General features: G+C 56.2%; 60 protein-coding genes across 60 annotated transcripts; 31 read left to right on the top strand and 29 right to left on the bottom strand.

Moving 5' to 3' along the window:
* Positions 1 to 29,507: 29,507 nt before the first annotated feature.
* Positions 29,508 to 29,929, top strand: PLICBS_003870 (uncharacterized protein; the record flags this gene model as incomplete). Its single annotated transcript, XM_065600321.1, has 2 exons — positions 29,508 to 29,698; positions 29,761 to 29,929. The coding sequence occupies 2 exons, from the start codon at positions 29,508 to 29,510 to the stop codon at positions 29,927 to 29,929; spliced, it is 360 nt and encodes a 119-aa protein (XP_065456393.1).
* A 470-nt stretch (positions 29,930 to 30,399) lies between these two features.
* On the bottom strand, positions 30,400 to 31,036 carry PLICBS_003869 (uncharacterized protein; the record flags this gene model as incomplete). The annotated part of the gene is made up of 2 exons (XM_065600320.1): positions 30,400 to 30,617; positions 30,664 to 31,036. The coding sequence occupies 2 exons, from the start codon at positions 31,034 to 31,036 to the stop codon at positions 30,400 to 30,402; spliced, it is 591 nt and encodes a 196-aa protein (XP_065456392.1).
* Positions 31,037 to 38,199: 7,163 nt separating this feature from the next.
* Positions 38,200 to 40,238, top strand: PLICBS_003868 (uncharacterized protein; the record flags this gene model as incomplete). The annotated part of the gene is made up of 5 exons (XM_065600319.1): positions 38,200 to 38,458; positions 38,544 to 39,166; positions 39,232 to 39,546; positions 39,612 to 39,995; positions 40,065 to 40,238. The coding sequence occupies 5 exons, from the start codon at positions 38,200 to 38,202 to the stop codon at positions 40,236 to 40,238; spliced, it is 1,755 nt and encodes a 584-aa protein (XP_065456391.1).
* A 786-nt stretch (positions 40,239 to 41,024) lies between these two features.
* Positions 41,025 to 42,458, bottom strand: PLICBS_003867 (uncharacterized protein; the record flags this gene model as incomplete). The annotated part of the gene is made up of 4 exons (XM_065600318.1): positions 41,025 to 41,706; positions 41,761 to 41,927; positions 41,988 to 42,184; positions 42,242 to 42,458. 4 exons carry the CDS (start codon positions 42,456 to 42,458, stop codon positions 41,025 to 41,027), a joined length of 1,263 nt encoding a protein of 420 aa, XP_065456390.1.
* A 12,359-nt stretch (positions 42,459 to 54,817) lies between these two features.
* PLICBS_003866 (uncharacterized protein) lies at positions 54,818 to 55,405 on the top strand (the record flags this gene model as incomplete). The annotated part of the gene is made up of 2 exons (XM_065600317.1): positions 54,818 to 54,904; positions 54,950 to 55,405. The coding sequence occupies 2 exons, from the start codon at positions 54,818 to 54,820 to the stop codon at positions 55,403 to 55,405; spliced, it is 543 nt and encodes a 180-aa protein (XP_065456389.1).
* Positions 55,406 to 77,322: 21,917 nt separating this feature from the next.
* PLICBS_003865 (uncharacterized protein) lies at positions 77,323 to 78,531 on the bottom strand (the record flags this gene model as incomplete). The annotated part of the gene is made up of 1 exon (XM_065600316.1): positions 77,323 to 78,531. The coding sequence occupies one exon, from the start codon at positions 78,529 to 78,531 to the stop codon at positions 77,323 to 77,325; it is 1,209 nt and encodes a 402-aa protein (XP_065456388.1).
* A 7,493-nt stretch (positions 78,532 to 86,024) lies between these two features.
* PLICBS_003864 (uncharacterized protein) lies at positions 86,025 to 86,580 on the bottom strand (the record flags this gene model as incomplete). Its single annotated transcript, XM_065600315.1, has 2 exons — positions 86,025 to 86,046; positions 86,192 to 86,580. The coding sequence occupies 2 exons, from the start codon at positions 86,578 to 86,580 to the stop codon at positions 86,025 to 86,027; spliced, it is 411 nt and encodes a 136-aa protein (XP_065456387.1).
* A 1,650-nt stretch (positions 86,581 to 88,230) lies between these two features.
* Positions 88,231 to 91,324, top strand: PLICBS_003863 (uncharacterized protein; the record flags this gene model as incomplete). Its single annotated transcript, XM_065600314.1, has 3 exons — positions 88,231 to 88,306; positions 88,372 to 90,902; positions 91,016 to 91,324. 3 exons carry the CDS (start codon positions 88,231 to 88,233, stop codon positions 91,322 to 91,324), a joined length of 2,916 nt encoding a protein of 971 aa, XP_065456386.1.
* Positions 91,325 to 95,303: 3,979 nt separating this feature from the next.
* On the bottom strand, positions 95,304 to 96,375 carry PLICBS_003862 (uncharacterized protein; the record flags this gene model as incomplete). The annotated part of the gene is made up of 6 exons (XM_065600313.1): positions 95,304 to 95,352; positions 95,420 to 95,428; positions 95,486 to 95,526; positions 95,590 to 95,954; positions 96,017 to 96,039; positions 96,110 to 96,375. The coding sequence occupies 6 exons, from the start codon at positions 96,373 to 96,375 to the stop codon at positions 95,304 to 95,306; spliced, it is 753 nt and encodes a 250-aa protein (XP_065456385.1).
* A 2,104-nt stretch (positions 96,376 to 98,479) lies between these two features.
* PLICBS_003861 (uncharacterized protein) lies at positions 98,480 to 99,763 on the top strand (the record flags this gene model as incomplete). The annotated part of the gene is made up of 1 exon (XM_065600312.1): positions 98,480 to 99,763. The coding sequence occupies one exon, from the start codon at positions 98,480 to 98,482 to the stop codon at positions 99,761 to 99,763; it is 1,284 nt and encodes a 427-aa protein (XP_065456384.1).
* A 1,902-nt stretch (positions 99,764 to 101,665) lies between these two features.
* Positions 101,666 to 102,793, bottom strand: PLICBS_003860 (uncharacterized protein; the record flags this gene model as incomplete). Its single annotated transcript, XM_065600311.1, has 3 exons — positions 101,666 to 101,842; positions 101,893 to 102,433; positions 102,543 to 102,793. 3 exons carry the CDS (start codon positions 102,791 to 102,793, stop codon positions 101,666 to 101,668), a joined length of 969 nt encoding a protein of 322 aa, XP_065456383.1.
* A 2,187-nt stretch (positions 102,794 to 104,980) lies between these two features.
* On the bottom strand, positions 104,981 to 106,085 carry PLICBS_003859 (fructose-1,6-bisphosphatase; the record flags this gene model as incomplete). Its single annotated transcript, XM_065600310.1, has 3 exons — positions 104,981 to 105,111; positions 105,159 to 105,940; positions 105,994 to 106,085. The coding sequence occupies 3 exons, from the start codon at positions 106,083 to 106,085 to the stop codon at positions 104,981 to 104,983; spliced, it is 1,005 nt and encodes a 334-aa protein (XP_065456382.1).
* A 20,885-nt stretch (positions 106,086 to 126,970) lies between these two features.
* Positions 126,971 to 128,581, bottom strand: PLICBS_003858 (uncharacterized protein; the record flags this gene model as incomplete). Its single annotated transcript, XM_065600309.1, has 1 exon — positions 126,971 to 128,581. The coding sequence occupies one exon, from the start codon at positions 128,579 to 128,581 to the stop codon at positions 126,971 to 126,973; it is 1,611 nt and encodes a 536-aa protein (XP_065456381.1).
* A 2,213-nt stretch (positions 128,582 to 130,794) lies between these two features.
* PLICBS_003857 (uncharacterized protein) lies at positions 130,795 to 132,543 on the top strand (the record flags this gene model as incomplete). The annotated part of the gene is made up of 3 exons (XM_065600308.1): positions 130,795 to 130,944; positions 131,088 to 131,313; positions 131,396 to 132,543. 3 exons carry the CDS (start codon positions 130,795 to 130,797, stop codon positions 132,541 to 132,543), a joined length of 1,524 nt encoding a protein of 507 aa, XP_065456380.1.
* Positions 132,544 to 133,763: 1,220 nt separating this feature from the next.
* PLICBS_003856 (uncharacterized protein) lies at positions 133,764 to 138,680 on the top strand (the record flags this gene model as incomplete). Its single annotated transcript, XM_065600307.1, has 4 exons — positions 133,764 to 135,651; positions 135,811 to 137,410; positions 137,603 to 137,816; positions 137,886 to 138,680. The coding sequence occupies 4 exons, from the start codon at positions 133,764 to 133,766 to the stop codon at positions 138,678 to 138,680; spliced, it is 4,497 nt and encodes a 1,498-aa protein (XP_065456379.1).
* A 13,798-nt stretch (positions 138,681 to 152,478) lies between these two features.
* Positions 152,479 to 152,989, top strand: PLICBS_003855 (uncharacterized protein; the record flags this gene model as incomplete). The annotated part of the gene is made up of 3 exons (XM_065600306.1): positions 152,479 to 152,499; positions 152,548 to 152,935; positions 152,985 to 152,989. The coding sequence occupies 3 exons, from the start codon at positions 152,479 to 152,481 to the stop codon at positions 152,987 to 152,989; spliced, it is 414 nt and encodes a 137-aa protein (XP_065456378.1).
* A 128-nt stretch (positions 152,990 to 153,117) lies between these two features.
* On the top strand, positions 153,118 to 154,254 carry PLICBS_003854 (uncharacterized protein; the record flags this gene model as incomplete). Its single annotated transcript, XM_018323637.2, has 1 exon — positions 153,118 to 154,254. One exon carries the CDS (start codon positions 153,118 to 153,120, stop codon positions 154,252 to 154,254), a length of 1,137 nt encoding a protein of 378 aa, XP_018178868.1.
* Positions 154,255 to 154,695: 441 nt separating this feature from the next.
* PLICBS_003853 (uncharacterized protein) lies at positions 154,696 to 156,003 on the bottom strand (the record flags this gene model as incomplete). The annotated part of the gene is made up of 2 exons (XM_018323636.2): positions 154,696 to 155,322; positions 155,380 to 156,003. 2 exons carry the CDS (start codon positions 156,001 to 156,003, stop codon positions 154,696 to 154,698), a joined length of 1,251 nt encoding a protein of 416 aa, XP_018178867.2.
* A 1,399-nt stretch (positions 156,004 to 157,402) lies between these two features.
* Positions 157,403 to 159,005, bottom strand: PLICBS_003852 (uncharacterized protein; the record flags this gene model as incomplete). Its single annotated transcript, XM_018323635.2, has 2 exons — positions 157,403 to 158,891; positions 158,950 to 159,005. The coding sequence occupies 2 exons, from the start codon at positions 159,003 to 159,005 to the stop codon at positions 157,403 to 157,405; spliced, it is 1,545 nt and encodes a 514-aa protein (XP_018178866.2).
* A 3,511-nt stretch (positions 159,006 to 162,516) lies between these two features.
* Positions 162,517 to 163,779, top strand: PLICBS_003851 (uncharacterized protein; the record flags this gene model as incomplete). Its single annotated transcript, XM_018323634.2, has 2 exons — positions 162,517 to 162,589; positions 162,662 to 163,779. 2 exons carry the CDS (start codon positions 162,517 to 162,519, stop codon positions 163,777 to 163,779), a joined length of 1,191 nt encoding a protein of 396 aa, XP_018178865.2.
* Positions 163,780 to 166,105: 2,326 nt separating this feature from the next.
* On the top strand, positions 166,106 to 166,729 carry PLICBS_003850 (uncharacterized protein; the record flags this gene model as incomplete). Its single annotated transcript, XM_018323633.2, has 1 exon — positions 166,106 to 166,729. The coding sequence occupies one exon, from the start codon at positions 166,106 to 166,108 to the stop codon at positions 166,727 to 166,729; it is 624 nt and encodes a 207-aa protein (XP_018178864.2).
* A 657-nt stretch (positions 166,730 to 167,386) lies between these two features.
* PLICBS_003849 (uncharacterized protein) lies at positions 167,387 to 168,515 on the top strand (the record flags this gene model as incomplete). The annotated part of the gene is made up of 3 exons (XM_018323632.2): positions 167,387 to 167,491; positions 167,559 to 167,729; positions 167,793 to 168,515. 3 exons carry the CDS (start codon positions 167,387 to 167,389, stop codon positions 168,513 to 168,515), a joined length of 999 nt encoding a protein of 332 aa, XP_018178863.2.
* Positions 168,516 to 169,885: 1,370 nt separating this feature from the next.
* PLICBS_003848 (uncharacterized protein) lies at positions 169,886 to 171,150 on the top strand (the record flags this gene model as incomplete). The annotated part of the gene is made up of 3 exons (XM_018323631.2): positions 169,886 to 170,114; positions 170,290 to 170,788; positions 170,862 to 171,150. The coding sequence occupies 3 exons, from the start codon at positions 169,886 to 169,888 to the stop codon at positions 171,148 to 171,150; spliced, it is 1,017 nt and encodes a 338-aa protein (XP_018178862.2).
* Positions 171,151 to 171,384: 234 nt separating this feature from the next.
* On the bottom strand, positions 171,385 to 173,822 carry PLICBS_003847 (AP-3 complex subunit beta; the record flags this gene model as incomplete). The annotated part of the gene is made up of 3 exons (XM_018323630.2): positions 171,385 to 173,505; positions 173,572 to 173,723; positions 173,783 to 173,822. 3 exons carry the CDS (start codon positions 173,820 to 173,822, stop codon positions 171,385 to 171,387), a joined length of 2,313 nt encoding a protein of 770 aa, XP_018178861.1.
* A 1,929-nt stretch (positions 173,823 to 175,751) lies between these two features.
* Positions 175,752 to 176,648, top strand: PLICBS_003846 (uncharacterized protein; the record flags this gene model as incomplete). The annotated part of the gene is made up of 1 exon (XM_018323629.2): positions 175,752 to 176,648. The coding sequence occupies one exon, from the start codon at positions 175,752 to 175,754 to the stop codon at positions 176,646 to 176,648; it is 897 nt and encodes a 298-aa protein (XP_018178860.2).
* Positions 176,649 to 177,035: 387 nt separating this feature from the next.
* Positions 177,036 to 177,986, top strand: PLICBS_003845 (uncharacterized protein; the record flags this gene model as incomplete). The annotated part of the gene is made up of 1 exon (XM_018323628.2): positions 177,036 to 177,986. One exon carries the CDS (start codon positions 177,036 to 177,038, stop codon positions 177,984 to 177,986), a length of 951 nt encoding a protein of 316 aa, XP_018178859.2.
* Positions 177,987 to 178,250: 264 nt separating this feature from the next.
* PLICBS_003844 (kinetochore-associated Ndc80 complex subunit nuf2) lies at positions 178,251 to 179,736 on the bottom strand (the record flags this gene model as incomplete). The annotated part of the gene is made up of 2 exons (XM_018323627.2): positions 178,251 to 178,370; positions 178,465 to 179,736. The coding sequence occupies 2 exons, from the start codon at positions 179,734 to 179,736 to the stop codon at positions 178,251 to 178,253; spliced, it is 1,392 nt and encodes a 463-aa protein (XP_018178858.2).
* Positions 179,737 to 180,169: 433 nt separating this feature from the next.
* PLICBS_003843 (cytoplasmic thioredoxin isoenzyme 2) lies at positions 180,170 to 180,823 on the bottom strand (the record flags this gene model as incomplete). Its single annotated transcript, XM_018323626.1, has 3 exons — positions 180,170 to 180,368; positions 180,518 to 180,622; positions 180,699 to 180,823. 3 exons carry the CDS (start codon positions 180,821 to 180,823, stop codon positions 180,170 to 180,172), a joined length of 429 nt encoding a protein of 142 aa, XP_018178857.1.
* A 1,019-nt stretch (positions 180,824 to 181,842) lies between these two features.
* Positions 181,843 to 184,254, bottom strand: PLICBS_003842 (uncharacterized protein; the record flags this gene model as incomplete). Its single annotated transcript, XM_018323625.1, has 1 exon — positions 181,843 to 184,254. The coding sequence occupies one exon, from the start codon at positions 184,252 to 184,254 to the stop codon at positions 181,843 to 181,845; it is 2,412 nt and encodes an 803-aa protein (XP_018178856.1).
* A 6,721-nt stretch (positions 184,255 to 190,975) lies between these two features.
* Positions 190,976 to 192,292, top strand: PLICBS_003841 (uncharacterized protein; the record flags this gene model as incomplete). The annotated part of the gene is made up of 4 exons (XM_018323623.2): positions 190,976 to 191,001; positions 191,054 to 191,191; positions 191,262 to 191,359; positions 191,421 to 192,292. The coding sequence occupies 4 exons, from the start codon at positions 190,976 to 190,978 to the stop codon at positions 192,290 to 192,292; spliced, it is 1,134 nt and encodes a 377-aa protein (XP_018178854.2).
* Positions 192,293 to 192,587: 295 nt separating this feature from the next.
* On the top strand, positions 192,588 to 194,097 carry PLICBS_003840 (dolichyl-P-Man:Man(5)GlcNAc(2)-PP-dolichol alpha-1,3-mannosyltransferase; the record flags this gene model as incomplete). The annotated part of the gene is made up of 3 exons (XM_018323622.2): positions 192,588 to 192,744; positions 192,884 to 193,128; positions 193,195 to 194,097. 3 exons carry the CDS (start codon positions 192,588 to 192,590, stop codon positions 194,095 to 194,097), a joined length of 1,305 nt encoding a protein of 434 aa, XP_018178853.2.
* Positions 194,098 to 194,117: 20 nt separating this feature from the next.
* PLICBS_003839 (uncharacterized protein) lies at positions 194,118 to 194,597 on the bottom strand (the record flags this gene model as incomplete). Its single annotated transcript, XM_018323621.2, has 2 exons — positions 194,118 to 194,214; positions 194,287 to 194,597. 2 exons carry the CDS (start codon positions 194,595 to 194,597, stop codon positions 194,118 to 194,120), a joined length of 408 nt encoding a protein of 135 aa, XP_018178852.2.
* Positions 194,598 to 196,219: 1,622 nt separating this feature from the next.
* Positions 196,220 to 197,904, top strand: PLICBS_003838 (uncharacterized protein; the record flags this gene model as incomplete). Its single annotated transcript, XM_018323620.2, has 2 exons — positions 196,220 to 196,641; positions 196,746 to 197,904. 2 exons carry the CDS (start codon positions 196,220 to 196,222, stop codon positions 197,902 to 197,904), a joined length of 1,581 nt encoding a protein of 526 aa, XP_018178851.2.
* A 253-nt stretch (positions 197,905 to 198,157) lies between these two features.
* On the bottom strand, positions 198,158 to 199,009 carry PLICBS_003837 (uncharacterized protein; the record flags this gene model as incomplete). Its single annotated transcript, XM_018323619.1, has 2 exons — positions 198,158 to 198,291; positions 198,379 to 199,009. The coding sequence occupies 2 exons, from the start codon at positions 199,007 to 199,009 to the stop codon at positions 198,158 to 198,160; spliced, it is 765 nt and encodes a 254-aa protein (XP_018178850.1).
* An 823-nt stretch (positions 199,010 to 199,832) lies between these two features.
* PLICBS_003836 (sensitivity to high expression protein she9) lies at positions 199,833 to 201,053 on the top strand (the record flags this gene model as incomplete). Its single annotated transcript, XM_018323618.2, has 1 exon — positions 199,833 to 201,053. The coding sequence occupies one exon, from the start codon at positions 199,833 to 199,835 to the stop codon at positions 201,051 to 201,053; it is 1,221 nt and encodes a 406-aa protein (XP_018178849.2).
* Positions 201,054 to 203,384: 2,331 nt separating this feature from the next.
* On the top strand, positions 203,385 to 207,465 carry PLICBS_003835 (serine/threonine kinase; the record flags this gene model as incomplete). The annotated part of the gene is made up of 8 exons (XM_018323617.2): positions 203,385 to 203,811; positions 203,884 to 204,150; positions 204,212 to 205,195; positions 205,246 to 206,332; positions 206,383 to 206,584; positions 206,633 to 207,038; positions 207,089 to 207,146; positions 207,288 to 207,465. 8 exons carry the CDS (start codon positions 203,385 to 203,387, stop codon positions 207,463 to 207,465), a joined length of 3,609 nt encoding a protein of 1,202 aa, XP_018178848.2.
* A 493-nt stretch (positions 207,466 to 207,958) lies between these two features.
* On the bottom strand, positions 207,959 to 209,483 carry PLICBS_003834 (uncharacterized protein; the record flags this gene model as incomplete). The annotated part of the gene is made up of 3 exons (XM_018323616.2): positions 207,959 to 208,004; positions 208,077 to 209,267; positions 209,365 to 209,483. 3 exons carry the CDS (start codon positions 209,481 to 209,483, stop codon positions 207,959 to 207,961), a joined length of 1,356 nt encoding a protein of 451 aa, XP_018178847.2.
* Positions 209,484 to 210,455: 972 nt separating this feature from the next.
* PLICBS_003833 (mitochondrial 37S ribosomal protein uS12m) lies at positions 210,456 to 210,991 on the top strand (the record flags this gene model as incomplete). Its single annotated transcript, XM_018323615.2, has 2 exons — positions 210,456 to 210,746; positions 210,917 to 210,991. The coding sequence occupies 2 exons, from the start codon at positions 210,456 to 210,458 to the stop codon at positions 210,989 to 210,991; spliced, it is 366 nt and encodes a 121-aa protein (XP_018178846.2).
* A 467-nt stretch (positions 210,992 to 211,458) lies between these two features.
* On the bottom strand, positions 211,459 to 213,039 carry PLICBS_003832 (alpha 1,2-mannosyltransferase 2.4.1; the record flags this gene model as incomplete). The annotated part of the gene is made up of 4 exons (XM_018323614.2): positions 211,459 to 211,526; positions 211,588 to 211,876; positions 211,927 to 212,847; positions 212,989 to 213,039. The coding sequence occupies 4 exons, from the start codon at positions 213,037 to 213,039 to the stop codon at positions 211,459 to 211,461; spliced, it is 1,329 nt and encodes a 442-aa protein (XP_018178845.1).
* Positions 213,040 to 216,097: 3,058 nt separating this feature from the next.
* On the top strand, positions 216,098 to 218,582 carry PLICBS_003831 (uncharacterized protein; the record flags this gene model as incomplete). The annotated part of the gene is made up of 2 exons (XM_018323613.1): positions 216,098 to 218,238; positions 218,294 to 218,582. 2 exons carry the CDS (start codon positions 216,098 to 216,100, stop codon positions 218,580 to 218,582), a joined length of 2,430 nt encoding a protein of 809 aa, XP_018178844.1.
* A 636-nt stretch (positions 218,583 to 219,218) lies between these two features.
* On the bottom strand, positions 219,219 to 220,478 carry PLICBS_003830 (uncharacterized protein; the record flags this gene model as incomplete). Its single annotated transcript, XM_018323612.2, has 2 exons — positions 219,219 to 219,862; positions 219,926 to 220,478. The coding sequence occupies 2 exons, from the start codon at positions 220,476 to 220,478 to the stop codon at positions 219,219 to 219,221; spliced, it is 1,197 nt and encodes a 398-aa protein (XP_018178843.2).
* Positions 220,479 to 221,756: 1,278 nt separating this feature from the next.
* On the top strand, positions 221,757 to 223,459 carry PLICBS_003829 (uncharacterized protein; the record flags this gene model as incomplete). The annotated part of the gene is made up of 2 exons (XM_065600305.1): positions 221,757 to 221,764; positions 221,950 to 223,459. 2 exons carry the CDS (start codon positions 221,757 to 221,759, stop codon positions 223,457 to 223,459), a joined length of 1,518 nt encoding a protein of 505 aa, XP_065456377.1.
* A 291-nt stretch (positions 223,460 to 223,750) lies between these two features.
* Positions 223,751 to 224,884, bottom strand: PLICBS_003828 (uncharacterized protein; the record flags this gene model as incomplete). Its single annotated transcript, XM_018323610.2, has 1 exon — positions 223,751 to 224,884. One exon carries the CDS (start codon positions 224,882 to 224,884, stop codon positions 223,751 to 223,753), a length of 1,134 nt encoding a protein of 377 aa, XP_018178841.2.
* Positions 224,885 to 225,759: 875 nt separating this feature from the next.
* On the top strand, positions 225,760 to 227,758 carry PLICBS_003827 (uncharacterized protein; the record flags this gene model as incomplete). Its single annotated transcript, XM_018323609.2, has 2 exons — positions 225,760 to 227,632; positions 227,691 to 227,758. The coding sequence occupies 2 exons, from the start codon at positions 225,760 to 225,762 to the stop codon at positions 227,756 to 227,758; spliced, it is 1,941 nt and encodes a 646-aa protein (XP_018178840.2).
* Positions 227,759 to 228,286: 528 nt separating this feature from the next.
* On the bottom strand, positions 228,287 to 229,367 carry PLICBS_003826 (uncharacterized protein; the record flags this gene model as incomplete). Its single annotated transcript, XM_018323608.2, has 2 exons — positions 228,287 to 229,167; positions 229,220 to 229,367. The coding sequence occupies 2 exons, from the start codon at positions 229,365 to 229,367 to the stop codon at positions 228,287 to 228,289; spliced, it is 1,029 nt and encodes a 342-aa protein (XP_018178839.1).
* A 312-nt stretch (positions 229,368 to 229,679) lies between these two features.
* On the top strand, positions 229,680 to 230,564 carry PLICBS_003825 (uncharacterized protein; the record flags this gene model as incomplete). The annotated part of the gene is made up of 5 exons (XM_018323607.2): positions 229,680 to 229,691; positions 229,804 to 230,045; positions 230,296 to 230,389; positions 230,446 to 230,502; positions 230,556 to 230,564. 5 exons carry the CDS (start codon positions 229,680 to 229,682, stop codon positions 230,562 to 230,564), a joined length of 414 nt encoding a protein of 137 aa, XP_018178838.1.
* A 606-nt stretch (positions 230,565 to 231,170) lies between these two features.
* On the top strand, positions 231,171 to 233,497 carry PLICBS_003824 (glucosyltransferase; the record flags this gene model as incomplete). Its single annotated transcript, XM_018323606.2, has 5 exons — positions 231,171 to 231,392; positions 231,446 to 231,534; positions 231,590 to 232,182; positions 232,230 to 232,367; positions 232,416 to 233,497. 5 exons carry the CDS (start codon positions 231,171 to 231,173, stop codon positions 233,495 to 233,497), a joined length of 2,124 nt encoding a protein of 707 aa, XP_018178837.2.
* Positions 233,498 to 233,776: 279 nt separating this feature from the next.
* On the bottom strand, positions 233,777 to 234,346 carry PLICBS_003823 (uncharacterized protein; the record flags this gene model as incomplete). The annotated part of the gene is made up of 1 exon (XM_018323605.2): positions 233,777 to 234,346. The coding sequence occupies one exon, from the start codon at positions 234,344 to 234,346 to the stop codon at positions 233,777 to 233,779; it is 570 nt and encodes a 189-aa protein (XP_018178836.2).
* Positions 234,347 to 236,062: 1,716 nt separating this feature from the next.
* Positions 236,063 to 236,586, bottom strand: PLICBS_003822 (uncharacterized protein; the record flags this gene model as incomplete). Its single annotated transcript, XM_065600304.1, has 2 exons — positions 236,063 to 236,482; positions 236,530 to 236,586. The coding sequence occupies 2 exons, from the start codon at positions 236,584 to 236,586 to the stop codon at positions 236,063 to 236,065; spliced, it is 477 nt and encodes a 158-aa protein (XP_065456376.1).
* Positions 236,587 to 237,672: 1,086 nt separating this feature from the next.
* On the top strand, positions 237,673 to 239,623 carry PLICBS_003821 (uncharacterized protein; the record flags this gene model as incomplete). Its single annotated transcript, XM_018323602.2, has 2 exons — positions 237,673 to 238,024; positions 238,083 to 239,623. 2 exons carry the CDS (start codon positions 237,673 to 237,675, stop codon positions 239,621 to 239,623), a joined length of 1,893 nt encoding a protein of 630 aa, XP_018178833.2.
* Positions 239,624 to 239,707: 84 nt separating this feature from the next.
* Positions 239,708 to 240,838, bottom strand: PLICBS_003820 (uncharacterized protein; the record flags this gene model as incomplete). The annotated part of the gene is made up of 1 exon (XM_018323601.2): positions 239,708 to 240,838. The coding sequence occupies one exon, from the start codon at positions 240,836 to 240,838 to the stop codon at positions 239,708 to 239,710; it is 1,131 nt and encodes a 376-aa protein (XP_018178832.2).
* A 2,335-nt stretch (positions 240,839 to 243,173) lies between these two features.
* On the bottom strand, positions 243,174 to 245,106 carry PLICBS_003819 (uncharacterized protein; the record flags this gene model as incomplete). The annotated part of the gene is made up of 3 exons (XM_018323600.2): positions 243,174 to 243,878; positions 243,939 to 244,559; positions 244,618 to 245,106. The coding sequence occupies 3 exons, from the start codon at positions 245,104 to 245,106 to the stop codon at positions 243,174 to 243,176; spliced, it is 1,815 nt and encodes a 604-aa protein (XP_018178831.2).
* Positions 245,107 to 246,015: 909 nt separating this feature from the next.
* On the top strand, positions 246,016 to 247,539 carry PLICBS_003818 (uncharacterized protein; the record flags this gene model as incomplete). The annotated part of the gene is made up of 2 exons (XM_018323599.2): positions 246,016 to 247,110; positions 247,165 to 247,539. 2 exons carry the CDS (start codon positions 246,016 to 246,018, stop codon positions 247,537 to 247,539), a joined length of 1,470 nt encoding a protein of 489 aa, XP_018178830.2.
* Positions 247,540 to 247,809: 270 nt separating this feature from the next.
* Positions 247,810 to 249,315, bottom strand: PLICBS_003817 (uncharacterized protein; the record flags this gene model as incomplete). Its single annotated transcript, XM_065600303.1, has 2 exons — positions 247,810 to 248,132; positions 248,952 to 249,315. 2 exons carry the CDS (start codon positions 249,313 to 249,315, stop codon positions 247,810 to 247,812), a joined length of 687 nt encoding a protein of 228 aa, XP_065456375.1.
* Positions 249,316 to 250,695: 1,380 nt separating this feature from the next.
* Positions 250,696 to 252,871, bottom strand: PLICBS_003816 (uncharacterized protein; the record flags this gene model as incomplete). The annotated part of the gene is made up of 11 exons (XM_065600302.1): positions 250,696 to 250,854; positions 250,903 to 251,032; positions 251,081 to 251,302; positions 251,352 to 251,429; positions 251,487 to 251,539; positions 251,593 to 251,775; positions 251,827 to 251,949; positions 252,017 to 252,323; positions 252,380 to 252,567; positions 252,622 to 252,686; positions 252,760 to 252,871. 11 exons carry the CDS (start codon positions 252,869 to 252,871, stop codon positions 250,696 to 250,698), a joined length of 1,620 nt encoding a protein of 539 aa, XP_065456374.1.
* Positions 252,872 to 254,037: 1,166 nt separating this feature from the next.
* On the top strand, positions 254,038 to 255,143 carry PLICBS_003815 (uncharacterized protein; the record flags this gene model as incomplete). The annotated part of the gene is made up of 7 exons (XM_065600301.1): positions 254,038 to 254,056; positions 254,260 to 254,324; positions 254,380 to 254,436; positions 254,503 to 254,589; positions 254,648 to 254,831; positions 254,880 to 254,962; positions 255,015 to 255,143. 7 exons carry the CDS (start codon positions 254,038 to 254,040, stop codon positions 255,141 to 255,143), a joined length of 624 nt encoding a protein of 207 aa, XP_065456373.1.
* A 3,466-nt stretch (positions 255,144 to 258,609) lies between these two features.
* PLICBS_003814 (uncharacterized protein) lies at positions 258,610 to 259,749 on the top strand (the record flags this gene model as incomplete). Its single annotated transcript, XM_018323597.2, has 1 exon — positions 258,610 to 259,749. One exon carries the CDS (start codon positions 258,610 to 258,612, stop codon positions 259,747 to 259,749), a length of 1,140 nt encoding a protein of 379 aa, XP_018178828.2.
* Positions 259,750 to 260,437: 688 nt separating this feature from the next.
* On the top strand, positions 260,438 to 261,484 carry PLICBS_003813 (uncharacterized protein; the record flags this gene model as incomplete). Its single annotated transcript, XM_018323596.2, has 5 exons — positions 260,438 to 260,637; positions 260,689 to 260,765; positions 260,827 to 260,910; positions 260,966 to 261,034; positions 261,084 to 261,484. The coding sequence occupies 5 exons, from the start codon at positions 260,438 to 260,440 to the stop codon at positions 261,482 to 261,484; spliced, it is 831 nt and encodes a 276-aa protein (XP_018178827.2).
* A 318-nt stretch (positions 261,485 to 261,802) lies between these two features.
* PLICBS_003812 (uncharacterized protein) lies at positions 261,803 to 262,717 on the bottom strand (the record flags this gene model as incomplete). Its single annotated transcript, XM_018323595.2, has 1 exon — positions 261,803 to 262,717. The coding sequence occupies one exon, from the start codon at positions 262,715 to 262,717 to the stop codon at positions 261,803 to 261,805; it is 915 nt and encodes a 304-aa protein (XP_018178826.2).
* A 4,430-nt stretch (positions 262,718 to 267,147) lies between these two features.
* On the bottom strand, positions 267,148 to 268,070 carry PLICBS_003811 (uncharacterized protein; the record flags this gene model as incomplete). The annotated part of the gene is made up of 2 exons (XM_018323592.2): positions 267,148 to 267,696; positions 267,744 to 268,070. The coding sequence occupies 2 exons, from the start codon at positions 268,068 to 268,070 to the stop codon at positions 267,148 to 267,150; spliced, it is 876 nt and encodes a 291-aa protein (XP_018178823.2).
* Positions 268,071 to 273,640: the final 5,570 nt, after the last annotated feature.

The raw sequence follows: 273,640 nt of genomic DNA, 5'->3' as shown, positions 1-273,640 counted from the left end.
GCAAAAACTGGACGAAGTGGTTTCCCATTCTTCGCAATGATCTGCACGACAAGTTCTGGTTGCCGCTACGCGCCAATGTCGAGAAACCGACATGTACCGTAGCTGCCAACACGATGCAGAGAGAATTGGCCGGCGCACGTCCCTGCCCTCGGTGGTCTGCACGTCAGGCATCGGACGAAGCGGGTCCCGGCCGCCGCATCCAGTTACATGTTTCACGTCACTAATCGACCACGTCAAGGAGCGGACGAGCGAGATGCAGGCAAACGGCGCGACAAGAAGCCAACGATCGGTGGGAAACTGCCACGTGAAGAACAGGACAGTCGCACGCTCTTGAAAGAGTAATCTGATGTCGAAAACTGGACGGCGTACCCGCAGCGTCGCACAGCTCATGGCCCTGGCACACCACACGAATCCAAATCAGCGAGCAGCATGACACGAGTTGGACGACGTTCTCTACGCAAGGCACGGAGTGCCAGGCAGCCCCCTCATCTGGATGCAGCCCCATATCCAAATTTCTCTTTCTGATTGCGCGAGCCAGATTGACCACACTCGAGCAATCTTCAACCGTGTGGTCTGCTTGTCAGAAACCGGAAGACAAGGTAGCGGGAGACACCGCTCAACGACGCCCAGAAAGCGACGTCCGGGTCTGGGCCAACTGCCCACTTACTCCATGTCCATACAGAACTGGGCGCGTGTTTCCACAATGCCACAACTCGCCCCGGCTCCATAGCAACGCCGGTGCGGAATGAAAAGTCTCTGCCGGACAACTGTACCAGATGGGCCAATTCATGCTTCTCCTTGGCCGGGGTTATGGAGCCCATCTGTCCCATCTGTCTCCGCACTTTCGGTGCGCAAGGGCGCACAGGATATGGCCAATTGCTCACAGCCTTCCACGGCAGAGCCTGCTCTGCTAAGACTGATGTTGTACTGTACAGTACAGTAGGGTCCGTATTGAGCGTCCCGTTTTCCACTCAGTGTAAGTTTGTAACGGCGTCCCATTTTGGCTGAAAAGTGGGCCCAGCCTGGCTTACGCCAAAGTTCCGTGTATCTCTAACCACCGAGGTCGTCGAGTTTCGATCGACAGTTCGCTCATTTGAGGCCATGCCATCCCGTAGAGGTGTGAAGTATGTATGCATGGTTTTTTTTCCTCAATTCCGTCTTTTCATTGACTTCCCTCCGCCTGACATGACGCATTCTAGCTGGTCTGATTCTGGGGGCAATTGGGCAGAGTACAAGATAGCCTCGGTCGAAAAGTGACATTACCCCACTTTAAGCCAAAATGGGACGCCGTTGTAAACTTACACTGAGTGGAAAACGGGACGCTCAATACGGACCCTACTGTACTGTAGTCTGGATTCTAGTAATGCCGAACTTTGGCGCTGGCGTTGACTCTTTCATGAAAGGAAATTTGCACAGCTTGTCTGTGGCCTCCCTTTGTGGCGGCAGAATGCTTTCGTACTCACCGCCAGGTCGTTGACGCCTTGCCATGAGCCGGTGAGGTACATTCGCATCCAGCTTTTGCGATGTGGCTCATACCACCATGCGTGGACGTCCAGTTCTGCAATGAAGATAGAGAGACGCCCGCTGCGTAAGTACTGCTGTTGTCTGGGCAAAGCTATTGTCTCTTGCGAGCTGGCCACAGCACAAATGGGCGCCTCCTGCTACCACCTGGAAGTCCTAACGAGCGGGCGACGCTAGAAGGTAGCCGGAGGACCGAACAACAAAGAGGGACCGCCTCACTCGACGCTGTTGGCAATCAACACCCCTCATTTCACTTTCACTTCATCTGCTTCAACGGTCTGACTATGGTACATCGTCGAGTCTCGCCGCTCGCACACATGGACGGCGTCTGGGTCGCTCCCCAAGCCTAAGGCGCTGCTGCACGAGCTTGAGGCCGAGTTGCTGGCATACTCGCCCGAGGTGCTGGCGCGCATCGCCAACGAGCAGTTTCGGTGGTGCGACGACTGGAAGCGGCCATGGAGTACGTCGGGATTAAGTCCGTGCCCGGGCGAGCAGACGTAGCTGGTGGTGGAGCCGCACACGAGGGCGCCGACTCTTCGTGCGCGAGGACCAGTGCAACTACTTTGTCGGCGTGCTGCAGCTGCTTGAGCTGCGTTGGGAGGCGGTGCTGCAGCAAGGGAAGATAACGACCAGGCCTGCCATCCACTCCCAGGCAGCGGAATGCTGTAAAACGAAAATCCAACCCCCAAAGCTTCTGTCCCAGCGTACTCTCCGATCTAGAACTGGCGGCATTGCCTTGGTGTCACTGGCTTTTCGCCCTACGATCGATCAGCGTCAGCACCGCTAGAGAGGTAGCCGCTACTTGTCACACTGCAGATTGGCGCGGACGAAGAAGCAGTTCTACAGGCGTGCCATCATGCCAAAGCGGGCCGTTACGCTCTGACCTTCCGCCCCACTGGATGACATATGGCCTCCAGCGACACCTTTTTCCTCCAGCGACACATTTCCTCCAGCGACACATTTCCTCCAGCGACACAATTTTCCTCCAGCGACACAATTTTCCTCCAGCGACACCTTTTTCCTCCAGCGACACAATTTTCCTCCAGCGACACAATTTTCCTCCAGCGACACCTTTTTCCTCCAGCGACACAATTTTCCCAGCGACGCGTTCCCTCCAGCGATACATTTTCAACACAATCAGCTTGTGCCAGGGTCCTTTCGGTCCCATAGTCTCAAGAACCGAAGTACGCTCCAATGCCGCCCATCCAATGCATCTGCGGTCCGTCGTTTCCCGCACGCAGCTACTGGCATCATCGGCAAATCAAGCATGTCCATTGCTGTGGAGCTTACTAGCTTACTTTGCCGGTAAGAACTGGTCGAAGCACGAAAAAAAACTGGTCACTCCGGCGTCGAGATCCGTCCACAACCAAAGAAACAGCAAGTATCCAAAGGTCGGTGTCGTGATCTAATAGATTGCGAGCTCGGATGCGGGTCGACTCTCGAACGCCACAGGATGCCTAAGCACCGCGAATCAAAGCACAATAAATGTGATTCGTGCGGTTTAACATTCCTGCTCAAGGGGAGAATACAGCGCAAATACAAAACTGCACACGACCACTACACGGAGGTGAACCTGCCAAACCCGGAGCAACTGGCTGCCGGTCCGGGCGCCTCAACGCGGCTTACAATGAGGGACTCCGTAACGTGGAGCGAGAGCAATGTCACCGCCGAGATGCGCAGGAAGTATGATGTTCCCATTCGCACCTTGCTTCACGAGTGCCAGACCAGCGCAATCCCTGCCCTGCCTACTGAATCAAGGTGGAACGGTAATCGTCGGCTCCTCCAACGGATATTCCCGGAAGATCGCGACATACCATTTGCGCGAACACAGCAGCGAGCGGCAAGGTTGCGACCGGACGACACCGTCCACATGAAAGGCTTGGACGAACCAGCACCCATGTCACATCTCACAGAGCCCGTTTGTGACAGAACGAGATGCTGGAAGGTACAACTCAACTTTTTTGATGAAGGGATCAGTTCATCTTGACCAGGAGAAATGTTACTTCGCCAGAGCCATGTCCTAAGACTAGCATATTGCTATACAGAGCCACCGCAACCGCCCTATATTCGTTAGGAAGCCAAATGCGCTTTATATCCATCAAAACGACCCAGTCATTGTCGACAAACGCTGCACAATCTGGACGAGTGCCATTGGGGTACAAAACAGCTGAGGCTGGAGTGGACCTCAGTTGGAAATATCCTTTGTCGGTCTTGAAACACCTACCGTGCGGACAAGGAGCCGGACAGCCGTACTGGTCAAATCTTGGTGGCCACACTCTTCCGGAGCAAAGAACCTTTCCTTCCGGCGTACACACGATATCTGCATCACCGTACCGATCGAGCGTCTGAATGCGCGTTCCTTGGGCGACGTCCCAGAGACAGACAGTCCTGTCGTATGAAGCAGAAGCAAGTACTTTGCCGTCGGCTGAGAAGGATACAGCCCAGACCGAGTTCTCATGGCCGTGCAGTGTCCACCGTTGTTTGCCGTCCGTGGCGTCCCAGAGCCGGACGGTGCTGTCATGGGCAGCAGAGGCAAGCGTCTTGCCATCGGGAGAGAAGGTAAGGGCTGTTATTGAACCACTATGCCCCTCAGGCGGTTCATCGTACTCGACGACAACATCCCATAACCGGACGGTTTGATCACCTGAAGCAGAGGCAAGCGTCTTGCCGTTGGGTGAGAAGGTCACTGCCCTGACTGGGTCGGCATGTCCAGTAAGCGTCTGGCAGTGCATTCTTGTCGCGACATTCCAGAGATGGACGGATTTGTCATCTAATGCACAGGCGAAAGCTTTGCCGTCAGGAGAGAAGGCAAGTGATGTAACCGGGCCACCATGTCCTTCGAGAATCTGGCGATGTGTCCCCGTGGAAGCATCCCAAAGGCGGACGAAACCGTCATCTGAAGCAGATGCAAGTGTTTTCGAGTCCGGTGAGAAAGCGACAGCCCAGACTGCATCAGTGTGTCCAGTGAGGGTTTGGCAGTGCTCTCCCGTTTTTGCATCCCAGACTCGGACGGTGCTGTCGCCCGAACCAGATGCGAGCAATCGGCTATTGGACGAAAACGCGACTGTTGTTACAGAGTCTTCATGTCCATTAAGTATCTGGCAACTGGACTCTGCAGCGGTACCCCAAAGATGGACTGTGCCGCCATACGAAGCTGCAGCGAGCATGTTGCCGTTGGGGGACAAAGTCACGGCCCAGACAGGGTTACCGTGTCCATCAATAGATCGGTAATATGTACCTGTTTCAGCATCCCAGAGCCGAATAGTATTGTCGTTCGAAGCGGAGGCGAGGGTTTTACCATCAGGCGTGTAGGCCACAGCCCAAACCGAATCGGTGTGCCCATTAAGCGTCTGACGGTGCGCTCCCGTGGTGACGTCCCAGAGCAGGATGTTGCTGTTTTCCGATGCAGAGGCAACTGTCTTGCCATCAGGTGAGAAGGCTACGGAAGTTGCCGGGCTGCCGTGCCCGTCGAGCGTCCAGCGGTGCTTCCCTGTGATTGGTGCACGAATCTGGACGACGTCGTGTGAGCTAGAGGCAAGCGGCTTGCGATTGTGAGCGAGGGCGGCAGTCATAGCTGAATCGTCATTTACCTCAGACGTTTTGCAGCATTGCCCCCCAACAGCATTCCAAAGCCGGATGGTTTTGTCGTCGGAAGCGGAAGCAAGCGTCTTCCCGTCTGGCGAGAAGACAACGGCCGTAACCCAGCTGCGGTGTCCTTCGAGCATACGGCAGTGCGCTCCCATAATTCCATCCCAAATACGGACAGTCTGGTCGCTTCCAGCAGAGGCGAGCATCGTGCCGGTGGGTGAAAAACTGACGGACGTGACCGTACCTTGGTGTCCTACGGCCGTGTGGCGGTGTGCCCCTTTGACCACATCCCAAAGACGAACTGTCCCATCGCTTCCAGCAGAGGCGAGAATCATGCCGGTAGGTGAAAAGGTGACGGACATGACTGTACCCTCATGCCCTACGAGCGTGTGATGGGTTTTGCTTCTGTCCGCATCCCAGAGCTGGACAGCGCCGCCTGAAGCGGTGGCAAGCGTCTGCCCGTCGGGCGAGAAGGCCACGGCCGTCACTATATCAGGCCCCCACCAAGTTCGATAGCAAGCACGCATGGTTGTATCCCAGTGCCGAACGGACTTGTCCGCTGACGCGGAAACGATAGTCTTGCCATCAGGTGAGAAGGCAACGGAAGCAACCGAGCCGCTGTGCCCATCGAGCGTCCAGCGGTGTGTTCCAGCAAGCGTATCCCAGAGCCGGATTGTTCCGTCCGCTGAAGCGGAAGCGAGAGTTCCGTCATCATGAGAGAATGCTATGGCGTTAATCCGATCATTATGTCCATGAAGTGTTTGTCGGTGTGCTCCAGTCGCCGAATTCCAGAGCCGGATCGTCGTGTCGCTTGAAGCAGAGGCGAGAGTCTTGCCGTTCGGTGAAAAAGCCACCGCGGTAACCCACCCATTATGTCCCTCGAGAGTCTGCTGAAGCTCATCCCATTGGCTTCTAATACCTACGACACTCATTATGAGGGGCAGTCTTTTGTCCCATTGAGTGTTTCTCATTATGCTTGTGGTAGGGCTAAACAGTAAAGCCGAGCTATATAATTGCAAAGGGGCCCGCTCGATAATTGATCCGTGACTGTGAATAAACTTCTCGGCATCTTCGAGGAATTTAACCAGCTGTGGACCAGTACCGCATTCCTGATACAATTAGACCTTGGGGACCGTGAAGACGACCATGAACGTACACGAGTATTATGTAGCAACGACTTTATAGACCGTATACTTTCGGGGAGTTCTCGCAAGAGAGACAAACTCTCAAACCAGTAGAGAATATACTTCTTCAGGAATGAATGCACAGGTCCGTCGTCTGCCAGTGTCCTCTTCAAAGTGACGCTTTCGCAGCTCCGCACAAAGTGGCCGGCCCAAAAAATGCAGGAGTACCGTATGGGGTCCAGTGGATCCAAGCCCGGGGGGGTTGTGATTGGTGGTGGGCTGTCGTCGTTGAGTTTGTACATGTTTTTTGCCAGACGTGATGCCATCATTTCAAGAGAGCGACTGGCAATGCTCCCATGTCCCCAATCAACCCCAGCGGGCTGGAGCTTAGATGAGAAGTGGCGTATCAAATAGTCCCTGGCCGACTCATGTATAATGAAAATGTGTCCCCGACGCACAGTAAGGAAAGACCCACAAAGGTCTATGTCGTCCTGGAGTAGCCCGGTTCCGAGATAATTTTCTGAAGTGTCGACAAGACTGCTGAGCTCAGCCGGAGTCAGTGGCCGAAAGACAAGAGTTACGACAGCAAGAATCCGAAAACAGAGGTCCGCATCCTCCTTCAAAGCCCGGATACGGTCCAGCATGCTGTCATACATTGAATAGAGCCCTGGTGGGAAAGATTTGATCGACGCCAGCACTTTACTGCGGCGGACGTTCTCTAGATTTTGGCAGACCAATGCAACCCAGAGGAACGTGTTGTTTGCATTTGACGACAAATGCTGCTGGACCGCACCCTTTGTCCTGCCATCGTATCCTTTCAAATTCGCTAATCGATTCACCTGATACTGAATGTATGCGTTGACAGCTGATGAGATAGATTTGTCGTTGAGCTCCAGACATATGGTCGCTATGCTGGCGGCAGCTACTGGATTCTTCCCGATATCCGGCAATCTGCGACTTGAAACGATCCACTTGACACGATACACGCGCGTGCACTCGACGACGAGGTTTAGGAGCTGTTGTAGCCCAGACTGACACTCGTCAAGGCCGTCGATGATCAGGTATGCCATCGCTTGTCTCAAGTCACTCAGCATACGCGCCAATATATCCTTTAACGCAGTCCAGGCATTAGTATCGTGGAAGAGTGCCCCGCTTGCGTCTTTATATCTCTCCTGGACGTGCGTGATAAGCGACGGTTGCTGCTTCACAAGCAGGTATATCAAGCCGCGCAGCACGGCGTTAGCGTTATTGATACGCTCGTCCGTCGCCTGGATGAAAAAATAGGACAGCAGCGCATCAGCACCAGACATGGAAAGCATGGTCATTGGACACAGCTCGTCCACGATGCCGCAGAGCAGCATCGTCTTGCCCTTGCCAGGGTCCCCTGTGATCCACAGCAACCGAGTATGTTCCTCGCGGCGCCATTGCAGGAAGACCTTGTGGTTGAGTACCCAGCGGTATGAGTCCTTCAAAAGACCGCCCTTGGATTTCTCGATGCGTTTCTTGTCGTCCCGAGGGTCGGTCGTCCGTAAGTCTTGCAAGCAGCGATCGGTTCCCTGGCCTGAGTACGTGTTAGCATAAGTAGGACATGAACGGCGCCAGCATTCTGTTTTTAGGCAATCCAATCAGAGGACTGTTGCCGGGAGCCTAACCGTTCACAATAACGAGTTGTTTGCTTTGATCAGTGGCCACGAAAATGTTTCCTGTGGGATTGGAGACGAGATCGGCAGCACGGTGGGCCATCCCCATCAGCAGCTTAACTCGACTGATGGTCGGCTAAGCTTCCCAGGAGTTGGAGGATACTGCAAAATACGAATGTGACAGAAATCTCCTATGAGTATGGGCTGTGGGATATCTCGGCCAATTTGTGGCTGTGTTTCCTTTATTGAGGAAGCGGCTCGTGTGACGGAGGTGGAGCGGCCCGGACTTGGGACAAAGTCAAGGGGGTCTTTTGTACAACCGGAAAACGGCTCTTACGCCCGTGCAGGCTCTGGACATGATGGAAGCGGGGCAGGTGCTTGGCGGAAGGGCCGGCGCCATGAGGCTGCAGGGTCAGCCGCACGTGGTCGATCGGCCCCCATTCGTCGGTCTGGCCGCGGGGCCGTGTAAGCGGGCGCGCCGGACCTCAAAAGATTTTGCGTCCTCGTCCAGCTGCAACTTCGTGCTAACCCTACTGAGTCGGCCGATGTGTGGCGGCCTCCAGTGATGCGGCTTTCCAAGCTTTGAAGGCCGCCACAGGTGGATGAGTGGGGCAGTCGCTTGTGGTAGTGACTAGATCCGCGTTGGCACTTGTGAAGAAGCTTACGAAGGTTTCGTCATCAAGACTTAGGTTACTATTGATCTCCTCTTCAGATGCTTGAGGTTCTTGAGGATTGTGTAGTTAGCCTCATCTTTACGCTGGTTTTACGCGTTAATGTGCGCAAATGGCGGTGTGTGCGACATCCGTCACCGCATTGCACAGGTCTCCGTAAGCCTGTAAGCGCCAGGTTCGGCACACACCCAAGTACCGTCCAGGCATCCTTTCCCCCACTCTAACATCTCTCAGTATGTAACGATGCATTCCGGAGAGCAACGCGCCGCTGCCGCGATTGTGGCCGTTCTTCCATGAGCTGGGGCGACAATCTTGCAGCGGGGCATGCCCCCCGGCCGTTCAAACGCTCAGCCAGTCTCGTAATGCCTCGGGGTCGCACGTCTATCACCGTGCATTGTGACTCCTCTTCCAATTTGCCAATACCCTACATGATATCGTACTGAGCTAAAGGGATAGATGCGGTCATGGTGATTGCATGAGTAACCTGGATGTTTTCGCACATCACGAAAGGTGAAGCTGCCCTGGTGGAGGCACACGATGTGTCCTGTACTAAACCCTGAACAACTCCTCTGCCAACTTACTTGCGGAAACATCCTTGGTTTCGAGGAACATCTGGCTAGCCTTATCACGAGCGATCATTCGGTCCACCAAGCCTGGCTTTCCTTCAGTGACTGCTACATACTGTCGCGCCTCGTTCACAACTTCCATGCTTCGGATCGATGTATAGGCTGCCGCGGGCACTGCGTCCACTGCGACGGTACACATCTTGAGGCACTGCCGTAGAGCGAGCTCATGGCTTCGCAGGGCATCGACAAGTACATCTGAGTTTCCAGCAACGATTGTGCCCGACAGTGACTGGAGGCTGATCTCTAGACCCTCGATTTGTCCGGCGATTCCGGTTATAGCCGATGTGATGTTATTTCGGAGATCTCCGATCACTTGTCGATCTTCATCAGACGATACACTGCATGTAGACTACATTAGTTGTTTCCAGAGAACGAGGAGGAGTATGGTGTACGCATTGATCAACCCCAAAGCAACTGTTATTGTTATTTTGTGGCTGCGAAGTCTGTGCTTGAACGCGAGAACGCCCTGCTCTTCAAACTGCAATCGCACTCGGTCGACCCAGTGAATTCTATCCTCGGTGGAGTGCGATGTTACCTGCGCCACCTTCGCCCCAAATTCATCGCAGCATTTCCTATAAGCTTCCATGGAGAGTTCGAAGTTTCGCAGGCATGTCTTAACACGGTCTGGCAAGCACTCGTCATCGATTCTGCTCAGAGTCTCCTCGAAGCTTTGAAGGAGACGTTGGGCATCGGCGAGGTCTGCATGAAGGTCGGCGAGGGTCTGCGACGCGGTCCGGAACTTGCTAATTATATGATTCAATTTCTTCGTGCTCTGATATGCCGCACCGACGACAGTAATAATAGCCGTGGCCAGACCGAGTTCAGCCATGGTCACAAACGATCTAAAATGCAGATGAGGATGCGATTATATACTTAGTCGCTCTGAAGAGCCCGAGCTGGACTTTATCTTAAGAGTGCTGCTAAAAAGGCCCAGACGCTATTGGCCCCTCTAGTACCGTAACGCTCGCAGATTCAGGTTGCACATGCATACGCCAGTCAGCACTTATACTGGATTTGGGAAGGCTCATTGCAAGGTCATATGCAACAGCTTTAGCTCAGCAGTACTCCATTTAAAAGTAAATAAGCTAATCGCTGAACTGCCGCGCCGTATCCATCATGGCGGCCGCCTTTGTGACAATGGAAGTCGTAGTCCCTTCGATCTTCCTTTTCAACACTGTGCGCAGGTATCTTGGACTTTGCGGATGTGCTCGCGATAAGTACAGCGAAGAACGAGCACTGAAGGCAGCTACAAGCGGCGACAGCTTCCCTATAATGATGGGCTAATAAATACAGAACCCAAGTTTCAAGAACGGAACCCAAGCTCCAAGAAGAATCAAGTGCGTAGAGCGTCATGCAGTCACCTGGAAATTGGACAAGTTCTGACATCAGCGAAGTGAGCTACATAAACGACAGCACCGCCGCCGCCTGTTCCCTGAAGACTCCTGGCAGACGGATCCACAGTAGGCCGGATGAACTCCAAGCTACTTCGACTGACCCAGATACGTTGTATGAGTCCCGTCTAGACGCCCCCACGGGAGCGGGCTCCCATGATATACTTCATGGACATATAGAATTTGAGATTCGTCTGCTGTGGCTGGTTCAAGGTGCATTATTTACCGTCCTGGATAGATCGCCACTCTTGGTGATTGGCACTTTTGTTTGTCTGACACACACCGGTCGGCACCTCCGGAAACGGCTAAGAAATGGCAAGCGTTCCCTCTCCTTAAAGTGGTGAAAGTGCTTCAGCCCACTCATCCACTCTGCGGCAACATTGTTGTCAGAGAGCATACTTCATTAACCGCCCATTAACCGCCTCCTCGAGCACTTGGCTCTACTATGTCTTGATACTTGCTACCATTCCAGAGCACAAACCGAAGATTCTTCCCAACAATATTGGGTAATTTCCAGGTCTTCTCCGTCTGCTAACGGGAAGAAGGCTTGGCTTCCTGATTGTGTACACTTTCCCGCCCCATATTTGGTCGTCTCTTTGCGTGCCGTTACTCCTTTTTTTCCGACCAGACCCTGGCCTTTTCCACGGTAGGGAATTTTTGGTGTGTAGAGCGAGACCCAGAAAACGCGTCGATGGGTACAGTATCTCTCGCTAACCAATGTTGAGGCAACCGGAAACAATGATTTGAGGCGCGCTACATCTGCGACTCTTTTGCGAGGCTGATGAGAGGGCTGACCACCCTCGCCAGTAATGCATGCACCCGGTCACACGCGTGCTCTAGCCGCCACTACGGTCAATAGCTTCCCGCAATGTGCAGTACACGGTGCCGAGGCGTGGCCAGCTTCAAAGGTTTCAGGCAGGCATGATGCATGCTGCATGCTGCATGCTGCATTCTGCATCCTGATTGGAATTTTGAAGCGTCATGTGAGTTACGCCAAAGCGGGGAAGCGCTGCGCCCTGTTTGTGCACCTCTGATACGACGCTGCGGCCGGGCGTTCGACTGATGCTGGAACCGACCATAATCCCCAAGCGTCGAATAAGGTCGCTCGTCATTTACGGTCGACGTAAGCAATTGGCCGTAGCCATTTTGACGTGAAGTTGCTGGCGTGCGGGGTTTGCGAAAGCACGATGACAAGACGGAGGTCGATGATTGGGACGGGCCGTGCTCTTGGATGGCGCTACGCGCTCAATCGCACCCCCAGCCAGGTCGGTTGGGGTGAGGAGTAAACAGTGGTAAGAGCAGAATCTGATGCGACGATTAGCACCTCGGGTTTCTTGCATGCCACCATTTGCTGCATCGATGACAAGTGTCGTTTCCTGTATTCAGCGAAAGTTCATTTTCTATCGTCACCAATCGCAATTCCCTAATGGCATCGTTCACATTCGCCTGCGGCATTAAAGCAATGTAGCACTGGACACGCAGCCACCATCGCGTTCCCTCGTATTGTGTGTTGCGTCTGCGACCAGGTCCCAGTGGCGTCGAGCTACTTTGAAGAGGGCGGCGGGGGAAGGTCATGCGCGGGACGGGCCGTGGCCCGCAGGGGTTGGCTGCGTATTCAGCCACTGGGGGTCAGGTTCCACCCAAGCCACCATCAGCTTCGTGCTACAGCCACAAGACAGACTCTGGCGTGACGGCAGCTACCTCGAATGCTGCACATCTTGCAGCACCCTGCGCTGTAAGCTGCAAGCACTGCGCCTCCAAAAGGGTAGTAGTAATTCGCAGATCAGACCTGGATGGGCCTGACGAGGTCGCTTCACTGCTGGCGCCAATGTTCGAGCTTCATCTCGCCGCTGTCTCTAACTCTTAGACGTTCTGTGACATCTGTTTGCTCTTCGCCATCATCTCTATTGCAACCGCACCTACTAGAAGCTTAGAACCAACTACCTACCTGACCATGTCTCCACGGAACGAGAAGAATAATGCGGTCACTAATCCGAACGAACTCCGCCAGCCGGAGAAGTCGAACTCGACAGCCGTCCCGTACCCAAGTCCTCCAACGTCGCCGCGTCAAACGGGGCCACACATCCTTGGCGTCCCGAAATCGTATGAGGATGAGGCTTGTCCGGCCGGAACTGTCTCCTCAGCTTTTCCGCCTCCTCCCAGAGCACCACCTCAGCAAACTTTTGCCAATAATGCGGAAGAGATCAGACACAATGTCTCAAAATTGAAGTCTCGCCTTCACCTCGACGGTGGGATGTGCGGGGGCCTTACAAAGAAGGGAGAGCCTTGTAAGAACCGCTCGCCACCAGCAGCGAAATTGCGAATCGTTCCTCAACTTGAATCGATATTGCATCTCACGCAGTCTGCTCCAAAACTCAGGCCTGCACTGGATAAGCTGGCTACGCTCGTGCACTGTAGGTTGCATGACAGCGGTGCTCCAAAAGAGTCACGAGTCGACGCTTGGATAAGAGCATTTCCGGTTGGAGAATCCGACATCGATTCGACCGTGTCGATTGCTATAGAGATTAGGAACATACTGCCTCGGGTTTCCACTCAGTGCATAGTTCCGTTGTGTGGAGAAAGGATTGGCGGGCAAAGGGTGCAGAATTGCGTAGCAACGATTGCCAAGATTGTTAGACCAGAAGTCTATCAAAACGACATCCAACTTGGAATTTTCCTCAAGATCCTTGAGACAAATATGTTCTGTCGCGAACATATCGACAAAGGAGACCTGACAAAGACAGAGCAGTGGAAGTCGGAAATTGAGGAAATCTGGAGAAAGCTGGTCAAGCCCACCGAAAGCGCCTTGTCCGGATATGGGGCAGCAACTTGCCGGACTGCAGGTATCCAGATTTCTGGAAAGTTTATGACTGTAACCAGGAACGGTTCAGTGCCGCAGGATAAAGATTTGTCAATGTCGAACACCCGAGACAGTTTCAGCAAGTATTGGCCGGCGGTTTACGACACATCTCCATTGCAGATCACCGAGGACAGCGCCACTCATCGCGGGCCACTATTATGCTAGGGTCAAAAGGCTGATCACAAAGCCTTTGAACTCGAACAACCCTAGCGGCAGCGGCTACGTGTATGCATATACAGTACAAGGAAACCCACAATATGTCAAAATTGGATGCACAACCGATACCGTTGAGGAACGCCTTAAGGAATGGGAGTTTGACTGTAATAGAGCCCCCACGGTCCTGTATCCTATGGCTTCTGACACCGTCGCGCGTGTTTCAAATGTCCGACGTGTCGAGGCATTATGCCACGCGGAACTGAGTCATCGACGAATCAGGATAGATTGCAAAGGTTGTCTGAAGCCACACATGGAATGGTTTAAGGTCTCGGCTGCTGATGCTATTGCAGTCATCCAAAAGTGGTCCAAATGGATGGCAACCGAACCTTATCAGTTCGGTATCGAGAAGTGGGAGTTGAAGCAAGTGGAGCAGAAGAGGATCCGGGAAATAGGTTGCTTCATGAAGGAGATCTCTAAAGTATAGGACTGTCTTTGGTCGACTGTCTTCGGTACGCTTCCTTGTTCGGAACATGTTTCCCAGTATGTCTCCGCAACGCAGAATAGGTCTGAACTGACGGCACGGAGTCTCCACGAGCGCCGTACGAATTGTGGCTGGCCCGATAGTTGTGGCGGAGTGGCTCCTTCATCGTCGATGTACTAGCTCTGATATTGATGACCTGTTGACGAAGAGTACAATACGCGCGACAAGGGTATAGATTCGCGTGAAGGCACGTCTCCAAGATATATTCAGGCAGGTAGCGCTTGATATTGCAATTAGCATTGCTCCTGCGTGGCATCTCACCTGCCATACGCTGACGCGGCCGGACCGGAGGACCTGGACCGAGGACCACGAGGGTGTGGGCCACTAGGACGACTGAGAGCCGCTTAGCACGCTATCATCACTGACTCTGGGGTCGAGCCACATGGATAATAGGTAACACGGTCACAATGTCGAGGAGGAATGAGAACAACAGCTACCTCATGATTGGAATGTTTGGGAACATCGAAGAGGTGCTGAATTATCGTAAATGTCTGACTGCTTACTTAGACGTCAATGCCCTGCAGCTGGAGACCATAATCCACGCAACCAACAGTCCAGTTCCCACCTATTCCATGGCGTTCGCAGCCTGTGCTATCTCTATGCGGACATTCGGCCCAAGTCCTCAGGAAGAAATATCGACATTGATTTATGAGCAACTCTTGCATCTCTTTGTCTCCTGTATTTCCCCCGGGTATTGCTGGGACTGTGAGTAATGTGCTGTTGCTGCAAGACGAAAAGGCATAATTCCTGGCCACGGAAAATATGTATGTAGTGTTTGCTTGATTATCCCAGAAACACTGCGAAAAACTGTTGTTTGCGAGGTAAGTGTAAAGGTTATCACGGCAAAAGTTCAGCGCCGCGAAGCTCAACCCTTCCCCAGGCTGCGGTGCCTTCTCATCCGATGTATGGCACGCGAGTTGCGAATTCGGCGGTAGAGGTGTGGGGAGACCAGCGGGCCGTGTTGAACGTGATTCGGGGATTGAGATAGTGACACACGGAGCTGTGCTTGTCGTGATGGTCTTGGTACAGGTTGGAGACTTGACGGGAAGCGAACCGCATGTGCTGGACGTTCTGGCGGGCTCGGTGTGTTTGGAGATTTGTTCCACGCTGACATCTTGCGGATTGTAAGAATTTCCGTTACTCTCAATGATTGTGTGGGCAACAGCGATGCCGATTGTGAGATGAACAAGTGCAAAACGAATCATGGTGTAATGTGCAGTGTCAGAGTGTTGGGGAGGCAATGGCCACCAAGGACATGAGAAAAATCGGCGGCCGCCTTTTGAGTCCGCCCTGAGAATATATTGTGGCTGCTTGCCGATGATTCTTCGTTGCGTGGGTGCTTCAGAGAATCAGTATCAGAAGGCAGACGTTCGCGGCGATCAATATGCAGGGCCTAGCGCTTCGGCAGCGGCCGGTGTCTGAATGTCCACTTTCTCTTGAAGGTTAGCTAGCTACGCAAGAGGGAAAACCCCTGGAACGCAAGTACTTGTCCAGACCTCTGACTGCGTGGGAGCAGGCTATGAGATGAGTCGGTGCCCACAGTGTGTGCAACATCTGTTTCGCCACCGCGTTTCTAGATGACTGCACTGTACATAACAAGGTGTCGGCCTAAGTGACAGATGTAACACGGCGCCTAGGTGGTCCCAATAACGGGATAAGGGGACGACAGAAGAGCCAGTGCTAACAGAAAGGCGGGTTGCAATTTCTTAGCAGACCGCCCGTCGCTGCCTACCGCGGCGTATGATGCAGGTCCCCGTACTGCAGGCGACCCGGTGTTGCCTCAATCTTCACGTCCGTGTTCCGCCGCATCTGACTGGCAAAGACTGAATATTGAGGTAGGTAGTGGGCATCGGCTGTCCCATTGCTTTTTAACCCTTGGGATATGTGGTAAAGGATAGCAGGCAGGAATAGGAAACAGCAAGAAGCCGCCATAGTGACAAATTCAATACTCTGCGTCTGTGCGGCCGAACCCGCCCGTTGCGTCATTTCTTTCGTTGGAGATGGTGTTCTGCTTAGGAGTGCCAGGCTATCATGTATGGCTGGGGCTGAGGATTCTTCGAGTTCCGGCATTCTCGAAGCAAATCTTCAACTATGGAACCGTACTTGGTGCGCATTTAGGCAGTCTCAATGCTCTCGCGAGGCATTATGGGCTCGTCTGTTTTCTGTGTCGATGTCCCCATTACAACACCTAGCAGCTCCCGATCAAGCGAAGGAACCACCATGTATGAGGCGTGTTTAGTGCTGCGCTCGTGCTCTTTCTTGCCGGTGGAGATGAGTATTCGATCGCAATCGGTGCACCTATAGTGCTTGGACTCGTGATGTCTTTTCAACCTGTCACGTTGCAGAGTAGACCCGCATCCGAGCTTGCACTCTACCTTCTCACAATGAGAAGCCTTTTTCTTTGTCCATGCGTGAACCTCTTCACCGGTGTGGCCTGTTGTGTTGCGGTGCTTAAGCCACTCCTCGCCAAAGAAAATAGTTTCGCAGCAATCAAAGTGCGCCTTCTTCTGATGACTTCTGTGGCCACTTTCTGTGTAGCTATCAAGCTCCGATCTCGTATCCTTGGTCAGGACGAGACTCGCAAGTCCTGGACGGCGTCGCTGGTCGCGCGAGGGGCTTGAGGTTGCGTGGGCGTGGCGCGGAAGGGAAAATGTTGCGCGGAAGGGAAAGCGTTGCGTGGAAGGGAAAGCGTTGCGTGGAAGGGAAAGCGTTGCGTGGAAGGGAAAGCGTTGCGTGGAAGGGAAAATGTTGCGCGAAGGGAAAATGTTGCGCGGAAGGGAAAGCGTTGCGTGGAAGGGAAAGCGTTGCGCGGAAGGGAAAGCGTTGCGCGGAAGGGAAAGCGTTGCGCGGAAGGGAAAATGTTGCGCGGAAGGGGGAGTGTTGCGTGGAAGGAAAAAACGTTGCGTTGCCTGGGAGATGCGGGTCCAAGCCACTTCGTGCGCCTCGGGCTACGGCCCGTGAGCTTCAGGCGTGATAAGCGCCTGTTTAGTGCGCCGTATGCCACCACCCCGCCAGCACACGTGTCGAGGACCCATCAGAGGCGGCACATTACCTTCCTGACATGGCCGGTGCTTCGCGTGCAGGCATGTCCTGGACCTGGTCGAACTCGTACATGTAAGGTCAGCTCCGTCATTGGCGCATGTTGCGGAGCGGGGAGCATCCAGTCCCGGGAGAGCCTGGACCACATGCAGCAGCGCCCGTCTGGACACAACCCCAAAGCACGACAGGGCCATGCGGGCCTGTTACACCACTATCATGACGGCGTGACCTGCATGACTGCGTCAGGGCTCGGCGATGCCTTGCCGCCTTTGTAACATTGGAAATCCAGTTCGTATTCGCGCTTGGGAAAGGCCATCGTAGACATGGCGCGTTCCCTTGGACGATCTTCTATTAAGCAACCCCGGGTCGGTTCATTCTCCGCTGACACCTGGAGTGATGTGCCTGGATGTGGAAGTCCCATGGAACCAAGCCCGAGCCAATGGATCTGTTTCATCAGGACTGGATCATATATGACGCTTCCCTAGGCGACTGATCGCCGCTCATTACCAGGCCACCCGGGATTGATGGTATGCTCCCTCCTGTCAACGAGCGGCCTACAGCCGGCATACGCGGCGAGAGGCTAGCGTCACAACATGATGGGGGCGCCCAGCAGCCAACTCCCTCAGATGTCAGCGAGCCGTCCTTTATGTCCCTTCCAGAAATCTGGACTCCCAGTTCCGAAACCTGACTTCACAAGGGTAGTCGTTGTTCGTGTCACATGTGTCAGGCCATCGCTGCCTTTCTGCCTGCCAGAACGCCATCTGTTTCGCACGAAATCTGCCCCGGAGAAGACGACACACCGATTGGTACAGTATGAGTGGTTCAAGTGGCAGTGGGGCTTCGTACTGTTCGAAAATTGGCACAGGGATGACTTGCAGCGTAGTGCGACAGAAGTGCGACTGATTGACACCTCGGGCGAACGAAGATCTGGGCCTATTCTGCTTGTTGACGACCATCCACACCGCCGGTCATTGATCGGAAGGGGCTGTTACGACGCCTCGAGCCTTCTTTCGCTCGGGTTGTTGACAGCGTAGGGTGTGTACTTCGCAGATGCCTCCGCTCTTCTCCTAACGGGGTACCTTCGAAGCTAATGAATGTTCGTGCTTTGGCGTCCAGCCATTCTTCACAGACTCTGGCGCTCCACCTCTCGCCTGGTGACACTGACAGCAATCTGCGGAGAGTGAGGTGAAACGGTGCTGGAGCACGATCAACGCGAGACTCCAGATCAGTCCGAATCCACGAGTGATGACGGTCTCTGCTCCATGCCATCTCTTTAACCGTACTGTCCAAGAGCAAATCCCACCTGGTCCACAACTCGAGTGCTATTACCCCGAGGGATCACATGTCAACTGCATTGGTGTCGCCACGCTGCACAAAGTGATGAAGACGACCGAAGTGTTCCGGCATGGCCCCATCAAGAAGTCTCCCATCAAAGTCATTATCGTCAACAACTCATGCATATTTACCAAGGTGGAGAAGAGTTCATCAGGGCCGTCACTGACGTAAAGGTTATGACGTACGAGCAGCGGCATAAGCGTGGCGAGGATAACATGGTCGATCCTCAACCAGCTAACCCGGCGGACGTCCATTGTGTCATGTATACGTCCGGGGCGACCGGGTTACCAAAAGGCGTCTGCATTACCCAGTGCAGTCATACTCGGTGATATTGTCTGCTTAAGGTCCCATGCGTTGCAGGTCATACATTCTCATCGACATCTCGCTATCCAGAGGGATACTGATACCACTAATCCAAATATCGCAATCACATAGACCTCAACCTGGTCACGACTGATGCTTCGCCTGGTTCTCTCTAGAGCTACCGATGGTCAATGCTGCCTTCCTCCCGCGGGAAGTTCTCCAAGGAGGGACGTCGTACCGTTTGCGTGAACAACTGTATCCAACTCCACGAGCTTGTCGTGAATAAGACTAAGAAGAGCGCTCTCAATATTGCTGTGATACTCGAAAATTTTGTTCCAATTCGCTGTCAGGACAGGACTCAGCTCCACCAGGACCGAGATAGAACGGTTCAGGTCACTGCTGTGACTATGGAGGTCCCGTGAAAGCTCTTGTATCATGACTCGGCACTTGAGGAGCAGTTGCCGTACCGAAAACCATATCTCTGGCTCCAAACCAACTGGTTTCAAATGTCGTTTTGCTGGGTCCAGAATGTCCCTAATCTGGCTTTTTGTTAACTTTGTGGGCGCTCCAGAGTATCAACGTACCTTTAAATTTCCCGTTCCTGCGATGCGTCCGAGAACTGATGTCCATTGAGATCCCCATTCAGTGATCAATCCCCCAATTGCGGCTTGCCAGATGGCGACGCCTGTAAAACTCTCACACATTTGGAGGCCTATCGCGTTCCAATGCTTCTGTACCGCTATGCAGTCTGGGTCAGAACTGGCATTATCTGTCAGAGTCACCATGGTGTAGTGCCGTTTCCACAGTGATGCTATAATCGAGATCGAGGATCTCGTCTCAATGATGGGAAACTCAAAACTGGGGTCAAGTTTGACTGCTTGGCCCCAATCCCGCTCAAAGAGAAGCCCTGAACAGATCGGATTCGTGTCGGAGCGAGTAATGGCATTTTCCTCACTGGATAAGTAGCGGGCATGGAACTGGGCGTGTAGCATTGTATCGCCGACACAGCACCAGTTCGTCCAAGGCGCCGTCCACTGAGGACAAACATACCGCTTCGGAAACACGGAGGCGCATTTAGCTACTTCCTCGATGTCGAGATCATGTCCGAGAGTCACTTGCGAAAGCACAAAGGCGAAGATGGGCCAGGGCATGACCGCACTACTGGGACAGATTCGCCTATCCAGTGTTAGCTATGATTCTCGGGCTCTCCTTGGGGAAGTCCTGTACCAGCTTCTGCCAAGAATTTCGTTCCTCGCCCGGATATGACTGGGGGGGCAGTGGTGAAGCTTTGGCCATTGCTCTTGATCCCGCGACTGTTTGCGAAATTCAACACAAGGATACCCAAAATCAGTAAAAGACAACTCTGACAACGTAACTGCGGCGTCCGTGAAGAAGCTCCAATCGCCAATGAAGTGTCCGGGTTGGTTTCGAATCCCTATCTTGTACGAGAAAACCCTGTCTGCGCCTGAATCCAGGTCTGTGGTCTCCGTCCAATCCTGAGTGATAATCGGCATTAGTTTCGGCCAGGTTTTCTGTATGTCCTCGCGGACGAGATCCCAGGTACGCCAGGTATTGTTGCCACCGATGGGAAGAGTAGACAGTGACAGTTTGAGGGCCGTCTCTCCATAGTTTAACGCCACGCACAATGTCGTGTCTGGGACGTGTCGTTTGCTCGCGAGATTTCCGTCAGCTCTGACCCCGGGAAGGTCGGAGTCTGGTCCATAGAGAAGGACTGACTCAGCGGCCCGTTGGAAAACCCCGAAGTCTTCCTCAGTCACGTACTGCCTATTCCAAAACTCGCATGGATCGGCCTGTATAAAGCTTATGGGCGCAGCGCTAGTTTCTGTCGCGGCCTCGCAAGCTACCTGAACCGGGGTTGCAGGTTAGGAGTCGGCCTCCCAGTACGCCGGGGTAGACAGGTACTGACGGAAGCGGAGGACGCGCAGCTTGATGCGCTTGATACAACTTCAGACTCTGGCAGGACGTTTGCCAAAGCTCCAACGTGTTGCGCGCAGTAACCGCTGTCTCGATCCGGATCCCGTAATGAATACTTTGGCCCCATACTGCGACCGTAGGCCAAATTCTGTCCCGAGAACTTGTAGAGGGGCAGGACAGATGATAGGCGATGCCTGGGCAAACCGTCTGGGGGAATGACATGTACAATCGCTACCAAAGTAAGAACACCTGGGCTGCTAAATTAATTTACAACCCAAGGATTGCGTGTACATCGCAAGCGAGGTCGCGCCATGTTGGGCAGCGACGGGCTGCCTACTGCCTCTTCGTCTGTACTGGCCGAACTTGTTGCCACGTCATAGACGCAATGTTCGACCCCCGCAGAAGAGGTGCAGGTCTGGTCACGGCAAGAAGTGCCGCTTGTGCACACTCTTGGGCGACAGCCACAGCGCCCTCTGGCGACTGACAAACTGCCCGTGGGCGCATAGCTAAAATGAATGATTGGATTGGGATCCACTAACCTTACCGAATTCGTCGTCACCAAGACTCGGGACACAATCCGCTGCGTTTCTCCTCGTGGGAACCAGCAGTACTGTGTATGGTAGCTTTGAGCGGATCCTGTGAGAAGGCTACATATCACGTTGGCCTCGTTCGCCTTGACGCTCGGAAGCTCTGGGGCTGCGGCGTAAACTTACGACGGGACAAGGCAAGATGGGGCAACCCGCGTGTCACTAGCGAGGAAGGAAGGGGCTAGGCTTGTAGGCACACAACCTTGCGCGCCGCACCCGTCAGCCTTGCACGGGGCCTTCCAGGAGGAGGTGTTCTGTCGATGCACTTCGCATAACATCGTGGTTCGCAACTCCGGCTTTGCCTTTTTGTCGGGACCCATACTCCGGATAGGTTCCCAGGTGTTCATCTTAGGCCTCAGGCATTGTCACTTCCACAACATCCTCAGCAGCTTGCGCTTCTGAAACCCATACATGAGCTGCCTGACTGGAAAATTCATCGACTTTGCAACGAAACGCATCAATTCGTGCAGGTGCGACAAACCGAGCCAGGGCTGTGAAGATGGCGTCGGTAGTGTCCCTGCTCTTATGTATCTATGCCACACCCAGACGTCGATGTCCCTCATCATAACTAGCAAAGACATAGAAATTAATTCGTATTTTAACGAACACCTTTGTCGCGTCGGTACCGTAGTTGGAATGCACCATGCCCCCATAGGTCCCCTGTAGTGGACCAATGGCAGCGCTGAAACGGCCCCCATTTACGCGAACCAGACCGACTCAGACCATCCCAGACCGGCCAAGCCACGAGAAAGGCCGGTCTGGCGGTCTGCGGTCTGCCAGACGGCCGGTCTTGCGCTGTTCCGTGCGTCGCTTGAACAAGGGACCCTGCCCGAGCAGTGGAGGCACGCCAAGATCATTCCCCTCAAAAAGCCAGACAAGCCCGACTATGCAGTAGCAAAGGCGTGGAGGCCGATCTCGCTGCTGTCGACACTAGGCAAAGTCCTGGAGTCGGTAGTTGCGGAGAGGATCTCTCACGCGGTCGAGACATACGGTCTGTTGCCGACGAACCATTTCGGGGCACGCAAACAGCGGTCCGCTGAACAAGCCTTGATGCTGCTACAAGAACATATCTACGCCGCCTGGCGTGGTCGGCGCATCTTGAGCTTGGTTAGCTTTGACGTGAAAGGAGCGTATAACGGAGTGTGCAAGGCCAGACTCATCCAGCGCATGAGGGCCAGAGGCCTCCCGGAGGGTTTGCTGCGATGGGTGGAGGCATTCTGCTCCAACCGCACGGCCACATTGCAGGTTAACGGGCAGTCAACAGATGCGCGGATCCTTCCACAAGCGGGCCTGCCGCAGGGCTCTCCGCTGTCGCCGATTCTCTTCTCTTCTTCAACGCTGATCTCGTGCAGCAGCAAATCGACTGCCACGGAGGCTCTGTGGCGTTCGTGGACGATTATACAGCCTGGGTCACTGGCCCGACTGCGCAGAGCAATCGCGTCGGAATCGAGGCCATCATCAAACGAGCGCTGGACTGGGAACGACGCAGTGGAGCAACGTTCGAGGCCGAGAAGACGTCCATCATCCACTTCACCCGCAAGGCATTCAAGTTCGACACTCACGCATTCGTCATCAAAGGCCAAGTCGTCGAACCGAAGAGACACGTCAAAGTCTTGGGGATGATCATGGATTCCAGCCTGAAATACAAAGAGCATATGGCGCGACCATCCGCCAAGGGCCTGGAGTCGGCCATGGAGCTCCAGCGGCTTCGTGGCCTCTCACCAGCCACAGCGAGACAGCTGTTCACGGCTATGGTCGCGCCAATCGTAGATTATGCCTCCAATGTCTGGATGCATGCGTGCCGATACAACCGGGCCGGCCCGATCAATCGAGTGCAGAGGGCTGGGGCGCAGGCAATCGTCGGGATGTTCATGACCGTTGCCACCAGTATAGCTGAAGCAGAAGCACATATCCCAAGCGCCCAGGAGCGTTTTTGGAGACGAGCGGTCAAGATGTGGACTGACATGCATACTCTGCCTACGACAAATCCACTGCGTAACGCGACGAAGAGCATCCGAAAGCTCAAGCGGTTCTGTCGGTCTCCCTTCTACGAGCTGGCGACAGCACTCAATGACATTCCGGTCGACGAACTGGAGACGATCAATCCTTTCTCTTTGGCCCCGTGGGTCGAACGGATCCGGACGATCACTGACGACGATGACGCAGCGACAGGCACAGAAGCGGGCGCGGACGGGGTTATGCATGTAGCAGTGAGCAGCTCAGCCCGTAATGGCCTTGTAGGGTCTGGTGCGGTGATCGAACTGCCTCCTACAAGTGGACAAGGAGCGGGACTTGAACGCCACTCCTTCACCCTTGGCCTGAGGACGGAACAGAACCCGTTCTCCGGAGAGTTAGCGGCCATTGCGCAAGCGCTCAGGTGTTTACCGGAGATGAGAAATCGGAGCGTGGAAGTATTGACAAGCAACAAGGCAGCCGTTCTTACCCTTCGAAACCCACGACAACAATCAGGCCAGCAGTATGTCGACTCGATACACGAGACCATCGGCGCCCTAAGAGACCAGGGAAACGCGGTGACAGTTACATGAGTGCCCGTCAGCAGTGAACATGAGCTCCTCAGACTGGCCAAGGACGAGGCACGGGACGCCACGCGCGAGGGCGCGACTCCCGCAGCGAAGTTTCCCAGAACACGGTCGACTACACTAGGCATTGCCAGGGCGAAACAGCGTGCGGACAATAAAATCCCGAGCAACGTCGGCGATTTCACTAAGAGAATCGACGGAGCGCTACCAGGGAAACACACTCGCCAACTGTATGACCAATTGACATGGAAGGAGGCCAATGTGCTGGCACAGCTCAGGACAGGCATGGCGCGACTCAACGACTACCTGTACCGCATCAAAGCAACAGCGTCACAACAGTGCGCTTGCGGACACGCCCGAGAAACAGTAGATCACTTCCTTTTTTCGATGCACCAGATGGACAGCATTTCGCACGGAGATGATTCAATGCACAGACAAACAGCGAGGGAACATTTCGTTCTACCTGGGAGGCAAGCAACGATCGGACAATGACAACTGGGCGCCAAACATGGAAGCAGTGCGGGCCACGATCCGCTACGCGTTAGCAACAGGGCGATTGGAGAACATACGACATTGAGGGGTCCTTGACGGATCAGCCATTCATTACTAACCCCTTTGCACATCACCCGTGCATCCAACAACAGGCACCGCTTCAGCCGCCGTAGATAGGACTCTGAACACTTGAAGAATCGCCTTCAAGCTTGCTTGTTAATAAAATCACACGGGAACAGGGCTTCATGACGAACGAGAAAGACAAACAGCTGGAGGTGGAGAAGGTACGGGCTATTTTGAGACTTTGTCAAATTTTGGAAGCGAACGTGTACGTAAAGCAGATAGTTGCTCTATTGGCTAGCCGGCCACCGGGCGTAATCAACTAGTGAGTGTATTAGCAACACTGAACCCTCTGAGTTAGAAGGCTGAGGGGTTCTAGGTGAATTGCTAAAACATAAGTCAGGGCGGTTTGCAGATTAATATGGTGAAAAGAATCAGACCTGGACTTGAGATTCAGCATATCTGCGCGTTTCCTTAGTGCTTCTTCACTCTTCAGTTCCTGAGGGCTCGCGTATTTCTTCAAACGATTCACATCGGCTTTTCCTGAGGTGGGAGGCACGCTCCTCGAGGAAAGCATTTCCCGCATGTTTACAACGGCTGAGTTTCTTTTCTTTCTTTGGAGTTCGCGATCTGAGAAAAGATCTTCAAAAGGGTATATTCTTGAGCTCTCGTAGCAGGCGGTTCTCTCTCTCAGCCTCAAAGTTGTTTCGACACAAATCCAGATGTTCCAATGATGATAAGAAGAGAAGTCGGTTGTTGTGATACAGAAGGAGCACTGTAAAACGTTGAGGACCAACTGGGGTCCTTTATATTCCTTCTAAACCCCATGCGGAAACCACTCGCAAGAGATCATGGGAAAGGCCTGAAGATAGGGTCAAACTGGTCAAGATGGTAGTAAAAGTGGCGGTGGCATGATGTTGGCGAGAATCTGGTATTGAGTTCGTAAAGTGGGAAGCTGAAAAATTTACTAGCTGATTTTAATCCGGTGCACTGCCCCAATCGGGACGAGCTTCCCACCATCCGCGTTGATCAGGAATGCGGGCCAGATGTATTCGTCAAATCCCACCATGATTGCACAAGGTTGGTCTCGGATGGGGTCGGCGCTAGATGCCCCGTCAATGCAGTAAACTGTGCCACGAGCGCCGCTGGCGAAGCCAACTTGTGGCCAGAGGTTTCAAGTCAGCATTGGGCGGGCAACAACGCATACGGGGACATGTTTCGTAAGGATGCCTGCCTCGTCATCCGGAGCAGCAGTCGCGCCGGGGCCGACGTTTGTAGAGATGACCAGGATGACTTGGCGGCCGAGGCGGTCAAGGTGGTTATGGTTATGTAACTACTCAAGTCAAGAGGACGAAGGTCCGAAGAACATATACACGACAGCGGTGCCTAAGTGGGTCGGGGCACACGCTCGGCCTGGAACGAAATATCGTTTGACAGGAGCCGGCTGGGCCCACTGAGCAAGCTGCATAACCTTGCCATACACATCAAAAGGAATGAGTACAGGTATAACCTCTTTCGGAAGCAGTTTGGCGAAAGTTTTCGGGCTCTACAGTGACACACGATGGAACTCTTAGTTCCTATTGCTCGATACTGCCCTTGACAAGGATGAGCATATCGAGTGGTATCAGGACAATTGCTACGACGCCCTTATGGATGATTATTTGGTACCACAGGATTGTCAGACCCTCCACGAGACACGGAACTTGCTGCAACCGTTTGGGAAAGATAACTCTCCTTACTGAGGGTTATGGTTCAATGCTTGATCGTACGTTATTCCCGATTGATGTCCTCACACAAGCACAATCAACACGCCTTCACCAAATACGAAGCAAACCAACAGCTACTGGGACCGGCTCTGACGAGCTGGCATATCTTCGATAAGTACTATTAGTGAATCCTATCATCAAATTCTGCGGAGGCGCGCAGCATGCTACTCAGTGAGACGACGATAGCTATGAAGTTCAAGGCGGCAAAGAAGCTAGAGCAGCATCAAAGACGTCGCCATGAGAATTAGGACTGGCATGACCATGACATCAGATTGCACCATCTTCATCCCTCCCGCCCGAGCAATGACTTGCTGAGGCTGGTAGGGAGGCGGCTCGGTAAAATTTGTTGTGCCATTCCAGCAGTATCTCGAGAAGCAGTCGACACACTTTGCAGGCACAACAGTGCCGGTACGATTGAAACTGCGTGATAGGATGGCGCATCCCACACATTCGGGCCAACTCGTGTCGATAGTGCCATTTCCCATTGTCACAACGTTGTAGCCGTTTTGAATAATTTGGTCCCTCTCAGAGTTGTTATACGAAAGATCAAATGTGGACACGTTCGAAAACGCCGTATAGGGTGCGTTAGGCAGATAGACGATGAGGGGCGTCGACATGTTTGTACAGCCGAAAAAGGTCGGCCTTGAGTTAAGACCGAGGTTCACGAACGTATTCTGGTTTGGAACCGTCGGGAAGGAGCTCGTGTTGGTGGAAACTCCACTGACGGACTTATTGAATGTGGCAACAAGAGCCGTCCCGTTGGGCCAGGAGGTGGATGTATCTGCGGAGCCATCAATGGCGAATATGGCGTCAACATGTCGGCCCTCAAGAAGGAGCGGGTGTAGAGGTATATTCTCAAGTGCTTCGCCGCCATCGACTAATGTCAGCAGGTCCGCATTAGCGTTGATGTTGGCTTCACTATTGAAACCTTGGAATGGATTGGGCCAGCTGGCAATGTCGTTGTTGTTCTCGCCAATATTCGCGAGCGTACGATTGAGAGCGCCAGTGAGCAGGTCTGGGACGCCAGAGACTTTTCCGATCTGTAGAAATGCTTGATTGAACAGGGAGGAGGACGTTCCCATGACAAATCCAGCATTATCCAGTCCTGCGATGCATTCACCTTGTCGGGGGATTGAGCCGTTGCTGAAGTTGCTCGCAACGAATTGCAATGGAGCAAAGGCGGCGACGCCTGAGTCATACGAACCCATTTCCCAAGGATTAAACTCGAAAACTGACGAATTGAGAGGTACTTGAAGTTGGCCAGGGGTCCTTTCAATGGCGACAATGATGGGCATAGGGGCGAGAGCTTGTGTGAAGTCAGTGTCATTTGCGATAGACGAGAACGTATACGCTGTAATGTGACGCTTAGCTATTGCTTGTACAGGTATTCATGTCTTTTGCGAGGCGCACCTGGTCCACCGTCACTGGCATTCACCAGCTGATACGATAGCGCGCTTCCCCAGTAGTCGGTTATTGTAGTGTTGAAGCCGGCATCAACCTTGTCTTTCACCGTCTGGTAGAGGGCGTTATAGTACTCTCCCGGGCGAAGACCGGAGGGTCCTGCAAGCTGTTATAAGTCTCGCATCTTTCGAGGTCCGTCTAGACGAGACAAACCTTCAAGAATGGAGTTGTTAAACTGCCAGAGCGTGCTGAGAAATCCGCTTGTTGACGAGATGATGGAATCCACGGTAGTAAAATTTTGAACATATAGGCTGCCGACGAGCCAGCTGCCCCCAGACAGTCCGCTCAAATAGGTTGTTGCCTGGAGCAGACCTCCGAGTTGGCCTTTGCTTGTCGAGTTGGTGGTGCGGTTGTCGAAGGCGGCGATGGCACCCGCACCGTTCATGAGTGCGCGATAGCCACCACCTGACACGGCGACAGCAATTCGTGGCAGTCGCGAACTGGCATTGCCGCTCCCTCCGCTAGCAATGTTTCTGATGTAGCTCTCAGCATCGAAGCCACTGATGTTGAGGCGCCCAAGAAGTGACTCAAGCGCTGGTGCGGTCTCGTTGCCTCGGAGCGGCAGCCAGGATGTCTCCTGGTCTGATAGCGTTGAAGCTGCGCGGATCGTAGGGCGGGAACTCGGGCACGGCACCGAAGCAGGCGCGTAGCCGTTAGGGGCTACGGGAGCCGCACGTGGCTCGTTAACATGGTGTGTAGCTGGATTGATCAGCCGAACTGCGTCTCACTGCCGTGGTCATTGTCATACCGCCTAGTGCACACAACAAGCCCAGAGTCAATCTCACACAAAATTGCACCATGATGGTCGCGAGTTGAATACGAGGTTCAACATCGGATGCTCTGCGTACGTTCAGAATTGTGTTTGCGGCTGTAAGCAGAGGCAATAGATCAAGGGCGCAATTTTTATTTATTCAAAGAGCTGGCCTCCCGGAGATTGATCTTGCTGCGCGACGGCCGCGGGCTTGTCGGTCGCGTGGCCCATCCATGGCAATTGGATCAGAGCACCCAAGCCGCGATGTGGCGTCTACAACACAGGATGATGGGAATGTCCAGTGTGTCATGTGGGTACCGGTGTCTAAGCTGAAGAATTGAGTTTGCGTTGCTCAACGTTCGTAAGACCATTGCGTCTCCTGTCTGCTCGGGCGCCACTCACGTTATGCGGAATGGGTGTGGATTGTTTGACTTCACAAAGCTGGACGGCGCTCCACTTCATGTACAGTGTTCATGATCGGTGGGCTGATTCGTCTTCTTAAGCATGGCTAGAACTTACAAGTACTTGACAGGCTTTCTGTGACTAAGCTGATCACGGCCAGCTATGAAGCTTAACTCCAGCTACACAGCCGTCCGCCTGGGACATTGGCTACATGTCGGACTCTAGTGAAAGGGAATGCGTTCCATTTAGGCCTGGACCTATGAAGAGGCTTGCTAGGATTAGATCCCCCGTACTGCTGGAGTCCTCTGCGAAATAGCCGCTTCGACATCCGGGGGTACGAGAGTTACATTATCCTTCAAGAAGAGTCAGCAACCGCAAATAAACGTATAAAGCATCCGGCGACGGCTCCCGCTAGCAAATCTAATATATCCAGCAGCTGTACTGGTTTTGCCTTTTACACGCAGGAACCCCTAGGCAGATATGGCGCACAGAGCCCTACGTGCCGGGGCAGCTTTCTGCCACTTCATGGTGTTTGCGTCGTCGGTCATCGTCACGGGCCTTGTGTCCTCATTCCTCAACAGATGGTCTTTCCGAGGGTACAGGGTTGTCTATCAGGAAGTCGTTGTTGGCACTCTCCTCACTCCTTGCAAGTCAAACCGCGGCAGACTCTCTAACGTTTACGCAGGCTGTCATCACTCTGGTCGTGTACATTTTCGCCATGTTTATGCCAGTGTTCAAGTCGTACCGCGGCTACTTTGTGCCTGTCAACTGGATCTTCTCGTACTTATGGATCACGTCCTTCATCTTTTCGACGGAGGGTTGGAGCGGTCGAATTTGCGCCCAAACGCCACTAGGAACGGGCCGATGCTCGCAGAAGAGGACCGTCGAGGCGTTCAACTTTCTTGCCTTGTATGTTTGGCACAAACGCGGACGAATAGTTTACTCGCCGTAGGCTAATGGCGTCAACGCAGCTGGTTCCTCTTATGCAATGTTGTCGTTGAGGGCTTTCTCTGGCACGCCACTCGGGACGACACGTACATGACGCCTTCTCCGGTAGTCAAGGAACGGCCGGCGACCGGAAACACGGAAGGGAGTGCCGCTGCGCCCGTCGAACAAGACCCACCGGGGAGCCTAGCTTGAAATCATGGCTTGGCCTGTGGGTAATGGGAGGATTACTGAAGACAATAAGACTGAAGTGTAGCCTGGTTCGGTCGTCAGCCTAGCTTTGCGCGTATGGCACGTAATAAGGCCTAATTGTGCACTATAATATGTTATACGTTAGTACTGTACAGCTTGTGCGACGAAGCATCTTATGCACGCCAGTGTACTCTAGCTCCAGCTTCGGTATAGGGGCAGCTGCAGACCAGTTTTCTCTCGTCATTGGCGAATCTTGAGCACATGGGTGAAAGATATGTCGATGGCGGCTCCAACCGAGCTTATTCTCGGGTAAATCACTGGAACACGCAGGTTTAGCCCAAGCCACCCGATTTGATATACGGACTGCAAATCATCATTTCAATTCTTATAATCCGCCGTATGCCGCAAAGTCAAGTCCATTTCTATCCAGATTGTTATTAGGTGCAGCCATCTCCCCGGCCGCACGGCGTGTTTTACCATGCGATCTTCGCAATGGGCCCTTTTGGGAACAAGCGAACAGCCAACTTGCGGATCTCGCCCATGCAGCGAATACCCAGAGCAAGAGGCAGCGAGATGAGCCAGAACTCGATCGGCACCGAAGCAGTGCCGAAGAGGCTCTGGATGCCCGGGACCTCGGTGACGAAGACCGCAATCACAGACTGACGGCCATGCTGAGAAGCAGCCACGGTTCCTTCTCTTTTCGGTAAATGGATCGGCATGGAGAATACTAAGCCTACGGTACCGCACGGACAAGATGTTTCCCCACTTCAGGATGACCTCAGTGACAAAGTAGACGCACTGGCCGACGGAATTGAAGTTATTGAGCTCGTCCTGCGAGTATCCGTGGAACCTCTCCGTATATCCCTCGAAGAAGAAGAGCTGGCTAATCGATATGTCGGCCTTTTTCCAGTAGTAGAGAAAGTAAATGGCATGAGTCGTGCACATCTCCATGGTTCCGGTGAAAAGGTAGGTCTGGATGTAGATCTTTGCCGTGATGAGACGGTCGCGCTTGTGGTTGCGGGGCGGCAGGGAAAGGAGATCAAACTCCTCCTTCTCCATGATCAGGGACGGCGAGAGGAACACGTCGGTGAAGACGCAGATGATGATCATGAGGAAGGTACTCGGGCAAGGGCACGCCAAAAAAAAAAAAAAAGAAAAAAAAAACCCCCCTTACAAGCACAGGCCAAATCTCGGACCAACCGCCAGCAGGGAGCTCGTATGCGATGACTGAAGGGAACACGAGCCGTACCAGTCCAATAGCCTCAAAAATGCAGTCGAACTTGTCTAGGAGAATTAGGTCGGCTGCTTCAATGGCTACGTCATTGCCCGTGACAATAGACTGCTTGACTTAGTTCTCATATAGTTAGGAGCTTGATTATTACTATGCGTGCACATCTGGCTGGATACGACTCGGACTACTTCATCGCTATGTGTCCCTGATAATGGAGAGTTGCAAACATCCTTAGCAAAAAGACTGGAAATAGGTGCGCCTGCGGAGTAGCACATATACCGGACATCGACATGGTGAGAATGCGGCCAGCAGCGCTGCCATCAGATCAGATTAACAATCAGATATATCAGTCAGATCAATCAATTCAATTCAGATACGGATTTTTATCAGATCAATCAGATCAGATTCAGAGGGCCTACGATCTGATATATCTGATATCCCTTACGATTTTGGCCGGCCACTTACCCTAAGCCACTCGATGGATCTAAATTTAGAAGTACAGTTAACACGTCTGCAAAGCCCCGACCAGGGTACGCGTCTAGCGCGACGCGGACTTGTTTACAAAGGCTGAACACCCAACACTCCACTGTCTTGCAGCACTGTCAGCTCCTGAATCCCCTTCGGCGACCAACCCTGAATTGGTCATGTCGAATAGTCCTCCAGCGGCCAGCTGGGCCAGCAGCCCACCGTCGAAGCCGTTGCTCTCACCATTTTCATCGCTGGGCTCCCGATCAAAGAACATTGCCAAACAGTACGAAGCAGCTTCTGCACGAGCCTCAACAAACGATTCGTCGGTCGAGGACCTATACAAGATCACTTGGGGCCAGCGACGTTTTGTGATTGGAACTTTGTTAGACAGGCGAAAGAGCAGGGGTAGGCGCAGTTGGATTGGCAACTACGGATGGTTCCTGGCGGAGTTAAATGCAGACAGCACACCGGGCGGCGATATTTGGTGCTGCAGGCTCTGTGATGATAAGGGTACACCGCAATTCTTTAATGCGCAATCCACCTCCTTAGCACAGGCGCATCTCCGCAAGTTGGCATCCCATCACATAACTACAGGGCTCTGCTGACGCTTTCAGGGCTCACAGGGTCACCGAGAACCCCCAGCTGGCTTCGTCCGACGACTGCTCCGTGGTTGATCTCCAGCAGAGGGCTTCGCTGAAACGACCGAGTCCGAACGGTGCTATTGTTCCCCGAGCGAAGATTACGCGAATACGAGAGTTGTCGGTTGGTTACATCGTCGATTCAAATTTGCCCTTTGCTACTTTTGAAAGCGCCTACCTGCAGGAGCTATTTCGACAATTTGATCCTGACTTTGGTCGGCAAATATCGTGGGGCAGGACAACAGTAAGAAAGGATGTCGGAGACGTATTCACCCAGAAGAAAGCGTCCGTGAAGGAGGAGCTGGACCACGCCATCACGCAAGTGCATATCAGTTTTGATCTATGGACCTCTCCCAACAGGCTCTCCTTTATTTCAATTTTCGGCCACTTCCTTGACGAGAAGCACCATTATCGCAATCGGCTACTAGCTTTCCGGCGGCAGGTTGGGCCGCACGCGGGTGAGAACATTGCATGCACAATGAAGAGTGTCATCCGCGATTGGGGGATTGAGTCCAGGCTTGGGGTGGCGATTTGCGACAATGCAAGCAGTAACGACACGTGTTTGCGGAGCCTCTACGCGACTCTCGATGCTTCGATGACCCGTGCCGACACTGAGGCGCGAAGAATGCGATGCTTCGGACATATTCTGAACTTGGTGGCGCAGTCCTTCCTCTACGGCGAAGATGCTGCTTCCTTTGAACTCCGCTCCGAAGCCTACGGCATGCTAGAACAGGTAGAAGAAGACCTCGAACACTGGCGAACGAAGGGTCCAGTCGGCAAGCTGCATAACATCGTCAAATTTATACGGGCCTCGCCACAGCGTACCGAGGCCTTCAAAGCGCACGCTAGGGAGCAAGAGGAGTCTCAAGAATACAAGCTTGCGGAGGAGTCGACCGCGGAGCTTGAAGTCCTCCAGAACAACAGTACTAGGTGGAATTCGACGTATATGATGATCGAACGAGCCTTACTGAAGCAGTCTGAACTCAATAGCTTTGTTCAAGACCTGGGTCTCGAAGCAGATGCATCGAAGCGGGTGCCGTCAGCAGATGTTCTGACCTCTGACGACTGGAAAGTGCTGCGAGAAGTTCGCCACATCTTGGAGCCTATCTACCATATGACAATGAGGACACAGGGATGGGGTACTGGCAGTGGTCACGGCCGACTGTGGGAGGTCATGGCAGGGATGGAGTTCATCCTAGACCACCTGGAAGACTGGAAGGCGCTCTATGAAGATAGGCTTCTCGATTCCGTCAATCACAGCCAGAATCCACAGCCCGCAACACCGAGTCGGAACCGGGAGCGACCATCACGCCAAACACGATTGCCATCGAGACTGCAAGGATGCGAGGTGCTCACGCCTTCGCGTCGTCATGGCCAGCTAGACGCTTGGCCGTACTCACCAACTGTCACACGATTTAGTGAAGCCGCTTTGCCTGAGCACTCTCGAAAGGAGTACGTGCAGAATGACGCTCAGTCCATAACCAGTATTGCGAGCATGGAAGAGCGAGAGCGGGCGAGCATTAGGGCAAGTATCAACAATGCTTGGGTGAAGCTTAACGAGTACTACACGGCCCTCGGCCAATCGCCACTCTTCGCGGCCGCCGTCATCTTGAACCCGGATCTTGGCCTTCGATGGCTGGAGGCTAACTGGACTTCTCCAGAGCAGCTGCGCTGGCTTCGGGACGCCAAGGATGGGGTCAAGCGATACTTTGAGCGCTGGTACTCGAGCGACGAGACGGCATCCGGGGAGCCCGTCTCCCGAAAGCCACCCATAGCGCGTCGACCGGAACCAAGCAAGTTTGAGCAGTGGGTGCATAGCCGACAGCCGAAGCTCTCCGCATCAGGTTGTGAGCTTGAGAGATATTACCGGCTCGAACCGGAAGAAGTGACAGATCCGATTCAGTGGTGGGTAGATCATCGAAGTGCGTTCCCGCAGCTCAGCAGGTTTGCACTGGATGTGCTTGCCATTCCGGCCATGGCGACCGACTGCGAGAGAGCTTTCAGCCTGGCGAAGCTTACTGTCACATCACAAAGGCATTCTTTGCTTGGGTCGACTGTCGAGGAACTGCAGCTCTTGAAGAACTGGGTTAGAGGAGGCTGTGTGACGTTAGGCGGCCTCTGCTGGAACAGCAAAGCTGGGGAGAACGTTATACTAGGTTGAGTCGCACCCGGATATCAGATATCAACCAATCAATCAATCAGATCAGATATGTGCTGAGGACTAACAGATCAGATCAGATTTAGACGCAAATCTGATTTGATTGATCTGACGGCAGCGCTGGCGGCCAGTGCATTCAAGTTGGCGAGCACTTCAAGATCGTTGCGAGGCAGTCCAAAGCATCAGTCAATACGACGCTCCTTGAAGCAGGTATTGTGTGCACATGAGCAGACGACATTGCAAGTAGATGTTCGCTAATCTCCACGGTTCGGCTGTGATCTCGGTTGCTTCCTTCGTAGTCTCAAGCACTCGAAGTGAATCTGATAGAGTCGCTGGGAGAATTTGCCATGACTCGCGTGGCAAGCATGAGAAGGAATAGGATGAATTGGACTGATGATGCGCTTCTGAACCTAGCTAAACTGTATTCCTGCTCGGTTGTAGCCGCTGCACGGGAACGAACAGCGATGAGGCCGAGTAGCAAGCGATACTGCAGAGGATCTCCAAGCCAAATATGGACCTCCCTTCGGGCAAAACATATTCCTCTCATCATCCTTCCGTTTCATGTCGGAGTCGCCTCAACGCTATCAAGACGGCGGTTGGCTGGCTCTGCGTTGTACTGGTTAGTCGTGCATTCGTTCAGGCTATCGTTCCCCCATCCACAGAGTCACAGACGGCTCACTTACCGAAGACAAATACTGTAATAGCCTGCCTCCCGCTTCCACCCAAGACTCGTGTGGTAAACTCGCCCGACTCGCAGCTGTGGCCAAATTTGTTTGGCCCCATGTAGTGGACATTCCAAGATAACCACACTCCATCGCCCGGTCCGTAACTGGCAATGCGGTAGGTAACGGACCCACTGATGCCGACGCCGACGTGACGTGACTTGCAGCGCCACACACCGCTCTCCCCAGCTCGGATCTCCTGCGGTGGCTGTGACTCGGGCGCATCAGTCATCCACTCGCCATGCTCAAGGCTAAGCGACTGAGAGTCAAGGATTAATTCCTCATTGGTCTGATTTAGGAAGACAACGATGAGCTCTCTAGAGGCCATGTTGACGTCGATTTGATGCCCTCTTGGTGTTTGAGGGACTTTGGACTTTGGTAGCAGGGCATGATCAGCTGTTAATAACTTGACTCCTATCACGCAAACTTACGAACCTTCTGACGCGATGGCGGAGAACTGATGGTGGGTAAATAGTGTATCTGGTCCCACGGAGCTGAAACTTTATTTTTGCTGTAACAGCAGCCGGGCGTCATTACAATAAAGCTGATAACACGGCACCTTGGGGTGAAAGTTTGTTTTTCCTGTCTGTTAAATTGACGATGCAGCACTCGAATCACGATGGGGTGCCCGTAGTCAACGATGAGGCCAGAACTGTTGATTCTATTGCTTAAACCTGAAGTTCTTGTGGGTTCAGACCGTGTTGGATCCGCGACAGGAATTATGAAGGCGCACACATCATTATGAAGGCATTCAGATCATCTTCATCATCAAGACGGAGGTTATTATTGGTGTCGTCTTGAGTTGCTTGAGGATTCTTGAGGATTGTATCTTCATCTCCTCGTGATCCTTTTGTGCGTAGAAATGGCGGTCTGGCCGACATGCTTCGGCATATTGCATATGCGTCAGGCTGCGGCGCGGTTCATCCGGACACCCCGGATTTCCTCATCTAGCCGCGCCTTTATTCGGTTTTAACAAACCAAGGTTGGCGTTGACGTAGGACAGGTCGACTGACATTTGGTGGCGGCGGGCAGAGGCGGATACCACTCCGTGCGCTCTAGCATAAGCCACTGAGCACCACGGACTGTCACTGCCGGCTCGCGGACTTAATTGGCCTATCACCGCGTTGTCGCTGACATCCTTCACTGGAAGCGACCAGCATCCGGCCACTGACCCTTCCAAGGTTCCCGTGGCTGCTGGCCCGGCGACCAGGTTGCCTACCCATGCCTGCCTGAGCTAGGGCTTGGTTCAAGTTGTCGGGAAAGACAGGGTCCCCTCGCCTGCTAGCGCCCCTCGGCAGCCGTCGATATCCCGCACCACCTGTGATCGCCGTGCAGCAACGTGCAGCGGCGCCGCCTGCCGCTTTTTGTTGTCCGGGCTGTGGTTGGCCGCGGTAACGTTCTTGTTGCGGCGCGTCGCAGTAGGTGCGTTGCGTTTGCATTTTGATGCCAATGCGCTGACCTTGGACGCTATAAATGCTCGGACTTAAGTACCTTAGATAGATAGGGTATCTTAGTAGTACCTGAGGCGATGGCCGCGGCAAGCAAAGTAGCGGCAATATTGTAGATACTCTACCTACCTAGGCAGTAATTAGTACCCCCAAGTACTGCCCGCGGTAGGCCGAGAGACGCATAAACGGGTACTACAAGGTGTGCCTTGATGCGTCGGTATCTAAGCGTCAGGACCTTACCTGCGTTGTTACAGTACAAGACAGTACAGTACCTCGCCGTCGTTCTTGCCGCGCCCGCACCTAGACACCTGTCAGGTTCCGTGCAGTCCGAATGTGTCAAGCACTACAACGGAGAGCTATTGGCTATTGTACAAGGCAAGTCATCTTTCTCGGCGAGGCGGTTCGCGCCTGACTCACCCACGCGCGTCCCACCCGGATATCGTCGACCGACGATGACGCCTGGCCCCGCCTGCCGACGGGACCCTCCCACACGACGCACCTCTGGTATTGTGCACAATTTTTTGTTACAGCAGCACCGCACTGCCTGCCTGGCGGTGTGTCCGTTCTCCGGAAGCCTCGGGAGTCCCTCGATCGCCCTTTTCCTCGCTTGGGCAAGCCGCCCAGGACCCGTGGGATGGCTGGTAGCTCAGCGTGACCACCCCCTCCCCGCCCGCTGACCAGCTCCAGCTGCCGCCTCCCGCCTCCCGCCTGCCAACCCCCCCCGGCGTACTTTCACCCACTCACTCCAGCTCCAGCTCCAGCTCCGAGCCTCCACCAGTACCAGAAATTCGAGGTACGCGCCGGCCACCCGGCAGCCCACCCCCGGCGCCGGTCAATAACCGCAGCTTGCGCCGATGAGCGCCAGCCGTCCATGTACTGCATATGGCCGCCGGCCAGCTCTCGATGCCCTGTGGACGTGCTTGTAACATGTTCCCCATGCCTGGCCCGGCCCCGTCCACCTCAGTCAGTGGCTCCACGTCTGCGGCAGGCTCGGCCCTCCGTGACCGCAGCTGCCCCAGCGCCGGCGGCGAAATAAGAAGAGACCGAGCCATGTCCGTGACCAGACCTGGAATCTTGGATCTTGACGCCCTCCTTCCCTCGCCGTATCTTAACAGCCCTTGTCGTGCCTTGCCTTGCCTTGTTGCCCGCTTGACGACCTATCCGCCGGTTGAGCTCCAGTCTGCTGGCGGCTGGCGTAAGCGCGGTTTGCATTGACCGTCACCTAGTAATTGCCCGCTCACTGTCGACACGTCGGCGTCTTGTGCCCGTACATCCAGCATTCGGCAAGCCGAGGAGGACAGACGCCGTCACGAATCACGGCAGCTGTAAGCCCGCAAGCTCTCGTCGATACAGGTCGCGCATATCCAAAGCTGCTACTGGTGCCGTTGCGACGTCCGCCTGTCGGGGTTGGCGGCGGGGGCGTGGACACTGCGGTGATATCGGCCCCTCCCCCACCACCTCTTGAGCTTTGCACTCCGAACGCTTTGCCCTCGCTGCTTCGCCGGGGCAGCTACTTCAGAAGGCACGTCGCCGCCGTCAATTCTCAATCCCTTTTCGGCCATCCACGTTGTCGCGCACTGCCCTGTAGGCGCGCTGCCTCGCTTTGCCATGAACATCGCTGCGCCGCTGCGGGTGAGTGCCAGCGCTCTGTTGCTCACCACGGTGTTGGCTAGCAGGGCGCACGCTCATGGCGACGCCGCGGGCGCGACCACGGCCATGGACATGGACACGGCCTTGGGCGAGGCCGGCCACGAGCAATCCGCATCTCAATATCCGCCGAAGTACTTTGCTCACCCTGGCCACGTCGGAATCATTTACGCTCACATCGCTCTCATGGTACTTGCGTGGGTCTTTGTGCTTCCCATCGGTATGTACAGCACAGCGTAGCACTGCGCCGCGCGCAGACGACCCCCGTTTTTCGGCTTCTTGTAACTGACGCTCGCGCCAAAAAGCCGTCATGCTCTCGCTCGCCAAGTCGCGGTATACCATCGCCTCTCAGCTCTTGTTCTCCATCATAAACGCAGTCGGCATTGTCTTTTCAGTCATTTACAACGCCAACACGCCAGACCTATACCCCAACAATGCCCACCACAAAATTGGATGGATCGTCACGTCCGTCGTCTCGGCCCAAGTCTTTGTCGGTCTGGTGGGCCGCCTTGCCGGCGCGGTGACAATTCGCCACGCCTGGAAGTCGCCCGAGTCCTTGGCCTTCATGCGCCTTTCAACCGAGTTGACTGATGATGAGTATCGCATGTCCAACGACAGCAGGCAGGGCACCGAGCCCAACACCGAATCGCTGCGCAGCAATTCCCTGTCCTCTCTCGACGGTGTCGGGGACGACGAGCATGACCTTCCTCTGCACGCTCGGCGCAAGGAATATCCGCACGACAACGAGCTGGCCGACAGCTCTCCGTCTCCTGGCGCCACCAGCTGGGCAGCCACCAGGGCCACACGGGTCATGTCGTCCAGTGCGTGGCGCTACTTCGACTTTGCTTATCGGATAGTCGATCGCATCATTCTGCCTTTTGGCTTCATTGCGTTGACCACTGGCATCATTACTTTTGGCCGCTTCTTTGTGAGTCGTTGGTGATGAAATCATCGTGACGGCATCGCTAACCGTTGTACCTCAATCAACGACAGGAAGGAGCCGGCGTTTTCAGCGGATTGGCTCACTGGATCAAGGGAGGCGTCTTCTTCTGGATTGGACTCTTCACTCTGGCCCGCTGGTCCGGCAGCTTCGGCGAGCTCGGCTGGGCCTGGAATGTGCGACCTCGCGCGCGGCACCACCGGAGGAGCAAGTGGTGCCCGTCTGCTGAGTTCGTCGAGAGCGCTCTAATCCTGTTCTACGGCTCCACAAACATCTTTCTCGAGCACCTCGGTGGCTGGGGTGGCGAGTGGTCGGCTCAGGACTTGGAGCACATGGCCATCACTGTCCTCTTTATCGGTGGCGGACTGGTAAGTCTTGCGGCCCTTCGCATTCGTAAACGCGGCCTATTGTGCTAACATTACCTGTCGTCCAGTGCGGGATTCTCGTTGAATCGACGCGCATCCGCGATCTCTTGAACACAACCGTGACCGACGCTGCGCCGGCAGACACGTTTCTCGACGAGGAGCACGAGCTGCGAAGCCCACCGACCGCGTATGAGTTCTCGCTGAACCCGATCCCTGCACTCGTCATCTTGCTTCTGGGCATCATGATGAGCTCCCACCACCAGTCCACCATGATTTCCACCATGATCCACAAGCAATGGGGCAATTCCCTCCTCGGCGCTTCCTTTGCCCGCGCTCTGACGTACGTTCTCGTCTACCTGCGCCCGCCCAAGTCGGTGTTGCCGTCGCGGCCTCCTACCGAGCTCTTGGCGTCCTTCGGGCTCATTGCAGGCGGTATCATGTTCATGGCGAGTGTAAGTCGGCTGCACCTACCATCCTTGCTCCCGCCCCACGTAAAGAGTGGCGTCTAACGGTGACGGCAGAGTTCGGACACGGTCGACAGCATGATTCGCTATGACCTGGACGCAATGTTCATGTACACGGTGACGATGGGACTCGTGGGCATGCTGATGGCTTGGGAAGTAGTGGTACTGGCCATCAAAGGCTGGGCTACCCGTAAGGAGAGGCAAACTGCCCCTCACTTTGCCTATGCTTAATGGAGGGCCGAGGCACATTGACCCGCTTTCAACCCCGGGCCGCCTTTCCCGCCGCCGTGTTCATCCTCCGAGCCCCATGGTCTTTGAGTCCGACGTCATTCATCAGGCTTTGCTGGACCGGCTCCCGCTTTCGCACATTGAGTTGTAAGATGCTCAAGGTCTTACTCATCATAGCTGCGCGTGTTCCGCATACGACAGTTCCGGGCGAGCGACTCGTGATGGATGGATGGTTTTTATTACGCCCGGAGGGAAGTCCCTATAGGGCCTTGACGCTACCTAGTTGACAATCTGGTTCGTTTGGTACGTAACACCCCAAGCCCCACAGATAAAATCGACACAGCACTGTGAGCCAACCTCGTTGTTGTTGATCCCATGACAGGCCTGCTTGAAGGCCAAGTTCTTCAAGTGTTCAGCATCCTATTCTCAGCAACTGAAGCACGGTCTGCCACAGCCGAGGCTGTTTTGTTAGTATTATCGCATGTTAATGATCCACACCCTGAGCGACGCCGGTCGATTCCAGCCTCTTTGTCGCCATTGCAAATCTGATCGTCGCACGCACGGCCTGCATGTCCGGTTCCCATTTGTCGTCATCCGAGGCAGCCTTGCCCCCCAGAAAGAAGGACAGATTCCCAATCTTTGTTCGTGCGCACTTCAGCAAGATTTCCCGCTGTGCTGTCCAGTTCTTGCACCGGAAAAGAAAGTGTTCTACCGTCTCTGTCGCTTGTCCGCAATCGCACAGACCCGATTCCGCTGCTCCTATCCTGCGGAGATAACTGTTCAGTCGCATCATACCGGTGCGGTGTTGCCCAGCACAAGCACGAGAAGCATCCCGTTGAGCAGGCATGAACCAACAAAGGCAGCCCACACTGTGAGACGGTACACCGGCGACAGCCGATCTTGGCGGTAAAAGATTATGCCGAGACCGGTGCACGCGCAGAAAAGGCTCACCATGACGCCGACCGTGACGCCGGCGTCCACCTCCACGCGCAGCTCGCGCTTGCCCGTCGAGATGAGGACGCCAGCGATGCCCAGCAGGATAAAGGACGCGACAAAGGAGCCCACCGTACCCCAAAGCAGCAACCTCTCCCTATATCGCATGGCTCTCTGCTCGTTGACACTGGGCAGCGCATAGTGCGTCATGTATCCCTGATATGGGAGCCCGTCAGAGCTGGCGTAGCCCTCCTCTTCCGAGCCGACCGCTGTCGAAGAGTAGCTCTGGCTGGTGTTCGCGCTCGCGAGGAGCGGCCGCATCTCGCCACTGTGCCGAGGGCGGAACCACTGCTTCGCCTTCTCGTAGGGCAGAGAGACGATGGCATGTATGTAGGCCATGCCTGGAAAGCTGGTGTCCTCGTCCGGGTTGATATAGATGGCGTAGTCGTCCTCGGGGCCTCCGGCATCGCTGCCATCTTCGTACTCGTTCCAGTACTTAACCTGGGCACCCATCTGCGTCGGCGGCAGCAGGTCGAAGCTGACCCGGACAGTCCCTGGACTTGAAGGTTCGGGCAGCGGCTGCTCGTCCTACGATGGCGAGCCAGGGTCGCTGAGGACCGGCGCGGCGGACCGAAGCTCCGAGAGCAGCTCATCGTATCGTGTTTGCAGGGGTGAGAAGTCACGCCTGGTGAAACTCTTCGGATCCCCCAGCACGTTGTCGTTGAAGCGCGAAGTCAGGGTAGTGGATCCTGTCCATTTCTCGAGGTTGTCAGCACCATGGAAGCTGGCGAGTTCTAGTCGGTTCAACAAGGTACGCACCCTGTACTTCTTGAGGATCTTTCGGAAGGCGACTATCTGCGCATTAGCGAAACGCGTCAGCGCCCGTATGTCGTCGCCGCCACGCATCAGCTCCCTCTCGTACTTGGCGAACCGTCGCTGCCGCTTAAGAGAAAATGACTGCTCATGGTTGCTGGATTGCTTGGCAATGCATCGCTGGATGCTGGCGTCAAGATGATCTACCCAGTCCTGTCGGCGCGCCGTCTTCTTTCACCGAGCCGTGGCCATGGTCGTACCTAGTCGCCTCGAGATCTCGTCGGCTTTGCTCGTGACAAACCTGTCGACGCGGACGTGCTGCTGGCAGAGCTCGTCGAAGAGACCATCCTCAAACTTGCGCAGGGACATGTCCTGGTGGCCAGGGATGGCCATGGCCGAGGCCTGGTCGCGCGTCGTGTGGACCTTGATCTCATGTTTGAGGGCGTTGTAGTCGAGGTTATCTGAAGAGGCAGTCATATCGTTAGCGGTTTGTTGCTCTTTACTGCTTTCCCCCTCGTCTGCGCCGGCGCAGCATGCCTCCAACGGCGCCACCAGCAACGGTTTTGAGACGGGCTCCACAACCCCGGCCAAGGAGAAGCATGAATTGGCCCATGTGGTACAGTTGTCCGGTAGAGACTTTTCATTCCACACGGGCATTGCCATGGAGCCGGGGCGAGTTGTGGCATTGCGGAAACACGCGCCCAGTTCTGTATGGACATGGAGTAAGTGGACAGTAAGTGGACAGTCGACCAGACCCAGACGCCGCTTTCTGGGCGTCGGTGAGCGGTGTCTCCCGCTGCCTTGTCTTCCGATTCCTGACAAGCAGACCACCACATTGGAGTGGTCAGGTCTGGTCAATCTGGCTCGCGCAAACAGAAAGACGACGTTGGATACGGCGCTGCATCCAGATGAGGTGGCAACGTGACATTCCCCTGCCATGCGTAGAGAGCGTTGTCCAACTCGTGTCATGCTGCTCATGATTTGGACTTGCGTGGTGTGCCAGGGCCATGTGCTGTGCGACGCTGCGGGTACGCCGTCCAGTTTTCGGCATGCAGATCACTCTTTCAAGAGCGTGCGACTGTCCATTTCTTCACGTGGCAGTTACCCACCGATCGTTGGGTTCTTGTCGCGCCGTTTGCCTGCATCTCACTCGTCCGCTCCTTGACCTGGTCGATTAGTGACGTGGAACATGTAAGTGGATGCGGCGGCCGGGACCCGCTTCGTCCGCTGCCTGACATGCAGACCACCGAGGGCAGGGACGTGCGCCGGCCAATTCTCTCTGCTTCGTGTTGGCAGCTACGGTACATGTCGGTTTCTTGACACTGGTACGTAGCGGCAACCAGAACTTGTCGTGCAGATCATTGCGAAGAATGGGAAACCACTTCGTCCAGTTGTTGCGTTGGGTGAGGCAGCTACAGTACATGTCAGCTTCGCAACGTGGTTGCATGGCGACGGCCAGTTTCGCCGTGCAGATCCTTGTGGAGTGGCGGGGACCGCATCGGCCGCCCGGGCCATCAGCATTCAGACTCGGACGAAGGTCGCCATGTAGGCGCGAAGACGGACAAAGGTGCTGCTTCGTCCAATGCCTTCATGTGGACAGCGTCGTCCGGTTCCAGACATGCCGCTCGCTGATGTGGAGCCTGTGCCGAGACGCAGTCGCAGGGGTTTGTGCCGTCTAACTGTCGACTATGGCAATGGCGGGCATTGTCCAGAGCTTGACAAGCAGATCACCGTGTAGCACACGCGGTCTTGGAACATCTTCGCCCGCACGCTACGTCGCAGCTAAAGTCGGTTTCCTGACGTTGTCTGGTGGCAGCTCGGTCGCGTCCTGCCGTCCAGGCTCTGCTTGTCTTCGGCTGCAACAGGTCATGTCCCTTTCTCGACGTCGTTGCGTGGAGCTGTGTCCATTTCTATGTAAGACGCTATGGGGCCACAGGGCCTGATTCTGGATGTGCAGATCTAGGTCGATAAACTGCTGCCGCGCCCGATGGTGACCACGCAAGTCCAGAGTAGGGCCAGCAACGTCACAATGTTGAGCACTCAGCCGTTACTGTACGTTTGCATTACGGACTTACGGTAGCCACACCATCTTCTGGCCTTGTCCGTTTATCCAATTACAGTTATTGCCACGGCCGGTATGGCCCAGGTACGGTAAAGACGAGGATACGGTGTTCTTTTGATGTGTCCAGAAGCTGGTCTAAGACCGGGTGGTGATGGAGGCAGTCGTATTTGGACATTGCTTCGACCATGACGCTTTTGTGGCTCTTACGATCGTAAGAGGCCCAAGGCCAGAATAGTTTGCGGCAACAAGCCGCCATAGTGGCAAATGGATGCGATGGCCTCGCGGCAAAATCACGCCTGTTGCGGCCACTTGTCCAGCTGGAGAGAATGCAACCGGAAATATGCGAGGCAAAGGCAGAAAGCAGCCTTCCTTTTAGTGGGCAAAGGTTACAGTTTACATCGCAGCTGAAAGCCGGTTTCTCGACATCGTCTGTTGGCATCTCGTGCTGCCGCGTCCATCGTTTCCTGCCGTCTAGTTTCTGCATGTTGTTGGCTGCTACAGGTCATGTCACCTTCTCGTCGTGACGTGGGTGTGTCCACTTCTATGCAGGATGTTATGGCTTCGCAGGACCTGATTCTGGATGTCTAGATGTTGTGCGGTATGCTGCCGCCGCGTCCGAAGGGCCAGTTGCCCAGTTGGAGACATTGCAACGCCAGTGGCACCAAAAAGCAGAAACCAGCCTTCTGTCCTGATGTGGGCAAAGGGCGGGTCAGCTCCCAAGTGGCCATCTTGTCGACTACGGTACCTGCAGCCCGGTCGGTTGGGGGTGCGGAAATAGCACCCCATGGCGGCAAAAGGTGAACTTCCGCGACCTCATCCACACCCCCCAGAAACTCATCCGCGCAGCCAAAGCAGGCCCTGATATTCCCATTCCTGGAAGCCATGGTGAAAGGCCACAAGCTCCCTGCGTCCCTGCGTACCTGCTTCGTCCGGTTCCTGATGAGTTCTGATGACGTACAGAAGGAGGTCATGCAAGGCCACAACTGACCACCCGAAGCGGCGGGGGAGGGGGTTGTCATAGCGGACCCATGTTGGCATGAAGTGGACAATCGCCCCTCATGCCCCAGCCACCCCCGCGACAGAATCGGTCACGGCAGGCCACAGAGCTGCGTCGGCCAGTTCCTGACGATCCTTACCGTTTACGTAAAGATCATGCAAGGCCACTTGTGGCCGTTTGTAGGCGTGGGGTGGGCAACCCCCCCGACACCCACGGCAAACCCCACCCCACCCCCCGGGCTTCCATCTCTGGCAGCCATGCTTGATGACCGCAAAAGCTCCTTGCGCTGCTGCGTCGTCCGTCGTCCAGTTCCTGATTTGAAAGATTCACGAGAAGCCAATACAGTACCTGAAACCCGCAGCCATGAGGGGGAAGTTAGAGAACAGCGGCTCCATGCCGGCAACAAGCGGACAACGGCCAGTGATGGATAGCTGCCAACACGAGATCCTTCAACCTCTTCCGGATGTTACGCTCGAAGGCCGCAACTTCCTCGCGTGCCGTAGGGTCCAGATTTTGCAGGCCTGCGCCAGCTGCAAAGCCAATACAGACCACCTGCAGCCTCGAGGGTGCGGCGGGAAGAAGCAGACAGTCGCCACTGACTCGTCCACTGAACCTCGATGCTTACTCGCCAGCGGTCGCAGTCATCCTCTGGAAGTCCTCTGCGAGACCACATATTGCCGTTGCGAGGTGTGCAGCTATTGTCCGGGCAAGCAGCACCGCGGCGATTCAGCGATCATGCCATTCTAAGGCCAGCGCTCACACAGAAGGTAGCGGCCACGTCGCCTCTGCGCTGGACGAATAGTCTCAAGTAACAGCTCTAGCGTGGAGGAGACCGGTCTGGCACACGCTGGTAGGGTGCTGTGCAGCACGCATCACATGTGTTCTACGCCGACCATTAAGCATCTGGCATTAACGGGCCACACTATGGCCAAGATAGACTATGTAGTTGGTTTACAACGCGAGCTGCTCTCAAGCCAGCCAGCCAACAAGATGCTGAGTCTCCTCGCATGTCGCGAGCTAATGGACAGCCGGGAGGGTCTGAAGGCGGAAGTACGAGGTCGCAACCCATCCAAACAGCACGTACACACACATAGCGATACCCGGCCGCGTTGTGGTGCTCACCGGCCGTCGTCGCCGCTCGCAAGTTTTTTGCCAAGCCACGTCAGTAATGATATGAGAACAAAACGATCACGCTGCAAAAACCCTCATCAATTGACCTGAGCTACTTCTGAATAACCAGTCTTGTCCGCGCATCTTGTGCAATAGAACAGATTGTGCCCAATCTTCACATATCCGTGCCACTGAACGTCGTCCGTACTCATCAGTTCTTCCCCGCGGGCGCAGCGTAAGCAGCGGACTACGAGATCAAATGCCGGGAGAGCTTCCATGATGGTTGGTGACGGTGAGGAATCCTGAGAAATGCCAAATGAGGAGACGGTAGAAGTAGATGTAAGAAGAAGTCGGCAATGGGCTGGTCCCCAGTGATGGTCTGTAGCCTGGCACCTCCCATTCTCGTCGGGGCATCATGGGCTTATATAGACGCCCTTGGAGGTTCCCAACGGCTTCTTCTAGCCACCTGAAGGAAACATTTGTCCTTGGCAAGGCATGCATACTCCTTTTCTTGCCGCGTCGACAGCGTCGACGTCGTCCAGCCGTCAGGCCTCCCGTTCGTTGAGTGCGGTGCTGTCGCGTCTGGACTCTCGCCGGCCGTCCCTGCCGCGTCCGCTGCTGGCAAGAACGACATGTATTGGCCCGACTGGTGCATGATAGACGCTTCGCTCATGGTTGGCCTGCGCGTGTCAGCATGGGGTTTGGGCAGCATGTCGGCGAAACTGACCGCACGGAGGAGGGGCTGGGTCTCGCGGCGACAGTTCTTTGTCGAGCCTCGAACGCTTATCGCGTGATGCCAGACTGCAGCGAATGAGTTCTACTGCTGCTAGGGCTTACACGATCCGAAGCGTTGCCAAAAGCTCTATTATACCATCATCCTCCACAGCCACGGGGCTTTGACTGGCAGTCAAGCAAGGAGCGTAGAAATCACAGCGGCCCAATCTGCAGACGAAGTGGACTCTGCGGCCCCTTTCTCGGCTTGCCACCTGGGTCTTACTCGAAACACCACACCGGCAGGGTGGATTGTTCGGGTCATTTCCACGATCATCCGCAAAAACAAGAAATTTATCGCAAGGTATGCATTTGTAGTAAGGGCGGTGTGCATTTCCATTTCGGTTTGAAGCTCGAGTAATGTGGAAGGCGCTTGGCCGTCAGCATCGTACGCACGGGGGGGCCTCTTGAGGGACTGCCGCAAGATTCTCGGTGCGTAAGATTGATAGGTCGTTCGCCTAGTCCATGTTCATTAAGGGGGATACTGTGTTTTTCCTGGTCGACGCACCATTGGACAGATCACTCTGACTCGTAGAGTACTGGCGTATGGAAATATTGATCGGGGATGAAAACGTCGGATGTAGAAAATGACGGGAAGCGTAACGAGAACCCCCTAATGAAGCCAGGGGAGAGAAAGGACGTCATGTGGGTATCTTGTTTTATATTGAATGCGCTTTTGCTGCTGTAATGCCACGATGCTCCGGGGCTGAGGAACACAGCAAATACAGCGCTTACGCAGGCGTTGTAGCGCCGTTGCCATGCAGGAGCTGAACAGCTAATGCAAGTCGTCGAGTACGCTCCTGTTTGAGAGAAACTGGGCCAGGCAAATCAAAGCTTGGCAATGCACTCATCATCTCGTTCAAAAATCGCTGGCGTGTCTGCTTTTGCTGGCCGTACTCCTTTGGTTGCTTTTTCGCAGCCACATTCAGAGCCCTTGGCCGCTCTCGGATGAGTGACGATCCAGAACATGTAGTTTCACCTGCAGCTGCGGCCGCCAGATGAGTCATTCTGCAACCTTTCCGAAGTATGTTGATCGGCAGCGTCACCTTGGGCCATCCAGTTCGAAAATGCGGCACTGAGCGGACGATGACATGCCGCTGGATTTGTTCTTCTCACCTTTGTGACACAGTGCTCTACACGTCCGAGACAAGTGGTGACCCAACCACCAAAATGATTTGCTTTTGCGATGCGTCACGAAAATGGTCAGTAGCAGTAGATGCTGATCACCTGTGGCAAAGCGACAGCTTCAGTGGTAGACATCATAGCCATGCTCGAAACGTTGACCTCGTAGGAAATGAAGTCTGATATTTGTTGAAACGACAGAGCATTTGAAAACGGTCGCTTGCTCCGGTCTGCCGCAGCAACTACTGCCTAAACGAGTAAAATCCTTCATTTGTGTGTAAGAGATGCACGACAGCTTTGCAATATAAGAGTACATCTCCTTGAGATAATTCTCGTCAATCGACAGGCTGCCAAGTATGACCTCCATGAAGAAAATTGTCTGACAGCACCTTTATATGATTGCTACCGTGGTGCATGCGGCTTTCGCGCCATCTACCATGCTAGCACAAGCGAGTTATGTCAGGCTACGTCGCGTAAACCGGAAAACTATTGCCATCGGAGGCACAGTGGCTAATTCCTGTCGGCAGCGACAAGGTGGCCAATAAGAAATAGGCTAACCGGCTCGGAATTCAGTCCGGTTGAACCAGCCAATCATACTATTCCCTGGCGTCAACTCCACAGCTCCACCGTCATGTACAAATACCCCCACCTCCCCCCGGACGAGTCGCGTCTTTCTCCCATCATTTCACAAACTACGATTCTACTGCCTGAGACTCTCTTTTCCAAGCGGTGCTTTCCCTCGTCGCCCCAAAGCGGGGGTCACAAGCGCTCATCGAACAATCTACGATGGGCACTGAGCCCGCGGCAACTATCCGACCACAGGTGTCTTGGCCCCGACCGGTACCCACTGGGCACGCCAACCCCTCAATGCAGTAGCCCTGGCCAACGCAGGATTAACAGCCGAAAATTTCCACGTCGTACTGTTGGTCTGTATCGTGTTCCACGCTTCCAAAACGGCACAGCCGCTACCAATCAATGTTGCGCCAACTCTATCATAGTTAAGCAACGTAATGCCGTATTCCTTGTGTTCGGAACTCGTCGAAGCATTCCATCTGGTTCGCGTTCAGTGGTATCGACTCAGACTGCATCGGGGCCTAGGTACGTCTTGTGCTGTTGTGGTACCAGTGTTGAATGACTGTTGCTGCTCCCGGTATGCAGCCCGAGACAATTTCATGCGTACCAACCAGGGGCATACTTCGTCGATGTGTCGCCTCGGGCAACCGTGCTGCCAGCAGTCGACCGGACAAGCTTGTTGTTCTATTCAATGAATACCGATACGATCGTCAACCTCTAAAGTCCTGCGCAATTGAGTAGCTGGTCACAAGTATAAACACCAATCGGCAGGCCTGGAACGCTCACCCAACACAGGTACATGGCTCGGTACGGCTGCTTAGCCACTTCAACACACAAAATATCGGCCATTAGCTGAAGAAGCACCACTCTGCGAATGCAATTCCTTTCCCAGGCCTAATGAGTCGCTACGGCGAGGGAGATTCCGGCTACCGGAAATGTCAACGTTCGATCGCCTCGGGAAGTTGATTGCTTCGGTTTGATCCGTACACAACTCATTCACCATCCTTCGAACCCAAGCACAACATTGGCGAGGCAGCGTCCCCTTATTGGATATACGCGCCAGCTGTCTCAAAACTGTTTGGCTTAAGAAATGAGCCGAAATTGGGCGGATTATTGCCCTGGGAATGATGCAGGCCGGTATGCCGATGGGCTGAAGTGGCTCGGCAGTCCATGCGATCGCCTCCATGGCGCATGTATTTGGGTACAGTTTGGCACCTGCTCGCTCGCCTCCAAACCCGAGGTGTGCTGCCGAACTGGAGCCCATTTCCACCGAATGACAAGGAACTCGAGGTGGAATGCCAACTCAGCGCTGGTGAAGCATGGGACGCAAGAGCCCCGCAGCTCTCTCTGCGCACATTCGAAACCTGTTTCAGACTTCCGGAGTTTGTACGGAATTCGACCGAGAGGGCGTTCGTTGTCGCGATCCCATCCCTGCACATATTTTAGGCATCTGCAGCTCAGTTTCGGGTCTGCACGCATTGATGTCTGAGATTTACTTCGCAATCTCCAGGGTGGGACTTCGTGGCTTCATGGCGGGGGCAGACAGCTCTCTCCAACTCTCCCCTGTAAAAATTCTTCGCGTTTTCGAGCTGTTAGCAGCCTGATTGTGCGGGGTAATTTTTGCAGGCCACCCGCCACGCTTTCGCCTCTGGGGTCCTACCGGGACCCTAACTCTTCGGAGGGAGGCATGATTGAAGACCTTAGGAGAGTTCATCTTCAACCGCACGAAGGCGTGGTCCTGCTTGACCGCACGTACCTTCAGAACCAAGGTGCGTGCGGTTCCCAGCAGCTAGCTGCGGTCGGTTTTTCTCCTTGAAGGCAAGCCGCTCGTCGGCCTCTGATCCCTTCGGAAGGGTTTTCCCTCCCGCTGCGCCTGGGCCGTTTCTGCCACCTGGTTCCTGGGGTGCAGACCGCGGCAGCGGTGTCGGCCGAGGTGCAAGAGAATTCTGGCTAGCAAAACCGAGGGTTGACCTCGCCTTGCACTCGTGGTCCTGAGCTTTGTAAAGACGGTCATTGCTCACCGAGGCCGCGAGGACGGGCAGCGCCTGGATCCCGCTGACGGGGAAGGGCCTCGCATTTTAGCGCCACAGAGCCGAAGCTATGCTGGATGGACGCTATTTACGGTGGTCTTCAGGCCTATGTGAGGAGCCGCGTCCTGGTAGCAAGGCCCGTCGCAACGCGGATTGATGGAGAATCCCAAGGGACCGAATAAGTCTACAGCCGGTGGCCTATGTTAGGAGAGGATGCAGTACTGTGAATTGCGCCTAGCTCAGCACGTCTTTTGTCCCGATAGGGAATACCCGCAAGACGTTAAATAAACACACACACACACACAGACAGCTCTCTCCCGACTGCGGAGCTTCCAAATCGTCCATGCCTCCAACCTCTGCCGCGCACCATGGAGCAGCTAGGGCACATGCGAAGCCGCTTGGAAATCGGCTATAGCTGGATGTTTGAGAAGACCGCTCGGTTAAAGCAACCAGCCATCAGGTCGGGCGGCCAAATGGCGGACCCAGCAGTGTTGGTCTGGCACACAGGGCGGGATTGAGTCCACGTCAACCGTTCACTGTACCACGACAGCCCGGGGTCAGCGATTTAGCTTTCAGTGGCTGCTTTGCACTGTGGCTACTGCTGAAGGTGTGCATAGTCGCGTTTGGCCCCCACCCGCAAAAAAGCGAATTCATTTGCGAAAAGAGACAACAGTGGCGAACGCGCTTACTGCCAACTTCGAGCTTACAATCCGGGGCTTTCGCGGCTCAGGCGATGGATTGAACAGGGTGTCGCGAATCTCGGTCTCAGGCATTTATCACCGTCGCCGCCGCTACCGGACACGACTAGGGCGGAGAAGGTGTGTTGCCTGAACGCCTCGTTCCGACTGGCGCGCCATGGCAAATCATCACAGCACCGCGTGACAAATTACAATCGGACATAGCCTGGGCCCCGTGGCGACACTTGCCGCATCTTAGCGCCCAAAGGTCCTGGGATGCTTCCTACCACTCCAATATTACCAGGTCCACGCTCCCGAATACCAGAGATCGTCAATGATAATTATCAATTTTATACACTACCGAGCCCGCTAAATCCATATCACCCTGATCCACGGGGGTGTGGAGGCTGAACCGACTACAGTCATGAGTCTGGCGCCTACTCCGCAGGAATCTCCAGTCCACGTTTTATACTAGGCTGCCTCGACACTGGGCAGGAACCGCTAACCAACCCTCGATGGGAGCCCCCGGGCCGAGACATTGAGCATGATCAACTGTATGCATGCACTGGGGTACCCGTGCTCGGCTGTGCGCTGCACCTCACTGTTGGATGGAAAACAACTTGAAGAATGTGTTGGGAGCCCCGGTGACCTGGAGAGGTTAAGGAAGAGATTCGCCGAGCTCATAATGGATCGCCATGGCAGCGAACGGGAAGAGGACTGTTGGGTTTATGTGACGCCTCTTGCGTAGGACGTTTGCCACACTCAAGCAGGTATATTGAGAGGGCTTGGACCTATACGCAGGACGGGTGTCAAGCTGCCAGCGTGACAATAGCTCAAAGCAAGTAGTTGCCATGTGCGATGTTTCAGCTGCCCGCGACGCCCGCGACGGCACCCTGGTTAAGTATGGGATAACCCATCCTCCGGATTAATCGATCCATTCGCAAGTGCATTGATCAGCGATATATGCCCCAGCACGAAAGATTCGGGAAAATTCGCCCAGTTTACTAACCTTTGTCTGGCTGATAAAATTGTAGACTCAAGCGCAGCATCCCATAGTATGTCCACTCGTCGGCCCTGCAAACTTTGGGACAGTCTTTCCGCCTTTGCCTTGAGCAGCTCGTTATCTGTGCATGATTGCCGTGCCCGAGTCGGCATGGTTCTAAGGCCTCCAACGCAGCTCTCTCCTTTCAAGTTTAGAGCTGCCGAATGTCTCGTCCTCCAAACGGTTCCGTCCTCGACGAGCTCTTAGAGAGCACATGGTCCGCCGCTGGCAGCAGCAATTGCACACGGGGTGCAGAGGCTTGAGTTAGAGTCTGCTAGACGAGGACATTGATGCGTTTTTGCGTGAGCGCATCTCTTGTTGGAATGTACAACTACTCGCTGCGATACGGGACGAGAGTGCATCGCACACATGACTTTCCAACACGCCCGGCTGCTAAGTTTGCCTTTGGCACGAAACGCTCTGGACCTCATGTCTACTCGCCACGGTCCGTAGAACGGTCGAACAGAGTTTTGGCTGTGCCTAGGTTTTGTTCGTTTAGAGAATGGTTTCGAGCTCCTCAAAGTCCACGCATTCGATTCGGATCTAGACGCTCGAGGTATCAGCGCGCCGGCACTCTACGGTATCCCAAGGCCCTCAACTTGCAAACTATATCCGGAGGACTGCACGCTCTTCGTTCCCGTCCAGCCCCCGTCGCCACCTTCATTAGGTCGTGGACTCGTGGGGCAGGTACGTCGATGTGGCCGGGGCTGCGTGATATCGTCTGAGTAGGTGAGATATAACTTCAACTCACTGTTTTTGAAATGCAGCAACCTGGCTGGAACGCTGAAACTTCACGGTAGTCGCCGGCGTCCCGTAGAGTAGTAGCAGACCCATGCAGCGGTGCTGAGAACGCTGTTAAAGGCGACCGCGACGGTGCGAGGCGGGAGGCGTCGGCGTGCTCTGTGCACGGACAAAAGTGTGTACTTTGATGAAGATCAAGGGGACGCGACGTTGTGCACCGACCAGTTTCTCTGTATCGTACTAAATTACACGCACGACTGCCTACAGTAGTTCTTTCGAGATAATCCTCATCAGTAGGACGATGCCAGCTATGATGCCTGTGGAGCCAAGTGCCTGGCAAACCGCTTGCCGTATTCTGACGCGACAAAACGGAACGAAAAATCGAAGGGGACTGCAAGGGTACCCCATATTTGACCTGGGTGTCCAACAGCACACACGAGAGCGCCCAGTCTTTGGGAAGAGCCGCCGATGCTCACCAGCAGAACGATCTACGGCGCGAAATTGTGGGGTTGGTACCACCTGTAAATGGGCCATTTGTCATCATGGAGGAGTGGAGCAATGGCGTCAACAGAGATCAGACGGCTTGATGGACGTCTCCCGTGGCGCCAAGGCGGCGGGAGGCTGGTATAATTGCTGGGCTGGATTTGGCTGGTGCGATGCACTACCCGGGTTTAGGGGCCATTTCAGGCAAGCCGGGTCATGGGCGATGGGCGATGCATGCACAATGAAGAGCGAGGTGCCATGCGGTTATCTGGCCCTTCCGCGTTGTGCGCAGAGTGACTTGTCTCAAGCTGCCTCGTCAAGGTCCACAGCCGCGCCTCCGTCCAACAGAGGGGGGAAAACTCGTTGGAAGTTGCTGGCCGAAAAGAGCAGCAGCAGCAAAGCTAGTCATGCCAAAGTCTTGTGTCGGAATACGGTGGTGTTGACGAGTGGCTTGGTGTATACTTTTAGGCGCTTGAGAGGCCTTGCCCCTCCACCTCTACTTCCGGCATCCAGCCCTCATACGGGGTACCGACTGGCGTCCTTAATCTTTACCAATTCGCAGTCTACATCATTCTCATGCTCGTGGGTCACTTCACCGACGCTCACCAACACTCACCGAAGCCGCTGGAGTTCAATACATCAAGGGCTCCCCAGATCAGTTGACAGACCTGACTGAACCAGCAGAAACAAGAAGTTCTGTCAATATCAAGCCGCTCATTCACGTAGACCGTTACCAGCACTGCTGCCTACTATCGGTGGCGATAGCTTCAGGCAACCTGGCTTCTGCCTGTCGTGTCTCAGATGCCTGCCTCAATCGGCACAGGTATAAAATACCGACTACAGTCAATCGTTAGATAGAAGAATCAGGAGTCTTTTGTTGCCCAATTCGCTGGGGACCTTCTGCCCGGTCGTCAGTTAGTCATGCACACGTGCAGTGCGACAAATTCCATGGACGCATCCATTTATTAAGTCGATCTGATCATCCGTTGTCGTTTCCCGCTCAAGTCGTCGATATCTCAGCCATGCACGCCCGCAGCGGCTTCAGCCCACGGCGCAAATCGACTTGTGACGTCCACATCCGCAAGGTCTCCTGCTCCGGCGGTGCTCTATTGGCAGGATCCTGCCACTCCTGTTCAAGCCGTTCAAACTCCACGACCGCCTACAGCGGACCCCAGAGCAGAAACTGGACTGTCTCCACAAGACCCCAGCCGACCCCCTGCTGACGACCATGAGCTCGCTTGAACGCGTCCTCAGCGAGAACCCCTGGCCCTTGCAAAAGTTCTCTGCCCTCTTCGACTTTTCTGGAGAGAATATTGTCTTTCTCACTCGTCTTTCCATATGGTGGGCATCCTGACCCGAGACACTCGATCACGAGAGAAGGATCGACGCTTTCAACCGCGCACTGGGGATTTACGTCAACTTTGTCAGCCCCCGCGACGCAAAGTTCCCCTTGAATCTGTCGTCGGCGGATCTCAAGCCCCTCAAGGACGTCTTTGAAAGGGCCGCCAGTATCACCTGCGGGGAGGGTCGTAACGACTTGGTCACGCCCTTCAACTTCGAGCCAACACCGGCGAGCAACTCGCTTGGCAGCACGGTGCAGTACACAGGCGAGATCCCCGAGAGCTTCTGCGGCGGCGTCTTTGACAACGTGCAGACCCACGACGAGTACCTCGTCTTCGTCAACACGTGGCCCAAGTTCGTTGAGGCGATGCATCAGCCGAGCCACTGGCCGATGCCCAATTTCAGCTACAAGCAGGACACGGTGGAGGCCGCCAGGCTCCCGTCAACGAACATAATGGACTGCTGGACTCTGTAAAGCGCGGCGAGTGGAAGCGGCGGGACATCGTTTTTAATAACGAGAACAAGGTGCGCGCGGCCCCCGACCAGACTTGAGTTCTTTGATGCTCATGCGTCGACTTCTCGTCTCATCTCGCATCACATCGCATCATCTTCCGCAGGTTTCACATCAAACATTGACCTTGTCGTCAGCCGTATGCCACTGTCTTATCACAAGGCTTCCAATTCTGGACATGCAGATCAGTCAAATTACCGAGTCCACTGGGTCTATCTTTGGCATCAGTCAATTGATGAGAATCATCTTGAAAAGCTCCAGCTAGATGCATGTCAGAGCGCGGCTCTTTATAGACAAAGAAGAGACCTGCTTTGTGGTGCAAAATCCTTGGAAACGAGGCTGTTGGCGATGCTTGACACAGCCCGTGCTTGATCTTGGACCTCAACGGGGGCCCAGAACACCACGCATGCAGGCGCTTGACCTTATCATACGTGTTATAGCATTTCACTTCCGTGCGAAACCTTGCTGAGTATGTAGTGTGTGTGGCGTGAGCCTGGCTCAAGATCAGTTGTTCAGGGGTTAGATGCAGCGTGGGTCCTGAGATATTTGGCTGTGGCCAATGGCCGTTTGTTGGCGCCCTTGGAGAACCCCGATGCTGCGTCGGCCGGTTCCTGACGAGCAGTTCACGCAAGCGCATGCAAGTCCGAAAGGGCGAGGGGAAGGTCGTCGCGGGAAGCCACTTAGCCACTTACTTGCACTTTGCAGCCACGTCACAATAGTGGCAGGGTCTCCTTGGCTGTGCCAATATCATATGGGCTTTTGCAGCCAGCGCTCATCACAAATCAAATCAATCAATCAATCACCCCAATCAAATCAATCAACACAGCCAGTTCTTTGCTTGAATCAAATCAAATAACTATCCTTTTTTTCGATTGACAGAAGCTGGTATAGTTGGTGTATATTTTTATCGCACAGAGAGCCAGCACCGCGTCGCATATCCTACATGCTCAGCGTGGTTACTCATAGAAGTCCGATGCTATAACACGCATGTTAAGACCGAGCACTTGCATGTGTGGTGTTTTGGACCCTGGCTGCGGTCAAAAGCTCCAACATAGGTTGTGTCGCGGATCGCCAATAGCCGCGTTTACACGGACTCTGCACCACAAAGCAGGTTCTCCTTTGTGTATAAAAGAGCTGCGCATTGCCATGCATTTAGCTGGCTCTTAAAGATAATTCTCATCAATTGACTGATACCAAAGATGGACCCAGTGGACCCAATTATCTGACAGCACCTCTACTGGCTAAACCGGCAAAGCTTTCATTTCCCGTGCAGCTCTTCATCTAGCTCTTGCTCCTTAAGATAATTCTCATTAATTAGCACGATGCCAACAGTGATCCCTGCGGAGCCAATTGTCTGACACTATGGTTGGCGCCAGAGGCACCCACCTTTGTCTGGTAACCTGGACCATCCGTAGGTAGGAAACCCGTCGCCACACAGTCGATACAGGGAGAGACGCCTTCAAAGCTTGGTGGTCGACCGAAGCTCCAGAGTCATACAAGCCTCTGAACCTCGAGGCGACCACAAGCTGCCCCCCGGAGCTGGCGCTCCCCAGAGCAACGCTCCACAGTCTCCTAGCGGCGAGATCTCGCCACGGAGACTTCGCCGACTACCACGAGCGATTCAATCATGACGACGCGCGTCTTGACTGCTCATGCGGACGACGCAAAGCACCAGAGCACCCATTCTACTGCAGGAAGGTACCGCCACGGCTCCGGATGAGGCTGTCACCCTCACCGGCCGAAGCGGTACACCACGCAGTAGGCAAGGGCTTCAAAGCCTTCGTCGAAATGACGTCGGAGAGCTCCTTCTTCCAAAGGATCTGTCCGCGCCATTAGGCGACCAGCACTCTCTCTCTTTCCTTTTGTTTTGTGTTTTGTGTTTCTTCAATTCTGGTCACGGCCGAGTGACAGGCGTTGCAGCGCCCCTCACGCCGGCTGAGGCCCTCCACTCTGGCTGCGAGACGCAGCCCGAGAGGGAAAGCCTTCCCAGGCCCATCAGAATTATGGGCGACGACAGCGACGTATCGTCGCATGCAACTCTACATCCCGCGGACGGGTGCGAGGCTCCGACGAAAGAGCGCCTTGAGCCGATGAGATGCTAGATGGTGTTTGTGTTGAAATGAGGACGCGTTGGCGGAAACTGCGGGGCGGCCGAAATGAGCGCCATTGGTGCCTGAGGCAGCCACAACTCAGTGTCTGCTAACCTGGACCAACCAGCAGGAAACTTGGCAAAGCTCAGCGGTTTCGAGCCGATGCCAATTGTATATAGACTCTCATCAGCCTAGCACGTCCTTTGCCCCGATAGGGGCTTCAGCTTAAATGCTCCCCGGACGTTAAATAATATCACATCACATCACAGTCGATACAGGTCATCCTTACATTCCATTCATCATCTTGGCCCGTCCTTAGCCCCAGTAGGGGCTTCAGCTTCAGGCTCCCGGACGTTAAATTATAGGTTAAATACAGGTTATAGGGCGGCCGCCTGTATCTAAACAACTGACCCCGCACCTCAGAAGCCAGAAGGCCGGTCGGTTTGCTCTTTCAAACTATCCACGCAGTCAGAGTAGAGAACTGCCTCTGTTGTGCCGCGAGCACTCAATAACATGTGGGTCGACAGACGGACGACGGCAGATGGCCATGGTGATCTGCAGTACGATGATCGCAGGCAGCCACCGGTTGCCCGAAGCTATTCGCAACTCTGGATGTTGACGCACCTGCTCACCCATGGGAAGAGTAACATGATCCTGCAGTTATCGAGCGTTTTGTTGCGCTCGTGGCACCTTTGCCATCGTCCGCCGTCGAAATTATCCTAAGCCAACCATACCCAGCTCCGCCGCTGGTGGAGCGCACATGGAATGAGGCCGCCGAGCGTTGACAACTATTACTTCGCAGGTGTCGAAGGCGTTTCTGTTGCTAACATGAGATGCTTCGTCGCACAAGTGCAAATTAAGATTATATTTGGATAAGGCTCCTTTTTCTTGCTCATCCTTATTCTGGCCTTGTGAGTTGCATCTACCCCCGGTACAGAAAATGGCAGAATGTAACGGTGGTTACTCATTGAACTATTGGAATGTCACGAGCTACTTACCATCGCCTCGGTGGCGCTTGTACATGACTCAATTCGGGAAAGGGCTCCCCGTGAGGTATGCCGCGAACGAGAACACCCGTCCAACCTGTTTACCTCTTTCCTGAGTGAAGAATTTTCTGCTTTCAGAGATAGAAGCCTTTGCCTTGCAAGGTTCAATATGGTCCCTTTGTTCGGAGTTCTCTTCCCGTCTTCCCCAGCATTACAGCGGTCTTCTCCGGTCATTATATCGCCTAGAGCAGCGAGAAGCGCCATGAATTTGTCGTTGAGACGATTCCGGTAGTTTCTTTCCACTTGGTTGTGACGCTCGCTTAGCTGGGCATTCCTCGTGTTTCGGGTGGCGGCTTTGTGGCTTGAGGTGGTCGCCTTATTAGCTACTGTTGATAAGGAGCGAAGCTTAGGTTCGGGCCTGCCACTGCCACTATCACTGTTACTGGTTGCGAAACCACTGTCATCGTCGGACGTGCCGCAGCTGATCGCCGGATCTTGCCCGCTGCAATCGACATATATCGTTTCACGAATATTGTCATTCTCGGGCACTGGGGTGTGAGGTAGCGAGCGATGCGCTGGCCAGCCCATATCTTCCACAGCCTCTTCGGTACTGCTCACCTGCGCCTCGTCTCCATTCCGTAGCGTGTTGGTGCGCTTTACGTTTTGTGTTGTTGGAGAACGAGCGACAGGGCTGTTACTCGGAGAAATAACATGTCCCAACCAGTCATCTGGTATTGTATCCATCTCCTCATCTAGCTCATAGTCCGGCAATGAATAGTCTCGGAAACCATCCGCAAAATGCTCGAAGGAAGGATCTATCGGAGGTGTGATTGGCACATCCCAACCGCCAGCTGGCTGTCGGTTGTGGTTGTCGTCAGCCAATGATGCAAGGGGATAGCTTCCGAAGGCTGAGGATGGGAGACTGCGTACAAGAACGGACGGCAATTCATCGTCGCACCAGCAAACTGAGAGGCATGAGCTGCTGTCAAGATCCATTTCGCAAACAGCATTGGCATTGGGCGTCTGTGTGCCTGCGTACTAGTTTGGGGCTGCAGTCATGCCACTCGCTACTCGGGTGGCGTACCATACTTGCTTGAAGTGAGCACTTATAAGTCAATTGTGCCTGGGCTACTTCGATGATGTGTGCGGATACTTGTTCTCTGAATTACCGACTGCCGACGACCCTTGCAGTGCGAGTGGCTGCCCGGCCGCCTCTTGTCGACGGTTCTGGACTCCAACCACCTCCAGCCACCTCCAACCACCTGTGAATTGGGTTGGGATCATGACGTCTGGCGATCACAGAGGTTGGTAGGCCCCACCCGACCTGTGGGCCTTGATTCCGCTTGCGGGAACATGGGGTAGCATTGCCGTAGAACCTTGTGAATGTGTGGCCAACAGTCGCCTGTCGGGGTCCCTGTATTTTATGCGAACCTACGTGCACTTCCGATGCACACAGACACTCCGAGCTCTACTGTATTGCGGGCCTTTACGGGCAGTAGAGGCACTTGCCCACCGAAACAAACCGGTTCGTGATTCCCGCAGCTGTGTGCTGTACTGTTGTGGCGCGGAACCCGCCGTCATCACGCCACTACAATTACCGTACATTTGCTATCCAATCTTAGGCGGACAATCGTAGACAGGGTGTACCGACTGCTAGTGGCGTACCAATCGCAAGGAAGAAAGGTACCTTCGGTCAACGCGCGCAGCAAAACCCTTTTGAAGGCCGCATGTGAACTCCATCCACAGTCAAAGGCGGGGTACCACCCTGGCACTCAGCCGTAGCTCAGGGTGCCTCCGCAGTGGCAGTCTAGACTACGCATGTCCTGTGTGAGACCGGATACGAATAATAAAAAGATCCAATGACCGACGAAACCGCTTGGTTCAGGGTCGTTATCATGGGCTGTGTTGCAGTACTACTGGCCGCCAGCAAGGGTTCCTCTGGACGAAGCGTTTGCAGTCGAGTCGCTGGCACAGGGTTTACCGGAACAAGCTGATATTTCAGGCAACGCCATCGGCAGAGTCTAAACTTCATGACTAACCGGGCCATGTGACAAACTCCTTGGGTTGGTACCAACCGCGTCAGTGCAGGCCACCGCAACAGAACCAGCACCATAAGAAGCGGATCGTCAATCCTGGTGTCGATCGCCACCTCGCGAATAAATTCATCCCTTTCAACAACGCGAAAATTATTACCTCGGGATGGTACAGTACATAAAGGATCAATCAACTTACCACACGTCGCCGCCTCGACTGCACGTTAAAGGATGATCAACCGGAGGCTGCATAGCCTGGGGCAATACCACTTCGTGTCTGTTATCACCATCAGAGACGAAGACCTAATGTTCGACGGCAAATTGCTCAGCGACACGTACGAAATTGTGAGGCGAGAATCGATCGCTTCCTCTGTGGCCGACCATTTTGAGCGCGGCCGCCAGATCTGCCGCCCTAGCGCGGAGGCTGCGGCGAAACCGATAAAAGTTCTAGCCACCTGACTTGATAAAAATAAGTGGAACGAAGCCATGGATCTTACTACGACACCGCCTTTATCGTGGCGCCTCGTCGTATGTTTGGGTGTGGTACGGGCCAGAAGTATTTGCCACCGGCGGAAATGAATGGAAGTACACTGCGTCCAAAGCCGCGGTAGGACATTGCCAGCTCGTGCGGGTCATTCCAGCTTTCTCATCCACCTCAGGAAATTATTTTGCATTTCGCGCCCTGGATCCTGCCCAAGAAATCGACGTCTTCACCCCCTTGCCCCGGCATACATCCATGGCTACGGAACCTCCAACTCTCAGCGAGATCCTCCTTGGCGTCACCCCACCACCGTGGACCCTGGCGGCCTTTAAGGCATATCTCTTTGAGAACCACTGCATAGAGACGATGCAATTCACCCTCGATTCTCGGCGCTACGCTGCCTTCTACGACCACTTTGTAACTGAGCGCCCAGCTTCACGGGAGAGTCGGGAGCGCGTTTGTGGGTTGTGGGAATTGTTAATGCAGACGTATATCACACCATGCGCTCCCCGTGAGGTCAACCTCTCTTCTCGCATCCGAGACCGACTCCTCAACATCCCTTACGGACCCTCTCCTCCTCCTCCACCCGAGCTCGAGGACGCCATACGATCCATCTTCGAACTCATGAACGAATCACTTCTTGTTCCCTTTCTGCAATCTGTTGGCCCCGGCTAGCTTGCGAGCTCAGCTGAGGAGCAAATTCGCCCGCTTTATCGACGACTCATGATACCAATGGTAGCGGCGTCGGTCAACCCAAAAGGTCGTCGTCACTCGCCCACGCAGGTCACACAGTAAGCCATGGGATGTATTTCCGCGTCTACGGCAAACTCAACGGAGTATACGAACGTTTCACCTGGATTACCCGGCTGGAGCGTTTGGTGGTTTGGGGTGGGAATTCATGATAGCAGGAGACACCCGTTGCCCGGCGAAAATGGTCGTTGCACCGTGGAAGCCTGGCACCGTAGCAGAATAGCAACCAAACATCACTGCCTCATGGCTGAAATATTAACAGTCTGTATCATCGCACAATTTCATTCTCCTGTTCAGTTGACTGCCTGAATGATGCAAAGTCCGGGTATGCGTTTCGCATTTTACGTGTGAGGTGCCACGTAGATCCAACAATCCTCGTCCCGTCTACTGCCATGACAATCCAATATGATCTCGGCGAACCTCCTCCTAACCCTGTTGAGGTCAACTTCGCTCCCGGCACAGTCGTCAAACTTGACATCATCCAACATTAAGGTACAGTTTACAACAGTGCCCGAGAACCCAAGTACACGCATACTATCGATTAGTCTCGTGAAAGTTTCGGCCCGAAAGCTCCCATCGAGGACTGGATATTGATGTTCATCTAAGGCCGAGGCAGCCCAATATATAATGTGGAATGGGGATTTCTGCGGGAGGCGAGTCTGACTCATAGCTGCTGTCCTTCCTGGCACACGCGGAGCAGCGCGGTTTGGAATCGACAAAGTTTGCGAGTGCAACACGTTGGACGTCGTCCGCCAACCCGGCGCCAGATGGATATGTTTCGGTAGACAATGATCTGTGAAGTTTGGAATGCTAGATATCTCGTCAGGTGTCGTCTTGCCGAATACTGGAGGCAGCGGCTGCCATCAACCATAAGGTCAGTCCTTTAAATACAACATGCTGCACCTCATATCTGACTTGACTATCCAGGGTCATATGATCGCCCATGGAGTGTATTGCATGTCAAGCAGCGATGCCAACGACGCTGACAGACAGTGGCGACGATGATCCAAAGCCAAAGTGCTCAAATGTCGCCACGCTGCTGGCCCGATTGGCTACCCGCCACACCACCCGCCTTACCAACGCCCCCACCCCCCCTCCCCCACCCCACAAAAAAAGACCCGGCAGGGAGTTCAAACAGCGAATTCCCTCTGTTTGGCCCTGTGCTGAACCAACTGCAGGGCTAGCATACGTTCAACACAGTCCATGTCAGACAATTGGCTCCACAGGGATCACAGTTGGCATCGTAGTAATTGATGAGAATTATCTTGAAGAGCTATCGGTAAGCGCACGACAGTGCGCTGCTCTTTATACACAAAGGAAATATTTGCTTTGTGGTGCAAAGTCCCTGTAATTGAAGCTGGCGTGCAAATATATGCAACCAGTGTTTGAGCTTTGACCTCAACCGAAGTCAAAGCACAACGCGTGCAGGCGCTCGACCTTAACACACGGATTATAGCATCGGCTTCCGCGGGCAAATATTCTCAGTGCAGACGTTATGCAACATGAGGCTTGCTCTATGTGCGACAGTCCATCTACAAACGAAATGCCGCGCGCGTTCTGGAAGATCAGCCGAGCCTGACAATCGACGATAGGATTCACTTCACTTTTGCTTCCCTGGGAGTAGGCCACCTGCATTTGGTGGACGGAAGGGCAACGGAAACGCTCGTGTCAAGATGGATGGAGGTTGGTTTTGCCCGCCCTGAGCGCACGCTTTGCACCATCGCCTTTTGCACAACCCAAGTGTTCAATGTTTCTGTAATCCTCGGTGCAGGCTGGCAGCACAGTGAGCCTCGGTGCTTCGCCGTAGTGGCAAATGCAAAACGATTGCACGCCCAGATTGTCCCGATGATATGTTTCGCCGAGGCCAACTGTATTCAATACAAAGCAGAGCCTCATACCCTTGTAAGTGTCAAACGATATTCCGTTCCAGGCCGAGGGTGTGTCCCGACCCACTTGGGCACCGCTGTCGTGTATATATTACTCGGACCTTCGTCCTCTTGACTTGAGCAGTGGTTAAGGCCAATACAACCAATAAATCTCACATTTTGACAGTAAGAAAATAAGCTACCACGCTAGGCATTCCATAATAGTTTATCAATACGATTTATTTCGTTAGGACGAATGTCTTATCGCGCTTGTGAGAGTTATTGCTGACTTATATATGGCTTTAGTGGTGCCGGACCATTCAGGAACTATTTTGCCCTGGGCTTGGTCGGTCCACATCTCGCGGCACGAATGCATAACAAACTGATGACAAGGCGGAAGGTCACCTGTGAGTTGGGCACCGAAATAATCTTGACTCTTCTCTAATGAGTGACTACGGTCGGTAATTTGTACCTGCACCTGTTGTTGCCGTAGCCTTGAATTGGCTGTAGGCATCTGAGACATGGCAGGCAGAATGTCGCAGTGTTGAAGGTATCACACCCTTGCTACCCGTCAACATCAAGCCGCTCGTTCACGTAGAACATTAACAGCACTTGCTGTGTCACACACTTGGAGAGGAAAACTGTTGGTAAAGGAATGCTTGTTTCTATCTAATGAGCGAATGTGGTCCGCAATTTATGCCTGTACTGGTTGATGCTGTTGGCCGTAGGCATCTGAGATCAGGATGTTCAACTCTTACTGTACGGTGCAAGTAGTCGGCTCTATTGATGTACTGGCCCGTGGCTTATATAGCGGGTAGGGACCTCACATCCGACAATACTTTCGGCAACCACAGTGCTTGTCTCAAAACATAGACGAGCAGGTCTTTGAAGATTGTATCGACGATATGGACGATACCGACCCATCGACATCGATATCGTATCGTATCGTATCGACCGTATCGTATCGTATCGTATCGACCGTATCGATGACCACCCTGTGCCGAGACCCACACGGGCCTAGCCCGTTACACCATGCTTCAAACCTCAATTGGACACTACCTTGGCATCTTCAAAATGCTTCAGCAAGATGTCCATGTGATAGAGTAGCTGATCTAACGACGACCACGACTTCTGCTGTGCCAGTGTCGCTTGCCAAAAGGGCTGGAGGAAGTCCGCAGTTAAATTGAGGGCATTCCAATCATCCTGCGTGAGACTGTCGTCAAGGGTCTTTTGGTGCTCTTGTTGAAACACCATGAGCTTGTCTTTCTTCTCGAGCGCCGTTCGAAGGAGCATGCACCACGAATTCCACCTCGTCACATTGTCAATGCCGAGTGCACGACCTGCCAGGCGCTGCCAAGCATCGCTGTGCACTGTGGAGCTCCGTATGAACACGGCGATATATACCAAGGGGTCCTATAGATTGCCACCCGGACTTGTCCTCGGGCGTTCTTCGCTGTTTACCCTTGCCGTTCCTTTGCTGCAGCTGCGCCTATAGGGACTCAACAACGTTGGCCTCCATGTTGTTGTCCGCTTCTTCAATCGCCGCACTGAGTGCCTCCTTGGTGGAGGCGAAGAGGAACGCCTGGAGGCAAAGATTGATGATATGGCCTCCGCACCGAACCCGACGCTCCACGGGGTCTATCTGGATGCCAAGTTCGTCCTCCAAGGCCGTCGACAAAGCGCGGAGGCAAGCATCATTGGAGGTAGCATTATCTGACGTGAAGTAGCCAATGTTGCTTGCGATATCGAAGTATCGTATTGTGTCCAGCAGGTGCCTCGACATTGTCTCGCCAGTGTGATTGTCTTGTATGTTCGGCAGGCCCAAAAGAGCCTCTCGGAGCTCAAATTGCTCATCGACCCATTGCCCACAGATCCCGAGAAAAGCCTTGCGATGTGGTGATGACCATAGATCGATGCTGAAGTGGATTTGTGACTGCGCTGTCTGCAGCTGAGCCTTGATTTTCTCGCGATGGACCAAGTATGACCGCTCAATATGAGCCAATACCGTAGTGCCGGATTGGATAAGGACCTCTTCAGCTCGAGGGTTGATTGCGCAAAGAAGTGCTTGGTATTCCGGCCAGGAGACACAGTTGAGCGGCAGGCGGCGACGTGTGATCAGCTGGATTTGAGCTTCGTAGAATGCGTCGAGTTGAATTGTATTCCGTAGGATCGATTGTTCACCTCGAGACGCCACATCTCGATTCTTCTCCTCTGTGCGTGTGAACGCCACTTCAAGAGACTGCTGGAGTGCCCTTTTGGCTGGTCTCTCTTCGTCATCGATGAGTATACCGTGGTCGCTTCGCATATGGCGCTTGGCGCTTGTGGTCGAGACCGTTCGCCATGGCGGGTTGTGGCAATGCTGGCAATACCAGAGTCTCTGGCTGTTCTGGTGTGTCTCCTCGCCTCCCTTGGGCAGTCGAAAGTGCTTCCAGGTCTCCGGTGTGCGTAGTTTGCGTTTCTTTGGCTGCGACTGGCGCGTGGACGCGGATGATGCGGACGAAAAGGGTGCAGAGAAAATTGACCGCTGTGAATGAGGCTGCTCGGCTGCGGAGATGCTTGATTCTGGTGCGGGCGAGCTCAGTTCTTCGTATTCAACGTCACCCGCAAAGGAAGACGACTCAGAGGGCATGTCGACGTGTGTTGTCGTTGACGTGTTACAGAATTGTGCAACACTCCAATCGATGAGCCTTCACCAGGCGGTAAGGGGCATTGAGCCAGCAAGGAAGTGCCGCCGATGTCGCGTCAGGTTCGCGTACGCACCACGCCATTTGACCCTGGACTGCTTGGGAACGGAAGGTCCAAGTCGCTTGTACATGTATCTTGGTGCAAATTTGGTTGGGCTGCTGGTCTCTTGGACCACGGCTGGAACCTTGAGTTTGGCTGCAGCTACCCTATGTCAAGGAGATAGAGACAACTTCAGATCCCGCCAGGTTCGTTATGGCGAGGTGAGTACCTCTTAACTTCCCTAGGTTTGCTCTTATTGCTTGATAGCACGCGCTTCACCCTCTCTCGTGTCACGATGTTTAGGTAGCAAATTGGCCGGGCACGCAATGCAGAGGCAGTATCTCGATTGCTATCGAGCATGCAAAAGCCAAGCAAAACCTGCCGCTCGTCAAGCGATGGATATGGTTGACGCAGTACCCAATTCTCAAGGTAAGCCCAGCGACTTGGCTGTTCCCGCTAACGTGTCTTAGCAGCTCGCCTGGGCAACGACCCACACCTCTCTACGCGTCGAACGCGTCAAGTCGCGTCTCGTTTTGTGCCACCATGCCACAAAATATTGACACGTCGGAGGCCAGGTCACGTGCGTTACTGATTACTGATTGATTGCTTAGGTGCGTACTGATACTGATAACTTATCAGTATCAATCAGTAATCAGTACTGCTTGATAACTGACTGCTTGTTGGGAAGCCTGCCGGGCGCACAGACCGAAGGGCCCGGTCTGAGTCGGTCGATCTGTTAACCACACTGCGGCGGCGGCTGGGCGCTGGTGGAAGACAGGTGTTTCAGCCTCGAAGCACCATTGCCGAACTGCCTGCTGACAAGCCTGATGACCTTCAGTGTTGACCAGTCTCGACGATATTTAAGATTGACGACTGACTGCATACAAGCATATGCGGCAAACTTGGGTTCCTGCAGGATATTGGTGTCGCAACATCAGGTCGCCAGTGCATCATCGGAGGGGGGCTCTCTGCGACACTGATGCCGAATTCGTCGATCAAGACACCAAGATAAACAGTCGAAGCCGCGCAGCCCTCGAGTGGTAAAGGCACACCACCACATCCTCCCTTCGCGGAACATCCGCGAGATATGGACGGCTTAACCCTGAACATCCGAGAGACATAAATGGACCAATGTCATTCCTTGTCCATTGGCCGTGGTTGGTCAATTTTCGGCGCGAGGCGAGACTGGATGCCGGCCAAGTGTCGCCGACGGCCAACAAGCCTTCTTGCTAGCAAATAACCATTGGAAATGTTGGAGCTCGGCTCTCCAAAGAATAAGCTGTCAAATGGACATGCGTAAAGCGGCTTGCTAGGAAAATTTCGTCCACATTCGCTGCCCAGTCCCTCCGACGCGGCAGGGGTGGTACCCCGCCCCAAAGCAATGCTGCTGGGCCGGCAGCCAGGTTGCGCCACGATCCTCACTCACCACCACCATTCCGGTTTTACTCGGCCAGCAGCCCCTTTTGCTTTTCAAGGATCAACAGGATGTTATGGGCCAATAACGACGAAGCCCACCTTGACACGTCCCTGGCACCCCTGGCATCCACAGGGCATACCTTATGGGGCGTTTCTACAGATTTACCAGTCCAATCAAGTCAATAGCATAGCTTGCGAGACCATGACTGCCCGCCCGCATAGCAGAAAACCCACGGTATGCCTCAAGGTGTGCTGGGGGGAGTGCAGACGAGGCCGGGACACCTAGCAGAGACACCGCCGGGTCGAATTCAGCCAGCAGGGTCGAGCTCGGCGACCTGCCACTGCTGTAGCTTCGAAAATGACCTGTCGGATCGGCGGCTGGATTGTCTCAATAGCCGTTCTGGGAGCCTCTGCTCTCCGCCGATTGGGCGTGATGTGACAAATCTGTCGGCCCCACACACCAGGAAGGCTCACTCTCCACGGCTGATGTGGTTTCTGGCTTGTCCTAACCCCTGTCGCGGGGCCGTACAGCTGTCTCAGTTGCTCGCGCAGACATTCCATGTCTAGCGCCGCTTTCACCATGCATCTCACCCGTGAGGACGCCTCCAGTATCCTTGGGTACTGCACCACGGTGACTTCCCAGAAAACACCTCTGTTTGCCGAAGGCTACGCAATTTATTGGCGCGCTCGCACCGTTGGTTGTCGCGCTAAGTTGAGGCGGCCTGATTCACCTACAGGACAAGTACGCAAAACTTTGGCGCCAACAACAGTGTCGACCGGCCATCGCGACAAAGCATCAAGCATCACGGTCATGGAAATTTACCCGGAGCTCACGATGCCGAGCGAGGAACGATCGAGGTACCCCTTGATCGACGACGACCGGCCTGCAAAACGCACCAAGCTAGGCGTTCCGTCGCAGGAACAACTCTCCACCCCAGAAACCAAAGACCCCCTCAACATCAATCGTTACGCCTCGTCAGGGTTACATGCCGGTATGCAGGTGCTCTCGTTGCCAATGTCGCTACCGCCGCAAATGCAACATCAAGAAAAGCAACGGCACCAACGACTGCATCCGCCGTTTACACACAGCTATCCTCGAGCAGGAGCAATCGCAACAGTAGCAGCGCCGCTGCCAAACCATCACTGTCCCGCCTACACGTTTCAAGCCCAGCTTCCTCCCACTGACAACCACCCACCTTGCCATCATCAAGAGCATATTGTCGCGCTTTCTGCAGCCGCAGCCATAGTACAAACGACTCGTGCGGACAATCTGGACGGCCTCTTGTCTGTACGACCCGAAGTCGTGTTGGACGGATCGTGGTCGTGGCCATCGTCAGCTCCAATGGATCCGTCCTCCCAGATGCTCGACGTCGTCCCCACATCAACTAGATCAGCATCGACCTTACCCGATGCAATGCTGCCATTAACGGTTTCCTCAGGTGGGTATCTTCCGGTTTGGTGCTGTACATATTGTTTGCTGCCCTCCCAATGCCTCCAATTCCGTACATTGTCACTGCTGCCTCATTCATGGCCGCACGGCGCCTCCAAATGGAGCAAAACTTCGTGTCAAACGTGCGGGCTGCCCGTTATGTCATATTTTCAGGGGCAATCTCTACCTTTTCTTGTACCTCCTGTCCTTCCCTATCGGAATTAGTTGCCTGGGCACTTGTCTGCTGTCAGTTGTCTTTCGTCCCTACCACGGTCGGCAACTGCATTACATCGCGTTTCCGCCTCCCAGTCGCTCGAATCTCTGCGGGTTGAGCTGGCTCCCGTGTCATCGACGTCCCTGTCTGTCGTTACCTGGCCGTGAGAGGAGGCTGGGCCGCGTGCCCATCGTGCACTTTCCGTACCTTTCCGCATCGTTACTAAGACGGGATACCCCACCGTCACACAAACTGACCTGTACGACAGCCGACCGCGTCGAGATGAGCTGACCTTCGCTTCAGCAATTCCTGCCGCCTACTTTGAGGTTTTCCCAAGTAACCTGTCCTCCAGGCCCTTGCGGCCTCACTCTTACAACAAGCGACTGGGCTACCTCTCTCCCGCGACGACCGATAAGATATCGAACACTTCTCAGTCTCGGTCGAGAAACCACCACCGTTCCAGAGCTATCAATTGCGCCATGCTTGCGAGCCCCTTCAAAGACTGTCTAGGCCGCTTTGGCGACATTAGCAGGCACCACTTTGACCGTCCGCCCAACGGTAGGGTCAACGGCTATGTCAAGTTCAATTGGCCGGCGAAGCAGCCCAGGCGCTCCTCTTCGATTCAAGCGCTCTCCGTCCCACAATCCGCTAATGTCGCCGAGTCCCGTGTGTTGGTGTTAGCGGCCGAGGATGAAACGACATCTACGTCGCTGATGTCTTTTAGCACTGTGCCAGTAACCTCGTCTCCTGCAGCCATCATGATGTCACCCGAGTTCGACCACCAAAGCTGTGATTTTTCAAGATTTCTTCACTACGGCTCGGGCCAATGGGTAGGATGTAGTCCGGTACGTTCTCACTTCGGAGCCGACATCTCCACAGCCACAATCCCCACTGGCGCTCCTCGTATGGTGCCTCAGCTGTTCGGATACGAGGCAACAATGGACTACATGGACCGGAGGCTCTGGGCGTTCTGTATGTCAATTCTCCCATGATGAAACCGATTTCCCACACACTTCTTGTTACGATTGCGATGCAACGCGCGCGGGCCATGAGCAGAGTGAAGAACCAGAGCGATCAATTCCATTGTTGGTCTCCGTCCGTCCACTTCCTACCCCGAAAGGAGATGTTATGTTTCATACATCAACTCCCTATGTAATCTCGGCTTTCCTCAGATTGCTTGGATGCCCGTCTGGAACCTTGGGCGTGTGGCGTGCGAAGCCATCGCGTGTTGCGCAGCAATACAAGAACTGATATTTAAACAAACAGACGTTAAAAATTGGTGTCCAGGCAGGAGTGTGCTTGTGGAGACAAATCTTTGGTTGAAAGACTTTGCCCAGATGCAGAAAAGCGACGGTGTTAGGGCTGCGATCCAAAGTCTTGCCGGGATATACATCTATGACTACTTGCCAAAGGATGACCTGCGCAAGCGGGTCAATGAGAGGTTCATTGAAGCTGAATCGCGGTTCAACCAGCTTCTGCTTGATCCTGCGACGGCTCGGAGCGAACGACAAGCGACCGAGTTCATCACTATCGCAGTGCTTTTATGCATGCAAGATGTGAGCAATACACTGACGTGGTGACTCTGTGACAGTTCTAACATGAACACCGCCTAGATCGTGTTGACAGAGTGCCGACTACAAAATTCTCGGGCCCCCCGTTGGCTTTCCGGTTTCAAGCTGGGAGAATTGTTTCTTCAAGCAATAGACAAGGGCTCGAGGTTCTGGAAGCGTCCATACGCACAGCCGTCATCGTTACGCATTTCACAATCCATTATCGTCGGTCGGGCGTTGATCTTGGCACAGCCAATGACAACTTTACCCGCTTCAGGGACTTTCGACCCGGAGCTCGAGGCATCCCGGTTCGACTGGCTATTGAACGGATCTGAGAAAGACATGCACCAAATTCACGGTGGCTGTGGCTTCTCGAAGAGACTGCTGCACATGATAAGTCAAATTACATATTGCGCAGCTCGTTTACAGCAGGATCCGGATTCCATTGTCGTTCCCATGACAACACGGTACCTTTTGGAAGAGATACATCAAATGAGACAGTGGAGCAGTGAGTCCACGGATTGGGAGACTGCAAACTCTCAGCCCTCTGTGTCTGAATGGCTACGACATATGCCCGACGACTACAAAATCGACACATCTGCCGATATGACGGACACGACAGCCGAGGCTTGGAGGCTGACGGCCATTATCTACCTACAATGCCGCGTCCTACGGTGAGCACGTTGTACATGGATAACTGGTCCCGCACTAACGCAGGTGCCATAGACTACCCCGGAATCACCCTGACGTGATGTCGACCTTATCAGATCTAGCGAGATGCATAAAGGTGATGCCGACGACCGGCTTTCAGTTCACAGCACAAGCCCCTTTATTCCCGGTATTTTTGCTGGGAATGCTGGCGACAAGGTCAGACCACAGGAGTGTCTCAAAAACTTGGTTTGAGGAGGTTATTTCTACTCCAGTTAGAAGTGTATGCAACACAAGCCTTATCGATGAATGTCTGCTAAATATGACTCTTCAGAGTGTTCCACCCCTCTATGAGGCCCTTCAGCGTATCTGGCAGTGGATTCATGAAGAGGTGGGCCTTCTTTCGCCCGCCAGAATTGATACCGATGCCATTGAACGTCGATTTCCTTGGTGGGAACGACTTGTCGAAGAAGTCAGCAATCGGGAGAATGAGGTGTTATGTCTGACATGAGAAACTACAAGGCCCGTGAGTAACTCCCAGTCCGTCCGATGATCCAACCACTAGCCGCGGCTTACCGACTTTAGCACCACCTGGATAAGAAATACGATCGGGTCACCAGGTACTCGACTCTGGTTGGGGATCTACTGTCTGCGGGGATGCACTCACACGGTTGCTTTGATATGTTGCTGGGTCCTCACTTGATTATGACCAGTGCCTCTCTCATTACCCCGGGTGGGTTTCGCCTTCGCAAATTTGTGTTTGAGTGAATCAGAGGGAGAATCAGAGGGAGAAACTTTTTGCGGCAGCGATGAGAGGGACCACTTACTGCGAGTTCCGATGGCAGTTAGGTGGGGATCATGTCCTAGACTTGTGATGTGCGTGGTTACCCCTCCGTTATACTAAAATAGGGTTATGTCGGCTATTATCCCTTCGTACTTCGTTCCAAATTTCGCATTTTTGTCCATGCATGCGTTATGTGCCTTACAAGACCTATGTGACCAGAAAACGACAACTTATAAGGGGGCAGGAAAGGTCTTTGGCTTTAGGATCACGTTCAAAGAGCGCGATGCAATGAGATGCGATATTAATTAACGTCCGAAGAGCTTTGCAGCTGACGCGCGTCACTGTGGTGTTGAAACCGATCCCGGAAACCAGCAAGCGGCCAGGAACTGTCTCATAGGAACAACAACCGACCTGTTGGGCGTATGAGTCGAGACCAGAGACGAATGGGGGACAAGAGCATCTTGTATATGGCGCCCATCGCCACAATGACTTGACTCTCTCGACACCGGAACATGCCACTCGGCAGGGGCTTGTAGTTGGAGAGACAAGCATTCTATGGCCAAATTTTCATTCTTTATGTGAGGAAACAGCAACTAAGATTGTAGACGACACACAGTTCGTCGATTCGCAGTGGACCTCAGCCGAGGTGACAGCTAGCTATGCATCCGTGCCCAGTGATATAATTAATCGCCCGGATTAATTAGCGATTCAATGAATCTGAATCCGAGCTTGAATTTTTTTTTTTTTAAATCATAGGCTGTCCCAGCCGCCCTCCTAGGGGTGGCTATGCAGCGTTCGACTATAAATATGGATGGCCCCGTCCTTTACATCCTAGGTACACTTTCCTCCTGCAACGAACTGCCCGGCCGGCACCAGGTTGTTCCTCCACAGTCCAGCCACCCATTTGTTCCGGTGGGTTCTTCCATGTTTACAGTCTTCCTGGCTGTTCTGTATATGTGCTCTTGTCAGGCCCTTCCCGGCCCTTCTCGCCTTCTGTATAACAGTCAGGGTGGGGAATCTATCTACCGATGTAGACGACTTGGTAGATGTAGATAGATGTAGGCTACACCTATCTATCTACCCTAAGGTCATGTGGGTCTTCTATCTATCTACTTTACCACCCGGTAGATAGATGAAATGTAGATAGACGCCAGCTAATTTGAGTGATGTAGAGATACTTGTTTTCTTGGCCAAGTGCCAAGTTGTAAAATGTACCAGTACCTCTATCGTTTTTGCTTTTGCCCTCGTTCGGGCAACTTTCTTTTGGCCCCCTTTCTCAAGCCGTCGATCAAATAAAACCCCATCATCCGGGGCCAGGTGGTGCCCATTGTCTTCCAATCAACTCAACCCCATGATGGCCACTGGCGGCGATGTTCCCAGCTTCTCGGCAGGTTCGCCATATCCAGCCTGCTCATCTGAAGTTTCCAGTCAGGTAGAGCCAACAAAGCTTGAATTATCGCAGTCATTGGGGAGCTCTGTGGTCAGTAAAGACTGGGACACGGTTCCTCCAACCACTTCGCAGCCAGGCACTATGGGAGCGCGAGTACGGTGATCTTCCGATCCAGTGGCAAATCGCGGGTAGCAATCTCCCTGTAGCTAGCTGTGAGGGCCCGGGAGTCCAACCCCTTTGACTGCTTTCAAGATGAGCTCCTGTCACATACTACCCGTGATAAGGAACGAATTGCGGACGAATTCGAGAGATGGCTGAGTACGAGTCAGGACGTATGCACAAAGCATGACAATCCACTACCGTACTGGTCAGCGCAGCGGTTCGAATATCCACGCGTGGCCCGGATGGCGATTGACGTCTTGTCGATACCGGCGACGTCAGCCGAATGTGAGCGCACCTTCTCGTCTGCTGGTGCCAGGTATCTCCGAGGCGAACTCGGCTAGATGCAAGTACCATCTCCGTAGCACAGACAGTCCGGTCGTGGTTAAATGCCGGGTTGCTAGAAGGATATGATGGACTGTTGAAAGAAGTGGCTGCCATGACAGGCACCACTGAGCAGGATACCTTCGGCCCAGCGGAAAAGCGACTTGACGAACAAGGCCGTGAAGACCACATGGAGGGCATTGCTCGCAGTGAAATGGCCGCAGACGGCCGCAGCGCTGTGCACGCGGGATGCATCACGGCTGAACAGCTGAGCCAGGTAGAGCACTTGCCAGTTCAGCAACGAAGCCCTAAGCAAGCTCGTTAGTGCACTGTGATGTGGAGGTAGGTACCAGTGTGGCTCGCAGGGCCTATACCAGAAAAGGCCACCCAGGGTAGAGTTCAATGTAAATGAGCTTGGCTGGGCATAGTTCCGTGCCCAGGTCCCTTCATTGTGGCCGGTGTCGTGGGCGGCACCCGTTGTGCCGTAGTGGACAGACACGACCACGGAGGTCAGCCAAGAGCATACCGCGAGCGCCTTTGCGACAAGCATGCTGCCCGGACTGTACTTCTCGCGTCGACGGAAGGGGTTGCCTGTGCCAATGCGTCAGAAGCGAAGCGTGTCGATGGCCTGCATGGACGACTCATGGAGGAGGACGCACAGACTCTGCAACGACCCATCACGGCGTGTGGTTGGCCCGAACGGGTGTCCCCTGTCTCTGCCATCAATGAAAGCCAATGATCCTATGCCTTCGGGAGGTGCTACGGTATGCTGCCAGGCAAAGCTACAAAGGGTGCGGTGCTCGAAACAACCAGACCGTGCTGACTCTGTTCGCATGGCGCCTACGGACATATACAGTACACTCTCCAGTGCTCTCCCGTACGATCAGCGTTTCGGGCATGCAACGGACGGGAAAGGGAATCCAGAAGGGGATTCAGGCACAGAAGAGTACCTCTGGCCAGGCACTGTAGTTTGGTAGTATGTGCGCTTGAGCCATCGCAGCAACTGCTTTCCTAACCGGTGTGCGATCTCAGTCGTGACTCCTCGAAATGGATGGTACGCAGCCTGCCTCGGGTGGCGCGGCCAATATCGGGCGGGCCGGGCTGTCTGGCGCGCCCCGGGTTGTGGCACAGCCGAGTGTCCACTTCAGCATGCGGGGCCTTATGGTGCTGTTCTGGCTCATGGCGGACAGTCCACCAGTCGCAACTCCGTCCACGTCCAAAAGCACATACTCGACAGCCGCTCATGAACACAGTCCGAAATGGATGATTCTGGCTAAGCTTCAATGTGGCAGCAGGGTATGTACAGGCCAGTCCTGGACGTCCGAATGAGCGTTTTTGCGCGACGCCCGCCCTCACCCGATAGGTGAGGGCGGCTTCGTATATTCGGCCATTTGGCGTGACCTCGAGACGATAGTGGGCAAGTCAGCTGCTTCTCTTCCGGTCATTTGGTATTGCCAGGCAAGGCAACTTTGTGCCTTTGAGGCCTCGCGAGGCACGATGTGGCTGTCTCGTGGGTGTACGTGCTGCTCCACACCCAGGTTTGACGGGCGGGCAACGGCCACGGAGCAAACACGCCGTATGGCGGCCCTCAGGTCAGGTCGGTGGTCTTTCAAGCAGTCCCTTGGTGAAGTGCACTACTACATCGTGTACATAAGACCGCATCCTCTCGTCCGAGCTCCAGTTACCGGCTATTATGACCGAGTCGACAAGTGCGACCAATCATGACCAATCTTCATCGCCAGGGGAAGCATGCCGCTTCCTGGATTACGGGCGGGCAAGAGGGGCGGTGCGGGTGCTTTCGTTCTCCTCAGTCTCGTACTTCTGATGTGGTCCCATCTTCTTCCGCCGCTCCAACCTCCCTTCCCCTTGCCCGTGGCGCCGGGTAGCTCGCTGGTGCCCGATCCTAAACCGGGCAACATAACCGTCAGTGGCCTTGTCTTCTATGGACGAAGGGACCGAGCTTCATGTCTCCGCTGCTATTTGGAGGTGGGTGTCCTCACGTGCGGTCATCCGGGCTCTCTGATTTCGTACGCGAAGACTCTTACGTTGTTTTGACAGGAAAATATGGTGGGCCGTGGTGGCTGGCTAGACGAGATACTCTGGGTTGTCAACACAGAGGAAGAGGACGACCTCCGCTACCTCGAAGAGATTATTGCCAGCGACCCAGGACGCCACAAAGCACTATACCTGCCCGGCGAGACACTGTCGACGTACACATACTATAAAGCATGGCAGCGCTTGGACCGTGGAAAGTATTACGTCAAGGTTGACGACGATATTGTACGTCTCCGCCTTCCGTCGCTTCCGCATCCGCATCGACTGCAGGATGCGAGAAACGGTCGATCTGCCAACCCACGGCCCCTGGCGTTCTCTTACGATGACAGGTGTGGATCGCCGACGACGCAATACCTCGACTCATCAGCCAAAAACTCGACCACCCGGAATGCTTTGCTGTTTCAGCCAACGTCATCAACAACCCACCTCTCGGCTTTATTCATTACCATGTCGGCGCCCTTCACCCCTACCTTCCGGAGGTTGCAGGGCCCGAGAGTAACATCAGCACCACGTCGTGGAAGCCGTCTCTACTGCGGTTACGGGAACGACCAGTCTTTCAGGGACTTGCTTGAGACGTGCCGCGCAATACGTAATTTGGCTTATCAAATGTAGCAACCTCCTGCAAAAGCCACAGCCGCCATGGATCTCAAGATGCTTGAGTTCGTACCCACCGCTGAATTATGTAGGCTACTGCATTCCTTGCCCTAAGTTGTACATTGCACAAGTTTCCAAAGGTAGAAAGTCGAAATCCACTTGCGGTTGCCTGAAAAATGCGACCGTGGGCGGATATTCAATACAAATAATGGAAACCGTTGCCCAACCCGAAAGATGTGTCGTATCGCTGAGCACGGAGTGCGAGTAGTACTCGCGATGAGAGTACAAAGTGAAGACCGCAGTTGTGGCGACACATATTTGGAGCTCTCCTATGCCATCAGCCGACCGAGTATCGGAACATGGTGCGTCTGTCAATACAACTCCATCCATTACGCTACCGTGGGAGACGTGCCAGTGCTGAAGTGCCATGCAGGAGTATGCGTAAAGCAATAGTTCCTAATGAGCTCCTCGTAGGAAGCACTTTGAGGGGTTGCGCTCCGCAAATGCGATCCGTTTGTGTGGGAGCCATTCATCGGGTCTCCGGAGAGGGCGGTTTCAGGAATAAACTTGCCGTTGCTGATATTTTGACTTTTATCCGAGGCTCTGCGATTATTCGTTGCCGACCTCGTGCTTTCGTGAAAAGCTGCAAGCAGAGAAGGCTTAAAGTTATACCGACTGGAGAGGGCAAAGCGTCTCAGCAATGCAAGACTAGGTGACGCAATGGACGCCCTTTGAAGCTCAGCAAGGTGTCGGATTCTTTCGCCATCTGGCTGGTTCAGGGCGAACGTTGCACAGTCACTGTGAAACGTATCCGACGGCGTCTGTCTAAGGGAACGTCGCAGCAGCTCCGTGGAGTCGTTGGAAGGCTGGTCTTGGGCCAGATGGCTCGCGTCTTCCTGGCCACCCTCCCTACCAACATTGGATTGTCTCCTTCGGAACCGGACCTCAAAGTTATTCCCCATGTTGTTGTCCCAGAAGTCTTCCCCATTGACCGAGTAGCGAATGCAAAAGGCCATTGCTTTGGTCTCAAGATTGGCAATGTCTGAGATTGTGATTGTAAAGATGAATCTGTCGCGGCTAATCGCTTCAACTGGCTCAATTCGAGTGCGAACCTCTCCGCTATACTCGGCGTTTACTTCCGATACGGTGTGCCAGTTGTCGAAACTGAAACGGCATGCCACATGCTTGCGCCAGGCAAGATTAGCAACTGCGATGGAGCCGAGCAGGGACGTTTGGTCACTCGACAACCAGACAGTTTCCAACCATACGGGTATCACACCCTGATAATGCGAATCATGGTTCGCATAGGGCTTGTTGTTCACAAGCTCCCATCCTAGCCTGAGCCGCTGGTCGTCGTTCTCCCTGAAGGTATTGGGACAATTGTAGTCGTTTGTTTCGTCCGTCGGAACAGAAGCAGTTTTGACTTCGATGGGGCGGCCATCCTTTTGGAAGTGGCGGATATGTTCCAAGTCATCAAAGTGTACCGCCTTGGACGACCGGGGCTTACCGAGCAGGTTCGATGGGCGCTTGGGAGTATCGCGTAGGGCAGGTCGTACCAGCTCGCCCGAATCCTTTTGAACAATCCGTTGCTTGGGCATGCGATGGCCGTCGACGTCGACGCCTTCTTCAGTATGAGGTTTGTCAGCTAACTGTAGGGCATTATGGCTCGATCCGACGGCTCGCGCTTCCCCAACCTGGCAGCTACCATTGTGCAACTCATTGTCGGCAGGGGTGGAGCATGCTTCCAATTCATGCGGACGGAAGACTTGCTTGGACTTTGACGTGTGAATTCGACTCGCCGGCCCAGGCAGGTCGTTTGGCGTTTCCTCGATCTGACTACCGACACGAAGGGAAGCAGTATGCATGTGCATGGGTGTCCAAGGCTAGTGCGGCAAGGGTGCTTGTTTGCAGTAGACTCTTTCTCCCAAAGTGGCGGGCGATGACCGATGGAGGCCGCCTTTCAATATTCCGTCTTGAGTTGTGCCTATCAGTGTCGCGGCCGATACTGGACTGTCAACTAATGCTGTTGCTGGATGGAAGGCTCCGCGAAGTGGTTATTGAACTACAAAGCAGTTCAAAGAAAGCCTAACCACGGCCTACTCTTCAAGGACGGGTGCACAACTGACACCCGCCACGAGGGCGTCGAATACTTCGAAGGCGGAAAGGAGTGGCGTGCTGAAGAGGGATAATTATTACATATATGGAAGAGGACACGAGGTTGGAAAGAGCAGCATATCTATGCATGCTCTGGCCGGGGAGTCTGCCCCCCCATCGGGCTTCAAGAAAGGCAAAAAGAAGAGCAATGACATTGCAGTGGCGTGTTATCGCCGGGAACAGCACAAATTGAATTTGGTACCACAGTGATGGTTTGTTTGTGTGGGGTGGGGGGGAGGCAGTTGCACTACTCTTCTTTCGAGGATACAGAGTGGAGCTTCTAAATGGTGTGATGATGGAACGCCATGGCAGAGTCGAATTTTAGTGAGTCAGCCACTGCGTGGAGACTCCAGTTGGCAGCTGGAGCTCAGCATAGCTTAAGCTTGGATCGTAAACAAAGTAGCTCATCTTGGGCCCAGGCATCTTGGGTCCATTGGGGGACATCCAGTTCTGATAGCCGAGTCTACTTTATGATCAATCAAGAACTCTTAACCATCGCGCCATTGGGTGACATCACCCTCGCCACATCGGACAGAGGAGATTGTTGTCTAGTATTTTGCATGTGATTTCCACAAAGCCGAGACTGCCGTCCTTTGACGATTCATACCCCGTCCCGTCCGGGACAACTGGATAACCCAGCGCCTCGCATTTTGTGCTCGACTCCTAGAATGCGTTGGGGGCTGTCGTATGATGTCCTGTAGTAGTTTGCATGAGTGATCCGTCCACAAATCATGATAAAGTGGGCTCATGGATGTCGGGCTGGATTGAACAGGCCGCGTGTAGTCCAATCAAGAAAGGGGACACCTTGAAGCTCCTGCTGAAATGCCTTATTGATACTATGCCAAATAAGTGTGACGTCGCTGAATACCCCTGCACATAGAAATCGGCAGCACCCGCTTTCGGCACACCGCCAAATCTCGGTAACCTCGCCGCTAGTCCAACTTCAACCACGCACACCTCCACCAATACTACGTCAATTTCTGCCAAAGTTGGTACACTCTTAAACAAACGGCCAACGGCTACGTATACCGAGTCTGATGTCCTTAGGCAATTGGAGCCATCGCAAACGGCATCTCCGCGAAAAAGGCCTTGCGGCAATGCGCTGTTCCAAGGAAGACTTTGGTAAATTTTGGAAGCACGCATGTACGTCAAGCAGATAGCTGCTCTATTGGCTAGCCGGCCACCGGGCGTAATCAACTAGTGAGTGTATCTTCTTGAGTACAACTAGATTCCCTCCTTTGTGCCTGCCAACGCGTTAGGTCCCAGCCGTCCGTTCACCCAGCCCCAAAGTCCACGACGCGCCTTCTCCTTGGGCGCATCCCCCTAGCAGCCCTTGCCTGCCGCCCGGTGACACTGCAAAACGTCCGAGTTTTTATCGCACAAGGCAGGAACCTAAACCGCACCGGTTTGCCGGCTCGTATCATATGGTTGGCGTTGGCAGCATGCAGAGTCGCCCCGGTCGCGTCCCGCCAGGACTCCCATCCTCGTCCTGGGAACGGGCCCTCCCTTGGCATTATAGGATGCGTGCTTGGGGCCTATTGACTCAGCATGGAGCCTGTTGCAATGACGGGGCGTAGGTTTGATACAGCCTATTGACTTTAACCAAGGGCGACCAATTGCTGTTGTCCCCGGATGCTTCACCGAACGTCATCCGTCACGTTTGGTTCGCCCTGGCGGTCCTATTGCTCGGCGTTTGTCTTGAGGCATACGTACTGCCCCGTCTCTCCTCACTCAACGGGTGGGACTGTGGACGAGCACACAACTTCCTGCCAGGCAAGTCATGTATGCAGCCAATCACACCCCAGTTGAGACTGAACCAGCCACCACCATTCGCCCCCCCCCCAACCCCCACCAAAAGCTTTTCCCCCTCCCCGTTGACCCGGGCCCGGGGGGTTCCAAACGAAAATAAAAATACCTCAGAGGCCGTGGCGAGCCCAGGGCGAAGGGCAACCAGGTACATTTGCTCACGTCCGCTCCAATGAAATGGTGCTCGCCCTACCTGAGAAAAATTCGTTCCCTCGTGTCACGCACTTGTCACACACCAGAGCCTATCATGGGCATCACGTTGTCCCGGAGACCCTTTCCCAAGCGCGTTCGCCACACCGGTCCGTGGTCGCTCCACGTTTTCGTGCGTGGCTCGCTCCGAGAGGAGGCAGCAAGGCAAGGAGTGCCGAGCGAGGAAGCCGTGTCCACTGGCCAGCCAGCAATGCGGCCGTCAGGAGTGGCGCTGTGATCGCCGACACCGAGAGTGTCCATGGCCGGCCGGTTGAGTATCGCCAGGGGTGTGCTACATACGAGTGAGGCACCATTGTCCTTGTCCAGTTTGGCTTGTCAGGCGGTGCCAGCACTTTGAGTCGGTCCCAAGGACTGCGGGCGATTGTCACTCAAGGCCACACAGACAGGCAGGGGCAGGGTGAGTCTACAGGACGGCAAGTTTGCAACAGACCTCTTCTTTGTTCTCATTCCTGGAAATCGGGTCAGAAATCAGAAGAAAGCGACCGTGTAGGGTTGTTCCCGTGCCCGCAGCCGCCGGACCTCGGAGGAAACAGTCAGGGAGATTAGGAGTCGCCGGGAGCAGCAGCGGACATGGCCCTGACAGTCGAGATTGTGACTTCGTTGTCGCGTGGGTGGCTGATGCAAAGCACCCATGGCAGGGTGCTCGGCCCCAGCCCTCGGACTGGATTCCCTACATGTTGGCGTGCAAAAACTCGTAACCTGTCGACAGGGAATCAAGTAAATCGTACTGTACCATCACGTCCAACCCATTTTGCCTGTCACTAAGGCACACCTCCCGACCTGCTGTCCTGGTCAAGGATTCAGTCCTAAGGCCGGCCCTCTGGTCCCGAGTCCCAGGGTGTCCAGCGGCCGTGACACACCGTGTGCGTGGAGTTGTAGCATTGGTTGCCGTCACGGCTTGGCAGTGCGGACAGGCGGATAATGCTAGGCGCTTGCACAGGCCAGGCAGGTGCACGCCCCGGCCCATCGACTGACACATCGGAGGTGCACGATGCGAGGTCCTTTGAGAATTGGTGGGTAAATCCTGTTCGACACTGTTCGACGCTGAACCAGGCTGACCTTCCCAAGCCTGGCCCTCTCTGCGGCTGCCCAATCCGTCTCGACGGACGTACATTGCGGCAAGTGCACGATCGGAGATCAACGGCCTGGCTTATCCGCGAGTCTTGGGGCCCCCATTTCAATGTCAGCCCGTGGGCTCCACACTCTGGCATTTATAACCAGCCATCCCCGCTGTGAGGCCAGACCTCCAGTCCTCTTCCTAAGTCCTTCCTCCTCGCGAAGGAGATTCAGCTTTGGTCCTCCTCAACCAACTCCACTTGTCACCTGGTCTCCTTGCTATTCGAATGCGCATCCCCTCTCGCACCTTGAACTCCTAAGCATTTCAATCCACTCCAAGTAACGTTTGCCGGAGCGAATGCTACGAGGGGCAAGTACTGTAGTGCCGCAGCTCCTCGCTTCAGCCCAAGAGTCATCAGAATTGCTATTTCGAGCTAGTCGCCGTTGTTGTCGCAAGATCAGACCGACCAAGGGACGAACTCCAGGGCTAGACGGGGATTCTATGCAGCCGTCAGGGTGGCTCAATTGGAAATGCTGATATTGTCATCATGCACCAGGTCTCAATATTGGGGCTTTAGGATTGGCTGGTCGCTGAAGCGACGAGGACCTCTTCACCAGAAACTGCCCCCCAGCGAGAGCGCCAAGAAACTCATATGAAACAAGTCAATAAGGGTCTACAGTGTGTATCGGCCCACCTTGCTGATCATTTCCCCGTGCATTTATTGCCCTCAGTGACAAACTTTGCATTGCATCCTCGACTACTCGAAAATTTAAACCGTGTTCTTCCCCGTCGTATTCAACCGACCCCGACGCCATGCCCGGATCATTTCGAACCTGAGCCGTGTGTGTCACTGGCCGCTGCAGCACGGCGAAAGCAGCAACACATGGTAATGAGCGCCCAAACAGCCGAAACGCGACCGATTCTGACAAGGGTCACGAACGAGTGCTCCCGCCTCTGCCTGCATTCCCCAATAACGTCGCTTCAATGTTGTCCATTCTTCTGTAACCGCTAGGGCATGGATCCGCATCCAGCCATTTGTTTGAAGTCGCGGCGGTTCGCTCCTCCCACGACCCTTCTGGCTGTTCGCCATGGCGTGTCCCACGCCAGAAGATTGTGTGGTCGTCACAGCACGGCTGGCTCACGATCGCACGGTCTGGGCTCTGCGGCACCCTCTCGGCGCCGCAATACATCCGTCCGTTTTAAACGGGTACAGCTATCGCGATTGAACCACCCTGCCCCGGAGAATTAAACTTGCGCATGCCCGACTGCCGAGTGCCGAGCGGGCACTGAACTCGGCCATACCCCACAACGCCACCCATGGGAGGCTACTGCCACGCTGCGACCAGCTGAACGAACCCCAGCATGAAACCATGCAGCTCGTAGGACTGAATCCCGCAGACAACCGCTTACAATGACATGTTTTGGGGCTCAAAACCGGATCTGCATTGATTCCCAGCCTTAACCCAGTCTTCAGAGCGGCTCACGCATGAAGAGGCGGCGCGTAACTTTCCACGCGTTATGTGCCCTTCAAGCTGCATTTTGTCCCTGCGGACCTCCACCTCCTCGCAAATACCCCCAGTTACCACATATGACATGGAGCATGACAATCGATGGCGTGTTAATCGGACTCGATCTTACATTGGCGCAAACCAGATCGTTCGTTGAATGTAGATGACAAGGCGAGCATCGAAGCAGCCAAGGGCGCTCCAGAGGGATTGCTCAGTGCTGGCACAAGACACACGCTACAATTCTGGCCGTAGCATGACATCAATATCCTAACAGATGTACAGCGTGGTAATGAACAGCTGTCTCGAAGCATTGTAAGCATACGAACGTACAAATTGGCACTAGAGGTCCATGACGAAACCTGGCAGAAGCTTCGCGTCTCGTCGCAGCTGCATTTCTGGTGATATTAAGGGATATGTCGACAATTGCATCGACTGGCTAGTGCATGGAGGACCAAATTCGCAGGAAGCCATTCGATGCGCATTCTGCGAGATGATCTTTTCTACTTTGAGCCACGAAGCTGCCTCCTTATTTCGACGTATATATTTACGAGGCGTCTGAAGAAAACTTTATCTAGAGCTGAGTAGCCAAGCCAGCGCACTTGACCCCAGAAGCCGAACCGCTGGCTTTGCGACTGTGGGTGGCAAAGTCCGTAGGTTACGCTTCAGGCTGTTAACGGCCACCCACAGGAATTGGTCAACGCTGCGACTCTACGGCTGTGCTCCTCATACGTTTCCGATTGTGCTGATTACCTAGGTTGATGTTTTGCGCCACCACATTCCACCAGTACAGTCACATTTGTGCGCAAGGCACTTATTTAAACGACCCAAACTGCCTATGAAACTTTGCAATTTTTTTCAACATTCTTAGCATTCAACTCCACTGCATATCACACTACCAATCACTCCTGAGACTGCGACCTTGGCCCATAATGAAGCTCACGCTCGTGCTATTGGCAACGCTGACGGCCTTGGGACTGTCAACTCCACTAGCTGACAGGAACTCGGACACGGACCTGGAGAAGCGTGACAGCTGCAGTCGTCGATGTAATATCATTGCCTTCATCGAGGACCTAGAGTGTGGCCGTGTAAGTGGCGAACTGTAATTGTTAGCGCCTGATGCCAGTAGTATGCTAATATAACCGCAACCTCTAGGATTGCGGGGGGCAGCCTCCTGGATGCCTCAATTCTTGCAAGGCGCACGTTCAATCCGACCTTAGAAAATGTGTAAGTATCAAAACTGTGATCAACAATGTCCTTCAAATTATTTTCTGACATAGACGTGTGTTCTAGTTAAAGGACTGCTAGAAATCTAGGTTTCCTTCGATTCATGTCGAAGTGGGAAAGCTGGTGTGGCTTTACCACCCGTGGATGGAAGCTCCAGTCGTTGTATAGAGTTCTCCATTGGAGTTTCAGCTCGGCCGACTGTTGCGGGTTCCAGTCCTTACGGCGTCAAATTGGGGATATCACTCATAGGATCCGACTTTACTTGAATACTAGGTCATGATGAATCAGAAGCTGCCTTGATTATAAAGATCGCGTCGTGAACTCTTGGCTCGAAACCGCGCACGAGGCCGAAACTGTAACGCTGGGCCCGCAATAAATGTCGAGTACGACAAGACAGTTCCCGGCACTTATCAGTCTCGTCATCCTGCATAATGTAGAGTGAATCACAATTGAGGTATATCGAAATTCCGGTACATTCCAATGGCGGCCGTGGTGCAACGGCTAAACGATGACGATGGGTACATGCGGAGGACCGCCGTGGAGGTCCTGGGGAAGCGGCCGAGCCTGTCCGACGAGAGCCTCGCGGCCGTGGTGGGAGTTTCCAGTCGTCGCCGGTCGACGTATAAGAACCGGCCCGCGGCCCGCAGCGTCTGAACAGGGAGGATGAACGACAGGTGGCTCTCATGGTGCGGATGGTTCGAGATCTACGTGACAACGTATGCTGCGCGAACGATTTTTTTTTGATCGGTGTAGCACGATAGACCTGCACCTCGTCGTTCACAGCCAGTTCTGATAGCAAGTCGGACTGCGAGCTCCGATGAGGCCCATGCCGAACAAGCCGCACAAACGAAAGAGGTTATCGGAGAGTCGGCAGTAAACAGGAGCCGAACGCCGTTGCCAGACAGAGTCCAACGTGCGTTAGGCTGGACGGTGGCCAAATCTGGCGCCAGGCCAACCAGTAAGGCGATGGCGCAAACTATATTCTTACACCGATGCGGACGGCAACCCAAGAAGTTGACGTTAATGGGTGGGGGGCTCAGTCTGCGGTCGCACATAACTCGTAGTCTCGCGCGTTCAAATATGTAAGTGGGAAAAGAGACTGCCAGATTAAGGCGGCTTCGATTCACCAGGCTTACGCATAGCCTGGACCAAATCTGTGATTCGTCTCTGATACGACGATGCGTCGTAAAGTGTATCAGCATTGCTCCAACTGACAAGAAGCGGTCTGACAATTTATGCCACGGATATAATTTGTCTGGTATATCATTGTCCTCCTCTTGCCGCCTCCGCGAGCGGCACTTGTCGGCAGCGATACGGTTCTTTTCGCGGACACGGAGCGTCCTTGGGTCATCCCCACCAGAAGTCTCGGTTTCGCTCTTGGTGCTAGTCCGGCGCTTGGACACTGTGGTGAGGTCGGCCGTCGATATGGCAGCGGTGGTAGAGGCAGGCCGAGCCTTTCGTGGGCGGCCACGCTTCTTGACTGTGTTTGGTTTGGTCTTGGGCGATGGCGACTCGGGGGATGCGGTGGTGAAGAAAGCCACGTCTCCCGACAGGTTACTGTTGATGCCATCGGACGATGGATTGCTCATGGAACTGCTGGTCATTCGGAAGTAGAAGGGATCGGGAAACTGCATGCCACTGTTGCAGCAGTCGTTTGTGGCAAACTTCCTGGCGTGCAGGTCGGCCATGGTGCCGTCTATACAGCTCATGGATAGATCGTTTCCGAAAGTGTCGGTAGACGCCGGAAGACTCTCTGGCTCCTTCATAGCTAAACAACTATCTAACGGAGGCGCGCCGCCCCATTGGCTGTCGAGCTGGCTGGATGCGAGTGACCTTTCGCTGTCGAGGGGTCGCAGGTCAAAAGCACCTGAGACCATGACTGTTGAGTACATATCGAAGTACTTGACGAAGCGCAGTCTACTTGTGAGGATTATGACAGATATCCCGCTTGTACGGGTTGGGTTGGTGAGCCAGGGCACTCATTTATACACGCCGACACTCAAACCAGGCGGAGAAAGATCCCGTGCTGGTCAGCCATGACGTATGCACAGAGGGGAATCTCGAAGAGCCGTACTGGAACGGCGGAGTGTTATCGAGCCATCGAAACGAGATCTGAGCAGCACGGTGCAGAAGGTGTTCGATTGAGTGATCCTGGGTGGTCGAAGGTGCTGGGGCCAGTCGCCCGGTACTTTGGGCGAGAAACCCGTCCGGGGGAAGCCGCGACGGGTTGCCGGGAAGGGTGATGCAAACTCGAGACGAGTTTGGCAACGATTGGAACCAGCCTTTCAGCATTGGCGGTCGCGGTCTATACGGAAGGGCTCCGGGAAAGGTGATGGAGAAACATCCCGCAGCGCCGTCCGGGACTGGTGGGGTACAGCCAGCGTTGCCAGCTCTGGGGCAGATAACACTTTGCGGCGCCGACGGACCGTTTGCTCCGTCCCAGGTGAGCAGAACCAACACTGGGTCCGTACCCTACGGAGTGCTACTCGGGGCAAGACGGTTCGCTTGGGCCGTCAGCAAAACGAAGAACAATCCACTCCTGACGCAAAAGACATCAGGCCCGTTCAGATTGTTTCAGCGGTGAGTTTGAAGCAGAGTGCCCGTCTCATTGCGACGTTCTGTTCAACGTCCACACGGTAAGTTGAAGCTTTCCCACACACCTCGAGCCCACGCTAAACAATTCTCGAGCCGAGGATAGGCACCATGGCGAGTGATCGATCGGTGTATGAAAACCAAGCTCCGAGCGGCAACCACCAACCACCGCCAGGGCGGCAGGACATCAGCCTGTGCAATGCCTGCGGTATGACACAAAGGCGCCTAGGCCATCGACGCGGCGCCGGAGTTTGAGGGTTTCCCAGCAATCCCTCCTCGCTCGCCCGCTTGGCCTGCAATTGTCCTGTCCGGCTGCGACGCCTCAGCCACAGCATCACGATGGAGTGCGCGAGTGGCTGGTGCTCCCCCTTCGGTGCCGTTGCCATTACGTCACCGTGAGATGCTCTATGCCGCGCGATGATCGCCGGGGGCCAGAGTGACGCGCGTTGGCGCAGTTTCGCGCGCCATCCTCTTCGCTTCAAGCCGAGCCAGTGTGGCTTGTCCTTGGAAAAAAACCGGGCTGCCGGGCTGCCGGGGGTGGGAGGAATAGACGGTAATCTGACATTTGCGCTCCCATGCCATGACATGTTTGTGTCCGTGGATGGATGAGGACCCCCAAAACCTTGTTTGCCGTCGCCGGCATGTGGACATATAAATCGGTGAGCGGCGGGCGTGGCGGCTCGAACGAAGTGTCCACGAGAAAAGAGTGTGAATCAATACTCTAATGACAAAAGTCTGAATCAATCATGCCGATCACAAAGAATAAGGAGGCCGAAACCCAGGCCCCGACCCTGGCCGAGGAGAAGAAGCAGCTCCAAGTCTGTAAGTTGGCCCTTCCAATGTCTCGGTTCATCCCGTAAAGTCTAGACTCTAACCCCCCCTTTCAGCCGCCCCCGAGGCCGCGGGCGCCGACCCACAGACCGTGCCCCGGTCCGCCGCCGCCGGCGTTGTCAACAAGAAGGGCGAGATCGTCGACCAGTCGGACAGGGCCATCGGCAAGGTCTCCGACTCCAAGGACCTGCAGAGCCTGGTCGGCAGCTGCGTGACCGCTGAGGGAGACGTCGTCAACGAGTCGGGCGACGTCCTCGGGAAGGCCTTACTCGACAGCGAGTACACAACCCAGGCCACCGAGGAGGCCAAGGAGACCACCGGCGGCTGGAACGTCCTCGGCAAGGCCAAGGGCGCCGCCCAGACCGTGAGCAGTGTAGGCAGACCCGTAAAGACTGCCTTCACCCTCAATGGGGACCTCGCTAACGCGTACAATCAGCTCTCCGGCGGCAAGGGTGGCGATGATGCTGAGAATAAGAAGCTGTCGAGCGGCGGCGACGACGACACCCCGTCCGAGTCTGCCAAGGACGACGCCAGCAAGGCCATGGAGCCCGTCAAGGACGACGCCGGCAAGACAGCAGAGTCCGTCGACGACAAGGCGCCTCCCCCCGTCCGGCTCCAAGACAAGGAGGCCTCCCCAGCTGACGCCGCGTCCGCTGGCAAAAAGACCAAGGAGGAGAAGGAGACCGTCCATGGAGATGATACCCCCGCCGAGAAGGTCGGCCAGGACGACCTGACCGAGCAGGCCCCCAAGCCCATCGACGAGTCCACAGAGGGCACTACCGAGGACGCCTCGAAGGTTGCAGGCCACAAGACCGAGCAGGCCAAGGACACCGCGGAGGAGGCAAAGGATAACACTGAAGACACGGCTGAGAATGCAAAGGACACTGCAGAGGACACGGCGGACAAGGCCAAGGAGCCCACAGACGAGGCCCAGGAGGCTGTCAAGGACATCACGGACAAGGGCGAGGACGCAGGCAAGGACGCTGGAGACGTTCCCGAGGGTGACAAGCCCGGCGACGACCTCCCGGAGGGAGAGGGCGCCAAGGATGCCGCTGAGGGCGTCGGCGAGCAGGCCGAAGGCGTCACCAAGGAAGGTGAGAAGGCCGGCGAAGCTGCCCAAGACAAGGTCGGCGAGGCCGGCGAGGAAGCCGCTGAGAAGGCCGATGAGGCCCAGGAGGCTGCCGAGGAGGCGCCCATCGACTTCTCCGTCCTCAAGGGCACCAACGTCAACAAGGCCGGCAACCTCGTCGACGACAAGGGCGACATCATCGGACGCCTGTCCGAGGGCGACGCCAAGAAGCTTCAGGGCAAGAAGGCCGACGAAGATGGCAACATCTGGAACGACTCGGGCAAGATCGTCGGCAAGGCGGAGCCCATCCCTGACAGCGAGCGCGAGAGCTCCAACAAGTCGTTTGCGCCCTTCCAGAACTTCCCCGACGCCGTCGTCGAGGCCGACGGGCGCGTCACCTCCGAGGGCCGCCAGGTCGGCACTGTCGTCGAGGGCGACCCCAAGCACCTCAAGGGCAGCAAGGTGGACGAGGACGGCGACATCCTCGACCGCCGCGGCAACTTGGTCGGCAAGGCCGAGGCCTGGGACGAGCCCGAGGAGGAGCCCGAGCAGGTCGTCGACCGCTCGCTGCTGGCCGGCAAGCGCGTCAACAAGGCCGGCAACGTGGTCGACTCCAACGGCACCGTCTTCGGCCGCGTCATCGAGGGCAACGTCGCCTCGCTCGTCGGCCGCATGTGCGACAAGGAAGGTAACATCATGAGCGAGTCGGGCGACAAGATCGGCAAGGCCGAGCTGGTGCCCGAGGGCGAGCGCGAGGGCTCCAAGGAGGGGCCGTTTGCCGAGCTCAAGGGCTGCACCGTCGCCAAGGACGGCAAGGTCGTGACCTCGTCGGGCGAGGTCGTCGGGCGGCTGACGTCTGGCGACCCCAAGACGCTGTACGGGCGCTCCGTCGACGAGGACGGCGATGTCGTCGACAAGAACGGTAACGTGGTGGGCAAGGCCGAGCGCTGGGAGGAGCCCGAGGTCGAGAAGCGCCGCGACCCCCTCGCGGGCCGCAAGGTCAACCGCGAGGGCAACGTGCTCGACGACGACGGCCACATCATCGGCAAGCTGACGAGCGGCGATGTCAGCATCTGCTCCGGCAAGGAGGTCGACGACGACGGCGACGTGGTCAACTCCAAGGGCAACACCGTCGGCCACGTCACGCTGCTCGAGGACATCCCCGGCGAGTCCGAGGAGGACAAGCAGAAGCGAGAGCGGGCCGAGAAGGATCAGAAGCTGGCGGGCCAGCTCGCCGGCGCCATCGAGCAGTCGCTCGAGAAGATCCGCCCCATCCTGAGCCTGATCACCAGCAAGGTCGACGCGGCTGAGAAGACGGACAAGGAGGACCTCGACGAGGAGCAGCTGGTGCGCGAGGTCAAGCCGCTCATCGAGGAGGGCGGCAAGATCCTGACCGAGACCAACGGCATGATCCGCGGCATGGACCCGGACGGCCGCATCCAACGCCAGGCCAAGTACAAGTCGGCGACCAAGGACGCCAGCCCGGAGGAGCACCACCTGGCCGACGTGCTCAAGGAGGTATGTATTCTCTTCGTCACTAATGATCGACGACGTGTGCCGCTGCTCGCAGTTGGTATGCGCTCGCTCGAGTGTCTTTCTATGCAGATCACCGCTAACACACCACGTCACAGCTCACCGGAACCGTCACCCAGACCATCGACAACGCCAAGCGCAAGATCGACGGCATGCCCCACGCCAAGAAGGAGCTCAACCCCCTCTGGGGCCTGCTCTCGGAGCCGCTCTTCCAGATCCTCGCCGCCGTCGGCCTGCTGCTCAACGGCGTGCTTGGCCTTGTCGGCAAGCTCCTGAGCCCCCTGGGCCTTGGCGGGCTCGTCCACGGCCTGCTCGGCAGCCTGGGGCTCAACAAGATCCTCGAGGGGCTCGGCCTCGGCAGCGCCCTCAACGCTCTGACCGGGAAGAAGGACAAGCCCAAGCAATGATTTGCTGGGTGTTTGATGTCGCTTGACATGGTCGCCGTCGCTGTCTGCCCCGTCGAGGCTGGACAGCGTTCGTGTTAATAAGTGGTTAAGTTATATGTATCGTCTTTGGGGGAATTGAATTGTACTCCGTATTAATCGTTTGATTGGCTCCTAGTAATCGCCTCTACCCGCAAATACATTCGGACTCAGAACTGGATGGCACTCGGAGGGCCAGACAGGGTATTTTGACCGTCCAGGACACTCCGTCTTTGCGTTACCCAAATTACATCCGCACGTGGATACAATCCCCCGCGGTTTTACGTACTACCGGAACTTGACAGAACTGAGGGTGCTGCAATGCCAGGTTGCATCTGGGAGCTCTGCAGTCTCCGCTTCGGTTGAGCTTCCTGCTTCTCTTCATCACATATAGTCTCCCATTCTGACCGTCGCCTCCGTATGCTAGGTTGCCTCCTGCAACCGGCTTGCCGCGCGCCTGTCTGTTTGCCCGACCCAGACATCCCAGTAATGAATAAATACATAATTTTGCCATATTCTTATGTATTCATAGTGGCGCCGTTATATTCATATCCATTCTTAAGCTTATGAATTATTATGAATATAAGGCTGAAACTCCACATACCTTGTTGCCGCTGCCGGCAACCTCCAGGACGCATCCTCCGCTGCCGCACACAGTTTAAGAAACAACTTATCTTCATCCAGTTTCTTACACATTGAGCACGACCGATAGTATCTGGGGAAAGCCGTGCCCTGGCCATGCAATTACGTCTCATGCGGCAAGAGAATGGCCGTTCGGGGTCGTCTACATCGCCGGTACAGGCAGTACTTCCTGTGTTGGACCCACATGGCCAGCTCCTTAAGAATATAAGAATTATGTATTCATTGGCAGCCTCTGTATTCCTATCCTTATGCATAAGCTTAAGAATGAATATGCGCTTATGAATGAATATATATTCATTACTGGGATGTCTGGCCCGACCCAAGGATAGCTGACTTGTGGGTGGGCTTCCTGTCCGGCCCAGTCTTGCCCACTGCTGCCCGACTACGGCTGGAGGGCCGAATTTTCATGCTCTTGGGAACAGGCTGTGTCGTATTCTTCGGCTGGCCTCAAAGGCATGCTGCAATCTTGGGTCGAGAATTCGGCGTTAGGGATTGCGCGAAGTTGGCTCCCTATGTACAGTAATGTAACTGATGGCGCGAGACGCGTGATGTTGCACATAGAACACATGAGATGTTGCTCGGCGTGCAATCCTGTCTCTTGCATAGAAATGGACACACCTCACGCAACGACGTCGAGAAAGTGACAAGACCTGTAGCAGCCGACGACAAGCAGAGACTGGACGGCAGAAGGCGACGGACGCGGCAGCTCAAACGCGGCAGCAGGAGATGCCACCAGACAACGTCAGGAAACCGACTTTCGCTGCGACGTAGCGTGCACCCGAAGAATGTGCCGAGACCGCGTGTGCTACGGTGATCTGCTTGTCAAGCTTTGCACAATGTCCGCCATTGCCATAACCGACAGTTAGATGGCACAGACCCCTGCGACTGCGTCTCGGCACAGGCTCCACGTCAGCGAGCGGCATGTCTGGAACCGGACGACGCCGTCCACATGAAGGAATAGGACGAACCAGCGCCCATGGCATCTTGTCCGTCTTCGCGCTCCGCATGGCGACCTTCGTCCGGATCTGAATGTCCATGGCCCAGGCGGACGATGCGGCCACCGCCACTCCGCAGGGCTTCGTCGGGAGGTTGGTGTGCGTGCCGGCAAGTACGTCGGTCCAGTACTGCAGGAAGCTGCTGGAAAACTTCTGGGCGAATTGAAGTGCGGGTCCAGAAGTGAACTGTTTCGCCGTGTCGTCGAATGAGGAGCAGAATGCTCTGAACACGGCTAATTTGGCTCTATAGACCTCGTTCTGGGCAACAACGAGCTTGTCGGCGGCATCGGCGATTGAGACCGGGCCGTCACTGGGTTGCGGGTCAGGTTCACTAGAGTCGAAATGGACAGCGCGCTGAGCTCCTTCCGTGGCTGCAGCATAGGAAACCGCCTGCAGCGGCGATGACGGCGTGTATGCCGTCCGTAGCGCAGAGCGCGAGACGCCAATCTCGCCCTCACGGGTGGCGGGGCTGTTGCGCAGAAGGGCGACACGCGCTCCTCTGGCTAAGCCGGAGGGGGTCCTGGGACCCAGATCGAAAGGATTATCATCATGAGGCGGGCTGGACGAGGCCGATGCCATCGCCGTCGCCGCCGCCGGCTGCGCAGAGCGCAGGATGGGCGGATTACGGTGTACTTGTTAAGGAATAAGGTGTGTATTAGGCTACTTTCTTAACAGTGGCATGCCAAGAAAGTAAGAATGCAGGGAAGGGTGTTCATTGCCTTGCCCACAATGCAATGATCATTATGTAGGGTAAGTCGTCAATGAAATGATTGATAATGATCATTATCAATCCAACTCTCCCCTGTAAAAATTTCTGCTTGCCTGGCGCTGTTAGCGTCTCGCTAAGCCATGGGTTTTTCACAGGCTAATTGACAGCACCTGCAGCTGGGCGCCCATCGTGGCCCTAACAGCCGCCTCGACGAAGGGATTTGGAGAGTTGACCTTCGCTCGAGGTGCTCGTCGTCACAATCAGAGCCTTTGCGCTCGCGCCTTTCGCTACAGCCTCGGCCGCTCAGACGCAGCATTGTCTGCTCGTCTGGCTCACCGCCGCTCGCGACCTTCCGGGCAAGACTGCCCTTCGACCACTTGGGACCATGCGATCTCAGCTACCTTCGCGGCTCGCCTCCGCTCCGACAAGATCTGCAGCACCTGCTGCCCAGATAACACTGGTGCTTCCAGCCTGACTGGCCGGCTTCTCATCGCGACCTTTGGGCCTCGATGCGCCCCCCGACTCTGGCTTCTACAGCCTACGACTTTTTGGGCCTACAACGCCCCTGAACCCCCCGACGCGTCATCTTGATGCATCCGCTCAGAGCGGCTACCAAAAGCCGCCCCGACCGACCTCTGCAACACCTGTTGCCCAGAGACGACACCTCTTCTTCAGCAGCTTCAGCTGCCGCCCGTGCCGCCGCCGGGCTTTGCAAATACCATACTGACAGACAAATCGCTGGGTCGCATGATGCAGAGCTCCCATCGATGACCCTGGATCGGAACAATCTTCCATTCAGACAACAGCGTCCTAGCTGCCGTGGGTTTTTGGCCCCTTGAGGGATTTTCCCCGTGGCTGCGCAGCTGCCATCGTAGCTACTGGCGATGGAAGAGGACACGGCTTCTGGGTTTTAGGACCTGGAAGCCGATTGTGTCTACCTGCGCAAGAGAATTCTGGGCTGGGCGGGTTCTTTCCCGCGGACGGGAATGGCCCTTCGCCGACACAACGCCTTTGTGCCATTGAGATGCTGGATACAGAGGCGGGATCTTCCTGTACCTTAGCTAGCCCAGCACGTCCTTTGCCCCGATAGGGGCTTCAGCGTAAACGCTCCCCGGACGTTAAATAATATCACATCACATCACATCACATCATTATCAATCATTGCGATTCATTTCAATCATTATTAATGAATGATGCGCCACTCTGCATCGGGTCTGGTGCGCTTCTGTTGGGTGTTATTAAATGGTTAGTTCTGGTAATTTATCGGTACGAAAGGCAGTGATGCGAAGAACCTCGCGCACTACGACACATTGAGGAGTCACTCAATCATATGCCGTTACTTGATCCATGGATGGGTCTCGAGTCTAGCAATTCATATCCTGTGCCACATCCCGTACATGCAATTTCCTCATCGAACTACTTCGACTTTCGTTACTGACTGTCTCGTCAGTTTTACCCTGACTCACGTGCGACCCAACCGCCATCTTGACATCTCGAGGATGGTGGCCGAGCCCTCCACTCGCCCACTCGATGTCCTCATCATTCCCAATAGCACCGAGGGCCATGCTAGGTCTGCGAAGCGTCGGGCTCATTCCGTCTGACGAACAGGGCCCCTCTATTACTCCGTGGCTGTGACATGCTTCGACAGAACTTTGGGCTCGAGCAAGCTTCGCGATGAGGTCGGCCATGTTCATCTCGATGTGGAGCTTTAGGAGGTAGGCAACCGGATGAAACTGGAGGTAGCTGTGATGGTGATTAGTCACCAGCCCATTGCAGTTGTAGGAGTAGCTTGCAACGCACACAAGATCGCTGGGTAGTGACATGACGCCGATAATTATGACCTGTCCAGTTCCGTTAGTTTGCGGAAATATAACGCGACCCTTTCCCAGGGGTGAAATACATACATCTAGACTCATCGAGAACGCAACCATAACCAAGTTAAACTGGTAGAGCCGTTTGTACTTGGTAAGGCCGTAATTGACCAGACTTGATCGAACAAGGAACACGAAGCGCATGTTCAGTGAAAAGTCGACTAGAAGAAATATGACCTTTTCGCATCTGTCCCATATTTCGTTGATGTGAATCCAACGAGCTGATATTTGGAGTCGAGCCGGGATCCAAATAACTAATACGCTGATATTGACGAGCAGCAACAGCAGAAACACTCCCCACTTCAGTCTGTAAGCCCCAGTAGCAGGGACCATGAGGAGAGCGATGCGGTTAATGATAATCTGCATGAGCAGCTGGATTTGGATAGACCAAAAACAGGCTGGAATGAATGGTTAGGATAGCCACGTAAACAGCTTTGTGATGTATTCTCATCTAGCGTACCGGTGATGAAGAAAAGCTGGAAGCTGTAAGACATCGTTAGTAACTAAATTTGTGCAAACAACCAGTGATGGGGGCGGCTTGGGGCGTACGGACCTAGGTGGGATGTACTGCCGTTGATAACACCATGCCAGGACGCCAATGACCACGCTTGCCGTCCATTCAACCCATATCATGGCGACATACGCGGTCACCTTGTTCGTCCTCCTCCACGACTGAAGGGACTGGCGCCCGGCTTGCTCTGCCGCAAAGAACGCTATGCCAAGCGACAGTCCCCAGAAGATGCTCGATATGTTCATATCGACATCGTTTGGGACCACAAACTCGAAGGAGTCTGGGACGAGGAATCCATGCGTCGGCATTGTCGCAGACCGGAATCTGGACTCGGAATGGTGGACCGGACAGCAGCCGCTGATACGGCGTTCACCGTCCAAGGTGAATATGGGCTGTGGCCAAGAGACCAGTTGACTGATCAAGGGTGTCGCTTCGTTTAAATGGGGACCGCCGGCCGGACGCGTGGGGGATGTGGTGCATGAGGGGGCTGCCCCGTGGGGATGGACATTAGCGCCCGCCCGGGTCTGAGCCTTTGCCCAGTTCGCCAGTGTGCCGCTGACGACGAATCACCACAGCCGTGAGAGACCAAGGGCGTCCTGGACTCCTGGGGCTTGACACGAGGCCGCCACATTCGCAGTCTGGGGGTTCGCGACTCATGGCACCTGGCCAATGGACTGATAAGCTCCGAGTGTGCCACTGCTAGCGCTTGACGCCAGTCTGGACCTGAACGGGCTGCATGTTCTTCACCGCCGCAAAGGGTGTGTGGAGGCGGATCCCAGCCAACTGACCCAGCCGGGCTTGCCGGCCGGAAGCTTGCCAACCCTGCAGCTCACCGACGTCTTGTAACTATCCCCAAATCAATGTTTGGGAATCGGTACACCATCCATATCAATAGTGGGACCCTCCCGCACGGTCGTGCAGGCACCAAATGCCGGCTGTCTTCCAGAACATTGAAGAGTTGCCCACGAGCAACCATACCGGTGGCGGGCTGAGCGTTGCTCGGAGAGGGCGTGCGGGGGTTTCGCGCCGTCTTTTTTCAAGGGCCTGCTACACTTTGCAGACCCGTACGGTACGGTCTTGATATGAGGGCGAATAGACAGCAATCAACAAGGAGTCATTCACGTTGTCGACACTAGACCCGGGCGCAATGATGCATTGCTCCTCGGAGCGAAGCGATAACCCGCTACATGTGCTAAATGGCGAGACTGATGGGGAAAGAAGTGGCTGGGGGCAAGTTGCAACAGATTTAGAGGCAACCGAAATTGCTGGCGGCGCATTTATTTGTTGACATGAGCGTACAAAGTGCCGTGACTTGCTGGCAGGGCGCCGTTTCGATGCGGTGACTCGCGCCTTCAATGTTGGATGGATGACAGCTGGGACCACGGTACTTGGACGGAGGGGGCGTGGGTTGATCAAGCACGCTCGGCCCGGGGCACGGACTGTGGGCCGGTTCGGGCGGAAACCTGGGGGCCGTCGGCTAGCGATATCCGACGTCGTTGCCCAGATGAGCTGTGGTCCTACACCTAGGCGAGGATAGCGCCGCCATTGCACACGCCAGTCCGCACGAGCAGACTACCCCAAACCCATGTGTGGCATGGCAACCCCGTCAAGCCAGAATTGCTAATGGGGTGATCTAATCGCACTCGGTACGAGAAGTCAATCAATGCCCTGGGAAGCCGACAGATCGGTGCAGGTAATTGGTCGCCCATTCTTCGCGACGACTCATGTATTTGATTCACGGAGATACCCAGCCAATTGTGCCATGAACCTTTGCAAAATCACGCTTGCCCACCTGGTAGTTTCCTGCTGGACTAGGAAACCCCTGAGTCCCTGACCCCCAACTTCCACACCCACAAGAGTCCAGGCCCCTTGCAACTTGGCGAAGCTGGCTGCACGTATTTGCTCCTCACCATGCTATATCGCTATTCCTTCCACGACACCCTACCTAGCAGTGCCAGCCCCTTGATCCCGGTACAAAGGTGCCATATACTCCACAGTGCTGGTGGGCGGCGCATCCGGGGGGATTCCGGGGTGCGGTGCCGGTATGCATGTGGGCTGGACCGTGTCTTGACTCTTGAACGACGGAAGCGCTCTGCATCAAGATATTCTGTTTGTTGTGGGCATTACATAACAGCCACGCTTAATAGCTGACTATGGGAGTCAAGATAAGGCGGAGGATCTTCTTGACCACCTGGTTGGGAGGCGCAACGCGGTGGCGCGGATGGTTGAGTTTCACAGGACCCTCCTCGCGCAACTTGTCCATAATACCATGTCTATGCATCCCATATATACCTCGCTAAAACTCGCCTTCCGTCTCAATGCCCTATCTCTCTATCCTTCTTTTACTCTTCTCTGCACACCTACAAAGTTTTATCTGGCCTTGCCACAAGCACTAACTTGAACACCATCGCAATGTCGTCCAAGCATTTCATCAACGACCCTACCCACTTGGTTATCGCGGCCCTACAGTCGGTCACTTTGACAAATCCCAATGTAGCCCTGGATGTCAGAAACAAAATCATCTACCGCCGCCCTTCTCAGGCTCCACCTCAAGTCTCCATCATATCGGGCGGCGGATCCGGCCACGAGCCGTCGTTCGCTGGGATGGTTGGACCGGGCCTGCTCTCTGCCGCTGTTGCGGGGACCATCTTTGCTAGCCCGTCCGCTGAACAGGTCCGACAGGCCATCACGGGGCGAGTAGACCCCAAACAGGGTGTGCTCGTTGTGGTTATGAACTATACGGGCGATGTGTTGAACTTTGGCGTGGCCGTGGAGAAGGCCAAGGCTGCGGATTTGCCTGTCGAGATGGTCATTGTGGGAGACGATGTGGGGGTAGGGAGAGAGAAAGCAGGCAAAGTGGGCCGACGGGGAATCGCGGGGACTGTTTTGGTGCTGAAGATCGTCGGAGCGTTGGCGGCTTTGGGTCGGCCCTTGACGGAAGTTGCTGAGATGGCGAGGCTTACAGCCTCGAATATCGTCAGCGTGGGGGCCAGCCTCGAGCGCGTGCACGTTCCTGGTCGGGTTCGAGATCTAGAAGGCAAGATGGGCCATGAGGAAATCGAGATTGGCATGGGCATCCACAACGAAGCGGGCTCTGGGCGTGGAAAGATGGACCTCCCGGAGCTCGTCACCACGATGCTCTCCCAACTCCTTGACGGCACCGACAGCGACCGAGCGTTTCTCGCCGTTACCTCCAAAGACGTTGTCCTGCTCGTCAACAACCTTGGCGGACTCAGCGTCCTGGAGCTTGGCGGCATCACCAACGAGATTGTCAGTCAACTCAGCAGCACCCACCACGTCAATCCCGTTCGTGTCATCAGCGGTACCTTTATGACAAGCCTCAACGGGCTGGGCTTCAGCATCTCGCTGCTTAACGTTGTACCCACGTCGGTGGGCATTGGCATGCTGGACCTTCTGGATGCTCCCAGCGAGGTTTGCGGGTGGGCAGCGCCAATTCGAAAGGAGACTTGGGAGGCAAAGAACCACGCGACTATGGAGGGGAACGATGAGAAGAGGCAGGGATTTAAGCCTAGCGGACTGAAATTCGAGCCAGAGCAGGCGACCGCAGCATTGACGGCGGCGCTCAAGAAGGTCGTGGCAGCTGAGCCAGAAATCACCGAGTATGACACCATGGTTGGAGACGGTGACTGTGGCATTGGACTCAAGCGAGGAGCTGAAGGTAAGGATACGACGTAGTTGTTATCGTTTGACTAAGGAAAGGTGCTGACAAGTACACAGCACTCCTTGAGCACATCAAGAAGTATCCACTGGCAGGAGACGCAGTGGTAGACATGGCCTCCATCGTAACAATTGTCGAAAGCACTATGGATGGTACCTCAGGCGCTGTTTACGCCATCTTCCTCAACGCTCTCCTGCACGCCCTGCACGACCAGCCGCCTGGTCAGGCTGCGCCACATGTTTGGGCAAGCTCGCTTAAACGTGCCTGCGAAGCACTGTCGGAATACACACCTGCAAAACCTGGCGACCGAACGCTAGTTGATGCACTTTACCCGTTCGTTGACGTGCTTGGCAAGACAGACGACCTCAGAAGCGCGGCAGAGGCGGCGCAAAGGGGCGCGGATGCAACGAAGGGCATGGAAGCGAGCCTTGGGCGGACCGTGTACGTGGGTGGTACGGGGCATGAGCAAGTTCCCGATCCAGGCGCGTGGGGTTTGTCGTGCTTCTTTAATGGGCTCGCGGGTGCGTGAATGGGGAATCTAAGAGTGTCAATCGTTGAGTTCCGCTCAACGGTGCAAAGCTTGCCATAGGGAGTGTGTATCTGCGCCCAAATAGGAGACCATATCGCTATCACGTTCTGGCAGCTTTCACTGTAGTTGTCATCGCAGTGGCGCGACAACAGCTCCCAGAGGAGACCTAGTTAAGGAAACGGTGGCTTTCGTTGACATTGACTACGAACAGCTTACCGAGCTTGCGGGGTTTACTAACGCGTCGCTGAAGTCCCCAATGCCCACCGATCACACCTGCATCCCATTCCATCCGTCGGATGCACACGCTGCGCCCAACCATTATCACGATCACTACTTCACTAGGGCAGAGGGCATAACATCGCCACAAGTTGTAGCCATGTTTCACGACGTGCGTGAGGCATTAAATAGACCTTATGACAGCCATGTCCAGCAGAGATAATTGACTGTGTGAAGTACAATGCTCACTTTCGGAGAATAGGGGCATCTCATGCTTCGAGTGGCCAAGACACGCCATGTTGTATGCGTAAGACCCTGTTGCAAGAACGAGCCTCAGGTGTCAAGGCCAACAGCTGCGAATGGCTTCAGGCTGCACAAGTGCTGCCTGTAGGCACGACTCTGTTGCCTACAATGAGTCATGGCCATGGCCTCAATGGCACAGGTATAAGAGCAACAGATTCGTGCCAGTATCAGATAGAGAATCAAGCATTCCTTTGCCCACGGTTTTCCTACCTAAGTGTGTGACAGACCCTGTCTCTGATGACTGAGTACAGGGGCAAGGTGTAGCGCCATAGGTTGCATGCCCTACGCTAGGGTATTGGGCCCCCAGTATGTTGTCGGTAATCGCTAGCCGACCATTCTGCATGGGTAGCCCTGTAGCGCTTTCGCCTCCCAAAGTCGTCTCAGATGATGTGTCACGCTGCTTTGTCGCATCCACGAGGATACCTGAGAAGGCACAAATGACTGCAGAAGATGAATCGGTCACAATTACCCGAATCGCGACACTTGGCCGCAGTCTGGGTACGCTGAGACGTTACGTGTACATGTATGGGAGTTCACAAACCCAAATGACGCGTCCCGCAGCCGCAAGCGACAGCAGCCTGCTGCTATCTACAGAGACCTAACTTGTTAAAGGAAGTAACATTAGACCCGAATAGGTGCTATTGCATGATCATATGGCTACTGGAACATAGTACATGTCGAGGCCGGTGACACGGGCTCCTCAAACACGCATGTATCCAGAAACCAGCAAGCGGCCCGTGTTCATACTATAAATGGCTAAAAACAGGGATGAGTGTAATTGTTCTCGTGCACTCATTACTGTGGCCGGTGCGGTGTTGAATCAGATGCCAAATACCAGGTCCGTGGTCCAGTCGCGACACTACAACCTTGACTAGACGCTGGATTCGACTGCCTTATTGTACGTGTTAGACCACACGCTCTTCTTGGGCCTGACCAATCGGTCAAGGCCGAGCCAGGACGTGTTGATGGGGCTCTCGTCGGAGTATATGAACAGGTCGTACAAGACACCGCCACTGAGAGCGCCACAGAATGGGGCGACCACGGGAATCTGACAACTGGTCAACTCAAGTAGCCCCGAATTGTTAGTTAGGTGCTCACCCAGAAGTAGTAGCCACCAAATGACCAGACCTCATGACCGTATCCAATCATGTACGAAACTAGACGAGGGCCGAAATCACGGGCTGGGTTTATCGCGTAGCCCGTCTCCCAGCCAAAGCAGGCACCGATGCCAAAGACGAGGAAGAAGAGAGCCAGGGGCAGCAGGGGCCCGGCACCAATGTTGTTCTTGTCGATGAAGGCGAAAATGCCGAACTGGAGGATTGCACTGGCGATAAACTCTGAGAAGAACATGCCCGTTCGGGTCATGAACCCAGCGGGGTACGTGCAAAAGATCCCAGCGGAGGCGTTAGGGCCGCTCACGGTGCGCATCCCACTGCCGCCTTCGAAGTTGTCGATGGCAGAACGGTAGTTGCCGTATATGATTGCGCCAGCCATCATTGCACCGGCAAGCTGGGCAAGGGCATAAACAGGAAATTTGCGCCAAGGATGGCCACGGAAAACGCAGCTCGCGAGCGTAACGGCAGGGTTGATATGGGCGCCAGACTTGCCGGCGCAGTAGACGCCGATCATGACGCCGATTCTGAAATCGGATTATGCCAGTTAGCCATGGAGCCCCTTGCAATGTCCCGGCCCCGGCACCGATGTCGCCTTAATCACGGGAGATGGAAACGGGTCGGTGATATTCTTACCCCCAGCCCCAATTGATGCTCTGGTAGTCTCCCTTCTTACCGTTGCTGAGGACCACTTGGGCGACAACGCCATCTCCAAAGAGAACGAGAAACATGGTGCCAAAAAACTCGGAAAAGGCGTCTTGCCACATGGAGCGAATAACGGGCCACCGTGGGTGGTCTTGGAGCGTTTCGAGCTCAACGTCTGTTGGCTCGTTGTGCTGGACAGAACCTCCACTGTCGATTTTGTCGTTTATGACTGCAGCCTCCATCGCCATCTTGAATGTCGAGTCTTCGCCGTAAGTATGTCAGATTCAAAGAGGCAGCTCAACAACCACTGTAAGTTAAGAAACAAAGAAGCCTTGCGAAAATGTGGAAATAGGGCTGTCAAAGGGACGGGTGAGGGGAAGATATCGTCGAGATTCGAGGCATTGGTGAGGCGGGCATGACTTGTATATATACTCTCATGCCTTCCCCATGGGGTATTTGCAATGGGCCACCGGAAGCATGGGGGACAGCTTCCACGTAGCAACTAACAATGCTACGGGTGGTTTTGCCAGCTGAGCGGGATACCTGGGGACATGCAGTGCAGCTTGTTGGCCCCACGAGTCATGCCTGATCCGGGTCATGGCCAGTTGTTTAGAGGAAGATCAATAGTATCGTGCAGCTTTCCTCCGAGTGAGTACAGGGGTAACCGATGGAAGCTGGATCCATGCCCAATGGTTCATGACAGTCCTCAAACGACAGTCCGGCATGTTGACAAATATACTCGTCGGGAAGCCACACCCGACCATCCGGGATATAGATAAGCGCCTCTAAGGGGATAGCGTCCCTCGAGGTTGGCAATACGGTTGGCAGAGGGATGCCAGGCCTAGCTAGTGGACGCGGTCTGAAGATCTCACGTCGACAGTCTTGGACTGTGCCCCTGTGTGCTGAGCAACTGCGCCTCTGAGCCAGCAGTGTCAGGGCTTCCTGCACGTTCAACGCGCTGAGATGCAGGTACACAACTGCCGACAAGGCCCTGTTCTCCCCGCGGGGTACCTTATCACAAAAATCCCCGTACGCAAGGAGGTGCAGGCGAACACTGAGATCAGGCTGAGCTGGGTTGTGCGACGCACAGGTTTTGCTAGAGTACGCTCCCGCTCTGCTTTGCCTCGGTGTAAAGGGCGACAAGCTGCGCTGCAGAGCCCCACTGTCCATACTCCCGTCCTCTGAAATTCTTGAGGATTGCCACTGTGTTCTGATGCATGGGTATACAGAAGGAATGAGTTCGTCCTGATTTGTGCTGTGGAAGCACGCGATGGTTATACACACCCCCCCTTGCCCCAAGGCGGCGGGGCCTCGCGGGAACGCCTCATCCGCAGTCTCTCCCCACATTACACCACAGTACCCGGGCGTCAGCTCTCCCTTTCTCCTCAAGGGCAGGCTGGATTGCAAACGTGGGTGGCATTCAAACCAATGCAAATGTCCCCGAGCCAAGTGACCTTGATTGGAGGACCTTGGCACGAGCTATCTCATCAACCGCATCGAGGATGCGAGTCATGTCTCGTCGGCCCCGGCCACCTGACCTACCAATCATCTGTGTGCCCTCTCGGCAGGTTGGCTCCGTATCTTCCAAATGACGTTCTGGAACTCGAAGCGAATTGAGCTAACGCGTGGCGCGAAGATTAGCGGCGTCTGCCCACAGCATCAGAATCGGGGAAGATGTTACCCCATGCCGGGGTCAGGCACCTAATGTGACGATATTCTGCAACGGTTGGAGTATCTCGCTTACACGGTAGTGCTGATTCAATCCGCCTCAGTCGCTTGGAGACCGCCGTGTGGGCACGTAGCGCTATCTCCGGGCAACAGTTGGTCAAAATTATTGCACATGGAATCTACCGAATGGGTTATTATACCTGGCGATTGACCACACTTGCCTGCCCGTCGCTGTACAGCTTGGGGCCAGGCATGACTTGCCAGTGAGCAAGTGATTGGTGGGCGACAGCGCACATTCGGAACATCGAGAGCTTCCAGGGGATGCTGAAGCTGTCGCCATCAATCGTACAAGAAAGGTGGCGTCGTGGAGAGCACAATGCTGACACTTCGTTATTACAACCTCGCTTAGCCTCTCGTTATCTGGAGCAATAACCACGTTATGGCCGAACACAGCTGCTGGTAGATGCGTCCCGCCCTGCCATCGAATGGCAACATCTCAACTGACACCTGGGAGCCAGAGGCACTCAATTATGCGATGCCAGATCACTACTGTCAATCCGTGGTCCGCCACGCGTCACACCCATGTGACAATTACTGTCTCACCCTGGAACTGCTAAGTGTACGTAGTGAAGCAACTTGGGCAAGCTCTCACTGTGTCGGAACAACTTCACCAAAGGCCGATCCTAACCACCACAAGACCAACTTATGAAGCCAATATTGGTTTACGGTTGTCGTCGTTGTTTGGAACGGTAGACAGAACCCTATCTGTGAAATGAGATGACCCTTTCCACTTCGTCCCAGCTACCCATGAAAATACCAGCTCGATCGTGAATATGTTGGGGCGCCACGTCAAGCATCCTGTTCATCCTGCTATCGACAGCCTTACCGCCGGCTGTTCCGTCAATTAGTGTTGCTCGTTATGTAGTCTGTGTGACCTACCATTCTCAAACACCATCGCCATTGGGGCACACTCGTACAGAATGCGTAGCTTGCCCTTAGGATTAATTTTATCGGCCGGGTAGGCAAAGACGCCGCCGTACAGGAGCGTACGATAGGCATCGGCTACCATACTGCCGACATATCGTAGGCTGTATGGCTCGCCGTTACACCTGGACTCCTTCAGCGACATGAAGTACCTGAGAGTGGACTGCTCCCAGTAAAGAGAGTTGCCTTCGTTAACGGAGTATAAGGCTCCGGACCTGGGTATACGCATCTCAAGGTGGGTGAGTATGGGTTCGCCGATGCCGTTATCGAGAGTGAAGCCATTGACAGAGCTGTCTTTCATAGTAAGGACGAGCTGTGTCGACGCGCCGTACATCGTAAACCCGGCAGCGACCAAGCCTGTGCCAGGCTTGAGCAAGTCCTCTGCGGTACACTTAGTATCGTTAGGCAGCTTGTGGATGGCGAAAATGGTGCCGACTGCTAAACCGACGTCGAGGTTGGATGAACCGTCGATAGGATCGCAAGCAACAGCGTAGCGGGTCCCAGAAGCATTCTCAAAATAAACAATACTATCCTCTTCTTCGGATACGACAGCAGAACAAACTCCCGAGGTCCTTATTGACTCGATAAAGAGGTTGTTGGCGATGATGTCGAGCTTCTTTTGGTCGTCTCCTATGCTATTCGCAGAACCGGCATGGCCGGTTAGGTTGACCAGAGTCGCGCGACGGATATAGTAGGAGATGAGTTTGAACGAGAATTGGAGGGCGTGACAGAGGAGGCTGTGCTATGTTAGAGGTGCTCAGACTTGATGGGACAAGAAAACGGTACGCACGTCAAGTCACGTCCGGCTTCCTCGTGTCTGCCCTGCAGCTCGTAAAGGAAGCGGGTCAGAGTGACGATGTTGGTATGACTATTTTCTCCCATTGTGCTATCCGTCATGGTGGTTGAATTCATCGTGATATTCAGGATTAAATTAAAGATAGCAATGTCTGAGTGGAAGGAAGGGAGAAACTCGGTTCCCCTTAAACTCCTGAGAAGGCTGAGAAGAGTGGACAAAAGAACGGAGATGTGCAGGTCGGTGGAGAGGGGGTGCCGCGGCGGTCCCACTGGTGGGTCCCTGGCTGTCTGGAAATCTCGCTCAACAGTTCCATTGGGTTTTGGGCTGTGTCCTCGGGTTTGATCACTGGTTTTCACTAGTTGCTCCGTTTTGGAGTGTGCTGCAGGGGTAACCATTCCAGGCGTGTGTGATTGAGCACGAGATATTAACCTTAACGACATCGCTCCTTAGGTAGGTTCCGTGTATTTTATTGCTTAACGACCGGTACCACGCCCCTATGATCCTCTCTGCGCAAAGAACAGCGAATATATCAGTGTCGGCTTTCTCATATTACAAAAAGATCCACGTCACCAGACTGCAGTCGCGCGCGTATATCAACGCGGTGGCCTAAATCCTCTTGCAGTTTGACTACTTCGGCGAGAAAGCGACTTGCACGCTCAAAGTTCTGGCCAAAGTGAGTCATGTCTCGGAACCGCCCGAGTATCCAGTTACGATCGCGACACTCGTTCGTCTCCAAAGCTGTGATGAACAACGGCCAGGCAATGCAGATCATAGCCTCTGCTCCCCCGTGTTTGGAGCCTTGGTACGCAAGGTTCATAACGCTCCTCAGAGCATCCTGGCGACGGTTGCGGCTCGATCGGTCCGATACGATGCGGTCGAATTCCAGAATTGCAGCATGGTAGTGTGGAACGATGCCACGAATGTTGGCCACCAGTCGATGCGAATTGTTCGTGCTCATGGACAGCCCCTCGGCAACGTCAAGCAAATCTCCATAGCGGTGTCCAACTTGCTGAATGGCAGTATTAACGGTCAAGGCGCGGTTTTGCTTCTCATCATCCTCCAGCTTGTCGAGTTGCGCATTCAGGAAACGTAGTTGACTGCAAGCCCCGTGCAGCGAGCATATGCTATTGTTCTCTATGTCGTCCAGCAGCTCGCTCTGTGGATACGAGTCGGCCCAAAGTGTCCGATATAGCGGGTTCGAGAAGTGGTAGAAGCGTTCATACCTGTCCCACGGTCCGGAACCCTGAGCGCTCATTATTTGAAGCAAAGTGCATGTGAGTTGGCCCCCAAGCAGAAAGGTGGCTGCGGCAGAGTCTTGCGACATGATCCAGACAAGCAAACGAGCAACGAAGAGAGAGAGATATCCTTCACCCTGACTCCTCCTTTTCAGGGCCGTGGCTTTACCACCCTGCTGTGATGCAATTGGGTCGATGAGGTACGTGGCCAGGTCCTTGCAAAACCGGCCCAAGATCCACGCAGCGCCGTTGAGGTGATGAGATAGCCCGGAGCACTTGGTGTCGCCGTACTTTTGCTCGTAAACAAGCATTAAATACAACGCGGTGGAGAAGGCCTCCATATCAGGAGGACTTCCATCTTGCACGCCGATTGATTGCATCATTAGACGAAGCGCCGAAGAGTAGTGTCGCAAAGGAGTAAGAGGGTCGGAAAGGTCAGGATAGCGTATGGATGTGTTGCGGCGATACTGAATCTCGCGCCCACCCAACGCAAGCACCATGTGCATGACCATGGAGTCGTCCCTCGCGATATCAAAGAAAATAGAGAAGCGGGAGAAATCCGGGTTCTTGGTGTGATGAGTTCTTGCAAACGTTGTGCGGAAGTATCTGATAGCTTCGTGGTCGGCTGTGCCCAGATCCAAGGAGCATGTCCCAGCCATCGCCCCTGATAGGATAGGAAAGGGGTCGGACTTGGCCCTGTCGTGGGCAGTATCCTGGGGGTCTCTTGGAGCAACTTGGCGAGACATGGAGCTCGCTGTCCTTGCTTTCCCAAAGGCCGCGGCCAGTGGACTGGGCGGTGGTTCATACCCACACGGAAGCCCGAGTCGAACGCATCGATTGCACAGTGGCCTTGATTCGTCGCATTTCACCTTTTTGGCTCGGCAGGTCGAGCATCCGGTTCGCGAACGGGCCCGGATCAGCCCAGCTGTGCGTTCAACCATTTGTTGGAGATATCGCGGATAAGCTCTTGCCGAGCTCGTCGCCTGTGAAAGAGACTAAAACTATTTCTCATCGGCACATGGAACATTGAAGAGCAGGCAGACTTGACACCAAACGTCGACCGACAGAACCGGAGTTATTAATGCGGTGACGGCTGCAGCAATCGAGTATCGACCGTCGGCAATCATCGAGTCAGACTCCACCTGATCCACCCGCTAGTGCTTCCGGGATGCCCTGCGGGGCACTGCGGGGTCACTAGAAGCCATCGGCTTCGCCGGTATCTGCACTGGACTCAACCTGGAATGGCGCCAATGGCTGGGCGACCACCCATCCATGTCGGGGGAGATGGATGTACTACCAGTCAGCACAAGTCCCAGATGGCCCTCCGCAGGCACATCCCAAGTCCGCAGATCCTTGGAGGCAAGGCCGCAACAGTATCAGCCCCGGTGCCACAAAGGGTGAATTGTTGTTTCACGGTGCGGCAACTGCCACGCTGACGGGTTTGTCAGACCGGCGTAAAGTTACGTGGGCATCAAAGTGAAGAGTCCGGTTCGTGCCTGTGGCCACTACTCCTTCCCATATGCGCAACTAAAACGAAGTCGTTGTCGGGCCAGTTTCACACCCCTTGCCCAGCGTCAATCCTTGACATGGGAGCGGCATCGTGTTGCTCGCCCCTGTCTTACCGTCACACCCTGTCCCAATCCGTGTGTCAAGAACCTGTTAGGTAGTGAGGTCGCACAAAGGACGTCTAACTCTGCATAAGGATCGAGACTGAATCGGCTGTAGTCCGTACGGCTGCATGCGCTGGGACACGCGCGGTGGCATACACGCACAAACAAAGCACACACGGATTTACACAACTGTACGCGTAGGAACTTGATGCATCCCTGTTCACCAGCTCTCTCATTTGTGCACACCAATCCGTTAGGTGAGGTACCGAGACGTATCACTGTGCAGAGTACTGCTGGAATGTTCCGCCGTGCTTTGGTGGAAGAAGAGCTGGAAGTCTAGAGTGGCTATCACAATGCGGTAGACGTATAAGATGAGGCACTCGTCGAAGTTCGCGTGCCAGCCGGTGTGATTGCGCTGGGTTCCACCAACCGCCCATGATACCACGGACGAGGCTTGCCAGGGTACGCAATATTGGAAGCCTCATCCAGTCAGGAGCCTCATGACCTTATCTTACAGGGGCAGTGTCGGCTGCAGTGTTAGCGGTGCCTTGACAGACCCCGGTTGACCAGTGAAGCGCTTCAGCCTTCGTGGACAGAAATCCATCGACGGCACACGGAACAATACCCGAGGCGATCCCAAGGGTCGCTTCAGGTGCGGTACTCTACGAAATTCAAAGGTCGAAATGGCGTTGAACGTTAGTTCTCACAGCAGACGACACTTCAGTTGCAAGTTACGACTGGCGTTGGTGCGGTCAGATTGGCAAACGCGTGTGGGATGTTTTGACAGTACACTGCCAGCTATCCCCAGCTCCCTGTTATGCAAACAAGGCACACCAAACAAGAGGCCCGATTCTATCAACACATCGCAGTAACTCATGCAACTTTGGCTTCCAAAAAGGTCAGCCCGCCAGACCAACGGCCCAAGACGATCTTATTCCCATGCACAGCTACTGCTGGAGACCTGTAATCGCTAGGAAGCCGTAAACATTTCTTTCCACCTATAGTTATACACTCGTTATCGACATACAATGATTGAACTGTAGGGTGCTTATCAAGACGCTGATCTGGTGGGGCCGATGTGGGTGAGAGCCGGAGCGATCCAAAATTGGTCGTGAGATATCTACCGTCGGGCGAGAAGGCGACGGCGTTGACCGCTCCGCTGTGGCCCTCGAGCGCCTGCTGGTGAGCTCCAGTGGCCGGATCCCAGAGCCACACGGTCTGGTCGTCAGAAGCCGACGCGAGCATCTTGCCGTTGTGCGAGAAGGCGACGGCGTTGGCCCCTCCGTTCTGGCCCTCGAGCGTCTGCTGGTGTGCGTCCCAGTACTGTCTAGTGTCTGCACTCATCGCAATAAATGATAACCTTTTCGCCCCATTGTGTCGCCCGGACCTCGCTTGACATTGGGCTGAATACGGGTGCGGAGCCATACACCTGCAACGGAGCTTGTTCTATGATCGATCTGTGACTGCGGATGACTTTCTCAGCATCTTCCAAGAACTCTACAAACTCAGAGTTCGTAAGAAGTTCCTGGATTCGGTCAGCGGCTGCGAACGTAGCAAACCGGGCACGAACGTACCTGGGCCGTATGTAGAAGCTTTTGTATCGACCGCAGCCCTTCGGGAACGACTCCCAAGAGGGACAGGCTCTCGAGCCAGTAGAGGAGCTTTTCCCTGAAAAACGAAAACACTGCGTCGTCGTTGGCGAACCCTCTCCTGCAATCGGAGACCTCGCCGCTCTCCAAGAGATGGTCGACCCAGAAGACGCAAGAGTATCCTATTGGAGCGAACCGATCTGGCTGGGTTGGTGTCCTCTCCTGTGGTTTGGAGCAGATGTCGAGGCTGTACATGTTTCGTTGCAGAACTGACGACATTGCGTCAATGGAGCGGCTGGCAATATCCATATGTCTCTCGGCGGCTCCAGCTGGCTTGATCCAGTCATTCGTTAAGAAGTCTTTAGCGCTTTGATGGATCAAATAGACCGTTCCTTCCTTCATTGTTAAAAACGAACCGCATTCCTCTGCATCGGTCTGCGGGTCAATCTCTGGTTCCAGACCAGCCAAAATTTGAAGTTCTGGAAGGGACAGCGGGCGGTATTCTGTGGAGTGTGCATACAGAGTGTCTTGCCATTTTGTTTGTCGAAAAGCGTGTATTAGAAACATTTAAAGGTGACAACTGATGGCTATTCGATGGAGGCCATTTATGTCCACCGGGTAGCCTAGATTACCACCTTGGGCATTAATTGGAGCGGCGGATTACCGTACGGGCTACGTGTCTCTCTAACGGGCATTGAGTTGTCATGTGAAGGCTTGGAGCAAGCAGCAGTGCATTCAGCTAAGGCTGAATATGTGCGATTACCCTGACTCGGCGCCGTCCTTGTCTCTCAATTGGTCAAGAACAAAGATTGGGCCTGAGCTAGGTACCAGTTGACAGTAGGCTGCAGTGACAGCGGCCATTGCCGTCAGGTGAGCCAATCACCTGGGGCCACATCAAGATTGCTCAGTTGCCTTGCAGCCGAAGGACGTGGCCGCTCGGCTGACGAGGACATCAGATATGGCGCAACGAGGGCTGCGGGCATAATTTGCCTTGTCCGTTAGGGCGCTTTTCGCCTGGAGTAGAAGGCGCGTCTCACCCCTACATTTCTGAACGGATCTCACTCTCGCATGCATGAGCCATGTCGTCCGCATAGATCAATTGATCCTCAAAGGCATACGCGCCCTACAGATACGGAGGAACGGAAAGAAGAGAGCTTAAGGGAAAAAGGGGGGGGGGGGGGGTTATGAGCTTGACGAGCTCTTGACCTACTTGTTAGTTGAGAGGACAAGTCGAATTCCCACGAGCCTAACGCTGCCGCAACATCCGATCATGGTCATTGGGTAGATGAATCGCTGACAATCTGGCTGCCCAAACTTGGGTAATCGACTGCAGTGTGCATACCATCCAGCTCTTCGTTGGTCGTCTAGCTCACCTCACATATCACTAATCCTAGTAAGCCATGTCACGTTCCGGCGAGGTCTGGCCAGACACGAGGGTGACGGACTGCCTGAAGAGGGCCTGCGCGCGAGCGGAGACGCCGGAGTTCACTGCGGCATGGTGGCGACAGGCGGCCGCCTCCATCACGAAGGTCAAGTTCAGCCCCAGTCAGCGGGCAAACTTCAACGTACAGGACATGGAGGGCCCAGAGTAGATCGAGGAGGAGTCCGATATGGTCTCGCTGGTTGTGGCGAGCAACCATTCAGTCGGCATCTTCAACCACTCGTATGCCGGCACGACCACCTTGGTCATGAACATGCCGCTCAAACGCGCCTACCGGGCGTCGGAGATATGGCGCAACCTGTTCGGGGTCGACCAGGCCCTCCGGGGAAAACGCCAGCGGGTACCCGTGGGCGATGATGATCCGTATGCCAGTGGCGGCATCTTGAACGCGTGCAAGAAAGTTCAGCTCCGCAAACGCCGGGCGCTGGAAAGGGGCGGTCTCGTCGCCGTGGCTCGCCGGCTGTACAACGATCCGGCGTTGCGGCTACGCCGGCCGGGTCAGGAAAAGGCGATGCTCGCTGCCTTAGGCGCCCCCCGGCCAGCGGAACAGGTCGTCGTCGTCCTCGGGACCGGATCCGGCAAGTCGCTGCTCTTCATGGTCGCAGCCGCGATGGACGGTGCCGGCACGACCGTGCTTGTGCTGTCCGGTAGAAGTTTTCCAGTCCACGCCGTGGCTATCATGAGGCCGGGGCGTGTTGTCGCATTGTGGAAACGCGCGCCTACGTCTGTATGGACAGGGGTAAAGTGGACATTTGGTCAGACCCAGATGTTGATTTCCCAGAAGATCTTGGATATGGCGCCACACCCACATGTCGTGGCAGGATATCGCCCCGTGCGATGCCTAGACCGCGTCGTCCGGTTCATGGCATGGAGCTCGGATGAGCTGCGGTTGTCCTGTTCTTCGCGTGGCATTGAGCCACGGCTGGTTGGCGCCGTTTGGCTGTATCTCGTGTCGTCCGTGTCTGACGTGTCGATCGGTGATGTTGATCTTGGAAGTGGACGCGGCGATGGGGACCTGCTTAGTCCGGTTCCTTGCGTCGCGTGGGGCAGCTACAGTACATGTCGGTTCTTCGCCGTCGTTGCGTGGTGACGGCCAGTCAGGGTCGTGCATCTCATTGCGGAGTTGGGGGGGCCGATCTTCCGCTTCGGCCAGCGACATTCACAGCCAGACGAGAGAATCGCCATGCGGGAGCGAAACAGACAAGATGCCATGGATGTTGGTTCGTCCAATTACTTCATCTGGATGGCATCGGCCGTCTAACTGTCGGCTATAGCAATGGCGGACATTGTCCAAAGCTTGACAAGCAGATCACCATAGTACACGCGGTCTTGGCACACATTTCGGGTGCACGCTACGTCGCAGCTGAAAGTCGGTTTCTTGACGTCGTCTGGTGGCATCTCGTGCTGCCGCGGCGTCGCTTCCTGGGGTCCAGTCTCTGCCTGTTGTTGTTGGCTGCTACAGGTCATGTCACTTCTCGATGTCATTATGTGGTGGGGACATTTTTACCATGCAGGACGTTATAGGGTGACAGTACCTGATTTTGGTTGTGCAGATCTTGTTCTGTATGCTGCTGCCGTGTCCGAAGGCGGCCAGTTGTCCAGTTGGAAAGATATGCAACGCCAGTGACACCGAAAGGCAGAAACTAGCCTTCTGTCCTGCTGTGGGCAAAGGGCGAGTCAGCTCCCAAGCGGCCATCTCGTCGACTACAATAACTGCAGCCCGGCCGGTCGGGGGGTGCGGCAATAGCACCCCATGGCGGCAAAGGGTGACCTTCCGTGACCTCATCCGCACCCAGAAACTGATCCCCGCAGCCAAAGCCGGCCCTGAAATTCTCATTTCAGGAAGCCATGCTGGAAGGCCACAAGCTCCCTGCGTACCTGCATCGTCCAGTTCCTGATGAGTTCTATCTCGGTGTGGGAGTAGTGTCCCCTGTGTATATGCACCTTGAGAAGGAACTTCTATCGGCCTGAAATGGCTAATAAATATCAGACATTAATTTAGCACCGGATTACACATGATGAGAGGCTGCCCTTCTCGGTCGCTAAACCACGAGCCTGGCACCTGCAACTAGGGCCCCTCATGACCAGTCCCTGACGTAAAATGCAGTATGGTCTGGCCAGAAAATTTATCTTGCGTCCTTGAATTTGTCCACTATGGTTCAATTTGGCACGCGATAGCAGGCTCCGATTGTATCAGTGGTGGATAGGAAACTCGCCCATGTGGAGGGGTGCGCTAGTTGCACGAGCGTGCTGAGAGCTCCCGCTGGACGGCCAGTCCGAAGAGCTGTTGGAAAGACGGGCTTCGGAATCAGTGATTGAATCGCCGCGGCAAAGCAAGTCAGGTAAAGAGCACAAGACATATTTAAACCGAGTACACGTGCTGAATTTGTGTGTTTGATAACCGTCGAAGTGCATCTATTTCACGCATGGGCATTGATGTCACGGACCCTACACGGCCTGGGCTCCATTGAAACTCATCCACGCCGGCAGCAAAACTTCTGGGCTTGCCAAAGATTTATCAGGCGGGAACGATCAACCGTGCTTAAATACCTTACCAGAATCTGGACGGGTATAAATGAAATCAACGGATTTGTTGTTTCTTTATTCTCTGTACCAAGCCAGACATACAATAGGCAAGGCAGAGGTGCGGACGATATCGCATCGCGGTGACTCTGCGTTGTCAGGGTTCAACTGGGCGCATCGTCGGCTGTGGGCTGTGCTCCTCGCACCACACACTCGATGCATAGTGGGTTCGGGCTCTCTCTAACAAATTCGACGACCGCCTGCTCCTGTCCGTCTTGTCAGCTTCCTGTAGAGCACTGGGGCTTGTTCTGAATCCTTGGGCGGCGTCGCTTCAGCACCTTGGTCACCTCACGCGTCCACCACGCGGAGTCGAAGGCGCCCTGCCTCGTGGCCAGAATGGTCCCGGGTCAGGCGATTTCTTATTCCAGGATCCCTCTGGCAAATTGTTCGCTTCCCTCGCGATGCGCAGATAGTCGACTGGAGCGTTTTGCTTGCGGGCCAAATTCGGGAGACCCCAGCGCGCTACAGGGCTGCCCAGAGCACGCCACCAGCACACCGTAGCAACTGACCCCGGACAGTAGATCCTCTGCTTCGTCCTACTGGACTTTTACTCAGTACTCGGCTCGCGGGAGGCGGAGATAAATTGGTTATCAGCTGAACATTATCGAGCGGCTTACCGTCAATGTACCGACCTGCCTTCATTCAATGCTAAGTTCGCTCCTGTGCTCCAGGTCGACTTGTCATGTTTCCACGACGAGACGGCCAACGACAGAGGATGCCGTGATAAGACACGACTGGTCAAACAAAGTAATCCAAAAAGACAGGTCTAATCGCCGCCAGTGAAGTAATTGTCAGCCACCAAGTTCAGATTGAACTCTTAGTCGTGGTCGAAACTGGCGTAGTGTCGCACAACACAGGCGCATTACCTACGAAGGATGGCATAGATGCACTCTACGTCCAGATTTCTTACCATACTTGCTCTCCAGAAACGCAGTTGAATGACCTGCCATGGCCGCCTCGCGGTGCATCGGCCTGCGGGAATCGGGACTCTCCCGTCCGCATTCAGGCCGATGAAGCGGACGCTTGTTCGCTGTCTCTCGTGGAGGAAAGGTGTCGCTGGAGGCTATGTGTCATCCAGTGGGGCGGAAGGTCAGAGGTGCTCAGCTTGATGTAACGACCCGCTTTGGCATGATGCCACGCCTGTAGAACTGCGTCCCACCTCGTTCGTCGCGCCAATCTGCAGTGTGACGAGTAGCGGCTACCAAATCTCTAGAGGTGCCGACGGGTGATCGATCGTAGGGCGAGGAGCCAGTGACACCAAGTAATGCCGCCAGTTCTAGGTCGGAGAGTACGCTGGGACAGGAGCTTTGGGGGTGGGATTTTCGCTTTTACAGCATTCCGCTGCCTGGGCGTGGATGGCTGGCCTGGTCGTCATCTTCCCTTGCTGCAGCACCGCCTCCCAACGCAGCTCGAACGGCTGCAGCGCGCCGACAAAGTAGTTGCACTGGTCCTCGCGCACGAAGTTGGCGCCCTCGCGCGGCTCCACCACCAGCTGCGTCTGCTCGGCCGGGCCGACTTGGTCTTGACGTACTCCATGGCCGCTTCCAGTCGTCGCTGTCGAGCTCGCGCAATGCGCGCCTCATCTCGGCATCGCATCACCGAACCTGCTCGTTGGCAATTCGCACCAGCTCCTCGGCCGAGTATGCCAGCAACTCGGCCTCAAGCTCGTGCAGCAGCGCCTTGGGCTTGGGGAAGCGACTGCCAGACGCCGTCCATGTGTGCTAGCGGCGAGTCTCGACGATGCGCCAAAGTCAGACCGTTAAAGCAGACGAAGTCAAAGCGAAATGAGGGGTGTTGAGTGCCAACAGCGTCGAGTGAGACGGTCCCTCGTTGTTTTTCAGTCCTCCGGCTACCTTCTCGCGCAGCTCCCCGCCTTCCTTGTTTCCACACCTACTTGGGTTTGCGTGGCCCGCTCGTTAGGACTTCCAGGTGGTAGCAGGAGGTGCCATTTGTGCTGTGGCCAGCTCGCAAGAGACAATAGCTTTGCCCAGACAACAGCAGTACTTACGCAGCGGGCGTCTCTCTATCTTCATTGCAGAACTGGACATCCACCCATGGTGGTATGAGCTACATCGCAAAAGCTGGATACGAATGTACCTCACCGGCTCATGGCAAGGCGTCAACGACCTGGCGGTGAGTACGAAAGCACTCTCCAGGCCGCCACAAAGGGAGGCCACAGGCAAACTGTGCAAACTTTCTTGCATGAAAGAGTCAACGCCAGCGCCCAAGTCAGCATTACTAGAATCCAGACTACAACATCGCTCTTAGCAGAGCCGCTCCCAGGAGAAGTGTCCCCTGGGCTGCTATGTAGGCTCGAGATTTGAATCCCAATATGTGGACCGTACCTCTGCGATTGCCTTCCAGGGCTCATCCACTACCGAGGATGGCCACAGCAGCAGGGTCATGGCGTTACTTAGCCACATTCTGAGTTTCAACCTGCCGTATCTTCTTTTCTCCGATCGGCCGTTAATGACCCTTTTGGCTCCGTCGCGACCAGGGAATATTCTGCATGCCACGTGACGCCTCCTTGCTGTCATAGTCACAGGAGATCCAATTCCCATCTATCTCCGCTAGACACAAGCCTTGAGGGTCAAACGATGTCGCAAGACGTCTGCCTCGCTTTGTGCAGTACTCTTGGATGTCCACTCGAAAGGCAGACTCCTCTTCCGTAGGCCTTGCCTGTGTATGGCGGTGGAGCGTCGTCGTTTGATGCCCCTGCATCGTCTTTCCTGCCGATATGTCAGGACGTTGTCCATTCTGGGAAGGGATAACTGACCTGTTCGCCCGTAAAGAGGATGTTGACCATAGCACCGTTACCGTTGAGAGGCTGAGGATTCGGAGAGTTGTATGTCGGAAAAGGCCGTTACATAGGCTCGAGAAAATAAAGCGGCACGTGCCAATGATAGACGTTGTGGCGCAGGGGCCAAACGACCAACATAGCCCCTGAACTACTGTAGCTTATGTGCGTGCTGCCATCGTGTCAGACAATGCCTGATGACGTGTTCGATCTCGGCAGCGACACTGTTCGACATCCTTTGACGGGCAGTGCCACACCCAACGTCATCGACAGCCTTGATGCCGCTGAGTACGCAGCCAATACTGCGAAGGGAAGGTACTCCCGCACGCCTCCTTCCCCGCCGCTGTTGTTGTGTTCATTGTGAACCGCCATTACCACATAGCATCCCCAGACCAGCGCCTCATGCTCGGCATGGCAACGACGGGCTGCTCTAGACAGGCAGAAGCCGAGGACCTATTTCACGTTGTGAGGCTCAGCACCAGTCCCAACAGTTGTTCAAACCTCCACAGCACCTAGCCATAGTGAGTCAAGACGTACGATTACTCGATGTCCGGTAAGTGCAACAATAATGAGACCTCGATGAGATAGGAGGCTTGAAATCCGCTAGCTACAGTACCTAGAAGGCCCCCTGAAAGGCCGTAAGGAGCGGCCAGAAGTAAGATTGCCTTCTCTGCTCCATCGCTCCAAGATTCGGTCAGGTTGTGGGGCTATATAGTACAGCTAGGCTTGAAATGAAGGATATGGACGCCGGCCGCTGCTGTGACGGTGAATATTGCGTGTAGGTCGTCACGACTTGTCCGCTCATTGACCACTCGCACTGCTGCAATTCCCCGTTTCCTGGACTGATACTGTACAAATGATGACGCACATCATTCCACTTCAGAACATTGTGCCTTATTGGAGCCGTGACGGCCCGCACTTGCTGCAATTTTGTACAATGTTCCATTGCCAAGGACAGTATAGAAACTTGTGCATGTGGCCGGCTCTGTCGTGGTGTGGAAGGCTGTGAGCAATTGGCCATATCCCGTGCGCCCTTGCGCACCGAAAGTGCGGAGACAGATGGGACAGATGGGCTCCATACCCGAGACCAAGGAGGAGAAGCATGAATTGGCCCATGTGGTACAGTTGTCCGGTAGAGCCTTTTAATTCCACACCGGCTTTGCTATGGAGCCGGGGCGAGTTGTGGCATTGTGGAAACACGCGCCCAGTTCTGTAACGACATGGAGTAAGTGGGCAGTTGACCAGACCCAGACGCCGCTTTCTCGGCGTCGTTGAGCGGTGTCTCCCGCTACCTTGTCTTCCAGTTCCTGACAAGCAGACCACACCATTGAAGTGTGGTCAGGTGTGGTCAATCTGGTCCGCGCAGTCCGAAAGAAGAATTTGGATATGGGGCTGTATCCAGATGAGGTGGCAGCATGACACTCCGTGCCGTGCGTAGAGAGCGTTGTCCAACTCGTGTCATGCTGCTCGTGATTTGGATTCGCGTATGGTGTGCCAGGGCCATGTGCTGTTCGACGCTGCGAGTACGCCGTCCAGTTTTCGACATGCAGATTACTCTTTCAAGAGCGTGCGATTGTCCTGTTCTTCACGTGGCAGTTATCCACCGATCGTTGGCTTCTTGTCGCGCCGTTTGCCTGCGTCTCCCTCGTCCGCTCCTTGACGTGGTCGATTAGTGACGTGAAACATGTAAGTGGATGCGGCGGCCGGGACCCGCTTCGTCCGATGCCTGACATGCAGACCACCGAGGGCAGGGACGTGCGCCGGCCAATTCTCTCTGCATCGTGTTGGCAGCTACGGTACATGTCGGTTGCTCGACATGGGTACGTAGCGGCAACCAGAACTTGTCGTGCAGATCATTGCGAAGAATGGGAAACCACTTCGTCCAGTTTTTGCGTCGGGTGTGGCAGCTTCAGTACATGTCAGCTTCGCAACGTGGTTGCATGGCAACAGCCAGTTCCGCCGTGCAGATCATTGCGGAGTGGCGGGGCCCGCATCGTCCGCCCGGGCTATTAACGTTCAGACTCTGACGAAGGCCACCATACAGGGCGCGAAGACGGACAAGGGTCCTGGTTCGTCCGATTTCTTCATGTGGACGGCGTGTCTGGTTCCAGACATGCCGCTCGCTGATGTGGTCTGTGCCGAGACGAAGTCGCAAGGGGCTCTACCGTCTAAGTGTCGACTATGGCAATGGCGGACATTATACAAAGCTTGACAAGCAGATCACCGTAGCACACGCGGTCTTGGCACAATTCGGGTGCACGCTACGTCGCAGCTAAAGTCGGCTTCCTGACGTTGCCTGGTGGCATCTCCTGCTGCCGCGTTCGAGCAGCCGCGTCCGTCGCTTCCTGCCGTCCAGTCTCTGCTTGTCGTCGGCTGCTACTGGTCATGTCACTTTCTCGACGTCGTTACGTCGAGGTGTGTCCATTTCTATGCAGGACGTTATGGGGGCACAGGACCTGGTTCTGGATGTGCAGATCTAGTGCGGTAAGCTGCTGACGCGTCCCAAGGCGGCCATGCGATTCCCAGGAGCCGAACACGCATGCGGGCACAAGTTCAGAGTAGGGACAGCAACGCCATCATGGTGAGCACTTAGCCATTGCTGTACGTTTGCTTTACGGTACTTACGGTAGCACACCGTTTTCTGGACCTGTCTGTTTATCCAATTACAGTCATTGCCAGGGCCGGTCTGACCCAGGTATAGTGCAGTAGAGTGCGAGGATACGGCGTTCGTTCTGATGTGTCCAGAAATTGGTCTAAGACGGGGCGTTGATGGAGGTAGTCGTATGTGGACAACGGCTCGCCCTTGGCGCCTTTGCGGCTCTTAGGATTGTAAGAGACGCAAGGCCAGAGTGGTCCACGGCAACAAGCCGCCACAGCGGCGAATGGCTGCGATGCCCCGCGCGACAAAATCACGTCTGTTGCGGCCAATTGTCCAGTTGGAGAGATTTGCAATGGCAATGACACTGAAGGGCAGAAACCAGCCTTCTTTCTAGTAGGCAAAAGGCGACTCAGTTCCCCAGTGGCCATCTTGTGGACTACCTACTGCCGGGTCGGGGGCGCGGGAATTGACGTCATCCACACACTCCAGAAACTCATCCCCGGAGCCTAAGCCGGCCCCGAAAATATCTGGAAGCCATGCTTAAGGGCGACAATCTCCCTGCGTCATTGCTGTATCGTCCGCTCCCTGGTGAGCTCTGATGGGTTTGGCAGAAGGCCATGCAATGCCAAAACTGACCACCTGACGCGCGGGGGAGGGGTTGTAATAGCGGCCGCATGTTGGCATGGAAGTGGACTATCGCTCGTTATTCTCCCCGCCACCCCCACACCACACAGAAGCCGTCAAGGGTGGCCACGAGCTCTGTCGGCCAGTTCCTGACGATCGTCATTCACGTGAAGCCTATGCAAGGCCACATGTGGCCATCTGTCCCTGTAGAGTGGGCAACCGTTACTGACACCCACAGCCACCCCCAACCCCTTGACTTCAATTTGTGGAAGCCATGCTTGACGGCCGAAGCTCCTTACGCAGCTGCGTCGTCCATTGTCCAGGTTCTGAAGATCTGCCAGTTTTACGAGACGCCATATGTACAAGGCCAATACCTGAAACCCGCAGCCATGAGAGTAAGAGATCGCCACTGACTCGTTCACCTCACCGAACGCCTCTGTGCTCACTGCCAAGCTCTCTCAGCCACCCTTTGGAAGTCGTCTCTGAAACGACAGGTGGCCATTGCGAGGGGTACGGCTGTCGTCCAGGGGCGGCCCGGCGGCCGATTGAGCAATCATGGTCATTCTAAGGCCAGCACTCACACAGCGGGCAGCGGCCGCGCCGCCTGTGCCCTTGGCGAATCCAACTGAGTATACTCAAGCATCTGCTCCAGTTGTGTACGAAATCGATCTGGTGCACGCTAGTAGGATTGTGCAGTGCGCCGAACAGCACCTCATGTGTTCTATGCCCCCCGTCAAGTTCGACGGAGGAGGCGTCGAGGTACCTGCGTAGAGAGCGCAAGGCCACACGATGCATCGAGGCCATTCACACAGCCTCCGACCCCCGGTTCGGCCCCGCAATCAATTACCAAGCCAAGGTTCTTAATTGTCAAGCTACCATGTTCCAAGCTTTAAGGTCTGCGGGAGACTGGCTGCCTGGCGAGCAAGGACGCTCCGTCGATTTCCATATTCCATTCCATAAATAGCAGAAGCCAAGGCATAAGTCCAAACGCCATCAAGTCAAACAAATACAGCGCCCTGGCTGCTGTAACGCATCTCTCATGCTCACGTTCAGCTGATGAATTTCGCACTCCCACAAGTGTATTTCCGGTCAACTCCGCAGAAGTCATTAAACCCAGTCCCAATAACCCAACTGCCAGCCGCACCCTCGTTTTCGCTGGGATTTTGTACCGGTGAATCAGCCATCTCGCCCAAACGATAACAGCGACAAACATGACGGGTGCCTCGATAATCTCGGCGCTAGATGAGCGTAATTGGAACTTCGGAATAACATAAAGTTGCCGGATGATGCCGAAGACGAAGCCTGTAGAGAAGACAACACCGAAATACGTGCAGGCGAGGCGAATTGTAGTCGTGAAAGCAACAGTTTCGAGAATATCAGCGGCAGCGTTTGCTTTCGTCATAGTCTTCCAGAGTATCCCTGTTCGATGCTAGTCGGGATTCAGGGTTTGACTTGAAGTCTTATCTAAATGGCACGCGAGCTTTTATGAGGTTATGAAGACCGAAAGAAGGGTCGAGACCGAAAGAAGGGTCGAGTGGGATGCACTCAGGCTGAAGGAAAAGTAGAAATCGCGACACCAACCCGCGACGTGGTCGAATGTTTGTATTGTATCGATGGGCTGAGTTCGGCCACCCTTGGCGCCAGAGTGGCTGCGCAAAGCCCAGACCGGGTGGTGGGTAAGGTGGGGTCATGTCCAAACATTGTCCCCCTTTGCAGCACCACTTTTGCCACGTTCTGACATGGCGTGATTCATGTCTCAATCGCTCACCATGATATGACCTGTTCTACGATGATTATGACCTGTACTACCAGGCTCGGAGTTTCTGTACTGTACGAGATACTAAACCACAAGTCCCTGCGGCAGAACGTACTTTCCTACCAAAATGATCTAACGGAAGCTGCTACAATTGCCTGAGCCTGTGCTGGGGCAATGTACTGCGTCCTTCCTGGAACCAGGCAGGACCTGGCAAGATGTAACAAAATTCACGTTCCAGCATCGTCCCAGCGGTTGGGAAGCGGCTCTTGCACCTGCGGAGATACGATGTATACGACCACGTTGGCAGGCTATGATTTGTGTGTGCGAGCTGAGGAGCTGCACGTGGTGATGCCAGGTGGTGCTATCGTTGCATTTGCGTGATTTCTCCACCATAGCATTGCAGCGATGACCAGTAGTCCACCATTCTCCTACTTGCGACAGCATCGGTCACCGTCATCCTTTATATCACTGTAATCTTCGTTGCAATCACTCCCGCTATTACCATTCCCATTATTTGTGGCACGACGTATTGGACCACATGTCTCCCAGCAGCCGTTCCCCCTAGCTGGACAAACTGTCAGCTACAGACCTTCCATATGACACCCAGTGCCATAAGATCACGTTCTTTGCCTTCTCCACCGCCTGTGCACGACAAGTCTGCGAGAAGTGGTATCATTTCCAGCAATTCGTTGACGATGAGGAATAAGACTGCCAAGCTGTCCAAGCGCCGCGGTGGCGACGCCAATGTCGCTGACAAGGATGGGCAGCATAAGCGCGTATGGAAAGTTTGCAAAAGGTGCAAATTGCAGACGACCGAAGATCATTCTATCCCAGTCGTCCCGACGTGGCGCGGCCACGTAGCGTCGACGCTTGATGCCCTCCTGCTTTTCGAGTCGGCCTTGAGGGGCCGTATCAACCGTATCCGTCGCCGGCCACATGACAGGGAACGTCAGGAAATTATCAAAAGCGGTAGCGTATTCATTTATGAAGAGCATGTGTCCGGCATCAAACGCTGGACTGACGGCTTATCTTGGAGTCCGAGCCGAATCCTTGGCAACTTTCTGATCTATCGGGAGCTCGACAACACAATTCACGCTGGAGAGAGGAAGCGTGCGATCCGCAGGAATCGACTTGCAGCCGGATCGTCTGACGGTGTGCCGAAGACCAAATGTGCCTCGCGATCCGACAATGGCGGCTTCTTCGCACAGGGCTGGGATAGCCCAAAGGATCCCGAAAGGTACCTCGTCGGTTCGCTGGTACACTCTTACCCTTTCAAGAAGAATGGCCTTGTAAAGAAGACAATCAGCATCACATTCCGTGGCGTCCCGCATCATTTGGTCAGTTACTATGGTGTTGACGACGCCTTGCAAGGCAACCTCCTCACCCCGTTCGAGGATGACGCGCTGTTGGACATCGTGCCCAGCACCGAGCTCGTCATGTCTCAAAATTTCCGGGTCCCAATTGATGAGTTTGAGCACAACCCTGACGGCACACCAGCCCTCTTGTCTGCATACGGAACTATAGGCGAGCCTTGCAGCTCGGATAGCATGCCCAAGAGAGTATGGACTGGTTCAACGCAACCCATAACGGCCTCTCCGCACGCGCCGGCTCAGCCAGGGCCTTGTTTATCCTCTCATTTTGAGCAGCCACCCTACGTTGGCCAGATGTCCTACGCCATGTCCTATCCTTTGGCCACACTGATGCAGCCGCCTCTGCCATCCTCAATCTCACTTCCGATCCTGGGTTCCGTCCGTCCGCCAACCTCGAGAGCAGTGATCTTGTCGGACTGGGCTGGCATTGGGCTGGATTCGGATAGGCTGGTCTCGGATGGGCTGGTCTCGGGTGCACTGGATAGCCGGTTCAAATAGTATCTACTATTGTTGCACTTCTGGGTGTGCGTGTCTCAACTCGTCCGTCAAGTGCACACGGTGCATGTCACAAGGCAAGGCCGCACAAACAACACTACTCTTGCGCCCGTCGACCCCTACGCAGCGGGAAAGGACCTCGTTCCATGTATCGTGCAGAAGTCGTAGGTGAAGGCACTGACATGCCCGAAGCTAGATTCCCGCGAAGCTCGGTTCAATCATCCGGCGTTCCCAGGCGACATTGGCCTTGCTCCTACAAGATCCAATGGATGGGAGACTGAGGAATGCGCAGCCATCAGGTGGAAGGCTAGTGGGGCCGAATTGCCTGTTTGGGAGCACCAGTCACACGGCGCCAATAACGCGGCGCCCATAGTCATTGCCATTTGGAAAGACTGGCACCGAAAGAGCAACATCCGTGGGGCTTGAGGAGCTGAACCGTAAATAGCGTAGCGCAGTGGCCCTCTAGGAGACTCCCTCCGGGCGCAATAAATAGCATTAGCATCAGTCGCCGTGACACTGTCGGCTCTGTCTTTGTACAATGGACGAATATTTTGCTCCCATTGCCGTGATAAATGCTGTGAAATAATTTCTGTGCTCCCTTTTAATTAATGTGCGTGTTCCCCACGCCGATTTTATGCCAGTGTAGAAGCGTACCTAGGACCCTAAGAGGTTGTAGCTCCGGTGGACAGCGAGTCTCCCAACCGAGATGGCCAATTGTCGACTCCAAGGCCAGCGCCGTTCGGTGGGCCGGCCCAGGATATTGGATAAGGCACTTGTTACTCCAGTTCTGAGGCAGGATAATGTAGATGAAGCAGCTATAATCGCGCGGTTTGCGGGCTCGGACAGTCCGATTGCAGAAGGTGGGAATCCAACAACTGGAGTCCCTCCGACCACCATCAACATTGCCTCAAATAGCACTCGAGGGGGCAAGAATGCAGAATTTAAGGCAACGCTGGATGCTGTCGCTCGGGTGCGGAAATCAGATAAGGCCAAGTATTGAATTGTTGAAATGTTTTGCCTGCTGTAGAACTCATGCCTGTGTCATTGCCATGCTTGTGTAGCAATTGCCCTGGTCCTAGTGACTAATTTGCTCAATGTTCCTCGCATTCGAACCAGTGCCACTGTGCGTATGACTCCAGTATGTTATAGCCATGCTGGCCTTTTGCTTCACTTCCAGGGTCTCCTTACAGAGCTGCTCACTGAAAGTATCCTCAGTCGCAGAGCACACGGCTCGTAGTTCGCTTTTCTGCCAGTCGAATGGATAAACAAGATTGGCCGGAAGCAGGACGACTTCTTGCACCACTTCGGCCAGCAACTTCCATCGCAGGATGCTCTCCCGTAATGCTACGGGGCCGGTGAGATATTCTGCTGAGGGAAAACCATGCCATAGTCGATGCAGCATATGTCTACTATTCCGTATTCCAGCTTTGGCGGACTGAAGTGGCAGGAGGAAGAAAGGGTGTCTCGGCGATGCAGCCATCCACGCGTTAGGTATGCTGTGCTCGAAGGTCCAGTCAGAGCCCATGCGGCCGAACAGTGCAATGGGCCTATGCTCCTCTAGGACCTCGTCGTGAAACGTTGCATTCGTTTCATCAAGTACGGGAATGCGATACGACTTCAATGCCTCGGTTGTGGAGTGCAAACACTCCGTATCGAGGTCCGCGTAGACACTGTAACAATGTTAGAGCGCTGCCATAAGTCCTCAAGCCTTCGGACATCAGGACTGAGTAGGCATTTTGTGGCATGTCCGCAGATAACTTACCCCCCAAACATGTACATGTATAAATTCCTAGCGAAATCGGCTTTATATATTGGTCCTGGTAGGGCGGCATATGTCTCTTCGAGCCAGGGAAAGTAGGTATGGACGAGGTGGTAATTATCCTCATCCGTCCACAGCACCCACTCCCAGTTGGGGTGCTTCGTGCGGCAGGAGTTGCTCCATCGTTTAAATTTAGCGGGAAGCTCGCCCGACTTCCAGCTCTGGTGAAAGAGTTTTGGAATTTCGATGCTGCTGATGTTCAACGGGCGACAAAGAAGCTCTTGCGGAGACAAAGCTATTGCAAAGCCTGTACTCGGCTGGTTCGTGGTTACAGGAAGGCGCCGTGAGCAAGCAGACGGGGACGAGCTGATCTCATAATTGCAAATCGGATAGCCGGATGTCGAAGCCCAGCTCAGCAATGGTAAGTCGTGGTCGCTCGAGCCAGGCGCGTGACAGAAGAACGCGACGAGTAGGAATAGGGCGGTGAATGAGAGCAAAATGGTCACCAGGCCACGCCTCCGGAAAGGGTAAATGCGGAGCAGCATGGCCGATTGTCGTCCACTCTTCCTGGAGGCCTTTCGCGCAGCTTCACTGCCAGCGGTGTGACACAGATATAGAGGGCTCAAGTGTCAGGTGGTGAATTTATGCTTCAATCTTCCCTTAAATGTGCAGAGCAATCGGATGGTCATCCCGGCATTACGATCCACAGGGGGAGAGTCAGCCTTATCCCAGCACAGGACACCACATGAGAGATTGGAGCTAGTGGAGTGGAACCCTGCCAGGGGACTACACACACTGACATACTATCTCCAAGACATACTGGACGGAAGGTGCGCTACATCGGGCCATTTGCACAGTACTTACAATCGGTGACTGTAGCCGGCTAGCAAATGTAGGAATGGACCCACATCCACGGGGTACTCCTGCTTTTGGGACAAGCAAGTTGCTTCCGCATCGCCCCGTAGTAAATGCGAGAGAACGCGTCTAGTTCCGGACAGATACCTATATTGGGTTACTGGGGGAATCGCCGGCATTAAAGCATTTGCCGACTCCAGTCAATTTCTGCTCTCCATAGTAACTACAACGGAACAGCGAATGCGTTCTCAGTCACGGTCAATCAGCGTATTGTCCATAACGCCACCTCCTCCTATTATCCTCCACCCACCAGCGCGCCAAAAACGCCCCCTCTTCTGCCCACCTCGCCGCGTTGATACCATGTTTTTTCTCCACGCTGCGCAAGAAGAAAACATAATCGAACCCAGTAGTGGGATGCTCCTCGGTAGGATCCAAGTCCAAGCTCGTAAAGCGCCACTCGATATTCTTGACAATAGGAACGACGAGTCGCCAGTCCCGATATGGCGAGCGCCCGTCGCGGACTCCGAGCATGGCGGAGCCTGGGTTGATGACCGTGAATTGCCAGTGTCCTATAACCTGTGCGCTGCTGGTGATGCCATCGTGAATACTGCGAAGAGGCCGCAAAAGGGACTGACCTTCATAGTTGCTGATAAGGTCTCTCGCCGCGCTGCTCGCGGACGGGGATAGCGAATTCGTTTCCACCAGCAAGTCCAGGATTGTCGGCAGTACCTGCAAAGATGACACGGCATCGTCGACGTTGATAGCCGGTAACTTGGGGTGGGATATCACTAGCGGGATGTGATTGTTGCCAACATTGGGATTGTAGTACGAGGCAGGCATGCCGCTTTCGGGTATGGATAATCCGTGGTCTCCTGCGAGCACAAGGAGCGTCTCATTAGAAACGCCCTCCCGGTCCAGGATATCGAAAATTTTCCCCAGCCAACGGTCATCATAGCCTATAGCATTAACGTAATGCGACAGATCATCCAGCGCCTCTGACAGTGGGACATATGTCTCGTGAGCTGGCATCGCAAAGGGGTGGTGGCTCGTGCTTGTAAGATGCGTAAGAAACACCCGTTCCTTGTTGTGTTTGGCCGCAGAAAAGGCGTCTCGGATGTAGTCCTCGAGGCAGGCTTCAGGCATACCGAAATAGTTGATGTCAGGTAAATGGACGGTGCCAAACTTGGCCGACTCCCCTCTCAAGTACTCCTTCGAAATAATGTTCTCGTCCGGGAATCCCATGGCAGCTGTGAGGATTTCCAGCTTGTCGAAGGATAGCATAACTGATTCGAAGAACGAAGACCGCCACCGATACGACGAGAAGTTGTTGGTGTCATTTTCGCTGTCGAGGGTGCTAAATGCCTCTAGGATCTGAGGCAAACATGGTTGGTAAATATGGTGCGCGTACTCCTTGTTGAAATCGGCGACAAGGGGCATAACTCCACAGAGTGTGCCCACCATACTCTTGATCGTATATGTTCCAGTCGTATAGGCGTCGTTGAAATTTAGGCCACCACGACGCTGTTTCATCTTTGGATCATGTTCGAAGCCGTCGTCGTAGTCGCCGGTAAGAAGTCTAGCATATGGGTTTAGCGTCTCTAATCTGCGACGCGCTTCCTCTGGCAATGTTTTGTTTTTGAACGTGCTTGCAAAACGTTCCCAAATGAGACCACCTTTCTTAACGGGAAAGACGTCTTTCCTAGTGCTTTCGAGCAGGATGAGCATTATGTGCCGTATAGGTACGTCCTCAAGCTTGTTGCGCAGAAGAGGGAGCGGGTCTGCATCCGTATTTGAAACTTTAAGCGGATCTGCGGCCGCACTATAATGCTTCCTGCCGGAATACCAGTCTTCGAAACCCTTGAGCACCATGTTCTCAGGAAGCCAGGAAAGAACGATCGGTTCGTCGAGTGCCGTTCGATTATCCCAGGTGTAATTAATCCCGGAACCATAAAGTGGAAGAATTCTCTCCAGATTTGGCGACCTGTTGAAATCCACAAGGGGAAGCAGCGCTGGCGTCCACGACATGAAGGTCAGTGACACCAGCTGCTTCGGTCGCACGATATACAGGACCAGTTGGGCTAACAATGCAAAGCCAACAATAGCCTCGCACTTTCCAATATCGTATCTCGAGACCCCGAAGCATCTGCCCGGCAGTGACGGAGCCGCGTTGTGACTGGTTATCGCTAATTTCAGCCGATCTGTGGCAATACCCGCCACCCGGAAAGCACCGTCCTGAAAGGCCCAGGCTAGAATGGTGAAAGCGTATAGCACCAATGCAAAAGTCCCAATCCCTGTTAGCAAAAGCTCGCGTGACGATGCGTTCCCGGCAAAGGCGAAGTCGCGCCAGTGTATCTCAGATCCTGCGGCGGCAAAGAAGGAAACATTGACGGTGGCTAGAACAGCAACATACACAACAGCGGCCATTGCCAGGCCCCTCGCAACAGACCGCAGCCAGCTACCTCCGGCGCCAGCAATAATTGGCCCATCAAGGACAAAGCGGACGGCGACTAGCAGCATCATGTCTTGAGCGAAGAATGAGTATCCCCACAACAGCAGCGGAACAATCGGCAGCGCGGAGAGGTGGCTGTATATGTGGATGACCTTGGCGCTGAGGACGGACACGACCACGAAAGCGAAGACGAAGTGTCGGTTAGCAAACCTTGATATAAGGGCCAAAACAAGCCGACGCATGGCACGTATGCGATTGATGCCGACAAGACTGAAAGACCGAGTCCTGCCATCAAATGGGCTGATGACGCCTTGTAAAGGGGAGATTCGCCGCCCTAAGTTAACCATGTTTCGCAAATCGAGAGTTGCCAGAAGGACCACGGTCAGCCAATACTTGTGGAAAACAAAATGTAGTCTCGCAATATTGTGCCGTAGACGTTTTGAATCAAACGAGAAGGATATTGACCACCCTCAAGAAATCTTATGGCAAGCCCACCAAGCTAACGGCTTTACTGTAGGAAACAGGAGACTACCCAAGCTTATAGCTTATTAAGCAGATTCCTTCATTTACCTTGATCACGTCAGTTTTGGCGTTCCATTCAGGTCGCAGGCTGGACTGACTCGCCGTAAGAGGGACTAGCTTCCCAAGTTCGAGCGCTCCAGATCATGCCCGACTCCGGAACCCGTCGTGTCTCAACTTACTTTGTTCGACCCGAAACTGTGTCTGGCGCTCAGACATATCTGGAAAAAAAAATGCTGCTCGTGCGGGCGTGAAGATCCATCGCTAGCGTAGGCGATCAGCGGCTACAGAAGCAAGCACTACTTTCACATGATGTGATGCACTCGCAGGAAGGAGCCCTGGCAAGCGTCCCGTTCATTTTATCTGTCTCAGCCAAAGTAACCATTTCCCGTTCGCGTTCATTTTAACTACACGGCCGAGGCTAACTGCTCTTGCGCAATTTTTGCAAGGAGAGCGCGGGGATTTCCTTTGCTTGGAAAATGAGCTGATGCTCATCGGTCTTAAATAGATGCCCTTAGTTTTACTGTCTGGAGCTCAGGTCCCGTACCATGCAGACAACACTTTTCTCCCAAACGACTCTCCCGCTCCGCACTGTAGAGCCTGGTGTGCTCCTCATTGCGTCAGCCCTTCCTCTCGGGCGATGTCACGAACTAACTGGCATCTTTTGGATATTCACTGCATCAAACACGCGTCAACAGTTGTCGAGACGATGCACCTGTTTATGTGGTGTGCCCGTCGGGCCACCGGCTTAAGTGTTGTGGGTTTACTGCTTCTTTGCTACTGGGTTATCACGCGGGAGTTGCCTTGCGGCGGACATGGCCCCAACCTCGAGCATTTTGGCGAGAAAGGCACCACAATCTCACGCTCATCTACGTCTTACACTGAAACTTGGACTCTCGCCTTCGCATACTATTGTCTTCTAATCCACTTCCTTGTTTGCATCTTTCCACTCCGCGCATGCTGGGCAGTTCGGGACATAACATTGCACCTGAAGCAATCTGCACAAGGCGAGGAGTTCCGGAGTCCCGGGCCAGTCAGCGGTCGCCGGCGCATTGTATCCAGCTCAAGTCGCTACATAAAGACTCTGGGGGTCAATAAGCGCGATCCATTGTGCATGGGTGAAGCCAATTCCGACGGCACGGACATCGCAGAGGTTTCAGTCATTCACGCTATTGTCATTCCCAACTACATGGAGGAAATAGATACCATAAAGGAGACACTTGCGGTTCTTGCTTTCCACCCGCAGGCATATTGCTCGTACGATGTGAGTATCTACCACAACTATATGACGTACGAGAAGCTGCCCGACAAAGACCTTTAAATTAGTGAAATTGGGAGTCGAGGCGGAGCCGTTTGCGTCACTGTTGCAGTTGAACTGGCCTTTGCTAATGCGCATTGGATCACTAGGTCTTTCTCGCGATGGAACAACGTGAAGTCAACAGCGAAACAAAAGCTCTGAGTCTCATCCAAATGTTCGCCACGAGGTTCCGCTCGATTGACTATACGGTGCACCCCGCCGACATTCCCGGCGAAGCCGCAGGCAAGGGGAGCAATATAGGATGGGCGGCCAGGTATCTCAGTGCCAAGTACTCGACGGAAACTCGAAAGAGCGTAATTGTCACTGGAATTGACGGTATGATAAATCTCACCTTCATTATGCACCGTCGTGCGCAGACAATTTCGCATCGCAGTGACGTTTGCTAACCCAGTCACAGCCGACAGTCATCTGTTGCCTTCATACTTCACCAAAATCACTAAAATGCATTTGTCTCACTCAGCGACGGCGAATACGACCTTGTACTCTGTTCCCATTATCTTTGATCGCAACGCCCACAACGTGCCCGCCATTGTCCGAGTCGCTGACATTCTGTGGAGCGCCGCGGGCATCTCTGGCCTACACAGAAGTTCGGCAACGGCTCCGCCGACGTCAGTTTATTCCCTGCCGCTGGAGCTGATCGACCGTGTCGGTGGCTGGGATGGCGATGCTGAAGCGATTGGCGAGGACCTTCACATGTATCTGAAGTGTTTCTTTGCTCTTAATGGGAACCTCACCTGCCGCACTGTGCTTAGCCCTGTCAGCCAGAGCAACGTAACTGGCGGCGGCAAAGGCGGCATTCGGGGTACCATCATCGACATGCGGGCCCGATACAACCAAGCGCTTCGACACATGTGGGGTGCTCTCGATGTCGGCTTCGCTCTCCGACAAGCCGTCAAAATGTGGCGAGAGCGCCAGCACACTACGAGAGCATTTTACCCCCTCCACAAGAATGTTGCTGTCAATCCGAACTGCTGCTTCCCGAACGGTCGGCTGCATAATGGCAACACCCAACTTCCCGACGAGACCGGCAATTTCTCGGACATTACCCATGCCACGGTCAAGGGGCCGCATTGGGAGAACCTCATCTATCTGTTCCATCGGCTCTTCGAGGCGCACTTCCTTCCTGTGCACATGACAATCCTGGTTCTCACGCTGGCGTTGTATGACTGGGTGTCTGCGGACATGCAGTATTCCAATGGCTTGAGGCGAATTTTTTCTCTTTGCAGTGTTCTACGCATGCTGGGCTTCTTGGAGGTAGGTTACTACATATTTCTGTATGAAGGTTTCCACCGGCTATGCGTGATGACGCGCAAAAGAGCGATGACTTACGCTGGGCTGGCGGACGAAATGTACTTTTCGCAGCGATCGATCAGAAAGAACCTCGTCGACTATGCCTTGGTGCCATTGGTCGCGCCTCTGTATGGTGCTATTCCGTGCGCGCAGGCAGCGACAACCCACTTCTGGACCGTGGACTTGGTATACTCAGTCAGCAAGAAGGCTTCCCGGCAGCAACAGAAGCCTGCCTTGCCAGGTAGCATGGCATAAATATGTCGTGCAGGGTCTGGCTCTTTCCATGGCTTTGTCTTGATGCAGGCAAATGTCTGTCTGCATCGACGTTTACCAGCGCAGAGAAGTTCCACTGCTACTGTTCCCTCATTACGCACCAAACACAGTACGACGAAGAGAAGAAAGAAACGAACATAGCTCTCGCTGGCTTGCGCTATCATATGATCCCCGCCACTGACATCCGTGACCTGTTGCGACCTCCCTGGAGGTGGCACGATAATAACCGCCGGAGTTAGAGCAGCACAAGATGCATAGTTTCCAACAAGATTCCCACGAAGTTCACTTGCGCGTACAAAACTTTTCCTGCTCGGCAGCGTCCTGGTGGGATGTGTACGTGTCGCACAACGTATAGGGCGCTATTATTCCACACGAGGTGTGGGCCTACACTTTTGCTGTGGCTTAGTGGTTGTCTGACAGTACGGCTACTGCAAGGCAATACAACCTGATAGGGAACACACGTCGTGGGGTTTGAGACCCCGCGTAAAAATAATATTGATATGTGACGAAAACAATCAAGCCATCTGAGACAACAATAGGGGAAAGCAATGCTCACCTGAGACATTTTGTGCCGGCGGGCAAAATGTCTGGGACGTGATGTCACTGGCTCAGCCGTTCTGCTACCTGAGACTGCAGTCGAGCACTGCTAGTCCCATCGTCAAACTCGAGTAGCCAAAAGGAACGACATCAGCATGTCTCTGCTCGGATATTATTCGGCCCGTGCACCTTATGGTCCTCGCTCTGCAAAGGATCATGTATAGCTCGTTGGGCGCCCGCAAGGGTGTTTTAGCGCTGGCCGTTCTCTTCAGTTTGACAACTGCGGCGCGTCTACTGACACCCCAGGTCCTCGTGGCGCGGAATCTCCAGAGAATATCACTTCGACGGGTGTCCTCCCTCTCCTGCCGCTCCAAGCACAGGGCCGTGTCCTTTCGTTATCTTCTCCCTATTCGCTCCGGATACCACCTTCGACCCCAAGTTAGCTTCGCTGTTAACTTAAACTCGTAACAGCGGAGCAGGCAACATCGGGCAGGGCACCCAGCCCAGCTCTGCGAACCTGGAGACAGCTGCACGGCGCAACATCAACTTCTTCCTAATAACTATTTCGACTAATAATCGTCCACAAGCATTACATGTGCACAAGGAAAGTTAGAACAAGGACGCGTATGCAGCCTTCAGCGGCAGACAGTCACCACGCATGCATCATGCCCGTCAGCAATCGGCAAAACAACAGCTCCGAGGCGCCAGGCCTCAACAGGTATATCGGCCAGATCGGGACGCTGATGTCCAAAAATTTCCGGGCGGTACTGTGTCGCAATCGAATGCTTGTTGTCTCCTCGGCTCTAGTGCTGCCCATCCTTCTGTCGTCCTTCTTCAGTTTTGCGAAGGATTTGTTTGTGCCGCCGGCCAAGTTCGGCATCGGCACAGCTCATGACGTTCGCACTCTGGCTCAGGCATTTGACGAGGCAAGCGGGAGTAGCAGGAGCAAGATAGTCTTGATCAATAACGGCTTTTATGGAGGCAACATCGAAGCGGTTCTTGATGCCATTGCCCGCCAGGCAAGCGACTACGGCCCACCCCTGACAATCTCGAGGCTGGACCGCGAGGACGAGCTGTACACTGAATGTCCAAGCACGTTGCGTGGGGTGACGAACTGCTACGGCGCGCTGGTGATGAACTCTTCGCCAACAGAAGGGCATGGCGGTATCTGGAATTACACCATCCGGACCGACGCTGCCATGTGGGAGAGCACCATCAAGATAAACGTTCGCAGCTCCTCCAATATGGAGGAGATATATTTGCTTCCCCTGCAGCGAGCTGTCGATACCGTTATTGCCAGCCTGAACGGGAATAACGCTGATCCCCTGGCACGCAATAAGGAGATGCCCTTTACAAGTCAGACCCAGGAGGAACGGAGCCGCAAGGTCCGCGAGCTATTTCATAACAAGATTATCAACTTCATGGGCGTTTGTTTCACCACTACGGTCATTTGGATCACCTACCACGTCCCTGGCTTCATTGCCGCTGAACGTGAGAGCGGTATATCCCAGCTCATAGACGTCATGATGCCGGTCCCGCACCCGTGGATGGGCCCTATGGCACGCATTGTCGCCTATAAACTCTCCTTTTCTGCGGTATATGCACCGGCATGGATCGTGGGTTCCATCATTCTCCAATGGGGCATTTTCGTCAACACGAGCTGCGGCATTGTTTTGACATTTCACATTCTCGCTGGTTTTGGATTCACCTCGTTCTCCATTTTTATGGCAACTTTCTTTCGAAAAGCACGCCTGAGCGGTATCATAACCATTCTCGCCACCCTATTGCTTGCCGTCTTGGCTCAGTCACTGGCCGCGCCAAATACGGGCCTAGTTGCCACTCTATCAGTTCTTTTCCCGCCATGCAACTATGTCTATTTCATCACGCTCATGGCACGGTTTGAGAAAGAGCACACGGGTGCCGGCCTGCTCGAACCACCTCCAGGCAGTTCTTGGGAGATCCCAGGGATCGTGTTGTGGCTGCTCTTGGTTATACAAATTTTCGTGTACCTCGTCCTTGCTGTATGGAATGAAAGGCGCTGTTACGGCACGGCCTTCAAAAGTCGGAAGATGCACATGAGTCGAAGGAATGAACGGAGCCTCGAGGAGCATGCGGTTAGTTTGGTAAACGTTACCAAAATCTACGAACCCAGCCCCTTGTCAAAGCTTTGCACGAATTTTGGTATGACCGGTGAATGGGCTCAACCGGTCGTGGCAGTCGACAGGCTGAGCTTCAAGGCAGCTAGGGGCGAGATTGTTGCTCTTCTTGGTGCCAACGGTAGTGGCAAGAGCACTACGCTCGATGCCATTGCAGGCTTGCATCAATTGACTAGCGGATCCATCTCGATAGATGGCACTGGTGGGTTGGGTATCGCCCCACAAAACAACGTTTTGTGGGACGAACTCAATGTGGAGGAGCACTTGACCATCTTCAACAGCTTGAAAGCCCCAGAAAACAGAGACTCGGGGACATACATCACCGAGTTGACCAAGGCCATCGACCTCTTCTCAAAACGAAAATGCCGGGCAAAGACACTCTCTGGTGGCCAGAAGCGTAAGCTCCAATTGGGTATGATGCTGGCCGGAGGCAGCACTGTTTGTTGTGTGGATGAAGTCAGCAGCGGGTTGGACCCTGTGTCTCGTCGGAAAGTTTGGGACATTCTCCTGGCAGAGCGTGGCAAAAGGACGCTAATACTGACCACACACTTCTTAGACGAAGCTGACTTACTTGCCGATAGTATCCTTATCTTGGACAAAGGCACGCTCCGTGCCGAGGGCTCGTCAGCTCAGCTCAAGACTAAATTTGGGGGTGGGTATAAAGTGCGCGTCCACAAGCACTCCGGCAGCATCAGACCCCCCGCTATTAAGGGGGTCGTAAGGACAGCTACTGCGGAATCCACGACCTACTTCGCACCCAATTCGAAATTGGTTGCACGGGCAATTCAACGGCTTGAATCCGCCGGTATCAACAGTTTTCGGTTATCCGGGCCCACACTAGAGGATGTCTTTTTGGAACTGGCTGGAGAGAGAAAGAAGGGGAATCCTATCCTGTGCGCCGACACGAGAGCTACGAGAACACTCATCGCAGAGCAGGTCGCCGAGGGAGAGGTCTCGACGCATAAACCCGGCGACCAAGGCATAAAGCTGACCGAGGGCAAACCCATTGGCAACATGAAGCAGATCAGCATTCTATTCAGGAAAAGGATCACCGTATTCAAGACGAATCTTCTTTTATTTTTCGTTGCCCTTTCCCTGCCCATCGTCGCTGCTGCCTTCACCTCGCTGTATGTGAGGGGTAAGGGGCGAACTGGCTGCTCGGCGTCCGAGCAGTTGTCGTCCTGGGGCACGGAGGATCCCTTTAGCTGGATCGAAAACAATCACGATATTTCCGTCCTGGTTGGTCCGCTGACGCGCCTCAAACCGTCAGACATACGCGGACATTTCGCGCCAACCTTTGCTGACTTGGAGGCGGCTGGCATTACCATAGGGAGTGGCGCTATAAACAATCTGCACTTTGTCAACACTTACGCCGAGTTTCAGCAGCACATCCGGGACAACCGCACCAATATCATCATGGGTCTCTGGTTGGGCGATGATACCAATGCGCCCACTGTCGCTTGGGTTGCGAACATGTTTGTCTCCAGTTGTCTTATGGCCCAGCAGACCCTTGACACGCTCTTGAGCAACACCACCATCGCTACTGCTTGGTCACCATTTGACATTCCTTTAAATCCCGCCATCGGAGACGCCCTCAAACTCGTTATTTACATGAGCGTGGCGCTTGCCTGCTATCCAGCTTTGTTCGGCTTATATCCCAGCACTGAGAGGCGAACGCTCGTTCGTACTTTACAGTACTCGAACGGCGTGCGTCCGTTTCCGCTCTGGACGGCATACCTTATCTTTGACTGCATCACCGTCGCGATGGCGTCTGCTACGGTGGCATGCTTATGGTCTTCCCTGTCAGGCATCTGGTATCATCTCGAATACACCTTTGTTGTGTTCTTCTTGTATGGCGTTGCCGCAGCTCTACTCGCCTATTTGGTCTCCGGTTTTGCGAAGACGCCGCTCGCAACGTTTGCCTGGGCGGTTGCCTATCAGGGGTTGGTATTTCTAGCGTACCTCACATCGCATCTTTGCGTCATCGCATACGTCAAAGTCGACAGGATCGATTCGGTTCTGCTTATGTGCCACTTCGTCATCTCAGCACTGGCACCGATCGGCTCGGCAGCACGGGCACTCTTCATCTCAACGAACCTCTTTGCTACAGCCTGCGACGGCCACGACATTTCGCAAAACCCCGGCGATTTCGTCATGTACGGTGGCCCAGTCGTGTATCTCATAATCCAGTGCATTGCCCTGTTTGGGCTTTTGGTCTGGGTCGACAGTGGCTCCATGCGCTCGTCTAGTTGTAGACCCCTGAGGTGCAGACGCCAGCGACGAGTTGCGGTTGCACACAAAAATCGGGATGAAGAGAGGGCGAACAAGTTGACAGATGCTACGGCTAGCGGTGCCCGAGAGGATGGCTTACGCGTCATGCATCTAACCAAATCCTTTGGTAAGGATGCTGCAATCGACAATGTTACTTTTGGCGTCAAGCGTGGCGAAGTTTTTGTTCTACTAGGGCCTAACGGCGCTGGCAAATCGACAACTCTTTCCCTCATCCGTGGTGACCTCAAGCCTGACTACAACGGCGGCGACGTCTTTATTGAGGGAGGATCGGTGAATGAAACTTTAGCGACTACAAGGACTCGCCTCGGAGTTTGTCCGCAGACTGATGCTTTGGATCAGATGACCGTACGGGAACATCTCGAGTTCTACGCCCGCGTGCGAGGAGTTTCTGACGTGGAACATAATGTCTCGGCTATACTACGGATGGTCGATCTCGAGGAATTCGAATCTCGATTGGGGCACCTGCTGTCTGGTGGTAATAAGCGCAAGCTGAGTTTGGGAATCACCATGGTCGGCAACCCGGCCGTCGTTCTCCTCGATGAGCCGTCTTCTGGCCTTGACGCAACATCTAGGCGGATCTTGTGGACAATTCTTGCTGAAGCCGCCAATCAGCGGTCTGTTCTCCTAACTACCCATAATATGGAGGAGGCGGAAGCCCTTGCGAGTCGTGTCGGAATACTTGCCTGCCGAATGCTGGCTCTTGGGCCCCTGGATGACCTCCGCCACCAGTTTGGCGATACCCTTCACGTCCATCTCGTCTCTGTCTCTGCGCCACGGACACCGGACGCTGAAATGCAACACATCGCCACATGGATCGCGAAGTACATCCCCTCTGCCGCCCTTGAGACGGAAACATACCATGGGCAGGTGCGCTTCTCGGTTTCGGTCAAGGATGTCAGTGCCGCGTCGTCCAATTCTGGACATCAGCCCCCTGCAAAAGTACCAGAAGGCAGGAACGAGGAAATCCAGTCGACAGATCTACCCACAGCTAATATGAGCGGTGCCATTGGGCGGCTTGTTGTGCTGCTTGAGGAGCACAAGGCGAGCCTGGGCGTGCAATACTACAGCGTAAGCCCGGCGACACTGGACGAGTTGTTCCTAACGGTTGTCGGAAGACACCAGAGATCCCAGTAATGAGCGCGTATCCATTCTTAATTAAAGGGTATATTCTTCAAGCTTCGCGGTCCATCGTCCTGCAATAGACATAGTGCGGATGGCTCCCACGGTGACCTGACTATCCTGACCTCTTCGATCCGCGACATGTCAATGGTTCAATAGAACATGTCGGTGACAAGACGGTTACTCGGAACTAACTCGCCCTTTGCCTACGATGGGACAGAAGGCTGGTTTCTGCCTTTCATGGCCATTGCCGTTGCAAATCTCTCCAACTGGACAACTGGCCGCGACAGACGTGATCGTGCCGCGCGGGGCATCGCATCCATTCGCCGGTATGGCGGCTTGTCGCCTTGAACCATTCTGGCCCTGCGTCTCTTACAATTTGAAGAGCCGCAAAGGCGCCATGGGCGAGCCGATGTCCACATACCACTACCTCCATCAGGTATAGATCTGAGCGCTGTCTCAATCGCTTCTAGCTCCGCTGGGTAGGGATTTTGCCCGCTTCTGGGCCCGACATGTGCCGAGCGCGAAGAGAGCGAGGGCAATGGCGAAGACGGATAACTTGTTTGCGGAAATGCAGGATTGACCCTTGCCACACGTGTACTTGGGAGCGGTCCACTTGTTTTCTGCAGTCACTTGACTGCTTGCACCCTCTCCACCAGCACGGCTGAACGATGCGGGCTTTGCCGGGTAGCCTCTGGGTCCACAGAAGTCGAAATGCGGCCTCCAACTCTTTCCACGTCTGAGGAGGCGGCATCTGGATCCTGCTCGTGCTGTACTCATGCAGACTGCGTTTCTCTTAAGGAGCATCGCTTGTGTAACAAATGTTACTTCCTGCGGTGGGCCGCATCCCCCTCCGCATTGCCTTGGGACATGCTTCGAGAGTTACGAGTTCAACTTGGAGAACGAGAATTCCGCTTCCAACCCGCGGTGTGTGGGTCGGGCGTCCTGGGGGCACACTTGTGAATATTGGGTCAGACCATTGGGGTACTGGGGCGTGACACCTTCTCTTCTCCCTCTGTCGGAGCCGGCCTTTTTCGATGACACAAAAAGCAGAGCGTGGTATTTACCTTGCTGCTGGTACGCCGTACGGTGGAGTGTGCCACGCTGGCCCGCCCACTTCCGAATATCTGATAAGGTCACTCTAGGAGAGACGGATTTGGGGAAGAATCTACTGGAGGAGATCCGAGACGTTGCTGGGAGAGGTGATTATGCCACGCAAGCCTCCGCTGCGCGGCGTCAGGGCGGCACATGGGCACGACACGAAGGCCACAGCGTATAGAATCACCCAGCGCTGTAGTCGGTGCGGCATGGGACCACTCGGTAATCCGGTGGATGGTACGAGCCAGGGACTGCGTTGTTGTCGCGATACCAGGCCGTCCAAAACCTCTCCAGGCCACCCTTTGTTTCACGAAGCCAGTCCTGTTGCTCTTCGCTACTCCAGCGATCGTCGAGCCAGCGAAAGCTGCGTCCTGGGTGAAGATTACCGCAGCAACAAACAACGGCGAACTGCCTAGTTTGGTAAAATACTCATTTAGCTTCTGCCAAGCGTTGGTTGTGGAAAGACGAATGTAACATCTCGAGTCCTCGCTCCGTGAGGCAAGTCAGTCGGATCGGGACGGCATGAAGTCGGCTCTTGTATGGAGTGGCAGATGGTCCATTGATGGTTCCCCGGCGCCTTTCGCAGACCTCCGCCGCCGGCTTGGTCCATCGTAGAGCTGAAGAACTCGGTCTTGCTCGATTGCCTCGCCAGCCGGTTCATCAAAGTACGTTTTCCAGTCCTCCAGTTGATTGAGAAGATACTCCATTCCAGTCAGTATTTCCCACATAGACGAGTCTGTGCTCCTTGTACAGGTGCTTCTCGATGTTTTGTGTGCCAAGGGCAGAGAAGTCCCTGGTCCCGGGCTTCGGCTTCTGGAGGCAAGGCCTGCAAACCCATTTCCTCGTCGTGGGTGAATCGCGTGCTTGAATGTCGAAGCCATGCTGCCAGACCCACGAAGTCTGTCGGCCAGCGCGTTCAGAAACCGTGAAGCCCGGGAAATTGCTCCATGGGAAAGTGTCCCAACGACTGAGCACAGGGCTTGGCTCGACGAGAGTGGCGCTAGAAGCACTGCAGTCCGAAGCGCGGCGGCGCTTGACACCTGCATTTGCGTCCATTGCGAGCTTTAGGGGAACGGGTACGACGTGCCATGATTGGACGTGGGCATAAGGGCACAGTGACACGCGACAGCAGCAGAGACGCGTCCGGGCAGCTAAGTATCAGGTACAAGACTGACAGGCGCTTTTCGCGTGGCGACGGGAAGTACCGGCGACTAGTCGGGACAACCGCGTCTTCCCGAGGAATCCAAGATGCTACCCTGCACCACCGCCACATTTTAGACAGATTTCAACCTGTTGTCAACGTTAAAGCCCTAGTAATAGATTAAGACCATCAACCTCAAAGGATTGATGATGCACGTGACTTCAATTTCAACAAAATTGTTGAGGTTGAGATTGAGGTGGAATTGATGACCACCCTGGGGCCCGCCACGGGGCGTTCGCCACTCTCCTCATTTTGCACCTTTGCTTGACTTCGTCTGACCCTCATGGCCATGGATCTGAACTATGCACATAAGAGAAGATCACGGGATGGGTGGCAGGTGCGGCCCTGCTGCCCGCGTTGGTTGGTGGCTGTCCATCCCAGCGGGGGGTTGTGTATCTGATTGCGACTACGGGGCAAGGCATCCTGTCGATCGACTCGGACAGATTTGGCGTACGACTTGTAGCTGTGGGGAATCATGCCACATGAGTTTGCAGCCACGGCAGTGGCGCTGATGGCAATGATTACTTGCTCCCCGGAGACATTTCTCTGAGATAGGTAGTGAGCTAGCTACTTACGGACCACTTTGTTCGATCCATGGCAGCTGTGCTTTGCCTCCAGTTCCAGCTTTACAGTTGCGTCAGTCTATGCCTCAAGCGAAATTGCGCAATTTTCTTCTCTCTTCACATGAACAGGATCTGCAGCAGCAGCGTCTTCCACTTCTTACGTTGAAACAGCAAGCGCCCCGTCGCCCACGCCGTCCGGATCTGATTCTACTACCCCTGCGGTAATACTGTAGGCTAGGTAACCATTAATTGGCGGGAGAGACAGGTGGACATGAAGCTCCTACTTCGCAGCCTTTCCCCTTGCGGCTGCGTATTGAGGTCGCGAGTGTCGCACAGAGAGTCAGTCTTATGTCGCATACTAATCCGCGCCCGATAGTTGCCTCGCGGAAGCGCGATCCTATAACGCAGGTATTAAGGTCGAGCACCTGCATGATTGCATGGTGCTAGCAGCCTCGGCTACAAAGAATTTGCACCACAAAAGCAAAGCTTTCCTTTGTATATAAAGAGCGATGCACTGTTGTGCACCTACAGCTAGCTCTTTAAGATAATTCTCATCAATTACTACGATGCCAGCTGTGATCCCTGTGGAGCCAATTGTCTGACACCGAGCTTATGGTCTCTCTCATTGGGAAGCGAGGAACGGCTAAACGCAAGCGCATCGTTAAGAAGATCCAGGGCGGTATCCCTTGCCTAGTCCCGGACGAAGTACCGAAGCCCAACAGGTTTCCGCTGCTCATGGCAAAGACACAGTGCCCCCGTTGTATCGGCGATGTAGCCATGTCTGTGGACGAGAGGACATTTGCCTATTGTCGGCCAGCGGTGATGAACGATCATTTTGACCGCGAACACCTTGTCACAATGGAAAAGATGGAACGCAATGGCTTCATTAGTTGCAGGCACCCGAAGTGTCGGGGGGCGGATTTGAAGCTGAAGAGTCTGGATCATTTCCGGAATCACGTTGCGCGGGTTCATGGCGTCGCACTCAGGCCCTCCTGGCGATAGCGTGCCCTTTCTGTAGTAGTGATTAGGTTTGGTTAAGCTTAAACGTTCCATGATTACGAGTTCCGTGACTGGATGCAGATTAACGGGGACGAGAAACCGGAAGTGCTAGATTTGCCGCAAGCCCACGCGGCACCGACAACCATCCAGGAAGCAAATGCGTCCGAAATCGGCAGGCCGCTCTATCCCTGACCGATCTCAAAGGAACCAACCTTATTTTCTTCTCTTTTTTCTCCCCTTCCACCCCAACCCCCAATTTAGTCGACAAATCTTTAACCCTTTGCCCACTAAAAAGAAGGCTGGTCTCTGCCTTTGCCTTGCAAATTTCCGGTTGCATTCTCTCCAGCTGGACAAGTGGCCGCAACAGGCGTGATTTTGCCGCGAGGGCCATCACATCCATTTGCCACTATGGCGGCTTGTTGCCGCGAACTATTCTGGCCTTGGGCCTCTTACGATCGTAAGAGCCGCAAAAGCGTCATGGGCGAAGCAAAGTCCAAATACGACTGCCTCCATCACCACCCCGTCTTAGACCAGCTTCTGGACACATCAGAAGAACGCCGTATTCTCGTCTCTACTGTACTTGGGCCATACCGGCCGTGGCAATAGCTGTAATTGGATACACGGACAGGCCAAGAAGATGGTGTGGCTACCGTAAGTCCGTAATGCAAACGTACAGTAACGGCTAAGTGCTCAACATTGTGACGTTGCTGGCCCTCCTCTGGACTTGTGTCCACACATGCGTGTTCCTCGGAATCGCGTGGTCACCATCGGACGCGGCAGCAGCTTATCGACCTAGAGCTGCACACCCAGAGTCAGGCCCTGTGGCCCCATAGCGTCTTACATAGAATGGACACACCTCCACGCAACGACGTCGAGTACGTGACATAAGCTGTAGCAGCCGATGACAAGCAGAGACTGGACGGCAGGAAGCGACGGACGCGGCAGCTCGATCGCGGCAGCAGGAGATACCACCAGACAACGTCAGGAAACCGATTTTAGCCGCGACGTGGCGTGCACCCGAAGAATGTGCCAAGTCCGCGTGTGCTACGGTGATCTGCTTGCTTGTCAAGCTTTGCACAATGTCCGCCATTGCTATAGTCGACACTTAGACGGCAGAAACCCTTGCGACTTCGTCTCGGCACAGACCACATCAGCGAGCGGGATGTCTGGAGCCGGACGACGCCGTCCACATGATGGATTTGGACGAACCAGCACCCTTGTCCGTCTTCGCGCCCTGCATGGCGGACGATGCGGCCACCGCCACTCCGCAATGATCTGCACGGCAGAACTGGTCGTCGCCATGCAACCACGTTGCGAAGCTGACATGTGCTGTAGCTGCCACACCCGACGCAAGAACTGGACGAAGTGGTTTCCCATACTTCGCAATGATCTGCGCGGCAAGTTCTGGTTGCCGCTACGTACCAATGTCGAGAAACCGACATGTACCATAGCTGCCAACACGACCCGGAGAGAATTGGTTGGCGCACGTCACTGCCCTTAGTCGTCCAGGCATCGGACGAAGCGGGTCCCGGCCGCCGCATCCACTTACATGTTTCACGTCACTAATCGACCACGTCAGGGAGAGCAGACGAAGTGAGATGCAGGCAAACGGCGCGACAAGAAGCCAACGATAGGTGGGTAACTGCCACGTGAAGAACAGGACAATCGCACGCTCTTGAAAGAGTAATCTGCATGTCGAAAACTGGACGGCGTACCCGCAGCGTCGCACAGCACAAGGCTCTGGCACACCATACGCGAATCCAAATCAGCGAGCAGCATGACTCGAGTTGGACGACGCTTTCTACGCATGACACGGAGTGTCATGCTGCCACCTCATCTGGATGCAGCCCCATATCCAAATTCTTCTTCTGACTGCGCGGGCCATATTGACCACATCTGGCCACACTTCAATGGTGTGGTCTGCTTGTCAGGAACCGAAAGACACGGTAGCAAGAGGTCCCGCTCAACGACGCCCAGAAAGCGGCGTCTGGGTCTGGCTCACTGTCCACTTACTCCATGTCCATACAGAACTGGGCGCGCGTTTCCACAATGCCACAACTCGCCCCGGCTCTATGGTAACGCCGGTGTGGAATGAAAAGTCTCTACCGGACAATTGTGCATGGGGCCGATTCATGCTTCTCCTTGGCCGGGGATTATGGAGCCTAGGGCACGGGATATGGCCGATTGCTCACAGCCTCCCACACCACGGCAGAGCCGGCCACATTCACAAGTCCCTATGCTGTACTTGGCCGGAGATGGAACATTGTACGAGATTACAGCAAGTGCGGGCTGTCACAGCTCCGGCAAGGACAATAATTTGAAGTGCTGTATAGTACTGTAAACTGTGTGCGTCAACACATCAGTTCAGGAACCGGACATTGCAGCAGCGCGAGTAGTCGATGAGCGGACAAGTCGCTACGACAGACATCTACACCCCGAGGGCTGAGAGTAGCGTGATTGAATGGGCCTTGCGTGAGCGTTGCGCTGACGGGGAGAGTTGCGCGAAAGGGAAAGCGTTGGGAAAGCGTTGGGAAAGCGTTGCATGGAAGGGAAAGCGTTGCATGGAAGGGAAAGCGTTGCATGGAAGGGAAAGCGTTGCGCGGAAGGGAAAGCGTTGCGCGGAAGGGAAAGCGTTGCGCGGAAGGGAAAGCGTTGCGCGGAAGGGGAAATGTTGCGTGGAAGGGAAAATGTTGCGTGGAAGGGAAAATGTTGCGTGGAAGGGAAAATGTTGCGTGGAAGGGAAAATGTTGCGTGGATGTGGCAGCGTTGTGTGGCTGGGAGAAGCGGGCCCAAGCCACTTCGTGCACCTTGAGCTGTGGCCCCTTAGCTACAGCGGGTGGCAAGTGCCTGTGTCGGACAATTGGCCCTACAGGGACCACAGTTGGCATCGTGTAATTGATGAGAATTATCTCAGGAGCAAGAGTTCCACGAGAAGCTGCACGGTTCTCGTGCAGCTCTTACACACAAATGAATGCTTTGCCGGTTTAGGCAGTAGCATCTGCCTTAGTAGGCAGCTGCAGCCACTGTGCGCAGGCTAGATATGCGACAGCCTGTTAAGCGCGCCCCATGCACCCCCCCGACACGCCTGTCGACGACCCATTAGAGGCAGCACGTTATCTCGTACCATGGCCGGTGCTTCGCGCGAAGGCATGTCCGGGACCTGGCCGAACCCGTACATGCAAGGTCAGCTCCGTCATTGGCGCATGTTGCGGAGTGGACGCATCCAGTCCCGGGAGAGCCTGGACCGACATCCAGCAGTGCCCCGTCTGGACACGAACCCACAGCACGGCAGAATCATGCGGGCCTGTTACACACAGATTCGGCACAATCCTATCAACAGAACCTTAGCAAGCGTATTACCGCACGAGCAGCGCTGATCTGCCGCCTCGGATCTATCGTGGCGGCGTGACCTGCATGACTTCGTCAGAGCTCGGAGATGCTTTGCCGCCTTTGTGACACTGGAAATCCGAGGTGTATTCGCCCTTTCGTCCTGCTTTCTCCCAGATTTTGCTATATCGGCAGGTTTCTCGGTCGAACGGCATAACTGCAACGGATCTGGTGCGAAATTATGTTCTCTGCAATGGCTTCCATCATGGCCAGCAAGCTTTAACCACAAGTCACGCGAGCGGGTGAACAAGGAATGTACGCGACGCAATTATAGAATCTTTCAAGGGTCTGTACAACAAGAGTTGTCGAGGTGCAGTCGCGGGGTGGGTGCTCAGAGACGAGCTTAATGCCGTCGTCTGCACGCTTGAGCGCAGCCAGAAACTGCAGCTTCGTCGTCGACATCTTCTCTCCAAGCCGAACACTACCACTGTCTTTGTAAGTTTCGGTTTACCATCCCACAAAGCCTTCTGAGAGTGCAAATTAACAGCTATGAATAGAGCTAGTTGGCGACCGAACGAAGGCTTCGGGATCTACGGGATGATAGAACCGCACACCAAGCAGTTCACGTTTTCGGTCCAGGTATGATCGCCGCCATGCACATTCGACCTCAGATCACGGATTTCCCACACTGTTGGGACACTCTCCAGATTCAACCTCGCTTGGAAAAGGCCATCGTAGGCATGGCGCATTCCCTTGGACGATCTTGTACTAACCAGGGCTGGGTCCGATTCATTCTCCGTGGACACCTGGAGTGCTGTACCTGAATGTGGAGATCCCGTAGAACCAGGCACGAGCCCATGGATCTGTTCCATCAGGACTGGATCATAGACGTCGCTTCCCTGGACGACTGCAGGCGACTGCGTTTCGGCAAGCTTCGAAGTGGCTGGTTTTGATGGACAGGGGCTCGCAAGTACCCTTGTAGCTGATACGGCTTTCTCTGGACTCTCTGCTGCATAGTGCGGCTTCTCCGTACCAAGGTCGTCGTATACGCGGGTAAGGAGCTCGTGCAGGAGACACTCGTAGTGCAGCCAGTTTTCGCACTCGGGGTTCGAGCAGCCGACCAACATTCTGTCAGGGTTTGCAGGGCTTCTGCATTTGCAAACGAGTTCGACTGACTAAACCCATAGGTCAGTTCTCACAATGGATTTCTTAGTGGAAAGTCTAACGCATTTCGCACCGAGAGTTCAGACGTCAGACAGTCAAATGCTTGTCTCCAGTACAGCGCACCCTGAGTCGCTTCATCTTCCGACTCCAACCAATGGTTGACTATGGCGGGCATAGCAACACTGACGACGTTGATGATATCCACTGACTTGGTGAGTCTTTCTGCGCATCTAGCTGGGGGCAGCAACCAGGAGGAGTGTGGACTGACTGTGGTTCGAAGCTATCAACTCATGTTGTCCATGGTAAAACTGTCGTCCTGACACGAAGTCTTCGTTGCTGAGGGCGTTTGGAGGCAACTCATCCGGCGAGTACATCCAAAAGACGCGTGCGAAGACATTGTCAGCATCCAATGCCCTGATCTCGAGAATCCTAGCCACCCAGTAGTCTGTGAGTTTGGGTGGGCCTTGGTGTTCGGGGCCCATACCCGTCGCGCTCTGATATTTTATTGTCGTATCGTTCGTAACACAAACATAGTCATCGACATGGTATTTGACACCATTGTCTACAAAAGGACTCGTCAGGTTTCCAATCGTAAAGAGACATAGGCTGCCGGACAACTCACATATGAAACTCCTGTAGCGTGTCATGTCGAACCACTTTTTGCGCGGCTCGACGTCATAGGCCACATCCATAGTCTCATGTGTTGCAAACGTTCCCTTGGGCTTGAACGGTGACGTTTGCAGCAACTGCCCCTGGTCGTGGGCTAGGTCATCGCGTTTCCGCTTCCTAGTACGCTCCTGGGTCTCGGAGGGAGCTGAGAGGCCAGTCACTGTAAAGGGACAATGAGCACGATCCTTCTCCTGTAACCCGCGAAGCCGTCTTTTCCCTCTTGTAGTCATGGTCGAAACGGTGATGTTGAAGTGGGAGGATAGTACGTTCTTGCGATGGCGACGCGGTTGTCTTGTCAACAGCGACCGTGACAGAGAGCGACCGAGTGGAACGCCGCAACAATGCTGATTGGCTGACTAAACAGGGGTGGCGAGTCGCGCACTAAACGGGCTTAGGCTGGACAGTGGTCCTCCTTTGTTGTATGAGGCGCGACTGTTCGCTGTCCGCCTGCTTCAAACGATGGGATATATGTCCTGAGACTCTACCCCGCGACAAACGCAAAAAGGAGCGCTCACGGGCGGGAACACGTATCTAGCTAATGCGGACACAGTGCATTTGTAAATGCCCGTTTCTGCGCGTGGCGTCGTAGGCTCAGGCCCCGCATCCCACTGTTGATGGTGCGGCACAAATCCATAACGTCAAAATATGAAGCGCTGGAGCTGTCGCCAGAAATCGCACTGCCGACAAACCGCCCTAGCGATGTCAAAATATACGCACAGCCAGGAAGGCCATTTTGGGTCCATCAGCATTTGGCGACATCGTCCGGCTGGGATGGTTAAGGCGCAGATGCACAACAAGCTCAGGTGCAGGGTGTGCGGGCCGTTGTGCAATTTCTCACTTCTGGTTACACACAGACTACTAGGCTTCTGTGGAGTGGCTCTCCGCCGTGGCTCATGGGTGGTTTGTTTCAGACGAAATACCTGAGGTTCAGGTCCACAACGTTGATTAGGGACAACAGCGAATCTATCGGCACCCGTCTGTTATGGCCATGGTGGTTCGGTTGCAGCATCCGGACGCTGCTGAAGCGTGCAATGAGAACCGGAGGGCCTGTCGGTGGCAGTTGGTTGGAAACCAATGTAGTAGGCGGTGTGGTCGGTGGAGCGAATGTGGCAGGCGGTGGACAGGCATTAACCGCACCGCCTTCCGCATTCGTCACACCCTCGGAGTGCCTGACTTGTGTAGCTCCTGTAACCGGGACATCTGGGAATTGACAGGGAGAGCACTCAGACTCAGGCATAAATGGCTGAATGCGAGGCAATCCCACGCAAAGCCCTATTATGACTTACGAGACTCACCAAAGTTCATCTTTTCTTGCCTTTTGCGGTGGCCAGCATAACCTTTGAGAAGCCTTACCGGGCCGCTCTTCGGGTAGTACAAGTCGCCCTTCGAGAGTGGGACAAAAGGGCGGGCCTACAGCATGTAAATTCTAGACAGGGAGGTGCTGAGGCAGACAATGTGACAACAGACCACAAAGTACGCGAATGTTGGATCGCTGCTTGAGCCGAAAAAGGCCACAGGCTGGGGCTGCCTTTTGATTGCTCGCCGTTTCGGGGAGCATCATGTGTCCACGTCTGCTTGTTGGTGCGAGTCTGAAAGTGGCCCGCTTGGGGTTGGTTGGCCAGATGAGGACCAATTGGCAAGTTCGAGTGCAAGCGGTGTCGAATGGGGTAGGCGGTGTCGAATGGGGTAGGCGGTGTCGAATGGGGTAGGCGGTGTCGAATGGGGTAGGCGGTGTCGAATGGGGTAGGCGGTGTCGAATGGGGTAGGCGGTGTCGAATGGGGTAGGCGGTGTCGAATGGGGTAGGCGGTGTCGAATGGGGTAGGCGGTGTCGAATGGGGTAGGCGGTGTCGAATGGGGTAGGCGGTGTCGAATGGGGTAGGCGGTGTCGAATGGGGTAGGCGGTGTCCGGTCGACTGGGTATACACAAGCAAGGCGGTGTGCACACGAGAAAGGCGGTGTGCACACGAGGAAGGCGGTGTGCACACGAGGAAGGCGGTGTGCACACGAGGAAGGCGGTGTGCACACGAGGAAGGCGGTGTGCACACAAGGAAGGCGGTGTGTCCGTGAGCGATCGAATCATGTTGTCAAGCTCGTCACATTTATTCACCACGACCCAAGCATTGTAAGGGATCCATCGTCATGGGCCGACCGGGCACTGGACGATCTCCAGCTAGATTGTCAAGTTCATTATGCCAATCTCTGACGCAAACATCACCTTGCCACTCGTACCGCGTTTGACTAGGAGTTCCCGGTCAGCCCTGCGATGCAAGTCACGCGGGCGGAAGTGATTTGCACATGTTGCGTGTCGGCACTGTGTCGGACGTTGTGGCGGCATGTCAGTTGTGGCGCGGTGTTCGATTGGGCAGGCGGTGACCAGACCTGAGAGTTGATGCCTGAAAACGTGCGGGGCGGCTGTGTGCAAATGCCACAAGATGTGGTGGGAGCCACCTACCCGAAGTGGCAGCATTTCCACGAACATGCAGATACTATTAGATAATAAGTAACTAATTAATTAACGAAACTAGCTACTAACTTATACAACCATATATTATATATAGACAGATAGGAGTGTTGGCGTATCTTATATAGCCTTACGAACCCCTTCTTTAATAATAGCAGAGCCCCCCTTAACTAATACATTATTACCTCGCTCGAGCCCCCCCCCCCCCGGTCGATATATCTATTATATAACGCTATATAATACGGCACGTATCTATATATAGTCGGCTACTTAAATAGATAATAATAAGATAGGATAGGATAGGATAGGCACTAGATTAACGACGAACTATTCTCGCTTAAGATTCGTTATATAGTAATTACTATTAAGTATTACGCTATTATTACGTAGGCGCCTAAGAGCGTTATCGTCCCTTATAGCCCCCCTAGCCCGGCCTATAGCCCGATTCGCTCGTAGGGCCTATAGGGCCGCCTCCGTCCTAAGGGGGTCCCCGGCTCTAATAGGGTCCTCTAATGTCCTCTTTCCTTTTTCTAATATCCTACCTCTCTAGCCGTAATACGACCGCACCTAATCGCACCTAATAGATACGCATTCTAATCGTATACGCGTTTTAACCGACTAAGCGCTTAGACGGCGAAAATTTCGTAGTACTTGCCCCCCCTAATCGACCGTTTCGAATATAGAAAATCGTCTAGATTATTTAGCTAGGTTACTTAATAAGCTATTAAGGTATAATAATATTACTTAAAGCGTTATTAGCTATACCTTTAATGCTATTAAAGTTCTTAATAGCTATACCTTTAACGTTAATAAGGTCCTTAATAACTATACCTTTAATATTAATAAGGTCCTTAATAGCTATACCTTTAATATTAATAAGGCTATTATTAAAGTTATTAAAAGGGTCGTTATTATCTATATTAATTAAAGCTATTATTAACGCTTAATTAAATAATAAGAGCTAGTTCTAGAGAAGTTAAAGATACTTAAAAATAGCTATTACGATATAAGTTATAATACCTAACGCCCTTTTTACGTATTATTGCCCTTAATTACTAGATCTAGTAAGTAATAACCCTTAAATATATACTATTTATATTAGACCGCGGGTAGGAGTTAAAAGGGGTATAAAGGCGCTTTATAGGGCTTTAAAGGTTATAGTTACATACGTTTTTATATACATACGAAAGTTACTGATTACGGTATAATGCATACTTTTCCTACCGTACCCGCCTACCCGGCGGCGGCGACGTCGATAGCACCGGCGGCGTCCAGCCTACCTCGCGATGACGACTGTTTGATCTAGGCTCCATAACCCACTCCAACTTAGCCAGGTAAGCGCGTATCGCCATCCCTCGCAACAGCGTCGCAACCCGGGATGTCGCATGTCTCGCCTGCCTGCGGTAGTAGCAGTTGCCTATCCAGGCAACTGTCACTGCCTAAACAAGCAAAACCTTTCGTTTGTATATAAGAGATGCCCGATAGCTTACAATATTAGAGTTAGAATTCCTCAAGATAATTCTCATCAATTGACTGGATGCTAAATATAGACGACGTAGACAAGATCGTCTGACATCCATGCCATGGCATGGTCAGGATCATGGCGGCAGGTGGTCCGAGCTTCCAATTTCCCGATCCAGCTAGAGCAACCAGGGATCCATGGAAACCGGCCGCTGACCACTTCCGAAACCCCTGCCAACGGGGTCGCACAAATTGAGTACCGACGTGGGTCTCCGTTGTCGACAGCCCGGCCAACATCAGCCATTGGTCAAAGGGGAAACGGGTGGACAGACTTGTTGGTTCTTCGACTAAGCCCCCCGTGCCGTCCACATTAAAAGATTGAGCTGTAAGCCCACCAGTGGGTCCAACTCACAACCGCCGCAACCCCTGAGCAGTGATTAAATTTCAGCTGTGGCCTTCGAGTCCAACCTTAAATCCAGCCATCCCACCCTTCCGCCATCGTCCTGTCTGTCCCCTCTCCCGGTGTATACCAATGAATGAGCTGGTTTTGACCAGTTCCATTGACATATTTACCACATAGTAGAACCAAAACATGGGTGGTAAAATGGAGGAATTAGACATTGTGATTATTGGTGCAGGTGAGTGCGCGTGCCCTCAGCTGTGAACTGAAGCCACACTGACGGAAGGGCATGATGTCAGGCTTCTATGGCCTGGGAGCTGCCAAACAGTATCATTGCCAGCATCCGGATCAGTCCATCGCCGTGGTGGAGTCGGCCTCCAGTCTGGGGGGGGTGTGGGCCGCCGAGCGCATTTATCCAGGCCTGAAAAGTAATAACTTGCTGGGCACTTACGAATACCCCGATTTTCCAATGGACCCAAATCTTTTTGGCGTGAAGCCAGGGGAACACATCCCTGGACGGGTACTTAATTCCTATCAGGAGGCGTATGCAAAGCATTTCGGCATCTTCAACAGCATCAGGGTGAACACCAAAGCGGTCTCTGCCGAGCATAAACCCAACGGCGGCTGGGTGGTCAAGGTCTCTCCGGTCGTTGATGGCAAGGAGGATAGTTCACGTCAGTCAGACTTGTACACCAGGCGGCTTATAGTCGCTTCAGGCATGGTATCGGATCCATTCATGCCGAATATCAAGGGCCAGGAGGAATATCATCGCCCCATATTCCACGCCAAACATTTCGCGAAATACGGCGATACAGTTGATCCATCGCTGGGCGGAAGGGTGACCATATTTGGCGGCACCAAGTCTGCATGGGATGCAGTGTATGCATACGGCACCAAGGGGATCAAAGTAGACTGGATCATTCGAGGTCCGCCTCTGCGTATGGTGAACTGATCCCGAGACTAGCTAACTTGCAGAATAGCCTCTGGACACGGGCCTTGCTGGATGTCCCCTCCGTATGTAACTCCCCTCAAGAGGTGGTTGGAGAAGCTCGTCAGTGAGTCTATTCCGTAAACGTCTATTTTACCTTTGCTTACTCCATTCGTTGATATGCGCGTGCTGCACTGGTTCGGACCGTGCATCTGGGGAGAGGATAGCGGTTACGCGGTCATCAAGTCATTCTGGCATCGAACTGCGATCGGGCGAGCTCTCACGGAAAGGTTTTGGAACGCCATCGGCAGCGATGTGATCGGGCTAATGGGATTTGACAAAGATCCTGAGATTGGAAAGCTCAAGCCTACTTGCGACGCAATGACCACGGGCTGCACCTTCAGTATCCTCAACTATGAGACCGACTTTTTCGAGCCCATCCGCAACGGCACTGTAAGAATCCATCTGGCGGACATCTCCCACCTAAGCGAGGGCAAGGTTCATCTAGATGATTCTGACGGGACGGTACTCGAGTCGAACGCAATGCTCTGTGTGACTGGCTGGAAGCACTCGCCACCTTTGAAGTTTCTGCCCGAGGGTATCGAGAAGCGGATAGGTCTGCCATACTCTCGGTCAGCTGAAGATGCAGCTTTGTCTCCGGATGAGAGCCTAGCGGCACAGGCGAATCTTGTCGCACAAGCAGATGCTGAGATCCAGCAGCTGTTTCCTGGGCTCAAGGTGCCTCCGAAGTTCAACCCGAACTACGTGCCGCTAGCAGATACGAAGGCATTCAAATTTGCCAATGGTGAGACTCAGGCGTCGGCTATATCCCAGACGCCATTCATGCTATATCGCTTCATGGTTCCCGGCACGGCCGATTTCCTGCGCAGCAAGGACCTTGCATTTGCAGGTGCCATCATGAACTTTAGCAACGTGATCTGCGCTCACGCACAGGGCCTGTGGATTAGTGCATATTTTGATGGGAAGCTTGCGCGAGACCCCAGCTCCGCAGTTCTGGATTCGGACGGTGTTGACGGCCACCTCGTTGCGAATGGCAGCATCTTGACACTCAACCAAGTGCACTACCAAACTATTTTGCACAACCGATTTGGCAAATGGCGGTATCCCAATGATCCAGGAAGCAGATACCCTGATTTCGTCTTTGAGGCGGTACCCTATTTGGATATGATGATGGCTGATATGGGCCTGAGAGTTCATCGGAAGACTGGCTGGTTCAAAGAGATTGTGGACCCATATGGCCCGGAGGACTATTCTGATATCAACGACGAGTGGAACGCAAAGTTTTGCAAAGATTAGCCAGGTCACCTCTCCATTCAATCAAGTCAAGTCGGGGGGATCTCGGTTGTATGATTGACACATTGCTCGGCCTCAGCTTGATTGACTTGACCGGATTAATTCAACTCGAAAGCACATCCTGGCTAAGGTCGGTTCGGGGCCCCGTCCTACACTGCTCCTCGCCAGTTGCTCCGCGATTGTGGAAGTTTCGCGAGGACACCTCGCTGCGCTTTCTCCTGTTTCGGTCCGTACTTCCGGGGCCTCTCGCGCTTCTGGGGAGTCGTTGGCATGGCTGTAACTTGTCGAGGATATGAAAGCACATAACAGCATGGCATAAGCTCACTGCATACTGGTTACGCTCTCAGTACACGGCGTGGAACGACAGCAGAGGTGTCCGTAGTCCGCAGAATCGCTAAGCCGTGCGGCGGATCGCCCTTCGGCTCCAGACCTGGATTGTCCGGTCTATGATAAGCCCTGCTGTAGACGTGGTGGAGGCAGTATTACGACGTCGTCCGTAGCCCCGATGTCAAACTTCTCCCCACAAATTTCGAGGGCAATCTCCCAAGCTAGCTTGTGCTTGAGCGCGAGATACCACGTTGCAATGGTAGGGTATACCGTCGCCAATACTCCCCCCTGCCGTTCCGGGCCAGCGGGGTATTCTCCTTTCGCACGGTGTCCGATCTTGAGCCCGATAAGCGTCCCAATATCCATTGCCACCACGTCTTGACCACAAGGGATCTCAATAGCGCTGCTCTTGTCGCTTGTGTCGCTCGAAAACTTCCCCACCATGTGCTCTATGACCGGAAGGTCGATAATCACCGTCGCCGCCAGGGTACCGGAGTCGTCTCTGTCGCTGACCTTGATAGAGGTCACAGAGTAAACGGAAATGCGGATGCGCGTCAATTTAGCTCTCTGCGGGACGCTGCCGAGTTGTGTGCTGGAACCTGAATCCGGGCCCATGACGGGGACCACGCACACGCGGAAGGGAATCGGGTGGTGGTTTTCCAGCTGGATAACTCCAGGCGCCTGCACCTCAACCTTGCACGCGAGGCTGGGGACCTTGTTTGGCCGGACCAGCCTGGTCATACGCTGTCGCCATGTCAGTTCAGCATCGTGCATATGCGGGAGGAGCCGCTGTGTCTTCACGGTGCGCTCGAAATACCAGGTCTTCAGTTTGTGATCCGTAAGTGGAAGCCGAGCTAGGTACGGGACGATATTGAGGAGGAGCAGGGCTTGGTGTCTATAACTCTTGCCGTTGGACTCGAAGGTTACCTTCGCATCAAGAACGTACTCTACCGCGGCCTCGACGGAGTCGCCGACGGCGAGTACATAGCTCGGCGGGAGGGGTTGCTTTTGGCCCTTTAGCGCGGTGGGCGCCGTGAAGCCTCTTCTCCCCGTTAATGGCCCATTGGCGCGAGTAGGTATTGTGAATGCGAAGGGCCATTTCTGCTCGCGTCTACCTGCCGGCATGTATACCGACCCGCTGTAGAGTGTCTGGGCTGTCTGGAAGAGCGTGTTGACAGAGCGATGGATGCCGGTGCGAGTGATGCCCCACGCGTTGTTGCTATGGATGTTGCCCCGGTGCTCTGTCCGATCTTCCTCGTTCCAAACCTCGCCCGTAAACATGATTGTGACGTGGGCATTTGTGCCGACGGCATGGTCGCGCCGGTAGACATGGCCTGTGACGTCGTCCCCGGGCGTAAAGTGGTGGCATGGGTTGTCGAGCCGGATGCCGAGGGACGCGGAGGATTGGTTCTTTCTGCGGGGCATGCCGATAAATACCTCAATTCTTGTTTAAACACTCTGCACACAGTACTGTTGCCGATATTCATTCAAGCCCCCGGTTCGCGGTACAGTTCAGTGTTTTCCGGAGAGCGTTCAGAGATCAGGCCGCTTGTTGTGTTGTGACGAGTGACCACCAGTTAGGCAGTGTATTTGGTTATGGGGTTCTGACGTATGTGGCGCTCGCCCGAGGCTCTCACGGTCACTGCCCCGTCTGCTGAGCCGAACTGAACCCCTCTGGTTGGCACGGAGTTGAGTTACGCCTGCCGGCCACCCAGAGGTATTGAGCGTCTGAGCCCCGACATACCATCCAACGAGGTGGTCACGCCAATGTAGCTAAAACATCACGCCCGTGCACTGTATCAATTGCCCCGAAGAGACTCTTCTTTGATAGGAGGATATCGGCACAGCTGCCGCGTTATTTCATAATATCTACTTTATTACGCTATATAAATAACGGGCAGCCCGGGCAGCGCCCGGGCTCGGACCCCGAGGACTAACCCCTAATATATAAGAGCTAAACACGTAGCGCATGATTATATAGCGCATGATCACATGGCGCATAGTCATATATCGCATAATAACCCCGCACTGCGAGCTTACAGGCAAGTGCGACTTCCAGACAGGGCTTAGAGACTAGATAAGAAGGGGAGATCTAGCAATAGACAAGCATGAGTCACTTCATGGGTAATTAAAACTTCCCTGCCTAGCTTGATTTGTTCGCCGCTACAAGGAAACAAGCCTTTTTATAAACAGTTTGCCGATCACTATGAGCCATACCCCTTACGACAGCTCGATTTCGGCCGCCCAAAGCGCTCTCAAATCCTTGGCACATTTACTCGAGGTTGGAGAACAGCAGTCCCGGCTGCCAGCATTCATCCAGACATGCTGCCTCTGACATTCCAAGTTCAGATGGCGACAGAAACAGTCATGAAACTGGTTGCCTTCCTGTCCGGCACCGAGCCGCCGCGGTTCGAGAACAAACTGGTCATTTTTAGTGATATATATGCTCGAATTGAGAGAGCTCAGGGAGTCCTAGCTAGCGCAAGCAGGTCTCTGATCAATGGCCGAATTGGGGAAATGATCCTTTTACCATCAGCTTCTAGTAGCGAGAGGGCGCCATTCTCCGGGTACGCTTTGATTATGGGTATAGCTTGCCCACGATTTATTTCCACGTTAGTATAGCATATAGTATTTTATGGAAAGAAGGTGTACCACTGAAGAAAGGTGACTACCTAGATAGTTTTGGGGAGAGGTTTTAGCTTAGCTAGCAGATGAAGGCGGAATCGAGAGCGAAAGCAGCACTAAGTAACTTCGTATGCAACATTGCATGTTAAGAAACAACTGACTAGGGGTAAACAGCGGCGAGGATCCATTTCCCTTGATATCAGACACTGAACCCAGTCTGCTGCATGGCGTGAATTATCGCATCTCGATACGCTTTCATGCCACTAGTGCGAGGGTGGAACGTTTCGATCAGCCACGTCGGCGAGAACCTCGACACTGTCAATGTAGCATGGCTGTAGTTTCCATACGCCTTGGACGTCCCAAGAAGATGAGCCGCTGGACCATTCGGGTCTTTGGTGATGCCCTGCGCCAACCAACAAGCTTGAACAGCTGCAGGGTCTGCGTTGGGGCCGAGGTTGTCCGCGCAGGTGGCTCCATCAGGGAGCTGGGATGAGTAGTCTCGCTGGCCACGTGTATCCAGTGACCGGGCTTTCTTGTTTGAGTTCCCCGCCGAATCGGCCCAGTTGCTGAGAAGAAAGAATGTGTTGCTGTTGGCCTGGTCAGGCTCCTTTGTGCTGCCCTCGCACCAGCGATGTCCTTCGAAAGCACCAACCACATCTACAAAATGTACCTGATTTCCGCCAAACGCGGCGTTGGCGTCTTGGACGGCTCCGAGAATGCAGCTGTTTAGCTGTGCCACGAGGTCGTTGAGCTCAGCACGCAGAGCCTTTGTCAAGAAGGTTGTTCGGTAGGACGGCCAGTCGCTAGACGGGTTGTAGCCGCCCCACCAAAGGTGGAAGGATGAATAGTCGCAAGTGTCCGTGTCCGCGTTGAAAAAGGTCGGATAGCCAGTGACGTAGAGTTGGAAGCCTGGAAGTGTAGATTTCTGCATGATCTTGAGATATGCGTTCTTGAGATTGGCCCGCAGCCCATTGTCGCTGGAGTCTTGTAGATAACCGCGAGCCTTGTTCTGGACGTCCAGGCAGGAGGCGCGATTAGCCGATCCACCTCGCCAGGTAAAAGGCGTAATGACACAGTTTGCCACCAAGTCACTAAAGCCAAGGTCATTGCCACCGATAGTCAGCGTGCCGAACGTGGCTATGTTTTGGTTGCTCCATTTGTCAATCTGCCCGGCAAGTCCATCAAGGGTATCCCCCGAGCACGACAGCTGTTGATAGTCGAGGCCGTTCTGGTTGAAATGTTGAACGAGAAGATTGCCATAGTTATTTGAACCCACCCGGCAACCATCCTGGGACGTCGTGCCGGCGCCCAGTCCAGAGGCGTATGAGTCTCCGAAACGTACGTAACCGTTGACCTTCCCTGGGAGAGGGCCGGGGTCGATGATGTCGGGGTTACTGGGCGCGGGGCAGCTTGTGTCCCGACGGAAATCGAGCGATCTTTGCTGGATCGGAGAAAACGGTATGGGCTTTCCACACTTTTTCTCAAAATAGAGGCCCGTTATCAGATACTTGTATGTATCGGCGTTGTATTCGCTCTCGCCCGCTTTGCAAGGGCCCTCTTTCTGTGCATCTCCCTCCTTTGGACATAAAGGCTGAGGGGTCGGGGGGTAATCAGCCGCACAACTCCGATCAAACATGCCTGCCGCGAGCCGCATCGAGTCCACAAGGCCATATGCATAGTCTTGTGTCCTGGTCGAGTAGAACAGCGTTAGCATAATGAATATCAGTCAAATTAGCAGATACATACTTTGCCCTAGGGTACCCGATAAAACTCGTGTGAGTGAGTTCATGAATGACGGCCATGGCTCGTTCACTGCCTGCAGTATTAAGGTCCGGCACCCGGTTGTGGCAAATATCTAGCAGTTTCTGAGTAGGTTGCTTATTGTTGAAGAACTCAGGACAAAAGTTCATCCACCATCCGGGGTCATTCATAGTAGCTATAACACCGTCTTGTTTGCAAGCAAGTGTATTAGCGCATACGACTCTGACCTTACCGTCCTTACCGTAGCCGTTGCCGCCTTTTCCCTGAAGCACTACGTCCCACCATGTGAGAAAAAGACCAAAGGCTTCTCTTTCGAAGGGGCCTGTACGTATTGTAGGAAACTTACTTAGGGGTAAGGCATATAGCCTGTTTCGAATGCGGGTATAAAATTCCGTATTGTCGGTCAGGGCTTGAGGGAAAAGTGCTTTGGCGTAGTTCGAATCCGCCTTCCAACTTTCATACGCTGTCTGCGCGGCGTCCAGGGCAACTCCAAACTCCTCCAATATAATTTGTCTTTGGCCTTCGTTGCATGCAGCACTGGGGTCGTTCGGGTTGTTATACCAGACGAGGTCAACGTCGTTGATTCCAAGTGCTGTTGAAGTGGCCGTTAGGGCCAGGAGCCCAAGAACTGGAAGGAGGGCCACCATTATCGTGGTATCAGAGAGCCGTTCATGTTCCTGGGGCCTTTCTTAGAACACAGGATGGACTGGAATAAATAGTTCATGGCTACTGAGAGGAGCTCTCATTCTGTTATTCTTATCATTCCTAAAGCTAGACTTACGTCGAGGCTATTATTACATGATTTTAATCAGCATCCGCTAGGTCTTGTCTCTAATGCATTAAAGTCTGCCATATCATATGTTTTCTAGCTATGGAAAGCATAGTATTAATAGAAGCTTATGTTAGTTCCCTGGCAGATCTGCATCTCCCCTATTTACTTGCGACCTCTTTTCTGGATAACACGCACGACGAGCCTGGAGTCAGCTTAGAAGAGCCCTAGAATGAGGAATATTGAAGTGTCCCCTGTACCGCTAGCATTTGTCCCGATAACATGACATGGCTGACGTGAGCTTCATGCTGGCGAACCGGATGATGATTCCACACACGGAGAAACCAGGACACTGGTACTAGTATCGAGAATCCAGCTTAATCAATATACTTAAGCCAGGAGTATTGCGCTCATGTTCTTGAAATTGAACCTCAATGTTCTGTGCACCTGAGGAGCATGGTTCAATTCAAAAGTTTCTTCCCCTTTTTGGCCAGCCAATCTTCAACAGCAGCACAGCAAGCAAAATGGTCCATCATGGAATATTATCAGCACTCTTCCTAGCTCCTGCTGCCATCCTTGCCGGTCCCGCTGCGTGGGTATCTCCTTACCAGTGCAACATACTGGCCGACATCGAATTCAACTCTGGAGACCACTGCGACGGCGACACCCTCGTTAAAATCAATTGGCAGAATAGATGGACTTCCTACAATTATCAACACTCTAGCGCCAAATCTTTCCGACTCCCGGGCTCGGATTGGTCATATGCAGAATGCTATCTCTACAGCGATGAGAATGCCACTGGCAATTTACTAGGTACTGTGTACCGCTTGTCTGGTTTGAGCAATTGTTTAAGCTTGCCGAACGGGCCGTCGGTAAAGTCGGTTCGTTGCGCTGGCGACTTTTGCGAGGCAAACCCAAGTCGTTCTCCGCTTGGGTGAGTTGGAATGGCTGTTGTCGGTAGGAATTTCTTTGCTTGGAAGGCTTAAGTGAATCGTTTTGCAAAAAGCCCACGTGAGATTCCTACATGAGGCACCCTGTCTTCCGGGTCATTTTCTGGACCTTCTAGTACCGAGGTGAATATAACACATGTCAATATCAACACTAAGTCACCGATCTGTCTCTATTCAAAACCTGTCTTATGATACTTGTGATGATGATCTTCGAGATGCACCAGTCTAATTAAGCTCGAAACTCACCGGGTTGGGAGAATTAACAAGGGCGGAAGAACGCTCGTAGTTTTAGCTTGGCACTTCTAGCTCAACGAAGATATTCTAATCATGTCCATGGTGGAATGAGGACATCGTCGAGCAGGAGGGCCGAGCAGGTCCGAGATGCGACAGCTTGCTCCCCTGATGGACGAGGGAACACCGTGGGGTGGTGAGACTGAGCCTTATATGCTTGGTTATAAGGGAAATAACAGCCATGAGCCACGAGTACTCACGGTGTGCAGGGGCCTTCCCTATGCCCTAGCGACTCGGAGCGTGAGTAGAGGAAATCGAGTAGAGGAAATCGAGTCGGGAAGTTCTCGGAGCGGAAAGTGGAAAGATCAGCCATAAACACCAGAGGAGATGAAGCAGGCGCAGGAGTGGGATACCGTAATGAGCGTCTCCTACGTAGGTTACTTCTCTCACTTTGCAGGCTAACTAGTAGACACCCTCCCGCGCCTTTTGCGTCCGAGAGCTTGGTGTGTCTATGTTCTGTCACGGAATGACGTTATTCGAAGGGTGTGAACTCGGCATAGGGATAGCCGTTGCTTCACGGTCTTGGGCACGTATGTGCCGTTACCAGAGTGGGGTTCCCAGCCATTAGATTGGCCATGCATCGAGCCACCACCCGAGCTCTGACTAACTGGACTGGAAGCTCCTGAACTGGCAGGGTGGCTTACACGGACACACAATACACACTCGGCCGAATTTACACAATTCCACAGCGACTGGACGTGACAGCAGCAAGACGTAGTACGCATGCATAACCCAACATCTTGTCGCCACTGACATGGCTCCAACAGTGGCTGGTGGGTATCAGGGACATGCGTGATAATCGTCGATTTTGCCCGGATGTAGGTACTACGCAATAACGTATGGTGGCGTGCCCACCAAGTATCGTGTCCTCGAAGAAGGTTTGGTCCGCTGCGGTCACTGGATACCGATCTGTTACGCCTCTTGATCTTCGTATTGATGGACCAATTAAGGACTTACCCCCTGGCGCCCTCTTGATGCCCTCTGTTACCGTTGCCCCCTCATTTGTGCGTCTCAATTTGCGCCACCAGAAGGAGACTACACTTGACCTTCAACCCTTCGGCACCGTTAAGTCCAGCCCCAAGCCTCTTGAACCGCCATGGCGTCCGCATCTGAACCAACTCAACCCTAAAGTCTCATGCTACAAATCAACGTCCTTGTTCGCCAATGAGGCTGGCTCGCTACTATCCTTGTCGACATGAAAATATGGCCGCTCGTGCCTGATCATCCGCACGCACACATCCCACCCGAGCGGTGATCATTGGATCCAACGGTTGGGTAGCAACCATCGGCCCCGTTTTCTGATTCGGGGAGAACCAGCGCTCTTGGAGCTCCGTAGCTTGTGCTAGCGTTATTTGGGTTAGGCCCCTCGAGTCTCGCTGCGGGATGGAAGGCAAGGTTGGTGGCTTTAAAAGGCAGCCGAAGACATCATAGCTACATGTATATAATCCCCCTCTCAGACCCGAGCAATTGATCGTACGTGGATTTTATTTAGTCTACGCTTGAGCATATGCACTCGTTACTACTACGTAGTGACTGATTACCATGAAGTTCATACCCTCCCTTACCGGTTTCTTCCTCCTTCAAGGCGTTTGCGCCTCACCTCTCCCGGGCGACGGTGGGTTAGATGGTGTGTATTTATAACAAAGCGTTCAAGTTGTTTCGATAAGACGTATGCTAACTTGCACAGCCCGGGGCAAGCCTAAGTGCCAGCACAAGGATAAGTCTTGCTGTAACTATGAGGACCAGTATAGCCCCGACTACGCAGATAACGAATTCTATGGCCACCGTCACACCATATATGTCCGCGCCCACGAGAGTATCCAGAGTGCCATCAATAAGGCCTCCCCCGGTGATAAAATCATTGTTGTCGGCGGCGTTCACGTCGAGCAGCTAACCATCTCCAAAGATGGCATCGAGCTCATCGGCAAGGGTGCCGTTCTGGTCCCTCCTCAGAAGCCCAGCAAGAATCAGTGCTCGGGCCTAAGTGGCCCCAATACTGAGGCTGGCATCTGTGTGCAAGGGAAAGGCATCAAACTGGACAAGTTCGTCATAGAGCACCGCAAGGTGCTGTCGGTAAAGAGGCCCGTCAAAGGTGTTTCTATCATCGGCTTCGAGGTCCGCAAATTCTCTGGCATTAATATTGCCATCGTCGGTGCTAGGAATACCCACGTTAGTAAGAACACGCTCACCGACGGTGCCAGGTATGGCTTCCTCACGGCTGGCTCGACCGAGACTCTAGTCGAGGACAACAAGGTCTCATATACGGGCCCGGGACTTCAGGCGATCGCTATTTGCATGGACAACTTCTCCGATGTTCAGATCAAGAAGAACGAGGTCAAAAATCACGGTGTCGGTCTCTGTGTCCAGACTAATGACGCAGACGTGCATCATAATAAGATCTCGCAGTCCTGCTATGGTATCTTTGTCGATCCCGGCGTTACTCGCGCCAAGATTCGTCACAACTACATCGGCCCGAGTGACCCTGGCTGCCAGGCCGCTTCCGGCATAATCGTTGATGGCGCAGTCGGTTCGAGAGTTAGCGACAATGTTATTGAAGGGCAGAAGAACAAGGGTACTGCTGCAGGCCTGGTGGTCATTGACGAGGAATGCCTCCCAACCGATCCCTTATTCGGCCTGTCTTGCCTGACTCTCGGGCGCAAGGCCATCCCTTCAGACAACATCTTCCTCCGGAATACATTCAAGGATAACGATGTTGATATTTTTGTTAACACGACCGGCAAGAACAACGAGTTCAGGTGTAACTCTTGCAAAACATCGAACCTTAAGGGCCTGTGCGCGAAATGAAAGGTGCTGGATGCCATTTCTGGACGTAACCTGATGGAGACTATTAGTAGGAAGGAATGGACATAATGGGACCTCACAGAGTAGAAAATTAATTTATCTATATTTGATCTCTTTTTCTCTTTATCTATAGGCAGTCCCAGCTGCTACTAAGAGTCAAAACTCTTAGCTACGGTACGTAGTCATGAATCTCTAGCTATCCGTGAGAGAGCAGCTATTCGGACACCACCTGTTTCCGTGCATGTGAGGGCAAACATCCTACTTGCACTTGCGGCGGGATGGCAGTGCCGTCGGTATGGACTATACATAACGTCGAGGCAGATACGGTTCGCTATAAAGTGAAACAGTTTGCGTTTAGGGCAGCAAAGCTCCATAAATAGAGATATGCGTGTGGGTGAGTAGTAGTTCTCCCATAAATACCCGCGGGGCTATATCATCAGATGTCAAAGTCCTACCTAGGCTCCAGGTCTCGTGCAAGCACGCGGATTTTCTCTTGCCCAACTCAGGGGTGTTCTGCTTAATGTAGTCCCTGAATCCCTTAGATTTCAAGAGCATGAGGCCTCCTAGAGCCGCATGCAAGTATGTGCGTCTTATATCGTGATCGGGTCTAGGGCGTATGAGATACACGTCTCCTGGACGAACGAGGTATGGTCATAATGGGAACTCCAGAGGCTGAACTCGGTGGTGTACTCGAGAGATTTTCAAAGGGTTGAAGGCTATCCTTTGCCAAGTCGTGGAATGAGGGATCTTAGCAATGCGAGGTTGAGGCGCTTCGTGGTTGCTAAGACGGCAAGCACCATGCATTACTGGATGGAAACTGGCCTCGTAGATCAGCCGCGAGGTTACGTCGCAAGTCGTGCTTGCTAAACAATTTGTCATGGGCTTACGTCTAGTGCACCACATCATACCTGTTGTATATCCTACCTCCTTCCACCATAGCGCCCAATGACCGCCCTCTCTACATCACTGGGAATCCTCAACTCACTCTGGGTCTGTTTGCGTTTCTCATGGCACCTACGGCGCATACGACGACCATCTCTCAGTTACTATGGTGGCTGGCGGGGTTTCACCCCTCAGAGAACTTCAGTTCTGTAGACATGTGGAAGCATGGGCGCCCTGGAGTCATGTTGCGAGACTAAGCTCTTTGACCTCGCTTTCCCTCTAGCGACCCGAACAAGGCAGCCTACCGGTCTGGGCCAGTTATACGAACCTGAAGAGCCTTCGAAAATTATCCATTCTGGAACATGGACTGTCAATAGACGATTTGCGCTGGCTAGCTAAAGCCTACCGTTTTTGTAACCTACTTCTCCTCAGCACCATGGTTGCGACCAAAACAGAGGACGAAGAATCGTCTTGCGAAAGGTTCAAAGCTTCAGACGCCTTCTTTTGTGCCCTCCCATGTCTCGAAGGCCTTGCCCTCTACATGTACGCTCACGGCCATGCTCACGAGCTGATGTCTTGTGTCCTGCCGGGCCAAAACCTTGTCCGATGCTCAGGAAGCAGCAATTTATCGGACCACTGGCAGCATATATTTCCTTTCAGAGCTCGTGTTGTGCTGGGGTGCTGCTAATATGCTGACCAGGGCGTTATTACGGCGAAACGACCGAGGACCTCCCAAGAACCTTGGAATTACATGATCTCGATTCACGGCCATTCATAATCACAAAGAGGGCCACTGGGTCATGCACAATAGACATGTTTTGCGAGCTTTTCGCCAAGAGTAGTGTTATTTGTTCAGCCAAGTTTTGCTAGTTGCAGAGCCCATAGAGCAACGAGAGCAACGAGAGCAACAAGTAGCGCGCCGCTGCCGTCCCATGCCTGCGCCAGTGCGCAGTACAACATCGCTAGGGCAGCATGGGGGTAGGCGTGCGGCCGATAAAAAAAATGGAGCAGAGATCTACAACTAGCAAAAGTTGGCTCTACGAAGAGCACTCCTCTTAGCCAATTATGCGTTGGATGAAGCTCTTGCCCACTCCATCTGAAATACTATGATATAAAGCGGCGGGCATGGACCCTTGATAAGGTGCGTTGGGAACTGGGGTCACCAATGACGGCCGGTGACTCACCGGCGTCAGCTTCGGGCTGAGGCCATCACCTTTCGAGACGGGGTGCATGGACGGCACGGCACGGCGATGACGCCGTGTAATCACGACACTGACAGGTGAGAAAGCTAAGCGTAGGGTCGGCCATCTGGCCCGCAGGAGGCGGAACTTACTCCTTTGCTCACCTTTGTTCTGCAACCCACCATTTGTCCTTCGTCGAGCCGCCTGCTCTGTCGCTCGCGTCACCCGCTCGGTCCAGAACCGCTTCGACAACGATTACGACCAAGATGCCGTCCGTGCCTCTCGACGAATTTGTCAAGCACCACGACTTCGACCCGGAGCTGGTGGAGCGCATCGCGGTGCGCAAATTCCAGCCCCCGGTGGCCATCGTCGAGGCGGACCCAAGCTGGGCGGCGCACTTTGCGGCGGCCAAGGCGCGCATCGAGGCAGCGCTCGGCGATACGGCCGTGTCGGTCGCGCACGTCGGGTCGACCAGCCTGCCCGGGATGCCGGCCAAGGCCATCATCGACGTGGACCTGACGGTGCGCGACGTGAGCGACGAGGCGGCGTACGTCGGGCCTTTGGAGCGCGCGGGCTTCCTGTTCCTGCTGCGAGAGCCACACTGGCACGAGCACCGCTTCTTCTGCCAGGGCGGCGAGCGCGGCGAGCAGTTCCCCGTCAACCTGCACGTCTGGAGGCCGGGCTGCCCCGAAGCAGAGCGGCACCGCATCTTTCGCGACTGGTTACTCAAGTCGCCCGACGACTTTGCGCTGTACGCGCGTGTGAAGGGCGAGGTCGCCGAGGTGTCGGCGCGCAACGGCGAGAGCATCATGGAGTACAACCTGCGCAAGGAGCAGACGATCCGGGAGATTCTGGACCGGGCGTTTCGCGACCTGGGGTACGTGGAGTGAGGGTTTGGCGACGACGATGGCGGTGACAGGACTCGCAAGGTCCATGGTGAATGGGTTACTACTAGAGGTAATTCGTACGTGAAAAGGAGTCGTAGATGGTGCCTGATCCGACTGCTGGAACTTTCACGCGGGATTGCTGCTCAAGGTTCTGCTCTCATCAGTGCTCTGTAGCGGAGAGCTCCCCTGAAAAGCCCCTCAATCATCCCCGTCCGCCAGGGAGCTCGCTGACCGATGAGGCGCGTTCCTGTGGGCATGACCATGACCGGCTGAGCCCGCTGGAGAACAGCAGTCAGGGCTTGCAGGGCTGGGCAGCAAATGGACGCCCCAATTTTCTCCGCATGCATGGCCGTCCACCCCCGGGCTCCGCCCCAGTCCCCTCCGCAGCCAAGTTGCCCGCCCCGCACGCTCTCTCCCGTCTGATCCCCAGCTGCGGTGCTGCCCAGGCCCAGCGGATGGCGGGGGTCCGTCCCCGTTGAACCGCATGGCTGGCAACGGCAATGGGCGGCTTTCTCGGTAAAACCAACGCGCCAGCCCAGCGACTGCCACCCCGCGTGCCTGCCGTCACGTCGGCGCATCCTGTCTCAGCCCGTCTTCTCCCTTCCGGGCTTCTTCTTCTGCCGTGATGGAGCCGGAGTCGTAATCGTCAAGCAGTTCAAGATGAGAGTCGCAGTAACACGCCTGGGCGGTCTCGCCCAGAGGAGGGGCTTTGCCAGCACGGCGCGCCGACTCGACACCTACGGCTTTGTCGGCCTCGGCCAGATGGTTGGTTTCCCGAGTTTGCAGCGTTGCGCTTCGTCAGGTTGGGCTCGACCGCTGACCTGGGATCCAGGGCTACCAAATGGCCAAGAACCTCCAGGCCAAGCTCAAGCCCACGGACAAGGTCACCATCTTCGACATTAACCCGGAGGCCATGAAGGGCCTCGAGACGGAGATGAAGGCTACGGGTAACGGCGCAGCCGTCGAGCTGGCAGCCAGCGCCTTTGACGCTTCCAAGGACGCTGTGAGTCTTTCAATCTGGTCTGTTCCTCTTCGCCATTCCCTTCTGACGCACCATCGCGTGTAGGACACGGTCATCACGGTCCTCCCCGAGCCGCAGCACGTGCAGGGCGTCTACAAATCGATCCTGGCGGGATCGCTCCCGAAAAGGGACCGCGTCTTCGTCGACTGCTCCACCATCGACCCGTCGACGTCCCGGCAGGTGGCTGCGTCGGTCGCGTCCGCCGGGCAGGGCACGTTCGTGGACGCCCCCATGTCGGGCGGCGTGGTGGGCGCGACGGCGGGCACGCTGACCTTCATGCTGGGCGCGGACGAGGGCACGGTGCCGCGCGTGGAGCCCGTCCTGCTGCGGATGGGACGCAAGGTGCTGCACTGCGGCGAGCAGGGCGCAGGCCTGTCGGCCAAGCTGGCCAACAACTACCTGCTGGCGCTCAACAACATCGCGACGGCCGAGGCCATGAACCTGGGGATGCGGTGGGGGCTGGACCCCAAGAAGCTGGCGGGCGTCATCAACGTGAGCACGGGTCGGTGCTGGCCCAGCGAGGTCAACAACCCGGTCCGGGGCGTCGTCGAGGCAGCGCCGGCCGGCAGGGACTACCGCGGCGGCTTCGGCATCTCGCTCATGAAGAAGGACCTGCGGCTGGCCATGGTGGCGGCCGAGGAGGCGGGCGCGCGCATGGCCCTGGCCGACACGGCGTACGGCGTGTACGAGGCGGCCGAGAAGCTCGACGAGTGCAAGGGGCGCGACTTTTCCGTCGTGTACCGGTATCTGGGGGGCAAGGAGGAGTGAGCGACATAGACCTTACAGCAGCAAAATCCTGCTCGCTTCCATGGCGTCGGTGTGCACATGTCTTGTTGCTAGGTGGTGCTTCGCGTGGAAGATGCTATCATTGCTATGGCACTTGCGTGATTCGTGCAGCGGAAACCTGGAAAGAGAGTTTCCAGCCACTTCAGAAGTAACAGCACACAGCTCGGCGACGGACCAACCCTGTCCCCTCGACGGACCAACCGTCAGCGCACGCCTCGCCAGTGGAACACTCATGCGCACCAACAATTGCGCCGTCGCTCGGCCGAGCGCCGGAGCACCAGTTCCCGCTGCCCACCTTTGCACCCCTTTCACAAAAGGGAGGCGCCCGGGACGGCGCCGACCCGAGAGCGCTGGACCCGCGCCGTCGCTGCACGTCAACGACGCACGCGCGCTGGCCCAAGTATTAGCGCCCGCCACGTCGGAGTTGTGCTCGAAGGATGGGAGAGCGAAGGCAGGAGTTCCTTCGGCCGTGTACGGTAGTCGAACACGATGTCGATTGTTCCTGGGCCGGGGGAGGGCAATCGAAAAGACGAAGAGGCATGGCAAGCCGTCCAGGCACAAACCCACATTGATCGAATTCTGCCGCTGCCATCGAGTCAGGGTGGATCAAGTGACAAGGACCATTCAACGACATCCATGATCCATCGTCCCCATCCATCCATCCCCGTCCCCCACGCCGCGCGCCGTCAGCTCACCGGACCCAGCGGACTTGGCGCGGCCTGTGGCTCGTGGTTCCAGCAGCAAGCCTGCGGACTTTTGGCCCCATTTGGTCCCTTCCAGTCGCCCTTCTCCCCCTCCCAACAGAAGAGTCGCGGCCGTCATCGCACAGGCTAGGGAGGAAGTGGAAGCGCGAGGAGCATGAAGGGCCGGCAGGCTAGTACGTAGTGCGAGTCGCAGCAGTCACAATGTCAGATTCTGCTCCTGGATGAAACTAGTTGGTTGATTCGCGGGACATTCATCTATATTTGATCCCCACGTTGCCGCCCGCCCTCCCGTCAGACACATGAAACTGTGGTGGTTTTCTTGGATATCGACCTGCTGCCCCGTGGCAGCGCGCATATCCCCGAACCGACGACACTCATTCAATACTCTTCACTTTCCCGATACAGGTCTCTGTTCTTGCACCTGTCGAAACTTGTCTTCTACTATCTCTCGTCTACAGCGAGCAGCGACGACGTATGTAATCTACTCATCGCACACCGACGACAGCCCAGGCGCGACACGAAAGCACCAAGCAGCTCCCGGCAACACCATCGAAGAGGCGGTAAAGCACAAGCTCAACGAAAGGCATACACATCGAACAGAGACCGAAAGCCGGCACAGCGAGGGGAAAAGGGGAAAAGCCGCCCACCATGTCATCCGCCAACTCGACCGGCGCGCGCATGAAGGACTGCACCGAGGTCTCCTTCGCATGCCCCGTCGAAGGTACCGTCCTAGGCTACTACCCCAACCTCGGGTCCGGCATCTTCTTCGCCATTGCCTTTGCGCTGTGCCTCTTCGCCGCCGCCGGGCTGGGCGCCTGGAAGCGCACCTGGACGTACTGCGCGGCCATAACCGTGGGGCTTATCCTCGAGACGGCAGGTGAGTTGCATCCTCCAGTTCTTGTCGTCCCGCGAGTGCCTTCCTCTTAATCTCATGTCGCCGCGCTTGCGCTCTCTTTGAAGTCGCCGCAGAGAATGGGTTGCATTGCGACCGGCCATGGAAAGAAAGAAGACAAGAAAGAAGATGTTGATTGAACTCAACTGACGTGCAACAGGCTACGTCGGCCGCATCCTCCTCCACTACAACCCCTGGAATAACGGCGCCTTCGAGCTGCAAATTTGCGCCATCATTCTCGCCCCGACCTTCATCTGCGTCTCCGTCTACCTCACTCTCAAGCACGTCGCCCTGCACCTCGCGCCGCACCTCTCCCGCGTCCCTGCCGCCTGGTACCCGCGCATCTTTCTCCCCGCCGACCTGACCTGCCTCATCGTCCAGGCCATCGGCGGCGGCATCGCCGCCGCCGCGGGCCACGAGAACCGCAAGCTCCAGCGCGCGGGGAACCAGGCCATCATCGCAGGCGTCGCTCTCCAGGTCGTTGTCCTCGCCCTGTTTGGCCTCATGGGCGCCGACTACTGGCGTCGAGCGATTCGGTTCGTCCGCTCCGGAGAGGCGCCGCGGGAGACGCTCGCGCTGTGGAACAATTCCAAGTTTCGCCAGTTTGTGTGGGCCGTCACGGCTGCGTACATTGCCATCCTCATCCGTTGCGTGTACCGGTGAGTCGAGCATCCTCTCTCCCTATCCACGTTTCCTCCTTTTCCCCGGCAGGCGCTCACAGCGAAAACGCAGAATCGTCGAGATGAGCGGTGGCTGGGGCAACCACATCATGCAGGACCAACCCAGCTTCCTCGTCCTCGACGCCACCCTCGTGCTCATCGCCGTCTACCTCCTCACCATCTTCCACCCGGGCCTGTTCTTCCCGCAGATGCGCAACGGCTACGCAAAGGAAATGGCCAAGGCGAACTCCGCCGGCGGCGCGACTGGCACTGACGCCGAGCGCGACGGTGAGAGCGACGAGACCAAGAACGAAGCGACTGGCGCGGCCAACAACAGGCGCAAGGTCGAGCAGCCGGCTTGAATCGCCACAGGGAGAGTCTAGGAAGAACGCAAAGAAGAGCAGAACATTTCGAGGAGCAGCAAAACTTGGCGTTGGATAGACGGCGTTGAAGCCTACTTTTGAGATGATGACATGTATTTACTCTCGCAGATACCAGACTGGAGTCGCAATCAAGCGTTCCCCAGGTCAACCGGACTAAGACTTGGACTCCATGCCTGTCGCCTGCTATGCCTGTTCCTGTGATGAGATGCTACCTCACTGTTTGACCAACCTGTCATTTTCTCCATCGTCGTCACTCTCCTCGTCCTCCTCGTCCTCCCCGTCCTCATCGCTCTCCTCCTCTTCTTCCTCCTCCTCGTCCGTCTCTTCTTCCGTCTCCTCCTCCGTCTCCCCACTGTCTTCCTCCTCGGCCAGCCAGTCGTCCAGAGTCTTTGCACCAACCTTGTCTCCGAGGCCGTTGGCCTTTTGCGGTGGGACCGCCCGGGCCGCATCGTCGAGCCTCTCCATTGCCGGTACAGACTTTTCGTTGTCGTACCGAGATGAGTGCCCGCCTCCGTTTTCATCTCGTAGTCTCGGATCTGGCTCTTTGCCGGCCTCAACCCAGTCCGGCAGCGTCTCGTATCCGCTCAATCCGTGGATACCGCCTCCGCCAGCCAAGACCAACGTTGACGAGCCAAGCAGGAAGCCCTTCCTCGATTCGGACGGACTGGGGGCCTGCGGGGCGGGCTTCGGGGCCAGAAGCATGAGCGTCGCCAGCTGCGGAACGCCCAGTAGAGATCGATACATTCTGGCTCGGTCCCTGAGATCATACGACGTATCGTATCGCACAAGCAGTACCACATAGTCCCACAGCCGCTCGATGGGATGCGTCTCCAACTCTTGCGGCGGATCTTCCTCGGCTGCCCTCTCCTTTTCGGCCTCGCTCTTGCGATTGATATGGTGGAGGTAGACCTTGGCTGCCAGCAACAGGATCTGGCGCTTGGCAGCCTCCGACTCGCTCGCAAAATCCTTGAGCAGGATTCGGAGAACGTCTGGTGCAATGTTGTCCTCGCCGTTGAGCCCCGAGAACTCGCCCACAAGCCAGATGATGGTGGCTCTGGCCTGCGGATCCGTGGCGGAGTCGAGGTTCTTCGCGAGCCTGACCACGGTGCCAACGTGGCCATCGGCATCTTGCTGTATCAGGTGCCGGATGACCGTCAGGGACTCGGCAGCGAGAGTTCCATCCAAGCTGGTAATCTGGCCAAGCAACAGCTTCAGGCAACGCGGGGCTGTCGTGGCGTCGGACTGCGCGCATCGCCCGATTGCGCGGACGGCTTCTCGCACCAGCGCCTTATTTGACCCTTGCGAGAAGTGCTCGAGCTCCTTGAGGATGAGACTCTTGACGTGGACAGGGCTGTGAGGGAAGATGATGGTCAAGACCTCCAATTTCAGCTCCCAGACGGGCGCTGTGTCTGTTGACTTGACCAGGAAGTGGCTCGCGTATGTGACAAAGTCGGTTGGCCGAAGGAGGCAGACGGAGACGATGTTGTAGAGAGCAATCTGCTGGATGTCTTGCGCCCCTCGCAGCAACGCAACGAGCGGACCAACGGCGAGCTTGACGTACTCGGGCGTCCCAACGGTGACGTAGCAACGCGCGACAGCGACAACGACAGCAGAGTTGCGGCTCTGGAGTAGTGGCCGTATGGCGTTGAGAAGCAGCAGCAGATCTGGATTCGTGGAGGAGCCGTGACCCGAGGCGGCACCAGTCGACTCACCGTAGAAGTCATCGGCCGAGGTATCTTGCCTGGGCTTGTCCGACAATTGACTCCTCGGAAAGCACTTGCGCGCGTAGTAAGTCATCAGGCGCAGCATGGCCAGCTGACTCCACTCGTCCATGTCCACGCTCTTGCGCACCAGGGCGCGATAGTGCTTGTGTATCAGGTCGATGCGCTCGGGGCAGATTTCGAGGAATGAGGCCACTGCCGCGCCGGCGACGTAGTATTGCTTGTCGCCTAGCAGGGTAGACAGGTATTCGATGAGCTGCGGCGACTGGCTCGGGTCGAGGCGGTAGCACTTGGGGATGGCGAGGGCGGCGGCCTTGCGGACGTAGGGGCTCATGTCGACGACGCCCTTCTTGATGGCGAGGGAGACGATCTGGCTGATAACCGGGACACGGATGCCCGACATGGTCTTGAGAGCGAGGGCGCGGACCTGGGGGTTCGTGTCGGACAGCGACTTCTGGATGGTGTTGATGGAGAGGAGGGCGAGGTCGGGCTCGTGCTCGGCGTGGTGGATAAGGTAGATGTAGACGAGCTTCTTGATTTCGATGTTGGGCGAGGCTACGTTTTTCACGACCGAAGAGAAGAAGGGTAGCGTCTTGTGGTTTCGGTACATCATCTGGAGAGTCGTCAGTGGTCGTGGTCGAAGGCAGATCGCGTCAGCGCGGCAGCAGTGCGTGCTCACCGAGATGACCCGTCGCAGGCCATCGAGAATCTCTCGGTCATTCCTGCTGTCGAGGAGCTTCCTCATCTGGTTGCGATCGAGCGGGCGGGTGCTGGTGCGCATGTTGCTCATGTTGCGCGTCGCCTGGGCGGCGTCGAGGGTCAGCTCTCTCGCTGCGGGCCAGTCGTTAGCACAAGGCACGGGGTGGGCAACGAGAGGCGGGATAGCTCACCAGTCTCCATGAGACCCGAGATCCTCGCGATCGACTCCATGGTGGCCGGGAGGAGCTGCGCCCGCGCGGTGTGTAGATTGGACGACGCTGAGACGGAGTGGTGTTGAAGCTGGAGGAATGACGACGTGACGATTGGCAGCCGAACGAACGACCCCACCAACCCTGAAGCTGTCGGGTACGTACCCCTCACACCCCCCAGCGTCAATCTCTGCTGCACCTCACTCTCACCATGAGCGAACGCACCCGTCGTCACCGCCCGTTCGTGCCCTCCGGTCCAACGATGCGTCTCTCCCAGAGCTGCGGTTCGACTCCTCCGCGACTGCGGAGAAATGCGTGATCCTCGAAGCTACACTTGCCCGTTGTCTGCCTCTCGCATCTGGGGTATCAAGAGTCGCCAATACACACAGGACCCCCCAGCCCTCCAGCCAAGAGTGAACCAAGGCAGTCATTAAACTCGCATGCACCTCCATCTCAAGCACACGGGCACGTATTGTATGCGACCGAGACTCACATTGGCTTCAGTGTACGGGGATACTTCCGTCTGAAGTCACTCTCAGAGTCGCGGTGGTCAAAAAGCCCAGATAGATGGAGTCTCTGGGCGGAACGCTTCAGGATGCCTTGCGCCCATAACTCACTTCGTTATCTCAAAGAAACTTTACCTGGTTGTCGGCACCGTAGGTGCCACCAGCTTGAAGGTCTCCCAAAGCTATATCAGACTACCCTCGATAGTGGATTGGACGCGCATGTGGGTGACAGAAATGGGGCTTGGGCTGCGACACGTGTGCCGCTGACATCTTTTGTTTGACAAGGGAGTAGCTTCGTGCGCGAGACGAATAACGGACTGCCTTAGATTGGTCAGGTCGGCTTCGATCTTCTCATTGACTCCGATAGCGCGTGCTAGCAAAGGAGTCCGAACGACCCTCGTTCTTTTGGACAAAGGCGCACACATTTGCAGAGCCGTGGTTGCCAGAGCTGAATGTGTAAGAAACCGGTGTGATGAAGAAGCCAAGCTGCCATGCTTTCAAGGTCAATGGAGTCAAGGAAATCTGGCGATCCTTGTCCGCCCTGTGTTTGACGATGGCATAGCTCATTTTCCCACAGGGCGGGGACAATTTGAGTGCTTTGACTTCAGGGCCGGGCAGTTCAGTTCAGTCCAGTCTGGCCGACAAAGAATTCCGTGCAGCTTGTCCCAAATGACACCTTTACATCCGAGTTGGAGCAGGCCACCACCGAGACCAGAATACTTCGAAGCTGGCCACGGTGATTCATGAACATGTGGCCTGAACTGTAAGCCGCCATTCACACTCATAGCTCTAGGTGGTGACTCGTGGTGCGATTGCGACATGATCTTGCCATTTGCAAAAGATTCCTCAGCGCCATCATTGCCGATTCCTGCATTGGCGCAGCGCTCTAGTCTGGCTCTCGTGGTTGTCATGTCTCTCGTGGCTCTTGTGGCCCTCGTTGCCCTCGTCGCGCTGGTGGCTCTTGTATCTCTCGTGGCTCTTGTAGCCCTTGTAGCCCTCGTGGCTTTCGTGGCTTTCGTTCCTCTCTTGCTTTACCTAGGTCTTTGTAGGCTTTTTGGTCAGTTTGGAGAGTATGCGTATTCGGCAGGTGTTTTATTGAGTGCGTGAACGTCAACGTGCGGGGCGGGACGGGCCATTGAAGACAACAGAGCTGTCCCATATACGGCCTTTGTGCAGCTGGCACTTGTTCACGCGGACAAACGGTCATCATGGCACCTGCCTCCAGGTAGAAGCTACATAAATCAGGTTCAACGCCGCTAGATAGTCTCATTTCAATCAGCTCAACCGGATATGATTTGACTTCACAGCCAAGAACCACAGTCTTTACTTCCATATCATACACCGCCCAAGTCTTCGGCGACTTCACAGCCAAGAACCACAGTCATTACTTCCATATCAGACACCGCCCAAGACTTCGGCACACGGTCGAGTTCGCAACCGCAATCATGGAGGACTGCTCCACGTACATTCTCCCGTGCGATCTGCGCGAGGCTGACCCCAGAATCCTCCAGTTAGGCACCATCCTCTTCCGCCCGACCGATACCTACAACGTGACGCATTTCAGCGCAAAGGACCTTGCCAAGGCCGCAAAGGTAGGGATACACCAGTACGTCGAGCGCGACGTGCACATCATGCAGCCTCTGCTCTTCGACGAGGTCAACTACCTCTTCCCGGTCCACCCGAACCAGCTGGGCAAGTTCAAGGGCGAGCGCGTCCCGCGGTACCGCCTGAACACGATCGAGGTCGTGCACTTCACCGACCCCCCCGCAGGTAAACAGCTGGCTGCCATGCTGACGGCGCACCCGGACATCAAGGACCACCTCAAGGTGCATCGAGCACCCATCTACATGGTCACCGGCATCATGCTGGGCTGGGACGTGCACTTCCGCGCCGAGCCTACCCCGATGCCGACGAGAACCCTGGAACGATATCAGCGGCACGAAAGCAATCTTCGTGTCGAGCCAGAGGCACAAAACGCTGTGAGTTTTGTTCTCAACCAGTCGCGGCAACACCAGGACAAGGGTCTCCCAAAAGACTTCTTCCATGTCAGGCATGGAGAGGACCACACTATCCCACGGAGCATGAGTATCGTCCCGAGGCGCGACACTGACAGAGGCGTCCGCATGGCGCTCAAACCCGGGCGGGTGCTGTTCGCCTACAAACTCACCAAGATCGACATTGGCAAGTGGATGGGCACCACCGCGAAACCCTCGGCGGATCCAGTCCTGACCAGGCAGGGCTACATGGTCCGCTACCGGGACTTTCCTACTGGGCATATATACCACGACCGTGTTGAGGAGCCCAAGTTGACCAACTTTGACTGCGTTTACGGCGGCTGGTGAGACGAGCATGGGTGCCGGGGCGCTGGGGCGCCGGGTTTAGGGGCTGCAAGCATCCTCCTGCCCGGATCGAGAAACAATTGACAAAAGCACCATCATGCATGATACCCCAGTTTGGTTCAGTCCATGGCTCTGAATCGTGCGTGAAAATCTCGGTGACGACTAACAGTGCATGTGTATGTTTGTTGGAATTGCCAAATCCAGTAATCGCGAGCAGGACCCACTCCCACCATCGAGAACCTTCAGTGTTCAGAATCAAGCCTTGCCGGGTTGTCCATCTCCCATCGTCACTCATCAGCCCCGAACACCACGACAAGACGAACCGGAAACCCAGATGACGATGCCAACACTGGTCCCAGCCGCCCGCTCGCGGTCCGTCAAACCGTCACCATGACTCACGGCGGCGCGGCGTTGCCGCCGTCGCCGTCACCCCTCCTGCACCGTCCCGCGACGCCGTCGGAGCTCCTCACGCACACGCTCGCGCATCTGAGACACCCGACCACGCTCATCGTTTGCTGGCCCAGGCAGCAGTTTGTCGAGGCGCTCGTGCAAGACATTTGCCAGCAGCAGCAGGAGCAGCAGCAGCCGAGAGCAAAGCCGGGTGGTCGACAGGCAGGTGGAGATGGAAGCGAGGATGAGGATGTGCACGCGGGCGACGGCAACGACGGCGACGGCGGCGGCGGCACCTCGCAGCAATTCCCGCAGCCCGTAATACCGGCACACCAGCTCCTCTCCGCGACCCTGCTGCAGGTCTCCATCTCGCGACACATTCGCATGCTCTTCGTCCCGAGCGTGGTCCACCTACGCGCCCACCTTGCCGCTCCCCCCGCCGCACCTGTCTCGCTGTCCTCATCCACCCTTCCGCCCGGACAGCCACCGCGCTCCAAGATCACGGCTCCACCAGACAACGGCGCCGGCGCCCACGCCGCATCACCCAACAGTAGAAGGCCAACCCGGCGGCTGCGTCCACAGCAGCACCGTCAGGCCCCCCTCCTCCTCATCTACGGCCTCTTCGAGCTGCACCGCGACGGCACCGACTGGTCCGCCCAGGGCCTCAACACCTCCCTCGCCGTGCTCGTCGAGTGCGCCGCCCGGAGCGGGCTGGTCCCCGCGCTCGTGGAGCCACGACGCATGGAGCGCGACGACAGCGACGTGGACGGTGGCGTTCAAGGCGGCGGCGGACGGGGCAGTAGTGCCGAGCTGCTCGCAGCGCTGGCCGAACCGATCCCCGTCTTGAGCGGCAGTGAGCGCCGACGAGACGGCTCGTGGAGCGGCAGAACGGTGCCAGTCAGGAGGGTCCTTGCGAGGTGGTTTGCCCTGCCTTCCTCACCCACCGGATGACGAGCAGGGTAAGAGCCATCGATGAATTTATCGCGGGGCTTGGCCGAAGCTTGGAGCTGAACAGAATGTAATGTAATACACGAGCGTTGCCAGCTTGTTGATCATACTCCAAGCCTATGCAAACAAATTGTTCCTATGCAAACCCGACGCCCACACAAGCGCCCCAACGCCAGACCATGGTATAATATCGCCCGTTCGTGCACTCATACAGCCTTCATCCGAAACGCGCAGTTGTCAGTGCCCGCGTCGGCATTATGGGCATGCTCACTGCCCAATCGTTTGCTCCATCTCGGTTATGTACAGCTTGATGTGGGCCTCCATCTTGAGGTACTCGTCGTACGCCATGTGGACCTCGTTCTCGATGTTCTCCTTGAGATCGAGCATCTAGTGCGGTGTCATAGTCAGCCAAGCAAGCCCTCTTGCATGCGTCCTGGGAAGAGGCAGATAGAATCGCGGATAGGGAGGTGACGCGGCTTACCTTCTTCTCCGTCTGTTCAATGCGCACCCTCCGAATCTCCATCTCCTTGGTCTTCTCCGTGTGCTCCTCCGTCAAGCGCTTGTGCACGGCCCGCAGCTCGTGCATCTTCTCCTTGGCCTCGTGCGCCTTCTGCCCGCTCTGCTCGCGCAGCTTCTCCGTCCGCTCCGTCCACTTGGCCAGCTGCCGGCGCAGCATCTGCTCGGCGCGCTCCACCTCGCGCGCGTTGTTGCCCCTCTCCGAGAGCGCGTCGCGCTGCTTGGCGTTGCGCGCCATCTCCTCCTCCTCCTTGCCCAGCTCAGCCGCGATCTCGTCCAGAATCTTGATGCACGACGCCACGTCCGCTGAAACGACCGTGAAGGAGTCGGCTGACGTCTGTAGAGCGCGCGCCCGCCGGTCCAGCGCGTCGATGTGCGCCTTGTCGTTGTTGAGAATCTCGCGCAGCTCTGCGAGGTTGTCCTGCAGCGCCGACGGGCTCTGCAGCATGTACGGACGCAACTTGGCGCTCTCTTGTTTGAGGGTAACCTTGTCCTGCGTCCGTTGCTCGAGCGCGTTCGTCAACTCGCCCTTCTTCTGCTTGGCATCCTCGAGGCGCATCGCCACCTTCTTCTGGTTCTCACGCAGCTCAAGCAGCCGACTCTTGAGCTCTTCGTTGCGCATCGTCTTCTCGCGCACCTGCGCCTCCATGGCCTTGCGGTTGTGGCGCATGTCCTCGAGCCGCGCCTCGTTGTCCTGGTTCTCGGCGTAGAGCGTCTCGATGCGCGACTTGGCCGACTCGGTCTTGTTGAAGTGCTCGTCGATGACGCTCGTCTGCGACTCGCGGAACCGCACAAAGTTGATGAGATAGCTGAAGATCTTGACGAGACGCTCGTAAGTCGGCTTGTACAGGTCGTTGAATGTGAAGTCGGTGATGCCGCACTCGAACAGCAGCCTCCGGAGCGACACGTAAAAGCCCATGAGGTTGCGCGTGTCGGGCGGGATCACATCGGAGAACTCGGCGCAGACATCTTCCGCCGCGGCGCGCATCGCCGGCTCGACCGTCTCGCGCGTCGCGTTGAGAAGCAGCTCGGCGAACCACTCGAATATTTGCTGCACGTGCGCCGGATTTGGTTTCTGCAGGTCGGCGACGGTAAAGTTGATGCCTATGTCGGTTATGCAGCCCACGATCTCGCGGTCGGGGAGGCGCATAAACGCGTCGGCCTCCTCCTCTTTCTTGCGAGACCGACTCTGCTGCTGATTTGTCGGAATTATGCTCATCCGCGGATTGTACGCCATGTTGGAGGTTTGCGCGCGGCGCAATCAATCAATCTGTTGGTGTCGCGTTGTGTGTTCGCGATGTGATGCATGCTAGGTTCCGCTGGCGGGCGGTAAACACTTGACGCGTTGCTGTAGAAACATTTGGCCCCGCGACCTCACGTGACGCAACTCACCCACACATTCAAGTTCACCATCTCACTCGCAACACACGAGCGGTCGCGTCAGGAATTGGATTTCACACCTAAAAGAGTGCCGGTTGACGGCAGCTGACCTTATTTAGTTTCATCGTTTGTGAGCGTGGCATATCTCACGCCCATCTTTGTATGGTTGTCACGGCGGTCTGACAACTCATAACACGCCCATATGACTGCTATGCACACATTGTCTATCGAAAAGAACATAGACGTCTCAATCCCGTATTCGTACACTGCGCCCCGAGATGGCCGCGACTTTACTTGAGGAGGTTCCGCAGACCCTCGACCAGCGCCGGCGGGTTGGCGCCCACCACCTCGCCAACCTTTTTCCCGCCCTTGAAGAAGAAGAACGTCGGCATTGCCCGCACGCCCAGCGCTTGCGTCACAGCCTGCACTTCGTCGACGTCAAACTTGACGAAATGCACCTTGTCCTTGAATTCGGCCTCCTCGGAATGTCTACCCCGTCGTCAGCAATCAGCGCTTTGTGTAACAAACATACACCGCCCTCGGCGATCAATCGCCACTGGTCAAAGCACCAGCCAGCGACAAGCAGAGCAAAGCTGCCACGAGTGTAGATAAAAGTAGTGAGCGGGCGGTGTGCGTACTTTGCCAGGATGGGCGCAATAGCCTTGCACGGCCCGCACCACGTCGCGAAGCAGTCGACGATGACGTTTTCATTCTCCGACACGACCTTTTGGAACTCCTCCGCACTGATTAAGACGCACCACAGAGTCAGCATAATGTCAACACAGTGGCAGGAAAGACCGACGACTTGGCGCAACTCACCTTTTAACCTCGTGGACGATCCTCCGCGCAGGCGTTGAGTGAAAACCCCGGAACGCGGCCTGGGCTGCGAGGCCGCTTGGCCGCGCCAGCGGGGCGAGAGATCGGACGAGGCGGGCTGAAAACATGGTTGTGATCTTGTTTGCTGCGGGCGATGCAGAGGGGAGATGGAGTGTAGGATGTGCTTTGGTAGAGTGCAGGTGCTCGATGAATAATGTCATGACGCTCGGTTCAATGGAGGTTGAGACGCGGATGAGCTAAGCAGTTCCACCAACATCCCGGTGTTGGCCGATCCCGGCACTTCACCTCCCACACCTTCGAGATGGGATACATCCACGCGCGGTTCACGACATTCTCATACAATCATGGCTGGCGAATCTTGGGAACGGGCCAAGCCACCCTACCGTCTTCTGCGGAAACCGCAACTGCTTGCATCGTTTAAGCCCGGGCGGTCAAAACCACATAGTGCCTTCACTGCTCTGGTTCTGCGATCAGTCCAGTCAGGCACGCAAGCCTACTTGCACGAAACTCAAATCAGTCATTTTCTATCCGCATTCCGAGTCCTTGGAGCGCGCCTCGCTAATCCGGCCAGGCACGCTCGTAATGCTCGACCGACCCATCCTGCAGGCCAGGATCCCTCGCGTTCAATGCTACATGTAAGCCGTGTCCGCCCTCCCAAACAACAAAAAGCCCAAAGGACCATCTCTTTCCGACGCACGGGTATCATATGCGGTGTATGTACGAATAGTATAAGGAGGCAAAAATCACAAAGCAGCCCAGCGCCACCTAGCTGCGGCCAGTCCAGAGGATCGGGGTCCGTGAGATGTGTCGTCGAAAGAGCAGAGTCAGGTGCAGCAGCTTCCCGTTGTAGTTTTTCCTTTTTCAATGTTTTGTCTGCTTTCATCGTTTTCCAAGTGTTTTTTCTTCGGGTTTTTGCTTTATCCAAGGAAATGGTAAGGAAGGACTTCGGTCAGTGTCGAATGCGGCGGACGGACAAAGGAAATATGAGACCGCATTCTTCGCCCAGTTTGTCGAGTATGAAACTGCGTCACCGCCAAACAATCTTTTGGCTGCCGGCGCATGGAAACTGCTCTGCATCTGACTCTGCTCATGTTAGGACACTCATACTGTATCGCCCGCCATTCTCTCACGCCTGGCGCTGTTCGAGGGGTTCTCTCGGATAGATATCCAAAAGCTTGGCGCTCCCGGCGCTAAAGTTCCTGCTGTGACCTTGCCCTACGTTCACGCTCCTAGCGCGCTGCAGGTCGGCCTTCTCGAGGCTCACCGGGCTGACTGGCGACACGGGCGAGATGGGAGCCTCGCTGTCGTCGTCCCCAGACTCCATGTTCATCAGGACCTCGTGGCTTCGCATGGTGTCGCGATTGTGCTCGTGGTACTGAACCAGATGGGGTCTGGCACCGACGGCGCCCCATTTGACGTCGCCCTCGCGCATCGGCTCGTCTTCGTCACTGCTCGGCCGGCCTTCTCCTGACGGACGTCCGGCCGTCATGACGCCAGAATGGCGATGGGGAGCTAGCCGCGACAAGTAATCGTCGTCGGTGATGGCAGTCTCGTCCGGCGTGCCGCTGGAAGGAGACTCGGTCATGGCGTGGTCCCGATGGCTGGCCTTCGCGATGCTGTCACGCAATGTCGTGGACCGCTTGCTGCCGATCCGCCCGGACAACCACGATCCCTCGGAGTCGATGGAGGCGAGCGAGATGGACTGGTAAGGGTCCTCCGCAGACTGAGCACCATACACCTTGTCGTCGGAGGTGGCAGCGGGTTGCGCACCTTGGATGTGCCGCGGGGCAGACGTGGGCGTGCCCAGACGACTCGACACAGTAGGCCGCGATTCCGTTTCGGGTGTCTTGACCTCGGCGACCATGGGCAAAGGCAACGGCTCCGACTCGGGTGACTGCACGCGCGAGTCGGGGGGCGACAGCGGAAAGTCGGGCAGGTCTTCGCGGAACCGCGATCGCGTTCGTTTCGGCGCGGCACCGGCTTTGCTCGCCAGGTAGTTGCCGTGCGGAACGTCCTCGCCTTGGAGCTTTGCGAGTGCCTCCGCCTGCGCCTGGGCGGCTGCTTGCATCTCCTCGCGGGATGTGTTGGAGAAGGAAGACGGGCCCGAGTTGCGTCTGCTTCGGCCTCCCCATCTCAGGAACGACGAGATGGACAGGCGAGCATGCTTGTTGCTGCCCACAGAGTCCTTGCGCGGCTCATCGTCTACTACCATGCGGTCCTTGTCCGAGCCGAGCGTCGACTTGGACAGTGACTTTTTGGCGCGCAGGAGCCCTCCGAGGAGGGAGCTCTGCGATGCGGTTGACGCTTGGGCCTCACGGGCGGTGGGTGGCTTGGGATGTGGCACGGGAATGACGACCGAGGCGGCGGCGGCAGCGGCGGTGGTTTGGGTTTCGAGTGCGGAAGGCTCCTCTTTTGGAAGGGTCTCGGTCCGGTGAAACGATTCAAGCGGCTCTTTGGACGACGTCTGCTCCAATTCGGCCAAGGGCTCTCGCGTGGGTGTTGTCCGTCTCTTGGAGGAGGTGACAACAGCCGAAGGTGGGTCGATGCCCAACCCAACCAGCTCACGGCCCAGGACACCACGTTCGAGATTCTCGGGCGGCGGTGTCCCCGTCTTCCGGGCCTCTGCCTCGTCTCTCCGTTGCTTCTCGGCCCTGCGCGCCAACCTTCGCTCGACGCGCTCCTGCTCGAGCTGGCGCTTCCTCTCACGCCTCCGGTTGTCGCGCTCCATGAGTTCTCTCAGGTCTCTGGCGTCCAGCCCGTCAGCAAGGTCATCGATACGCTTGCGGGCATCCAGTGCTCCCTCCGGTATGGCATCCCATTCAGCAACCCGCTTCTTCTGCATCCCGGACCCGGCAGGGTCGGAGGCTCGCGAGGGCGTCCATCGGGACCCTTGGGCGTAGCGAAGCGTCGGCCGCGGCGCCAGGGAATCGAGAGCGGAGATTTTGTAGGCAACAAAGTCGGAGTCGGACGATCGGCTGGAGCGGATCGAGTCCGGCAGCGGCAGCGAGACGTTTGACGTGGGTTTGTCCCATTGGCCGGCGGCAGCGTTCGTCTTGGCCCTCTTGCTGCTCTGCTTGGACAAAGCTCCGCCGGTGGTCCAGGCGTCGGCCCCCGGCCGGGTGGGCATGTGCGCGCTCATGGCCTTGATCTCGGCCTCTCTCTCGTGGTCCTCCCGCCTCCTCTTGCTGCTGCGTCTCCTCGAGGGGACCGGGTTGTTTTTGTGGTGAAGGGTCGGCGTGCGCGTCCAGGCGAGCTCCTGCTGACCGGTGTCAGCGGCGCCGCCAGCGCGACCGGCTGGCTGGCGACCTGCATGGGGTCGGTCTACTCGGATCGAGTCGTTGCGACCGGGCGAGAAGCTGTACGTCCGCGGACGGCGGCGGAGCTTGACGGGCTCGGTTCGCTGCTTCTTCTTGGATACGGCCCTCGCGGCGACGCCCTCGGCATGGCCTTGAAGCGGCGGGCCCTCACCGTCCGAGAGGGCGGCGCCGCTTCTCGAGCGCTTCCGGGAGCTCTTGCGGCGAAAGGGCCACAAGGCCATGGTGGCGTCGGTTCGTGTGGTTTCGCGTGGGATCAGTTGCAAGTCGTCGTTGTACGCGAGTCGGATGCTATGGCGGAACTAGGCGGCTTGTACGGTTGCATTGTGGTCGTGTAATTAAATGTCGGGTCTCGAGGTCATGCATTCGCCAGGCAGAGCGTTGGGCGCGGCGACGGTGACCGCCCGTGCGGGTGTTCGTCGCACGGCGAATACGTAGGTGCTATATCGGTCTCGGCGACGACGGGGAGGTCCCGCTGAAGAGACAGGCGAGAGTCGATCAATGGACCGTGCAGCGCGTGTCGGCGAGACGCGTTGGGTGCCAGAGGAGCGAGGCGCGACGCTGTGGTATGCAGCAATTAATCGACGCTCGCGGTGCTGCGCTGCGCTGTGCTGTGCTGTGCTGTGCAGCGCCGTGCAGTACCCGACTCTGCGGGTAGGGTGAGTTGGACGTTCGCTTCGTTCTTTCGAGGGCTTCTTTGGCGAGGACAGGATGCAACTGCGTGGTTGCAAAGCGAGTTGAGTCGAGTCGAAGCGGTCCGTCTGTCGGTTAAAAAGCTCCAGTGCGAATGTTAAGGTTCGAGGCCGTGGCAGCAGATGGCCCCGGATGAGACGTGCGTGCGCGTGCGGGCGAGCGAGCGAGGATACGATACGAGCAGACGAGCAGAATCGAACAGAGGAGCCGGGCCCAACGCTATTGGGGCAGCGGGTGGCGGGAGGGAATGCGATTAAAAATGGCGGCCATTCCGCCGGGGGGGCTGCCAGGATGGGAAGAGCATGGGTGGGAGGATGGGAGGGCCCTCGACTCTGTCCCGCGTGGGCTCTGTGTGGGCGTCCCATCCGCGTCTGTGTGAGCGAGGTGGCTGTCGCGGTCCCTGCCAGACCAGACGTCGTCCTCTCACCTCGAGGGAACTCGCCCGCTGGTGGACGACGGACTGATGGGACTGGACGGATGGAGGTACCGTGCAGTGGGGCGCTAGGAAAAGGTACCTAGGTACCTCACCTATGGAGTGCCTTCTGTTGGTGCCGTACTTTAGGTACCTGCAGTACAGTTCGCAAATGCCACGGCAGCAGCTCGGGGGCGGCACCGGACAGTGCACTTGCTCCGTAGCTCACTGTTGCGCTGCGCCGCCTCCTCATCTGCTTCCTCCGCCGCCTCATACTCCTCCTCGCCTCCGCCTCTAACCACTCACGGTCGCGGGGCAGTTGTCTCCTGGACGCCCGCTCCGTGCTTGTTTCTCGACGGATGGCTTGGGCGGCATGGCTGGTGGGGATCGTGCCCTCGATTGGCGGGCAAGCACCGGCTCCATCCAATTCCACTCCAACACTGCGCCGTCCACTCCATCAAGTCCCCTCCACTCCTGGACCGGGCCTGCCTACTGCCGCCGCCGCCCACCCTGGCAAGCCTGACAGACGGGCCTTGCGGGCTTGGCCTCCATTTGCTTGGAACACTGAAGCGTCCGGGATGGAGCGAGCGCTTGGTTCTTAGCGTCCTGCTGGCTCTTCCCACCGATCGGGAGCACGCTCGGGAACCCGCCGCCACGGACACAATGCATCGTTGGCGGTGCGGGCTGACGAGTAGCGCGCCCCTGGTGCCCCCGCGGGCGAGAAGCCTGTCCCGCAAGTACGTAGGTCCTCGTCTTGTCGTCGTACTGGAAGGTCAAGATGGCCTCCGCCCCCGTGTGCTGGTTTCAGTGCGACGGAGTCGTCGCGCCGGGCACGCAGGCGTTACAGCACGCACACCTGGAAGGTGCAGCACGGGCGCTGGGGGCGGCGATGGAGACCGCTGGGGCCGCGACCCAACAGTGGAGGAGGGGATTGGCATCCGTCAGCCGGGGCATGGATGGTGCGCATGGATAGCATGGATGGCATGGATGGATGGTATGGAAATGGAACCAAGCCTCCGTCCGCCGCCTGCCGGTCTCCCGTCATGCAACCCGCGCAGTGCAGCCGTGCGGAGGCCACCTCAGCGACGACTGGCCTGGGAGGCGCCCACCCGATCCGGGTGCGTGGCCTGTGCTTGCTTGGGACAATTTTGGCATCAGCCCGCCGCGGCCGAGTGATCAAACGTCAGTGCTGAAGTCGAAGCCGTCCGAGCTGTAGCCGCTGCTCGGCCAGAGGGGCCTGCTGAGATGCGGGAGCCCCTGGGTCCCAGAAACAATCTCCACCACGTCCCTCAGAAGACGAGTGCCCACTTGACTGCCTCCACGAAACTCGACGTTTGAGCGAACGTGGTGGTGGTGGTGGGACGTGCAGCTCCATGGAAGCGTACTTCGCACGGTACCACTGAGGACCAAGAGCCGTACCTACATGGGCCAGCGTGAGGTACAACATTGTACCTCGCAAAGCCAGGCAGCACAGCTCGCGGTGCTGGAGGGTCCCTTACTTCGTGCCTGGAGACGGGATAGATGCCCGAGGGTTACAGCTCACCAGCGCCTTTGCCCAAACTCTTCCATGTTGTCATCAACGACGACCAACCCGCCTCCATTGGCCGTGCGAGACGTCGTGGAGTTGGGGAACCACCTGCACTGTGATACCTACAGTACCCGTGCTGCACTCGTATAGGCGGTCCACGACAGTACTGGGTAAAGGTGCGCGGGCTTGGGGTCCGGCTGCCTGGGGTGGCCTGGCTGGCGGCAGGCGCTGGTTGTCCCTCCCCTCTTGCTCCTACCCTTCCCATGATGATGATCGATCCAACACTCTGCCGGCCCCGCGTTCCGGCCAGCCAGCCCAGACAATTTTCACGTCCTCAGGCCACCGTCGCCATGCCATCTCATCCCATCCCCAAACTTGTGTGTCGTTGGCTTGTTGGCCCAAGAGTCTCGGATTGCGCAACAATATCACCAGTCCCCGTCCACCTCAGCCACCAACCGGTGCAAAGAACCAGTACGGATACGGTACGGTGCAGTGCTGTATTCACAGTAGGTACGAGGGACGCACCGAAGGCACAACAAAGCACAGTATCACACCGCACAGCACTTCGCCAGCAGGCTGGAGACGGCTTGCCTGCGCCTGCACCACTCTTCTGTGCCACGCCCGCAGCGGTCCAGATTCGCCTGCCCTCCACGCCTCGCCTCCTTCTCTGTTTGACCCGGACCTGGCACAACACGGCGGGCTCTGTCCTCAGTAATACGAGTACCGAAGAAGCGTCCCATTCTGGCTGGGCGCGAGGGGCCGCCTCGCCGTCCCGGCCTCCCTCGAGATTGGCCTGCGACAGCTCCCGTCTTCAAGCCCAGCGTCCCGCCCCTCCCTCCCATCAATCCGCGCCCGCCCAGGTTCGTCAGCGACTTGCGTCCGCTCGTGTCCTCCCTCTTTGCCGTCTGTCCACGGGATCACGCGAGAGGGGGAGGGGGGTTGGTGAGCCGCCTGCACGATTTGACTCGCTGCGCGTTGCCACTTTGCAGCCACGCGCCCTAGTGTGCGCCTCCCTCTGCTGCTCACCGTGATCCCGTGCCTCGTCGTCTCTTCTCCCCAGGCGACTTGCTCGTTTCCCTGCTTTTGTTCCCGCGGGCCAAAAGGAATTGGTCGAGGTCTGGCTTGCTGCTCCCCGTTGGTGCAGAAAGTCGCCGGCGCTGCAAAAGTGTGCATCATGAAACCCTTATTCCTTTTTACCCGGCCCGGCGTCGAGGCTAACACGTCGAGGACTGTCGAATCGTAGCTGGGCCGTCGTGGAACATGGGGGGGGGCGATTTGCCGGTGCCTGATTCAGATCAAGCTGACAATGTCTCGATCCTGTCCTGTCCGGCACGATACATTGATTGACCGACCAGGCACTGCCTGCACCGAACTGGATCAGGAACCCGGCATGGTTTGGTCGCGCGTGTTCGCCACACCTACGAGTCCCGTAATTACTGTACTCCATTCGTTTGCGCCGCCCAAACAGACGACCCGCCCGCCGCCTGTACGAGAAGGTGGAATCGTTCTGCTTTGCCCAGTGTAAGGCATCAGACGTCTCCCTGCCCGAAAGGAGCCGCTTTCGTACTGCCCGGCTGCGGGACGGCTGCAGGCCAAGAACAAGCAGCGTGCGACCGGCAACGAGTCCTTTTCGTATCACCCAGGAGTTGCGTGCCTGAGACCCGCTGTGGCTCCTTCGTATTCGCCCGCCTCGCCCTTCCCGGCCGCCCAATGTACGAAGCGCCTCGTGGCACAGAGGAGATGAAAGAGTATTAATTCATAAAGGGCAAAAGCAATGGCTCAACAGCACCAGCGAGGGCTTAGGTCGAACCACGGGGCCGACTGCGGAGGGGCGAGTATACGCCGGCACCGCCGATGGAGACGAGGCGCGCCGAGCCAGGAGGGGGACGAGCTCTGGATGCCAATGCCAACGGGGATGCTCCATGGACGATCCCTGGCAAGCTCCGAGCCCTGTCGTCATGGGCCTTGGCTCCCTCGCTGCCCACCGGGCCACCCCAGTCGTCTGCTTCCATGCCTGCTGGCTGTCTGGCACCAAGGCACTTCCTGTCCCCCCGGCTTGTTCTTATTATTAGCAGGCTGACCAACGTCATGCATTGAGGCGATGTCCTGGAGAAACCTGTTTGAATACTCGTCCGTCAGCGCGCGCCGGGAACGCAAAGATCGTCGTCATGCCTTTCCGCTTTTGTGGCCTCTCTCCATCGACTTCGGGCGTGTTTGCATGTCATGCCACCGCCGAGCTGACGACGGTGGCTGCGTACGAGCAGCTGCCCGTGTTTGGCGGGCCTTGGGCATAGGTGGACAGGGCCCAGCATGCGTCGACAGTGCTGCCGTCCCATTGACCCTGCAGGATCCCGCCCGCCGTGCCTGTCCGGTGTGACGCTTCCATTGGCGTCACAGGAGCAGCGTGCTTGGGGGACATTGGTATGCGGAGATTGATTGAACAGATATGGTTTCGCTGGTTTGCGCCTACGGCGCCTGCTTCCTGTATTAGTCCTCTGCTCTGCTCAAAGCGGAGAGTGACATGGACTGCTCAGAACCAACTGCCTCTGCTCTCGGACAAGGTTACGCCGTGCATGCCTGCAGCAACACAGGCAAACAGACGAACCTTGGGCAGCCCTAGCCTTTCATCTCCTCCTCCCCGGTCACGCGGCCAAATCCGGACTTGTTGGAACCGCCGGCCCAACCCTCGGGTGATTCACTCGCTCCATGCATGTCATGATGTTGATTCTCTATACGATGACGACGCGGAACAGGCTGCTCGTAAGTAGAATAAAAGCTAAAGTCGACCTCGGCGTTGATGCATCGGAGTCCTGCCATCGCTTGCCAACAGGCAGCCAAGACTAACTGTGGGAGATTTGGGCAGACGAGACGCACGGGGTTCTCTTGCCATTGGCGGCGCTCCCATCCTTTGGCCCTGTCACTTGTTATGCGTTCGACGGATATTGCGCCCAACTCTGTAGCGGTGGAGAGTGGTCACCGTCCGTGCGTTTGAAGTATGTGATGCCAGCGGCATCATGCGACGACCTGACAACGGAATGCAAAGTGCGTGAGCTTGCCGTAGAGGCCAGTTCAAAGCGCAGTAGCAATGTTGCCCAAGCCCTCGAATCCCGACTCGAATGAGGTTGGATATCTGTGTGACGAGTCGAGCCAGAGGAGACGCTGCAAGGCGTGGGAGACAACGTACTATTTGTACGGCTCCCCGCGTCTACCAAAGGCCGTTCCTAGTCCTCTGAACATGGCTGCGTTCGTTTCAGAAGGCTAAAAGGCCCTCGCGGCCTGGGAGTGCAAGAAGGGTAGCTGCTCAATACTCACCAATTCGGTCGTAATGGAACGTGCCGCCCATCGATTTCCATCTCTCGAGTCGACAAGAAATAGAATGAAGAAGAAGGGATCCCAAGACAAGGATCCCGGCGCCTCGAATGGCTCTCTCTTTCAGTCGTCCCCCTTGCCAACTATTTGGAGCCTTTTTCATGTGTCGGGCAAACAGGCGGCGGAGACTACGGCCGGGGCGGGCGGTCGGTCATCTTAGTTGACATGAGGGGAATGGGCGGGAGGGAGAGCAGAGGACGCTTTGAAGGGGCGGGCCTTCTTTTGATATCTACATAGGAGCACGTCGATCTGGATTGCCGCCCCTTACTCGAACCATTCCTCGGAGCCGTCAAGGAAAGGAGGGCGAAGGAGCGGTTCAGAGAACCAAGCAGCCTCAACTCCCTGAAACGAGCGGTGTGCGGGCAAGAGGCAGGCCTGTATTTTCACCAGCCGGGCCCGAAGTACACAGATTACTGGATATAGTGCCCAGATGCACAGACCTGTAGGCGTCAATCGGACAGGCAGTTTCACGATTACGAAGGGCATTGTCAGACCGATGGTCGTGACGACGGGTGGTCTGTCTCGAGCGTATAAGTGGGCGGGAGGAGAAGCTTACCCTGCACCCACCGACAGCACAACATCGCGTGGGGCATGCTTGCATGATCTTTCATCAACATCCAAAATGCAGGACCTTTGCCTCGTGGCATGCCTGATTCGAATGCACCATCCAGACCGGGCACGGCAGAGGCGTCAAGGTAATGGAGAGTCGGAGACTTCCCAAAGCCGTGGCGACCCACAGGCGGAGAGTAGCTGAAGCGGGGATGGGGAAGGCGCGCGTGGATATCCCGTCGCTTCTCCAGCCGACGTCTGCCGACGTGACTCCTGGCCGTCGCTCCTCATCCATCGTACAACGACATGATATGTTGGCTGTTTCACTCCTCTCAACGCTTTTGATAATAGACTCGTTAGCACGACAACTTAGAACGACATCCGTCTTCTCAACATGGAAAGCACTATTGTCGTGGTCGGGTATGCCTCCCAGCCCCCGTCCAGCTCCGTCATGTGCTAACACGCCGCCCAGCGCAGGCGTCAGTGGCCTCACCTCGGCGCTTCTGCTCGCGAGGGTGAATGCCGGAAGCATCACCGTGGTAGGCAAACATATGCCCGGCGATTACGATATCGAGTATGCGTCGCCGTGGGCTGGCGCCAACTTCTCGCCGTATGCCCACCGCCTAGTCCCCTCCACAGGACTTGGAACTGTCCGCTTCCTGCTAATACGTCTTGTCCAGAATGGCAAGAAAGTCGCACAACAGGTGGGAGATACGAACCTGGCCAGAGCTGAAGCGCCTGGCCGAGGAGGTTCCCGAAGCGGGCATCCACTTGCAGAGTAGGCTGCGTTGCACCTTTGCGCGAGGCATCCATGATCTCTCTAACTGGTGGACAACTAGAGTATCGCATCTACAGGCGTGAGAAGGACATGGAAGGCGGCTTGTGCATCGCTGACCCCATGTTTGACGCTGATCCCTGGTACAAGGGCATGTTTCTGGACTATCGTGAGCTCGGCGCTGACGAGATCATCCCCGGCCACGACTCGGGCCGCGAGTTCACCAGCGTGTGCATCAACACAGCGACTTACCTGCAGTGGCTTCTTGGGCAGTGCCTCAAGTGCGGCGTCGTCGTGCGGCGGGCGGTGCTGACACACTTGGCGGAGGCCCGCGAACTCAGCCATACGGGCCGGCCGGCGGACGTGATCGTCAACGCGACTGGGCTCGGGTCTGCGCGTCTTGGGGGCGTGCAGGACACGGCCATGACGCCAGCGCGCGGGCAGACGGTGCTGGTGCGCAACGAGTGCACGCCCATGGTGTCTACGTCGGGCACCGACGACGGCAACGCGGAGATTCTGTACGTGATGCAGCGGGCCGGCGGCGGCGGCACCATCCTCGGCGGCACATACGACCTGGGCAACTGGGAGTCGGCGCCGGATCCCAACATTGCTGTGCGCATCATGCGGCGCGCGGTGGAGGCCTGCCCGCACTTGGTGGGGGGCGCAGGCCGGGGCATCGAGGCGCTCAGCATCGTGCGGCACAATGTAGGCCTCCGGCCGTACCGCCCGTTCGGCGTACGCATCGAGCGAGAGAGGCTGCTATCGTGGAAGGAAAAGGACAAGGCGGAGGCGCCGTGGGTGGTGCACAACTACGGGCACGCAGGATGGGGATATCAAGGGTCGTACGGTTGCGCGGAGCTTGTCGTCGAGCTCGTCGGCCAGTGTCTCCACGACAAGGCGGCGGCGGCCTTCGAGAGCAGACCCAAGTCGAATTAGATACGCGACCGCCGTCTACGCCAGAGCTCGGGTTGACAGAGCGTGCTGAAGAAGACGGATTGGAGCTGCTGCGTCGAGCAGAAGTAATGAAGTAATATACATAGGTAAATGTGTCGAGTTTGAGATGCACGACAGCGAGGCACCGGGGTGGAACTGCGCTGTAGGCAGCAGTGGGGCAGACCCTGCATCCACCCCTATCGAAAAGCTCCCCATAGCTTCAAGCTCCCATTGGAGTCTGCGTTTCTCCAACCGTCATCTTCGCACCATCGCGCATCCTGCGACAGGTCCGCCCAGGATGCCGCCGCCGCAGCAGTCTGCGCCAATACACCTGCGGGCGTGGCGCTTCGCCTTAGCCGTCGCCACCGGCCAACATGCCCTCTCGCAGCTGGTCCCGCCCGCGCTGTGGCTTCTCGACGCGATCCTCTGCGTGCTCGTTCTCAGGAAGGTGCCCTGTACGTGGAGCACTCTTCCCCCTCCCTGGCCCGATTCCCTTGCCTTTCTCTCTTGCGGACTGGCGTTGCCCTCGGGATCATTGGCGAGGGCTGGTATCGTGATGGCTGCCCTGTCATGCTGATACTCCTTGCGCCGCAGACACCGAGATCGACTGGGTCGCGTACATGGAGCAGGTCGCCCAGTACGTCGGCGGCGAGCGCGACTACACGCGCATCGAGGGCGGCACCGGCCCGCTCGTGTACCCGGCGGCGCACGTCTACATCTACACGGGACTGTACTACTTGACGGACCGCGGTAAGGACATTTTGCTGGCGCAGCAGCTGTTCGCGGTGCTCTACATGGCGACCCTGACGGTGGTGATGCTGTGCTACTGGAAGGCCAAGGTGGGTTCTGGTTCTTCACGCCGCGAGACGAATGAGCTGGGAAAAGCTGACATAGGAATGATTTAGGTCCCGCGGTACATCTTCCCGCTCCTCATCCTGTCGAAGCGCCTGCACAGCGTCTTCATCCTCCGGTGCTTCAACGACTGCTTCGCCGCGCTGTTTCTGTGGCTGGCCATCTACTTCTTCCAGCGGCGCCACTGGACGCTCGGCAGCCTAGCGTACACATGGGGCCTCGGCATCAAGATGTCCCTGCTGCTGGTCTTGCCCGCCGTGGCCGTGGTGCTCTTCCTCGGACGCGGCTTCCGTGGCAGCCTGCGCCTGGCGTGGCTCATGGCGCAGGTGCAGATCGCAATCGCGGTGCCGTTCCTGGCGGGCAACTGGAGGGGATACCTGGGGCGGGCGTTTGAGCTGTCGCGGCAGTTCAAGTTTGAATGGACGGTCAACTGGCGCATGCTAGGCGAGGACGTGTTTTTGAGCAGGGGCTTTGCGATCTCGCTGCTGGCGGGCCACGCGCTCGTCCTCCTCATCTTCATCACCACGCGGTGGCTGCAACCCGCCGACCGGCCATTGTCCGCCATGATCCCGGCGCTTCTCAAGGGCAGGTCCCCCTTCTCACAGGCCGAGGAGCTGCGCGTATCCAGTCACGTCACGCCCGACTACGTCATGGCAGTGATACTCTCCGCCAACGTCATCGGCCTGCTCTTTGCGCGCTCCCTGCACTACCAATTCTATGCGTACCTGGCGTGGTCGACGCCATACCTGCTGTGGCGGGCGGCGCCGCACCCGCTGCTTGCGATTCCGCTATGGCTCGCGCAGGAGTGGGCATGGAATGTCTTTCCGAGCACGGACGTGAGTTCAACGGTCGTAGTCAACATCCTCCTCGTCACCGTCGTGCTGGTTTATTTCGGGACCGCAAAGGAGGGAGACGCGGTGGCGAAGCAGAAGGCGGCCGAGGCGAAGAACAAATGATCTGGATCAAGAAAGGCGCTTCACTCGTCTTCGGAGTCACTTGGGGGCATTTTGCCGACGTTGGAATCGTCCTCGGAGTCGGTCAGGTCGTAGGCATTCTTGGCAAACTCCTTTGGCCTGATCATCACGCACGTGTCAGCTTTCGGCGGTGCATCGCATGAGGTTCAAAGGCAGCAGGATCGGGCGCACCAATACGGCTGCTTGCGCCAGAGCTTCTCGTCGCGAACAATGTTGACAATCTCGCCGTCAGCGCGCGTCTCCTCGGCGCTCTCGCCGTAGCGCTCTGCGACGACGAAGCCGCCGCGCTTGACCCAGATGGTGTTGCGGAAGCGCTGGGCCAGCTCGAGCAGGACGGGCTTGCGGCTCGGCAGTTCGCAGGTGAAGAGGTTGTTGCCCTCGGGGCGGATGACGCGCACGAGCGACTGGTTGGGCTCGAGGGCGTCGGGCGGGCTGAGGGCTGCCTCGGCGGCGGCGAGGACGTTGCGCTTCGGGCGGCCCATTGTTTCGTCTCGTCAAGAATTGGGATGAGAGTTGGCGTGTGAGGCGGCGCACGCGCGTTGGATGTTCCGGCGATGCAGAAATTGGAGACGGGTGTCGGTCAACTCAGAAACGTGTGAAATTTTGGTGGACCGCGGGGTTGTGGTGGAGGGGCAGTGAGGAGCGAAGCGCGCCAGCACAAGCCACGCCGCCCTGGTGAGCCGGGCACCTCAGACAGGGCACCTCCAGGGAGCCCAAATCTTTAGTTCAGGTCCCGGCGACAGGGTCTCCTGGGCCTGCCTTGGCGGACTTTCCACATTGGGCGCCACCGAATTCGGCTCGATTTATCAGTTCTTTACCGAGTAGTCCTTCACAACGCCACCAACTCCGTCTGACGGCGAGACCGCAGCCCGTCCGTCGCGTGCAGAGTGAGCCCTACTTCAGGCTGTTGCGCGGGGTCGGTCTCCCCAATGACAGCCAGCCGTGACACACCGTTTTTCATTCACAGCTTGCGGGCTGGTCGGCAAGGTTGGGTGACTGTCATCCTCACACGGGCCGCCTGGCCGAGAGGGTGTCTGGCCGGCAGCCTTGAACCTTGATACCAGAGCCGGTGCCGAGATCGAACGAGAGCTTGTCTGTGCGGCCCGCACTGGGTCAAGGTCGGTGGGGACGCTCGAGGTGATTCAGGCTTTTTCTCAGAGAGAATTGCGATGCTGAAAGCTCCTGTTTGCCACGGATCTACACTCATGGATGTGTAAAATGCACTACAGGCGTTCCGCTATGCCTTTGCTAGACAATCATGCAGCCGTGGGCGCGAGGTGGTAGAGGAACGAGAGGTGCGGGAGCCAGGAGGGCACCGGGAATGGAGATAGGCGGAAGAGCTACGACAGCCACGGGAGGCACGAGAGGGACGAGAGGGGAGACCAGCCAGGTACGAGGAGCTGCCGCGGATAGTTGCGCCAACTCTCAACAGCAAATCCTCTTTTGCGACAGTGAATGCCAGAGCGACGGACATCAGGCGAGGGCGTTGTCCACTGTGGATGGCTGTGGACACACTGGGGATCCGGTGGGTTGGCATGCCGTCCACCATCCCCATACGAGAGCCAACCCGCCCGCTCACAACACGTCCAGGTGACGAGAAGAGATTGACTGCTAGTAGCTGCCGCCGGCCGGCACGCTGTCAACCTCGTACGCAAAACACGCCGATAGACGGACAGACGGGCCGACCGATTGAGTTGGGGGGGTAGGAGGCCACGGGCAGGCATTGCTTCCTCTGCCCCCGACGGCGCTTGCTTGAGGGGTGTTACCCGAAGCAGACATTCCTCCTCCTCCATCTGCTTAGAAATATCGTGGAGCACCTCTCGTGGGTTAGGGACGGGAGGAGTGTGCTGGGCATATAATAAGGTGCTCGCGGTCGCCGTTCCGAGCCCCAGATTTTATACCTGACATACCACTGAGAGCGAATTTTTTGTATTCCTCGCCAATGTTCTATTTTGACTGTGGGTGAGGCCAGTTTCCTGCGATTCCAGGGCCGCCAATTCACATACGCCTCCGCGCATATATGCTTCCGCGCATTCTCATATATATACATATATATATATATATCTAAGACAGACAAGACACATCGAGTGATCAGCCGACGGCCATGGACTCGGCCATGCTGCGCACCCTCGTCGAGGTGCAGTCCCGCGCCTCTGCGACCCACGGCGGCGGCGACGAGACGACGTCGTCGCATCCGCTCGCCGCGCCGGCCAAGGCCGTGCCGAGGACATACCCAGGCGCTCCTCACCGGGGCGGCGACTCGGTCGAGCTGCAGCGGCTGCCGACACATGGGCAGGCTGCCGGCACGGCATCCGGCCCTGGCTCCGGCGCAACGACGCCGCGCACCGCCGACATCGAGATGAGTCGGCCGGCAACACCGGACGGTGGCAACACCCCAGTCGCGACCGTCGCGACTGTCTGGCACCCGTTCATGAACCGCTTCCGTCTGCTGGCCATGTGCCTCACGAACCTGGGCAACGCGCTGAGCGACGGCGCGGCCGGCGCCCTGATTCCCTACATGGAAGAGTGAGTCTGTCTTGATTCTCCCATTCTTGGTAACCTACTTCCTCTGTCAGGAAGGGACCAAAACCCTAGTCCGTGGAGGCGGGAGCTGACAGGGCCACCCGCAGTTACTACAACATCGGCTACGGCGTCGTGTCGCTCATCTTCGTCGGCCAGGCGCTGGGCTTCGTCGCCGCGGCTCTCCTCCTCGACACGCTGCGCGCCAAGCTCGGCCGGGCGCGGCTCCTGGGCCTGGGCCAGGCCATGATGACGCTCGCGTACGTACCGCTCGTGGCGTCGGCGCCGTTCGTGCTCGTCGTCTTCGCCTTCTTCTTCGTCGGCTTCGGCATCGCCGTCAACGTCGCCATGGGCAATACCTTCTGCGGCGGGCTGCACAACGGCACGCTCATGCTCGGCCTGCTGCACGGGTGCTACGGCGTCGGCGGTATCGCGGGCCCGCTCATCGCGACGGCGCTCGTCACCGTCGCGCACGCCACGTGGGCGCGCTACTACATCCTGACGTTGGCCATCAGCCTGGTGACGCTGGTGCTCGCGCTCTGGACGTTTTGGGGCTACGAGAAGGAGGAGGCGGAGGAGGAGGAGCAGAGGAGCCGGCAGCTACGAGAGTCGGGCTCCGACGACGAGCAGCTGCAGCAGCTGCAGCAGCAACAGCAGACGGAGGCACCTCCCTCGACACTGCTGTTGGGAATGTTCACGGCGCTGCGGCTGCGCGTGGTGCTCCTGGGCGCCATCTTCATCTTCGCGTACCAGGGCGCCGAGGTGTCTATCTCGGGCTGGGTCATCTCATTCCTGATCCACGGGCGCGGCGGCGACCCCTCGTCGGTGGGCTACGTGTCGGCGGGCTTCTGGGCGGGCATCACGCTGGGACGCTTCTTCCTGTCGGCGGCGGGCGCGCAGCGCCTGGGCGAGAAGCGCTTCGTTTACGGGCTCGTGGCCGGCGCGCTGGCCTTCCAGCTGCTCGTCTGGTGGGTCCCCAACGTTGTGGGCGACGCCGTGGCCGTGTCCATCGTCGGCCTGCTGCTGGGGCCGATATACCCGTGCGCGGCGGCCGTGTTCATGCGCGGGATGGCCTCGCGCGACGTGCTGAGCGGCATGGGCACCATCAGTGCGTGCGGGAGCCTGGGCGGTGCCGTGGCCCCGTTCATCACGGGTCTGCTGGCCCAGGCGGTGGGCACGTGGGTGCTGCACCCGATTGTTATCTTCCTGTTTGTCGTGATGCTGCTGTGCTGGTACGGCATCCCGCTCGAGGACAAGAGGACGGAGTAGTAGGATAGGGGGGCCACATGGTAGTGAAATGGAGTGTCTATATGAAAAAGGTAATCTGCACGCCACCTGGCGTAACTCTCTTTCTCCTCGCTCTTCCTGTAGGCGGGCGCATCTATAGGTATCCTGCTCTTCTATGTCATGCGACGCGATGAAGATACGCTGTCGTCTATATCCAACGTGGGTTCGACGCTGCCTTGCCCTTCGTCATATGCTCACCAAGTTTTTGCTCGTTCGTCCAATGTCGTAATGCCGTTTAGATGCGGCCCCGTGCGGCGTCCTGGACCGTGATGTTCCCTGCGGCAATGTCCTTGACCGTCTGGGTGATGCTCGTCCAGTCGCGAAACGTGACGAAAGGCACCTTTTCGTTCTCGCACCAGGTGACGAGGTCTGTGCTTCATGTCAGCGCTGGAACCTTTGCAGTTGTGCGCGCGGGAGAGCAAAAGAACGTGAAAGCCAGGAGAAGGAAAAACGTACCCTTGTCGGCCTTTGCAAACAGCAGGTCCGTCTCCTTGGCCGCCGACAGGTCCGAGACGCCGTCGCCAGCGTAGAACATGGTTGGCCGGTTGGGCAAGGACGAGTACTTGCGGATCTCGATGGACTTGTCGTGGCCGTGGATGCTGTCGTCGTGGAACTCGATGCGCCAGCCGCCCTCCTGCTCCAGCGTCTTGCCCTCGCGAGCGCGCACGTCGTTGCTGACAATCTGAATGTCCCACTGGCCCTCGCCCAGCAGGTTGTCGAGCAGGGCGCGGATGATGGGCTGCATACCGCCGCTGAGGATGACGATGGGGACGTTGTTCTCGCGCGACCAAGAGTAAAACTCCTTGAAGCCCGGGTCGAGCTTGATGTTCTTGAGCAACGTGGCGACGCACTCCGGGTAGGGGGTCTTGATGCTGTCCATCATCTCCTGGAACGAGTCGCGGAAGTGGACGCCGCCGTAGAGCACGTCCTTGTTGCCCTGGACGCGGCGCTCGCGTCCGAAGCCCAAGTTGTCGGTCATGTAGTCATTGGAGTCGGCCGTCGTGACGGTGCCGTCAAAGTCGGTGAAAAAGATGAACCGGGGGTTCGTGGCGAGCGCCGGCGTGTCGCTGTTGCTGATGGAGCCCATGCTGACGGTGGTGGTGTCTGTCACTTGGTCCCTGAGGGTATCGCGGCGTAAAGTGAGTCGTGCGGCGGCGGAGGAGGAGGGGCAGAAGCGGCGGGATGGAGGGGTAATGCAGCGAGCGAGGTCGGAATGAGTGAGGGGGGAAAGAGAGCAGCGATGGATGCCTTTAATCAAACATGCGTATCGCCCGAATCCAAGCCCAAGACGCGCGACGTCAGTCGAGAGAGATTAGGCCAGCCGGTTCCCACATTTTGATCATGACCCAGGCCCATTAAAAAACTCGCGCCGACGAGTGTCGTTGGAAACCACTCACCGGCCGCGCGAGGAGGTTCTGACTGAGTTGTCGTCATGGAGGGTCGTCGCGCGCTGTGGGTGGATGCATGGCGGGCACCTGGGCGTCAAAGCCGCCCCCTGGAGCGCCCGCGGGCCACGCTCCACTGTTCCCGACCTGCAGGGGACCAACCTAGGTAGGTTCCAGGTTCCTCACCTGCTCCGAGTCCAGCTGCCACACCGCTGGCTTTGCAGGGGCCGCCGCCTGTGCTCAATTTTTTTCCCTGAGGACCAGGTCCGGGTGCCAGCCCCACCGCGCCGTCCGTGCTGCTGCGGCCGCTACAGGACCGGCCGCCCGACCACCTGAACGCCACAGAAGGCGGTCAGTGGCCCTCCTCCCCCGCTGCTGCCGCCCTCGGTGCCTGGCCTGGCCTGCCCGGGCAGAATCTCGGCATTGCTCGTCCTGGATGGACCCTCACTTCTCCGACTCCGACATCGACGCTTCCCGAACCCGGCAGCCCGCGCCGCCGCCGCAACACCGCAAACCACACTCGCGATGCAGCCCTTTGGTCGCCCGGTTGCGCAGGCAGCCTGGGCTCACGGCCGACGGCTGCTCCTCACGGACCGGGCAGCGTTCCGGCCAAGCGTGGCAGCTACCGCGGATGCCTTCCAGCCGAACAAGTCCCTGTACTTGCCGTGCGCAGCGCGCGGAGCCATTGCCTCCCGATTGCGCCTCTACTCGACGCAGAAGCCTCCAAACGACACAGACAAAGCCCGCAGTATGGACCCCGACCTAGATGCTCCGACTCCCGACCCCCTTCCGCACTCACCGGAGCTGCCCTCGAGCAGGGACCGCCGCCGCAGCGACCTCAACCAACAGTTCAGCCATCTCATGGACAACCTCCAGTCGCGCGTGCTGACCGCTTCACACACCCTCAACGACATCACCGGCTACTCGTCCATCGAGGGCATCAAGGCCGAGAACGAGGCTCTCGAGGTGCAGCTCGCGGACGCGCAGTCACGTGTGCGCTCCGCGCGCCAGGCCTACAAGACGTCCAATACCAAGCGCGCCACGACGCAGCGCGAGGTCACGACGCTGCTCGCCCGCAAGGACTCGTGGTCGCCGCACGACCTGGAGCGCTTCACGGAGCTGTACCGTGCCGACCACGTGCTCGAGGGCGAGGTCGCCAGCGCGCAGGAATCGCTCACCGAGGCCGAGGCCGACGAGCAGAAGCTCAGCCAACGTCTCAACGCGGGCATCCTCAAGCGCTACCACGAGGAACAGATCTGGAGCGACAGGATACGCAGGGCCAGCACCTGGGGTACCTGGGGCCTCATGGGCATGAACTTTGTACTGTTTGTAGTGCTGCAGTTTGTCGCCGAGCCCTGGCGGCGGAGGCGACTCGTCAAGGGCGTCGTGGCCGAGGAAAAGGCCGTACTGGAGGAGGTGCGGAATGAGCTCGAGGCCGTGAAGCTGGGTCTTGCCAAGAAGGACGAGGAGCAGGTTCGCCAGCGAGAGCAAGAACTGGCCGTGGAGCAGTCTGCCACTCTGGCGGCGGAACAGGAAGTCTCTGATGCCCAAGGCATGGGGCCCGAGGGTACATGGCGAGAGATATTACTAGACCCGGGACGGTGGCAGACGGCCGTTCAAGACTTGGGTAGCGAGAGGAGGATAGGCCTGAGGATGAGGGACGCGTCGGTGTTGGTGTTGGAGGCGGCGCTGGCGGGCGCTGCGATTGCCGGGAGCATAGCGCTGCTTCTGGCGCGGGGAGCATAGGGGGCATTGCATTGCAAGCGAGCGAGATGACTCTACTTTGTATCATAAGGCACGGCCAATGTAAGATACGGCGGAGAATCTAGACAGATCTGCTTCGTACGAAGTGTACTTGGGACGACGATCCGCTGAGGGGCAACTCATTGTTCCACGCAGGGGAGCGTGTCGCTGAAACCTGAGCAGCCGGACTCGGTTGAACTATTTCCAGGACTCGCTGTGACATCGGTGACGCTTAGCTACGAGAATCGGGGAACGCAATCGACGAATATTTCTGCACCTGCGCATCGGCTACGCGCGGGATGGCAAGCATCACTGTGCCGAGAGGGCTTTGTCGGAAGACGAAGCTCGGGCAACTCAATTAGGGGTTCCGTAGGGTAGCGTCACGTTGGGCCCGGCACGCCAGGCCGACCGTCTCAACGAACGGCATACCGACCAGAGCCGCATACTCCAACCAAACAGCCACAGTCACTATGGTGTGTCGAGGTTGCGGAGGGCACGCTCGAAAAAGCTGGAGACACGAATACGAATCGACGTCACGCAGGGTCCAGCGAGCACCGAAGATGGGGACGGTGAGGCGCAGCTCGTCAACGGCCACGCCCCTCCCTCAAGACCCGTTCGCGACCCCGTTCGACAACGCTCGACACGAGGCCGTCACGTGGAGAAGTGCCGCGTCTACGGAGGTTCGTCCTTGGGCAGCCGTTGCGTCACCGGGAGGCCGCACACGTCCGTCCAGCGAGCGGCCTTGGTGCCCAAGTCAATCAAAGCGACGCGGCTGGCGGCAGCTGGGCTGCCTCTGCCTCTGCTACTGCTGTCCTTCGCGAGGGCGGAACGGCGTCGCCGTAGAGGCGGTGCGCCCTGAGCCACCATGCGGCTATGGGTATTGCAGAGGGATGACTCGTCTGCCGTTGGAGATTGATAACGCGTGCCGCTGCTGCAGGGAGAGTCGACGACCGGAGGGGAGGGCGTGATATCAACAGGCGCCTGCGGGCGGCGCGTGTGGCGCCAATGCAGTGGGACGCGGGAGAGCGCGTGCGTGCGCTGCAGAAATGGCCAGATGGTGATGGACGATGCCTCGTGTGCCTTATGTATGTAGATGTACCCCCTTGTATGTAAGTGCAGCCATGGCGTGCCGCTGGTGCCGTGAGACAGGCGGGATTCACAATTTCACAAGCACATGCTCGACGGTGGCGTGCCGATGACACGGCGCCCGAAACCGTGCGCGACTGATGGATGGCCTGGCGGACGGCATGGCTGCCTCGGGAGCCGCTGCGCTGGCCGATGTTGCTGCTGCTTCGCTTGGGTTCTGGTGGCGACCATTGCAGTCTGCTGGCGGCGGCGGCGATGACGGGTGGTGATTGCTAATTGTTGCCAGATGATGATGGAAACGAGTGACGGGAATCCCAGCTCGGTGCCTGGCGCAGAGACTGCATCCATCGTGGTCGAGGGGTGATCCAGGGATTCCAGGTCCAGCAGCAGTGTCGAACCTACCCCGCCATCCGCCAACAGAGATCAGATGCCTGCCTGCCCGGCGCGCTGCAACCCACCAAGCCCATGGAAGGCTTGCATCCGCAGGTGGATGCGGGAAGTCTCAAAGTCCTGAGCCCGAGTCCTACCTGGAGGTGTGTGCAGTGCTGCGCCCACCGCCCAATTGCCATTGGATTTGCTAATGGGCTTAGGTCGCTCTCACTGGACCGCCCACTGGACCAGTGCCCACCGCCAGCCTGATGAGCCGCCGCCTCTACCTATACCGCAGCAGCCGGGCACAGCCCACAAGCTCCAGGCTGTTGACAGCTGGAGGCGCCTGGGCGGTCCTCGACGGCCCCGGGCCCTGCCCTAGGTGCCCAGCACCTGGCCCGCGGCGGCGCCAGCCCAGCCCACCCCCACCCTCCCACCCGGCCGTCACCCATACCTCTGGTATTGAGCAATCACTGACGACATTCGCTGCCGCCGCCCATTGCTTCCCTCCGCCTCCATCAATCGCCCCCCCAAAACACAAAACCTCACCACCACCACCACCTCCCACACCACCACCACACCCTCTCTACAGGAACGCGCGCACCCGCTTCCTTTCTCCCTCCCGCCCTCGCCCCCTCGACGCCTCTCTCCCAGGACTTTACCACCTTCGAGGGGCGCTCTCTCTTTTCCTCCCTCTCTTCTTCTTCTTTTTGGAACACGGCCACGCGCCTGTCCATCCTAGCTGTTATCCGCCCGCTGCGGCAGAACCCCTCTCTCGGCGTTGCTCCGCAGTCATTTGGATCCTGAGCCGCCCCTCGGTCCCCCGCCCGCCCAACGACTCGTCCCGCGCGAACGCATCGCGCCGCACGCCTGCCCATCATGAATGACGATGAGGCCATCCGCAGTATCCAGGCCAAGATCGACCGCGAGGAAGCGCTCATGACGGCCGCCATCAGCATGCGTAACCTTCCCATCAACGAAAGCCACCGTTCCCGCATCGATAGCGAGCTGCGCGACAATGAGCGCAACATCAAGTTCTTCAAGGAGCGCCTCGAGGCGATCAAGCAACGCAAGGTCCAGCAGGGCATGGGGTCCATGTCCCTCGCCGACGACGGCGGTCCGCCACCCGCGCCGCCGCCCAAGGATCCCAATGCTGCCTGGGGAGACCAGGGCTCCTACGGCGCCGGCTCGACCCAGTACAGCCAGATCGGCCAGCACGGCGACCTGATGCCGCCGAGACATCCCTACGCGCCCCCAGGGCCTGGCTCTGGCATGCCCAAGGCCCGGCCGAACTATACGAAGCTTGGTGTGTTCCTGCTCGCTAGGCTCTACCCCGAGCGCGACCGGACTGTGCCTAACTGACCCATTTACTCTGCAGACCTGATCAAATACGACACACCGCACCTCGGTCCGCGAATCCAGCTCATGCTGTCCCAGATTCAGTTCAAGCTCAACGTCGAGGAGCAGTACCTCAAGGGTGTTGAGAAGATGGTGCAGCTCTACGGCATGGAGGGTGACCGCAAGAGCAAAGCCGACGCCGCCGGCCGCCGGGTCGAGAGCAAGCAGAAGATCGTTCTCTTGAAGCAGGCATTGAAGAGATACGAGGAGCTGCATATTGACATGGACTCGGCCGACGCCCAAGACGGTAAAAACAGCTCCCCTACCCCGCTCGCTCGGTATGCGGGATCGTCACTGACACTGACCAGACGACTCCATAAACACGCCTAACCTGCGAAAGCCCCTGAGCGGACGACTCGTCATTCGAGTCATGGGCGTTCAGGGCGTCGACCATGCCGCCACCGGCCGCTTCGCGCGCGGCCCCGAGACGTTTGTCGCCGTCAAGGTCGAAGACACCGTCATGGCGCGCACCAAGGCGTCCCGCACCGACCGCTGGGATAATGAGCAGCATACTATCGACGTGGATAAGGCCAACGAGATCGAAGTCACCGTGTACGACAAGCCCGGTGAGCACCCGATACCCATTGGCCTTCTCTGGGTGAGAATATCCGACATCGTCGAGGAGATGCGCCGTAAGAGGATCGAGGCCGAGATGAACTTTTCCGGCTGGGTCTCGGCCGACCAGATGGGCAACAACCCTGGCTCGCCGCCGGCCCAGTTCCCTATGAGCCCTACTCAGGGGCAGCACGGAGGCGGCTTCGGTGGCCAGGGACAACAGCCGCAGCAGGGGGGCCAGTTCGGCGCCCCGGGCCCACAACCTCAGGTCAACGTCGGGCCCATCGACGGCTGGTTCAACCTCGAGCCCACCGGTCAGATCCAGCTTCAGATGAGCTTCGTCAAGCATAACAAGGACCGACGCCCCGTCGATGTGGGTCTCGGGCGAAAAGGCGCCGTCCGTCAGAGGAAAGAGGAGGTGCACGAGATGTACGGACACAAGTTCGTCCAGCACCAATTTTACAACATCATGCGCTGCGCCCTCTGCGGCGATTTCCTCAAGTACTCGGCCGGCATGCAGTGCGAGGATTGCAAGTACACTTGCCACACCAAGTGTTATCCTAGCGTTGTGACCAAGTGCATCAGCAAGAGCAACGCCGAGACGGATCCGGACGAGGAGAAGATTAACCACCGCATCCCCCACAGGTTCCAGCCCTTCTCCAACATGACAGCCAATTGGTGCTGCCACTGCGGCTATATCTTGCCGTTCGGCAAGAAGAACTGCAGGAAATGCTCTGGTACGAGCACACGCCCCCCTTTTCGCTCCATGTTTGCTAACTGTGCGCAGAATGTGGCCTCACGTGTCACGCTCATTGCGTTCACCTGGTGCCTGACTTCTGTGGTATGTCCATGGCTGTCGCCAACCAGATTTTGGAAGGCATCCGCATTCAGAAGCAGAGGCAGGCCAAGGCCTCGTCCATGTCGGACCGCACCCTGCGCTCCGGCACGAGCAAGATGAGCCCCACGAGCACGACGCATTCTTCGACACCGTCCTACTCTGGTTCGACCCCGTCTCAATATGGCGGCGCCGTATCTTCCGAGGCGACGGAGGCCGCCAAGGTCATGTATGCCAACCAGACGTCGCCTCAACGGCCAGCTCAGCCGGGGCGAATCCCGTCAAACACGGCCGCGGCTGCCGCGGCGTCGGCAGCGATGTCTAGCGCGGCCAGCGGCTACCCGCAACAGCAGCGGCAGTCTGACTATGGGCGATATGGAGGCTTTGAGCAGCCGGCCCAGCAACCGACGCAGGAGGACGCGTACGGACACGGGCAGTATGGCGGACAGCCCCAGCAGCGCAAATACAACCCGGCCGACTATGCCAACGTCAACGCCCCGTACGGGGGGCAGGCACCTGTGCAAACCCGACCGGCGCAACAACAGCCGACGTCTCCGATTCAGCAGCAACCCCCGCAGCAGGCCTACCCCACACCCGCCCCCATCGCGAAGCCCCCGGTCCAAGAGCCTCCCGCGCAGAGACCTGCCGCCGGAGCGGTCGCCGGGCAGCGAAAGACACTGCCACTGGCTACGGACCCCGGCACCGGCCAGCGCATTGGCCTGGATCACTTCAACTTCCTTGCTGTGCTGGGCAAGGGCAACTTTGGCAAAGTCATGCTCGCGGAGACGAAACGTTCGAGGCGGCTCTACGCCATCAAAGTGCTCAAGAAGGAGTTCATCATCGAAAACGACGAAGTGGAGAGCATCAAGTCCGAGAAGCGAGTCTTCTTGATCGCGAACAAGGAGCGGCATCCCTTCTTGACGAACCTGCACGCCTGCTTCCAGACCGAGACTCGCGTGTACTTTGTCATGGAATACGTTAGCGGTGGTGACCTGATGCTGCATATCCAGCGCGGTCAGTTTGGCACCAAGCGAGCGCAGTACGGAGACCCCTTTCCGATTTCTTGAGACGGGATGTTGACATTTGCAGGTTCTACGCGGCCGAGGTCTGCCTGGCGCTCAAGTACTTCCACGAGAACGGTGTCATCTACCGTGATCTCAAGCTCGACAACATCATGTTGACACTAGACGGTCACATCAAGGTCGCTGATTACGGTCTCTGCAAGGAAGACATGTGGTATGGCTCGACGACCAGCACGTTCTGCGGAACGCCAGAGTTCATGGCCCCCGAGGTTTGTATCGCCCATGAATTGTGCAAAGGGCCCAGCTAACGAGCCTAGATATTGCTGGATAAGAAATACGGCCGCGCGGTGGACTGGTGGGCTTTTGGCGTTCTGATATATCAGATGCTCCTGCAGCAATCTCCGTTCCGCGGCGAGGACGAGGACGAAATCTACGACGCAATTCTTGCGGACGAGCCTCTGTATCCGATTCACATGCCTAGAGACTCGGTGTCAATCCTGCAGAAGCTCCTCACCCGCGAGCCCGATCAGAGGTTGGGAAGCGGACCGACAGACGCTCAGGAGGTCATGAGCCAGCCCTTCTTCCGGAACATCAACTGGGACGACATTTACCACAAGCGCGTTCAGCCGCCATTTAAGCCTACGATTAAGAACGCCACCGACACGAGCAACTTCGACTCGGAGTTCACGAGCGTCACTCCGGTGCTCACGCCGGTGCAATCTGGTAAGTCGGGACGCACACGCCAAAGCCAAGCCCTTACTGACCTCCTACAGTGTTGTCGCAAGCCATGCAGGAAGAGTTCCGTGGCTTTTCGTACACGGCGGACTTTGAGTAGGAGGAGAAGTCTGCCGAGGCCTCTCTTGAGGCCCATGCGGGTTCTGACGGGTGGTCTTTTCTTTCCACGGACAAGACACACTCGGAGACGACGTGGGGTGGCGATGGTGGCGCAAGTCCTTGTTTCGAAAGCGGTAGCCCGTTTGAGCTGGTTGATGCGGCTTCACCGGGTGAAGACTTGTCTGGGTCTGGGTCCGAGGACGAGACCGTGACCGACGTCGGAGATGAGGAAGAATCCAACGATGACGAGGCCGACGAGCGTGACGAGGACGACGAAGGTTACGAGGCCAACGACGGTGACACGCTGGCCGGGTAGGACGACTGTGGCGACGTCAGCGACGACACAGGCGACGACGAGACGCTTGACAACGATGGCAATGGAGAGTGAGGAAGGGTCGGTGAGGCGGCGTACCGCCCACGCTGGCGTAAGGGTCGGGGCTCGGTGGCGCGACGCATGGAAGGTGTGTCGTGCAAGGTGGATTTTAACATTCTCGCTCGCTACGATTGTTGATTACGTGGAATGCTTTCGATATCAGAGCAGCGGCTGGAGAAAAGTACACGCCTTGGGCTTGACGCCCGGGAAAAGGGGGTGGGGTTTGCATGAAGCGCGAGGCGAGGTAGCAGAATACCATACATCTTAATACGAACGGTGACGAACGTGCTGTGCAGGCAACGCCTGAACGGAGAAAGGGGAGAGTACAGTTGGGCCCAGAAGCAATGTATTCATGCGACGGTGATTCTAGATGTAATTCTTGTACATGATTTGGCCTGATGCCGACGTTGGTCCTCTCCAACGTTCCGAGGTCCGTTTAGTTGGTGTACTCCTTTTGCAGGAGCTTGGCGATGGTGTTGAGCCTGCGAGGAGGGTTGTCAGTCAGCACGCGTGCCTTGAAGAAAAGGGGGTGAGTGTTAGGAGCATGGACGTACTGGATGTTGCTGGTGCCCTCGTAGATGGCGCCAATCTTGCTGTCGCGGAAAAACTTCTCGGCGAGACCCTCACGGACGAAGCCCATGCCGCCCATCCACTCGACGGCCTGGCCGCTGACCTTGCCGGCGACCTGGGCTGCGTAGAGCTTGGCCATGGCGGCGTCGCGGACAAAGTCCTCGCCGGCCTCCTTCTTGCGGGAGGCGTTGTAGACGAGGGCGCGGGCGGCGGCAATCTCGGTGTAGGCCTGGGCGATCTGGTGCTGCATGCCCTGGAACTCGCCCACGAGGGAACCAAACTGGCGGCGGTCGTTCCAGACGTAGCGGACGGCGTTGTCGAAGGCGCCGAGGGCGAGGCCCGTCATCTGGGCGGCGATGCCGATGCGGCCCTCGTTGAGCAGGCCGATGGCGTACTTGTAGCCTTGGCCTCGCTCGCCCAGCAGGTTCTCCTTGGGGATCTCGACGTCGTCAAAGTTGAGAACGCAGGTGCTGCTGGCGCGGATGCCGAGCTTCTTCTCCTTCTTGGCGATGGAGAAGCCCGGGGTGCCCTTCTCGACGAGGAAGGCGGTGATGCCGCGGTAGCCCTTGGAGGGGTCGAGGTTGGCGAAGACGATGAAGAGGTCAGCCTCCATCGAGTTGGTGATCCACATCTTGCCGCCTGAGATCTTGAAGCTGGACTCGGTCTCGGTGGCCTTTGTGGCGAGGGCGAAGGCGTCGGAGCCGGAGACGGGCTCGGACAGGCAGAAGGAGGCGACGGTGTTTGTGGCGAGGCGGGGCAGCCACTTCTTCTTGAGGGCCGGGGAGGCATACTTGATGATGGCGGTGTTACAGAGCGTGTTGTGCACGTCGACCATGACGCTGACGGAGGGGTCCGCGCGGGCGAGCTCTTCGATGCCGATAATGGCCGACGTGAAGTTCATGCCCGCGCCGCCGTACTCCTCGGGGATCTCGACGCCCATGAGGCCCTGCTCGAAGAGCTGCTCCACGAGCGCCGGGTCCATGGCCTCGGCCTCGTCCATGTCGCGGGCCTTGGGGAGCACCACCTCGGAGGCGAACTTGGACACGGACTCGGCCATGGCGGCCTCGACCTCGGACAGGTGGCTGATGGGCGTGGGGGGGATGTCGGTGATGTCGACGGGGGAGTCGTTGCGGCGGGCCGAGGTGGTGGAGAGGGTACGGGAGGAGGCGGCGGCGCTGCAAGATCCATTGTCAGCCAGGTGGCCCATGTGATGATGCCAACTGCAAGAGATGTTTCAATCTCACGGGGAGGGACAGGACGAGGGAGACTTACACGTTCGCCCGCGGGGCCTGCCTGGCCACACCACTGCTGGTGCTGCTCGCAACCCGCGTCGCGAGCCCGCGCCCGCTCCGCAGCGCGGGGCGCAGGACCCTCGTGAAGGACGACGACATTGCGTGTGTGAAAGAGAGGGGAGGTGTAAGCCGAGGGAGTCGTCTACAGCCGACAGGTTTGCCCGACGCTTCAAGGGAGAGAGAGGGAGGAGGAGGAGAAGGACGGACAACGAGCAGGATATAAGTCAGGGATCAAGTCGACGAAGAGGAGGGGAGGAGCGAAAAAACAGACGGTGTCGTTCATGCAGGGTGTGGCACTGGGTTCGGGGACTGATGGCCGCCCAGGTCTGAAGCTCCGCGGCCTGGAGGGGCGGCTGGCTCACTGGCTCGCCTGCCATACCATGCCATGGCCAGCCGCCCTCCTCCGGCCGGGGCCCCGTCTCAAAGGTGTGTCGCGCTTGCGCCGACAAACCCGGGGGCGGTTTCGCGGTTTGTGCCGAGGATAACCAGGCCGGGCGGTGGGGCCCCTGGACGGTCGGCCGCCTCCCGCGGTTTATCCGCTGACGTCAGGCTCACCGCCCCCGTGGGGCGTGCATGTGACATTCCCCCGAGGCTTGGAGGAAAGCCCGGAAGTCGGCGGATGGATTCGCCGTGCTGTCGCGCATGCACGTGACCCGGCTGAGGCCCGGTTGACGGTGGTGGACCCTGCCCGTTCTGGGAAGCTGGGCAGGGGAGATTTTGGCAATGGAGTCGTGGAAGCAGCGTCGGTAGACCGCGAGCATCACCACCACCAGCCGGCGACACTTTCAATTGCGCGCCATCATGGTCGGCACCATTCTGCGGCACCTCTGGTCGCCTCCCGCGAGGCGGGCCGTTGCGTCTTCCTCCCAGTCAGCCGCCCGCCGGGCCCTCTCGACGACATCACGGCACTCATTACGGCCCTCGCCATCCTGCCTCTCCTCCTCCTCCTCCTCCACCGTCCTCTCCCGCCTGCCGCAGCCGCCTTCAGCCCCCTGCTTGGGACTCACAGCTTCCCGCGGCTTCTCGACGACGACCACCCGTCCCGCGACGCTCAATCAGGTCCTCCGCGGCATGCGCAAGGGCAAGCGCGCGCGCCACGCCGTCTCTCCCGCCCTCTCCAACACGCGCTGCCCGGCCCTCAAGGGCGTCTGCCTGCGTGTCGGTGTCGTCCGCCCCAAGAAGCCCAACTCGGGCGAGCGCAAGACGGCCCGTGTCAAGCTCTCCTCGGGCGCCGTCGTCACCGCCTACATCCCCGGCGAGGGCCACAACATCCAGCAGCACAGCGTCGTGCTCGTCCGCGGCGGCCGTGCCCAGGACTGCCCCGGCGTGCGGTACCACCTCGTTCGCGGGGCTCTCGATCTGGTGAGTTTTGCTGCTATTCTCTCTGTGCCCCTCCCCTTGCCCACCCCTTTCACCCTGTTGGCTGGTGCGGGTTTCCCTGCTGGTGCTGGTTTCCTCGCTCTCCGTCGCTAGGGCTGCCTTGGGCGTGCGGGCGGTTGCAGACCTGCCAGCGTGGCTGACTGGATTGACAGGGAGGCGTTGCGAACCGGACGACGAGCCGAAGCAAGTACGGCACCAAGAAACCCAAAAAGGCAACCGTTGGTTGAGCGAGCGTTAGAGACGCAACATGGAGATGAGCAGCGGAAACATGGATGGACAACATCCCGAGACGGCCATCAGTCGTCAATCTTTCTGTATCGTACTGTAACAATACACACGGAGCATCGATCATCAACAAAAAGACACGCCGGCACCGCCGCTGCTGTCCAATTACAGCCTATATGTACATTGCCACACCCGTCGCAACAATTTGTGCGAGTGGTCTTGAACCCAGACAGACGCCGCCTTTACCGCAATGTCAGACCGTCATCCCGTTAGTATAACCGTATGCTTTGTTTGCTTTTCCCCGTGTCAAGTCGTGGTGGCCAGTGGCTGGCCGTGTAGAGCTCTTGTAGCCAACGGCTGCGGGTCCGCAGCCATGCCCGGCTGGCCGTGTTGATACACACACAGTGGCACCAGGCTGGTTTGCCTGTGCCCCCTTCCTACTCATCTACGTGCCTGAGCGTCCTCATCCTTAATCCTGTTGGTTTTCGTAGCCCTCGGGCTTCTTCATGCCGTTAATGTCAAAGAATCGAGACGTGCCTGCGAGGGTCAGACGGTCAGCTGTTGCGCTCAATTCGATACAAAGGGAACGGGTGCGTACAAGAGTAGCCCTTCCAGTCAAAGTTCTCCTTGGGGTTGCAGTGGCAGCGGAGGGCCAGGCGCGTCTTCTCGCCCGTCGGGCAGTGCGTAAAGGGCACGTGCCAGTAGGCAATGTCGTTGAAGAAGTGGATGTCGCTCTTGTTGAGCATCAGGCCGGCCGCGATGGAGTGCACGGGGGCGTCGCCCCAGCGCTCATAGAAGAAGCCACCGTCCTGGTCGAGCGACTCGAAAAAGTCAATGTACTGCTTACTGCGCAGCCAGTTGAGGCTGCCAATCTCAAAGTTGGACCACTAGAAACAGTCAGCGGATAGATCAGCTTGTGGGGGAAGCCGGGACGCACAAAGTGGCAGTGGTTGTACGTGTCGCCGCCGTCGTCGCTCAGGAAGCCCATCGAGTTGTCGGCGGCAATGTGCTCGGGATGGTTCTTCATAAACTTCTTGGTGCTGTCCCAGAGGGTCTTGATGGTCTCGACGTATTCGTAGAGGCTGAGGACGAAGCTGTACTTCTTGCCCTGCTCGTGCATGAGGCGGAAGGGGTCGTAGTGGATGTCGCAGTAGAGCTCGATGGAGGGCTCGACGCGCCAGTAGTAGTCGTAGTTCATCATGAGGGGCTGCCGGAAGAAGAAGCCCGACTCGAAGCGGCACATGTGGCGGTAACTGATGGAGTCGCCGTAGATGATCTTGCGCTCGGCCATGTCCTCGCGCACCTTCTTGGCCTTTTCCTGGTCGATCCACTCGGGGAAGGACCAGTGCTCCTTGGGGATCTCGCCATAGTGCGTCTTGCCCGAGACGAGCGAGGCCGTTACCTTCTTAAAGGTCTCGTCGAAGGGCTTGTCGTTGAGGAACACCCAGTCGTAGTTGTAGCGCTTGTTGAAGCGGTCCTCGACCTGGCGGATGGAGCGGGCGATGTCCCAGACGTCGCTGTTGCGGGCCAGGGTGACGAAGGTGGCATTCATACGCGGGCCGGGGGCGATGCCAGTCAGGTCATTGTCCCAGTTGGGGTCCTCAGGGCTCAGGGCCAGGGGGTATTCCTTGGCGTCGCCGGCGGGGGGAGGCCGCTTGGTCGTGGACACATCGGCGGGCTTTTCGACAGGCTTGTCGGCAGCCTTGTTGTCTGTGGCTGGCGGCGGCGACTTGGAGTCCGTCTGCGGCTTGGGCTTCTCGGCGGCGGGCGGCGTCTTGTCGGAGGCGTGGGGGATGGCGTCGCGGATGCTGGCGGCATCGTATTTGGAATTAGAGACGAAGTAAAAGAGGGCAAGGGTCTGGGGTTCAGAGGGTCGTCAGCGTCAGTCAGGGTCGAGGCGAGACGGGCTCGCAGGGGCAGCGTGCGGGCGCGCATGAAAGCATATCGTGACAAAAGCGGGAACTGGGACAACGACGACGGGGCCGCGAAGGGGACGTACGAATATCGCGATGGCAATGTAGCGCACATAGCGCGAGTTTCCGCCGGCCATCATGACGGTGAATCACTCGTCTGCAATTGCAGCGAGCGAGGGCGGCGGCGCAGACAGCGGACAAGCGGGTCGTGGAGGAAGCGAAAGTAAAAACCCAAACAATGACGAAGGAAGGGGAGAGGAAGGGAAGAAGAATGAGTGGGAGGTACGAGGTCAGCAGGAGGGAAAGGAAATGGACGCGGCCCTCGTATTAGGGGTGAGCGTCGGGTCGCGCGGTCTCAGCAGATGCCACGGGGTCGTAGCGTACAGGTACCTTAGCGTCTCCAGCAGAGGCTGGGCGGGGACTCGGGACGGGAGGCGCGCAGCTGAATTCACTGGTGGTCGGTCCAGCTGTAGGTTCCTCCTCGCGGGCAAGGTCTGCCCCGGTGTCTTTTCCCCTTGGTGACAATGGAAAGCCCAACGCTTCAGGTTGGGGTGTTCCAGGTGTCGAAGATTTAGCTCAGCAGGTGCTCGTATAGGGGGGCCCGCCAGAAGTCGACGGTGGCTGGGCGGGTACTTAGAGGAAGTGTGCTGGTGATGGGGGGCGACTCCCGTCTAGCAGTGCAGGTCAACCTCCAGTTGTAGGTACGTGCCAAGCGTACCTAAAAGTACCTAATGGCCACCACCTCAGTGCCTAAGGTACTTACTAACCTGGAACAGTATCGGCAGCCAAGGAGAAATGTCCAAGCAACAGACTGGATGAGGTTGCGTTGTCCACAGACTTCGTAGCACGAGCACGAGCACCAGCCGCATGTACGGAGACCACAGCTGGTCAATGACATTGAGTCCGGTCCGTACTTCGTGTGACGAGTCGGCAAGAGCAGCGGCAGCAGCAGCACGACCTCCTGCGCCGTGCCGGAAAGGGGCGCTGGCGAGGCATGGTGGCTCGGGGTGGCCGTGGTTCTGCGCGCGTACAAGACTGTAACGAGGACTTCCAAATTGCCTCTGCGCGCAATCTGGACGCTAGGTATTCATTGTCTGTACATGGTATCTCTGCTCGTACAGCATCTTGTTTCCATCAACGACGGGACCGATAAGCCTGCGTGTAACGAACGAACACGCCTGCTGGTCGCGGGCCTGACGGGCACACACCCCCCTGGCGACAGCACCGACGCGTGCAGGTTCCCTGTCCCTTACTGTTTAGTGGCACCATTTTTAGGGGTCGAGGATCCATCCCAAGCCATCTCAGAATGCCAATCCAGACGACGGATCCGCGCTTGTCTCTGCAACCGCTGCCTGTAGGGGCGGGCGCCTCCATCTCGTGGGCGGCCTGGAACCCGTCGTCCCATTCCACGTCGGCTTGCACGCGGCCTCCCGAGTCGAGCCCGTCGCCGTGATTCGACGTTGGAGCGTCGCTCGGATCTTGCTTTGCCTCACCAGGTGCTTGGCTTGCTCTCTCCCTCGCCCGTGCTGTCCAAGCGACGCCTGCAGTGCCGACCGACCGACCGTCCCCCAGTTTCGCCAGAAGCATTACGTGTACAACTGCGACATTGGTGGCGCACACGCCAACATGGCCTTCCCATTGCGTCTGTGGTGTCCCCCGTTGCTCTCACGACTTGCGACCCCCTGGGTCGTGGGTCGTCGACGGGACGGACGGCCTGGCGGCCGGCACACCCGCCGCGGCACTGCCAGGCGGTGATCACAGCCAACGGCACACCATTGAAACGCGATCCGCGATGGACCATCAGTCCATCCAGGGTGCGGTTACAAGTACAGTGAAGACCAGGCAGTGGCTTGTGTCCGCCCACCCATCCCAGCGTCGAGTCAACCTACCTCAGCACCTTGTCGACGCCCCTGCCAAGCCACAGCAACAGCTCCGAGCAAACAGCTCCCGTCATTGGCGCCGGCCGACCTCAGCTGTGGCCGTTGCGTGTGCGCAGCTATCAGCCATTGACGGTTCCCACGTTGTGCGGCCACCGATGCGCCAGCGTTGGGAAACGGGGCGACGGCACCGCAAAGCGATGCCAGGTTCGGTTCGCCGGAAGGCGGGTTCACGGGCGCAAAGCGAACAGCTGTCAAGGTATGGCCATGGACCATGCTCGTGCACTCACGCTGTCGCCCCCTTGGCTTATAATGTAACGCTCTCGCTTGTTTGAGTTCGTGCCTGCGTGGCGAGCGCCTCGCTGCTTGCTGAATCAAGCGCGACGAGCCGCCAGCATCTCCCGTTGGAGCAATTATCCCAGGCCCGAGGTGCAATCAACATCATGTCAACTCCGAGAGGTGGCTCTCTGGCGTGGCGACCTTATTACTCCGGAGGTCGGGCAGGACCACCGCCTGCCACAGAAGGCCACTGCCCGTTCATCAATCATTGATGAGGGCCCTGACTAAGAATTTACCTGCCCTGTGCGGGCTTCGTTGTCTGGGGGCTGCACGTGACTTGACCTCCCTTGATGCTCGAGCCGGTGCACTAACGACCGCTGGGTGCCCTGCTCTCCATGTGTTGGGTGTGCTCCGGGCGCTGCTGGTGCCCGCTGCCGTGCCGCACGCGGAATTTGCCAGCTCGCCGCCGCCGCCGCCAAAAGACCTGTGGCCGCCAAAGACCACCACCACCACCAGGTGGGGATCATCGTCAACGTCAGTTCCTCTCCCTCACTGCGCGCCTTCTCACCTCAAGCCGCAGCCGACTCGCATCACCGCGGCGCCAGCACGTCAACCTCAACACCGCGCGCCAACTGCATTTCTCCGTCGCCAGTGTCCCAGTCGCTGCAGCATCGCCCAGCCCCGGGTGGCTTCGTCTCTTTTTGGTATTTTCAGAGCTCCTCTGAAGGGCACCATGATAGATTTGTGCGACCTGGCATCTCTCGCGACTCTCTTAACCTTCTAGTGGTGAGTCGACCTGCCGCCGCTCCATGCCCTGCATCACCCTCGCCGGCGGCCTGTGGCCCTGCGACCCGATCCTTGCCTCCCTCGCTGTCGTGCGTTGCGCGGGTGCCGCTGGCTCCCTGCTCTGCTCCAGTTCGCAAACTCGCTCAATCTTGGGCCATTTCTCGCCGCGCCAACTCTGCTCCCGCGACATCTGCTGACTCTTTTGCAGTACTGCTGAAGCTTTCCCCACGGCTCTGCTCTCCGACACTCCAACATGTCATTTTTTGGCTTTGACACCAGTGGCCGCGGCCACAACACCGCGGCACCGGGCTTCTCCCAGGCCCACGATCCCTTTGCTGGCCTCTCCGGCCGCGACGACATCGGCGACGACGCCCTCGAGTTTGAAGATACTTACGATGGCCTCGGCGACCAGCTCGACGAAACCGACGACGTCTTCAACGACGATACTTTTGGCGGCGACACCGGCCCCACTGCCAAGGTTGGAAAGGACTTTGACTTCTTTGGCCAGACGGCCAAGGTCGCCGACGCCATCGAGGAGGAACATGTTCGCTACAATCGTCAGCAGCCCGTCGCCAGGTCCAACGTCCAGCAGGCCCAGCCCGCCATGCAGACGTCGTCCTACTATGGCCAGCTGCAGACCCAGCGGCCGGTCCGATCTGGCTACGAAAAGTATCGCGACAACGAGCCGATGCCCGACCTACACGTCGACCAGAGCATCTGGGGAATTGGCCCTTCCAAGGCCGCTGCGCAGCCCGCCGCGCAGCCCGCCCCTCAGCCCTCGGTTGGGAGGAAGATCATGAGCCTGGAGGAAGTCGAAGCTGCCATGCGCGCCCAAGCTAAGCCCGCCCAGCCGCAGCCGTCGTTTACCGAACCCTCCTCGTACCCGCCTGTCGCCGCCGGATACCCTGCTCCGCAGCAGCAGTTCCAGCAGCAGCAACACGCCCAGCCTCATCCGGGCCACGGACATCCCGTCACCATCCTGCAGCGGCCACAGAACCAGCATGCCAAGCCGCCGACGAGCTCGGAGAAGCTGCCCACGCCGCAGCCACAGCACGCCCAACGTCAGCAAGCTCCCACCCAGCCTATGCAGATCCTCCAGAACCCGAACCGCATGTCTGGCGACGCCGCTCGCATGGGAGTCCATGGGCACCACCCCAGTCGCTCCCAGGGCTCGCTGCAGGGAATCCAGCAAGCCCTTCACTCGCACCCGCAGCTGATGCAGATGTCGGAGGACGAGAAGGCTGCCTTCCTGGACCAAGAGACGAAGCGGGCCAAGCGCAACCACAAGATCTGGCTGCTGTCCAAGGACAACGGGCTGATGACTCCCCAGGACAAGAACTTTATCACGCGCATCCAGCTTCAGCAGCTCGTGTCTGCCACGGGCAACGTCGAGCAGGGAGGCGATGCCCTCTCCGAAGACTTCTACTACCAGGTCTACAGCCACATTCGTGCTGGTCAGCGCCAGAACCCCAGTCAGCCTCTCAGCAACTTTGCCCAGACGTACCTCTTCCAGACGGGCAGCCGCCATGGCATGCGGAGACACGGACGCCCCGCCGAGAACCACATCCAGCGCATGGAGCAGCAGGTCCAGCGCGCTGTGGAGGCGGCCAAGAACAAGCCCAAGAACCCGCAGCTTGTCATCGCGGGCAGCCTGGGCAAGATCTCCTTCAGCAACGCCAAGACGCCAAAGCCGCTCCTCAACATCAAGCGGACCGAGAGCGAGTCGACCCGACCCGGCAACGGCAAGAAGTCGCCTACGCAGAGCGGTCTCGACCGCAAGAGCATTCTCCGCAACGTCGAGAAGGTCTACGAGACTCTCATGAAGATTGAGGATCACGTACGCCTGCTGCCGCCCCCGCTCACCGGCCAGCCTGACGCCGAGCTGGAGGAGAAACATAAGGAGTGGAGTGCCATCCTCGACGCCTACAACGCCAAGCTGTGGAATGAGCTCAAGGTCCACGAGCCCATCGGCGCGACTGTCCCGCACCCCTTTATCGCCTTCCTTTCTTGCGCCAAGGGCAAGAAGGCCATCCCTCGCATCTTCCCGCACCTCAGCTTCGAGCAGCGGACCACCATCTTGACAATGATTGTCTACCATCTCGACCAGTTGGACGTTGTCGACGGGGCGGCCGTCGACAACGGAGAGCATCTCAACTCGCGGATGCGCGAGAATATTGAGCTGTTCATCTCTACCGTCATGCCGTCGTTGATGCAGTACTTCAACGATACCGGACTGGATATTGTGGATGGGCTCTTGAACCTACTCGCCACCAAGCTGAACATTGACTTGATCGCCCGGACCAGGATTGGAGTATCCATGCTCACCTTGATTTTGAGCCGCGCCGTGCTGCTGAAGCAGACGGGCGCGGGTAGTCCCGAGCAGTGGGAGAAGTGGTGTGTTGTACACAAGCCAACCCTTTGATGCGAAAGTATGCTGACGAAGCTGTAGGGATCAAACATTCGAGATCCTGTTCAGCAAGCTCGAGCCTTCGCTGCCGTACATGTTCCCCGGCAGCGTCAACGCCGGCGTCGACGTGTACGTGTGGCAGCTTCTGGCCGCAATGGGCGTCACGGCGACGCACGACCAACAGACGCGGCTGGTGCTGGCCGTCAAAGACCGCGTTCTCGACACCGTGGCGCTATCCAAGACCCTCCCGCCCGCCATGGCAGCAGAGCGACTCGGCAGCGTCAACCTGTTTATGCGCTCCATCGGTCTGGATGTCGAGCTTCTCCAGTAGAAGCGAGATATCATGTGTATTCGCACTCGGCCGCTTGTGCCGGCCATCTGTGCTGTGCACATTCTTTTTACTCATTTCATGTCAGGCTGCTTGACTAACGCCTGGGCGCTGCCGCTATTTCTAGACATATCGGGCTGGGGTGTGCTCTAGGAGGGCTTGCGCGCGGGATGAAAGAGGGCGGGCCATGTACTGAACTGGATGGGCGACACTACGGTCATTTGGCGGGAAGGGCCTACAAGAGGGGAATCTTGCGCGTTATGTTGCCGCTGTACACTACGGAAAGGGGGCAGGAGATGCCGCGTTCTGGGGCATCCCGGGCATGGCATGGCGTGGCGTGGCATGGATGGAGCCGTCGTGTTTTTATCGCAGGGAGCGTGGATTCCGGTGTGCGGGTGAAGGGTGACACGCGAGTGCTATTGCGAGTTCATATCAAAAAAAGAATCTATTTTTTTCCGCGACCCGATGTTCATTAGCCCGTGGTCGATGATGATGGCTGATGTGTCTGCTCTGTCCAGTTCCGTGACTCCGTTTGCGCCGACCCATGCGAGAGCACGTGCGTGAGGAGACACACGTGGCAATTTATAGCTAGATATTGCAGGTAGATCCTTTGCTTGCCAGTCGCGGCTGACCGGCGGCTCAATCAATGTTGACGGTCGTCCTGGACGTCGACGCCTTTGCCCGGCCACCTCTCCTGGGGGCGGCCGCCGACGCACTTCCGCCTCCCGTCACCCTCCCCCTCGGAGCAAGTTCGCTCTGCTTGCCCTTGGGCTCCGCCTTGACGACGGGGGCCTCCGGCTCCGGCTCCGGGGCGTCGGGCTTGACGATGCCGCTGACAGCCTCGAGCAGCTGCTTGTCGGCCCACTTGGCGCCGAACCTGGGCACCGCGTCCTCGAGGTGCGACTGCTGCGTTTGGGCATCTTTTCCCTTGTCGGCGGCGGTGGGCTGGCCGTCGCCGCCCTTTGCTGTGAGGAAGAGGCTCTCGTTGTACACCTCCCAGGCGGCCTCCTCGTTCTCGTCGGTGTAGCGCATCTTGCGCCAGGGTTCGCTCTGTACGTAGCGCAGGCGGTCGGCCATGGTCTCGGTGGTGACGGCATCGCCGTCGCCAGCGGCCTTGATGGTCATGTGGATGGCGCGCGCGGCTGTGGATGAGGCGCCCCCGGCGCCGGCGTCTTTGGAGGCAGAGGCGGAGGCGTTGCGCTCCTGCTGGGTGGTGGCGTCGATGTGATGCAGCTGAGGGCGGAGGTGGACGAGGGAGGAGACGGGGGTGAGATGCAGGTCCTCTGTGAGCGCAATGTGTCAGCGAGGCTCGGACTCGTCATATCCAAGGGTAGGAAGACACTTACTGGCTTGAAAGACGCCGACCATGTATTGCACCTCGTTGGTGTCCGGGTACTGGCCGCCGAGGGTTTGCGTGCGCAGGACCTTGTCCTGCCTCACGGCGTCGTTCCAGTCGAGGAACTGGTCGTCGTCGTCGGCGCCGGCAGCATCGCCTTTCTTGCGGCCCGGTCCTCGCTGCTGGACGGCGCCGAAGCCGAAGCCGCCGGCGAGGCCGTGGCTGCCGCCGTTCTTGGTAGCCATGGAGGCGTTGAGTGTGCGCCCCCACTTGAGACCCTTCTCGCGGTCGTAGGCGACGCCCGTGTCGAGGGGCATGTCGACCTCGACCATGCCCGAATGCGCCTTGACGCGCATCTCTGTGGGTGGCGGGCGCGGTGCGTCGTCGGTGCGGTTCGGGTGCTGCAGGACGAGAAGCCGCCGGCCGAGAGGCAGGGCCGGGTTGAGGAAGACTTGGTATGACGCCGTGATGGGGTCCGAGTCGGTGGTTGTGGTGTCGTCGGCGTCGACGCCGTCGAGGTCCATCTTGGCCTCGTCGGCCTTGTGCGCTGCGGCTGCGGCCATTGCGCACGACTGGGATGGTTTTTAGGCGGCTGGATGTTCTCGATGCGCACCCACCCGCGTACGAGGGACAAGCGATGTAAAAACTTGTCGGAATCACGAAAGGCGCTGCATCGGACGTGGGCGAGGTTGGTGACGAGGTGGGGTTCAGTCGCACCCGGCGGGCGCCTGGAGAAATTTCATGGCGGCGGGCAGCTCTTATCTTATCAGTTGTGATGACGGGAAGGCACTCGTGCCGCGCTTTCCACAACAGGCGCGCATGGAGATAAATCCTTTTGCTGCAAAATGATAGAAAGCAATTCGCATCGTCGGCGCACGTCCTGCTCATGGCGTGAAGAAGACCTCAAGGCATCAGCAGCCGGGTGCGTCTTGTTGCGACTGAATGTGGCACCCCTGCCTGTGTGTCTTCTCGCTCCGACCCGTTTGCGACGCCCAGTACACGGTGAGATGGACGACCAACCTGCTTCGCCAGGCGCAGCCTCGGTATCCCAATACGCGTACCTCAAGCGTCGCTTCCGTCAAGCGAATCGCACACATAGTGATACGCTGATGCCTCGCCAAGCCGGCTTCCCTGCTCCGGCTCCACAGCACGCAGCACAACTTGCTGGCCTCAGCTTGGCAGTGTAAGCGGGCAGGATTGAAGAAACTGTCGTATTGACGAGGCGAGAGAGCTGGGTTCCCAGCCGGCGGCGCCGTCGGCATTTTACCGGGCGGCAATTCTCCTTGTCCTTCTTCCTTTTTGATCCCGGTCGTTGCTGGCGTTTTCCCTACAGCTCTCCTTCGCATCGTCATGGTGCCTCGAGACGATCCGCGGTGAAGCATGTCACACACGAAGCGTACGTTTGTGTAATTGCTGCTAAACGATGGCAGTACGCCCTCGTGCGGATATTAGTATCCTTGGCCCCTTGGCTTGATCACATCATGGCCAAGACCAAGACGAGACAGCGATTCTAAATTGCTTGGGCTTGAGCCGCCAGAGGCAATAGCGTGTTCGCTGGGAGACCATGCAAGGCTGGGACACCACATAGCTCACCCAGGATCCACCAGGATCTTCTTGGTTTCGCGTCCATCACGATCCATGGCCGGCATCACGAAGCCCCACGAAACGAATTCTGGGCTGCGGAGTCCAGGTGCTATCCGACAATGGTCCTTTCCGCCACGACGACCCGGCCTTGCCTACTCGGCCGGCCTGCATCATGAGCACCTTCCCAGAGCGGATTGCATCTGCGCATTGCACAGCTCGTCCCTCCTCCGTCCATCCCACCAACTCCATAAGCCAAGATGACCATGTTAAGGCTCTGGTGCGCCCGCGCCTCAACGCGGTCCAGGGGCCTTATCGCGGCGTCCTTCGTGTTGACCACGCTTCTCCTGTCCCTCTTGGCTGTGAGTGCGTCGGCTTGACACTCTAGCGAATTACAGCTGACCGTTTGCATAAGCCTGTAATCCATAAAAACGCGGTTGACGTACTCCAGAGGCCGTCGTTTAACGGCAAGCAAGGACAGTCCACGGCGGGCACCCACGTTTTCCCAAATCAGTCCGGGCCCCCTTCGGGCAGAGAGTACCTGGACGTTGCCACGGGCAGCAAGCTGCACATGTTGCTTCCGGCAACAAAAAGCAATGTCAACTTGTGCAAGACTCTCCTGACCCTGGCAATCTTAGGGTACCCGGCTCCTCATATTGTATCGTGGGGCAAGGAGGACGATGCCAAAGACCTTCTCGGAGGGGGATCGCACTTTGCCAAAATCACAGGCGTGCTCGAGTACATCAACGACGAGAAGCGACGCGACCAACAAGACTTCGACGACGAGCTCGTCGTCATGATTGACAGCTACGACATTTGGTTCCAGTTGCCTGTAGAGGTCCTGATCGCGAGGTACAGAGCCATCGTCGCCGATGACGACGAGCGAGTCGCACGACGCATGGGCCGCGCATTCGACCGTGAAGACATCCACGCGAACATTGTGTTCGGAGCCGGGAAGCGCTGCTCCCCGAACCAGATCCATACTCTGGCATGTTATCCGATTCCCGAGTCACCGTTGCCCATGGGTCTCCATGGCGGCAACACGGACACCCTCATGGGCCGCAACCAGTACAGCAGTTTCCGGACTCGCTACCTCAACTCGGGCTACATGATGGGTCCTATCGGCGCCATGCGGCCTCTGCTGGAGAGAGCAAAGGTAAAGCTCGACGAGTGCGCCAATCGCACCGGGGCGTCATTCGATAACGGGTCCGGTGATTCGGACTACTGCTACCACGGTAGCGATCAGAGCATCTTCGTCGAGATGCATGGAGAGCAAGAGTTCCACCGCGAGGTGATGCGCCGTCACCATCGGAGCGGGATGGATGACTACTTGGATCGCGTGATGCCCAACCGAGCAGGCTCCCGAACCCCGCCGTCTCACATCCAGAACGCGCCCATCGAGGACTTCCTTAACCCAGCCTTCACACACCAAGCGGCTAGCGACACCTACCTTCCGGATAAGCCGTTCGAATTCGGCATTACCCTCGACTACTGGTCCCTGCTGGGACACCAGACGTCCAATGCGGAATATGATACTCGCTATATAAGACATGACGCAGCCCTGGAGCCGCAGGTTGGGGACCAAGGCATGTTTGACTGTCCCGCGAAGGCTCAGATGCCTGACGACCTACCGATCGAAGCGCCTGGGCTGTTTCTGGAGGATGCTCAGAAGAATTCCTGGAGGTCAATACCCCTGTACACGGAGATATGTGTGGGCACGGTGCCCGTCATGATTCACCACAACTCTGTGGACAAGTGGTGGCGGGAGGCGCAGTGGGACAAGACGTGGTGGCATGGACGCTCACGGGGGCTTCTGGAGGAGAGGCGAAAGGCTGGTCTGGCACAGCTGAACGAGGGAATACCCACGGATGCTGCGTTGTCGATGAGTTGGGAGGAACTGTGCCCGAGGAGCGTGGAAAAGGAGCTGTTTCGAGACGTCGAAGACCCGTCGCCGGTGGCATGACGACATCAAGTGCAAGACGGAGCGCAGCGTCGCATTGTATATCTTGTCTCGCGCGACGCTACTGCGCTCTGTATAAGCGTCCGCGAGACCTGCAGAAATTGCGAACACTGGCAAATTCTCTGGAGTAGTGGACACCGTCCTGGGATACGCGTTGTGGGAATGCCAGATCATGGCGGACACAAGCCAATGTATGAATGAATCGTTTCTCCCATATGAATAAACATCACACAGGGACAAGCAGGCACACGCTGGTACATATAAGTTGTATTGGAGCGACCCGGGCCGCAGCGACTACCTTCGCTTTCCCCTGTCCCGCCGTCCGCCCTCCATAACCTTGACCTTTTTCTGGAATCGCTCTCCAATCTCCGGCCCGTGGCCGCTGCCTCTCGGGCCATCGGACGTGTCGAAGCCACGCTTGCGGCTCTTGTCGAGCAGGGCGCGCACGCTGCCGCCGGCAGGCCCCTTGCGCTTGGTGAGGCGGTCGATGCGGTCGACACCCTCGCCGAGGTCGCGCCACTCCTCGCCGCCAAACTGCATGCGGGCACTGCGGCCAGCCTCCTTGTTCTTCTTGGCGCGGTCTTTCTTGCTGAGCTTGGGAAGACGCACGAGGTTGGTTTCCTCGTACTCGCGGCGCTCGTCCTCGTCCTTGCGCTCCTGTGCCGTCTTCATCTTGCGCCCGCCCTGGACGATGGTCGTGCCGATGCTGGGCTCGGCCATGGGCGCGGCCGACAGCTCCGAGTTGACGAATTCTTCCATGGTGTGGGAGCGCTGCGGCCGGCGGCCGTCGGACTTCTCGCGCGGGCGAGTCGTCTCCATGACGGCGCGGTCGCGCTTGGGTGGACGGTAGATGCCCGAGGGGTCGTCATTACGCTCGGCCGGCCGGGCGGTCACGTCGTCCACGAGAGTGTTGAGGTTCGGTGCGGCCGCTCTGCCTGGCCGGCGGGCGTGGCTGGACTGACGGCTTGGGGCTGCCGTCGCCTCCTCCTCATCAGACTCATCTTCGTCTTCGTCTTCGTCGGACTCGGAGTCCGAGTTGTCTCCGGCAGGCTTTTTCTTGCCATTCATTTGCTCATCGCGCTGCGCGTCCTGGGCCGTCCGCAGGAAGCGCTCAATGGAGAACCGCAACTTCTCCTCAAGCGGGCGCGCGCCCTTCTCGAGGTAGAGACGCAGCTCGACGAGTTTGGCGCGGACGGACTCGTCCAGCTCGGTGCTGCCGGCGTCCGACTTGGCATTGCGCAGCTTGAGCAAGATGAGGAAGACGAGGTTCTGGAGGTAGGAGAGTAGCAGCTCGTTCTTTACGTCGAGCAGGGAAATGCCGTCCTTGGGGTGCTCAATCTCGGCGATTTTGGGCGTTGCTTCCTGGGTGAGGGAGAGCGACTGCGTGAGAGAGGCCAGCAGGGCTGGCAAAGTGGTCGGCGCCGCCATGGCTTGTGTCCGCGGCCGGAGCTGCGATGGTGATGGCGATGGCAATGGTGATGTCGCACGGGTGCAGTGGAAAATTCGAGGCTTCGCACCGCGAGCCTCAAACGGCACTTTTTTTGTCGAGACTTTTTAGCGGGGCCACCAGGCTGGTCGCAGCCGCCCGGCTGTTTCGGCGGGGCGGCGAGACACGCAGCCCGGCGCCTGCTGAGACCCTGACGGGGGGTGGCGGCGCCCCCGCCAGCGGGCACATGGACGGGACGCTGCCCTGCGGTCCGGCTGCCCAGGTGGTGTCCACCTCAGTACCGCAAGTCAGTCGCAAGCGCTGAAGAGCGCTACAGTACACAAGGTAATAGGTACGCACCGTCGGCAACGCTGCCCACAGGCAGGTGCTCGCATTGACGATTATAGGTGGAGGTGGAGCCCTCCATGGAGCTGGATGTGCCGGCACGGCCGCTGAGGTGCCAACGTCAGCGCTCCTGACTAAGCCCCTTTGGGCATCTTGCCAGCTCGCGACGACAACCTGGCCTGCGAGGCGAGGGAAGCTGCGGCTGCCTTCCGCTTCCATTTCTGCCTCGCCAGACCACCGCACGACAACTATCGCCAGCCCGGTCGCTGTGCCCACGATTCCCACGACCACCGCAAGCTGCGTCCGCCCGCGACGCGCCTTTTCTCTTGTGTTTCGCTGTGTTTGCCGTCCGTTGCGTACCGGCCTCGATCGCATTGACGCACGCCTCGTAACCCGCCCGCCCGTCCGTGCTGGTCCGGCCCCGTCCCTGGGCTTGCTCACCAACCCAAGGCGACGCCGAACCTCGAGCCGCCGCCTCCCTGCGACACTCGCGACTCCGACGCCCCTTGGAATGGTCTGAACAGAGCAAGCCATGTACTTCCGAGACGCTGCGCCCCCGGCGCTCCTCGCGGCGCTCCTCGCCGCGCCGCAGCTCGCCTCCGCCTTCTACCTGCCAGGTGTCGCACCGACCTCATACAAGCCTGGCGACCGCGTTCCGCTCAACGTCAACAGCATCAAGCCCGTCGCCGCGCTGCAAGATTACCGCTTGCATTCGGTCATCTCCTATGACTACTACCACCCGGCGTTTCAGTTCTGCCAACCCAAGGATGGCCCGGAATATGTCTCGGAGAGCCTGGGCAGCATCCTGTTCGGCGATAGGATCATGACCTCTCCCTTCGAGCTCTACATGGGCAAGAACGAGACTTGCAAGCCCCTGTGCAAGTCGGCGTACCCGGAGAAGATGAGGGAATTTGTTATTGAGAGGATCGAGCAAGGCTACAGCCTCAACTGGCTCGTCGACGGCTTGCCCGCCGGGCAGAAGATCCAGGATGATCTGACCGGCACCACCTTCTACAGCCCCGGATTCATGCTTGGTGGCTTCCTTGGCGAGGATATCGAGGATGAGGAGATCTTCTTCAACAACCACTACGAGATCTGGATCGAATATCACGAGGTCAGCGGCGACCCCAACCAGCTTCGCGTCGTCGGCGTCGTGGTCCAACCCGGATCCAAAGACTACCCCGGCGAAGCTGACTGCAGCGACAACCACAGCCCCGTCATCTTCAAGCCGGGCGCAAAGGACCAGGAGGTGCAGTTCAGCTACAGCGTATACTGGAAAAAGTCGGAGACGGCCTGGGCCACCCGTTGGGACAAATACTTGCACGTCTTTGACCCCAAGATCCACTGGTTCTGGCTGATAGACACGGCCATTATCGTCGTCATCCTAGTCCTGACCGTCATGTCGATCCTGGTGAGGACGCTCAAGAAGGACATCACCCGCTACAACCGCCTGGACTCGATCAATCTCGAGGACCTCGGTGGCACCTCGGCACTCGAAGACGGGGTGCAGGAAGACTCGGGCTGGAAGCTGGTCCACGGCGACGTCTTCCGCACGCCATCGCGCCCCCTTCTCCTCTCCGTGCTTCTGGGTAACGGCGCGCAGCTGTTCGTTATGACCGGCACCACCATCGTCTTTGCCCTGCTCGGCTTCCTCTCGCCGTCAAACCGCGGCTCCTTGGGCACCATTATGATCCTGCTGTACACGCTCCTCGGCTTCGTCGGCGGCTACGCCTCTGCCCGAGTGTACAAGGCATTGCAGGGCGAGCAATGGAAACTCAACATTGCGCTGACTCCTTTGCTGGTGCCTGGCATCGTCTTTTCCGCCTTCTTCCTGTTGGACATTTTCCTGTGGGCCAAGGGGTCGTCAGGTGCTGTTCCCTTTACCACGATGCTCGTCATCATTGGCATCTGGTTCGTCATCTCGATCCCTCTCTCCGTGGCCGGCTCGTGGCTCGGATTCCGCAGCCGACAGATTGAGGCGCCCGTCCGCACCAACCAGATTCCTCGACAGATTCCCCCGTGCACGACGTACCTGAAGCCCATTCCCAGCATGCTCATCGTCGGCCTCTTGCCTTTTGGCGCCATCTTCGTGGAGCTCTACTTCATCATGAGCTCCATCTGGTTCAGCCGCATCTACTACATGTTTGGTTTCCTCTTCCTCTGCTACGGCCTCATGATTGTCGTCTGCGCCGCTGTCACCGTCCTCATGACATACTTCCTGCTCTGCTCCGAAAACTACAACTGGCAGTGGCGCTCGTTCCTCGCAGCTGGCACCAGTGGCGTCTACATCTTCCTCAACTGCCTGCTTTACCTGGTGACCAAGGTTAAGCTCGCCACCATGGCCGGCACCGTGCTGTACATTGGCTACAGCGCGCTCATCTCCTTTTTGTTCTTTATTCTTGCTGGTGAGTCTCAAATCCGAGTAGCCGCCGTATTCGCCGCATCGTTACTAACCGACGTCAGGCTCCATTGGCTACTTCGCCAGCTGGTGGTTCGTGCGCAAGATCTACTCTTCCATCAAGATCGACTAAGATTGGGGAGGATTCACGATGACCTTTTCCAGGCTGTGTGGTACTCCCTTACGAGGGTGCTACCCAGGTCTTGTACAAATATTGTTTGCTTGACCAGCGCTGTCACCCGTCACGGATGCCGCGCTGGTGACGTGGTCTCAACGAGGGCTTCATTAGGGTACGCCGCACGCGGTGCAGGGTGTGTGTGAGGTTAAAAAGCGAAGTTGATAGACACATGATTGAAGACGTTGCATTTATAATACAGCCCGCTCTGCGGCAATGCACCAAACGAAGACGACGCGACTTGGTCGACAAGGGCGTAGATCAGAGCCTCACCTCGAATGCACACTGTGGGGCGGCTTATTGCGCGTATGCTGAAAGCGGCCTCGATTGAGTAGCCAACGCCCTGGGACACAACAATTACAAGAAATCCAAGAACATGACTCTTTTCGTTCGTATTCACTGATTGCAACTGTGCTATGGCCGCTGATCATTCGCTATCGTAAAACGCTCGAGTCACTCTTCTTCAGCTGATGACGCAGCTGTCCACTATTCATCGTCATCATCGTCGTCGTCCAGGTCGTCCAGGTTAGTGAACTGGAACTGCCTCCTCTCGCCGGCGCCCGTGTTGGTGCGCGGCAGCCCCGGCGCTTCGGGCGGGTTGCCTGCAATGCTTGCTCGCCGCCATTCCTCCTGCTCCCTTTCGCGCTGGCGTTCCCGTTCCACTCTGAGACGCTCCCTCTCTTCGCGTATTTGCTCCTCGCGCTCCTCGCGCTCCTTTTGCTCCTGCTCTTCCTTGGCCTTGCGTTCCTCCTCCTCCTTGCGCTTGCGCTCCTCTTCGGTGACGGGGTCGTATCCTTTCGGGTCGATGCCCTGTTCGACGAGCATCTGGTACGACGCAAGGGCTCCGGAGCGAATCTTGTCCTCGAGCGGCCATGGGAAGAATAGCTGGCCCGACAGGGGGTTGAGGTACTGGCTCATGCCCTCTGGGAGGCTCGTATTCATCGACAGGGCAGTCTGCTGGGTCGGAGGCTCCGAGAGGGGCGCCTGCGACGGAATGCCGTTCGGGGCAGGGCTTTGCGTTCGCGAGGGGGTGCGCGCCGAGGGTGTGACAGCGGATTGCGGTTGCGAGTCGGCGGCGGCGGGCGTTTGGCCCTCGGGGGAGGCGGGGACCGTGCCGGCAGCGGTCGCTGCGTTGATGGTCGCGGCGGGCGGGAGGGTCGTCTTGCTGATGCGGCGGGCATAGCTGAGGAGCTTATCGTAGGCTATGGGGTAGTTTGGCTCGCGGGGGAACGTCGTGGTGCGCGTTGTGACGATGCCACGACGCGCCTCGGCCAGACTGGTAAGGGTGTCCTTGATCTGCGTGTCCAGGGCGGCCGAGGTCTGGCGCAGCTGCTGAATGCGCAGGTGGTTTCTCTGATGTTCTTGCACTGTTGACACGTCAGCATGCGGGCCCTCGACGACGGGCTATGCACAACAAACCTTGCTCCAAGCCTTTGCCGAGCTCTGTGTCGGCGGCTTTGAGCTCCTCGGCTTGGCTGACGGAGGGGTGATATTTGGCGACCGAGTCGATCAAACTTGACAGGGCCTTTTCCAGCCGCTCAAAGCGGCTGTCAATGTACTTGTCCATGTCGCGGGATGGAGGCGGCGCTGGCGAGGCAAGGCGGGCAGATAGATGCTGATGCTGCAGAGACAGAAGAGGCGAACGGCAAGGCTGATGCAGATGCACAACATTAAAAGGCCGAGCCGAGAGCTTGAGTGGGTCCGTAATTGCCGGCGTGTGGTTGGCTGAAATTTTGGTGCACGCCTGAGGCACCACGACCCGGGCCTTCCCGCCCGGCAAACTCGCGCAGCCAAAGCGACATTCCTACATCATCGGCGACACTCTTTGACGAGCGATTGACCAGTACACACGGCTTCGACCGCCCGAAAATCAGTCATCATGGTCTCTCCTGTGAGTTTCGAAACGATGGCACGCCCTGAGCTCTGCGCTGCTGGCTCACCTGGGGTTGCGCCGCGGCCCGACATGTTCGAGCAACCGGTGGACTGACTGTGCTTTCTCGCAGACTCCTTTCCGCGCCGCGGAGTTCAAGAGCGCATACGGCCCCAAGTACGTTACGATTGCCCGACTTCGACGCGAGTCCAGACCGAGCCGCATGGCGCCGAATGGACGCGACGCCGGCACGGCGGCGTCCCGGCCGGTTGAGACAAACATCCGCACGAGAGCACCAGAACTGACCGAGCCGTCCACCAGATACCACTACCAGCCCAATTTCCATGGCATGAACAAGACCTCTCTCTTCCGGCTGTAAGTGATGAATTTCTCCTTTATTGCATATGGCGGGATGGGGAGACGGACGAACCAACGGGTGCGACTGTGCGATCCAAGCCGAGGCTGTAAAGACAGGGTCCTGTGCGGACGAGCGGACAATATCTGGAAGCAGCTGATAGCCTTGCTGAAGCCGCTGGGAAAGCAATGATGATTGGCCTCGGGCGGGCTGAAATAACAACGAAGCGCCAGCGGATTTACATGGACATTGTCACTGACACAGTTGCAGAGGCCTCCGCACCGCTTCCTTCGGCGGTGCTGGCGTCATCGCTGCCCTCCTCTATGTCTCCGGCATTCCTCGCGTCCAGCGCGACGTTCTTCAGGTGGGCGACCTCGCGAGCATCACGAGGCTCCTGGGTGGTTGACTGACATGCCGCAGCAAATCCCCGTTGTTGGCAAGTACTTCATCAAGGAGGAGCTTCCCGCTTCGGACAACGTACGTCGGAACTACTATAAATGCCAATATGCTGGTTTACTGACTGGATGCAGCCCTTCTAAGCAATTGCCTTGGATGGTGGATGGTAGAGTCTGTACAACAACCCTGTCGAGCGCTGCCGGCGAATGGGTCTGTTTCCTTTGTATAAGAAGAACAAAATAGAAACATTCGACAATTCTTCATGGCACAGATGCGATCTCGGATGGGCGATGGTATCGTGTGAGTTGTCGGCTTGGCCTGCGCATGCTGCGCAATGATTTCGTTCCCGCCCCAAAAGTTCGGGAACAAGCCCTGGGCATTTCGTTGCGTCCATTGTAGTGTCTCCCCTCTTGCAGCAGCGACGATTGTCCCAAGTCTGCGAGACCTGGATTGGCCGGAAAGTTGTGGTGCACGCAGATATGAAGGCGGAACCGCGGTATGTAATACAGTGCGAATTATCGAGCCCTCATGCACACTGTACCGTCTCTCATCGACCGTCCCATGTGGACAGCTAATCTCCTGGCAGCTGTATGAACACTCAAGTGACAAGAACCCCGACAGGCAAACACAAGATGATGTAGCCTTGTGAGTAACCAATCATGCACAATCTAATTCTCCAAGGCGACGATGGCTGATTTGCCGCGCGCAGCTGCGCTCGAGGCACGAGACCTGACCACCACTAGCACACAATGGGTCTGGCAGAGACGGACACGCCCACGCTCACCACCAGCACCGGCCCCAGCACTCTGCTGGTCTGCTCGCTGCCGCTGGCTCTGCTTGTTCACGCCTCTCTCTTTCACCCAGGAGCATTCCGTGCCAGGCCATGGACCATCGCCTTCCCAGCTGCCCTCACGGCGGCATGCCTTGCTTGGTCGCGCGTCGTCTCCCGAGAGGTTCCTGAGCCATACCTTGTACGCCCAGCGTCCCATCAAGCGCTAGAATCCAGACTGACAGTTCTGGATAGGATGAGGTGTTCCACATCCCGCAGGCTCAGAAATACTGTGAGGGCAAGTTTCGCGAGTGGGACGACAAGATCACGACTCCCCCAGGACTGTGAGTGCGTCAGGCGACGGGTTCACGTCACGCATGCTGATCGCATCTGCATCAGGTACTTATTCTCAGTATTTCTCCCGCAACTCTACGGCAAGCTCGGCATAGACTGGCAATTTCGCTGCGATGCCACGAGCCTTCGTGCAGGCAATGTTGTCAGCCTGTTTGCCCTTGCGTATCTCGCGCTGCTCTGTCGCCAAGAGATCGAGGCGCAGCTATACGGAACACGCTTGCGTTCGCCATCGCGTCCATTTTCTATATACGCGCTACATACGGCATTCAATATTGCCTTGTTCCCCCTTCTGTTCTTCTTCTCTGGGCTGTATTACACCGATGTGCCTTCTACGGCCGTCGTTGTGGGCGCCTTTCTCAACCACCTGAAGCGCGTGGCGCGAGACAGAAGCTCCGTTGCAAGTGACCTCTTCACAATCGCAATCGGATTGCTAGCATTGTTGATGCGACAGACGAACGTGTTTTGGATCGTCGTTTTCATGGGCGGCCTGGAGGCTGTCCACGCGGTCAAGACCCTCCGACCCGAGCGAGTAGATCAACCGTTCATGACGACCCTTTGGGCTCAGCTCAAGTATTTTGCCTGGCGATACTCAGTCGGCGACATACATGACCTACCGCTAAGTCATGCATGGCACGATGGTGAGTCGCTTGTCGTTGGTGCTGTAGCCGTTCCTCACACCGTCCAGATATGCTCTACACGACAATCAGTCTCGTCATTGCGGCCGTCTGTAACCCGCTGCGCGTTGTGCGGCAAGTATGGCCGTACGTAACGGTCCTCGGCTGCTTCGCCGCCTTTGTCGTCTGGAACGGGGGTGTCGTCCTAGGTGAGTCCTGCAACGCAGACGCAGGGAGGTGTCGCTAACGAAGCGCAGGAGACAAGTCGAACCATGTGGCCACGATCCACCTGACCCAGATGCTCTACATTTGGCCCTTCTTTGCCTTCTTCTCGCTGCCGCTGCTACTTCCCTATGCCGCTCCATTCCTATCTACGCTCAATCTCATGTTCAAGTCGCAACAGTCACAGTCGCAGTTCACGGTCCCTGTCCCCAGCGAACCTAGAAACAAGCCCTTTAAAGTTACTGCCTCGAGTAGCAGCAAGTCGACAAGCCAAAAGCAGGGTACGGAACCCGAATCAATTGCAGCCAAGCAGTCTCAGATATCCACCGCACTGGGCATCGCCGAAGCGTCCAAGCCGCTGTCCTGGCCTTTGTACCTTATCGGGACAGTCGTCATCTCGGGCCTCATAGTCCGTTTCAACACCATCATTCACCCTTTCACCCTGGCGGACAACCGCCACTACATGTTTTATGTCTTCCGGTACACCATTCGACGCGCGGGCTGGATCCGATACGCACTCGTATTAGCTTACACGGCCAGCCGGTGGATGGTCTGGGGCATTCTGGCTGGATACAGCGACTTTTCGACGGCCTTTTCGACGGTATCTGATGGCGGCCCGTATGTGAGTTATCCGTTTTGGATCGCGTATAGTGAGAAGAGGCAGACCGAGGCCAAGTACCCGGCGCAGTTGCCAGCAGATGACTCCCCGGCGGGCGACTCACAGCCACAGCGACAGCTGGCGGATGACCCATTCACCTACTCGACAAGAACTGTGTCGACGTCGACCGGGTTGATCTTCCTGCTCGCAACATCTTTTTCGCTCGTCACCGCGCCTCTGGTTGAACCCAGGTACTTTATCATTCCATGGTTAATGTGGAGGCTACATGTCCCTGCATGGAGGTTGCCGGATCATCGATCTCTTGGCGGCGAGGGTACGGTTGCCGACAGGGCGATTCGGGTCTTCAGACAGTATGATGTACGTCTGCTCTTGGAGACTGTGTGGTTTGCGGCGATAAACCTGGCGACGTGCTACATCTTCATCGCGAAGCCGTATGTGTGGCGCGCCGAGGACGGGACGGTGCTGAATGATGGGCGTATGCAGCGCTTCATGTGGTAGATGAGTTTGGGGCATCAGTCATGTGCCCTGTTCGCTGCACCACACAGATAGAGCGGCGGCTTAGTGTCAAAGAGACGTAGTATTTTGACGATAGATACAGAGAAGTATGTCCCTTTCCATTCCTTTAGCCTGTCCCATGCCGGCACGTGTGTGCGTGTAGCAGAACAATGAAACCCGCTGCGCCTGAAAGATGTCCCATGATTCATTATATACGTTGTACGGCTGCATGAGTCCTGCGGCGGCGGCAAGACCGCCACGAGCCATCTCGTAGCTGTTCCATCATAGACTCAGCCGGTCGAGGCTCAAGCCGTCGTTGCTGCGCACGCGGCGGACGACGCCGAGCTTGAAGAAGCGCTCCTCGCCGCCGGCGGTGCGCCCGCCGATGTACCACTTGTCCGCGCCGAGTGCGTCCCTGAAGCCCTCGCTGCTGCTGTCGCTGCCGCGACGGCGGGCGCCCGAAGGGTTCGGGATCGGGATGCCGTTCACTGCGGAGGGGGAGCGGCCGGTGGTGTGGGCGTTTTGCGGCGTCGGTGAAGACGAGGGCGTGATGTTGGCGGCGGCTGCTGCTGCTGCGGCTGTCGCGGATATGGCTCGTGGGGAGGATGACGAAGTCGGCGATGTTGATGTTGATGATGACGATGCGGTCTGGGCGTGGGCGTGGTGGTGGCTGTGGTGGTGATGGTGATGCGAGTAGCCAGCCGTCGAGTAGTTTGCCGAGGTGGATGGGCCGCCCGACGAGGAGGCCTGGCTGCTGTGCTTATTTGGCTGTTGCGTGGTCTGCAGGGAGGGGCCCTGCTGGCGGAAGGCGGAGATGAAGGAGGAGAGGAAGTAGGGTCGTTGGGACGGCATCGTGGCTGTGGTTGTGGTGCTTGTATTGTTGAAAAGGGGATCGGGTGGATGAGACTCGAAGCCGGTAGCCCGCTCTCGATCGTCGCAGGTGCCGGATGCGATGCGATGGCGCCTCAGTCCCCGCGGCGAGGAGACGCCGTTGAGACGTCGGCTGGGTTAAGCGCAGGGCGGCCGGGGAAGCGGAAGAGCCGCAGGGCAGGTCCGGGTCGCTCTAACGGGGCAGGAAGCTTGCCGTATCGGACCGGCGAGATGGCGGCCTCGTCGGGATCGTGTCCAACGTCGAGTTGTCCGCTCGCAGTGTTGCAGCGCGTGCTCGCTGTGTGGACGTGTCGTGTTGTGTGTGCAGGAGGGAAGGGCAGAGGCGGGGGTTGATAACCGTTCCTCGCGGGTAGACAAGGTAGTTGAAAATCTCGGATGCCTGCGGGCGTTCTCGCTGCGACGGTGGTGGTGGTGGTGTGGTGTGTGGTGTGTGGTGCGCTGCTCTGTTGTGCGTGTGTGTGACGGCAGAAGGAGGAGAACCTGGCAGGCGCCTCCCACCCAAGAAGCCGATCCATCGAGCGAAGCGTCTCTGACGTCGCGAGCGAACGGCTGGGCCGGGGGAGGGGGAGGGTCGAGGGCTCGGTAAAAGCCGGGGCCCAGCGACAGCAGACGCAGTGCCCGAGTGTAAAAAGTGACTAATGGCGGGGTCGCGATAGGCTGGGGTTTTGCGCGGGGAGAGGCGCCGCTGGCTTGTACCTCCCGTCCTCCACTGGGCGCTGAGTCCACCCACCTCCGCGGCCTGGGGGCAAGTACCTACCTGGATGGGTGCGGCGTGGTGCGCGGGGGACCTCCACGGCCGCTGAGAGGAGAGCTGCCCGTGACCCAGAGCAGCTAATAACACAGCTGTGTGACCAGAGGCCAAATCCACCACCCACCACCTCAACGCCGCCCAATGCCTGGCGAACCAACCCATCCGCCCTCCCCTTTCGTCAGCGGGTCTGCACGCATGTACGACCTACTACTGCCCACGGAGCAGCGAGCCGAGGGTTGTGAGATGTGATGGAGAGGGGCCTGCGCTCTCCTCCTCGGGCAGCCGGATCGATCGCCCTCGGAAGTCACGGCGAGCGCGCGCGCGTGCGTGTTGGTCGCCGCCGCGTCTGCTATCGTGGATGACCTGCACGAAGGGGGCTTAATTCCCTGCAGTGGCGTGATGTCCTCAACACGCAAGTTGACTATTTGAGATGTCTCCGACGGGCGCAGAAGAGGCCTCGGCCGGCATCTCATGCCAGGCCAGTGCTTATTGAACTCGCGGGCCGGACGGACCTACCCTAAACTGGCGCAAGGAGCCAGCGGGCCGCCCAAATCGACTGCAAACAGCTTCAAGCCAAGTCTTTTTCGTAGAAACTCCGGCTCCGATCACAGGGCACGGGGCCAAAAGCCGTTGGACGTTTGTCAAGACAGGTGGGTTGGACATTCAGGGCCGGGTATGGGCTGTCGTGAGTGGGCTATTCCGGTGTGCTGACACTGAACCGATCGTTTTTGCACAACTCGGTGCCCAACCTTCAGGGGTGGAACACGACCACTGGTAAGGACTAAGGACCAAACAAAGAACTGTTAATGAAGAATCTACCCCGGGTATGTAATCGCATCAAAGATCCGTCTAGGTGAAAACGCCGATGTGCTGTGCCGCCGTAAACAATGGCCCAGCGCCCAAGCATGCCAATCAATGTCCCTGGGCTACTTGTCGCCCTCGCACTTCTTCTTGATATCCTCATTGAACCCCTCGAAGCCCTTCTTGGTCTTCTCCCAGAAGCCCGTACCCTCGGCGATGATGAAGGTCAGCACGCCGAAAAAGTCCTCGCCGTGCTCGAGCGTCGTGCCGCCGGGCGTCTTGTCGCTGGGGCGGAAGCGAAAGTAGTGGTCACCCGTGAAGAGCCCCGGGACGCTCCACAGCTTGCCGCGCCAGCTGAACTCGCTCTCCGAGTTGGTGAGCACCGTCGGCGACATGGTGATGCCCTCGAGGGCGACGGTCAGGCGCGTGCCGGGCGCGGCGGAGGGGTCCGCGGGGGTGATGGACTTGATGAAGCCGTTGGTCCAGGTGGGGAAGGCTTGGAAGTCGAGGAACTGGTAGTAATCGCTGCTGTCAGGGTCGGGGGACTGCATGCGGGGGTGCGAGCGAAGCTGCTGGGGTAGTGGGAACGCACTGTTTTCCTGACTTGCTCCGGGGGAGCGGCAATCTCGATCTCGGTGCGGATGGCCATGTTGACTCGAGTGACTCGCTTGACTCTTTGAGTTCTCGGTAGATGAGACTTGATGAAGCGGGAGTGATGGGGTTGTGCTGCAGAGTCCCATGGGATTGAAAGGGATTCATCCCTCTACTTATACCACGGTGCCAGCTTTCAACCGCCTTTCCCAGCTGCTTCATCCCCGAACGCCACGGCGCCATCCGCGGCGCAACAACAGCCCGCTGCCCGCCTGGCCGCCCGCCGGAGTGGGGTACATGGGGCCGTGGTGGCTTGACGTGGCGTCCGGAGCACGGCGCGGCCACGATGCCGCGTATCGGGCTGCGTTTGCGTTCTGCAGGGAGGGGGAAATTGCACCGTAACTTTGGCATCTAATCCCTTTTCTGTGGCAGCGGCCTCGACGACTACTGGGGTCGTTCTCGCGTCTCTTTGCTGTCGCATTCGTTTCCCTTGCAACGAAGCCAGACGTTCACTGTATCTCGTAGCTTAGTGCCCAGCGCAGTGGAGGGCAACCCCGTAGGTAATACGCGGCCCGGGACGCCACAGCCCGGCGCGTTCCTTGTGCCAGGCACTTTTTCTTAGGCGGCTAATAGTTACCCACGAAGGATGCCACTAAAAGATACGAAGCAAGATTCGCGATGATGGAGGCTGCATGATGCGTCGGCCATTGCTTGGTCTTAGCGGCGTTCCAGGGCCACAACCCCGGGGTGACTCGCTGGATGGACGAGGCGCAAAGGCTGGCTCGCGCTCGCGTCATTCATCTGCCCGGCCCAGCAGCCCGCGACGGCCATAACAACCGGTGACGCTACGGTTCGTGTTCTGGGCCCTTGTCCGGCGGGCCGAATACCCGACCGGTATTCCTGACATTCGCGCTGCGATAAGCATTTGCTCGCCTTCAACCGGACGCGAAAGAGTCAACCAATGCTGTACTTGTTCTCGTCGTCGGTGTAAATTTAACAGTGCTGGCGCGACGGGGGCACAGGGGCCACGACGGCCCAGCGTATACAGCGCCTCCACTGCTTCCAACCTGTCAAGCCCGGGCGCTGCTAGTCGCGCCAGGCTCAAGCGGCTGACGGGTTCCAGGTTTGCCTCCAACATCCGTACATGACACAGGACGCGCCGGCCGGCAACGGCCATGCCTTGCAGCGCATGCGCGCCAATGACGCCGACATAAACGCGAGCGCCTGCGCCCTGTGCAACGGGCTCGTCGATGCCGTCCCGCTGGACCATGGCCACCGCCTCACGTTGCTCCGGCGCCAGGCCGCGCAGGGCTGCCGGACCTGCGAGCTGGTCAGCGACGCCGTCCTGGCCATCAACCAAGAGGAGCAGCCATCCGAGAACCTGCGAGTGGGCTGGGACACGATGCGCATACGAGGGCTGCGAGTCGTTGTGGGCGCCGACGTGACCGGCCTGTTTCTCTTTGGCATTGACCTGTACTCCCCGGATGATGGCGATGGTGCGGACTTTCGCGGGCAAGTGTCGAAGGATACGCGCAGCTGACAGTCGCTACTTAGACAAGTCGTTGCCCTGGCGCATGGCGACCGAGTGCGAGCGGCCCATTGCCATCTCGGGTGACACGAGCTCTGACGAGGCGCTCGGCACCTTGGTCCGCTGGATTGACGATTGCTCGCGGCATCACTCGTGCAAGGGATCCGCGCCCACGCCGCTGCCTACGCGACTGATAGACGTCAAAGATGCCGGGAATATCCGTCTACACTGCACCGCGCCCGGCGAGACGGGGACATACGCGTGCCTAAGCCACTGCTGGGGCACATGTCAGACCCTGCAGACGACGACGGCCAACCTCGGGCAGCACCGAGACACGATTCCCTGGCATGACGTGCCGAATGTCCTCAGGGATGCCATCGACATGGTTCGCAAACTCGGCATCAGGTACCTCTGGGCCGACTCGCTCTGCATTGTCCAGGACTCGGAATCCGACTGGCGGCGCGAGTCGGCAAGCATGGCAAACGTCTACGCCAACAGCACAATCACCATCGCCGCGTCGCTGGCATCGGGGGATGCCGAGCCGCTCTTCGCCACAGCTCCCGTCGCCCACCTCGCGAAAACGCTCCATGCGCACGGCGTGTATGCACGCAAGACACTCGCCCACGGACACGGCGCGCAGCCGCTCCCGCTGATGAGCCGCGCCTGGGTCCTGCAGGAGCGGCTGCTGTCGCCGCGCGTCGTGCACTTTACCCCCGAGGAGCTCGTGTGGGAGTGCATGGAGGCGCTGCGGTGCGAGTGCGGGTGCATCCGCTCGCTGTGGTCGCCCGGCCACGTGCCCTTTGACAAGGACCTGCTGAGCGCGGGCGTGCTGCGCGGGGCGCCGTCTCGCGCCGCCGTGAGGGAGCGCTGGCGGCGTTTGGTCCAGGAGTACTCGCGCCTCGAGCTGTCCCTGGATCGCGACCGGCTGCCGGCGGTTGCGGGTGCCGCGCGCCGGGTCAAGGACTTTGCGGGTGGAAGGGGCTACCTCGCTGGCCTGTGGCGGGACGGGCTTGTGGGAGACTTGCTGTGGGAGAGAAAAGGAGATGGCGCCGCGAGGAGGTTGGAAGGGGTTCCGTCATGGTCATGGGCGTCGCTGTGGGCCGAGGTGCTGTATGACGAGGCAATGGCAACGGAAGAGCTGGGAGTGGTGCTGGAGGCCAGCTGCGACTTGCTGAGGAACGATGACGAGTTCGGTGAGGTGCACGGTGGCACCGTACGCCTGTCAGTCCTCACTGGTACGGTTTCGATACGTCGTCCGCCAGAAGGGGACTTGCCGTCGGTATCGCTCAACGCAGGGGGCATGAGCCGCCGGTGTGGTGACGAGGATCTCGTTCTCGACGGCGATGGCCAGCTTTCCGGGGGCGACAGAAGTCTTCTCTGTGCCAAGATGGCTCTGCGGAGGAGCGTGTACCGCACAGGGTCGGATCAGGAGGTCTGGCTGGTGCTGACGCCCGTGGACGGGCAAGAGGGGCTGTTCCAGAGAGTTGGTCTATTAAGGACGGATGTCGGGGATGCAGATGAGTCGGGGGGCGAGCCGCCGGAAGCAGAGGTGGTTGCAATCATTTGACGATTTGACGATGGCTGCTAGGGGTCGATGGTGCGGAGAGACATGGTGAGTTGTGTCTGGCTTCCCCCTTTACGTATCCTCCTCTCATGGATAATCTGTAAACCCTGCCGACGGTCCGTCCCGATTCGACATGTAGCCAAAGCGCTCCGGCTCCGCCAGCACCAGCGGCGGCATGTCCCTATTCCCCTCGATTCTGGTGAATGTGTCCACGTCTCTCTCCCAGAGATCCCTCCCTTCCCGCACCGCCGCGGCGATCCTGTCCCTGTCCCTGTACTGCTCGGCGTTCATCCACCCGTGAGAGAAGCTGGAAATCTTGTTGAGGAACTGCTCCATCGTCGCGAAGCAGCTGCTGCAGTGCCACCCCGCGTTGTTCAGCACCCCCATTTCTCGGCCGCGGAAGGGGGCGAAGCCGCCGTCCCCGTTGCGCAGGTTGGTGGGCTTCAGGGTGCGCGACTCTTCGTAGTACGTCGCCTGAGGGTGCGGCCACTCTGGCCCGGTGTGAAGGAATTGGAAAGAGTAGTAGTAGAACTTCGAGGCGAGCGTGAGGCGCCGGGGGTAGTTGCACGAGCGGAGCACGAGGAGGGATTGCGGACGCGGGATCTCGTCGACGTCGGCCACGATGATGACATCGCCCTGTGTCGGAGCCCTTTGCCCTTGTAACTTCACCAGCACCTGCTCGTACGTGGCGTCCCGCTGCAAGTCTTCATAGTCCCACGCACGATGCGGGTCGAAGCCGGCCGGGAACGTCAACTCGTGATAAACCATCTTGGCGTGGTAACGACGGAACCTGGCCCAGTTGTCCTTAATCACGAGGGGTTTCTTCCCGCCCTGAAACGTCTTGGCCGACTCCACAATGATAAAGTAGTCAACGTAGTCGTATAACGCGTTGAGCCGAATCTCCAAAAAGTCCAGCTCCGAGTTCACCATGATGAGGTCGTATACTCTGCGCTCGCCCAAGACGCTGCGCGGCGTGAACACCGAGTATCCATGCGCGGCGCAAAACTCCCGTGCCGCCTGGGAGGCGTAGTACTCTGCGTGTTTCCGGCCGCGGTCTGAGGCCGCCTTGAGGAAGTCGAGAGGCGGCAGCGGCGTGGTGGTGGTGACGTGGTGGGAGCTTGAGCCAGCGGCATACGGCGAGGGTCTGAAGAAACTCCACCATATCAAAGCCAGAATTGCTATGCCAAGGATTATTCTGGAACGCGGCTTAGCCGCCATAATTGGCGACTTGAGGGTGGATTGTTTTGAAGATTTATGCTTCCATCAGTTTTCACCAAGTGTTCGCGCCCCTTTATTAAAGCCCAGCTCGGCACCGGCTGTTGGTGCCACAGGCCGCCGGACCAACAGTCATGCGCTGGCCAGGACGATCTGCATAAACGAAGTTCGAGGACCAACGTTTTACTGTGCACATCAGGTAAATTCATGTATTTATGCTCCATTGCGCATGGCCAACATCCAACGCTTTAAGATTGAGCTCGGCCAGTGCAGCAGTGCTCGATGTCACGAGAAGCCAGATGCGGACGCGGCAACCACGCCATAGGGAGACTGAGCGAGCAGAGGGCTACGAATATCAGATCACTTCTCGCGACCACCGAGTACGTATTGCCGCAGTGCCACCTACATGTATCGCCTGGTGCTTTGAGCAATGTAGATCCGGAAGTAGTCGAGATATCGAGGAAATAAAGGTGAGCCAACGGCAAAGCACTACTCAAGGGAGGAGAAATTGTGTCTGTCGATCATGAGAGACGCAGGATGCATGGGAGGTCCGGGGCAAACAAGCCAAACATTCATGTTCGCAGCCACAACGGCTCCAGCGGGCCCGTGCCTAAAAACAGCTGAACAGCAACAGCCACCAGACGAAACGCTCAAGATTCAGTCGCTAGCAGGACATTGTGTCCCAAGCTGCCGAGCTTCCATCCCGTCTACGTCACTTATATTAGCTAAAAGAGCGGTTGGGATCCTGGTTCAGTCGAAACTTACCCGCTGTCTGGTTGGAGGCACCGCATCTGACGAGTCCCCCCATCGGGTATGCAGATGGACCTGCAGCGGTTTCCGTCCCAGGTGCAGACTCCATGCTCCCCAAGCGTAGCCGCTTCCATGGCCGATGGTGCAGCCGCCGTCAAGATGAACGCACTCCCTGCATCGATTTTCTAGTCCGACATGCCCAGGGGCCCGTTGGTCGGTATTGTCAGGACAGCCGCCTTCTGCAATAAAAAGTAGATAGCCATAGTACAATATCGCAGACCAGGGTCATACCATCGCGCTTTGTGACCGGACCTATATCCCCAAGAGTAGTGCTATTTATAGAGCCAGGTTTTGCTAGTTGTAGAGCCCATAGGCGCAATAGCATCAACGAGAGCAACGAGAGCAACGAGAGCAACGAGAGCAACGAGAGCAACGAGAGCAACGAGAGCAACGAGAGCAACGAGAGCAACGATACCTATAACAGCAACGAAAGCAACGAGAGCAACGACAGCAACAAGCAGCGCGCCACTGCCGCCCCATGCCTGCGCCATTGCGCAGTAAAAATCGCTAGGGCAGCATGGGGGTAGGGTGCGGCCGAGAGAAAAACATAGCAGGGCTCTACAACTAGCACAAGTTGGCTCTACGAATAGCACTCCTCATCCCCCAATGGTAAACTGACTGAATTAGCAGCGACACCTGCAATGGCGGGGCATGCCAGGGCAACGGCGGGAAGAACGTAGGTCTTCACTGCCGATAGCTCGGTGTCTCCGCGTATACTGTGGGTATACTAGGGGAGGAAACAATGTTGCACCGTTAGTTATCCTTGTCGTCATTGAGTTTTAAGGGGTGGGCCGCGGGATTTCTGACATGGAAGCTGGGCAACGTCGTCCTTTGCATTTCACTTCATGCAATTAGCCATGGGCTGCGTCTGGTAGGTAATGCGATAGCAACACGTGCACGTCGGTGTGCGGTTGTCCTTGAGTTTCATCATCGGGAGCTCTCGGGAGCTCGTCTTCGCTACGATCGATGGTCTATATGGCAGCAGCTCCCCCGGCGACGGTGCCATCGTCAACGATGTTATCGAAGCCTCGGCTGCAAATGAGTTGCACACGCAAGGAAAGCACCATGCGCCGTTGTTGTCCCCAAGTGCGTGGCACAGCAGATTGCCAAATTGTGGGAGATCCCTGTTGAGGTCCGCCTGCAGTCGCAACTCCATTGGCACTTGGCTGAAGGTTCTGCATTGAAATGCGACCCCAACTCAACATCCCTGGACTATTTGGCGAGCAAATAGCCGAGCTTCGTTGCGTGTCGGATGGCTGGCGGTGGCATTGATGAGCTGGCATTAACGACCTGGGCGGCGCTTGCTCGTCCATCACACCGGGGTGCGCAGTCATGGCCCAAGCCTGTGCTAGCATTGAGCAACTGGCCACTGTCTCCTGATAAGCGCTGGCGAAGGTCTCGTTGGCTGCCCCGGCGTGAGAAGCTCGAGTGCGATTCAGACTCGAGAAGTGACGATTCTATTGTATTATTATTCGAGGACTCATATGCAAGCAAGGCGGCCTTGCGCACGTGTCCCGTCTATTGATCATTACGACGTCTTGTATATCGTTAGTCGCCAGGCCGTATAAGAAGCAAATGCCACGCTGCTGATGAAGAAGCAAGATTTCCAAGCCCCGTCTATCATGAACAAATGATCACTGGACCATCGCGCTAAGCACCCTGCGACGACGCCCATCCAGACGACAAAGAAGCCCGTCTCGAACCACGCCTGCCTGACGCTGTCCTTCTTTGCCCTCTCGCCGCTCGCCCGCATGCTCGTGCCCCAGCCGTCGGCCGTCAGCGTCAGCATGCTCCAGACGTGCACGGCGGGCAGCGGGATGTGGTAGAATGCCATGCCCGGCACCACCCACTTGAGGGACCTCGGCTCCAGGCGGTGCGGGTTGCGCAGGACGTTGTACGCAAAGGCGGTCACGCAGCGCAGCAGCAGGTCCGCCCCGGAGATGGCGATGAGCTGTCGCGAGGTGAAGAAGTAATACACCACGGCGAGCAGCGCGATGGCGGGGCCGAACTCGCGCTTGGACATGGAGTAGAACAGCAGCGGGTGGTTCATGGGGTAGACGCGCGGTTGGAGCAGGGATTCGATGTGCGTTGCCCTGGCCCAGCGGACCTGCTGGCGGATCCAGCGCGCGAGGGTCGTCGGCGTGTCGGTCGATGTCAGGACGTCGGAAGCGAAGACGATGCCCCAACCGCGCTGGAGGAGGTTGGTCGTGAGATGGCGGTCCTCGTTGATGATCTACCGATACCCCGTCAGCTTGTAGTCTCGCCGGCTTGCGTCTCCTGTCAAGCAACTAACCATGCGCTTCCCGAATATCGTCTGCAGATACCAGGGGACCAATATCGGCGGCAGCGCGGCGAGACGGAAGAGCGTGCTCGGCCCGCTCTGGCAGTCGCTCGTCGCCGTCGCCGCGGGCAGCGACCTGGTGAGGTACAGCTCTCCCCAGTACACCGTCTCGGCGAGCTTCGTCACCGCAGTCTCCTGGCCGTTGTGCACGACAAGCGCCGAGCTCGCGCCCCCGACGGCAGAGTCCGCGGCGACGGTGTCGACCGTCCTGCTCAGCGAGTCCTCAGCGACGATGGTGTCCGAGTCGGAGCTCCAGAGGAACTCGATGCCCAGCTCTTCGGCGATGACCAAGGAGAAGATGTACGTGGAGAACATGATGCCCTTTTCGTGCAGGTGCCGCTGGCGGATGCAGAGCTGGCTGATGGCGTCGGGGCCGCTGAGCGAGATGTCGGCTTGCGCGATGAGACCGCGTGCGAGCTTGGCGCAGTACTCCAAGGCGATGCGGTCGACTTCGTCCTTGTCGACCGCCTGGCCTCGTCGTTGGCGGATGGCGATTTGCTCTTCACGAACGCGCTGGGCGACTTCGCCCAAGGGTTCCGGTACGTGGATGGTGGCTGATCGATGGGGATAGACCTATACCGCGTTAGAACTCAGGGCTCTCTTGGATGTTCGACGACTAATTGCGACGTACTAGGTTAAAGACGTCAACCATGTCCTGATCCTGGGCTTCGTCGCCATCGATGCCGACCATGAGAAACATGCAGCCCCTCGCCGTCTTGTAGCTCTCCAGCGCCCTGGTGAAGAGCGCAGGGTCCTCGCGCCATCCCACCACGGCCGCCATGCAGTCCAACTGGGGACTGAAAGGCGACAGCAGCTCGAGTTCCAGCGCAGCCTTCTCCGGGTCCATGTCGTCCCGCATCACCGGCGGCCGGAACTCCTCATAGTAGGCCATGCGCCGCCCCTCGTTGACATACCGGGTGAGCTCCGTGAGAGCAATTGTTAAAATGAGATCGAGTGTCACTGGCCATCGGCAGTGAACGGTGGCAACCCAATAGATTGGGAGGCAGACGATGCAGCCGGCGACGTTGAGCACCTTGCGCAGCAGCGAGACGGGAGGCGAGACGGCCTCTGCCGGAACAGGGGCCGATCCCGCCTGACGATAATCCTCCGCGATGGCCATGTCTTGTTCGTAATGAATCACGCCTCGAGCAGCATGTCTGCGAAGTAAAACGAGTGACTGCAGACACGGACAACCGCAACAGCGCGCTGCTCACACTTGACGCCGTCAGACGAAGACTTCGCGGGAGCACATGGCGATAATAAGAATTTCCCGCACGGGAAGCGCCATCTTGGCGAGCTCCATGTTCGAGAAGCTCGGCCTGGATGGGATTTTCTCTCTTGGGCAGCCGCCGATCTTTGCCATTGCCGTCCGTGCGAAAAGCGAGTGTCAGGGTTGCGGCTGACGAAACCCGCAGGGACCAGAACCCGCCGGTGGGCCATTGCAGCCTGCGGAAATGACACAATACGAGCAGAGCCTCATTGTTGGCCGCTGTCTGGAGCCGTTGACGAAGACTTTTGCGTCCCGTTTTCTCGCGGTCGGACCCAAACTCGGAGCGTGCCCGTTTTGAGTGCTACGCCAACTCAGCACCCGGCTCCGCCCTGGCCGGGTCTGAGGGGTGAGGCGCCAGCTTGGTGCCTATCGGGATCTGACTCTTCACGATCAACTCTCCGGCGTGGCGTATGAGACACGGCACGTCTTCAGGCAAAGCCCCCACCAGTGCCACCACAGAAGCCTGCTTACGCTCTGCTCGGGGTCACCCGGTCATTTGTGCAACCGCCACTTGGAAAAGTGACGCTAGAACTCTCGGAACTGCCGCCCTGTCAGGGGAGCGTCCACATTTAGCAGGCGCCGACCCGAAGATCGGCATCTGGAATCTGCAGGGACCGAAGGAAAACCTGTACGGGACGCAGCCTGAAGCCGAGCGCAGGCTCCACAAAAGGATATGGCTCTCTCGTCCCTCCCAGGGCCTCTCTTGCTTCCGCGACCGATGGCATCGCTGTCTCAGACGCAGCATCTCGTCGGGCAGACATGGCTGTCACTTACAGGAACAACCGGCTGGTCCCGGCGGTCATCATCGCGATATGCATCATCTTGGTCTTCAGCTTGATTGACCCGACCGTCGAGAACTTTGGACTCCCGGCTCCCAAGACGACGGACCGCGATGCGACGCGCGCGGGCGCACCTCCAAGCGCGGAGCCAGCTCGTACACAGTCGGCCGGAAAGCCAGCCGTTGAGCCGACACGGCAGGTTTCCCACAGCGAGCCGTCTCCCAAAGCTCCTACAACGCCGCAAAGGCTCGGAGAGGATGATGTTCTGCTCATCATGAAGACGGGCGGGACGTCCATGTGGAAGCGCCTCCTCGTCCACCTCACCACGACGCTCTCCGGCAGCCGCATCTCCCCGTCCAACATTGTCATCTACTCGGACAATGCCGAGACCATCGGCTCATTCACTGTCGTCGATGCCCTCGCCAACATGACCGACGAGACAAAGCGGTCAGCCGACTTCGACGTCTACCGGCAGCAGTTCGAGTACGTCGCCCACAACTACTACAGCGAGGCCGCTGGCGTCGACGGCGACGAGTGGGGTCCCGTCGGCGGCTGGATCATCGACAAGTACAAGTTCATCCCGCTTATGGAGCACGCGGGGCGGAACTGGCCGCACGTCAAGTGGTATATCTACATGGAGGACGACGCCTACCTGTTTCTTCCTAACATCCGCAAGTTCCTGGCGGGCTTCGACTGGCGGAAGAACCACTACCTCGGCAGCTATGCTGCCAAGTCGGATGCCGTCTTTGCGCATGGCGGCGCGGGCTTTGTGCTGTCCAGGGGCGCGTGGGAGGCATCATTTGGCAAGAACCCAGGGATGGTGGAAAAGTACCACAAGTACGTCGCGGAGCACTGCTGTGGCGACCAGGTGCTTGGCCTGGCGTTGAAGGACCACGGAATCCGCTTCGGAGAGAACGGCGGCGACGAAAAGTTCACGTGGGGGTTTAATCCCCTCGTCCACTGGACCTTTGCCTTTAGCAGGAGTAACTGGTGTCATCCTCTGCTGTCCTGGCACAAGGTCCACAACCGCGACGTTGCCCGGTACTATGAGCTGGAGAAGAGCTGGAACTTTGATGTAAGCGCAGGTTTCCCATCCTTTCCACGTCGTTTTGCTCACCACCGTTTCTAGACCCCGATGCTATACCGCGACTTCTTCAAGAGCATGATCCTGCCCCGCATACTGAAAACCGCCCAGTGGTGGGACAACATGGCCAGCCTCTATGAGATATCCTCTGCCAACCGGGAATGGGCCGCTGTCCCCAAAGACGGCAGCAAGTACGACGCCGCGCTGTGGAAAAAAGCGTGGAGATCCGTTGAGGCCTGTGAGGCTGCCTGCAGAGGGTGGACGAACTGCGCAATGTGGTCCTTTGTCGAAGACCTCTGCAAGATGGACGACAAGATCACCATGGGACAGGGCTATGCCCCATCCATGTCCCAGCGAAAGACGTCGCTCATGCATACCAGCGGGTGGATGTCGGACAGGCTGGAAGGTTGGAAATGCTAAAGCATTGTTTTGTGGTTTGTTATCTCTTGGGCACGGCGCAATACAGGGTTAAGGTGATGCGAGGGAGCAAACTTGGTCTGCAGAGGAAGGCAAAGATGCCGCCATTTCCCGCTTGCAGAGATGGGCGGGCAGTGTACATCTGCACGTGAATCGGGAGCAGGCGTTCCGTGTGGGAGGAGGCCGGCGTACACATGGGTGGTTAGACCCTTGCATATGTTGCCGACACGATGCATGATTGTCTACATAATATTATAGACAGAGCTACAGCTATTAATATCCGAGAATCTTGTTGGCTCTTTGCACAACCTTCTGCTCTCCAGGGCTAGCCCCTTCCGCTAGAGCCAGTCTGTCTAGACCAAATGCTTGTCTGCCCATGGTGTTGGTGCAGGTCTGCAGCATGTCCTCGGACGGCCTGTCAACATGCTCAGACTCGCCCTCGTCACCAGGAAAATCGGGAGCTGGAGTGCCCCGTCGAAAGGTGTCACGCTGGCGAGCCAGATATTCCGCATTAGATTGAGTGAGCGGACAGACGGGAATGTACAAGACACTCGAGTCATCTTTGCCAATATGCTGCTTGTCGACTGCGTGGATTGCTGTTGAGGAAGATTAGCACCGCGCAGCTGGTAGGAACATGCAGGAGACGTACAGTCGCAATGCCATGCAACAAAATCGCCGGGATGCATCTTCGGGATATGGACCATGGTCTGACCCAAAGCAAGGTGTGGATGGAGCTCTTCATTGAGCTCTTGCCGGTGCTCTAGGGATGCCCCCTGAAGTTCGGTAGTCATATTTGCCTCGTTCAGAAGCATCCAGTTGCTGGCGTTTAAGAACCCTTCGTGCCTGGAACGGCTGATTGGCGTAAAAAAGGGACGCAGAAGCAAGTATGCGGTCGAGAGCTTGATCAGTGGATTCACCAGTAGTGTTCCCTCCAGAGGGCCACACTCGCTCATGCTCAGCCACCCCTGCCATAGCCTGAGCATAGAGCAGGCCCCAGGTCCATCGTAAAGGTTATTGACGGCATCTATCCTGGTTGTTGCGTCAAAAGGGTCGTATTTTTCCCAATCTCCTTCGAAGATCTTGTCGTACACTCCTCCTCGTCCGTATCCCTCCTTTTCCCAACGTTCGACGCTCCCGCCGTCGATATGCGGTCCGAGAGCGAAGGATGTATCACCGGGCTGGCGGATGCGGAGTCGATCGGCATATGTGAGTGGATGGGACAGAGATATAGGAGCGTCGAGAGAGCTGGTCCAGAGAGAGGTCATGAGACGTTGCTGAACCTCCATCATGGCTGGGTGTGAGCGAGCTTTGAGTTGCGGCGCTGACCAATAGAGCTCATAGACTTGCGGATCATGCTTCGGAAAGCCTGCTAAACTTTAGTTGATGCACCGGTGTTTTCGCCCAATAACTCTCACCTCTCGTTTGAGGATTCTTGCGGACGTATCCCTCGACTTCGTCCTTGTACGCTCTGGCTTCAGACTGCGGGATCACGCCCCTGACGACGACGACTCCCCTTTTCTGGATTTCATGTTTGAGTTTCTCGCAGTCACTGTCCAGCTCAGCGAAGCGCACTTGAGGAATGACGTCAGACTTCCTTGCTGCGATTGTCTCGTTCTCGCGCTCAAGTGTCCTCAGCAACCGACACCAGCCGTCCCAAAGCTTCTGATGCTTGCCTCGAGCCAAGTGGCGCTTTAGGTCCACGAACCTGTCCGGAAGAGGGGCGGCCTCTGCTCCAGAGATGGAAGTAAAAGAGTCCCCTATATCACCGCTTGTGCCCATTGAGCGACCGGCTGCCACGGTTGAAGCAGCGCGAGCCAATGTCGGGGCGCGCCGCCAGGTCGTGTAGCAGCTGCGCAACATTTCCAGGGCAGAGTCTTAACGCAGAACTGTATAAACCCGCACTCGCTAACTCTGGCGGCAACTGATGATCAAAACTGATTGTATTCGTTGGAGGCGGTGACCTGTGGGCGCAGATAGCGACGCTTTAGTCGGACAGGCGACTTGATTGGAACAACAAGCACGGATCTAAACGGCAGACCAGTTGGCAGGTCAAATATCGAAACCATGCGACCGACGGAGGACAAGGGCTTGTTGTGGAGGAACCCCAAAAGGCAGGAGTCTCAGGAGCTCATAGGTTCACCGTCGGCCCAAGGGCCTAAAGCTGTGGGGGACGCCGCACAGGGGCCGCTTCCGACTTGCACCCCAGGGCGCCGCGACTTCCCCAAACAAGTTGCCGCTGTGGGGCCCAGGCGGACCACGGATCTCAATGCGGCTTACCCGCACTTCATCGGGTGACTGTGCGCCGACCCTACATGTATGTGGCACTGGGTCCAGACCACATCAACCTGGACGGTCGGGACCCAACAAATGCAGAGGCTTTTTAGACGCAGGCGCCTGTCTTTTTTGGGCGGTAGGGGCTATCGGTATGGGCTATCCGGGGCGAATGGCTGGCGAGCATAACGACAACAAATACGTATACTATTGAGTAGTGCTGTTTGTAGAGCCAACTTTTGCTAGTTGTAGAGCCCATAGGAGCAGTAGCAGCGATAGCAGCGATAGCAGAGATAGCAACCAACGAAAGCAACGAAAGCAACGAAAGCAACGAAAGCAACGAAAGCAACGAAAGCAACGAAAGCAACGAAAGCAACGAAAGCAACGAAAGCAATAGGCAGCGCGCCGCTACCGTCCCATGCCTATACCGCTTATGCAGTAAAAATCACTAGAATAGCATGGGGATAGGGCGCGGCCGAGAAAGAAAAATATAGGAGGGGTCTACAACTAGCAAAAGTTAACTCTACGAACAGCACTCCTCATAATATTACTTCCAACGGCTTGGAAGGATGTTTCTTGCGGCTCTCGTTTGGCTGGTATCTCGTCCCTTGTCTATCTGCCAGTCGCCCCGGTCGACACCCTTAACGGGAAGGAAACCTTCATAGACGTAGGCAATACCAGTGCAGGTACTGTAGGTACCCTACACATTGGGACAACAGGCGTTTCAAGCAGTGATCTTCTTGTTCTCGGATTGGCTCTTATAGCCACATTCCCTTCAAGAGATAATAGGATTGGAACGTCAGTGAAGAAAGACGGTACAGAAAATGATAAGCAGCGTTCATGATAACTAGCTTCAGAAGCGGCGCACCATGACCATGTGCCTTAGCCTCATGATTCTGCCATGCCAACTACCTTTGATGGGCGCGGTGTGGCGCCCTTCTCCTTGTAACCACTCTGCTCGGACAGGGTCTGAGTCTTTTTGAACCTCCAAGCCGGGATTTTCCGCTCGTAGAGCTCGTCAAGCTCCCAATATGTGCGTCCGTACGTCTGAAGATTGTCAGCGGCAGACAAGGATTCAGTGTCAGAATCACTCACCTCAGGATAGTAGAGATAGAGCAGGGCCACCGTAGGCACTAACAAGCCAGCCCAAACGTAGACTGCCTTAACACCTAGATTTGCAGCATCAGGGCTGATCATATAGGAGATTGTCCACTGGAAAACGACACTAAGATCGGGTCAGCAAGAGTTGGGCAGTCATGAGATCTGAGCGTACAAGCCAAGGCCGTAGCAGCCCAAGTTGAACCCAGTTGTCTGAGCTCGCAGTCGAGGAGTCGAGGTCTCCCCGGCTGCAACGTAGCCAATCGGACCAGCAGAACAGCCATAGCAGATGACCCAAAGTAGCAAGAAGCCCAATGCCGCCTTTTCCGAGGACACGGTCTTAAAGAAGCCTGTCGTTCCTAGGGCGATGTTGAATAGCATCATCAGAAAACATCCCCTGGTCGACTGCGTTAGCCCGGGGTATCAGCGGAGTGTTTCAAACTTACCCGATGAGGAGAGGTCTCCGTCCAATGTACTCGCATGCAACCAACGACAGAAATATCGAGACAATGAGCAAGACAAATCTTGGGTGTGCTTAGCATGCCTGGTGTGTTTTCCGACGAAATGTCGAATATGCTTACGTGATGATTGTGACCAGGAAGGGATCCTTGATTCCGGCGACTTTGAAGAAGTACTGCAGGCGAGTCAACTGACTTGGTAGTCTCTAGATGTTCTGAAGAACCGTACCGTAGAGTATGCAAAAACGATGGGAGCGCCAGCGGTCCACTGACTGCAGATGCCCATGCAGCCAGCTAATGTTCTGCGCCAGTTGTGGCGGTTAAAGATTTCCATGAAAGAGGACGTCTTGGCTGATTGGCTAAACTCTCGCTCAGCCTGGATACCATGTTGGATCACGCGGTATTCGTGTTCCTGCATGCCATCAGTAATATTCCTGTTCCAGATTCTTCGTATATCACGTACGACATCGTAACCAGGCGCGTTTCCATACAACCTCAGCATGGAACTCTTTGCCTTTTCATGGTCGTCCCTCCGAGCGTGATAGAGATGGGACTCGGGGACAAACCATATGAGAATCAGGAGAATCTGTAGAGCACGGCGGATCAGGCACGAGCCCCTCAAGAGTCTGAAGCACATCATTTGGGGGACTTACACCGCTAAAAATGAACTCGGTGGCGATCAGGGGTCTCCATTCCATGGGACGATGGATCACGACGAGCTGGGTGGATATCGCGCTGAGGAGCTGGCCGACAGCAATAAACAGTTGATAGGCGCCAATCATGAAGCCTCGAACTTGGAAAGGTGCTAGCTCCGAAACGTAGACGATGAGGATAGACTGCGCCAGGCCAACTCCTGTACGAATGAGAATGGCGCCACCGAGCCAGCTCTTCCAGTCAAATGCACAGATCTCGGTGATGGAGCCACCAAGCAGCACGACTATGGCGCCAAGCAAGGCCCGCCTAGAGTGAATCAGCGCATGCGCTCGAGAAGGGGTGATTGCCCTAGGGAGGCTCACTTTCGACCAAAACGGTCGGCAAAGTACCCTCCGGTGAACATGCCTAGGGTCTTGGACATCTCAGCAAAGCCTTGCCAATACGAGATGACCTTGGCACTGATTGCTGGGGCGCCATCGACGGTAGTGTCTGCCATTGTGTTGATGAAGGCCTGCATGGGAATCACGTTGCCGGGAATTTGCTGTTGGAACTATAAGACAGTTAGTAACTTGGCCGACGATGAGCAAGAAGGGGTATGTCTGACGCCGTCATTGAGGGCTGCCCAGTTGAGGATCATGCAAAAGAGCATGGCCCTCCAGAAGGTCTTTACTGCGGTCCAACGTCCAAGTGCTGCGTATCTGCATTAGAACCGTTCAGTCTTCGTAATATCCATAAGTCTTACCGGCGAATCTTGTTTCCAGGACCTCGTTTCCATCAACATTGCCGGCAGCCTTTGACTGACGGACATTGTCGCAGTGGTCAGAGGTGGACTGATTCGAATCCTTGCTATCCATGGCAACCATGGGTACTGATGGCTTGAGGACGGTAATTGAAAGGTTATATGGATGGGATATGTAGCCAAAAGTTTGATCTATCAAAGTCCCTCTGGTACCCCGGATGTCAGATGGAAGCGCGGGACTCCAGAATTTAAACTCACTAGACAACAGAATCCGGGGTACCACACGGCACAGGACTGTGGATCCGGGGAACAGGACCTGGGTCAGGGAAGTGACAGCACGGCCGAGAGAGCTCCGACGACGTCGGAGTGGAAATCCCGAGTGGCGTCGACACATAGCCGCTGAAACGACAGGGTGGCGTACGAGTCCGGTGGCAGCTTGGCACGTTTTGGGATGCCCGCTCTTCGAGGCTGGCGCCCACAGTGTGCACAGAACGGAAGTTCACTTTGCAGTCTCTTGCGACAAGTAGATGAATGCAGCCATGGCGTTTTGCAATCCAACAAGACATGAATCAATTGATTAGACCCAACACGCTTTCTTTACTGCCCGTAAGAGCGACCACGAGCCTAGACCTGATATAAGTTATCGACAAGGTCATTGGCCTATCCATGAATGAGTGCTTTTACACCGATGCCGGGCCACACCTCCGCCACAAAATGCGGAGGCTACTTCCCAAAATGGTCTCGGCGCCGCAACAGTGGTCTAGCAGCCGGTGCAGTATATACTTGACACTCGTGCTTTCGGACGGTCGACGCCATTACTCGAGCACTGCGTACTTGACACCACTCTCTTATTGACCATGAGTCTTACAAAGCTAGCGCGAGGCGCAACTTGTTGGCTTCATAAAGGCCAGCCATTACGTGCACTCACAAGCACTCAACCTTGTCGGACCGCCGTCACTTGGGCCGAACAGGACCACTGGGAAGACCCCCGCGGTCCTTTGGGAATTGACAGGCCGAGTCCCAAACTCGCAGCTCTTACACCTCAGAGTCCGCAGTGGCTGCAGAATCTTCATCGTAACGGCGTACGTATGCCTCCAAGTTGCCAACGGACTTCGGCGGGCTAACGCAGTCTGAAGTGGGCTCTCGTCAAAGGGGCGGTTCCTCGAGGCAGGGCATTGAAGTACGCGGAAAAGGCCGAAGATTGGCTTGAAGGTTTCAATATGGGATATCGGCGCAGTGACCAGCCAACGTGGAAATCCACTAATATCCCCCGACACCGGCATGGCGGGCTTTTCGATCAGTACGTTTGGGTGGAGCTTGTTGAGGCCTTCGTTCTGATGGGATTCCAGCTTCTCTTTTGCTCACGCACAATTCGTTTGGGACTGCAAATCGGAACCCGGAGTCAGGGATATTTTTGCCAAGATCTGGGGTACCGACAAGCTCACGGTCTCCTTCGGTACGAAAACAGGCTCGCTCTCTACATACTCTCTCTAATCGTTACAGATGGAGGCACGCTGGCTTTCCCCACCCCGGAGGAAGCGAACCACGGCAAAGCACCCTGGCCTCACGTAAGGGCAAAGTCTTTTTGTTTCGAGGATATTGTCGATGCCAACAATGTTATAGTCTGATCAGAGCGCCTACCGTCCTTGGCCCCACTGCATTCAGGGTCTACTCAACCTCGTATGTCGCTCCACGCACTCTCCATGTCCACAATCACACCATCGCAGAGTCTGACAGACTGCGTAGCTACCCAATGGCCCCGACGACGGTGGGCTCGCAGTCCTGAACGGATCTGCGCCCCTCTTTGAGCAGTATTTCAAGGAACACACTCAGGTAAGCTTACAGCAATGAAGCATTGTGTTTTCTTCCCTTTTGTAGTAACAAATGATAGCCCGACGGTGGCTGGATCAAGAGGGATCTCTTCGACTGGACAGACGAGCAGCTTCAATGGTTCAAGGACCGCGGCTGCGAGTGGATGAAGCCAAATATGGAACCTGGTGACTTTATTCTTTGGGATTCCCGTGCTGTGCATTACGGTGCTGCACCACTTGGGACTAACAAGCGCATGGCTATCTGTAAGGGTCTAAGAGCTCGAGGTATGATCAGCAGCTTACTCGTTACAGATACTTGCTACAAGCCCATCGAGTTCTTGAGCGAAGAGCAGAGAGAGCGCAAAGTCGAGGCCTTCAAGAGAGGGTACATGACGGTAAGCCTTTGCAAACCAAAATTATATGGGTATTCTTCTAATGTAGCTGCAGTCTCACGACCCGACAGACTTTGTGCTGAAGGAGGAGCAAATGGCAGAATGGAACATTCTTCATCCATATGGAAAGCCAAGTATCAACAAAGAGACTCAGCAAGCTATTGGTATGGTCCCATACGAATAGGTTCGTACGAAGGCTTGGGTGTTGGAATCACAGGTTCTTAAATATGGGCTATGTGATGCTCTGTCGACCCGCTTCAGCATGCCGAGACCGGCCATTAAAATTATGAGAAGGTCGTTGCCGGTGGATTATCCGTCGACGCTCAGAAGTGGGAAGCTGTCAAAGCTTATTGGGTTCTCGGCATCCAAGTACATCCAAGAAATATCATCCATGCCAACGAATAAGTCCATTGCTTCCATATCATGCTGTGTTTCGAGCTGAGCTCCCGACATTGCAGCCGCATCAAGATGCCAGGAAGGTTCCCGGTCGTTACACTGCCCGGCCGTAGCTCCGTGCCTCTCAATGGATCCTCGGGGCCTGTCCACGTGAAGTAGACGAAGATTTGGCAGCTTGTCAAGCGCTGCAGATATTCGATGCGCTAGTGAAGCCATGAGATCTGCTGCTTCCCACTTCCTACGAAGCGTCTGCAAGATATCGCAGGCTGTATTGAAGTCTCGGTGAGCATCGTCCTGATCTGCCGCGAGCCGGCTGTACCGCAGCTGTTGATACGAGACTGACAGGGCGAGAGAGACTGCGTACACAACAATGGGAAGTGGATGAAGGGCATTCAGGAATTCCGAGTCCCGCATGTAACGAATCGTGTGCACCGAAGACAGCTGCTGCCGTAGTCTTGACGGTGTGGGGGACGGAAGAGACTCAATCGTTTTAAGCCGATGGGATAAAACGGCGGTGGCGAGGTAAAAGACCTGCAATGTAGCTGTACCGTTAGAGTCAGCTAGTAGAACAAATGGATGTCTACAGAATCGATACGAGCTCCACGTACCAATGGTAGATGGAGGCAGCTGCCAGGCGTGCATTTCATGTATAACTTGCTCAAAACTCGGAAAATCCGAATCCAGTCCAGAAGGGGGTATGACACTGTGTGGTGGACGATACAGTGCAATGACCCGGTTGAGTAGCCTGGAAATACGGAACCAAACATCAAAGGCAACGGAGCCCGACTCAGCAGGAGTGATGTGCTCGATGGCTATATCCATGTCGGCCATGCAACACGGCCTTGAGTGAATGGCGGCGTTCAATCTGTCCAAGGTCCACAAGCACCAGAATGTCCTTTTTACATCGTAGTTGTGATCTTTGGGCCGGTGTAGGTGCCATGCCATGGACTGAGCGTAATGCACAGCCAGTGCGATGTAGCTGGAGGCCTGTTCAGCGCCATCGCAACCTTCGTGATGGAGGGAGAGCAGTCCAAGAATGCGAACCAGGGTCATCCTCTTGATGGACGTTGGACGCAGCAAGGCCATGGCCAAGGAAGCGTGGAGTTGGCTGCAGAATTGCCGGACAGGTACCGCAGCATCTCCGGACTGTAGAAGCTTGAGGTGTGTGCCTGCGTCGCTGTCCTTTGCAACCACGAGACACACAGCATGGACCAGTGGCATTGAGGGAAAGAAGTGCGAGAGGGACCGGCGATACTCTTCTTCATTCAGAATTGGAATGATGGGGTGGACTTTGGCAAAATAGAGATCCGACAAGGCTCGGACCGTACTCTCAGGAAGAAGATCGGATGTTGGTGGTCCAGGGCGAACATTTTGCTCCTGAGGCTGGGGACATGATGGCGGGGACTCTTTCTGGGCACCAGTGCTCCAGCTACTGCGTGGACGAGGCTGCAACCAGACTCCAACCTCGCCAGTCGCCGTATCCGGCGCGTCTTCCGGCGAGGTTGTCTCGTCCAGAAGCCTCGCCTCGGGGTTCAAGTCGCCCACAAACCGCGGCGTCGCGGGGTTTTCGAGCGAAACAGACGTTGAGTGTGCATTCCTTGATAGGGCTGTGCACGGCGCATCGTGCCTGTGTTTGCGGGGATCGTCCTGACTCGGCGACGGCAGTTCTCTGATCACTGACGAGCGGTCGTTGTCGTCATGGTCCGAGCCCGCGGCAGAACCCTCAACTACCGTAGACTCCCGCGGACTAGGTTGCTTATCCGCTCGTAACGCCCGATGCTGATGCGGACAACGTCTCTACAGTGAAGGCTCGGGCATCAGATGTGGGCGAGTCCAGGCGGCGAAGGCCCACTGGCCAGAAAGACGGACCTTCTTTTGACGGCAGGGCTCGCAGGCCTTCCGCGACCGTACGCGCCCTGCGCGCTGCTTAGGATCGGATTGGGGGACAAACGTGAAATTGGTCGCCATACGTACATCGGTTGGTAGGGCCATGCTTGGGCAGAAATCGCCCCAAAAAGAGAGGAGCGAACCTAGAAATATCCCGACCGTCTGCCTGTGCTAAAATACCCCAGCGGCCAAGCCTCTGCTTTTGCCGTACCCAAAATTTCCAGCGGGGGATCAGGGCGGATCGGGGGCACAACCGGCCGGTTGGCAGTCGGCCGAACGAACCTTGGGCTGAGGCCCACCGCGCCACGCAGGGCGCCAGCGGGGAGAGTAGGAGCGAACAGAGGCTCTCGGAGTCTCAGCCTCTGTCCGCCGAATGAAGCAACGCAGGTAGCCATACCTAACACGAGAGAGTGTTCTCTGTGAGTCTGAACACGAATGGCAAGTCAAAGTGCCTTGGTACCACGTGGGCGATAGAGTGCAGTGCGTTCCAGTCGCAGCGAGTATTAGCCCATGGGCAGAGCGCTTTTCCACCGTCGTGTGGCACGGGGCCCCGTGCTCATATCGCACACCTGAAGTCCATAATGTGCTCCTGGGGACTGGTCTCCTCGAGGTTGGGCAGACTCCGAACAGCCTTACTGGGAGGCTGATCGGTCCCACCCACTATCCTCCAGAGCTGCATCTTCAGGACTCGTCACACGGCATCCGCCCGCGCCTGTGGCGCCCTTAGCGTAGTAGTCGCCGACACCGGGCTGTCCGTCCATGATTGGGCCTCCCGGCTACATAGCGGGTTGCCGTCTGGGGAAGTAAACGCCGCTCCTACAGGAAATTCCATTGCGCAGTCCAGCCCGAGTGACCCCACAAGAAAGGAGAGGCATTGTCCACGGACTTACTCTCAGTGAAGTCGGTATCCCTTCGTATTGTCGGAGGCTTACTGACGGGACATGCGCACAGACAGAACGTAGAGAGCTGAGAAAGTATAAAGGACGCCAGAAAGTTCGCGCCTGTAGCTCCTGACCACGTGAAGGCGCGTCAGAAAGCAATTGCACGCAACAATTGTCTGTTTTACTGCACCCAGCATGCTCTCCAGATTTGTCTCCCTCTTTCTAGCTCTTGCAGGCTTTACCCCCATTCTGCAATCTATTCTGAGCTACTTTTGGGACGCCAAAGGCCTCCGAAAGTATCCTTCCGCTTCGGCGGTAGCTGCAGTCAGTCCGCTTTGGCGTATCTGGCATAATGTTCACTTCAGACATTACGCTGCCGTCGACGACGCTCACAAACGACTTGGATCCCACGTTCGAATCGCCCCAAACCACGTCTCAGTGCTCGATCCTCGCGCCCCCTATGACATCTATGGGCACGGTGCCAACATGCTCAAGGAAGAGTGGTACGACGCTGGCGCTGGTGCTCATCGCAACCTAGCCGATACTCGTGACAAGGCGGAGCATCAGGCAAAACGAAAGATGATGGCCCACACCTTTGCTGCAAAGACAGTGTCCAAATTCGAACCGGTTCTACAAGAACATGTTGGTGCCCTCATGGCACAGCTTGATCATCACATAGACTCTGGAACAAGAGCCAACATGCGGCGCCTGATCAACTACTTCACTATCGACCTATTTGGCCAAGTGCTTTTCGGGCACAAACTGGGATGTTTGCGCCGCGGAAACGACAATCTTGTGGCTGAGTCAAAGGCTGGCCGTCTGTATGAAGCTCCATTCATCCAGTCGCTGCTGGACGTGACTGTCATCAACACAGTGCTCGGCATGGTACCAGGTCTTTTGTGGTTGTCTCGACCATTATTCAAAAGCCATCCATACAAGAGAGCTGGAACTGATTGGGAGAATATTGTCTATTACAACACCAAGGAGCGCATATCGAAGCAAGTGCAAGAAGACGACTTGTTCCAGAGACTGCTTCAGGACACCAAAGGCCACGACCTGAATCTTTCCATGGGCGAGATTGTCGCCGAATGCTCGGCAATGATGAATGCAGGCACGGAAACAACGACAGCCGCCATGACGAACACAATCTTCCTCCTTTTTACACATGCCGAGGTCCTCGCGCAGCTTCGTGAGGAACTCGACAAAGCGTTTCCTGGAGACGAGATTCCGACGTACGAGGCGGCTTCGAAGCTGCCCTACTTACGCGCTTGTATCGAAGAATCCCTCCGAGTGCGCCCAGCCAGCTCTATGGGTCTACCCCGAATTGTTCCTCCAGGTGGAAGAGTAATCGCTGGACAGTTCATTGCCGAGGGCGTGACGGTTTCGGTGCCCACGTATTCGCTGCTCAGAAACGAAAAGGTGTTTACGGACGCAACAAGGTACCAGCCTGACAGGTGGATGACTGAGGATCAAGAAAAGAAGAAGGAAATGATGAATAGTCACCTGCCCTTCAGCACAGGACCACGTGCCTGCATCGGTCGCAACATTGCGTACTTTGAGCAAACCGTAGTCATCGCTACGATCGTCAAGTTTATGATGGCAAAATTGCTGACACATTTGAGCTAGAGACTCAGGAGAGATTCAATTCGAACCCCGGGGACTTGCCCGTGGAGTTCAAGCGCCGCCATTGTTGAATGGTTTGCACAGAGAATAGGGAGACATGCAGCGTGTTCCAAGTTTGGCAGATCAATAAATGACGTCATTGAATACACTGAGCCATTGCTTCTTCCGAACCTGCCTTGCCTCAGAACTTCGATGCCATGCCATCAGGAGACCGATGTAGACACAGTGGCCGCGCTGGGCCGGGTCTTTGGTAACAACCAGGCGAACTTCGTGAACGCCGCCTACCGTACGGTGAGCTCCCAGCATGTTGGGTTGACCCACCCCGAGACACTCGGGAGAGACTCTGCGCCGGGAGGCCAAGCTTGTGCTTAGTGCGGGGGCGGGGCTGGCGGAGATGGCGGGGTCATCGGCGGGCTCCACTCCGACGTGGCTTGAACTGATCCGCGAACAGGCCAGGATGCGCAAGGTACTGAAGCGAGACCGTCATGTTCGTTACACTGCATGCCGCTGGAATCAACTCTTCGGCTCCCAATGAGCCGATCGGAGTGGGGGCGACCGACGGCCCCGCGAGCGCTTCACGACAATCTATTTGCCGGTATAAATTACTTGGAGATAATACTCACGTTGCGGACATCTACAACGTTTAGAGCTCCTCCTGTCCCCTGCCCACACCAAGTCGTTGAGCGCTACCATGTCTATGACGGTTGAGGACTGCGCCGTGGTGCGGGAAGGGTTCCCCCGCCCGTTTCCAACCACCCCGTCAAAGGTTCTCGAGCAGTTTCGGCTGCACGGGAAAGTCGTGGTTGTCACTGGCGCGGCAGACGGAATCGGCCTGGCAGTCGCAGACGCCATGGCAGAAGCCGGTGCGAACGTCGCGCTATGGTACAACTCGTACGTTTAAAGCTCGCTCCCTTGGCATTTATAGTCGCTCACACGTTCTAGTAACGATGCCGCCCTGCAACGATCCCACGAGTTGGCTCGGGACTACAATGTAAAGACTGTAGCGTACAAAGTTGATGGTAGGCAAATATTGCTTCGGGTTCCACGCAAACCTTGTGCACTGCTTACCGAATGATGCAGTGTCCGATGCTGCTCAAGTGGAGGGGACCGTATCCAAGGTGGTTCATGACTTTCGGAAGATTGATGTCTTCATCGCCAACGCTGGTAAGCCGCATTGAATACGAAAGAATTGCAGGGAGTCATAGCTGAACCAACGAAGGCATGGCCATCTCAAAGCCAATTCTTGAACAGACTTTGGACGAATACAGGAAGCAAATGTCTGTCAATGGTGAGACATCTTCACTCTCCCATCATCATGAAGTCGCTAATACTTCTAGTCGACGGCGTCGTCTTTTGCGCCAAATATGCCGGCGAGGTCTTTCGCAAGCAAGGATTTGGCAACTTGATTGTGACATCCAGCATGAGCGGTCACATCGTCAATGTGCCGGTTGATCAGCCCGTCTACAACGCGACCAAGGCCTGTGTTACGCACTTCGCCAAGTCTTTGGCCCGTGAATGGCGGGAGTTCGCCAGGGTGAATATCGTTTCGCCCGGGTTCTTCGATACGAAGATGGGGGCTAGTCCGCTCGCACTCAACGAGGCATATCGCATGTCGGCTATGGGGAGGCAGGGCCATGTCAAGGAGATCAAGGGCTTGTATTTGTACTTGGCGAGCGACGCCTCGACGTACATGACGGGGAGCGACGTTCTTATAGACGGGGGCTATGTACTGCCGTAGGCGAGCTCTCAGTTTCTGCCGCAAGTCTGGTCTGAACGGGACCACCCCACGAATAGACAAGTAGGACCAACAATTTATTTGGAATGTTGTGAGAGTCACTAGCTTGAAGTAACAAATTAAAACAAAGCATGCTACCTGGATGCGCATGCTATTGCTCGCCACGGCTCCGGGCCATTGTGTGTCCATGATGGACGAGTCACTACGTTGCGTTGGTCGGACACCAGCTTCTCACTATTCACGACTCGTTGCAATCGTGTCAAGGCGGCATGCAAGACAAACAAAGGAGAGTTTGGTGAAACATTCTCTAGCTAAGCTGCTCTACAATACGATACCGCCGCCATCCACGACAATGTCCGTCCCATTGATGTATGAGCCTGCATCGCTTGCCAGTAGTACAATGGTACCCGTTAGCTCCGACGGCGACCCCATCCTTCCGATCGGGTTCCTCTCTGCCCACACTTGACGATGTTGCGCAATCCCATCTCCTTCGTTGAGGATTGTGTCCATGTAGCCCGGGCTAACGCTGTTGGTTCGGATGCCGTATCTGGCCCATTCCGCGGCCAGACAGCTTTTAAGCATAAGAAGTGCTGCCTTGCTGACATTGTATGCGGCCTGAGGTTGAGGAAAGTTGACACGGTGGGCTGAGATGGAGGCTACAAACGTGATCGAGGAGCCGCGCTTGCCATTCTTTACCATTTGTCGCGCCCCCGCTTGTGCGCATATGAAGCAGCCCGTAGTGTTGATGTCGATGATTCTTCTCCACTGCGACACTGGCATGTCAATCGTTTCGATGCATCCAACCACTCCAACAAAGCACACAACGTGATCGACCGAGCCAAGCTCCTCTACGGTCTTCTCCATGGCCTGGTTGACGGCCTCCTCATCTGTGACATTGACGGCTATTGCGCTAATTTTGGCTTGAGGAAACCTGCTGCGCAGCCGCAACATGTCCTCTTGACAGCCTTTCAGGTTCGTGTCGAATATCATGAGACCTTCAAGGCCATGGTCAAGCAGCGCTTCGCAAGACGCAAGCCCAAGCGTCCCAGCCCCTCCAGTGACGACTGCATTTCCCTTGACGGAGAATCTTGTCTTAGCTGCCACTGTCGGATCGGTGTTGTTCTCGACTTTCGGTGGTGGTGTCATCGAGCTGACGCTTCCGTCGCTGAAGACCATCGAGGGAATGGCACGAGCCTTGAGGGCTTCGCCCGCCGCAAGTTCGGCTGATGGCGCCATTCTGATGCCAGATAAAGTCTTGGGGTTTCCGAGTATGATCGGTGGTAGGAAGCGCTCACATGAGAAAATAAAGAAATAAGATGACAATTGGCTGGACGTCCTCGTTGAAGCCAGGCGAAGAATACACCACGAACTTTGAAGTCACAGCGACTGCGGAGGCTGTATAAGCTTAGCAGAAAGAGATGGCCTTTTGAAGAGGTAGTAGCCATGAGCGACTGGTCATTAATCGGAGCTGTGTCTTCCGATCTCTGCCGCATTCTGGAAATTTGCGCCCATCTTCAGGGTTGGCTTGCCAATCCCAGACTCGCAGAGTCGGGGCCGGTCAACCGTGTTCGATGTTATCGGTGTGGAGTGCTCCGATGGTCTGGTGTCCACCGGCCGCTTCGGCACTGACGTTCGGCGTGGACTTCATCGGGCATGATGTCGGTCAATCAAACGCCGAAGGGTCTTTAACCATTATGGGTTAGTCTTATGGCCGAGAACAAGAATCACTCGCAAATGGTGCTTAAAAAGAATTCCCTCTTTTGCTATCATCACGAAGTGCACATACAGTGAGCATCTTTATAGTTGACTCTGGCGTCCTCCGAAATGACCGATGTGTGTGAGCCCACCGAACGGTCCCTCTGCTATGGTGACTGACAGGCTCCAGTCAAATTTGTCGTGCGTGCTGCTAGGGCCGGGAAAAGTACGTTTTGAACGTCGCCCGACCCCGCAAATCGTCGACCCTCATGATGTTCTGGTGCAAATTGGTTATGTTGGGGTTTGCGGAAGCGATGTAAGTTCTCTACTTCTTTTGACAACTTCCGCTGACGTCCAAGGTTCATTTCTGGATGCATGGGGGGATCACGAGGAAAGTCTCCGAAGAAAGTCCCCTTGTCATGGGCCACGAGGCGTCCGGGACAGTTCATTCCGTTGGATCGGCTGTGACCAGGCTCAAACCTGGAGATCGCGTCGCGATTGAGCCTGGCATTCCATGTCGACGATGCAACAGATGCAAAAGCGGAAAGTACAACTTGTGCCCTCGCATGCGCTTTGCGGCCGACCCGCCCAAGACCGAGGGAACTTTGTGCCACTTGTTCAAAGTTCCTGAAGACTTTGCCTATAAAATCCCGGATAGTCTCAGTCTACAAGAGGCAGTTCTCGTCGAACCGCTGAGTGTCGCCGTCCATGGCGTTCGCCTGGCGGATCTAAAGGCCGGTCAGACTGTGTTGGTGCAAGGCTCGGGAACAATTGGTCTCCTTGCTGCGGCCACTGCCAAGGCATATGGAGCAAAAGCCGTTTTTATTGCTGATATCAACGAAACAAAGCTTGGCTTTGCAAAATCCTTCGGATATGTCGCCTTCGTTTCGGACACATCTTCGACGCCATTTGAAGACGCTGAGAGGTTCAAGAAGGAGGCTTGTCTTGAAGATGGCGTAGACATCGTGCTCGAATGCACCGGCGTGGAGTCATCTGCACAGACTGGCATTTATGCATCCGCCCCCGGTGGTACGATGGTACAAATTGGGATGGGGAAGTTCAATCAATCCTTGCCGCTGGGTGCCATGTGCGAGAAAGAAACCGTGCTGAAGACAGCCTTCAGATATGGCCCTGGGGATTATGACATTGCACTTGAGCTCTTGGTCTCCGGTAAAGTTTCTGTCAAAGCAATGATCAGCAGCATTGTTCCTTTCGAGGACGCGCCGAAGGCATGGGAGAGGACCAGAAAGGGGGAGGGTATCAAAAACTTGATCGAGGGAGTCCATGTGTAGACAGATTTAGCCTTCAATGTTCGGTATCACTACCATCAAGGCGTCCAAGGCGTTGGATCAACACAGTCAGGTCCGACATGCGATGGCAGCGGCCTCTCTCTGCAACCAATGATGCTGACCGTGATGACTTCCAGCCGCTTGTTCTCGGGGTATTCTGAAGCCTCAACATTCCTCTTTGGAAATTTAAGTAGCCCAGTCATTGAGTAGGAAGTCGAGAGGCATATCCATAAAATCTTGAGACACCTGGCTCATGAGGATCCGCAAGTCTGGATCACCGACATGCTCGGGGACAGACTCTTGGCCTCCGCCGTGAAACGCGAAGCCATTCTCGCTCTGTGGGCCTTCGTAGTACGGTTGTGGATGTTCAATGTCGCCTCCAGGGGCTGTTGATGCATCGCTGTCCGGAACTCCAACGTTATCGCGGGTATTGCCTCCCTCCAAGCCAGCCGAAGGAAGGGTTGGGAGCCGGCTCTTGATATCGTTGAGCGATTTCAGGCAACGGCTTGCTGCCCTACTTGTCGTCGCCAATTTCTGCAAACAGGATTGAGCTTTGGTCACCGAGTATTCGTGTGCCCATGGGAGCTCCGTTCGCCCCGATGCCTCGGCTTGGCCATTATTGGCGAGGTTATTCGCCAAAAGTACAAGGGCCGCCTGAAACATGAAATATGTAGCGTACCAAGCGAGGCCTTGATGTAGTGCAGACGCGTAGGACGTGCAAAACTCATCGATATCGTGGATAGTCTGCATCGCAATATGGAGACACTTCTCTTCTGCGTCCTCGGACGTGGGAAGGAAGCTATGGCACTTCTGAGCCCCACGCCAAAGCAAGATGCGAAGGTTCTGCTCTTTCCAAAGAACGACAGCGCGAGGTGCCCGGAACCAGAGAGGAACATCTGTGGCGATAAAATAATTTGGCAGATTATGGCGCCAGACATTGAGGTCTCTCTCCCGAGTCTCAGCTAGTCGATACTCAATTTTAGTACCCGCTAATTTGGCTTGAAGAAACTCCGCGTAGATTGCATCAGCGATTCTTGCTAGCTGCGCTTGAGCAATGATGGCAGAGTATGTCGTGGGAAGATAGGTAGCTGCGGGGGCCGACGCGCTGGGCGGAAGTCCCTATCAAGGTTTATCAGCAAGCTTGGAACAAGCACAGGGACTACTGGAAATCTGATGTACCTTGTCATCGATATTGCATGGAAATCGAGCATCAACGAAATCACCGAGCATTGTCGGGGGTCGACCCGTGGTAATGTTGAACCCGCTCTCGAAGCAATACGTCGTCCAGAATAATTGACGACGCCGCTCGTGGCCGATAGTACCATCCGTCCCTGAAAGTTCTCGGTGTAAACCCAGCTCCAGGGCCATTCTGCATGCCAACCCAATATAGTTGTAACCTGTGTTTGTGCGATCTCTCTTCTGGAGGTAGTTGCCGATGAGCAGAAACGCTTGCAGGGTCTCTATTGTTCCAGATTCGAGCATTTGAATAGACAGGTTGGCTCTCGCAGCCGCATAGTACTGGGTGTAAGAGTGCTCCGTCTCGCTATTTGTAAGCCAGTGCCCGATGCTCAAGACCATGTAGTACACCACCCGCCATGGCGATCGTGTCGGTGCATGTTGTTGGCCGGTATTCATCCGATCTCTGAACGTTTTTTCGTGTATGATAGGGTAGCAGGTATTGTAAAGATTGAAGTATGCATCAACAAGACATGCAGTGACATGCGAATGCTGCAAATCCGGCGGTTCGGGAGGCAGAAGCTCAGCCGAGGGCGTAGATCGACTACGTCCGTGCTGGGCGCTCGTGTGTGCTTTTCTTGTCCCGCTGGATATTACTGTATCAATCTCCTCCAGAAGCTGCGAGCCAGAGCTGCTACCTGCGTCGCGTTGTTACACCGGAATTACATTCGCGCAGTTTAGATGAGATGCATCAAACTTACCTAAATAGCCAGCATCTCTTGTGGCAAGCGCCGCCATTCCGTCAGTAGCAGTGGATAGGCCATGCTCTGCAGAGCCAACTCCAGGTGACAAGGACCCCTCATGCCACTCATACCGGTTGGGCGGGGACGCATCCAGTTCGCCATCATCCGGCTCATGAGAGCTTGCCGCGGCTGATGTCGCGCCGGTATGCTGCTTCAGTGCCGACTCGATGTCTATGTCCGGGTTAAGTGACCGCAGAAGCGACCGGAGCTGTGCGCAACGGTATTCAGCAGCGTCCAGGTTTCGCCTGGTCAAGGGTGTTCGGTCGGGAGGCGAGTCAAAGCTACACAACTTGCCCGCCCTAGTGCAATACGAACAGGGCCCATTCCCGGTGTTGCTCCGCAGGCACCTGGTTTTTCTCCTCTGGCAATTCAGGCATGCGCGCATGGCGTTCATGCAGATATATGGAGGAAGTGGAGGATCTTCCGTCGGTGATAACGGCGAGCGCGGAATGCAGAAACATCAATTGATCGAGTGATGTTGCAGAGTGGATCAATCGCAGGTGGCGAACCGGGAAGTTGTACCAGCAGGAAAATTGTGGGTCAACGGAGCACAGTCAACCTCAACTGGAACCCTGGAACGTTGACTTGCATAGACTGGAAGCACCCAAGAACAGAGCTCCGCCACAATGCACGTGCCACACTTACATCTGCTCTCACCGGCACGCGACAACCCAACTACCAGCTGCCTTCCAACTTGCTCCAATCAGTCCCACGAATCGGGACCAAAGTAGCCCCTCTCAGGCAGGTCCTGAAGGAGGGCATTCCGCCCAGCGCCGCCATCGATAGTTTTGCCGTTGACGTCATTCCCCCACCAGTGGAGTTCTTTGGGGTAATACTGCACGGCGAAGAACATGATGATGGCAGAAAAAGCCAGCCCGCCCGTGAAAGCTGCCGATAGAAGATAGGTATACTTCTCCCACCACGCTGTCTTGTTCCTTTTCAGGTAGTACATGAAGAAACAAGATAGATAGAAAGCACCGGTGACGTAGGAGAGATTCAGCGGCGCCCAGACCAGGAATCCACTTAGAAAGATCGACGGATGGACGGGCTTGAGCCACGAGATGGGAGTAAAGACGGTGGTGTTGCACAAACGGAACATGGGTGCCGGCAATGAGTCCATGCATAGTCGGCGGAATTGCGGCCCAAAGTTCTTGACAGTCCACCATACCACGGCAAGGAGAAACCCTAACAAGAAGCCATACTTCATAGCGGGGTACATCTGCGAAAACGTTCGCTGCGGCCCGATGGCGCCCTGCGCCGACATTAGTATGGGACAAACGTTGGGCAGTCACGACGTACCCAGACTATGGATGATGAGAAGTATATGACGGAGCCACTTGTACAAGTGAACTTGGACGCCTGAGTCGGGGTGCATATCCCTGGGAGGGTATCCACGAATTGTACCACGACGTAGCAGACGATTGCCGCGATGATGGAACTCATCAGTTGGCCACGATACATGGCACGGGGAGGTATCTGCGCGTAAAGGCCCATCTTCTGATCTGAAATGTAGTTGTCCGCTTGAGTCCCGATGATGTAGCCGAACGCCTTAACAAACATCATAGCCTCGGGATGCCCAGGCAGCGCATAGCCAACTATCAGTTCTGAGGGAACGTTGAGGCCCATGGGACTGCCTGATATAGCGTAAAGGTATGCCAACGGAATAAGGAAGACAAGGTTGAGCCCGATCACGAAAAAGATTGTCCAAACTGGTGTCTGGAGTTGAGGCCAGTTGCACAAAACGACGATGCCAAATACGAAGGCACAAAGGGTAATGACGAAAAACCACCAGTCGGGAACCTCTGGATATTGCCGCATCATTTTGGTGAAGGGATCATCAAAACCGTCGTAGACGGAGCCGTCGTCGCTAAAAATTTCGCATAGTTCTCGACCAGCCTCTTGAAATCGGCCACTTAGAGCTGCTGATGTGGCATTTTTGACTCCAATGAGTGTTTTCTTCACCGATGACATGGCTGTCTTAGCCATAGTCAGGAATGTCTTGAGGAATGGCCGCCAGAGGTCGAGCGTGATAAACACCAACGTAAGTGGGAAGAACGCGAATTGGGATGTGTATCCGACAACGCTGGCAGCAGAATAAAACACCGGAGAGTAGGCTTTATACTTCTCCTCAACCAGAACGCCATTTTCGATCACCTTTGTAATGTTGTATCGTTTTCCGGTATTGTCGAATATTGCTGACGAGTTGGGGGGAAGGTAACCGGTCCACCTAACATTGGTGTAATAAACACCCATGATGATGAATCCGCAGAGAAGAAACCCCAAGCAGAATTGCAGGGTTGCGAAAAAAGGATATACCAGGGGCTGATTAGTCACTGTAATTACACTCCAGTCGAAAGATGCGATGGGGTTGACGCCGAACCCGAGTTGTGAGCCGGTTATGATGTTCAAGTGAAAATTGTTCGGCGCAATCCATGTTATCCAGGCAAAGGTACTTAGTGCGGTAAATAGGTAGCCCGGAACCCAGAACCAGACAAACATGGCGACAAAAGCAAGAAAGAAGAATTTATAGCGTGAAATGCTCCATCCGTTGATCGTTTCTCGCTTTTCTGGCACTAGAAGTGCGCGATTTAATGCCACTGTCGGTAGGATACTCGGCCACAATGCTTCCACAGGATAGACGACGAATCGACGGAGCATGCCCGCAAAGCCGAGGCCCATGAGCTGCGTCGATAGCAGCAGAAGAATTCCGTAACCGGGGGTGAGCCATTTGTCCTTGTAAAAAATGGTTTGGGTCTGAATGTTATAGTAGCAGTACGCCGTATTCAACGCAACATTGGTGATAATGGTAGATTGCATTTGCTCCTTGAATGTCCAAGGCCCGGGGTTGAGCGAGACACGTTGACCACGAAGCATGAAACCCCAGTCTGGTAGCACCTTGGCGAGTAACAATCCGCACGGATACAAAAACAGTTGTGTGACGGCTGAGGAGATGGTGATTGAGGGGAAACGAGACGCGAAGAGTGCATTGCTGAACTGACCGATAGCGGCCCAGGCGAGTCCTAGGAAGTGTGCACGAATTGTTTCGCAAGGTATGTTGACATCGTCCGTTGGAGTAGAAACGGCTCGCACCTCTGGATATGGCGAAAAGAATCTGTTTACCGCAGTTTCTGTTTTCAACTGCAACTCCCAGTCTTCCGTGCTTTGCCCATCGGCAGGACCTCGCGCCAGAGCCGTCAGCCTTTCTCGCAGTTGCCCCGAGAAATTGTAGTCATTCGAGTGATCCTCCACCATCTTCGCAATAATGCCCTTGCACTCTTCTACCGTGAGAAGCTGAACTTTATCTAGGACGTACTGAACGTCATCAACTGGGGGTACCTGTCGAGCATTGTCCCCCAGCTTCTCCATGATGTCTTGCAGCATGGCATCGGCACCGCCTTCCGTCGTCGTCGGGCCAACCTTTTCATTCGTCGCGTCGGCAGGTTTCATGTTCGTGGAGTCTTGCGTGTCATGTCTATGAGAGGCCATCATGCCCTGCTCAGGCGAGCTACAGCATCCGCCTTCCACTGAGTACGACTACGCCAAAGAAGAGTGAGCTGGTGGCAGACCCCGACGCCGTTCGGGCCGCAAGCACCTATTAATGTCTACAGAGGTCACACGAGGCCTTCGGGCAGTTACAGGCCGAGTACACACCCCGTAGCACGAGGGTAGTTCCACGAGCAGAATTGCCTTGTTCGCGTACGTGTGCCACGTGTTGCATGTGCAACCATCTATCACTACCGAGACACTTAGTAAGGACTCGAGTTTGTGTAGACCAGCCAACACCTTCCCTTTTAGCGGCCGGTCTCGGAGTCGAGGCCCAATGGTTTGCTTGATGATATTCGTTATGGGCCTATCAGCTCTCCGGGCGGATCCAGATCACGGCACGTTGACACGGGCAACAACTTCGACGTTGGACAGCCAAAAACGGACCAATGCGTTGATACTGCTCTGCTCGCGTGACATGACAGCATTGCTGGCACGTGGCGGTATCTCTATAAACGCTGACTCAGTCCGTTGACCAAGAATCCACCTACAGCTGCAGTATGTGGTCAGTGTTATGACGCATAAGGAAATATAGTATGGTGAATTCGAGATCTGACACCAGCCGGCGAACATGCTCCAGTATATGGAACATCAGTCTGAACTGGGGCGATGCTCAATGAGTTAGCTCCGCCATCCAATAACGACTCTTCCCTTGTCTACTCTATAGACATCCGCTACCCTAGTCGACCTGCATTGGCTCGCAATTTGTGCGTCATAAGCAACCCCAGCCGTTGCTGTCATTGCTTTCATCCCTCCGAAGACGAGCTTAAATTCAGTTGCATACACAGGCTTGGACAGGGAGCTGCAGCGCTGTACGCTCCCACGGAGATAGCTTCGAGGACGATCGTAAATCTAAGTATTACAAGCGGGCTTCGAGTTTAGGCACCAGAATTGGCTAGGGTGGCTGGACTGACATGGCCCAGTGGCGCTCAGCAATGACGCAGATCTTGTCGGCATATGCTAGGCTTGGCCATCCGCGTATCCGCGCGATTCTAAAAGCTGACTTGCCTCAGTAGTGCCTCAGTAGTGCTACGAGAGTGGGATCCATCCCAACAAAGCTAACACTGACAAATCCGGAAACATGTAGCGCCATAATTGTGCAGCGACGTCACGTCCCGGCAATGATGTATATAGCTGACATGCTCTTGCTCTCCATTGAGGTGTCCGATTTCCTTTGCACGACCTAACGTCACTTTGCGTTTACGCATAAACATCAAGTGCTTGCTTTAAACCGCTATTGAGACAATGGCTCCTCCACGCACACACTTATCGCTCTTGCAGGACCGTGCCCGTACACATGGATCTCTTCGGGCACTCCATGTGGCCGAGCAAGGACCTGACAGTCGAGTCTGGAAAGAAGTTACATACTCGCAATTGCTGAGCGATGTTGAGATGGCTGCCCGTTTTTGGGCTCAAGAATTTGCCTCAAAAGGGTTGCAGGCAGGATCTACAATCGGCGTTTGGTGAGTGTCTTGTACGCACCTTGCCTTTGCTTCGTCTCTGATACAGTCTGCCCAGGTTGAAAGGGTTCTCATATCTGGATCTTATTCACCTGTGGGGAATCTCCAGAGCCGGTTACGTTCCTCAACCTATATCCCTTGGAATGGCAGATCCCAAGATTTTGCTCGACTTGTTTGCTCGCTCGGAAGCAGTGGGGCTAGTTGTTGACCCAAGCTGTGCATCGAGCATCGCAAATAGCGGACTGATAACATTCGTGGCGAGCGATATATTCCAGCTTGATACCGACAACCTCCCACTCCCGGAATGGTGCCCACCGTCCGGACCTGATGACATTATAATGCTGTTCCATACTTCTGGATCCACATCCGGCAAGCCAAAACTCGTGCCCGCAACCGCGGGATGGCTTGATGCTTCTGTGAAGAAAGCCATGGACTTCCTGACTAAGCCAACACACCGTCTGCGTTCACAAAGACAGGCAGCGGTAGTTGCTGCGTAGGTGCTCTATCCTGCTACAGAGACTTACAACTGACAGCTTGGCAGTGGCAGTTTCTGTCACGTTGCAACGACGCTGATGTTCCTCACCTTCATCAATGATGGAGGTTGTCTCATCTTGCCAAATGCAATCCCGTATACGTCCGTCGAGCTGAGGGAGATGGTTACTCAATGCGGGCTGACGACACTGAACATGTTTTCGGGCTTCCTGTCCAATCTTTTCAGGGAGGCTCGTCAAGATGAATCCCTCCTCGCTTGCCTGAAGGACTTTGAGCATGTGGTGTATAGCGGGCTACCTTTGGACACAAAGGATGAGCTGTGGGCTCTGGAGCAAGGTATAAGCATCGTCAATGTGTTTGCTTCCACCGAGGTCGGCATCATGCTTCGCTCAACAGCGCCAAATGGGACGCACACTGTGCCGCCTTTGGAACCATTCCCAGGCACAGCCTACGAGTTCAGACCTGTGGCAGACGGCTTGAGTGCAGATAGGAGCCTATTCGAGCTTGTTGTTACGGCAAAATCAGCCGATTGCCCTCATCCATCACTACGGGATCGCAGCACCGGCGACTTTTACACGGGTGACCTGTTCACCAGGTGCAAACCCAGAGGACACCTGGCAGCCGGCCGAATGGATGACTGGATCAAACTGGAGTCGGCATTCCGATGCGACACACGGTCCATGGAACAGAAGGTCATGGAAACTTGCGGCGACGACTTGGTTGGACTTGCTGTTGTGATTGGAACAGGACGGGCACTTCCAGCGTTGGTAGTCGAGCCAAGGGAAGAATCTAAGCTTCCCGCTGAAGACTTGAAAACGGAACTACTGAACAGAATCAGCCAGTTCCAGTCCCAGAGATATATTCATGAGCGAGTCGTTTCTCCAAATCGTGTGCTAGTAGTACCACGAAATGGAGTCCCACGCGTCATGACGGCAAAAGGCACACTACGGCGGCAAGACGTAGAGATGGCTTTCAAGGACGCGTTGGATCGTATCGACATCCCCGCCAATGAGGACTCATAGACACCAATGCACTTTGTTATGGGAACACCAACCTTTGGGAAGAAACTTGAGTAAATTACATCATGTATCTGCTAGCAATGGCTGCAACGCGGGCCACAAGATGCTCTGGGGTGAGTTGGCGTTGATGAGTGATTGTCATCCACAACCTACACCTGTCACCTCAAAGTGTACTTCGCAAGATGCCTCTACAAGCACGTTCTTGGGGACGTACTGAAGCGTAGTCTCCTCTCCATTCCCACCGCTAGCCCCTCCGACCCGGTTCCCGGCTGCCACCCCGAATAATCCCGTGCTAGACATCAGGTTGGCCTGGAGCTCACTGATCTTGCGCGGCCTTACAAACTCCTTGCCCATGGCCCGAGCATACCACGTTGCCTTGCAAAGTGCGTCCGCATACGCTTTTGTCGTGGCATCTTCCCGCAATTGCTGCAGCGTCTCGTCGCTCAGCGTCCAACGCACGTCGTGCACACTGGCAAGTGGCATCTTCACCACGCTGGATGTGAATTCGCCCAACTTCAGGAAGTCTCGAAATGTGACGGAGATGGTCACGCTGGCTTCATGAATGGTTTTGCGCGTCGTCGCTTCATGTTGTCCCGACAGCGGCGGTTGTGGCGCGGAAAACAGCCCTCCGTGCCCAAAGCGGAGGGAATTTTCGTTTTGGAGATATGATCGTGTAGACATA

The sequence above is a fragment of the Purpureocillium lilacinum genome (genome assembly GCF_023168085.1).
Source record: "Purpureocillium lilacinum CBS 284.36 DNA, scaffold_2, whole genome shotgun sequence".
Lineage (NCBI taxonomy): Eukaryota > Fungi > Ascomycota > Sordariomycetes > Hypocreales > Ophiocordycipitaceae > Purpureocillium > Purpureocillium lilacinum.
The sequence above is the reverse complement of the archived record's forward strand: the minus strand, read 5'-3'. Positions and strand labels throughout refer to the sequence as shown.